Raw genomic sequence first — 287,117 nt, 5'->3', positions numbered from 1 at the left:
ATAATGGTTAATAATAGTTAGCTAACTGGCTCTCTCGTAGCAAATCTAGAGCATCAACCTTACAAGGAAATGACTGATAGAACTCGGCTTACTGATCTGAATGCATGGTTTGTCTTTGTCGAGGAGATGTTATCTCTTGCAGGGACTATGAGTAATAAGACTTTGGAAGTTGACTGGACAGTGTGTGAATTATACTTCATCTAGTAGTCTATCACTTTTGGGTGAACACTAGCACACAGTTGTCAAAATATATTGGGCCAAAGTCTTGTTAACACAAACAGTAAAGAATGAATTGGTGAGCAGACTTTCAGTTTCTGTCCTGTCTGTGCTGAAGTGACATGTAAAGTGGATGTCTGTACTTAGATGAAGCATCTGCTACTGACAGTGCATGTGTCACCGTATGGCAGTATTTATGTATTTTAAAATGTGCCCAATGATGACATGGTGCAGAATGAAGCACCTTGAGATGCCTACAGATCCATCATTGCATGGCCATAGCCTTTTTTGGATCTGTCAAGCACTAAAATAGGGCAGTGTTTCATCTGCCCCTCAGTCTTTAGACAGTGTCTGCTGACTCAGATAAGATTATCAGCTATTGAACTCCTCCTGCATCTGACTTGTCGGGCACCTGCCAAACACAAAGTGATGTCATATACGGGTTAACTGTGCACCTTATCACAATCTGATAATGGGTGCGCGAGTGGCTGCCTGTCGAAATTTCAACATGGCAAAAACATAAATTATAATATACCATGAACTAACCACAAGCTTAGCTTTGGTGACATTAAATCAAAGCTTAAAAGTTGGTTGAAGGAATCAGCGTGTAGCATTTAAAACTAGAATGGCAGTCAGTCAGGCACATACCTCAGCCAAGGCCCAGTAATAAGTTTAAAGGGATAGTTCACCGAAATTTCACGTATTATTTACTCACCACTATGCTAATGGAGGGGTCGGTGAAGTGTTAGAGTCCACATAAGACTTTAAGAGTTTAAGGGGAGAATAACGTTGCAGACAAATCCAATACAATTTAAGTAAAGGAGGAAGAAGCGATGCTACCACATACCCTTAGGTAAGACCTTGTGTGCACGGTTAGTGGTGTGTGCGTGCGGCCGTGAACACAGCTCCAGAGTAGGATCACAGACAGACATTGACCATTTCAGGTTGAATTTGAATGCTGAGGCTTACTGACACTTAGATGACACCACAGGAGCAGTGTGGAGACATTTAGTTTTTTTCTCATTGTATTTGATTTGGCTGCAATGCTGTTTACCCCTAAAACTCCAAAAGTGTTTTGTCGACTCAAAATCTTCACCCATTCCTCATGGGCATAGTGGTAAGTAGATAATGAGTGAACTTACACTTTTCAGAGAACAATCCCTTTAAATACATAAATATATAGGCACATTACATTTCTCAGCCAAAAAATTGCTAATGAAAACAAACTCCTTGGCGAATGTAATAATGATGCACAATTACAACAAGAGTGCATTCAAACCCACACTCAATGGCCATTGTTATTATTGTATCAGCAAAAATTCCAAACTCATAAAACCTATACTATAGCATATCTTAAGTAAAGTTAGGAATTCCCAACCAAGCCCTTATTTAAGCTTAGGGCAAACCCTTTTCATTTTACACAACTGCCATGCGCCGCTGGACACCAATTCATAAAATAAATATTTCAAAGAAATAATCACAGCACATTGCATCTGACTTTGCTGTAATATCAATCAATTGAGGTACGAGGCACAAACTTAGAGTTGCACAATTAAACATTAGCCCACCTGAAAGGTCAAAAGGCAATAAAAAGAATGAAGTTTAAACTAAATGTTGTCACCTGCCTGTTTTCCTCGGCGTGGTTTATTATTAATAGGATTAAGCCTAACTACTGGATGGATCACCACTTAACTTGGTGGAAGGCTGGGCAAAGAAAGAACCAATTTCATTTTGGTCCAGATCCAGAAAAGGGACAGGATTCAGGATTAATTTACCTTGATGTTGTGCGATGGGTCATTTCCCTCCCATTTTAATTTCTCTGAAAATCATTCATGGATCTAGATGGGGAGATTTTGGGGGGGGGGGGGGGGGCAAGAATGCTTATTGTGTGTGCAATAAAAATGAATCTGGATCTAGTGAATGCAAATGTGGTTTCGTACATTTGCATTCACACCATTCACCAAACATCAGCCTTGGCTGAGGTTTGCTGAAGTCTCCTGGGGGCCATTCTAGTTTGTTTATATGTTTACATGTCGGATACAATGTTTTGTTGTTGTAGGTGTTGACAGATTTCCAGCCACACAACACCAACTGAACCTCAGCAAGAAAAATGTCCTGCTACAAACTGATGTGTACATACGAACATAGAACCAATCGTTCATATCAGATGAGAATGGGTGAAGTGGGGAGGAGCATTGCTGTTGCCGCAGTGAAACACGACTTCTCTGGAATATCTCTCTTGAACAATATAACTATTAAACATAATCTGATTTAACTCCATTTCACGTGAAGCGAGGGACTTCCACGAAAGATACCAGACGTAAAAATGGGCCCTTGCGGTTATATTTAACCTGTGAGGTCGCCGCATACACAACAGGACAAACAGCAGCCATGCAACTCAATCAGGTTTTTTTAACCATGTCGTTGTTATCTCTGGGTATTTATATCGCAACATGGCTACTAACTGAAATCAATCGGACCTATAGCTGCGTGAGGTCGCGTGCTTATAAATATAAATATCTCATATCGTTAGAAATGTCGTTAGCTAACCGCTGACACTCGTATGACAAAGTCCGCTAAGCTCTCATTAGCTGGATATAGCTATAGCGTCGCCTATACCGTTCTAAATTAGCTCGCCTGGGACCCGACTAAGCGCTGGAGACCAACGTGTTCACACCAGCGTTACTTTAAATGTGCTTCATTCAGAGGTGGCTCGCTAACGCTGGCGGAGCTACTTTGAAACTTCGGCTACAGGCTCGGCTTTTAACCTGGCAACGCTCCGTTCCCACGCTTCACGTTCCCGCAAACAACGGGATGTGTCGCATTCGTCGACTGGCCTCTGTTTGTGAACGCGGTACAATGTAAAAACAAATAAATACCGATCCACTGACCACATGCCGAACTCCTCATAACACCGCTCCTCGCCACGAAGGGGCCTAGTTCGCTCGTGTGTCGGTGCGAGCTAGCGTTAGCGGGCATGCTAACGTTAACCCGACGTTTGGGAGCCAGCGCGACTGCCCCGGGTTGTCAAACGTTAGCTAACGACGCTAGCGCACATGCTACTTACGTTTTCCTGCCGCTGGGCGAACGCAGATCCAATGTTGATCACCTGCCGGAGCCCGCTTTGGTCTGAAGATGTGTCGCTGCCCTAGCTATCTGCGGTGCTAACGTTAGCTGGCTAGCTACGTTATGTTTCCTTATTTGACAAAAAAAAATAACCGAGATTGGCCTCAGATGAGCGGCGATAATTCCTTTCTCGGCGGTACCCTGCTTGGACAGCGTTGATTTTTACGCATGTTTGACGCCCGTTCCTGTCGCTCACGTCAACTGGAGATGCTTTCGATCGTTCCAAAACAAATATGGACCCTGAGAATGGTAGATATTATACAACACGGGCAAATCTCGCACTTTCTTCTTCCATTGAAAGGCCACAGAGCTTTCCTTCCACTTTGGGTGCTGAAAAAGAGGAGGTGTTATTTTTGGCACATGACCGCTGATTGGTCACCACGTCCAGGCGAAACGTCGGTTAATTGGCCACTTCTCGTGTCAATTAGCTCTGCCCCTGTCCAGAGCGACAATCCCATTGGTCAATCAGCAGAGCTCCGTGACGCGCTGGATCCGGAGGATACACTTGTATCGACTACTAGCGTACGCCGAGGCCACTTTGGGTGGGCGGAGTCTGGCTTGAAATAAAAGCGTGTAACGCCGCGGAGGGAGATCACTTGAGATAAACGTGACGGCAAAGACTCGAAATATAAATACAACTAAAAATTGAGTAATTTAGATTTATATTACATCGTCCTTCCTCAATATATCCTCTAGTTACCACACAGAGGAATGCCCCTGAATGGATAACAAGCGCCAACTATTGCAAGCGCAGCATTGATGCTGCTGTAACAGAATCACACTCATTGTTTGTGCATACAAGGAATAAATAAATAAACCTAAACAAATGACCATTATGAACAAGACAGTAGGTAATAATAAACGTAATCATAATAATAATGTGGTATTGGGTTTCATTGACACCCCTACTTACAGTTCCATGTATCTATACTATATCAATGTCAACTTTATTTATATAGCACATTTAAAAAAACTTGATGGTTGACTGCAGGAGGTGGTTGACCAAAGTGCTTAACAAAGTAAAAGGTAATACAAAAAAAACAGCAATACTCAATAAATCATAAAACAAATGACAATAGAATATAACCTGCTGGGATAGTAACGTACTCAACTCGAAAATAGGGCCAAAGGGAACAGATTAGTCTTTAACAATGATTTGAAGTTTGTGAGAGAGTGAGCGGATCTAGTATCGGGTCGTGAGCTGATCCCAAAGTTGGCTACTGCAAGGGCTTGATCACTCTGGTTATGAGCCTAGTTTATGGCACATCGAGGAGCAGCTGAGTGGCTGGCCTCTGACCTAGCTGGAGTGTGAACATGAAGAGGTTCGGGCCAGGGCTGGGCCAGTTGATTAAGAGATGTAAATGTAAACAACAAAATGTTTAAATCAATCCTGTAATGAGCATGAAGCAAGTGGGGGGAGCACATGAGATAAATCTCTTTAATTAATGTTGAGGCCCAACACTCAGCCGTCATTGATTGTGCTTTACGGAAATGTCTTAATTGTTGTAAAAGGTTTATTAATGATCTGGTCTTTCTTATGCAGGTGAGGACAAACAGATGCTTGTACATTTGCTTTTGCATTACTGTACGAATGAATGGTTTTTTTTCTTCATACATCAAAAAAATTGACCTATAGAAATGACCAGAAATGTCATAGAGTGATTATTTCGCTCTACTGACCAGTGATGGATTCAGACAATTACCATTCTACTGTTGGATCTCGCTTGTAGAGGAATGCATCAGACCAAATTGAAACTTTAAGATCAATCGAGTCACCTGCAATTAACTAATACTGAGCCCAAAGCCATATTATCAACAGGGAACATCGCTTTTGGTCCACACATGTGCCAACGGGGGAGAAGAGAGTGGCAGGAACTGGGGATTAATGGAAGGTCAACTATTCATTTTGGACAATCTACTAGATTGGTCTATAGCCAAGACCTTCAAGATATTATGCATTTGTCATATGTTGCATTCAGATTATAGTCATTCATAAACACAAGACAAGGAGTTACCCTTTATTTCCTTCCTGGGTCTGATTCAGCAAACTGTTAGTTTTTTAGGAAAAACAAGAGGATTTTCACGAAAATTCTAAATGTTGAAATCCCACACTGAGTCAACAAACTAAAGAAGCTCAGGTGATTCCCCACATGACATGAACAATGAGTAACGTGTTTAACATTAGCTCGCCTGACCTCACAGGAAGACATATGACTCAGATACAACGCAAACAGCAAAACAGAGATTGCTAGAATAAACCTGAGCTCATGCTTGGACAGACATATTTTGACTTGTGACCAGTTTTCAATGAGAGGAGATAAGGGAGGAAGCCTTTGCTCTGCAGTGTAAGGGCTTATGTGAACAGAAAAAAGTTTAAAGCCATAAAAATAGAATACAACACCTTCCTTTTTAGTTTGGTTTTGAGAAGCCTGGACCAATTCTTGCACCGGCAGATTGTAAACCAAAGATTTACAAACACAGGCGAGCAAAGCGATCAAATGTAGGCTGGGGGGAGCAGAACGGCGGGATTGGGAGATTGAAGCATAAACTAGAAAATAAGTGCATGTATAAAGATGTTTAGTTAGACAGTGAATCAGTGAATCAGTGTTGGTGATGGTAGGAAGGGGGGGAGAGCGGGGCTTATCCGTTGTCATTTTGTGTTTCTCCCTCAGGATTAGACTTGAGTCTTATTAATGAAAAACTCATCAGATATCAGAACAGCTCCCCGAGGAACCAAGCGGGGTTATGAGATACAGGTCAGATTAAGACCCTGGTGTGTGTGTGCGTGTGTGTGTGTGTGTGTGTGTGTCACAGAAATACAGAGAGTGTGACCGGGCTTGAAGAGAGCCAGAAGAGGGGTATTTAATTTTCCAAGATGAGGGATTATCACTGGCTGAATTTGATCATTCGGCTCTGATCTCAGGATGTTCAATCACAGCTTATCCCAAATATTAAACTCTCTGTCTTTTGTCCCCTCAATCCCTCACACACACACACACACACAGACTGCCAGGCTTCTCATTGAAGAAAGTGGCCCGCTGAGCCTACTGTCAGGGTGGTGTGTGTGTGTGTGAGAGTGATTGTTCCACCACCTGGTCACCTCAGGCGATGGGTGAGGATGGTGGAGATGTTGGACGGGGTGGGTGGATGGGGAGCATGTCGAGAGGGAGGAGGGGGGTCTGGGGTGTGGCGATGCTCAGCTTTAAGCGTCTTTTGGAGGCAGCTGAGGAGAGTAAATTAAAAAACTGTTACGTCTAATCCGGAGCACCAAGAACAAGTGGCACACGCTCCAAAATCTGATCCCTTGTGTTTACATGGATCTGCATGGGCTTAAACACACATGCACACACACACACACACACACACACACACACACACAGACACTACAGCATTCTCTCTCAAATGACATACACATATTCACTGCATACTTTCAAGTACACACACACACACACACACACACACACACATTCCCTGCTGCTAAATACTCTGTGATTGTGTCCCAGGGAGGGGTGGTTGGAGGGAGGAGGAGGGGGGCTGTGAGGGGGGGTGACGGGATGTACGGCAGCCCTGATCTGCACTCTCATTTTCAGCCCAGAGATCTGCACCCGGGACATCTGGGTCACATCATTACTGCAATCTTCTGCTTGTTCATTCCCAGCTTTGCGGGGCTTAGAGTGACAGACGACCTGCAAACAAACATTCACGCATAGATCACAGACACACACAGAAATCCAGACACACTATACAACATGTCAGGCACAAACTGACATGACTCACATCTGAAAAAGAATAAGATGATGGTTAATGTCTTAAATCCCACAGATTGAGGAAACTGGACTGTGTTGTTCAGAAATATGTATAAAGCAATGTGGACGGATTCTGAATAGTTGAATTCAGAATATAAGAATATAAGATATTCATTAATGATAATAAAAGTGACCTGAGGTGGAGCAGAGAGAAACCGCCACAGGCATCATTAGGAAGTTTTAAATGCACATTTTCTTAAAGTTACATGCATGTGTTTGGCGCAGTCGCACCGCCCCCCCGTGGTGAAACCCTGGTTTTACAACAGTGATGTAGTTCCACCTTAACGCCAGCAGGACGCGATACTGAACAACAAAGGAAAGGGGTTGCCAGCAGATCATCTGTCCTTATAGATTATGAATATAATACTAATATTTGTTCTTTTATGCGGTTATTTTCTATATTGTTCGAAAAAACTATGTAAGATACATTTGAATTTTCTACCAAAAATAGAATTGAATAAAAATATCGCTCTTAAAACGTAGGAAAGTTGAATGTTTAAAGTAATAATCATAATTTACGAGCAAATGTATTCAATATATTATGAAATATGATTAAACTGGTGCAAAGATAGTGGATAAATAACTAACACTACAATTACTGATAAGAATAAGAATACAATGTTGCAATGCATATTTATTTTAAAATGTTTACAAAAAAAAACTGTGTGAAATGATATTTGTATCTTCGTTTATTGTCTTGTGTTTCTTTTTCAATGAATGAATAAACTGAAATATTCCATTTAACAACAACATTGCAGACCTCGTTTGCAATGAAACGTGGTCCCTGCAGAAAAGGTTCGAAGATGTTATAGAACTGATAAATATGTGGGTTCTCACCTCCTGTGATGTACTGACACAATAATCACAACTTGCAATTAGGTATTTCCACAGTTGTGTGTTTGCATATGTGTGAATATTCAGTCACAGATCCAAGTCAGAACGTTCTGTATACTGTTTCTTAAGAGATGTACGTGTAGCACCACAAGTACTTCAGATTCCTGTGTGACTTGGTACGGTAACGACTGGTGGGGATTTACCTGCAAAAGGGAGAAAAAGAAAAGACTTGCTCCAGGTGAGGCTCGAACTCACAACCTCGGCATTGCTCTGCTTAATACTGTCATATAAGTACCGCGCGCTGACCGATTGCGCCACTGGAGCTTCGTCAGTACGGCGACGGGAATAATGTTTAAGTACTAGTGAAATGTGGCCATTGCACAAATCTTGTTAATAATGTTTGTAATCGATGTATTTCTGTTCTTTAATACATGAGTGGACTTGTTGGAGACTGGAGGAGAAGCGAGGATCGAGCTAAGTCCCACAAACAAGCGCGGCCACCACAGCCCACTCGCGTGATGCGTTCACGGACCACTCGCTCAGCTCCGACCGCCAACAACTTCTTCTTCTTCTCAACAAGACTAGACGCTGCCTTGGCGCATTACTTCCCTCTACTGGTGTCCTCAACCGTGTTTATATTGTCCAATACTCAGTGGCGATTCTAGTCTATTGAGTAAATAAAACCCACTTTCACACGCTGCTTTGTGAATTCTATATAATGTTGGACAAGTCTCTGTCAAAACATCGGGGCTGGATTTGATTTATTTTTTGTAGTTAAAGCTGCTGCCTCTAACAACAGCCACAAGTACACAATTAGATTTTTTTTATGCTATAAAAAAGATTTGAAAGCTCAGCTGAGACTGCGTCATGATTGGTGGAGTGCACACTCCAAATGCACAAGATGGCAGTGTTAGCGTGAGTATATGAGACTTCTTTCTTCTTGTCTGGATATCCAGATAGAATATGGATGTGGGCCACTTCAGGCAATGATGCAGCACCTCTGGCCTTCTTGTTGCCCAGATGGATTGGATGTGCACCTAAAGTTTCCCACCTGTAAACTAGCTAAGTGTGGCCCAAATATCCCAACACAAATGAGAGCCTTTCTTGGCAAACATGCGCTGCTCTAGCCAAGGTTACTCTGTATATAGCCTAAAGTGGTAAATTTATGTTTATTTAAAGAATGCCAAATTTGACGTGCATTATTGCTATGTCTTACTCATGGCCCAGATCTGACACACAGTGCCATCACTCCATCCGGTCTGTGGGTGGATGACGTGTTCGTTGTAGGCCAAATCTGGGTCAAAACAATTATGCTATGTGTTGAGTTAAGGACAAAAGTCATAGAGAAAGCAAAGGGGAAGTCCATATATGAAAGCCACGAAGGGCGGGTGGGATTAAAGAGTAACTGCCCGCAGGGGACGCTCTGAAGTAAAGCAAACGCGCCCGCAACGAGGCAGCGATCATATCAATCATTTCATTAGGTGATCAGTGGTCAACACCTCACCTGGCATTCTATTGGTTGGGGAGACCGGGGCTATTTAAGTGCAAGGGCAGGCTTTAATCGAAAGTCATACACAATCTGAACATAAATCCAACAAGTCCTGTGCTAAAACTGAAAGACCGCTCTCTTGAATAAAGATAGGGAAAAAGCTCCATAACTTAAAGGCTTACGTGTTGTGTAAACTTGAAGTATGAAGTTCGCCCAAAGTGCTATCTTAAGTTTGTGTAATTTAAGATTACTATTCAGGTCTACTCCTGTATCTAAGTTCAAACTCTTAAAATATTAAATATGATAAACTGGAATATATGTATTCTTATAAATGGAAAACATAAGTCAACGGCACTGCATAGTTTTAGTTGAGAGAACTATAGTTTATTAATAACTAAACAAGAATTTAGGCCCCGTGGTTTTATGCCCCCGCCCACGAGAGCAGTGACATACACCTTTTCCTGACTCATGGTCCCCTTGACCTTTGACCGCTGACATTGAATTAGTTAACCTTTGAGTCCAAGTGACAACAGTTCCAAATTTGAAGAAATTTGCAGAAAAGATCTAATATAGATTTAAAATATATTCAAGTGCATCGTGACCTTGACCACCAAGATATCACCAGTTGCTCTATGAATCTAAGTGAACATTTTGTGACAAATTTGACATTATTTTCTTGAGGCGTTCTTAAAATTCAGCTTATCATCAATACACCACTATGATAGAGAGATCGGTGAAGTGTTTAGAGTCCAAAAAACACTTTCGGTGTTCCAGGGGTAAACAGCATTGCAGGCAAATCAAACGATTGTGAGGTTGAGCTTTTTACAGTGCACATACAGGAACTTTTTCTGTCACTCTGAGGTCCCACATGATTAAAGCTGAGACGAATCATGTCCAGGTCCGTCTTAACGTTGGTTCTGATTCTCACCTCCAGTGAAAGCCTCGGACTGGGTAGAAAAACCCTTCGCCACAGAACAACGGGGGCTGTGTCAACACATAAACACACAGTGATGTACCTCGAGGCGGCCTGTAACCCTCCAGGATTGTGATTTATATTCTGAGAGCTCTTCTCATTCCTCATCACTGTGTCGAGTTGCCATATTTTGTGGAGGTATTTTATGGCATCCCTGCTCAGGCCGCTGAGTGTACGAGGCCCCATCCATCACACACACCCCCCCTCCAGAGCAGCACAAAGGCAGATAGAGACAGAAAGATGGAGTGGGAGGCTGGGAGACAGGACAGGCTGTCCGTGTTTAACAGCAGGAAATGACTCACTGAGACTGGACACCATAATCTGGCATTGTGTTGTTGTTTTTTTTTATTAATATTACAGTTCTCAGCATATTCATAATTCAACACAAGACATACAGGAAACACAAACAATGACATTCTAAATGAAATAGAAGAAATCACATGACCCCGTTGGCCAGCGGAGGCTCGAGCCTCAAATACATGCAGCGGCGATGCCAGTTTCAGATCTGTACACACCCGATGGCCGGACGGGTGAACCGGCAACGTTTTTGAGAGGCAACTTTGTCAACAAAGCAGAAAGAGAGAAGAGAGGGGGAAAAAAAGAGGTCTGGAAACAGGAAAAAGCTGCTTCAAAGAACATTGAAGAAAAATAGGCTTCATCAGCAAAGAGCAGATAGCATTGGCTGGCAAAGTTGCTTATTTCCGCCTCAAAAATATTGCCAGTGCGTCACAGCCTCAAGTGGAATATGATGGATCCATGCCCTTTTTTTATCTGCTGCAAAGGAAGTGCTTTAGTGCCCAAGTTCGGGCTAGGTAAGCACAGTCGCCCATAGAAATAGAATGAGAAGATTTACAGTGCCGTAATGAGATATACAATATATTATACAGAGGGAGGTTTGCTAGCTCTATGCGCTATTTCTTTGCCCTATTATTTTTCCAAACCTGCACGATTGCTCATGAATAACTGGTATATTTGTTAAGTAATGTCCGTCGTTCCGCAACTGTGTCTCCAGCGTTTTTGATTTACATGTCAGGATGAGCGTGGGAAAAACTGCAGGTACAAATTTCAAGCAGCCATTTCTTAAAAAGGCTGTTTCACACAGTACAGTGCATTAATGTTCCTTTTTTTTATGTAAGCGTCAGACATTTGCCTCCAATGTCAAAAGACCCCCAGTCCCCATTAATTAAAACCACCCCCCTCCCATAACCTACCCCGTTCTATACCCTAAACCCCATGACCCTGCCCCAAAAGAGCTTTGTACAAACTGATAATTTCACGACAATTCACCATCAACACAAAGTTCACACGAAGCTCTGTCGTTACATCCAATCCATAAAAATTAAGAAAAGCATCCCCCTCATTCCAACACACACACCTTCACACGTTTCCAGGGGGATTAACAGACAGGCAGCACTTGCAGTCAGGTCAGGTGCACATCTCCGTTGCGTCACGGCTCACCAGCGTCCGGTGTTGTCGAGGATTAGAAAGGACTATAAGCAAAGGAGGATTGTTTAAATGAGACGAATATCAGGCGAGAGTTTGTCGGCGTGTAGCTGGTCCGCTCAGTCGTGGATGACGATGGGGCCTCGCATTCTCAGGCTGGGGTGAGGGTGTGGTGGCGCCAGGACGAGCCCCTGCGGGGGACCCTGGGAAGCCCTGCGCAGGGTGATCAGCTCGCAGGGCTGCCGACAGGCGTGCCTCAGCTGAGAGCGGGACAGCAGCCGCCTGGCCCTCCTGGAGATGTGGAGACGAGACCAGATATAAGTGCAGAAGAAGACACACGGATGAAAAAGCTAATATGAGAGACAAAAGTAAAGCGTTAGTCAGTTACAGTGTAGTTGTAACTTAGTACATTTATTTAGTTTTAAATACTTTATATTATATATAGCACACAGACTAGGGTTAGGGGTTTTTGCGTCTTAATGCCTGTTTTATTCTGCCTGACCAAAGTGTTGTTTCACAGGCGGCTGAGCTCAGAGGTCATAAGGCCTCAGAAGGAATCTCGGCTGTCATCAAGAAGATATCGATCCTGCCGTGACTTACACTGACCTCTGTGCTGCCTCCCATATACTGCTCACTACAGAGATGTTTCGGACGTGATTAAAGCTTTTATGGTGTGGCTGTTTGGAGGTGAGCTCCACTGAGAGTCAACCAATCTGTGTTGTACGAGTACTAGGGTCACTTAGGGGGGAAGAAAGGAGAACCCGAGAATAAAGTCCTTATATTTAGAGAAAGGGTAGCACATAACTAAAGTTCATATTGTACATAGTGTTTATCATTTTTTTCTATTCTTATATTTGTATTGGTAGGCTTAAACACAAACATAACAGCCAAATCCTTGCATGTGTAAACCAATTCGGCAATAAACCCTGATTCTGACTTAAGTCCCCTGCATTAAAATGAGGAATGTGGAGCATCTTGTTAAAGTTATACTTTAGTAAAAGCTTCACAAATAATAAAATATTTCATCTTCTGTCACATCAGCATCACATTATAACAATAGTCAGGACTTTGATTGAAACTATGTCTAATCTGAAGGAAGAACCTCACAGACCTGGAGGAGATTGTCTCTGTTGTGGAGAAGGAGATGTTTTGTGGTGGCCTGCAAGAATATTGTTTGATGCATCTGCATGCAAAAGTTTTTTTATATAGTTTCTCAAGAAACAATGAGATTAGTAATTAACATTCTGGATGTAGAAGGAGTGGAATAAAGTTTTCTAAATTATTACTTTTGTCCATTAAATCACGAATAAATTCTTGCATATTTAAACTATTTTCTTGAAGTCTCTGGACGTGTGATGAATTAAGTTCTTTCTGAGGAAAGCTCGATGATCTTAAACACATCATATTTTTCATGAAACATTGCACATTTTTTGTGGGAGCTTAATAATTCATGATTGCATCTTTATGTTTCTGTACGTAGCCGTGGAAAAAGCCCGCGGATAATGTTTGTGTGAATTTATTATTTATACTCAGCTGTCCATAGGCTTGATTCCTCTAATTTATCCGGCTACTTCTCATTACTGCGGCCACTTTGCAGTTTGGCTGCTAATTTGTCATGTATATTACTGCTCAACAACAATGCATTCGACTGAACTGCTGCTAGTTGCTCTATTGATTCCTTAGCCGTGAGCAAAAATTCTCCATTACTCAACAATCGATTCTGTCTCAAACAATGTCTCCTTGGAGCTGTGTTTGTTTTCTGTGTTCAGCTCCCCTAGAGGACTGTGACCTGCTCTACGTGAGGTGCGCGGCCTCACCCCATTTGACACGTGTGATGGAGAAACTAATAAAGAGAGAAAGCGGTGGACTTTAAGTTGGTTGGAGTGATTAAAAAGCAGTCGGATGAGTTCAGCTTGAGGACACCATATTGAGGTTCCAGGCCGCTGAGGAAGTTATTAGAAACACGTGCCTTTTCTCATTTCAGGAGGATTCACTAAAGCAGAGAGCGGCGTGTATCGAGCATCAGTATCTATGTGCGTTATGAAGGAAGAGAGGGGGATCATCTCTGCAGGATTTTCAGGCTTAGAAATGGGCTCAGTGGCAATTTCCATCCTGAGAGAGGAAGTGCTCTTTCAGCAGCCGCAGCACTAAACGACCGCGGCGTACATACACTCACAAGTGTGGGACATAGGACTAATGTAATTCACAAGTGCAAGACATTGAACCGCATACAGGATTCTTCATTGTTCCCCTAAGGCGGTCATGTATAGTCAACTACATGTGCTCCCATTCTTCCTCTTTCCCTGCTCTCTCCGTGGGTTTGTTCTTCCCTCCTGATCCGTGCTCTTAATAAAATCAGCACCAGAGCACTCGTGGAGACTCCTTGTACATTATGTGGCTGCATCATCCAAGTGCGATTACAGCATCTGTAAGTGCATGCGAGAGTATGAGAGGCCCCTTAAGATATAATTACTTGGGTTTTGCACATAACATCATAAGTTCTGTAGCCTATTACACGGGAAATTGCTCTTTATTTAATGCTCTCTCACACACAGCACTGTTCCCTATATGCATTACAGTCTTGCAGGATAGTCTGGGTAATAGAGGATAACAACATATTTAATGTAATTATGGTGTTTTGTGGTATGTATGTTGAAATAAAGATTTATTTGACAGTCAGTGTGGGAAGAATAATGCTGTATATTAAAACAAAAAATAATAGCACGAGAAATAAATAGCTTGTGTGAATACAATAGCTACATAATAAGGTTATTAAAGATGGATGACGCGTCTCCGCTTCCTCAAACCATACAGAAATGTTCCTCCTCACTCAGACTGTTGAACCCCAGGCATCCAGAGCCCGCTCAAACGTGATTGGTCAAACTAGAAACCGACACCAGAAGGCTTCCTGCCCCAAAATGTTGTCCCTCACATACATATTCTCCAGAATCTGTTTATAGAGATTAATCCATACCCCATCCGCTAACATGGAGGAGACAGGGTTTAAGACAAACACTGTTATGAGCTGTTTATGAGGATCTGATTATAGCAGTGTTTGTGTTGTAGGTGTAAAATGATGATATTCCATGTGAAACACAGTGTGAATTTATTCTCCGCACACGTCTTTCAAGCTCAATACTCTGCAGCGTGCTCTCTCGTATTTACACGGAAGAGTCGCAGCAGAATATAAACCAGAGAGAGGAAAAGAACAGATTCAGCTCTGGTGGCACATCGTCCAAAGCTCCCGCGTTTGTCCGTTCAGCTGGCCACTGGGGGGGAGGAGAGCAAACACTTAAATCCACTGTCAAACATGTCAGGCTGTCTCGTTTACAGATCTGTTCTCTCCGTCTCTCGCTCTGTTCCCATTTCTGCTGCTCGGTCCAAATCCTACCTCCCTGTTTCTTTCATTGGACACAGGCGCTATTACCTGGATCCTAAAAGTATACCAATACTATAATGTAAAAATACTTGATTGCAAGTAAATTCTGGATTAAAAATCCTATTTAACAGTACTCTGGTGTTATCAATCAAATGCACTTTAAGTGTTTAAACTAAAAGTACAAATTCTGCAGAAAAATGTGTCCCTGTCCCTGGTATATAATAAATGAATTCAGCCCAACTACCCACTTAAATGCAATCAGGCTGTAGCAAATTTCACATACTCACATAAATCAGTCGCGTGAATGTCCCTGATTTTCCTCAACATCCATGAATTATCTCCTGGGAACTTTTTTGTTAATGGTAAAATATGATGCAATGATCATGATTAAAAACGAAAATCTAATGATAATCCTTGGCCGAGGTAATAACTATGCATTAGAGCTAAACAGCAATTCAACGTTGCAGCGATTCTACAGGTAGAGTCGATGAATCACACAAGGTGAATGTGACTCGTTGTGACGTAATCAGTGGGGCAGGAAAGAAGAAGTTCTGCTTTAATCACAAGTCGGAATCAACTCCTGGACGGTTTTCTAATGAGCTTCCAACTGTTTATTAACTGCATCAAGGCGTTCCAAACGATGCAGCTACAGGGTCACTCCGACCTTCTTCATTTCTCTCTGTAGCTCATAGAAACGTGGCATGAAAAAACATTAAAAAAGTATGACTTGCCCCTTACGTTCATTAATGTTTAAATATAAGAAAAACTGATATAACAATGTTAATAAATCTGCTTCTTTTTTTTAGCAAAGACAAAGATTTACAATAAACTAAAAATGTGGATGTTTTTTTTGTTTCTTTTGTGCTTTGAGAGAACTGGATAAATACAGTTTAGAGCTCATTTCAAGAAACGGTGGATGAACCTTATCGGGCTCAGTCTGCTCTGATCTGTCTCAATCTTTCCATTTCGACTTTGCCTTCATACACCTGCACACGTCTTCTTTGTGGTTTGTTTTCAAATACGATATATATATATATGATATATATTTGCGTCGGCACATCTACGCTGCGTGTTTCTATTTGTGTCTAACAATGCGGCACAGAGTGATCTTATTTCTATTAACATTAATATGTCTCACTTTATTGTTCTGAGCGTCTGCTGTCATGTTTCATTATCTTCTTGATTATTGTTCTGCATGTTTATGAATGATTTATGTGACTTTGTATCTTGGTGTTTCTGGAGCTCACATCTGCTGAAATAGAAATAAAAAAAGAATCTCTTGGATAACTTTTAGAATTGATAGAATTCAACTGTAATAGTTGAACTCTATGTGTTTTCTCGTGGGATTTTTTTTTTCATAAACTCCCCCATTCTTACGAGTTCTTAAATGTCATTACGCTAAAAAAAAAAAGAGCGAGGAGGGAATGAAGAAATAAATGATGCTCCTCTACTGGGTCTTTAAAGACCAGCAGGACAGCAGCAGTATTTTATTAGAGACTGAAATTACACCTTAAATCACAAGCTGTGGTACAAGGTGTTACCTAAATCTATGTCTGAAAGGTGACTCACACTGGACCTGATGTGTTGTGGACTTAAATGATAAATGAAGTATGAAATAGCACATAATCGAAATATTTAAGTATAGCACTAATGAATTATGCATTGAAAGTGGACCTAAATACTCTCCTCCAGAATGAAAAATCTTAATAACTATTGTATTGATTGCAATTGATTTTGTTTTTCATTAGAGATATAAATGGCCCCCAGATGTTGACTCTGACTGAAGTTGGTGATCGACTGAGATTTACTGCAGAGCCACCATTTGAATAACAGTTCTGAACATTTCAAAATGAACTAGAATGACACTCAGTGGAGCGCATATCCACACCCAGACCCAACAGCCCCCTTTAAATTAATCAAGCTCCACCGAATTTCACACACTCATCAGTCTCTTTAAATGTGCCTGATTTCTTTCATCAAGATTCATGAATTATTCCCTGGGAAAATGAGGAAAATGTTGAGAAATGGAAAATCTTGCAATGTAAAAGATGTACAGATCTGAATCTGCCCTAAATCCGTATATGCACAAAATGTAATGGGTTCTTCCTTGGAGTGTGTCTCCCGGACCACAACCGGCCACCAAGTTTCATGGAAATCCATTCTGAGATTTGTGTGTAATCTATTTTAGAAACGGACAAACACTATCTTTGTATCTCAACACTTTGGATGGAACGCTATATAATCAGGCACAAATGTTAATTTCCGGCAGAATTAACTTCAATGCTTCGTGGATTCCTTTGACTTTTCGTCCAATTTTACGTTTAATGTTTTACGCGTTGCAGGAAAAGTGTTTTTGCCTCTATTTGTCTCTTTTGCCTCCTTGAATAAGAGGGAGTGATCTCCCACTCTCTCTCTCTCCTCTGTTGCTCTTCATCACACTGGGAGATAAAGAAAGAGAGAGAGAGAGAGAGAGAGAGAGAGAGAAAGAAAGAAAGAGAGCGAGAGAGAGAGAGGGGAGCACAAAGAGATGGAGAAGGGAGGAGAAAATGAAACTTCCGATCATGTCTCATTAGCTGCAGCCTCTCATAGCAGATATATTAATGTCTTTTACTCAGAAAACCATTCATTGTCTTTACCAGGAGAGCAACTGGCAACGTGATACAACAGAAAGGGTACAGTGTTCAGAATGATGCTATCTCACACACACACAAACACACACACACACACACACACACACACACACAGAGCCACACGGAGCCACACACACAGAGCCAATCTTGTCTTGGTGGGAAGTGAGTGATCCATGTGAGTGCAGCCGTGGTTAATGTGGTAATGATATTTCCACTCAGGGACCAGCGGTGCCTGGCTCCTCGCTGGCCCATCTGCACCAGTTAGCTGCTCTAATTTTAGTCCCGGCGGTCTGAGGGCGGCTGTGAGGGCCGGGTGCCATGGCTCATTTAGACACAGGCTTAATGAGAGAACATCTTTCTCGCTCACATACAGACATGCAGACTTTCACTCATTATGTGCATGAGAGTTTGTGCCTGTGAAGACGCTGTGTGCCCCACCAGCTTCCCGAGAAAACGGACATGGAAAAAAACTTTTATTTGAATTTATGCAGATTCTTATTCATATGTCTCTTATGTGGTCATGTCATTTTCTGCATGTCATATATTATGTTTTTAACATGAATTACCTAGAGGCTTTAAAATAAGCCCAAAGGGAATTTGAATTTTTGATGTATTTTTAAACTGTGCAAATGAAATGTCAATAAATTTTGATCTTTTAATGAAATTATTCCTCAAAAATTCTAGTCAGGTTTATTTCTATGAAGTGAAAATCCTTAAGAAATTATTCGATTTTAATAAATAAAGTTACATTTATCATCAACACCTTTGGAAAAGTGTATGAAAACAAATTCCTGTTTTATTAAGTTTAATATTCATCATGTTGTTGATTAAAATAGAAATAGAAAGCATCGATTGTGGTTTTGTCTCTGATTCAGTTTGTACTGACTGATCTAAGCCCAGGCCTTATAAGGCAGCCATTTAAATTCATTATGTGGAAGGTGTTATAACGGCGGTCACTTCATCCGACACCTTTTTTTATTTTTGTTCTCGCTATTTATTTTTCACACCTATTACTCTATTGTTTTGAAACCCATTTCTTGAAGAAATTGAATAAGTTGACTGAAATAAATTGTATAACGTTATAATAGAGAGAATAGCAAACAGGACCAGATTGTTTGATAAGGCCCTACATGTTATATTTCCTTGTGATGTCAGTTGGTTGTGTTTCGATGAAAATTCACACTGAAAATAATTTTAAATCTTTGAGATGATGCACTGATGTTTTTTACACCTTTAAATTGAGCTAAATGAGAAAAAGAGTCAGCTCCCCAATTTTTCCGCACTATGACCTCAGTGGATCTGAGTTATGTTGTAACAGTGTTGCTTTTAAGTCGCAGCTCAATTCCTCTATTGCTCGACTCTCAGCATCACTTGCTTTCCCTTCACATGCACATACATGCACGCACATTCAGCCAATCAGAGGTCGGAAAAGGGTCACCTTTGCTTACCTGGTCTCCCGGGTGACGAGGAAGAAGCTGTCATCGGGGGCATCGATCCAGTTGGGGCGCCTCTTGCGGATCATCAGCCCTCCTCGGGTGTTGCCACTGCTGCTGGTGCGGCCGTTGTGCTGCGAAAACACAATTAAATAATATGGATTCAGTGGTGCAGGGTTAATACATATATATATAAAAGATAATAAGACACGTACCAGGGGGGGGCCACCTGTCGTACCTGGGTTCTCTGTGAAAACAAAGCCACAGCAGTGAGAGAAAGATGCAAAGTGCATGAGGGACTCTGCCAGCTTATGAATAGTATTGATTGGTTTATTGCTTTTCCTTGTTACAAGTGGTGCAACATATGACTGTGTTTCAATTTCAGTAAGAATAGTGAAGTTACCAATAAAAAACAAAGTGTCAGAATGAAGTTGAATCATCCAAATTATCCAAATGAACCCCATCTGCTGACTCGCTTTAGATAGAATTAGTTGTCATTCTGTCCAACGAGCTAGTTTAGATAAGAAATGGCAGAAAAGGTTATCAACTCCGGGCGTAGCTCCTCTAACTGGATTTCTTCAAGCAAACTGATGACAAGAACACTAGATATCAACACTGTACGCTCCCCGAGGTTCATTCACATCAACACTAACTCAGTTAAAAGCAAGAAGGGACACATGTATCACTTTTTAAACACAGCATCCAAGGACTTTTGCCTCAGGGCAGGATTACTTTAAGCAATAACAGGCCTTTTGAAAAAACTAAATTACATTTTGTGTGGTTGATTTATTTGTGTATGTGCTTGTGTGTCTACCTGAGCGCCTGTCAGGCTCAGCCCTGCTGTGGTGGTGGTAGCTGCGTTTTCCCAGCATGCCATGGGGACCGTGCGGTAGAGAGGAGAGCAGGCGTCGAGGGGGGGGCGTCTGCAGGCCCGTGGTGCGGTGGGAGCGAGGGGCGTGGGCTGCAGGACGGGACTCTGAAAGAGACGCCACACCAGGGCTGCATCAACTTGTTTCTGAGGACCACTTGAACGTTGCCAGCTCATGTCGGATTCATATGGTGACTCATCAAGGTCAAATCTATTGATTCAAATCAGATTATTTGCATGGATTTACCTAGAAACTGCACGACACTGGTCAGAGTGCTCCTTTGGGCGGCCCTGGTTTTGGGCAGGCGGGTCCCCTGCCCTTCTGACACCCTTAACATGTCTAAATTAAACGCAAAAACACACACACACACACGTTACAAAGCAGTGCAGTGTTTCTCAGATTGCATCAACTCCCTCTACTCCATTCTGGCTGATCAAGAACACAAAGTACTATTTTGACATTTAAGCAGTTAATGTGGCAAACGTCATGCAATTAAAACCAAGTGAGTGTTCATTGAAATCTGTATATAAATCAGTTGATAGGTGGGGGACCTTGTTTATGGTTGTCTTATGTAGATGGTTAGAATGCGTGTAGACGCAGGAGTCAATGCAAATCCCTCTGGGGGTAATAACATGGTGAGATGCCTCCTGGTATGACATGACCACGAAAAAAAAATAAAGATCTCTCCTGCATGCTTCCACGTGCACACTCACAACAACGAAAAGCACACTGTTAACACACACACATCGATACATGAGGGTGTCACGGGAGCAGGCGCTCAGAGTTGAGTGCCTGCTGGGGGTGGAGCGAGGTCAGGGTGACAGGGTGGGTTGTAGTTCCTCTGGAGTGTGGTGGAAGTTGATGGACAGATAACATGGACACATGAAGCACAAGGACTCGGAAGAGATGCTTTCAGGTGCGGCTTTATTGGAGGTCTACTCCGAGTTCACACAGTGATGAGAGAAAAGAGCAAAAAGACAAATGAAGAGAGAGGTAGAAGGTGAGATGAGAATATTGCAACACGTCGGTCAATAAAAATGAAGGACAAAGTGGAGGGGGGGGGGGGGGTAATGGCAAATCCCACGCCACAGGATTTACAGAGCAGAGGAGGCAACAGGATGGATTCAGAGGAGTGTTGAGCATGATTTGAGGCGAACAGCTGAAGTGGATGGTATGGTTAAGACACTGCTGTCCAGGAGATGAGGTCTTAAGGCCTGAGCCAGGAGCTCGAGTAATGGGGGAGGATGTAGCTAGCAGCGAACAGTGAACAACCCCTGCTGTCGTTAGTCCTCGTACCGGACAAAAGAAATTCTTAAGCTTTAAACCTCCGTTATTTCAAGTTTCATCAGTCCAAAGCTCATTTATCATTCATTTTGTCCATAAACACATGATTCACAGCATGAGGAGAAGATGTGTGTGCACAGAATATGGAATAAAAATCTCTTCTATTTTTTTTAAATGATGACGGCGAACACAGCAAAGCTTAAGTTTAGTATTTACAATAAACATTTGGTGGCTGAGACAAAATAGAGCGTCTCTTAGTAAAATACATTCTCTCTACGTCTAACTTCAGCAAATATACGGCTCAGACTAGAATATGATTTCTATTGGATCCATTACAGACTAACTGTTAATGTCAGGAGCAAAATCTGCTGTTATGTGTATATTCAAAGTGGGTGTTCATGTACAATAGTCCTGTTTAAACTAAGTCTTTGTGTATGATTCGAACAGTGGGTTTCAGTTCACAGCGAGTATAAGACAACACCACAACAGATAAAATAATAAAAAATAAAACTATGAATGAAAAGATGATCAAAACTCATAGTTATGAGGACAGGCAGTCTTTATTGGAAAAAGGGGTGGGGGGAGAATACAAAAACCAAAATAATAATAATAACAATAATAATAAAAACAGAAAGGGAGACAGACAGCGGTGTGGGGGCGGAGATGGGCAGAGATGGGGGTTGATGGCGGGGCGGTCAGGGTGAGGCGGGGTGGTGAGGTGTGTGTGTGTGTGTGTGTGTGTGTTTCTATATGTCTGCGTATGCTGTGTTTCTGTGTGTGTCCATGTGGCAGAAGTTAGGAGGAATTGAAAGAGCTCTTACACTCTGCCTTTATGGCCCCACAGTTAATGGGGACAAAGGGCCGGCGTGCGGCACGGCGCAGCCTGATGATGTCACGGCACATGTGCCGGGCCAGCTTGGTGAGGCGGGTGGCCTGCAGCAGGAAGGCCTGCTTGGACTTCATGTTGGACTTGGGGCTGCCGCTGTTCCGCATCGGCACCATGTGGTTGGACTGGCGGGGAGCGTGACCTCGTGAGCGAGACTCCTGGGATGGAAGGAGGGAGACAGAGAAAAGAACACTTAATACAGGTGTACTGAGGAAAAGGGCACGCTGCTCTATAAAAAACTAAATAAGTTTTATTTTGCATATGATATTTTTCTTTTCTTTTTGTGTGGTCTAAAACTTTTTTATAAATCGCCAAGGGAGTTCTGTCTTCAAACTTAATATGCTGTGGTTGCATATTTAGTTATGAATATTTAATATCAGACTTTAAACTAAGTTTTCAAGTCATTTACAATTTTTAAAAACACATTAGCCCATGTTACAGTCCATTTCCTGGCCGTTACAGTACTCTTATGTCAAAGACTTATCGAAGCTATAGTTTTGATGGATTAGTGTCGTCATCTAACTTTAGATTTTTTCAACACTCTTTTCAAATTTTACTGCCAAGCTGTTTTTATGATTAACATCACAGTCCAGCTTTGAAATCATCAGAAGATGTGAACAACTCAACAATAAAATGTTGTGATTAACTGTATTATGTTAGAAAAGACATGTTTATATGAGCCGCAATATTCTAGTATGAACCTGATAAAGATAAGTGTGAATAAGATGCTGCAATGTATATAGCAATTTATGATGTTAATCCGAATGAGGTCATACTTAGAATTAGCAATAATCAAATGGAGACATGTGGAGTAGTCATTGCATTATGCAGACGAATGCCCGAGGTTCCAGTGTAAACAAGTGGCAGGATGTGATGTTGATGTGTCATTATCTTGTCCCTATAAAGCGTAAACAACAATACGAGTGGAATATTCTATTCGTAACTCAAGTAAACAGCATAATCAGTGTTACGTCCTTTTTTAGAATAAGGTCAATAGCCAGATTATTGGTGTCCACACAGTGAGGTGGGAGTTTATGTAACTGCTATTTCCAAACTGGTCACTGAGTTGAATCAGCAGCTTCAGCAAAGACGGAACATTTTCATTTCTGCGAAAGAAGGAATTAATCACAAGGCTATTAAATATAAATGGGACGCATACTGTGGACTGGCAGGTGGACGTGTGTAATTAACATGAACAATGGTTACACTCCATCCGTATCAGTCGACTCCACGACTCTGCTTTGAGCACTGTGACAAGTGCCACTCCAATTAGACTGTGACACAATTAATAATTATATTCCTTTTAAATCATGTGCTGAGAAAATGGTTGTCGAGCCCAGAACCATGGGGCTGAGGGTTGAGCTCTCTGCACTGTGTCCTCTGCAATCTCTAACGAAAAAATATTACTCCACAAATGAACATTGACATATTTATTCGTCACATTTTCTTTTACACTTCATGATAAAAAATATATAAACTACAGTTAGTCACAGGGCGACTGCACTTTCATCCACTTTCTTTTTCAGTACCAGTTATTAAGACGTGCATTCAACAGTCTGCTGTGGATGTATAGAAATACATTTCTCTTGCCCGGTCAGTTTTTACACGAGAAAAAATGAATCCGACAATAGAAATAGAAGATGTGTGAAGAGAGGCTTTTAACAGCTAATAATTGAGTTACTGTATATTATGATTTCAGCTCAGTTTATCTATTGTAGATATTACAATTTAAGGAGCAGCAATAGTGGGTTTAGTTTGACTGTTTATTTTTCTGAAAAATATTTATAATTTGGGACATGAGCCAATTTGTTTTTGCTTAACCAAGAAAGCTCAACACTTTTGGACCTCTGAAAATGAATAAAGGATTCAAAGTGTTTTATTAACTGCAATCCTGAACATTAGAACAGGCTGAAAACCTGATTCTGACACATTTTACGCCTCCACCATATCCCACGCGTTTCACATCTGTGCTTTCTGACTGAGCTTACATTGCTTGGTGGAATCGGTGAGGTCCTCTCCTCCGGGGCTTCTGCTCTGCTCGGCATCTTCAGGCCGCCGTACTTCTTCCAGTACATCCAGCAGGCTACGCAAAGACGACACTGCATGTTGGGAGGCCCCCACGAGTACCACTGGGCCGACTGCATGGCTGTTAATGTACGAAATGCATTAAAGCTCGTCAGATGCATCGGCGGTCTCAAGACACTCAGCACAACAATCTCTTCATCAGTGTCTCTAGCTCTTACATAATATATGTTATCAATATCTGCACACAAGGAGGAGGCACAGTAGATGCTTTTTAGTGACTAATGAGATAAGTGCTTATATAAATCCACAGAAACTGTGCACATTAAGTTATCATCAGACTTAATTAATACAATACAGATCCAAACTTTGCTGTCAGGGATTCACTTTTTTTTTTTTTTTAGAATCTCTTTCTTCTTATAAAAAAAACGTTTAAATGCAGAACGAGTTTTCATTATCAAACGAGATATTCACCACCGGATCAAAAACAGCTGTCAAGACAAAGAAGCAGTGATGGGAGAAATTAAATAAAAACATTCCTTCTAGACGTTCAGCTGAATTGGTTTCCCATTAGTTTTTGAATTATCCATGTTCCCTTTCGTGTTTAGATGTTACACAAACAAAACTCACAATAGCAGCTCTCGCAGGCTCGGCCCCCGCCTGTTGCATTGTAGGCCCCGGGGCCCGCTCCATTCACTGTCGCCATCTTGCCATTGGTCACTGAGATCTGGTTGGGGTTGGGTTTGTTACTGTCAGAGAAAAACAAGATGATGAGATTCAAGAAACACTTCTACAGCCTTTGGCAGCACTTTAAATGTAAACTCATTGTCATCTTGCAGCAACGATGCCGACGTGCGAGTATTGAAACGTGAAATGAAGCGACTTACTACGTGGGGATATAAACCTGCTTCAGTTTGCTCTCTGCCTCTGCTGCCTTCAGTCTCTTCTACTCAGAGGAAAAACAGGAAACAATGGACAATAGACTCATTAATACAGTAAGAAGAGAAACATACTGTTTGACAATGATCTTGATGATTTGAAACTTCAGTGTGAATAGGAACCATGAAAAAGGGATCGCAGAGATACAAAGATAATCGCTTAATGTGTCAGCACATTTCACAGGTGTTGTTTCCTTTCTTTTTGACGTAATGACGCAGACACCATCCATTAAGACTGTGTAAAGCTGAATTTCAGAAAATGATTTGCAATGAGGAGTTTGTCAGACCAGTGTGGTGGGAAACCATCTTGTAGGCTGTTATTCCTGTGATATATTTGGCTAACCCTAACCCTAGTTTGAAGTGACCTCTTCCCCAAAAGCTGTACCAACACCATTTCTATTTGTTCTGCATGTAAATAATTGTATAATCTATGGCTTTGTGATAATATCATAGGATGGGCCTGGTGTAAAAATTATGCAATTTCACAGAAGGAAACTTCTGATGGAAGATGTTAGAGTTACATTATGGGAATTGTACGATCCAACCTTTTGTTAGTTTGTATCAAACCTCAGAGTAATGTTAAGGAATTCTGAGCATTTACTGCTTCACTTTGTTTTACATCTCTAACTTTATGGAAGTACAAACCAATCTTGGACATACAAATTGCAGTAGCTAAATTAAGTACAAAGGAAAACGTGCAAAATATTACATACAAAAATGTAACATATGAAGAAAGAATTAACAAAAAGCACGTCAAACAGATATAAACTTAAAACAAAAACTTTTTTTTTCATACCACACAGACTATTCAATACCTTCTTTATTCAAGGTAACAATTATCAAAGAATGACTAAAGCTATTGAGACATAATAGAGCTAGAAATATGTGTCTACTAATTTACCGGCAAAATAGATTTTTGCCTGATTACTGTCAGCACTGCAGCAATAAGAAAACAAATGAGGAAAAAATACAGAAAAAAATACTCTCTGTTTTGAAAACACAGAATTGGTCTCACCTGTTGAACATATCTATCTGTGGTCTTCCACATGTAGTAGTACTCTATGATACTGGTCAGAGACTTCCATGGCAGCTTCAGGAGAGGAAAGAATGAGGGGGGTGGGGGGAGGGGGTAGAGAGAGTTAATTAATGATATTATTAACTCATATTCTTGCCATCTGGGTGTGAAAGCCCTCATGTATATTCATGAGAGAGGCATCGTGAACACAGAGGCTGAAATCTATCAGTGTTGCTTGGTTCTGAGCCTCAGACAAAAACATTGTACAGTAAAGCTAGTTGGGGGAAGAACAGTTCAGCAGAATCACATTGCCACCCCCTGTAGGCTTGAAAGGTGGCTGTAAAAAAAATGGCAAATTCTTCGTTCACAGAGCAGCGTCTGGGGTCAGCTTGAATTCATAACCAATTACAATGGATTCCCATCGTGACAAGTTTCCACTGAGTGGGGAAAGGACATATCGCAAGTCCCCCGAAACTGCTCAAATAACTCCTGCAGCTTAATCTAAGATGCAGGCTGTCCAACAGTGTGTTAAATAAGTTTTTAAAAGGTCAAATATTTCACTAAAATAAATATGATCACACAGCTACTATCTGTAGCCTTCCCAGGACATTGGTCTCGGACATACATGAGCATAAGAATGGAAAGCAATGAGACAGGAGCATTGAATTAAGAATATTTTATGAACATAAAATGTGGGCACGATTTGAATAAATTAAAGCTGACATCAGCAGCTGTCAATAAAGAAGTATACCAACTTTTATAGATAGATGTTTGTCTATCGTCTTTCATAGGGTCCTTACGCCACTGTCCTAAACAAGCCTCCAGTTGAGGGGGTTATAATCCTGCTGCCCTTTAGGGTAACAGGATGCAGAGACTTCCCTTGGGGAGGTCATAAAGTGGGTAGTGCATGAATTTTACAGCGCGACTCCAGTTAAACAGATATAAACACCCACTTACAAAGTCTTGTCGAATGTCGTTGAAGTCTTTTCCGTATTTCTCTAGTGCCTCTTCAAACATGGCGGCTTCCGAGGCGCTCCACTCCTCCATCTCATCCCTGCAGAGCACGGGGCCGCCCGCCGGGACCAGCACACTCAGCGCACTGGACAGGTCGTAATTATGGCTATGCAGTGTGTCCATCGCATGGAACTGCAACCGAGAGATACAGGAAGGGAGTAAAATCTTTAATTAATTATTGATCTTTAAACAACACTCTCTCCAGCAGTTAACAACAAAGGGGCAAACAGACTGCCCTTCATAACGTATTGTATAATATGAGGTATAAGCTGGCTGGGGTTTGACTTTCTCTCCAAACCTGGATTGAGATCTGGAGTTCGAGAAGCCATGACTCATCATTTATCATGAATCACAATTGACTGTTGCAGGCTGAGTATCCCCTTGTATGCGTCCCACTCACCAATGTGATATCTCGCGAGGCTGCAGCTGCACTCATGTGTAAACTTGGTTGTCTGACTGAGCTGCTGCAGTCCAACGCTCTAGCAAAGGTCCCAACCGCTCTGGGGGGGGGAAATGCATATTTACAAAGTTATAGAATATATATTATATATGAAAGGAATCAACCATTTGAACACCAGCACATAACAACACGATTATATGTCATCATCAGTAGGGATGAATATGAATAACCATAGACAAACAGATGAGAATATGTTTCTAGAGAGAACAAACAAAATGGGACACAAACAAAAATGAGCCATTTTTTGCATTAAGATAAACGATCAAAAGTTAAAGTACAATTTTTAAACCATCTTTGTATTATTCATCTTTAATAGAATAGTTATTAATTATCAGTGCTTAGTTCCACAATTCTCTTAAGAGTAAAAGTGAAAATAATCTGTCCTACTGTACAGTCATGCTTTAAATTATCATATACAAACAGAGCAAAACAATGGAGCTAATACTACGGTCATGCATTGTCAAGACAAAGAGGGATTTAATCTCTATGCTAGTGAGAATTAAAGTAGACTGAAAGAATTGAGTTCGAAACGTTTGAATAGGAGGTTGTGCAAATGTCTGAGGTGAGATGTTATTTACCGTGCCACCACTAGGAATTGGTCTATCTGTTTGTTGGTGAGCGGACACTCCGGATCCCAGAGCTTTTCTTCGAGCTTCGACTGGTCCCTGTCATCTGCCTCACCTGCAGGACACAGAGACATCGGCTTACACACAGCATCATCACAAGAAAATGACCAAATAATCAATTTATATCCAATGTCTCATATAAACCTAATGAAATTGCCCACAAAATGTTCACTTGTTGTGGAAAGAAAATCACTTTTCATGATTGTGCCCGAGTGAATGTTGTTTTTGTTTTCGATCAATAGCTGATGGGCACATTTTACCAGATCCAAGTTTAATCTGCTATAAACGCTACGATTTAACTCAATGTACAGTTCACTTCATTCTCCACTCTGATGGTTTACAGCACCAAAAGCCTGGAACTGCAATATGCTCAAGACTTTAAAATAAACACAAACCAAGGACTTTGAGACTTTCACCTCCACAGCGTCTATGAACTGTTAACACTTATGGAAATTCTACAACTTTTGTTTCTAATATGGAAGAAACGCTTTCAGGTTTGAATTCAAGGACACTCAACACTTATTAAGTTACATCAGATTACTTCACTGATCGCTCATAAAAAAACTTGTATTTTCTTCATGGAGAGAACAAAGCCTATATGTACTTTCCATTGAGACTTATCATATTAACTAAACCTGTCGGCATATTTTCACAAATCAAACATAAAGTGATTCAGCTCATGTGCAGTAAAGACTGACCCTCTTGTAGCATTTCAGGTACGTCTGCCTGAAAGCGAGGTCCCACTCGGATCTCTCCTTTGTCCGCCAGCAGGGTCTTCTGCGTCGGGTCATACACCAGCGAATAGAAGAAGGTATCCTGGAGATAACAAGACAGCGATTAACATAACAAAGAATCGGCTTCCACAGTTTCCGCCGCGGGGTTTTCACACAGGCTCCAATGTCAAACTCATCTGCGCTAATATACATTTAACCCTGGAACTTGAATCTATTTGAAAATCTGCTGGTATACTTGTAATCAGCTGTGGTATAACAGAACCAAACTTATGAATATTTGTACTGAAAAGAAGAACAAAAACAAGTGGATAAAATGTTTTTGAAAGAATTAAAGATAATTAAATCAAATAGACAGAAAAATACTAGGCAAATATGCCTCATATCATTTAATATGGTCTGGTTCCAACTTCTAAAATATGCAGACTTGTTTTAGTTATTTGACAATATAGGTTTAATGTTGAGGTGTTAAGCTGGACAATCCAAGTGATAATAACTTTATATTGGTCTTTCAAAAACTTCAATTGATATGTGTGTCATTTTTCTTTCACTGGAAAGTCAAAACAATAAATCAACAAAACAATCAGCATATTAAAAAAACACACAATCTAGTATGACCAGCAAGAGAAGGCAAATCAAGTCTTTCCTTAGTCCGCCTCACCTCTTTGTCAAGGTATGAAAGAACGGCTTCAGTCTCATTCAGTAATGCGACACTGCACTTCCCCCTGACAGAGAAAGAGAGAGGGGACAAGCACCATGTAAAACACACGACACGTGACATGAGCGGCCTTTCATAGGCGTGTTCATGCCTGGATGAGTGACTACCCATGAGCACTGCCGGCAGATGATGAGCAGTTGGGGGCAGAGTGTGTTCTAGCGATGTGCATCATTAACCACCAACCAACAATAAGACTTTTGCAGACAATAATACCATCAGTTTATCTGTTAAATTCCTCGAATATTGGTACCTTGAAGCATGCGTTCCCAGATGGACTGTGTGTACTGTACCTGATGTGTGTTGCAGGTAGACTCTCATACTGCCGGGAGAGGAAGAGCTCTCTGTGACGAAGCTGGTGTTTGTGTTTTTCTGATAGATCTGTCTCTGTTGGGTTCTCCTTCTCCTCTTCCAACTCCTCTGCAAAGTACACACGCACACATGAAAAATTACTTCAGATTCCATATTCAAAGAGACCCTGATAATGACTGGGGGTCACGTGTCAAAGAGGACAATGTGAAGCTCACCCGTGACAGATACATTACAGGCAGATGATTAAAGTCACAAATGGTTCTCAGCCAAATTCGTTCATTTATCTTTGAGATTTCATACAAAGACAATTATGATATATTGTGCGCGCAGACTTCAGATGCAAAACAATTGACTAGTAAGAAGTCTCCAGAGGACACTCTCAATCACTAACTATTGCTGCCATCTATTAAAACACAATTAAGTCATTATGCTCAGGACTATTACTAGATATCTAACTGTGAAAACAGTGTACACAAGTATTTGAATAGCTGGTGTGTTGCAGCTGAGTCACCACACAATGCAGGCAGCTAATAAACATTTTAACAGTGCAGACATATACTTATATATACATATAAATAAAAAAGATCTGCTCCATGTATTATTCCAGCGGATGTTTTCATTAGCGAAGAGTCGGACTTGTACAGCTTTACATTCCTGTAACAAATTCCTACTGGAACTTCAGCCCTGAATTTTCATGCTTTACTGGTTGATTCTGTCAGAACAGCTTATAGCATGGGCGAGTAGCGTTGGAAACATAACACTGGAATTGGAAGGAGCGAGGGTGTATCAGACCATTTCTGTAATTTTCAGAGTCCAACATTTACACCCACACTGTTCTGTGATTGGCCAGCTGTGCAGAGGTGAGAACTAATCCTCTCTACTCTCTGCTTTACATATTGGACAAATCTATTTCTGAAACTTTCCACGAGAACAACAGAGTGCAACACTATGATTGTCTTGCAGGAGACGCTGTAAAAAAAATTTGCACAGCTGCCCCCATATTAACCTCTCCTCTAGATCCGCTTCCTAGTGTAGCTGATTGGAAAATGTACCATTTAAACGACTTGAGACTGCGGTAAACTTAAATCTGACCAGTTTGTATGAAAAGGTAGAGAAACGATGTCGGTCATGAAAGCGAAAGGCAAACGCCGTTGCACATTTTTGATCTTCTTTGCTTGCAGGCATTCATGGAAATAACACAAGTGGGAGTTACAAAGACGTTCAGACACTATGCCCCTTTCAAAATGGAATAATTCTGAGGGAAGTGGGTTTTGGACACTGGCTGGAGAACCCTCCATCAAGCACTTCAGCTGAAGCACGTTCAACAAATCAGTGTTGTTTGTTTCATTCGCCGTTTTCAATGTTTCTAAATTTCTGGTGTAAAACAGTCATTTTTTTCAACACAAACAACTCGATTTAGCTTGAGAGGCAGCGCCGATCACTACCACTGATGCCTTTGAATCATGCGAAATAGAATCAGAACTATCTGCACGCTTTGACACGAGTGAGAGTAGGTGAGAAGATGTGGTTTATTTTCGACATGGGTCCTGTTCACTCTCCGGTAGAGCTCATATTTGACTCACAGCGTTTTTTTTATCCTGAGGTGCAACAATCAATCAACATGATAGACAAAACACATTTTGATCAAAATAACTCAACTAAGAGCACGGTTGCACTAATCTGAGCCATAAATTGTGTGAAATATTTTTTCAAACTATGTTAGGCAGTGTTAAGTCTGATAGTTGCTTCGGTCTTTTCTTCTGACCAGCTGGTATTTCTCACTTGGTCTCCTTCTGCTGGTTATTCAGCCACACTCCATTTATCTCCCTCTCAATAATAAGCAATTAAGAAATAACTACCATATATCAATATGAACAGTGCCATATTTTTAAGTTTCAGGTGCACCACCTCCAAAAATGCTGTCCCTTAGTGGCTGCACTCTGAGGCCCTGCTCGACATGATGGGGGGAAAAACTGGACTTATTGATAGCGCAGGTTACATTGTGCAAAGAAAACACTAAGTGGAAAGGCTGCAGGAAATGTCTGCTTGACTGACATGCAGCAGAAAGCCCGTAATGACGTTTCCCTTCACAATGGGTTAAAAATACAACCAGGGCTGAAAACCATTCAGTTTCAGAGAAGTGCCCAACCGTACATTAATCACCTAATAACTGACCAAAAAGTTTGTTTGTATCGAATATGACAAATCCTCACTTCTAAAAAGTTAAGGATTTGCACCCTTTTAATACTACATTTGTTATTAATAGTAATAAACAATAATTTCATGATTTTTTAATCTACTGAGTGCTCAATGACTTTAATCGTAAGATGAATATCTGCCAAATATTTTTTTATGTGTGTTTGACTGATGACTCACTTGCATGTTTGTCTGCAAGCTGGATGAGGCTGTGGGAGATGTCTCTCCTTCTGTAGAAACATACCACCTTGGCTTCCACATTCCCACTGGCCGTCTGAAACAGAGAGAGATGACAGAGATGAAGCTGGACTGGGGTGACAGCGGCTCCCTGCACACACTGCTAATTTCCCATGAGACTTGGTTTTTTTGTTTGCCTGTCAAGCTTCTTCGAGCTGCTATGACAGGCTGACCAGGGCATCAACAGCACTTATGATCAAATGATTGATTGATTGTCTCGCTGTATAATTAAGCTGACAGGCATAAAGACACTGGCCAGCATTAAATGTGTGACTGATGGAGAGTGAGGGGAAGTGAGGGTTCGAGAAAAGTGGCTCCAACTTCTACTGCTTTGTGGATTCAAGTACAGTAAGAGCATTTGTACTTGTCCCATGCCCCATTACTATTTTCCCTTTGCGTTTCCTATTCCAATACCTGGACTTTACACTTTGAAGATGCGAAGTACAGATTACAGGTGAAGTGATGACTGATATCCCTCTTGCACAGCCTGTGCCAGGTAAAACCATTTAATACATATGGTACACGTCAGTGTTTTACTGGTGGGACTTTCCAGCATGAAATATTGTCAAATTGCTGACATTTGACCTAGTTCTGGCTAACGCTACACTTTGCCACTCTGCAGTACTTGCCAGTGGCAGTACAGCGTAACTGCTGTTTGGAGCGGCATGAAAGAAGTGATACTAATAAACTTGATAGTCATGGTTTGGATCAGGTTATAGGTTTACGTACTTTCCAATACCCAATCCATCAATTTTGGCATTATTTGAGACATTTCCGATACCGGTATCAGTATCAGTAAATCTCCATTTAAACCAGTTTTCACATGAGGGATGTGGGTGGGAAAAAATCAAGAATAATGAAAATAATTACAATGCAGCCCCAACATAAGTTACAGCTGCAAAAACCTGGATGACAACTAATCAACCACTCTGTCAGTCTCAACACAAAGTGAAGATTAGTAGCTTCATACAGGCAGCAACCGTCACACTGACTCTGCAGGGAGTTCCTGTTATTTCAGCTGCCACTTCTTTTCACCTATAATTACAATGTATTCTTTATATACCTTATAAAGTTTATCTTTAGTATGTTTTCTTTGATGCTGACACTGATGGGACCTGACATTTTCCCACCAACCCAACCTGCTTATGGCATGTATATATCTGTAAACCTGGATTAGAGAAAAAGCATTTAAGTCCCATCTATGTCCCTTACACAGCAAAATGGACAATAAAGCTGACTTTGATCTATGCAACGTGGGAAAAGCTTTTCTGACCAACCTGATAAAGATGATAGTGTGGTATTTCAACCATGTATGTTTTATTACTGAATGAAATAGGTTATTCTACATCTTTTAAAGCAAGTATCACCAGTTACTCAGCCTGGCAGTAAATATTAGTCCAGACTTTTATGAGCTAAAATCATCATTACAATAGTTTCTCCCACCTACACACAGCACTCAGAGATAGAAATGGCATTCAGAAGAATGGGGAACATCTGTCTCTCTTTTAATGACATTACAAGCACTTAGTCAAGAAATGACCACACATGCCTATGACATTACAAAGCAGGGTGGGAGCAGGAACAGGGAGGAATCCTTGTTATTCACCCTCAGGCATAAAGAAGCATAAACACACACACAAAAACAGACCAGACCACTTCAGTACCTTGTTGAGTTCTTCTATTCGGCGGATCAGATACGGGTTACTGGAGGAGTTCTCAAAGAATACATAATCTGCAACAAAAAACAACACACATTTCACTTTACTGTATCAGAAAACCGTGATGCTGAATAAGCCTGTGTGTTGAAATGAAACTAATATAAGTAAGGTCTAAACTAGAACCATGCATGTGTGTTAATGTGCAATTTGAACATGCTAGCACCACTGAGAATATAAACCTCCACGTCAACAGAAGCAACATGCATGCTGCAAGGTTACCACGGTCTGTGAGATAGTTTCTGTTTCTGTTCTGCCCATAGACTGTATATATAAAGGGTTCTGCTGTGACGTTTGTATGGTAAATCATTTGGGGATAAGGACACAGCAAAAGAGTTTCCTCTGCTCTACAACAAACTAACTGAGTCCACTTGATTTCACCTAACCTAAAGACACTGAAATCCAGCCTGGTTCAATTGCACCTGGGCAGATTATAGGGTAACTTTGGAAAAGTTCAGTCCATAGAAAATGCTGCCTTTAAGCGATGCCTGAAATTTTGTAATTACAGTGGTCCGGGGACATAAACAACTCAGCTAAGAGGTTAATATATCACAGCTGTTAAAGAGAGACCTTCAGTTGTATTCAGTGCACACACATATCATTGTTGTCTACCTCTGGAATCAGAATAAGTTCGTCCTCATAGTTGTAAAATGATGAATTTCACCTCTAACAAACATATTCCTCTTTTTATTTTCCCAGCGTAGCAGCAGCATTAACCGAGCCCAAACTACTGGTCACTTAGATTGATATGAAAATGTAAAAAGCATTAGTTTCAGTCACGAAGGACCAGCAAACTGATGCCAAATGTGCGGACTTCCTGCTTTTGTTTGTCATACATTATTGCCAACACAATATTTGGGGTATTTGGAGTTTTGGTTGAACATATTAAGCGATTTAAAGAAGGCCTTCGGGATTCTGTAAAGTTGTGATGGGCAATTTTGGAAGTTCATATACTATACAATGTATCAATAAGGAAAATAACATTAACTGCAGCTGTGCCGGGGATTACCTATGGATTGAGAAGCAACCCATTATCAAAAATGATGTGTTGCATCAAACATGTGTTATTAGTTGTGACAGAAAACAGCAATGGCCAACAGGAGCCAAAGTTGAAGTAGTGTCCAGAGAGCACCTGAAGGCAGCAGCTCAGCACTGGAGGTGAGCAAACCGATGTGGGGAAATGAACCTGATCCTGCTGTGATTAAAGTGCTGCCAATAAAATCACCTGAGCTGAGCTACTCATTGATAGTGGGACATGTCAAGCACCGAGCCCCTTTCACCCCGATCATAACAATAATACACACGTGAGGCGAGTGGGAATAAAGGGCTTTAAATCCTCCAGACGCAGCGACGCCACGAACCCAGACAATCATTTGATGTGGAATTCCACCTCGGGTGCTAACGAGCTAGCTAACCACTGGAGCCAATCTGCTAATTACTGCCACTTGCGGTGGATGTAAGGGAACAGTGGGGGGACACGAAGCGTGGAACGTGGCTGATTCCGTTAGATGCGAAGGCTAAAAACAGGGTCGAAACTAGTGCCCGGGCTTCGATCATGGTAATCAGTGGAGCAATAGCTGGTGCTAACGTTAGCTAAATTAGGTATCGTACTAATGGCTACATGCCAGAGGAGGCAAATACAAAGGCAGCCTCAGACTCTCCGGGGTAACGTTCCAACCACTGTTTTAAAAAACACATGCCCGGCGGAGAAGCCACGCCGCGGCTCGGTTCCCACACTCCCCGGTGGAAACACGCAGGGAAAGCGAAACGCAGATGATAGTGCCGACCAGTGAGAAAATGTTTACATTGTGAGCTAGCCCATTTAGCAAGCGGGCTGCTAGCTGCCGTGGCCACGACAGACGCGAGGCCCGACCCATTTTGGATCCCAAATATTTTGAAATTATCGCCCTCCTGCTCCACGTTAACGCGCCCGTGTTGGCGAAACCACGTCCGCGCGTCGCCATTAAGCCCAAACGAGCCGAAATGTCGCCACGGCGAACCCCCCGCGGGGAGTTAGAACCCTGGGACGACTCTCTGCTTGGAGGAAAAAAGGTCCACATTGACATACATACCTCCGACCCGGTACATGTTGGCCGCCATTTCTGCCCTCCCGGAGTGTAAACCATAAACGAGCGAGGAAACGAAAAAAAGGAATAAATTAACAGTAATAACAACAGTAAAAAAAAAAAAAAAAACTAAGGATAAAAAATAGACCTCTTTTTAAAAAAAAAGGTAGAGGGTGCGACGAGACTCCGGATGTGCACCTCAATTGGGAGATTTTTTTGGGCAATTCAGCCCCCCCCTCCCCTCTTGATACGATTCACAGCACCCTTTACACTACAGTGAAGTCAGAGCAGCAGATCAACCAGAAAAACCACTGGCTGCTGCTGATGACGTCAGATGTGTGTGTGTAGGGGGGGGGGGACACACACACAAACACACACCCCACACACACACACAAACACACCCCACGCACACACAGCCACAATGTTATCCAAGTGCACTAACAAACTCTGCATTGCATTTTTGCAACCGGCCATGTTAACTCGAGGCAACACTCTACTTTTTGACCCCAGCTATTTTAACCTCCCTGAAAAAAAATGCATAATCATCACAACTGTTACACAAGTTTTATGTTGTTCTTTATGTTTCTTCAGGTCAAACATAATCCTCCCACTCCCCCTTTATACAAATTACGAGACAATATATAAGAGAAATGGTTTAGAAGGCTGTTGTTCAAGCTTCTATTTGTTTGCTCTTCCTCTGAACTGAACGTCCTCCTCCCTGGTCTGATGAACTATGCTTCTTACTCTACTACAAGTATGGTTAGGTAGATTAGAGCCCTAAAGCAGAGGGAAGTTTTGTAAAGATTATAAAATGAAATCATCTTATAAAGAACAAAAACAAAAGTGTTTAAGATTATGACCGCAAATAGCACCAACGCATTGAAGTGCAGGCAGGACATACAATCATGCAAGTCTTGTATTCACCCAGCAGTTGTCCCCATTAAATTAGGCAAAGTCATAAAATACGAGTGTCTAAAGTTTTTTACTTCTCAGTAAGTTTGAGGACAGCGTCACTGGGGATTGTCGTTTGGTGAAACACATGTTTTGCATAACTCTGAAACTACTGACCAGTGTCCAATAAAACTCCAGGTGTGAACTGGAGAACTTTTTCACAATACATCACAGATTTACAGTTTGCAATATTTAAACCAGTCGGTGTCCAATATAACCAACCAGTAGGTGTCCCATATAACCATAGCACTAGTTTACAGCCACATTTTTTGCAGTTATTAGGCCCGAGCACTGACAGGCACTGACAGACAATCAGTTGAAATTGTAAGGATTATTATTATTATTTTTCAGGCAAATGAATTGTCTTTTTGAGGGCTTTAATATGCTCAAATTCTTATCAAAATTCTTATCAGAAAATTTGAAAGTGGTGAAAAATTACTTTTGGTCTTTGTAAGTTATAGATTAATCATTGGATAACATTTATCATGTTACAGCAGGAAAGAGGGAATAGTGATATATACACTCAGTTAAGGTAATAAACATATTTTAAAAAAACACAACATATAAGGAACTAGAGAAATATAAATAAGTACAATATGAACAAACATGTAATGTACAATATAAATGTATCAAATATAATTAGATTCCTGTCATTGACTTTAAAGACCTGTAAACTGTTATCAGTTTTTTGTAGTTGTGGATCATAATTGTTGGTGGGAATTTGTATATAATTGTGCAGTTCAACATCCATTTTGCGCTGTACTTTCTTTATCCTGTGGCGTGCGCCGGTCTGTGCGCGCTCATGTGACATCACGGCTGGGATTGGCTCACCCTGACTGACTGGGTTGGAGAGGGAGACTCCTCGACAGGCTACACACACAGGGAAGAGGAGACTGAGAGACGGACGGAGTAGTTTCCATCAGCCACGGAGCTGCGCGCACGCAGGGCCACCTCCACTCCGTGCCAACCACACCCGCCCCGGGGGGAACATGGGAGACTGTGACCCCCTCTCCCCTCCTCCCCAAGAGTCCAAACTCCTCTTTGGAAGGGGGGATGGACTGTGAAGAGGACTTTTAGTTGAGGTGACCCATTGGCGAGATGAAGTTTGGGAAGAGCATCTGCGTGCTCAACGTAGGGGGAACCCGCTACGCCTTCACCCGTGAGGTGATCAAGGATTTCCCTCTCCGGCGCGTCAGTCGCCTGCATGCATGCGCATCAGAGAAAGAAGTGCTGGAGCTGTGCGACGACTACGACCGGGACAGGAATGAGTTTTTCTTCGACCGCCACGCTCAGGCTTTCGTGTTCATCATGCTGTACGTGCGCTCCGGTACTCTCCGCTTCGTCCCCGGAGTGTGTGAGCTCTCCTTCTACACGGAGATGCTCTACTGGGGGCTGGAGAGCGCGCACCTGGAGTTTTGCTGCCAGAAGCGCCTGGACGACAGATTGTCCGAGATCGGACTGGACACTTTGTCCGAGGAGGACATCGGAGTGTCCGGGGACGAGAGCCTGGGCGAGTCGGTGCAGCGGCCCGCGCTCACGGGTCGAGCTCTGTGGCTGGAGAGGATGCGCAAGACTTTCGAGGAGCCCAACTCGTCGCTTGTTGCGCAGCTGGTGGCCTCGGTGTCCGTGATCTTTGTGATGGTTTCTATGATCATGCTGTGTGCCAGCACCCTTCCGGACTGGGATACAGCCAAGAGAACCACTGTGGACGAGCACAGGTAAGCGTTAGTTAAGGTCCAGTTAAGTTTAGAGCAGGAGAGGGGACACAGAGCGAAGGGAGACTGGTGCGTAAAGCTGCTAAATCATGTCAAGGATGCGTGCCTATCACGATAAAAGACCTTATGAATAAATGAACACCCTCATAATCACTTGAGAATCTCATGCCAACGCCTGCGTGCATTAGGCAGCGGTCAAACTCGCTCTCTCCATTTATTTCCCAGAAGGTTGGCACAGGCATTGAAGGGGTTGCTTTTTGTAATCCTACTGTGATGTGACCGTTTTCATACACATCAAAACCACCATCTTCTTTCGTGCAGTTTATTTAGTAAACATGCATTCGTTATTTGCAGATAATGTGTCCTTGTGCTTTGTGACCGGATGCTTACCAAGTGAATACCAGCCTGATGACAAGTGGGAGACTGTATCCTCATATGTCAGACCAGTTCCCAGGGAAGCAAATCAATAACCGATCCATATTATCTACAAAAATTGCAGTGTTAATTATTAAAAGGAAATAAACAACCCTGCTCTGCACAATCACTTTCTTAATTGGCGTGGTTAATTTACAATGCACAGTTCACAAGGAGAGCAAACATGTCAGATAAATGCCAGATTCGTAATCTTACAGCGGATAATGAGGGCGATAGCAGAGGTGCAGGGAATATTAAAGCAAACAAATGAATAAGGACTCAAGCCACTTACAGTAATCCCCTTCTCTCTGAGTGCTGTGTTTGGATGGTTATTTCTGCTTCATTTTCCTTATGCACCTCTCTTTCCACATGATTTTGACCTGTTCTCAGCTGCTGTGCTAACTGAGGCGGCCTCTCTCTATATAAGGCTGGGTTATGTTCACTCAGGGTGGACATGGTTTTGAGTTTTGGAACCATTACAGTGGTTAGGTAATCGTCTAAAAGTGCAGTTTGTGCTCGGGGGTCAAAATGATTCCAATGTAGTTTCATGCCAGTAGATGATGCAATTCTCCCGGTCGCTGTATAATTTGGTTTTGGTGTAAATGCTCTGATGGAGTTATCCTCATCCATGGCTCTGTGGTGTTTGCTCGGCCTGGCTGCTTAAATATACACAGCATCTCACTCTAATTCACTCTGATTTCCTTAATCAATGGGATAATCGTAGCTTGTTTGTGTCACACTCTCAGGAGGGTTTATGATTTCTCCCTCTGTGCGGTCTCCGGGCTGTTTTTTCTCCTCCTCCTTCCTTATTGTTTACTTAACTTGTGTCATCACTGAACTGCGTCTGATTTCGTCCCTTGTTCCCATAATTTACGTGACCCCTGCTTTTCTCCCTTCTTCCTCATATTTACCGTTTGACAAACAGTGTTTCATATCATCCATATATCTCTGTAGCGCCTCTGCCATTTCCTGTTTACACTCATTTTTCTCCTCTGCTCTCTCCCCTGTAGGATAGTGGAGGCCGTGTGTATGGGCTGGTTTACAGCGGAATGCATAGTGCGTTTTCTTGTAGCCAAGGACAAGTGGGAATTTCTCCGCCGGCCACTGAACATCATCGATGTGATTGCCATCACCCCCTACTATGTCACCATGGTAATGGCCCGGGCAGGGATGCCGGCTGCTGGGCTCGGGGTTGCTGGGGTGGTACTGCGGGTGCTGAGGATGATGCGAGTGTTCTGGCTCATGAAGCTTGCCAGACACTTCCTGGGCCTGCAGACTCTGGGGATGACGCTCAGGCGCTGCTACCGGGAGATGGTCATGCTGATGGTGTTTGTCTTCGTCGCCATGGCGATATACAGCGCTCTGGCCCAGCTGCTGGAGTACGGCTTGGACTTGGGCACGCAGAACCCCGACTACGCCAGCATCCCAGCGGCTGCCTGGTGGGTCATCATCTCCATGACCACGGTGGGGTACGGGGACGTGTACCCCGTGACAGTTGGAGGACGGGTGCTCGGGGGAATGTGCGTGGTCAGTGGGATCGTACTCCTGGCGCTGCCCATCACGTTCATCTACCACAGTTTTGTACAGTGCTACAGTGAACTCAAACTCCGATCTGCCAGATATGCACGCACCATGTCAAAGGAAGTGCTGCAATAAATTTGTACCAAACATCCACAGCGCTGCCTTCATCAGAAAGAAACTCGACAAAGACAATCTGCTGATCCCAACGTGAAATATTGACAAAATACGTTCCCTGCTCCAGTCACGTTGGATTTTATTGGGCTTGTCTAGCACCTGCTTGTTTTGTTGTTAATCTCAAATCATCTTCCTCAACCAGCTATCTCTGCGCCTGTCTCATTAACAGCACAGTTTGAACAGTAGAATAGGAATACGCAAATAATTATTTATTAAACACACACAGGCAAGGTCAATCCACTTTTGACAGTGGCTGCTGTTGACACTGTATTCCCATGGTTACAGCATTGGCAAAGACGGCTGCTGCTTTGTGCCGCGCCGAGGTCCCTGCGTATGCATGTAATGTGTGTGTTTGTCTGCCCGTCAGCCTTTCACTTTTGTTTTCGCTTAGAACCCAGATGGCACAAATTACACAAGATTCATGTGTGACCTAGATGCATTCGGCTAAACCTGGGAAATATTGTGAAAGAGCGAACAGGTGAGAGCAAAGTGAGGACGGAGAAGGGGTATACAGAGGGCTTAGGGTGTAGGAGTAGCTTAAGCCATGGATAATTGAATATGGAGCCAGGTCAGCAAGCACTACAGGGTGGCAGACCAATACAGCAGTGACAGATATCACAGGGCAGATGGAGCGTGAAATGCACGATAAAGGATCATGGGACTAAAATGATAGAGATGACTGGATGTTGAGCTAGACTGAGCACACGCTGAGGAGACGGGCCGCAGCGTGTTGCTTCTGAATTAAGGCAGTTTGTATTTCTGTGTCTCCAAGGCAACCCCATCCTCCAGCATGTCAATCATAATGGTGAGTGATTTGTGTGCACCCAGATAGGCCACATCCTGCCACCCCGCTGGCTGGCGTGCAGCATGTTAAGCCTGTGATTATTGGGAATAAATCACATTTCTAAAAAAAGAAAAGAGTAGAGAAAGAGAGGAGTGCACTCACAGACAACGGTTTTATGGTTTTCGCGATTCAGACATGTTTGCAATGGCCCTGGTTTGCCAAAATGATATGATTTGTTGAAGAGACACATGATCCAAACAAACAAGTCAACACCTCGCCCACACAACAGTCTCTCTCTGGAGCTCCTCTCCTCTTCCCCCTGATGCCATCAACCACCCTCCACACGGACACACACATGCATGCACGCACACATGCACACACGCACACACACTAAGTCAGTTTGAGTCTATTCATTCAAATTAATGTCTACATTTGTTTACAATGTATTTTGGACCGTACATATCTCAGTGTCCTTGTTGTGTTGTCAACGTGTTTTTAAGTAGTATTGCAATCAAAAAATGAAGGATGATCAATATTTTGTTGCCCATCTTATTTTTGCCAAGCTAGATTAAACAAATGTATCAAAACTTTTTCATCCTTAGGTTATGTAACTTTAATTAACTTGATCAATGTATGAGGTTTTATAATAAAATGACTCTGTGTGAAATGTCTCTGAATGTGTCATCCCCTATTTCAAATCATATTTTAATATAAATACTGTAAAATGTACAGTTTTGTAATAATTCTTAAGGGATTTCACATATTCCTAACTTAAAATAATCCTAATTAGTTTCACGGTATGAGCCAAAGATGTGATGAAGACATTTTGGGCAGAGGATCTTTCACAGGTCCTGATGTGATGATGTACAGTTTACACCTCCGGGCCTCACGTGGGCAGAGGAACATAACATCCAGTGTGAGGAACACCTGAGCCCACTGGCAGTGAACTTGTCAGAATTTTACTGGGCAAGTGTTGTTTCAATATATTCTTCACAAAATACTATTTTAGAGATAATAACGATATTTCAGTGATATATACGTATAAAATCAATAACGTGTCAAGACAGTGCAACTAAATATCCAATTAGTTGATTTGGGTCAATTAATGGAGGCCTCTTCATGTTTTATATTTCTTCACTTGTTTATTTTGGGGCCTCCTTTAGTTTGTTTGGATCTAATATATATATATATAGCATATATAACATTACAATTTAAGATAGCTTAACTTAAGTTTGAACTTGTCAGAATGGTGTTGTAGGTATTATAAAGATGAATTACGAATAGCCATATTTGAATTTTAGATATCCGAATCTGGAACTATCATCATAAGTATGTTGAAGAAGTCATCACTATAAATAGACACTGAATATAAAGGCTAAAAAAAATGAATAATAATAGTAGTAAATACATTTTTTGGGTGTTTTATACTCATTTGCATTTATTTGTCCTTCATCACTGTGATGAGTCACTTACCTGAACAGGAAACACATCACATGATCCAATGAGTTAATCCATCTTCAGACATGTACTTCACATATCGAATTGATCTCATCAGAGATCGACATAAACGCCTCTGACGCAATCCGATCCCTCACTTATGGTATCAACACAGCTCAGACCGTTAATATTGTGTATATCTATAGGGGTGAGGGTATATACATGGGGTGAGGGTTTATCTATAGGGGTGAGGGGTTTAATCTATGGGGTGATTGTATATTTATGGCGTGAGTGTTTCTCTATGGGCGAGGATATATATATAGGGTGAGGGTATCTCTATGGGTGAAGGTTTATCTATGGGGGAGAGTATATAAGGGTGAGGGGTTTATCTATAAGGGTTAGTGTATATCTGAAGAGGCGGTGGACTATAGTGGCAGAAACTTGGACTATGGGCAGAAAAGGTCTCTGGTTCGTCTCTGACTCGACTCCACGGAGAAACAACAAAAAGATGAACCTGGATTGATCTGTCCAAAAATTCAAGTGGATTCTCCCTACCCTGTCTAGTGCCCCTGAGCAAGGCACCTTACTCCCCCAACATCTGCTCCCCGGGTGCCGTACATGGTCGCTCACTGCTCTGTGTGTCCTGCACCAGATGGGTCAAAAGCAGAGGTTAAATTCCCCTACCTGCATGAGTGTGCCTGTGCATGTGTTTGGGACATCTTAATCTTAATCTTAAGGGTGAGTGTTTCTCTATAGGGGTGAGTGTATATCTATGGGGTCAGTGTATATCTATGAGGTGAGTGTTTATCTATAAGGGTGAGTGTTTATCTATGGGGTGAGGGTATATCTATAAGGGTGAGTTTTTATCTATAAGGGTGAGTGTTTATCTATGGAATGAGGGTTTATATATGATTCAACAGCCCGCCACTTGAATTTTGAACGGGCGGAAAGGAGGCCGCCTCACGCCCTACGTCACTTTCAGTCGACGGCCGCAGCAGGAAGACCCTTTCACGGGAGTTTTGGTAGCTTCGAACCCGCGGACGAAACATCCCCACGTCCTACAGCAGTAAAATGTACTACAAGTTCAGCGGCATCACCCAGAAACTGACGGGATCGCCTCCCACGGCCGCCTACAGCCCCCAGGTAAGACCTGGAAGACGAGACCCAGCGAGCCGGTAGCCACAAAGCGATGACCTTCATATCACCATGTTGGATTATTTTCCTTCGTGTTTCAACCGGCGTTTAAAACAAACTTAAAGACACTTCAAGATCCTTCAAAAGCAGTTAAATTGATTATTTAGCTTCTTAATAGCCACACGTGATGAAAAAGTAAACGGTAATATTATTATTTACATTGTTCTGTATCATATTACATGGTACTGTGAGCTAACTTCCTCTCACATCTTCAGTTTAGTTACTTCAGCCGTCTTGTTATCTGAATCTTTCATATAAAGTCCCTTTTATTTTTATATGAAGCAATATAGCGTCTTTATAACGTCCAGGAGAAACCACACAGATCGAGGCTGTGGCCTTTTCTTGTCTCCTACTCTCTCTCCTTGTCAGATTCAGTTCCCATTCTCCATTACCGCCTCAACACCAAATCCTTATTTCACCTTTATCCTGGAAGATAACCTCCTGAATGCGGACGTGGCCGACCTGCGACTTAACAGCCAATTTTCTATATTCAATGGCCTGTCAGAGCTTCGACCAGACGTGACCTTTATTATCTCTCCCCTGTCCTTTTGAGTGCTTGTTATTTTGATGACAGTGGTTCAGGCGGCCTTCGAGCTCCTCTGCGTTGTATGAAGAAAATTGAACCTCATCAAATTGGCAAATACGTTTATCAGCCTTTTCAACCTTGTGGTGCAGTGTATTCATACGGCTGTAACCTACACCCTTTGTATTTATAATTGTGTTAAATGTCAGATATTATTGGATATTAGTTAATAATATCAATCCCAGCTTCTCCAAGTCCGTGGTGATGAAATAAATAGATCAATAGTTGCAGCTCGTGTTTTTTCACTTTTTCTAGTGCTTGGTGATAAAACAACAACAACAACAACAATCATTACAGTGTCATTTTCATATATAACACAAATTCAGCATATTGATATATTGCTTATGCATTGTGCAACACCGTAAGGAGATTTAACATAAATAATCAACCTTAGATTTGAAAAATGTTTCTAAACATGGCTTTTGAACTTAAAATAATTGATAATGTGACATTTATCATGATAATTATCCATTTTGACTGATGCTACATTCGTTTTTCTTTATAACCTTATTGTTCACTTAGCCGTTCTTTATACTTTCTCCTCACGGTGATGGAAAACTGTCTTTTACTCCCCTACATTTATTTAACACCTTGATTTACTTTTTCAGATGAAGGTTTTCTACAGAAAATAGTGCAAACTTGCTTTTGAGATTGAACTAAACTAGAGTAGATCATTTAACAGTTCAGATCATCATGTGCTTTATTTATACTGAAAACTGTAATCAGGTCAAGACAGTTAGGTTACATGGTTTGTTCTTTATTCACGTGCTCCTTGTTTCCAGTAAAGGCATAATAATCCTGGTCCATACGAACACACCTGAAAACAAATGTGCACTTTCTTCTCATCTAGTATCATACAACCTTAAAGTTCACATTCTAAAATGGAGTCAGCAGTATTTTCCAACTTCTCTATTTAAGGTGCTTGAAAACTGGTACTTGCATGGATGTAGTCTTGGATATATGCCAGGCTTAGTATCTAATCAAACCAGCCCAACTTTTACAACAGATCTGATCTCTTGTTAACAATTGGAATAAAACAGTAACTTGGCACATGCAGGAAGAAAATATTTACAAAATACACTGTGCGCCAACTCTGTGTAGAATCGTCGTTACATGCATTATGGAGGTTAATGAAACTGAAAGATTATTTGTTACATTAGTTAAGTAATGCTGGATCAACACCATGCATTGGTGGTGTTTGTATCATCACTTTAAGAACTGTTACACCCCTTTGATAACCAGGATTCTGCTGTTCAGAGCTGTAGTAATTTTCATAGTAAGCCGTCCTGAGATCAGGTGTCGTGGTTGTTCACTCTGACCTCAACTAAAGATGTTAAATAGATTTCCCAGCCCATAAAATCATCAACAAACCATCAAATCACAGGTAGGCTGATGCTAGTGATAAATATCCAAGCATTATGAAACTGAGCGGTGAATGTGATAGCTGTCTTATATCTAACTGCGCTTTAATTACGCCCTACTTCACCAGCCACACATTTATAAAGGTGCACTTTTAGTTCAGTCCTTGCTGAAATGACATATCATAATATTCTGCTTCCAGTGCCTCTGTGTTTTCATATGTCAGATTTAATTCCCCTGCTCTCACAGGAGCTTCCTCCATAACAAGCACAATGGGTCTCCTAGCAATTTTCCAAATGATTGGTGGGTGAGAGGCTTTTCCTCCAAGAGAGAATATGAAGCAGGCACACTTGTACTTAATTAAGACCAAGGTGTACCCCCGGGAAATACTCTCAGTATTTACTGTCTGAAAAGTATAAGAGCAGTAGGTAATTTAATCATAATTTCACGACAGTCGTGCACATGAATAGCTAAGGAACATGTCTATGTCAAGAGGGCTGAAGGGTTATAAGTCCTCTGTGTACGGAATGATTTAAAAGACCAAAAAAATAATCGGGCTGTACGTGTCTGGAATGGATTTTAGTTTTTATTTGTCCTTAACTTAAACTTTCCTCCACTTCTCTCTCACTAACTTTATTCCACTGCTGGTTTTCTGCTACTCAAGACTGTGTGTAGTAACGCTGCCTTGTCATAAAATGAGGGAGAAAGGTGAAGATAACATTGCATTATGGAGTGCATTACTTTTTTTTGGTAGAATTTAAGGAACACTTGTTTGGATGCAGCTGATGTGTCAGAGTCGTTGTCATTTTGATATGACATTGCATTTACATGTGAATTGATATGATTAATCGTGCAGCCCCAAAAAATAAACAACTTGAAAACGCACAAGAAAGACCTTAAAATCTACAAGTATAAAATTAGTTAAAAGATCTGGCTACGTTCGACATGATGCTGTGTTGAAGTGCTACTTGAGTTCCTCTTTAATAATCTGAACAGGCACTTGAATAGTCTCACAGGGATCATTTTAAAGACGAGCTCAACCACATGCTCGTGTAATTGCTTGGTCTTATGCAGCAGATTTGAGACGGCTCCTACAGAAACTAAATGGGCTTTAAGTTTTACTTAATGTACAGCAGATCAATATAATGACCCTGTAAAAAAAGACTTGATTATAATGAGAACGTTAGCATCTGCATTTACGATACCTTCCGTAGATTTATTTCCAAGTTAGACACTTCTAGAGATGTGAGGTCTCTTGCATGCTCTGGACCTCCCCAATTATTTGGGTATTAAGCAAAATTATTTGAAAAACTGAAAAGTGCTCGGTATTCCCGATGAAATGCACTTGTTTAGGTGGAAATAAGGGAGATAGAAATAAAAAGGTCCTGTCCAGTTTTGTCTCCATGTTCCACGACGAGTCTTGGTGGTTTTCTTTAAGTCTGATGAGCAGGTATTTAAAAAGGCAAACGTCATTTCCTGCTTCCTGCTTGATGTGACTTATTTTTCTGAAATGGAAGCATGGAGGCAGTAAACCCTATCAAACCCTATTAGACTCAAAATATGTCTAAAGTCCCAATTCAGAGACCGTGTCCTCGAATGGAGACGACCGTAGAGCCCGAAACAAAATGAGTTGCTCTGGTCAATGGAGGATTTTCGTGATTTGGGTCACCAGGTTTTCTTGCCTTTACCACTGTCGCCTAGCAACACAGCTGCAGTTGGACATGAAGAGAGCGTTTGAATTCCAATTTGGCTTTTCAACATTTGTACTGTTGGGTTGAGTAAATTAATCAAAATGCATTTTAAATGAACCATGTACAGTATGACATTAAATCACATTTCAAAGCTTTTTATACCACAGAAGAACTTCTGTCAGTCCATCATCAGATGGGTCTAACATGGTTCGGATGCCTGATATTTCCATTTTAAAGTCTAATAATTGGACGTTTTTGTCTTGTTGCTTGCCAGTTCCTTTTATCTCTTTAGAAAAGATGCTGATAAAAGAAGCACAATGAATCCCGGGAAGAAATGTTAGTCTCTGTTGCTCGGCGATAAAATGATTGCAATTGAATTAGCCTCCGAAAATGGGTCTGCCTAGTGACGCTGCTGTGATGGTATCGACCTTAAAAATGTAGCCTCCGGAAGATGTGGCCCCTTAATTGGTACGCAGCTTAAATAAAACTTTTGTCAGAACTGAGACCATTAGTTGTAATAATTTATTCTGACCATTTCTTGTCATTTTTCCAGAAACGATAACAAACCATATCGATACACTTTTTGTCCAGTGTTAACTTTTACTGCTTTTTATATTTTACACAGCTACTTCGGAAAAAACTAAACAATTGAAGACCCTATTCATGGCTTGTGGACATTTGTATTTTAATGCATAAATATCCATGAATTTGACAAGAGCTCTGCATTTTTTTGTGCAGGGGCTTAAACCAGGCGTGCCAGCGGAGGCCCCGACCATGATATTTGCCACACCCACCAAGGTGGTGTCAGAGGCCGGGTCCACGGTGGAGTACCTGGGAGCAAACAAGGTTCATGAGTACCAGAGGTTATTCCAGGTAATGAAATACACAGAACAGAAAACACTTGTACAAGTCTCAGAGTGAATCAGCTTTTGTTCATTTAAAAAAGTGCCCACACGTGGTGTGGGGGTGTTTGGGGTTTCAAAATATGATTCAAAGCCATGAAAACTCATCACCATTAAGCAATGACTGGTATTCAATTCCCCCTTCTCTCTAATGGCATTCTGCTCCCCTCTCCTCACTATTCATCACATAACAGGCAGCGAGAGAAATAAGAGATTCCGAAGTTGGGCAGAGCAATCACTCAGACAAATTGAAAGGACTGTATTGACTGCAGCTGCAGTTTTATAACTTTTTAAAGTATTTATAAGAGAAGGAAAGAGTCAGAGCCTGCACATCACACACCAGAGAATAACTCCTTTTTTTTATAGAATTAATTCCATATTTCAGTTTTTCCAGACAACACTTCAGACAGTTTTCATTCCAAAAACATTAAATTTGTGGTTCTGTGTTAAGATTTGATAATATTGTGTGTGCAGCAGATATAAAACCATCAAGTCTTGGTCTGAAACTGAGTGTTTGTTGCAAAACTAAGCAGTTGAAAAAATGACAGAAAAATAATAAACTAATTTATTCTTCCTTTTCTTTTGTCCCTCAACCCTTCCCTGCCTTCCCGCCTCCCAGTCGCAAGAAGGTGTTCCCGTGCATCTGAAGCGCGGACTTCCTGACCGGCTGCTGTACCGCACCACCATGGCTCTCACCGTAGGAGGAGCTCTGTACTGTCTGGTGGCTCTTTACATGGCCGCCCAGCCCAAAAAATAAGTGACCAACACAAACCCAGGATCTTTGTGACACCTCCCAACGCGCCCGTGCTATAATTCATCGACACGACTCTCCATCTGACCTCGTCATGCCACCTCTTGGGACTTTTAAGATGAGAATTTATCACTTTAAAAAAAAACACACACCGGTGATATCAATGTCTGTCTTCTTTGTAAAAAAAAGTCTAAGTTAATACATTTTATGGGGAAATAAAAGAGAAAGATGTTCTCAAGCACGTCTTTTTTTCCTCTTTTGTTTGTCTTTAACTTTATACCATCTGGATGAAGTACTGAAGCAGCACTCACTGTAGGAGAGGCGTCATTATTGCCAATCATGTGACACATTCACAGGTCATATATAAGCACGTTTGAAACTATAGTGGTTTGCAGCTGCTGCGTCTCCCTCGGCTCCTACGGATGTGAGAATAGAAGCAACATGTAAAGATAGTTATTTTTTTCTGTGCTCCCAGCTTTCTCTCTGAAGCAATAAGCATGATGGAGGCTCCCGTCTGGAACACAGCTGCTGCTCACTTGGCATAAGCATTGTCTCCTACAGGCCTTGGTGTGATGTCAGATGCTCCTCGCCGAGCTTCAGCAGGAGCGAGGCGGTTTCAGACAGACATGTTGGCAGTCTCGCGTCAAGCTGCTGAAACAATCATCAGCTCAGTCTGGTTTGGTGTTGTTTTTTTTCTGATTGGCTTGGGATCATAGGCTCTATATAAAGATTGAACTTTCTTCACTTCATCCAGTTGGAGGATGGAGAGACGGCAGGCTACATTAGCTGTCACGTTGCTTTGTGGGTATTGTTTTGACAGGTTTTGACGATAGTAAGGAGGGAATGATTTTAAATTAAAGTGATATGGAGTGTGATGCTGAGACGTCTATATCCGTCACAAAACGTTTGTTTCACTTGAGGCTCAGTGAGACTGCATTTAGATATGGCTTCAATTTAATATTTAATACATGGTTAATATGCTATTAACATAAAAACCCTCAATATTACACAGAGCATTAACTAAACTATGGATATAGAAAGGATCACAATTCATGCATGTTTCTTTCAAAATACCCTGGATCTCAAAAACACTGGAAAACAAGAGATTTTAAAGTAGATTTATATGAATGGATATCCATAAAAGACCATTTATTAAAATATTGAACCTTCATTTGCTGGTATGAGTCAGCACTGGACCAATAAACAGATTTATTTTTATTTTTGTCAACACCATTGGCTGATTGAGAGAATGGCCTAGTCTAATTGGATTACCGTTAACACCCAGCAGTCAGACTTGTGAATGTGTGGGTTAAGATAAGAGTCTTCCTGATTAAACCGAGGCTAATCTCCATCATCAAGCAATAATATACCAATTATCCCAAACAGCCTCACTCCCATTTCCCCCTCTTATGGCATTGATTGGTGCCATGGAAACACGGTTAAGGGATCAGAGTGACTAACTTTTACCTGATGATGCACTTACAACTGAATAGCATTGTAAGTGTAAAACTAAGACTCTGTTGTTGAGTCTAACTAGCATATTTGGACTCGTGGCCCTTGTCTCACAGGTCTTGTACGTTTTATGATTTTAAAGACGAGAGAAGATTGATGTTCGAGTCGAGCCGGGAACCTTTTAGTTACATGTTCTCATTTCTTCTGTCCCTCGGTTTTTCCGCAGGTAAAAACTGGATCCATCTGTACCTGACACAGAACCAATCTAGAATCAAGACATTCTCTTTCCAAATCAATAAAATTGACATTTAATGTAGTTTTTAAAACGTTTTTCTACAACATTGAAGCAGATTCTAGACAAATGTTTCCAAATCTGACCAAAATAGTCAGAAATCAGCTAAATTGAATGCAAATGAATGCATGTTTCCCCCATCTGAATATTAGTAGGTTTGGCTCATTGAGATAAACAGCAAGGGGCTATCAGTACAGAAGGAGAGTATCAAGAGTCATGGAGAGCTGTTACCACTGTTGTTATATCTATAAGCCAAAGTGATCTCCTTGTGAATAAGAGCATGAAACCTGTTTTTGAGGTGTTCACTTATATTGACATATACCACATACATTACACATACATTCCTTTGACCTCTTTATTACACTCTGTAGAACAGTCAACACTTTGTACCACACATCCCAGCTCCCTGTTTCAATTCACACACACACAAAGTAGAACACCAACAGCAGATAATGAGCAGACCTTGGCCTAAAATCTCTCCCCCACAACACACTAAGGCAGCTGCGTTGAGACAGGAACATTATGACCTCTGGTAACCACGACAACGGAGTGCACGTACGATATCTTCATCACGCGACATTCCAAGAGGATGAGGCACTGCCCCGTCTAGATGCAGTGGCCTCCATCTAGTTTCGACCAATCCAAGAAGAACCCCAGTCACGCCCAATATATCAATATATAACCTATGTGCGCACTCTGTTTAAGCGCCATTTTTTCCTGTGCTGCCTTCTGCATAGAGTTAGAGGCCCATGCATGTTCAATTGCTGGACACCGCGTTTTCCTGACCTGTGACCTCTGAATAAACTTGCTTGATTTCAACTTGAGAACGACGACTCCTCTCCTTTGATTTTCCACCCGTAACACTTAATTCAGGAATGGATCGCCTGCTCAGTCTTTCTCAATCAGAGGCCTCCCGCTGTGGCTTTTCTTAGAAGAAAAACTAATCACTATACATTTAACTGTCAAGACTGGCAGCTGATACCTGGTATTGATATTAAACCCTTCACCAGCTTTTCATCCAGGAATCCTTCAGCATCACTTTAATTTCCCCTCTCCGTCTCGCCCCGTTCCCTCTCGCATCACGACAGCCCACTTGAGAAACAATGGATCCTTTTGTCGTCGCTCTTCTTCCCCCCCGACCGAGGAGACACGAGAACTCCGCAATAACATGTTCACCACTCAATGAAAACTGTTAATGAGGCACACACCTGGGGGAGCGGGATCACAGGAAACCCGGTCTAGACGAGACATAAAACACAGGAAGCGAGTGGGGTGTGAGGAGCAGGGGGGGATGTGAGAGGGTGAGAGTGTGACATGGTTATTTATGGAGGAGCCGTGAGACCTATGGGAGGAAAACTGAAAATTGAATCCCCTTCTTTGCAGCAAGGAATGTCTTCCTTGTAATGTCAGTCTTGTCACACCATCTCCCTAGTTCTAATCCTGGTTTGAAATAGATCATTGTAAAACCAATATAATCAGAATTATGGGATTATTATTTCTTAAAATATATTATTTGCTAGGATGACATGTTCTAGAGTAGAAAAATTTAACCAACCCAGGTGGGAATAGCTGAAGTTCACGTGTTTCTTTCATGTCAGATTTGCGGTCAGGGATTACGACGTTAGTTATACACATTGACTTTAAATGTATGTATTTTGTCTCACACTAAATATTCGAAATATAAAATGGTAAAAGCTATTTTACTCCAGGCTTAATAGCCTCACCAGTTTTACACTTTGATGCACATATTTCCTATTTCTCCTTTAATTTAAAGTTCAGGCCACTCGGGAGCAAATTAGAAAAAATCTTTAAAAGTTAAAATGAAAAATTCATTGGTACATTGTGAACAGTTTGTGATTGGCCTACAACTTTTAGTTTTCAGAGACTGAAAACTAAATATATTTCCATAGACTATATAGAAATGTTCTCCACTTCCTTTCCACTATTCAGAAAGGAAGTCAAAATATTTCTAATACCTGATTGCTAGTGTCCAAGTTAATTTCTGCCATATGTAAAAGATGATGACAGGATTGAAACGTTGTTCTCTTAGAGCCGCGGCGTAAACACACAAGTACAAAAGCAACACAATGGATGGAGCTAAACAAATAAGAACTAAATCACAACGAACAAGAGCTAACACAATGATCTATACTGCAACCAACAAGTGTGTGTGTGTGTGGGGGGGGGGATCGTGATGCTTTGGCTTCAATTTAAAGGGGCTGTCACGTCATTCATAGAAACGGTCTATGGTTTTTATTGTACTTAGTGTCCTGGATACGGATAGCGATGACAGTCACAGTATTTCTTTGATACATGTGAAAACAGAAGGACGAGGTGGAGGCACATTGGTGACATTGATTTCTACGTGGGAGCTTTTCTTTTGTTCCGTTTCACATCTCACACAATTGCCTCGTTTCTTGTTTCTCGCTCTATTTGATTTCTCACAGAACCACTTCAGTTCCCTCATCTTGTTCCTTTGTTTGGGCGGGATGAGGTCAGAGCTCCAACGCTACATTTAAAAATTTACAATGAGGGCTCGAGATGAAAACTCATTCATTCGGCGTGAGATTCTGGCTGCTACAGGCAAAACTAAATCTATTACTCACATTGCTTTTTCACTGTGGTTTGTTTCACATGGAGTCCAGAGAAGAAATACACGGCTCTTCATCTTGTTGTGCTCTATTTTCGCATGCCGACATAGCAGTGTAGAGTGGCTGAAAAACCCAAAGAACCGGAAAGAGGCTAAGAGGCTGCACACATCTGAAAAGTTTTGGTGTTAATTCACTGTTCTCCGCACCTCCAGTAATCTTTTCACATGGTACAGATAATGGGTGACGCGATCGACCACAGAGAGCCGAGTGGGCCTCTGAATGCGGTGTATATCTACGTCTGTTTGCCCCTGCTCGTAGGAACAATGCAGAAACATAACCGCTCTGCAAATACAAATGGCTCTTACAGCCGCCTCGCAGGAAAGACTGAGGGGGGGAGAGGGGAGAGGGGAGAGGAGGGGGAGTGACAAATCACCTCGGCTTAAAAATGGCCCTGCCACAATAGCACAGCCTGAGAACAAATAATGAATAAATAAAGTTCTCTGAGATTGAATGAGAACTTCAGGGGAGCAATTTGTGAGGCAGGAGGATTGGTGTGCGTGTGCGTGTGCGTTTGTGTGAGAGAGTGTGACAGTGTGTGTTTGTACAAATGGCCCCTGTGCTCATCTCGCAGATTAAAGGAAGACAAGTGGGACTGGGGGTACGAACAAAGCAGCTCGGTCCGAGTTCCGGTCCACAATGTGCATCGATTACAAATTTTAAAAACCACATGGCGATGACTAATTGGAGCCACTACAGGATCACCAGGCGTGGCACGTACCTGCACCATATGAATCATCGCGCCTCGGATAAAAATACACATGCACATTTCACAAGAGGCCTCAAGTGAAATCAGGGTGTGATTTGAGCTGGGATCAGGGTGAAATCGACTCCCGGCCCTTCGCTCTCTGAGGGCCCCCACGCTCGCCATTTACTCCCCTCTCGACATGTAACGACCAATCAGAAGCAAGATAGGAAATAAAAAAAATGGGTCATGGAGAGCCTAAAGTAATGGAAGAACCAGCAGGAGGTCAGGTTGTGGTGCACATGGCGGAGGAGATTGCGGCGTGTAAAGAGTGTGCTGATTGGTGTTATAAGTGCAGGCCGCTTAAAGGGCTTCTCTTTCCCTGTGTGTTTCCAGAGAAATGGTTTTTCTTCCGTCAGGCTATTTTTCTCTTTCTGTCTCCTTTCCCTGGCAACAACCTTACGTAACACACACTCTACCCTTTATCCATGTGATGAAACTGTCCAGCAAACCCCACCAATATCCAACTGAAAATGTCACACATTGCAGGAGTCATGTTTTATTTTTACCTGGATATATAAAATAAGAGTTAGTCATTATGGCTGCCTAAGGATGTGAACAAGGTGGAATGAAAATGAGAGCGGGAAAGGGTGGAGGGGGGTTGGAATAGAGTTGGAGCAAGATTAATGGCTGTTTAAAAAGGAACAGTATTCATCAGTAGTCAGCTTCAGGTGCCGAACAGTCGGTGTGTGTGTGTGCGTGTGTGTGTGTGTGTAAGTACACTTTGCAACAAGTTTAAACTTTGTCGAACTTCGATTCATGTCTGGTTGAATAAGTGACCACATTACATTGATACTGATTATTTAGCAAATGAGAGCGAGGCTAAATTTCTTCTCTGACTTGCCGTCAGATAAACACACACACACACACACACACACACACACACACACACACACACACACACACACACACACACACACACACACACACACACACACACACACACACACACACACACACACACACACACACACACACACACACACACACACACACACACGCGACGCTTCACAATGTGCCAGAATCAACATTTTATTTCTTGTCAAAAATCTTCAGGAGCAGATTCAACCTTCACCGGTACAAATGATCATGTCCCCATATCGCTAGAGAAAACATCTTTCCCACAGGATGCCAACCAAGTGAACGTTCCATATAAATAACAAGTAAAAAGTTCAAGGAATTCCGCTGGAGCACATGAAACCACCTCGCAGTGTGTTCGTTCTACATCACTTGCACTTGTAGGTGAGATGTTTGCGGTGATAGTGGATCCACGCAGGAGCAGCGATGAGCCCGGTCAGGAAGCCGATCATGGCGCCCAGGCTGCAGGAAACGGGCCAAACCTACAGGAAGCAGAGGGTGAAGTGAGTGGGATCGTTCACAGCCATTAATGGTGATCAAACACTGAATTGTTGCCTTAATAGATGAGGAGGAGCTTGAGTATCTTGCCCACCGGCAGACGTCTCCGCTCGGGTAATGTTCGGTTAGTTTAAACAGGGGCATCTGGAGAACTACAGCTCTGTTGTCATTTAGACTTATGCTCTAATTATCTAACTCTAATTTGCCATTCCCACCAGTCATTTGGCAAGGAACTCCCCTCGCAATTATAATTTCAATATATCTCCTTTTAGTCATTTGAAAATGTGATTAATTTAATAAAAAGGATTTAATTGTTACTGGATGAATTCTAATTTCATCCTTATAGAGTTTGTATTTGATACAGTTCAATGATGAATGGAAAAAACCTGTGGTGGAGCTGTACTGTACTGTGGCCAGAGGCGGATACAACATAAAACTATTTATTACAACTTACAAAAGCTCGTTTTTTTTAAAGTTTATAGGGTGATTCTCGAGTGACAGATTGTTTCATTTGAATCAGTTCAGAAGCCTGAGGATATATAAGAGGGATGTCCCATAAAAAGACATATTTCAATACCTTTGTCCTGAACACCAGTTTAAAGAGAGTTGATATTAAAATAGAGATGCCTGTCCTGCACTCTTAAACACAGTTCCTGTTTGCCCTGAGGAATTTATTATAATGTTAGAAAAGGTTTTTTTGATCTATTTCTGTTTTCGACTGAACTAAGAGTCGGCATATTGCTTTAGTCTTTTTACTTAAAATAATGAAATCAACATTAGAACAATAACCCTTGATGAACTCATTGCAAAAAACAATAATAATTCTATTCGTATCATCAACATAATGGTTTGCAAACTTCCTGAGTTTTTTATTTATTTATTTAATGTATCAATATATCAGTGCTGACACCAGAATATTTGTTATGTATTTGTCTGATGATTCCTGAAGCTCCATGAAGCTCTGCAGCATGAAGCTACTCGTTTACTATCATTTCATAATTTTATTTAAAGAAATTCTGCTTATTATAAAACCTAGCATACTCACAAGACCTTTTCCCAAAAAAGCCTTAGAATACAAATATTAAATGTTCCTGCATGATGCCTAACACAAGGACAAAGATCCCACTGTGTCCCTTATTTTTATGAGAGACATGAGCTGACCTGCCACTGCCGGTCCCAGTCCAGAGGTATAGGGAAGGCTCCCACCCAGGCTCCTACCAACGTGCAGATGACTGTAATCTGGAGACAGGTGTCCCACACTGACATCGCACTGGAGATGGAGATAGAGCGCAGCAAGGTCAGGTACATTCGATTCAGTTACATGAGATAAACACATGAAACACATGACAGAGGGGACAGGGAGAAGAGCTTACCCATGCCGACTGAACACACGTATCCAGGCCTGCACATTGGGCCCGAGGACACAGAGACACCTTAACGTGGTTAGAGAGGTCAGCAGCACAGCGAGGGAGAATGTCTCCAAGGCGGATCTGGAGAACACGATTTAGAGGTTCAGAGCACCAATCAAATCCCTGTCTAAACCCTCAGAGTTTTAAGTGTCAAAAGATACCAAACAATAGACAACAGCAATGTTTAGAGCATACTGATTAGAATGTATAAAACACAATAACATCATTAAAATGTACAGAAACAAAATTTGAATGTCACCATCTACTCACTCAATCAGCGGAGCTCCGTAAAGCACCACCACCGTGTGAAAGAACAGGCACGACAGGAAGAAGTACACACATGAACGAAACAGTCTGGACAGCTGCATGGAGGGAGGGGAAGAAAGTTCAACAAAACAAAAGTTAGTCAAATGAAAAATTCATTTCCTATGTAGTAACAGTCTCAGATAGAGGAATGTGTTACGTTCATATTTACAACCATGGATTTCTACACACACACAATAAGAATGTAAAGACATTTGACGTAAGCTGTGATTCCAATGATGAAAATTGATCAAGTTTATTTAAAGCATCTGCACTGTATTCAGATATTTAAGGGACTTACTTCTAAATTAAACTGAAATCTGAAGAAATTAAATGTAATTTGTATTTGTAAGCATCACAGAAGGATGAAAGGATTGTGTTTTTATCGTGCACTGAACTGTCACTATAACACACATCTACTTTATCACTGTATGTCACTGATGATCGCTGCCACCGCCGCCACACACCCAGCGGTCAGTCAGTCACCTTGTATCCCAGCGTGTGCCTCTTGATGGGCGGCGAGATACCGAGCAGCCAGAAGACGGCGACATTGACCGCGCACACCGAGGCGGACACCGAGTAGATCCAGAGCAGGTGGGTCCCGTACACCGAGAAGCCGCGCACCAGCACCGCGGGCAGCACGGTGGCCATGAACACCGCGGAGGCTATGATGGCGTGCGCGGACGCCATGGATTTGATTTCATGGTCCCACATGTCGGTGACCTTACCAGTCAGCGGTCAAACTACTGCAAATATCTACATACAATGTTTTTAAAAATGTTCGTTTAGCAGCGGACGTGAGGAGGAAGTTGTGTCCATGGATTAAAGGACGTAACTTCCGTAAACACGGAACTACAGTGACTTCCGCTTAGACTTCACAATAAGAGTCCAATGTTAGGTTAAAATACTCTCGAGAAAAGACTTAGAATTGTTTTAAAGACTGCTTTAGCGAGCTATTAAGAATTGTTTTTGTCAATAGTGGAAAGTACGTAACCGATTCGCCAAGGTCATGATGGTGTGATATCATTAATGTAATCCTTTCATGATGAGGAAAAATAACTATAATAATATTGACCTCTCCAAAAAATGACTCATGTGGTTTGTTGTTTTTGTGTCTGTGTAGAAAAGATTTTAGATTTTCAGGTCTCTATTGGAAACATGGCATGATGTCAATTTGATTCATTGAATAAATTAAGCAGTCCAAAGATGAGGCATGTACAAGAATATAATCACCATCAGGGAACTTGTATTTTGAAGAAATAAAAAACTAGTCTGCAGGAAACAGGAAGTAGTATTTACATTTTTTTTGTTTATTACAGGGAGCCTGCGTGAGGGACATCATAGCCAGCCAATGAAACTAGACGTCGTCATAGCATTGACCAATCAATCTGCTGCGAACTCTGAGCAAGACGAAAAGCAGACCGGAAGTTTACAACTAGCCAGCAAACAAGCTAACAGTTAGCTAACACTTCACTTCAGTTCACCGACCGTCGAGAAGACCTCCCTTATAACGAACGAAGGGAAAAGATGGTTTGTGAAAAATGTACGTATTGACACATCGACATACTTTCTACCTAAGAGTTTAGTCAATTTGTTTAGCTGTTTACGAAGGCTGGGGGTAGTTCGGAGGCTAACGCTGTGTGACTTTACCTCCTCGTAAACACCAACTTTATTCCTGTATAACGCTTGTTATTGTTGCTCATCTGTTATTGTTGCTCATCTGTTTATGTGGCTCATCTGTTAGCTGTGTTTTCCCTGTCGTTACAGGCGAGAAGAAGCTCGGTAAGGTCATCACCCCTGACACCTGGAAGGATGGAGCTCGGAACACAACAGGTGATCTCACATCCTTCATCGACGTGAAATGACTTGAGACTAACAAATGCGGTCCTAGAGAAGCTATAACAACAATAGAAGCTGTCTGTTACAGAAAGGGGGAAAACCCTGAAAGTACGAACACTTTTCAACTCAACTGCAGTACTCGAGTAAATGTGCTCAGTTACATGTCACTGGTTTTGGGAGCTATAGTGCATAAACCCGGGTTGTTTTCTCAATTTTAGCTACATTGGAATTAGGTTTGATGATTCGATAGTTACTATAACAATGCTGGAGAGACAAAGCTAACAGTGTACAAGCTCTGGTAGAATCTAATTTAGACTGTAGATGACAGAAAACCACATATTCAAGATTATTTCGCTTTGCTCACTGATGTGATCAGACTTTAGGTCGGAAGAGATCTAGTTTTATCATGGTGTGGTCGTGCATTAGAAAGACATTTACCCGAACGTTTTTTAACTACCTTTTACAAAATGATTGTGTCTGATATTTGTTGTTCATCTTAACTAAGGTATTAAAATTGGACAACAGCTCACCTTGTGCTACATCTTTCTGAACTGACAATTACTTTTTGTGCACATTTAATAGTCAATAAAATCCCTGATCAACATCCATATTTGCATCCTTCAGAACATGATTACAAACCCAAGCTTGACTCTCTCTCTTTAAAAAATAATTCCTGACACTTTGTTTCCCACTTCTCCATATTTCTCTTTTTCTTTTAATTGTGAGCCAATGTGATGTTATATTACTTAGTGGGTCATGTTTAATGTGGTTCTTTCTGCTTCTTTCACTCAGAGGGTGGCGGGCGTAAGCTCAATGAAAACAAGATGCTGACTTCTAAGAAGGCCAGGTGAGGCTTGACGAAGACTGACTTTAAAAACATGCAGCACCAGTTCATCTTTAGTAATGGATCTGTGATTTATCTCCCTCACAGATTTGATCCTTACAGCAAGACCGGCTTCGCTACCTGCAGGATCTGCAAGAGCTCAGTTCATCAGTCTGGATCACACTACTGCCAGGGCTGTGCATACAAGAAAGGTATAAAGTTTGTGTTGCTCTCGTGTATTGTCCCTTTTTAGAGGTTTATTTTTTATATAGTTGTAGAGGCCAGTTTAATGAAGAAAATGGAAACGAGACTTTTCTATTATGTTTGTGATTTTTAAGTTTTCTAAGGAAATTAAATTGTCTTACTGAGGCTAGTGGAGCAGAGACACTTTAGAATCTGAAAATGTTCCTATCGTCCCCTGAGGCAATGAGAGCATAGAGAGTTGGTTCATTTCTTAATTACCCTCTTTATGCAGAAATGCAGAAAGTTTGCTTTGTTATTCATTTAATTTATATTATTTATTTGAGTTTTCAATTTTAACTTAATGAACTCAATCATGTTTGTTTGAATGAATTTGCACTTGGATCCAAATACTAACCCCATGTAAATGTTGCTGTTCCTTTGTGTCTGTTAGATATGAAAACATGTTCTCACAGCTTGTGTCCACTGCCCCCAAGTGACCAAAACAGATACTGCAGGTTAAACATAATGCTAAAAATGCCTTAATTCAAGCAAGTTTGAAGATTATAATGGGTTTATATGCTGCGTGTCAAGAAAACACTAGAGAACCGTGGCTCTCTGTAAAGGAGAGCATCTCTTAATCGTTTTGCATTTACAAAACAATCTCTATTTGCTATTTTGTCTACAGGAATCTGCGCAATGTGCGGAAAGAGGGTTTTGGACACAAAGAACTACAAACAGACATCGGTGTGACAGCGTGCCAAGAAGAGAACTGTTCTACAAGTGCAGAATGGATGTGATGATGAGATGGAGGTGTTTGTCATCTTGACACATTTTCTTAATTTTTCCATAAATCCTTGTTGTAAATCTTTATTGTTATTCTCCCCACCTCAGTGAAAGAGAAACATTTGGAGTTGGTTTTATCTCTTTATTGTAGAATATTATATCAAGCTACTGGAACTAATTCAGTGGCCATACGCAGGGTAGCCCTGTCCTCTCCAGTCACACCACCAGTTATCACCTGTTTATTGAGCCACGGCTTATTGTTTGTAATTTTTTGTATTTTAAATTAAATACTTAGACCTTTGCTTTTTAACAATAATTGATTTCTTATGTAATCCGTTCTTTGTTGCATTTTTTTGAGTGAATATTAAAGCATTCAGTGTGAGGACCTCATCTGTCAGGGATATTTTGTACCTTTGCCTGAAGCAATCAAGGGTTTAATTTTAGCCTCTTACGCACAACATACCCATATTTGTCCTGTACGCCTGTAATAATTGGTTTATTCGGACATAATCAGATTTAGAAACTGCATGCTGCACTGTCAGGTGGGATCCCCCTCCTCCTCTCCACATGCTGTCAGAGGTTATAGTTCACAGGCTGTCTGATGACAAGCCCCTCGTTTGACATTTAAAGGCCCTGCTCGCCCCCAGGCCTTCAACCACTTGCTTTTATCTTATAGTTATATTGATTCATCCTGTTGTTCCACAGCACGAAACGGCACCAGGCTTCAGCTGGTTTAGTAAATGTACAGTAGGTAATGTTTGGTTGTCATAAATGCAATGCATTTAACAAAATAAGCTGCTGTGATCTAATATAAAATAAATTGACCACAGCTGTAGCTGGTTGTTTATTGTAATTCTGGACTTTATATTTCCTGATATTACTGCAATAATGGGGCTATGACACAGGGAAGAACCCATTAAATCTTGATGTACATCTGGATCAGGTGTTTTTTAACGTGTTCGTTGATTTCTCAGATAGTTATGTATGGTTCTTAATACAAAATATCTAGTGTATTTGAATGCGGTTTCATAAGGAGAATGTTTGGCCATTATTGTTTATAAGTTGGCAGGATTCAGGGGAAACTGCATCACAGCTTCGGATAAATAACTTTCTTTAATTTTATGAGATTGTTTAGACATTTTCCCTGATTTCCCAGTGAACATGGATCTTTTGTTTTAAATTAATCAAAAAAGTTCAATCGACTTATATGTATGAGTGTCTGGGAGTCAGCGCTGCTTGATTTAATTTCAGGGGACTGTTAGGCCTTGGGGGAGGTACGTGCTCTATACTGAGTGCTGTTCGGTGGTGAACATGGTTTAACGTTAGCGTGTTGGCATTAGCTCAAAGCACTGCTGGGCCTGTGTGCAGCCCAAAATTATCATTTAACTATAGAGTCTTAAACTTGAAGTTCGCACACTTGATGCAAAAAATTTGTAGAAATTAGTGCATAGTATGAAACTGAGACACTTATAAAACAAGCACAAAACACTGAAACTTTGACCTGGGCTGTTATCTCTTCAAAAGAAAGTTGACAACTTCCATGATGTTTCTATCATTTTTATTTAGGCAAAAAAATCCCTGTTACAGTCATCAGCAAAATGTACTCAGTGCATTATTCAATCACTCGTTGGATTACAGATGTCTAAAAAATTGTCATAAATTACAAATACTTCATAATTTTGTGCAGAATGGCCACAGACTGTTAAATATTATTATATTTGGATGATTTTAAATACAATAACAAAGTATGGGAATGTATCTCTTTGCAAAAGCACCAAAGAATTTCCCATCAGGAAATCAAACTATGAAGTATTGCCACATTACAACATTGCACTCACGAGTTATAAAAACAATTGCCATGTAAGACTGTGATATATCTAGCAAAGGCACCAGGACTGCGGAACTACATTTACTGTTCACAGTGATTTTCAAATTGTGGATTTCAGCGGCTGGAATTGAAATCTTTCCGGTTTTAGTGTGGAGTGGTTGAGATCCAGAGTTGGCTCGAATCCAGCATAAAGAAAAAGCAGCGTTACATTTCCTGCTTTTGATTTTTGGTGATTTTATCCAAATAGATTAAGATGCGGATCCGGTGTCACTCCAGAGTTTTTTTTCAGTGTGCTGCTGTGTAGGGGGGGGGGAGTCAGTGGTGGGTGACATCTGTTAGGACTGCGAAAGAGTCAAGAACTCCTCCCGGGTTTTGGGGTCGTCGAGGTAAACTCCCAGCATGGTGCTCGTCACTGTGCGGCTGTTCATCTTCTGGACGCCTCGCATCACCATGCACATGTGCCTGGAAAAAAACACACATACACACATGGCTCGGCTTAGTGGTAAAGAGTACGGGGTATGGGTTTGGTTCAGGGAAGAACTCATTAAATGTTGGTGCTCATTCCAGATCAGGCAGGAGATCCAGGAATTGTTTTTCACTGTCTTTAACATTGAGGGATAGGGCGCTTCTTAACCTTTTTACCATTTCTCCAGGAAATAATTGATTGATCTTAATGAAAATAATCATGCATATTTTATTATTTTTAACAGTGTGTCGAAATTGGTGCAGATTGATTGAATTTAAGTGAACTGTCGGCGCTCGGTGAAAGAATCTGTCAACTTTCCACATTTTGCCTGTGAGGGCTAGGGCAGTGTGTGTGTGTGTGTGTGTGTGTGTGTGTGTGTGTGTGTGTGTGTGTGTGTGTGTGTGAGAGATTGCTTACGATGCTTCAATAACCACAGCTACGCCTTTTGGCTGCAGAGCCTCAGATATTCCCATGGCTATCTGCTTGGTCAGACGCTCTTGAACTGAAAGAAACAAAATAAAAGGACCCATGAACACATGATGACACCAGATAAGTGCTGTTGTCACCTGCTGAGACCATTGACGTATAGCACCATCGCTGTCATTGCTTACCCTGAAGCCTGCGACTGAAAATCTCCACAATCCTGCAGAAATCAGAGCAAAGAGAAAATTGATTGCAGATTGGGTGTGATCAATTTAATTGCAATCATTTTCTAAGCTGTTGATTCACTCTGGCATCAGTCCCTGACCCCTAGTTTCAACTCTGACCATCCTGCTGTATAACCCCCTCATCTATGAAAGATTCATCTGAGTCAGATTCAGACAGTTTATCCAAAAAGGGACTCGGTTACTGTTATTCTGGCTTTGTGAGTTCCCAGAGATTTTAGGGAAGACAGAGATGGAGACAGGCTGTGATAATAACGGGTGATTCCCACAGGTCCACAGGGATTTTCTCATGGCTCGAGATAGAGCTGAGTTTGGACTTGTGTCTGTGAGTGTGCTCGGTGAGGGGACTAGATTACGGCCAGTGGGCTTAGACCCTAAGCCTCCAGGTCAATGCACTGAGATAACAGAAGAACGCAGCCAATTGGCACTAACACCAGAACCAAACGTGTGTGTGTGTACGTTAGTGTGCGTGTGTGTGTGTGTGTTGCGTTACCTTGCCAGCTTGCTCAGTCCCACCACTTTTTTGTTGGGGATATACCCGATGTGAACCTGGAGGGAAATACAGCAAAGGTTACACACAGACTAACACAGACACACACTACACAGCACAGATACACAGACAGACACCCACTGTACAAACTTGCAAAGACAAACACTACACAGACTTACACACACTACACAGACTTAAACACAGACACACACACTGCACAGACTAACACACAGACACACTACACAGATGTACAGACAGTAAACAGACTTACAAAAACTCTGCACAGATACACAGACCAACACACACTGCATACATGTGCACATTGACACACACTGCACAGACTTAGAGACACACAGTGCACAGATGCATAGACACACACTCCACGTAATTACACACAGACACACACTGCACAGATGCACACACTTACCTTTCCAAAGAAGGGCACCAGGTGATGCTCGCACAGTGAAAACACGTCTATGTCCTTCACTATCACCATCTCATCGTGGTCTTCATCAAATATGGCGTTATTCAAGATGTCTGAGGAAACAAATATTTACTGTTGAAAAAAATGAAGGTTTGGAATAAAGAATGGGCCATAAAGTTTGTTAAATCATTGAAAAGGTCACTTTTCCTGATAACCGATGAGATTTATCTATAATATTTGCTGGCACTGGTCTATACCATCTTTATGAACTCAAGAAGGGCTCTAGCTTATAATAACTATCACTTCCCATATTCTAAGGGGAGACGTCTTCAAACCAAACGTCCCAAATATAACAGATACTCAGTTTACAACCTCATAGTCACCAAATATTGACATTTTCAATATTTAAAATGGTTGCTGATTGGTTGCTCATCATTAGTAGCTGACCAACTAATGAATTAATCAACTAATTGTTTTCGGCTCTAAACTCAGCAGCAGATTGAAGAATCTAATTATAAACAGAACGTCTGACAAACCTGCTGCTTACCCAATAAACATTTACACCTCAGTCAACGCGAGTCAATGCAGCATCATTACTTGAAATTCCAGCCTTTAAAAGTTGACTCAATTCCTCTGTATAACAATTAAAACCCAACTCACCCATCCATTTCAGTTTTTAAAACCAGATTGAATAGATTGTTTATTCTATTTACGCAGTATCATACATTTCATTTGTACAATTTAATAAGCATGTTTATCCTCTTTATTTATTTTACTTCTTTCATTCAACTCTTTTGAATCTTTTTTGTTTTGCTCTTGTTTAAAACTGCTCTTGACTTGAATTCTCTAGCTTCTCTCTCACTGTGCTGTGATTCTAGCCGCGGTGCAACAGTTGGTTTATATCTCCTCTTGCTATTAGTGATCATTTCACATATAAATGAAAAGATCCAGAGTAGAAGGGAGGGTCTGCTCTTACCGTCGATGGTCTCATGGTAGCCCTTGGTGAGGAACTGCATGGCCTTGGCGGCGCGGAGCGGCGTGCGCAGCAGCCCCTGTCGGTCCGTGTCCTCGCCGAGCTCCCGCAGGATGCTGGTGTAGGCGGCCTCCAGCGCCGGTAACCGGGACTTGTCCTCGGACTCCTTGCGGGACGTCTCGTGCTTGCAGAGCACCATGGAGGACTTCATGCGCTCCATGACGTCGATCACGTTGCCGTTGCAGTGGCCGTTCATGATGGGAGCGCTTGGCTGAGAAGTATGAGGATGGAGGAATGAGATGAGTGCAGGTTCCCCTGGGGTTAAGTGATCCTGTCCCCGGTGCTCCCCGCCTTATAAAGCTTCAAAACGGCTGCGACGTGCGCATCCGTTTCCCATTTGCCAGCGTGCCACCTACGTCAAGAGCTCGGGTTTTCTTCAGCGGAGTTAAATGTCAACACCTCCACCCAGACCAGGCGCACCGTGCAACCGATTCTCTGCGCGTCCCTCTCATCTCTCATCCATTCGTTCTGACTCCTGCACTGGAAACCAGACAAACCGCTCTCTCATCATCCCACTATCAGCAGACTCCGCGTGGAGCAAGAACTGTGTCCGTGCAGTCAGGCCCATTACACCCATGATCTGTTGATTAACTGAACTATGACCAGTGGTGCATCCATTCGATTAGGTGGATAGATCTATCGATAGAAATGCACACGTGTGTATATATAGGTATTTGCAGTTGTGTTTTTGTATTTGACAGTGTTTTCTTATTTGCTTGTGTTTTGTGATTTGCCATTGTTCTTTTTGCTAATGTGTCTTCTTATTTGCTGTTGTGTTGACTTATTTGCCGTTGTTTTTTGTAAAGGTCAAATGCATCTCTGCTGTTTTCAGTGACCGACTTACTGGGCAGTCTCAAACCCTCCAGGTTCGCCCCCTGGTTCAGTCTTGTATGTGTGTGTTCTCCGTGTGCTTCGGGCTCCATCACAAGTTACATTATCACCTCCATTGTTCTCTCCAGAGGACCTTGTATGTTCTGGATCAGGAGCAGATCCTTCTTTTTTCTGCTCTTTGACCTTTCCACTCGGCTGAAGGTTCATCCTGATGTCCTCAGCCCATGATACTCGCTGTCATCAGCATAGGCTACGGATGGATTCTCTTCCTAACAACTAACTGACCTACACTTTATTTTGAAATTAAGTTCATGTCACAATTAGGGAAAGACCTCTCACCTCACTTAAGGATTGAAGACACTTAACATTTGTAGAACTTCAAATCACTGTTATAATAAATAAATTCTGCAATTTGTGCAAGGTTATAGGTCAACAAAAATACATAAATCAATGTATAACTTAATCAATAACAATTGGAAAATACAGCCAGTTAGTTAACACAGTATTGCCCATATTTAAGGCCTGTCATATAATTTCATATAATTTCTCTCTCTCTCTCTCTCTCTCTCTCTCTCTCTCTCTCTCTCTCTCTCTCTCTCTCTCTCTCTCACACTCTCTTGACAATGGAGAAAGACAGTATGATCTTGTATAACAACAGGACGTGTTTAATTCTGATGGAGACATTTCTCATGCAGCTTATCCTCGGCTGCATGTGTTTTCAGATCCGTTCTTACATGCAGGCGTGTCATCGTTTTTATCCTCAAAGGAACAGATCATACAAATGCTCCAAGCTGACCTGAGGGTCGTGATGTCAAACACACAGGTCGCTGAAACCCCCACATGCGAGGGTACCTGGGTATTGTGTTTAATGACAAGATAGATGCATGGATAAATATATATAGATAGATAGATAGATAGAGAGATAGAGAGATGGAGAGATAGAGAGATAGATAGATAGATCTACAGGTCTGTCTATCTATCTATGTATAGGTACATCAGTCACATGTCTAGTTTTCGTGTTTGTGCATTGTTTAGGAAAAATAAAGAAATGTGTTACTTCACTACAGTTTGGTTGGGCCTCGTTTCCATGGAAACAAGCTACAGTGACGATGGCATGACGCGACTTCCTGCCTGTTCCCGGCGTTGGCGGGAGATTCCAGCATGGCGGTGCAGCCGAAGCACAACTTGTCCATGGACAGCGCGTCCGAGCATGGCTTCCTCAGCTTCATCTTCTCCATGCCGGAGAAACCGGACACCACGTTCAGGATATTCGACCGCAACGACTACTACACCGTGCACGGGAAAGACGCCCTATTCGCGGCGAAGGAGGTTTTCAAGACTAACGGGGTCATCAAGCATCTGGGCTCAGGTACTCCTTAGCTTCAGGAGCTAGCGTGTAGCTAGCTGGAGTCTGCAAACTGAACGTCTTTTGATGCTTAAAGTCAAGCTAAGCTAGATGCTAATGCATCCACTGCACGAGCTGCAACCCCGAGCTTTGCAGGAAACGTCATTCAGCACATATTTTTAATTATAATAACAAAGATAAATAGAGTTAATTATATATATTTATATAAACTGTGTATGGATCGATGGAGCTTGTTGATAACTGTTTGTTTGATTCTGAGGCCTCGTGTTTTTATTATCTTTTAGTTCCGTTAAGTTCCTATGCGGTCAAGCCAGCAGACACTCGCATCTCTGTGGTCATGACACGGAAATTCTACTGCACTCATATACTGACACTTATGGTAAACGCATCCAAACCGCCCAGAAAGGGGACGGCAACGGAGTACTCGAAGTTAGAGGAAGAACACATGTGGGTCTATGTCCGGTTTTCAAAATAAACTGTTGACATGGATCCTATACAAAATGCATAATTGAAAAATAATTTCTTGGATTAAATTCACAAGAAGTATATATTGTCTTACCTGTGTCATTTTTATGAATAGCATTTTGACAATATCAATTATGAGATATTACAAAATGAAAACCACACATTTTTAGCTTCAAGTAGGTCATTTCTGGATACTTCAAAGTACTGTTAAACACTTTGCTCAATACGTTCAGAGAGAGACTGATATGCCTGTGTTCAGGACCTCTCTGACTACCTACATACTGAATATCAAACATATTTACTGTAAAGATTAAGAGATTTTTCAAATTAAAGTCCAACATGTGTATAATCAAATCAGTTAATTTCTGGATATTTCAAAGTTTTATAAAAACACTTTGATCAATAAGTTCAGAGTGAGACTAATATGCCTGTGTTCAGGACCTCTCTGACTATCAATGCACTGAATATCAAACATATTTACCTTATAGATTGAGAGAATTTACAAAGTAAAGTCCAACATTTTCACTGTGGAATAGATCATTTCAGGATATTTCAAAATTCTATAAAAACACTCTGCGCAATAAGTTCAGAGTGAGACTGATATGCATGTGTTCAGGACCTCTCAGGCTACCTACATACTGAATATTAAACATATTTACTGTATAGATTAAGAGATTTTTCAAAGTAAAGTCCAAAAATGTGTGTAATAATGTAGCTTTCCATAAGGATCTTGGTTTGAAAAATATAGTCTGCCAAAGTCAATTATTATTTTATATTGTGTGAAGACATTTTACCCTTTACCTGCAGCTTTATGTTTATTAAGTCATTTTTATCATGACTATTATTGTTAAATTCTGTCTCTTTTAGTGGACTAATAGATTCATGGCCCGAGGCGAGTACATCACACTATAAATCCTTTAACACTGCTGCCTGTGCACCCTGTATTTGAAATGTTCTGAAGAGAGAGATGCATAATATTACTTTTGTGCACCAGCTGCACCTTAAATAAATCTACAACATGGCGCTCTGGAGTTTGCCTCTTCGTCTCAGTGAGTGTGTTGGTCGACAGGGAGCCGTAAGCTGGAGAGCGTTGTCCTGAGCAAGCTGAACTTCGAGGCCTTCGTGAAAGACCTGCTGCTGGTGCGGCAGTACAGAGTGGAGGTGTACAGGAACCACAGCAAGAGCAGCAAGGAGCACGACTGGAAGATCGAGTACAAGGTATTGTGTGTGATGCTCGTGGCTGTTGGATAAACGGAATCAATCGCTCTTCTCACAAACATGGACTCTCTTTCCGTCCCACATCTTGTCTTTTGCCTCCACACTCAGGCCTCTCCGGGAAACCTGACTCAGTTCGAGGAGATTCTGTTCGGTGGTGGAACCGGAGCGGTGGGCAGTGCGGGAGTCGTAGCCGTGCGCATCGCCACAGGAGCTGATGGACAGCGCGCGGTCGGCGTCGGCTATGTGGACGCCGCGCAGAGGACCATGGGAGTGTGCGAGTTTGCAGACAACGAGATCTTCTCCAACCTGGAGTCCATGCTCGTCCAGCTCGGCCCCAAAGAGTGTCTCTTAGCCCAGGGGGACAGCAACGCCGACGGCAGCAAACTACGACAGGTAGGGTGAAGTCATTCGTTATATAATATATATATAATATAGCACTTTCAACATTGCTGAATAAGATAAATCGCTTAACCCCAGCGGTGTGACTTGGAGGAAGATGTCACAGCATGTGCACAGCAAATACATGTTCAAACATGAACACACACACACAGTGGACTGTTGTAACAAACTGTGGTGGTCCAAAAACAATAACTATTGTAGGCAGAAAATACTATTCATGCACATTTTTTCTTATTTGTCTAGAGCAGGTTATTAAACCTTAATAAACCATCACAGTTGGTCTCAAGTCTTTGTCATAATTGTATGTAATATTTGTATGTTCTGTTCTCTCTGTTCTTCTGGATTTTTTTAACTTTATTTTTAAAGAAACAAAGATACAATTAAACATGCATAAATACAAGGAACAAAAAGTTGGTCACCTATACATTAATACTGATGGTACATCGATGGAAATAAATGTAAATTCACACAGTTACAGATCAGTGATGATCCTGTGAGGTCACAAACACAATCCATTTTTGCCAATACTGCAGAAATTTATCGAACGTAGATTCAGCGAAAAAGTAATTCTCGACATATTTTGAATACCAGTTACAATATCTATCCAGTCAGTCTCTGTTGGGGGTTCGGCCTGTAGCCATTTTCGTGTTACAGCTTTTGTTCTGTATGTTCTTATTGTGACTTCTTTGTCATAGCACTCAGTTGTTATAATGACGAATTAAGTAAATGTAATTACTGTGTGTGTTTGTGTGTGTGTGTAGGTGGTGGAGCGTGGCGGCGTGCTGGTCTCTGACAGGAAGAGGTCAGAGTTCAGCAGTAAGGACATGGTGCAGGATCTCAACAGGCTGCTGCGAGCCAAGAGAGGAGAGACGACAGCCAGCAGCACGCTGCCCGAGCTGGACAAGCAGGTGAACAAATCAAACAGCCTCCTGACGCACACAGTAACAACACAGAGGCAGTATTTCCTTTTGGAGGGGGGGGTTTGGATGTTTTTTCCTAAGCTGAATTGATGGCTGAGAGTTTTATATTGTTTGACAGATTGTGAAGGCTTGAGGCAAATTTTTGATTTTTTTTATACTTTGCTAAGTATAAAAAAAACAACAACTTGTGACCAGAGTCCCTGTGTGTCTGTGTTATTTCATTCTCAGGTGGCGATGTCCTGCCTGGCTGCAGTAGTGCGTTTCCTCGAACTGCTCTCCGACGAGTCCAACTTCAACTCCTTCAGTCTGACCACTCTGGACCTGGGTCAGTACATGAGGCTGGACAATGCTGCAGTGACCGCTCTCAACCTCTTCCAGGTCAGTGCCAGGAACCAGGACAAAATGCCACAGAGGTAGTTAGTCTGGGTTTTATAAACACGGCCCGGAGAATCCTGCCCCCTCAGTACAAAGAAGGAAGGAAGGAAAGAAAGAGAGTTTAGTTTAAGAAGTCCGTCCTTTTGAGAGTTGTGTAAACTGAGTAGCTTGTGATCACACAGCTTAAGGGTCGATTACACGTACAAACCTTCGGGTAATCTTCATAACATGATGTGTCATAGTTTGCGTGTGTTTGAGATTAGAAATTAAGAATTTCTGGGAAGTTTCTCCTCCATATTTAGCCCAATTTCAAAATTGGTCAGGATTTTAAAAGCGAGTCCCTTGTTTGTTGGTTCTCACCTTTGTTTTTGCCCCTGTGATATAAAAACAAAACACTTGATATGGACGAGTGATATAACACGACATGTATTTGATCTGTGTCATCCAGGCTTCACCTGACGACACCAGCAGAAGTCATTCTCTGGCCGGTCTGTTGAACAAGTGCCGCACCCCGCAGGGCCAGCGTCTCATCAACCAGTGGATCAAGCAGCCTCTGATGGACCGAACCAAAATAGAGGAGAGGTAATGACACGTCCACAGCCAATCAGGGCGTGTTTTAAAGGGGCGCTGGTTAGGGTTGGTGGCTAAAATAAAGCAGATTGAAATCAAACTCTTTCAACTTGATAAATTCAGCTTCAGTTTTTTGGATCACATGATAAAAAGTAAGACGGAAGAAGCCAGAGAAAGCTTGTTGGGGGACGTCCCTTGTGTTCTTCTCTTAAATAACAGTGTGAAGTGTTAGGACTTGTGTTTGTGTCACTATTGCTTGTTGATGTTGATAAATCTGCATATTATTTTCTCAAATAAATTGTTTATTTGTCAGTCAGAAAAACATCAGAAAACAAAGTCCTCAAATGTCTCTTTTTGGATACACCAACTTTTATTTGATTATCACAATAATACATTTTCTTTCAAGTGACTAATGATTAATGGGCTTTTCTTTTTACCTGTAGCTTATTAAGCTTGATTTGATCATTGATGAGCTCATAGGACACATTTTGAGGATCCTCTTTGAAATCTCTCTGCGTGTGTGTGAGATTGTGTTTTTGTGTGTGACTTTGTGTGTGTACACGCAGGTTGGACTTGGTGGAGAGTTTTGTGTGTGACTCTGATCTCAGGCACACCTGCCAGGAGGACTTGCTGCGGCGCTTTCCCGATCTCCACCGCCTGGCCAAGAAGTTCCACCGTCACACAGCCACGCTCCAGGACTGTTACCGCGTCTACCAGGCTGTGACCCAGATCCCCCCCCTCGCCACGGCCATCGAGAGATCCTCAGGTACATCACGCAAACCTGCAGCCATCGAGTCAGTGAAAACAGATGAAGCAATGGTGCCGTTCATCCAGGGTTTCCACAGGATCTTAAAAAGTCAAAGTGTAAAATAGTCATCTGCATTTAAGTCCTCAAAAGTCTTAAATATGTCGTACCTACTAGGTCTTTAATATATTTCGGTAGGTTTTAAGTATGTAAATGTTCATTTAACTCTTCTTCTGTTGTGCTTTAAAAAATACATTTAAGAGTTTGGGGGCCATGCAAGGACCAACTTTCTCTGCCTGTAGGTTGAGAGATAACTTGCTACAAGGGGTTTTCACTTGTCTACTTCATCTTCAATTATGGGAAATACCTTAAATGCACTGATTCTGGTCTCAGATAGTCTTATAATTAACTTGCAGAAACCCTGTCATCGTACCGGTTCGTTTGAAGAACTTAACACGACTCAGATTTGTTGTGATCGGTGAAAACCTTTAGAATAATGATTCATTATTTTTTCAAAGATTTGCTTAAAGAGTCAGAAGTGGAGATGAATTTTCTCTTGAGTCTGTCTGCTAACGTTGGAGCTGGAGCCCGGATGCCATTAGCTCTCATTGCATAATGACTGGAAACACATTTCCTCTGCGAAGCTTAGTTGAAGCTGCAGATGCTATCCTACCTGATTACATCAAATCTTCACTCCAGGCCGAGGTTACGACTCTATAGAATATATAATCATTCATTTCCGATGTGCGTGTGTGTTGCAGGCAGCCACCAGGTTCTGCTGGAGGCCGTGTTCGTCTCCCCTCTCAGAGACCTGCACTCCGACTTCATCAAATATCAGGAGATGATCGAAACCACTCTGGACATGAACCAGGTCCGATCTTTCACGCTTTCACACTCGAGGAGAAAAGGGAGGCTGATGCTCTGTGCTTTGTGTTTGCGTGTCATCGATTTTACATATTGTTAACACGGCTGCTCTCTCAAACGTTGTGTGCACCGTGCAGATCGATCACCACGAATTTCTGGTGAAGGCGTCGTTCGATCCGGTGCTGAGTGAGCTGAGAGAAAAGATGGACACGCTTGATAAGAGCATGCAGGCAGTGCTGAACAGCGCGGCCAGAGAACTAGGTGATTACCCACACACACACACACACAGAGGCCAAGTATATTCATTAATCAAACAGAAGTGTATTTTTTCCTCACAACAAAGTTGGACACTGTATTTTAAGGGTGCGGCTTCACGCACACATCTGCTGATAAGGTTTCATCTTTTTTGATGCGGTGTGATTACAAATGCCAGAGCAAGTCGATTTCGCCGTGCTCTCATCATGTGATGAATAAATCTTTCTCTTTGTGATGAATTCTTCAGATAAAAAATCGGACTGAATAAACGTCTGGTATGTTGCGGGGGGAAAAAAGTTTCTCCGAAATCAAAACTAGAACCTTAGACATGAACGTTTCCTGTGCGTTCCTCATGGAGTCAACCTTTGAAAGGAATAAAGGTCATAAAATCCTGCCTCCTCTATGTTAGTGGATGGAATCATTTTAATTTATTTAAGTACAAATCAACTAAATAAATAAACAAAGAGTTTCTGTCATTTCAGGCACGTTAAAGTGCTAATTCTTTTCTGATAAATTTTTGTTCTAATTTGTTATTTGTTGTTCGATCCCCTACAACTCAGCTGGAGCTTGAAACCATGGCTCCATCCCGATTGCTACTTTGTGAACTCTAGCTCTTTTGCATCCGGGATGTTTTGGGTGGCGTCCATCTTAATATACAGTCTGTGATTGAGCCAGCTCAAGTTAGAGCTTTAGTTAATAAGTGATCTTTTCACCTTGGCTGTGACGTGTAGGAACCCTTTTGAGAAGGTACATGTGTGTTGCTAAATGGATGTTTGTGCTCTGAGTGCTATTTCAGTTGGAGCCAGGTGAAATTTTTACATCAAAAACATCACTCATGGCCGTGGGTGAGGGTTGGAACTCAAACAACTTCTTGCTGCCAATCACAGGAAGTCAGTTGAGGTTCACTTCCCTGGGTAGACTCAGAGGTGGAGGGAAAAGGTTTCCCCTCTGGAGCTGGAGAATGTTGTTAAGGAAGGAAACCCAGATCACAAGCCGGAAACTGATGGCTCTTTGGCAAATATACTGTTTTCATATGTGGATGTGGTTCGGCTTTCAGTTTGAGCTCATACAGTAACCTTGTGTTTCAGGTCTGGACGCCGGTAAGACGGTGAAACTGGAGTCGAACGCGATACTGGGCTTTTACATGAGAGTCACCTGCAAGGTCGAGAAGAACCTGAGGAACAACAAGAAATTCACCACACTGGACGTCCAGAAGAACGGAGTGCGTTTCACCAACAGGTCCGTGTCACACACTCGCACACGTTAGCCGCGGATAGAGACGTTCTTGCCGTCAGCTGATGCTCTCGCATGCACACTTCCACATGTCCACAGCAAACTGAGCTCTCTGAATGAGGAGTACACCAAGAGCAGGGAGGAGTACGAGGAGGCGCAGAACGCCATCGTCAAAGAGATCATCAGCATCGCCTCAGGTGAGGGAGCTCGTCACATGCTGCTCACGCCATCTGGTCGGCACGACATCGATTTGAAAAATTTAAAAAATATGACCTTGTCTGACTTTCATGGACATTATGAGTTACACTGAATATGTCTTTATGTGAACCTTTCAGTAATTGATTTCATTCGTTATCCTCTAATGACAAGCCTGTGGTCAGACGTTATTCTTTACTCGCATAACGACTGACATGCTGCAGTTTCCTCTCTGACCGTTCCTCGAATGCTTTGGATCCCCAGGCTACGTGGACCCGCTCCAGACGCTGAGCGACGTGATCGCGCAGCTGGACGCGGTGGCGAGCTTCGCGGTGGCGTCCGTCTCCGCTCCGGTGCCGTACGTGCGGCCTCGCCTCTTGGCCGACGGCTGCAGGCGCATGGAGCTGCTGCAGGCCAGACACCCCTGCATGGAGACAGACCCGGACACGGCCTTCATACCCAACGATATCACCTTTGTCCACGGAGAGAAGAACTTTTATATTATAACAGGTAAAGAAGAGCCAGCGGATGTCCCGTCTCCCATCATATGGTACAGCAGCAGTTATTAGCAGGCGCTTTAATAACCTTCAATCTGAGAATAAACTCAGAAACCTAACCTCAATACATCTTGGTATGCAAGGAGGTATTTCTTGAATTTCTCAGTGCATCCTCTCAGTATGATCTCACACTTTATACATAAATAGACGTAGATATCCAGTCTAGAAAGTGTCATGCCTGAAACCTGTATTCTCTCGATTGACCAGCAGGGGGCAACTCCACTGGTTGCCAAAAGTCCCTCTCTATTGAAGTATATGAGAAATGACCTGATGTTTGATGATAAAGCATGATTGACAGCTAGCAGCATCCAATGGGTGCAGGTTGCCAGTGTACGTGGACATGCAGTGTCCTCGAGGTCTCCCTCAGGCTCCACCCCCTGCTCCTTCGAATACTCACCTATGGTTTCAAATAACCAAGATGGTGCTGGACAAAATACTAAACTTAAGGTTTTAATATCTCTCATACACATTGTTTTATATTTATATTTAGTATATGTATGTTAGTTTTACAGGTTCATCACCCTGCCTTTATTCTTCAAATATGAAAGGAAAACTCTGCCTGGACCTAATTTCATGGGTTCATGTTGGAAACACTTCCTCCTCTTCTCTGATCCTCCTGCTCTCTTCCTGTCTGCAGGACCGAACATGGGAGGCAAGTCCACGTTCATCCGGCAGGTGGGTGTGATCGCGCTCATGGCTCAGATCGGCTGCTTTGTGCCGTGCGAGAAGGCGGAGCTGAGCGTGGTCGACAGCGTCCTGGCCAGGGTGGGAGCGGGGGACTGCCAGGTGAAAGGCGTGTCCACCTTCATGTCTGAGATGTTGGAAATAGCCGCCATTCTCCGGTACGCACACACTCATTTATAGCTTCATCACAAGTGGCTCTACCCTGGTCTCACGTGTCGGCTCTCTGTTCCCTCCAGCTCGGCCACTGAGAACTCTCTGATCATAATCGACGAGCTCGGCAGAGGCACGTCCACGTACGACGGCTTCGGGCTCGCCTGGGCCATCAGCGAACACATTGCCTCCAAAATCGGCGGCTTCTGCCTGTTTGCCACGCACTTCCACGAGCTGACGGCGCTCGCAGCACATGAGCCCAGCGTTCACAACCTGCACGTCACGGCCCTGACCTCTCACGACACGCTCACCATGCTGTACAGAGTCAAACCAGGTCAGGCAACATGTGGTTTCACACATGCATTTGTGGTTTTATTCCTCATGGGACTTTTCAGCTTTTTTTTAACCATGACCGATGGAAAGTAAAATAAGAGAACAAATCATTTCAGCTCCTTAACTTGATTTAAGCCGTTTTCACACATGAAATTTGCCTCGTCTTTTAGTTATTCTCACATAGCTTATTTTGAATGAATCTTTTACACATTTATTCGGATGAGCATTCATGCAACAAGTCACAATGCTCTTAAAGTATTTGCCACTTGTTGCCAAATAATTTCAGAACAGAAACGAGTTATATCTCTTCAGAAAACTAAGATTAGATACGTTTTTATTCTTCTATCCAGCTAAAATAAAATAAAAGACTTCAGGGTTTTGGATTATTTCCAATTCGTTCAAGCATGAAGGAAAGTTAATGACAGACGGCTGCTCTGACTGTGGTTACACACTGATTCATTTGTATTTAATCTTTCTGTGATTGAACTCATGACTTTTATATAAAATTGACTGGTGCTTATTCAAGCATGAGATCATCTTAAAATGTCATCTTCATCTAATGAGTTATATATCATTCCTTTTGGAGAATGTCTTATGTTGATGATGGACGTGAATTTTCCTTTGACCTTTACTCCAAAAATAAAAGTATTTGTTACTGAGAAGAAAATAGTTTTCTCGGTTGATGATTGATATATCAGAAGAATCAGAGTCTCAGAACTTGACGCGCCCGTACCTGTGTGTCCAGGTGTGTGTGACCAGAGCTTTGGGATCCACGTCGCCGAGATGGCCTCTTTCCCGCCATCTGTGGTTGCCATGGCCAAGGAGAAGGCCGAGGAGCTGGAGGAGTTCCAGGAACCTGCGGGGGGGACGTCGACGCAGGAGGAAGAGCCCGAGGCCAAGAGACGACTGACGGACAAACAAGTACTGAGTTTGACTCTAACTGGAAACTGAACCACTTTTTATTTGGGACAAATGGACTATGATATAGGTTTTAGCAGGTTCATTAATGTATTTGTCATCTAAATGCTATGTTGTTTATGTCAACAAGACTGTTTACAAAGATGTACGAGACATCTCTATTTCCTCCTGTTGTGCAAACCTGAAGCTCAAGTATCGTGGATATGAAGGCTGCCATCTTGCTGCAGTAGTGATTCCATTTTTCTAAACTTGAGAATGAACATGAGCAAACATCAGAACCTGGTGTATTGAAGTTGCTTTGTTGTACAGATCAGAAGATGGATCACACATTTGTCCAATTATCTCTGAAAGCATTTGAGTGTAAATGTTCTCATGGCCTTCTTTTGTAAAACTGGTGCCCTTCCTCTATTCGCCAGGTGGGGGAAAACCTGATCCTGACCTTCCTGGAGAAGGCGAAGTCACTTCCTGCCACCATGAGCGAGGCGGAGCTGAAGGTGGAGCTGAGGAGAATGAAGCAGGAGCTGGCAGCTAAGAACAACACGTACATCACAGACATCCTTTCCCGATGCGTTAAAACCGTTTGAGGATCAACAAAGATTCATTTCATGTATAAAAACATTGGCACACTAACATTGTATATTTTCCAATAAAGAAATATTCCTGAATTTGCCATGAGTTTGTTTTTTTGAGCCAGTTGCTGTGTAATGGCTGATTTTCAAGGACATCTGATCAACAGCCAGGACGTCATGTTCCATGTAAACAACAGTTCTTGGAATTGTTTTTCTTTAAAAGTGTGTCAGACAAACATGTTTATCTTCTGTGGATGTGAAAGTACACCCTGACCGCTGTGTGTTGGCAGCACCACACTAAAACTAACTCGGTTAGATGGCGAGCTGTAATATATCCTCCCTCCATGTCAGCGTTGTCACTGAAACAACTTAAGAGCACGTGGTTTCGGTCTCTGAAATGAATGGGGTGGTTGAAATAATAGGAACACCTGTCCAAATAATACATTACGATTACCTGCAGCCTCCAAAATTGCTTTATACTCAGTTACTCACAAGAAACATTAAAGTGACGTTTGTTTTTATAGCTGCTCTGTGAATTCAAATCCAGATGTTACATTTTCACCCAAAATACAGCCTGATATTTTCTGTGGTTTTGAATTTATCTGACCTGCGTTTGTGTGTCAGCAGGTCAACACAAAAACGACTCAGTCAATTTCAATGAAATTTTATGAAGGTATGGAGAATGACTCAAGGAAGACCCATTACATTTTGATGCGGAGCCAGGATATTTTTTAACACTAACATTTGCAAGCACATTTAGGGGACGGAGATTTATGGCAATTTGGTGCAGATCCAATTTAAAATCTGGTTCTAGTGAATTTTAAATGTGGTTTCATGAAGTGACTGTTGGGCCGCTCTATACCATCCAATATTATTTGCAGTTAATGTCTTCTGTAAATTTCCCTTTTTTGCAGAAACCTGACAAATCACATTTTATAGATCCAACAATCAAACCAGAGCAATGATGGTCCCCTTCAAAACAGGAATATGCTCTAGACTTTGAAGATATCTTGCTCAGTTGCTTCCTCTGAGAACGATTAATATTTTAATATCCCAGGTTTTACAAAGGTCATGTGAAAATGGATTCTGTGATAAAGGACCAGCTGTGTGAAATAAAAAATGAAGCTTTTTTCCTTTCTTCTCAGGAGCTACTGTGCAATGAAAATATTCTGTAACTTAAGTCTGAGCATTCACATTAATATCAAGTTTCCAAACTCATGAGGATCGGCAGAAGTTACTCAACATGTGATCACTTTTGTTAACTAAGATGCTTTAACAGCACCCCAGCTTTGAGTGGTGACTGTAGAATTTGGATTTCCATCACTGCGAGTGTATTTACGAGACGGACACCTCTGATCTAATAAAGTTTTATTTTCTTAGAAATGGTCAGTTTCCTGTTTTCTTTTTTTGTCTTTCTAAGAAAGTATACCCCTTTTTGAATTCCAACTAGCATCTACATAATGGTTATTGAATACTTCACAATATATTAAGTCTAGATGTTATGGTACATGCATACGATTCAGGCTGCATGAGGAGCCACAGTCACCACGATACACGGGGGAGGGGGGGGAATGATGTAGGGGATAGGGGTACTGCAGATTGACTCATCAGTTCCAGTTAATAGAAGCTCTGGCACCTCCTATTGGAACCCTCTCCACAAAACACTGACTGCATCAACTTATAAACATATACACACACACACTTTCACTGTACACAACACACATTTACACACGCGCATACACACCTTTATACAAGTGTGGAGTCCCTCCACCTGCCATTGAAGCTAATATACTGGAGAGGGTAATTAGTGTTAAACGAGATTCTCTTTCACAGAAAGAATTTCACCACTGGGACTTCAGAGTTTCTGCAGTTTCTCTGGGTGTCGGGGAGGGGGGACGCTAACCAAAGAAAAATAATAATTATAATAATATATAATAAAATAAAAGACATTCAAATACAGTCAGCTCTTTGCTTGAAAATACAAAACTACATGAGAAAGCATTGAAATAAAATCCATTGATCAGAACCTTTTCTTCTTTAAAAAAAAAAAAAGCCCAAGTGCTCCATCACACACACACACACAATCTTTCTCTTTATCCACACACAACAGAGCGACATCCTCCCATCCGTTGCCTAGTTACAACTGCATGAGCAGCCAATGGGGATGGCAGCTGCGAGGAAGCAGGAAGTGTCTTTGACAGCAGTTCTTGTGAAGAAGAAGAGGGCTGGGAATCGAGGATTTACATCAGGGGTGGGGGGGGATTTCGTGTGCTGCCAAAACAGCGCAGGCGGCCATCGGCAGCCCCTCTGCATAGCCCTTCTCCTCCCTGCCTACAGACTGCAATAAGAAATACTCGGGTGAGGAATCTCTTGTGGCCATTCTGTCAGTCTACCCTCAGCTCCACTGCTCCCTCTAGTGGAGTCTTGACTCTGCTGCAGCGAGTCGGTCTGCAGTGGGCAGGAAGCTGCTTCCTCTGCAGCCTTTCACCTTGATCCCTTCTGAGAGCGCCACAATCATAGAGTCTCTCTGGGTACTTATGGCTGCATGTGAATGTGTGTATGTGTGTGCGTGTGCATGGCTGTGTGCAATGTAATGTGTTTGTATGCTTATGTGAGAGAGTGTAACTCGACCGGATGCTTTCAGTTATGTTGCAGAGTGTTGGACTCGATGGGTGGCGCTGAATCATACAGAGTGTCCGTGTCGTGTGTGGGCTCGCCGGCCAGCGTGCATGGGTTGGACAACGTTCCTGCCCCGCAGTCACAAAAAAACCTGAGAGGGAAACAAACCAAGGATTAACAACCAGAGTATTAATGAAAGAAGATGTCAAAACCAGTTCATAAAATAATGAAACTACATTTGCTTTTTGAGATAGAAAAAAATATATATAAATTTTCCCACTTTTGCTCAGATTCTGTTCCCAGAATAACTTATTCGTCAGAAATGCCAATACGGAAGTAAAAGACTTACCGGTCGTGCCGTATAAACTCTACATCATGCCCTTGGTGGCACTTTTTGATGCAGTTAACACAGATGGCGTTCCTATCTGTCGTGTTACAGGTGTGACATCTGCAGAGGAAATACATTATATACATCTTAAACTTATTGTTTTGTCAGAAGCTCGACACATTCAAAAACAAATTCCACTGTCATACGGGGAGAAAAGGCTAAAAGTCATCACATCTGAGTGAAAACGTCATGTTTGGCATTTTTGTTAAAATGGCATCTATTACAATTGCTGAAGATTAATCTAAATATTAATTGCAGCAATAAACAGTTTATTAAAAAGGTTTTTTATGTTGTGTACCTGTAGAAGTCGTGCATGGGGTAACTGGTGTAGCTGGAGATCTTGTACAGACACTGTCCTCTGCTCACCGCCTTCTCAATTGCATCCTGGTTATTCAGAATCTTATTATCTGATATAGGAGGAGCAGAAAATAAAGGTTGTGAATAAATGGTTTCCATATAACAGCAAAGCTTCTGACCAGTGTGAGCTTAACTTCAATTACGCAAAGATGCTTTTTACCTTTCATGGTGACGTTGACTCCTGAGGCTAGAAACAAGCCCCCGAAGCGGTTGTTGAAGATCTGGTTTCCCTCGAGCGTGGCTGTGGCGTGGTTGGTGATTTCAATTCCTGCGTAAGGAAGAAGATAAAATCTGCCATCAGTATCAAATATGTATATTAACAAGGATGTTATTTGTGGCTACATGGAGGTTATTTTTGAAAAAAGCTAACCAGCAGCAAAGCCGTCAAAGATGCGGTTCTTGCGGAGGATTGGATGGCTGTTGGTGCTGATCAGCACGCCAGCCTGAGCGTTCCTGAAGATGTCGTTCTCTTCCAGCAACCCTACGGAGAAAGAGGATACACACAAAACTATAAATATCCAGGAGTAAAATCCCAAGTAACAAAGACCAGGGTAACAGGAAAGAAGATGCCAAAGTTCTAATATGTCCTCGTCATATCTTCCAGACGGAGAGAATAGTTCAGAAGCTATTTGATGTTTTCTGATCGTTAACAAAGACTTTACAGATCACACTGCAGTACCTCTGCCTCCGTTGAAAATGCAGATGCCTCCATCTCTGCCGTCATGTATTTTGTTTCTTCTCAGTGTGGGGTTGCTGTCCGTCTTGATCCACACTCCTGCCATGGCATTGTCAAAGATCTCATTGTCTTCGATGAAGCCCAGACCTGATACATTAAACAGCTGGATTAGAAACAGAAGTACACACACACTACATATGAGGCAGAAGGTGGTAAAATACAGACCTGAGTTGTAGACTAAGATCCCCCCGTTCTGGCCCCCCCATATCTTGTTGCGCCGGATCTTTGGGTTGCTCCCCGTCCTGTCAAGATTCAACAGAACATTTAAAATCAGAAAATTCACAAAACTATGTTCTTAAGCTCCTATTTTGTATCCCCACTGCTGGGGGGGGGTGATCATTACCTTATTTGTACACCAGAGTACATGTGATTGTAGATGTCATTGTCTTCCAATACACCGTGCCCATTGTCATAGAAATATACACCAACCTAAATGGAGGTAAATTGAAATATTAAAAACACAGAATGAAGATATAAAATATCTTAAAAAGAAAAGCGACAGCAATGACACTGTAATTCAAATACATAAGTTTATATTAGCAGTAATGTAAAATACAAAAAGACGAGAGAACACAATATATGAGGATTTGACCCCAGCTCAGTGAGGGCTGCAATCTCATATCAATAATGATCCAATAAACAGAATGAAAGCCAAAACAAATGTAAATGGTCCAGTTCATCTGTCACTTAACCACAATTCAATTACAAGACCGAAAAATCTAATTACAACTATAAATGTATTAGAATACTCTGAATATTTGACCTGTTTGCCGCTATGGATGCGGTTCTTGCGGAGGACCGGAGTGCTGCCTGTGGTCACCCACACTCCGGCCAGTGTGTTGCTGTAAACCTCATTCTCCTCGATCACCCCCTGGCCTTTCTCATGCTGAAACGCACACATAGAAACATCTGTAAGAAAAACTGGTCTGATGGGAGTTAAACTTCTGACGGGAGTAATTTCACACTGATGGGTGTATTTACCACATAGATGCCTCCATGCTGTCCATCGTGGATCTTGTTGTGCCTTACAATGGGGCAACTGTTGGTTCGAATCTGGATTCCCGCCAAGGCATTACCATAGATATCGTTGCTCTCTATCAAACCCCGTCCATCGCCAAATATATACACCCCTCCTTGGTTACCGTTGAATATAGCATTTCCCCTGAATATACAGGAAATAAACAGTCACAATCTTGGAGAGGATATGCATAAGAATACAAAATGAAAAGATGCAAACAATGTGCAATATTTGTTGTTCTACATTTACATCAATATCATATTTTGCTCTTTGCAAGTTTAATCTTGCACCAAATCAATACCTAGATAGCAAGTGCCTGTCCAGGTTTAATCAAGTGGCTGTTCCTGTGTGAAGTGCCTGTTCTCACCGTATCGTCGGGTCACTGTTGGACGTGATCCACACTCCGGCAAAGTTATTAGCATAGATTTTGTTCTCTATAAACTGTCCTCGCCCCTTCTCGTGGACATAGATGCCTCCTGTTTGGCCATGATGGATCTCACAGCGCACCACTGTGGGGTTGGCGTAGGCCTTCACCTCAAAGCCTGCTATACGGTTCCTATGGATGTTACAGTTCTCAAAGTAACCCTGAAACATGGAGAAGGCATATATAATAAATGGTTAGGTGGTCCTTCAAGTAAATTGTATGGCGTGACATGGCTATTGAGTATTTACCATGCCGTGGTCGAAGGTGAACACTCCGACATCTCGTCCATGGTGGATGTGGTTACGTCTAATGATGGGATTACCGTGGTTTTTCACCCAAATTCCTGCTAGCGCATTGTTGCTGATCTCATTGTCTTCATAAATCCCCTGTGAGAAAACACAAATCTTCAAGTGAGATTCAAAGCTCGTATGTGTGAGAGCATTCATTGTGAACTATGTGTGCTATGGGGGGGGGGAGAAGAGGTTCTTATTACCTGTGCATGGTCTGTGATGTAAAGGCCTACGTTCTCACAGTCGCTGATGTTGCAGTGTTTGATGGTCGGACATGCCCCCTGGCCACTCACACATACAGCTGAACCCACTATACACAGGGGAAAACAGAGGGTCACAAAAAATTACGGTAAAAATGATGATCACTTTCAAATGCTCGGTCAGTTGATTATAAAAAAAAAAACAATATAGGAATTCAATTCACAATGTTACACAACTAATGCTGCTGTGATTGTCTCCCATCCTGTCCATTCCAGTATTTTATATATGAAACCCGATCGATTTGTTACATGCATCTGCCAAAGCGATCACATTCATCTAATAAAATGCTAATTTGTAAAATAGTCTACCATCCCGCGACATAAGCTACAATTGTTAACTTTAGGCGTCTGCGCCATGCAGCTCCAGAGCAGAGTCAAATCAGAGTAGCAAAGTCTTATCACATAAGAAAGTTGAACAACACAGCAGAGGTTTTGGATTAAAAGTGATGGTGGTACAGGCAGGAGCACCTGTTTGGCAAAAGGTAACCTGAAGGTGACCGCATCTGGAGTTAATCATCACAGATGTAACTCTAAGCTGATGCTGCCTGCAGCAAAAGCCTTTTTTCGTGAAATGTCTTGATTAATCGGAAATGGCAATGAAAACATGTCCTCACCATGACATCTCTCATATCGACAATTCAAATTTTGTGAAATTTATAAAAAGAATGGGAAATCTAATCATGCACACTGTCTCGGAGTATGTCAGACATGTTGGCAACTATCAGGGAAAAAACTTTGGAACCCACGAATAAATAAACCAACAACGAGCAAAACTCAAATTGCTTGCAAGACATAAAATGTATTGTTGCCATATGGCCAGAAGAAGATATCTGGTAAAAGGTATAAGCTAAAGTTGCATCAGCATACAGGGTGCCAAATCATCTACCATTTTTTTGTTGAGGCTGTACAAGTGTTATGTAAATGTGATCACTGCATGTGTGTTACCTGTGCAGGTGGAACGGATGATGCAGTGGTCGATGTTCGGGCTGCAGTTGACTGTGATCTCCAGACAGTGGTGGGCGTTGTGGTGCTGCGCCGACTTATCATCGGGATTAAACTGTGGAGAGGAAAGCAGCAGAGGTCAGACAGAGGCTGAGTTTACTCACAACACGTCAAGCTTCTGTCCACCCACCACATCCACACTGGACTTTGCCTACTGGAGGCATCAGTTCGACAGATAATTGAAGTCGATTACAGAATATAGTCAGAAAATAGTCAGAAAATATCTCACAGCAGCAGACAGAAAATAATATGATTCACAGAGAGTGTGTTTTTCTATGCAGCTCTACAAACATCAGTCAAAAATCTTTCTTTGAATGCATTACTGGTGTCATATAACATTGAGTTCAACTCTAATCAGATTATAATATCTAATCTAGTCTCATTACATCCACATGGTGAACTTTCTCCAGTGTAACAGTGTATGCATGTATAGGTATATAAATAAATAAATAAACACTCGAAGTATTCAAGTTGATTGTAAACAGGTTGTTTACCTTTATGGTCATGTATCCCACATAGGCGTCCTCCGAACCCTCCATGAAGACAAACGTAGAGTCTCGTGTATTTTCTATCACCACCTTGTCAGCTACTTTACCAGGAGCTGAGAGGAAAGCAGAAAACCCCTCAACACTCAAACACCACTGAATGTGAGAGATATTGATTGCAGCAGGGACAAGCATCTAGGTTTGTGCCTCGTGTAGTTTTCACTGAAAGTAAAATGCTCACCTGCACCGATCATGGTGATGGGAGACTCTATGTAAATCCACTCGTCTGTGTAGATGCCAGAGTGAACAAAGATTAGGCCATCAAAGTGGGCCTCTTGGACCCCACCCAGTGCATCCTCAATGGTGTCATAGTACTGCAGGTGAAAGGCACAATGTCTTTCAGGCAGAATATCACATCATTTATCAGAGGGCAGCCTGGAAAAGCAACCAAGTGTATACATTAGCTGTGGTAAAGACTTCTCTTCAACGCTGAGGTTTTAACTTACCAGCATGTTCTCTCTGCCTTTGTATCTGCCAGGGTTACTGTAGAAATGCTCGGCAAAGCCTGGTTTTACATGGGCACCTTTGTACTGCAACACAGAAAACACCAAGGTCCATATGAAGAGCTGCTGATCACTGCAAACACTAGCATGGGCCTCACAGAACCTGATCATTATATTGTCCCTTTGCAATGGCTAGTATAGGCTTGATTAAAAAGTGTAATTTCTTCTGGTGCTAAAGTTTTGTTTTATTTAAATAGAAAACACAAAATGAAGAGAACTTCTTACCCAAGAAAGTCTCATAAAGGATTTAATCAGCGTGGGTTTTCGGCATTGTATTTTAACAGACCAGAAAAGGTATTAATCGAATAGTTTACAAGAAAAAGTCAGGTGGGTGCAGCTGTAAATATATGCAACCCACAAACCAACCAAAGCAGACAAGACAATACACTGCAGCAATAACCACACAAGACAAGAGTAACATCTTAGGATTTGAGTGACAATGAAACGTCACAATCTCTGTGATAACCATCAATATTTTCAATTTTCCAAATAATTATAATACATGTTTATCTCATATCAGCCTGAGGAGCTTAAAAGATGTGGATGGACACTATAAGATGATCAGATGAACTTAACGTTATTTTTGATATAACCTCAGAAGGACAAAGTGAGCACATCAACATCTATTACACGCATCCGTTTGAGGATGAATGGAAATAATACACTGACTTCGGGTGAATACTATGCATGTATTAAAAAAATTGTAGTAGAAGCAAGAATTTCCCTCAGAACTTTGCTAAGGAAATGCTTTTGAGATATAGTGATATCATGGTGTGCAGGCGTTACAAGAAAACAATAAGATATTGGACATGAGCATGAAAGTAAAAGCTCTTAAAGATTAAATCAAACATTTTAACTTAGATTCATTTCCCCCTGGTCAGACATTATTCCTTGGCGTGCGGCATGGATTTTATTGCAAAGCCAAAAATGACTTTGCAGAACTGCACCCTGTATATTTTTAGTATACACAGAGATAACATAAGGAGGGAATAAAGTAAACCAGGACTATGCAAGGAGTTGGAAGCTCCTCCGAGAGTACTTTCTTCATGAAAAGACGACGCATCAAAAAACTTTAAGGACAAACTCACCAGCTGTTGGAAGCTTTCCTTCCATGGGTTTGGGTGTTCATGCTCCTCAGGGCTGACCTGGTAGAATCTGCCTGGTTCAGGGTGCATCATTGGACGTGTGTACTCAAACACCTCCATATACAGGCGCTTCCTGCCAGATTAAAACCACATACACAGAACTTCAGTTGTCTTCTCTCTTTTCACGACGGACATTTACAACAGGAACAGGATCGTTTCCACTGACCATAGGATTGGGTCATTGGCTAGCTGGCTGAACCTCTTGCAGACACAAGCCGCCTGACAGAGATCTTGTTCCAGTAAGTAGGAGAAGATCTTCAAAACAACCTCATCTGGAAGCTTCTGCTGCAGATATTGCTCTGCTGGGGCTGCTATAAACACACAAACAAAGACACACACTCCCAACATGAGCATTCGGAAAAATCTTTCATTCCATGCACATTACACTATGGAGTCAGGTAATTTAATGGATTGCAAAATAACAAGATTTACCAGAACCGAAAGGGGGGGGGGGGGGGGGGGGGGTAAATCAATAAAAAAAAGAAGCTAACTCTATCCTTGCCCAGCTGCAGAGATTTAACACACCTGGCAGGTCGTGGCTCTTACCGGACACTCGTGCCCGCTTGGCTCGATGGCCAAAGACCTCTGTCGATGAAGTGGACGCTCCCTGTAAAAGAGGGCAATGAGACATTAACTTCATGCCAAGACTCAAGGACTTAGTAATAAACTGGGAAATGTACTGCTGTGTCACAAAATCATTGTTTCCCCAGAGAAGGACACGCTCAATCAGCAGGTCAGTTTCTTTCACACACAAGCCTGGAGACATGCACAGTCAAATGTTTCAGTCTTACATCCATCGGGCTCTTGCTGGGGCAGGCGGAGGCTGTGGCAGAGGCAGCGGCGGTTCTCTTGGGGAGCAGGGTCTTGCGTCGAAGCTGGTAGGGACTGTTCTGAGCTCCTTGACCAGATTCCTCAATGGCCATTTCTGCTGCAGCAGCTGCAGGAGCCTCCTCATCTAGACACAAAAGGCAAAACACAATTTTTCTATGCATCAACCACTTTGTCAAGTGGCACTTTAGAAATGCATAAAGCTGCACGACATGTAATTAAAAAAATGGAGACAGTTCACCGCTCATTTACTAAATCAAACACCTAAAACGTCTTCCTTTAACTGCAGGAAACATCTACTGTTACTATTGATACTCGTATTGTCCTGAGCATTACTAAACAATGGTGTGAATTCAACTCACATGCTGTGTGCATACTGCGCAGGCTAACAGGCAGGGTAGTAGTTGGTATGGCAGACAAAGGTTACTGATTGATAATGGCAGATGCACCCCCTGCAGCCACACAACAAGGCTCTTATATGCGGTCATGCCCAGCTGAAATCGGCCTTTGTGCATTTGCCGTGTGACCCTCACAGGAGCAGAACCAGGCTCGTCTTTAAAAAAGGGGGGTGCTGTCAAAATTAAGGGCCGCAGAAGAAGTCGATCGGACGTGCGGCTAAAGGGCTACAAACTCAACTGCGTAGCTGACAAATCCGCGGTGTAAACAAATCGAGCTCCGGCTAGCAGGCACCGAGAACAAGGAAGGGGATGTCGGTTCAGATCCGCGGGTTGCGCTAGCTTCTCGCCAAAAGCAAACAAAATGGACACAACCAAATCGTCCTAAAACCCCCCCTCCACCGTATCATCTATCACAGCTGATCCGCTGTAGCCTGTTGTAGCCGGGGCAGCTAGCTAGCATTGCCCCCCCGGTCGCCTGCTAATGTTTTTGTTAACGTTACACCCCAAAAATGGCAGTCCACAAGACACCGCAGATTTACACCCTCGGAATCGTTAGTGACAGCTGGGAATGCAATGGCCGAGCGCACACGGGAGGCTGCGGTTAAAAGCTGTGGAGTCAACCCCTTCGCCTCCAGCTGAAGATGCCTGAATATGAGCCATGAATGTTATCCGTGCGCCTGTATACGCATTACGTTAGGGCGAAGACAACCCCCAACCTCCACCTAAGCGAGGCTAAGCTAGCGGTGTTCGCTAGCCCCAATCACTCAAGCCAAACAAAGCGCGGCCTGGCCTAAGCCACAGAGCGAGAAGCCTCGGGTTTTCCTGCTGCAGCTGCCGCCGCAGTAGAGCAGCGAACGCGGCCTGTTGAGTACAGACGTGGGGTAACACGCAGGACCGCCACCCACCTGACACCGCTTCGTCTCGAAGCTCCCCGCGGCCTAGCTTACCTCTATCCCCGTTGTTCCGCTCGGGCTGCACCGGGCGCGGCCTCGACACTCGCCTGGGTCTCCTGTTGGTGGCTCTGACGGAGTTCATCTGGGGAGTTGGTTGTTGAAAAATGGGACAGCTTTCCTCGACCCGCCCGCTGCTGAATGTCGCACTCGGCCCGGTCTACCACCTGGACGGCCCTTTTCCCAGACGCACCAGAACGACTGCGACCGAAAACCCGCTGGTATTTGGGGTGTAATCGCCTGTTTTTTCCTCCGTGGTGCAGCAGCTCCCCCCGTATCGCCGCTCGTTGCCAGCTCCGTCTCAGTCTGTAGCAGGAGGAGCCATTAACCCACACGGGAAAGAATCGCGAGAAAAAACAGAGCCAGAGTGCGAGCTCGGCCAATCACGTGTGGGGGTTGATGAGCTCCTCCCGGACCAGCCAACCAGGAGGCTCGTCTCATGAGGAATTGACAAACCCTTCTGTTGGGGTTCGGAATCGGTCAAGCGGCGATTTGATCAACGATGAGACTCATCGATGAACCGATGATGATAATAAAGTGAACAGAAACCAGGATGTCACCTGCGTTCATGGAGCCCAAACACTGCGTAGGTTACTTCCTGTTTGTGTGATTTGTGACCAGGATCACTCTTTCACATAAAAGGTTAAAGTTCATTATTTCTAGATTATTGACAAGAAGCAAACGACTCTGCATTTGTTCAATTATTTCCCGTGGAGGCATTTTCTGTTCAGTTTTATTTAACGTTAACGATAATAAGTGAATATTCATTTTTCTGTGAACTATCCCTTTAATGAATAAGGGACTAAATAAGTAGTTTGTAGTTGTTTGTGTATCTCATTTTTGTTTGGTTTATTTTTGTTGATATTCAGTGTATCTTTGTAGTAATCTTGCGTCTATATGTAGGGTTTTGGGGATTCTTTGTCGTCAATTTGAAGCCCTTTATGGTCATTTTGCATCTCGTTACAGTCATCTTATGTGTCCTGGTAGTCCTTTTGTAGTTCTATATACTCATCTTAAGTATTTTGTAGACCTTTTGCATCTCTCTCTAGTCACTTTGTGTCTCAAAGCCATCATTTTCTATTTATTTGTAGTCCTTTTGCATTCCTGCACCTTCATTTCATGTCTCTTTGTGGTCATTTATGTTTCCTTGTGGTCAGTTTGTGTCTCATTGTTTCTTTGTGGTTGTTCTGAATGTGCTTGAAACTGTAACTGTGCTCTTTGACTTTCTAACCACAAATATTAAAAGTGATTCCATTCTTTGCTGGTTTGGCAAATTCAGTAATCCACCCATGCTAATAAAGGATAAATACTTATTATTTTCCATCGTTTGGTGATAATATTAGTGGAGTGGAGAAATATCCTTTTTTTATGGATGATCTAACTAACACTTTAATATAGACTATAGACACATCCATCATTAAATAGGAGAACAAAGAATGAAATTTAACTGCATTTGAAAGACAATTATGCAATTTGATTAGAAAAATCAATTTACGAGTCAGCGCTTAAACTCATAAGGAAATAGAGTTATTAACTTTTTTAATTTAAGTGGCTTAACCCACATTGTTAATCTTCTTTTCAACTTATTAATGATTTTTATTTTTTAGAAACAGAGCAAGAATTAGGCATACACATTACTAAATGGAATTTTTTTTAAAGTCTATTTAATATAATTATGCAATTCCATTTGAAGAGTCATTTTTGAATTTCTAGTCCAAACTTAACCAGAAATTAGACTAAATAAATGTAAATGCATAACTGTTCTGTAAAGTACAATATAAAGACAGACCATTTACCATTTACCATATCCAAGGGAAATGAATCAGATTATATCTGCATGCAAACGATGCATGAGTTCATTGATTGATGTCAAATTAAAAAGACCTTCATTTATTCCAGTGTTACACTCATTCCATATTTGCGTCCAAACATAAATTCAAGCTGAAATTCAAATCCCATTAATTTTTTCCAACCTTTAAACCCACAGGATATGTCCATGAGAGTGTGTGAGTCTCTAAAATTTGAATTACTGTAGAATTTCATTTGGTCAATTAGTATGATTTTAATCACTAGAGGGCATTGTTTAGCTGCAAAAAAAATCAAATGATAAGACTAGGATCTCACAGCTTGAGGACGCAGCAGAGGCGGACACACAGGATACCAGACTCTTTTCTCTGTGTTCTGTCTGACCTGCGAGCAGCATCTTCCCAAAACTTCTGACATTCATAAAAAGAAACAACCCATCCTTTGTTTTGTCATTACAGTACAGAGTAATGGCATGACTCATTATTAATGCTTGTTAAAATGTAGCTTTTTGGTATACGTTAAAACAAATTCAGTGTATGCAGGAAATAATTTGCTATGGCAATCATCCTAATTCTGAATTCTTCCCAAATGCCATGAAATATTTATTCTGTGTGGATATTATTAGCTTTTTATAGATTTTGAGTCTTAAACATGTGATAGTTTTCATGTAGGCAGGAAACATGGTGGGAACGGAGCAATCTGTGGGTGGTGAGGTAATATTTTGCATGTTTTAAGAAGAAGGTCAACAGGAAGCCATTAAAGGTATAAGTGAAAGTAGTACCTGGATAAATATTTACTGAGAGGTAGTGACTATTGTGAAATATGTACATTATAGCTCTTTCTGCGGGACCTATATTCATTATTAACAGCAGTCATGGAGAATTAAGCGATAGTCAAAGCTGTTTGTGTTATATTCTGGGTGTCTTTTCCTTCTTTCTCAGAATTCCCTTTTGCACACACTGATGTAACCTTGTGGGCAACCATTGTCTGTGTTCAATCAGTTTTGTTTACATAATATTTTTTGTTTTGATGCAATATTTTGGTGACAAATCCATCTTTTATAAAGACTTGCAAGGACAGACCACCACCAGCTGTGAAGACAGAGAATACTACATGTTATTGTCATCGCTCTGTTTAAACTCCACAGTAATGTTGTGCTTTTCCATTTGTGCTGCGGACAATATCAGTTATTTGATGGTAAGTGTGTGGTGCTTGTAAGGTTGACTTATATTCGTATATATTGTTACCCACAGCAGACACAGCAGAGATCCCAGTGCACCCTGCACCAGTAGCATCACCTGGTGGTTAAAGACCACAAATGCACTCACACATTCTGTGTTGGCATGTAGGAGGCAGCGTATCCATATCAATGAGATTGACTCCTTCTTGCAGCTGTAGCCTTGAAACCCTCGCTTGTGTGTGTGTGTGTGTGTGTGAGTGTGTGTGTATATGTGTGTGTGTGTGTGTGTGTTATCGAGCTGCCATATCCCTGCTCATGTAATAAGCAGAACGAGCAGCTGCGTAGTCTCCCCTCCCACAACCACCCACCCACCCTGGCACACAGAGCAGAGGTTGGTAGGGTCACTTTGTCCTTGAAAGCTTTGGATGCTCCGAAGGACAGAATTTAGATAAAGACGGCTCAATTCAGTTTATGTGTGTGTGTGAGTGTGTGTGTGTGTGTGTGTGTGTGTGTGTACGTGTTATCGTTAGTTACTGCTCTTCATGCACCAACACCGCACAAAAGCGACTCATGCAGAGAATGATCAATAGAAAACTTTATAAAATGATGTGCAAAAAACACACATATACATATATAAAAAGGCGAGGTCATTTGCAAACAATGAACAAAATGACATCACAACAATGACACGTCTCTGTCTTAAACGTATAGAGAAAGTGAAGGGTTGGAGGGGAAGTGTGTGGGCTGCAGGAGATGGAATGTATGAGGAGATTATTAATCAGCACAGGCCCCTGTGGAGCGCCTCCTAATGAATATCAATCAATTATAATGACTCATGTTAAATGAACGTCCATTTCTTGATGAGCCTACACTGACGTCCCGAGCGTCAACACCTTTGTTAAGTGCTCTCGCTTGTTTCATTATCTCAGGACACCAGATGGACGGCGTTGGTTACATAAGACCCTACCCGAGAGCAAAGTCAGATTATGTCTTTCTGCTTTTTACCTGTGATCTAAATTATTCTGATGCAACAGACTCCACCCGTCTGGCACGCGAGCGAAGTTAAAACAAACACAAGGAATTATCTAGGACAGCTACTTGACCTAGATTTTGGTCAAAGTATTCCGTTGTTTTTGTCTGTGCCCAGTTTGCCATTGTGCTCAGAGAAGAGGTTACGCACCGATGGAGCCAATATTATGTTTGTGTGTGGAGAGTTGTGTAACTGTGTGTGTCCATAATCAGCTTTGTGAAGCCTCTGCAAATGTGTGCTGAGATTTGTGAGTGCATACAGGAATCTGTTAATGTGTAATGAGACTTACAAGCGTATTGAGAATTGTACGTGTAGACAAATCCATAAATGCGCTTCTAGATATTAATGGACAAAAATGGGATTTGCCCCAAGAGCTGGGAATACAGACTAGCTATAAATTATAACTCAAGCTTGCAATTGTCATTTTAAACGTGATTTTAGGTTTCAGCCATGGAAGATCTGCAAATGCGAGTGGACACAGACAAAGTTCTACACACAGATCTGCAGGAATTTGCAGTTTTGTCTACATATATACAAACAGCAATACACATTTACAGTATTACACTGGTTGCAAGTGTATCACAAGGCCAACATATATCACCAACATATAGAAACATAACAACTATTAATTCTCACATCTAAGGTCAATTTAGAGACTCCAATCAACCTAGTTCCCATTCTGAACATCTTTGGACTGTGGGAGGAAGCTGGACTACCCGGGGGGAAACCACATCAATACGGGGAGAACATGCATACTCCACACTGAAAGACCCCAACCCAACCACGATTCAAGCCTATAACATTCTTGCTGTAAGGCGACAGTGTTAACTACTGCACTGCTGTGCTTCTGTGTGTATTGCTACAATACTGGCCCCATACCCATTGAACACATTGATGGTTGTGGTTCAGATGTCCAAAGAGTCAATGACCGATTATCTGGCCAAAGATATTGGCAACACACTTTGACTACATAAAGACTAAACAACTATAGCATGATGTCCACCAAATAATACGAAAGATGAGTTGAGATTTCCTTTTCAGGATTTAGCAGATGTGATTGTACAGAAAGAACAAGAGGACCTTTTTAAACTATGAGATGTTCATGAATTATAATCTGTATTTCTATCATAGCTAAAAAGCATTAGCTTTTTGAAAGACAGTCAGCATCCAGCATTGGCCACGGAGAGACATCTGGAGAGGTTTGCGGCAGTTACTGACAAGACAAACTCTCTGTCCGGTAAATCTGCGCCCGGGTCTTAAACAGGCCGAAGTGAGCCGCCAGGAGAAAGAAATCCCGTCTGAAGGTGCGGTTGAAGAAGGCGTACAGGAAGGGGTTGGAGCAGGAGTTGATCGGGTAAAAGAGGACCAGCAGGAGCTTGGACTCGGAGACTGTGATGAGCGGGCGCTTCAGCGCGGCTGAGATGGCGAAAAAGGAGATGGGGGCCATGCAGAGGAAGTCAGTGAAGATGAGCACGGCCATGCGTTTGGCCACACGGGTGTCGGCGTGGGCCGGCATAGACGAGGGGTTGCGGACGGTCAGGTAGATGCTCAGGTAACACGCACACACGCAGAAGAAGGCCAGGATGTTGAGGAGGAGGAGGGACACGACGTAGACCTGAGCCTCCGGGGACTCCACGTCCATGGGCAGGCAGATACTCACCTGCACCAGAGACACATACAGTGTTCAGGGAAAAGCCTCACTGAGGGTTATAAGACGTGTGTATGGTTCATAGTCAGATGCAGTAATAAACTATAAGACATCAACTGAATGAATGAATGTAGTGTTATGGTGGATCATTTGTGTTCATTTGGTGCATTTCTAATCTAGTCTGGTGCTTTACAGTAAGGTTGTGTCATTCACCCATTCACACACAGACACTCATACAGTCAAACAGAACCATGTGCAAAAAACTAACTTTAGTTAGTTGGATACTGGCATGTAGTATTAGATGCAGCAAGCAACACACTATGTGCAATTGTGCTAAAAGCAATACCTCAAAATGTAATTGTGCTAAAAAAGTGTAATTTAATGATCCTAATTTTAGAAAACATTACAATTGGTGTTTTTTTTTTGCAGATTTTTATCATAAGTTAGAATCTATTGCTTTTCCTGATCTGTCTTTTGGTTATTGTTTGGTTTCAGGCTATCAGTCGAATTTTTTTTGACATTTAACAATGTCACGTTTGGCTCTACAAAGTTGTAAGAGACATTTTCTGGTGTTTTATGGTCCATACATTTAATTCATCATTTGAGAAAAGAGTTATTGCAAAAGCAGCTAACCAATCATGGAATGGAGAATGTCGGGCCTGTACACCAACCTTGCTGTAGCTGCTGACCCTGAATGTTGGCAGCAAGGCGGCCAGAGAGGAGAAGATCCAACCTGCTGTCATGACGGTGCATGCGTGTCTCAGGCGGATTTTGCGGTCCAGCCGCAGAGCGTTTGTGATGGTGTGCCAGCGCTCCAGGGTGATCGCTGTTAACGTGAACACTGACAACTCACTGGCGAACACCTGCGGAGCACACATGACCTGTTTTCTAACCTGTACATTGATGAGGGTTGAAGACGCAGAGGACTGCAGGCGAGTTTACTCACCGTGATGAAACCTGCGGCCCTGCAGCCCAGGCCCATCTGCCAGTCTATGGCGTGATTGTAATACTCGCCACGTGTGAGCATGTCCACAGTCGCTATGACAGCCAGGTAGACGCCCATGCAGAGGTCAGCGAAGGCCAAGTGGCACATTAGGAAACGAGGAACTGTCAGTTTGGAGATGCTGCCTGAAAACACAGAGATGTAAACAGAAAGGTGAGAAAAATGGCTTAATTAAGTAAACAGGTATTTTACAGATTATTAAGGTACAAAGAGGGAATAAAGGCAATATGAGGACGTTTTTCAAAATGGAAATACTCGAGAAAAGTAAAACGACCTTAAATTTGAAATGTATTTGTACTTTACACCTCTGGAAGTCGTACCTTAGCACCTGACATGAGCTGGCAGATGAAGACATTACATCTCAACCGTCTAAAATATAACAAGCAAACTCTTCTTGTCATATCATAGATTCTGCATTAGAAATATTTTTCCTGTTAAATACCTAAAAGCACAAGGAGGACGACTCCGTTCCCCAGCAGTGCCAGGACAGAAATGATCCAGATGAGGACCCGCAGAGGGACGTAGGACATGATGTCCTCACAGGGGTTGAACTCATCGGGCATCGGGCTGCAGGTGATGGATGTGGAGTTCGAGCAGTGGTCTCTGAAGAAATTAAAGTTGTCCTGAGCCTTGGGCTGTGAGCACAGTGGGTTCCACCTCGATCTATCGCACAACCACAACAACAAGAAGTCAGTTTGGTAGTTTAGCATAATCCTGCAAACAGAGCTTGAATTTGAACAAACAAAGTAGCAAACAGTAATGAAAATTGATTACCTACAAATTGATGTAATGCATAAAATCTATTTCTGTTAGCCATTTTAGTTTAATCGTATTCTTTTGATTGCAAGTAACCTGAATGGTGATGTTTATTTTTTGTTTTTTATATGAAATAAAGGCAGAATTCTATTTCCTTTGGATCAAGCAGGGCTATTTCCCATTGTTTCCAGTCTTTAGGCTCAACCACTGTCTCCCAGCTCAGAGAGAAGCACTCTAATATGTTTCCTAAAAGGTTCAGAAACCTGCGGACACGTGTTGTGGTCTGTGTTTGTGCACCTGTTCCTGTGTATGTTCTGGAAGGCGCAGCAGTGTGAAGGGTACGTCAGTCTGGCCTGGTGCAGCTTGGTGAAAAGATGCAGAGAAGGAAGTTCCTTCAGTTGTTCGGTGGACTCTGCGATCAGCGTCCGGAGTCCTCCGAGGATGGAGTACGGCAGGGAGCTGAGGTTAGTGTGACAGATGTCCCTGAAGGAACAAACTGAATATGAGTGTTTATTAGATAAGACAAGATAAGATAAGATAAGTTACACTTGAGTGAAGCACGGTGGCACAAGATACCTGACGAGGATGTATACTGAGTTTGTCCATTACCATTATCTATCACTGACATACATAAACAGGTATATAGGAAGGTATGTTTACTATATAAATATGACTATACTAATGGTAATCACCATACTATAATAAACAGCAGGGTACTATATAGAGTGTAACTGTATAAGATGGGCACACACACATACACACACACACACACACACATAAACACAAACACACACACACACACATACATAAGAATGAGTTAACAATCGTATATAATACAATAAGGAGTGAATATTTAAATTGTATGTAATATTTGAGGACTTCACATATTTGAAATGTGTGTTGTTATGTAACTGTTTTTCACCTCCTTCAGTTAAAAGCTGACTAGAATGCTGATCAATGTTTTGGATTATAAAAATAAAAATAATTCAGTTCTAGAAACTTTTATAGACATAATCATGTTTACCACAACAACACATTCGTTTGGGTTTCTCAGCCTGTCTCTACGTGATGTATAAATAAAGTTATGTTCCTGCAAATAAAACATGTATCCGCTGAAGAATACACAGACTCCAGAGGCTTTAAGACGTGATGCATGAATATTTATGCCGGCAAAAATCCAGTTTTGCTAAGAATAAAACCACAAAACTCAAATATGCCGATCTTAAAAGTCACAGAGAGAGCGACGGTTTGATTGCCAAGTGATTGCTGGGATGGGGGTGTGAAAAAAACACATCCCAGCACTGACAGTAAACAGGAAATGAATTCTTTTTTCTGAACACACTTCAATGACCAAAAAAAAAGGTGTCATTTTGTTTGGAGGATAAACAGGTCTCTCTCTGGAATTCAAATGAACCTGCTCCGAGTTTATTTTTGACTTAAACCGGGCATGTTTCTAACCCACACACTTCACTTTGCTTCTTGTTCGTCTTCTACATCCTGACTTTAACCAGTTGATGATAAGTAGGGTGAATCATGCAGGCGTTAGTTACTGTTAGATGTCATGCTTACAGTACCACCAACTCACTGGAACCCGCAAAGGCGTTGGGATTGATGTGAGTAAGCTGCTGGTTGCCTCTCAGGGACCTGAGACGCGAAGATCGAGAGAAATTAAACAAGTGCGATGACTATTTGTCTATTTTTTCTCTCTATCAATCCTGTATTTGTAATTGTGTCTCTGCCTGTGACTCACAATCCGTGCATCTTTGTGCCGTTGAAGGCGTCACTTGCCACCTCCTTGATGCCATTTCTGGTGAGCCGTCTGTCATCAGAGAGAGAAGCCAAATTACAGTCATGTGGCTCCAACACAGAACATTTCCAACTGTTAAACTGAACTATGAAAGCTAATTTTAGTGTGGGTGCTTCTTTTGTCCACTGTGACTAAAGCTGTTTGAAATTGGTTATGCAAGATTTATTTTTCCTGGTGTCACTCCCTTTCCTGTAGAATTCCATTACACGTTAAAGTACTGGATCCAAAGTGTCACTTATTTGCTTTTGGACAGAGATTTAGATCGGAAGCTTTTAAAACATAGAAGGGCATTGGAAGGTTACATGAAAGTTAAACTCACATAAACAGTCAAATGCACTGACACTAGTAAAGGTAACAGTTGTGACAACAACATACTACATCAACAAAAATGGTGGCAGAGCAGTTTTGCATAGGAAGATTACATAAGGTTGTACAATATGCATACAGTATACAATATAGATAATAAATAATACAAATACTTTTGATTGATGGAATTTGCATTAACCTGCATTTTAATTTTGCAACTGCAAATTTGAACTGTTTCATATCCTGCTTGGTAGTTTAATGTCCAAAAATTAATAAAGTTTCACAAGGAATCATTTTGCAAAAATTGAATTTAAATACAGAACATATTACTTAAAATAACCGGTAGCTACAGCTGTCAGTAAAAAGTGGAATATTTCCATTTAGAATGTAGTAGAGTAAGAAAAGACCCAGAAAGCAAATACTCAAGTAAAGCTGTCCTTGTGCAAACTTTCCTCTTTTCCTAACTCCTTACGGCTTCTCCTTCACATCTTTCCTTGACCCTGTGATGTATTCCATCTGGGTCAAGGAACAGTGGTTAGGAGAGGAGATTATTTGGACTCTCCGAATGCAGCCTTGGTGCAGAGTCAGCAGCCTTAGGGTTTTATTTATTCACAAATATTTCTCTCGCCTTTGTATTGTTTACAATAGAAAATCAATCAAAGACAAAAGAGCAGGATTAGAATATAGATGGTTGATTTACTGAGCCTGGATCAATAGGCGTTTGGGATTTTTCATCAGCTTAAAGTAGAGGATGTTAGAAATAAAGAGTTGATCTCTGCAGTGGTAGAAGTGGTGAAGACAGAGAGCGGTAAAGAGGGCACAGAGCATTAGAGGCGACATTCATCACCGTGATGCCGCCTCGGAGCTCTGTGAGGGCTGTGCGTCTCTAAAAAGGAAAAGAAGTAAAGACGAATGCCTCACATCTCCATGATAGTTTGGGTGCAGAGGCCTCTGAAGGCATTGGAGGGGACTCTGGCTATGTGCTTGTTCTCCTGCAGGTCGCTTAAGCAGCAAAGACATAAAGAAAACACACGATAAAGAGCAAAACAGCAGATATACAGTGTACTATACAGATATACAGGTGCAAAGTAACAGGAACACTTGTGCCACTCTCCCTCAAAACCAGCTCCTATTAGAAGCTGGTAAATGTCACATGGGAGAGAGTTGGAAGATGGATTTTTCTAATAGGAGGGAGAAGGAACAGGCGGTTTAAATCTCTCCCACGTAGCAAATTCCTTTGGCCCATATTTGGTCTGAACTGTCATCTGGCCCACGTTCCCTGTGTAATTATGGCACTTGGGCAGTCTGTTCTTATTTGCCTGATCTGGGCCACAAGTGAGCCAAAACCAAAGGTGCCAATGGTGGCCTGGATTAGTTTCGTGCTATTTAGGCCATAATCGCCATTCACCATTTTCGGGTTACATCCGGCCTTAGAGCATCGTATCTTCGCCTTAAAGAGCCCACATTTGTTTTGGGATATTTGGGCCACATTTGCTATTTTACAAGTAGGCCACTTTCATTTTGTGCAGGCCATAAGAAGGCTAGTGGTGCAGGTGAAGTAATCCTCATCTGTATGCTGTCCGGGCTGATACTTAGTGTGTAGACAGGTTTTAACTACATGTTTCCTTCTGTGTGCAAACAATAGCCTTGACTGTCAGCTATATGTGGGACCCATGGTGTGTGTGTCTAAGTGTGTGTGTGTTTTTTGTGTTGGTGTGTGTGAGCATGCATGCATCTTTGACTTCATTTCTAAATTGCGTTGAGACTTACAACAGAAAGTCGGGGGCGGCCGAGTGGATCTTGGTGAAGTCTGGAAAAAAGAGGAGCCCGGTGTTGGAGATGGTCCTGTGAAGTGCCGATTAAAATGTTACTACATTCTCACCGTGACCTCAGAACAACACAACGACTGCGACAAAACCAAAGGATGTAGCATTCATTGTAATAACTCAGATTAGAAAGAACAAAACTCAACTCGTGAAACAGTTTCCTGGATGATTCCCGAGAGAAGTTCAAGTGGAGTCAGGAATCTGATATTTGTGCAATTTGGTTGGTTCATCATTATACATTCGGATATATGAGAAAACCATGCTATTTTTTCTTTGTCGTTTCATCCAGCCCTAAATTGCTTTATTTCAATTGATATATTGAAACTCGATGATGTATTAATTTTTAACACATTTTCAAAAACCAGGTTCAAATAAAGTTATTTTAAGATTTTGTCATATAAACATTTAAGAAGTAAATAAAAATACTGTGCTTCAGTAATGAGGTCATTTCAGAAATCAATTTTTTTCACTTCACTGCATTTATGTGGCCAAGTTCTTACAAATCAGGACAAACACCAAAGTAATAGTTGTGCTCATGTCACTGAGAGAGTTGACCTTTGTTCATGATAAGTCCCTCATAAACAGCTGCTTCGACATAACAGATATAAACAATTCAACATAATATATCTTGGAAACAAATACATTAAAATCTCTGAAAAAGTTTTGACTCATAACTTTCCCTGGGGTTTCTTCCAAAGGAACCAAGCTCATTAAAAAAAACATGTGTCTGGTCGAGTGGGAGCTGGTCAGAATTAGACCGGTCACCCTCGACCCATTTTGGTCTCATGATCAGTTGGTGAAATGCACGTTCCGGGTGAGTCCTCACAGATACTGTAGTTTCACGATGTCCCTGAATGCGTCTGGGTGGATGGACGTCAGGTGTTTGGACTTTGTTATGGTTCTGAAAGAAAACAGACACGTGAGCTCATCAGTGATATAAAAAATGACAGGACTTACAGTTACAGACGGGGGGGGGGGGGGGATACTTACATCTCACTAAGTTCGGGGAGGTTGAAAAAAGCATAAGCTCCAATACTCTCCAGAGCAATGTTTTCAGAGATGATGCTGCAGGGAAACACAACAATATGACGTATATATCTAACAATATCTGTCTGCACCACCCTGACCAGCCCACACTCCTCCACTGTTTGGGTGATCAGCGCTCTCACAGTTCGCAGCTCGTCTTGTTCCACAACAGAGACTAAACAGACGAGGATGTTGGATAAAATACCTCACGTGCAATGTTTTGTACTTTTTTTTTCCCCCCAAAAAAACTGTGTGCTTACACATCAGAGAGTCGAGGGAGGTTGGCGAAAGCAAACTCGGCAATGCTCTCCAGCCTTTCGTTCTCCAATATGGTGCTGAGGTGGAGAGAAGGGGAGAGAAGAGGAAAAGAAAAAGACATAAACTATGCTACAGAGAGAGTTCCTTAATTTAATTTAAACTTTAATCCCAAACACAGGGAGACATTTGTCATCTCATTGATCCTACAACACAAAGCTGAAGTGCAACAATCTCTACATATGGAGACAGGACGGCTCTGCAGACTTGACTCAATGCAAGTTTAAAAAAAAAGTTTATCACTAAAAGTTTGGAGAAATCATTACAGAAAAATTTAGAAAACGTAGATAATAAGAAAAGCGACTAAAAGTGGCATCCCATGTGCCAATTTTGAATCAAAAACATAAAATATTTGGGTATGCATCTACTGCATTTACATTTGTAGATAAATTATCATTTATATTTCAATTACGTAAACTTCTTTTCAGTTTGGTTACATTTATAAGATCAAATATACATAGAGAGATTTGCTGGTGAGGCCTTATCATAGTCCCAGCCCAACCTTTTTATGTTTCCTCTGTTTGGACTTTACGTATCTCGATTGTTTTGACCTCCTCAGTTCATTATGTTCCACATCAAAATATAAACATGAACGACACACACACACACACACACACACACAAACACTCACTTACAGTTTCTTGAGGAGCTGCAGGCTGGTGACGGCGCCGCGGGGAAACACTCTGATCTGCGTCTGCTTAACTTCCCTGTTGAAGAGTAGAAAAGTAACCACGTTATTACAGAGGCCAGTGTTGGTGAGTGGGTCAGATCGTTTTCACATTCTCTAACCTGTGTTTTCATTGATTTCCGGAGAGGGTCAACAGGACCGTGACTTTCTATTCACGTGAGAAGCTTGAACAGAAAATCTCTGCGCAAACTCCAAAGCTTTCTTTAGCGACTGGTTGCTGTAGGTCGGATCTAAAACAACAAGTCAGTGCTGCGTACTAATATCCCCCCTGTTCCTGAGCCTTGACCTTGGAGCGGAACAGAACAGATGGGAACACAAAAGGTCGCCTCCTGGAGGTTCACAGCACGTCTTCTGGGAATCCTCGCTACTCTTCGCCACAAAGTGCGTCCTCCTCTTTGTGTGGGTGTGTACGTGTGTTTGTATGCGTGAGATTATGTGTATCTGCACTCTGTTCTTGTCTGTAGGTGCGTGTTTGTGCAGAAGCTGTCTCACCCCCCCCCCCCCCCCCCCCTCCCGGCCGTGAGATTCCTTCGAAATGTTTCTACGGCCGAAACAACAGAGCCATGTTTACGCCGAGTGGCGGTCACCCTCGCTTGTTTCACATTGGCTCTGTGTCACCGTGTCACCGTGTCACGCACACCCTGAATCACTGGCACCACCTCAGGTCAACATCTTTAGAGATTAAAGCTGCACTATGTCGGTGCTCAAAGGAGAAATAAAACTCTATTCCTCTGAAAGGTTCAACATATGAGAAAATTCAGAGCCAAGGCACAGCTGTCTCCTTGTGGGAATAAGTTAGCTAGAGGCTGGTGGTGGCTTCATGTTTCTCATACAGACACCAGTCGCATCACTCTTTTAACTTTAAGGGCCCTCAAGAGAGCACACACCATCGCAAAGGCCCAAACCACATTTATATTATTCACTAAATCTGGGTGAATATTTGGATCTGCACTGACTTGCATACAGTCATAGACAACGGTCCACCAAACATATCAAGAGCCAGGAATCTGAGAAATCAACAAAACGGTTGAAAGATGTTCTCTCTCGCACTAATCAAGATCAACTAAATTCAATAGGTCCTTCCTCCCAGTTTCTGAGAAAAAATTCCCTTACGTAGTTTTTGTTTTATCCTGCTATCTAATAATCAAACAAACACAGAGACCCTCCTTGTTATAACTTTTAGCATTTTTGTCATAATTGCTGCTTATGGACGGTGGTGCAGACTTCATTGGAGTAGCAGGATTTGTGCTTTGTAACTTTCTTGACCTCTAGGAGCGCTGCGGAGCAATATTTTAAAAAGACAGTCCGGGTGTCAGTTCTGCGATATTCTGCTGATCAACAGTTGGAAGCAGTCACACGCAAAGTAGCAACGTGCCCACAGAGAAGAAGACTCCAGGCTACAGGATAAAACTTTTTTTAGAATTCATCACTGTGGTGACGCTGAGAGTCACTGATACACTTTGCAGTCATCCCCCGAATAAATAAATGTTTCTTAAATCCGTATTGGCAGGTTCGGTGTGAAACTCAGCAAAAAGATGACGAGCACAAGGATTAGGGAGGAAAGTCCAAAAGACTTTGCATCGTCACGAGGATCGATTTGAACAAAAGGTGGTATTATGTTGCATTGTGGGAAATGTAGGATCCATAGCACCCACTGTCTTTTATACATAAGCTCAAACAAGCAACTAAAGGCCTCTGTTGCTTCACTTTCAGCCGTTCTGCAATTGTCTCATAACTTTATGGAAGAACGCTACATAATTGCTGCAGTGGCCTGAAATTCCCCCGACATAAAAAAAATACAACAATCAATAAGAGGGGAAAAAGCCACAGATATTTGCGTTGATGTTATTGTTTCTGTGCATGAAAAGCAATAAGAGAAACAGAGACACAGGGACAGCTGCCATCACATTCCCAGCATGTCTCAGGCCAGTTTAGCTAATTAGACAAGGGAATAATAGACGTGGGAAAAGAGAGTAGGATAGAAGAATGTGGTGTTGTTCTCAGGAAGAATAGCACCAACCGCTCCATAATAGCTCATGTAGTCCTTTTTTTAGTACAGAGGCCAAACAGGAGGAAGGAATCAAGAGCTTATCTCAACCACAACTTGATTTTCACATTTGCCTCCAGAAAGGGCGAGTGCATCCTTTAACGTGTACTCACAGACATCGGGTGTTTCCGGAGATGTTGGAGGGAATCTCCGTGACCCCGAGTCCCAGGCGCTCGCAGTGGCGCACGGTACGTATGGTCAAGCTGGTTTCAGCTGCTGACCTGTGGTTCACCACAATCATCATCCACACTGTCACGCTCCTCATCACCATCATCACCATCATCATCTTTCCAGTCCGGGTAGTTGTATCTTAGCTTTTTGTTTTTTCCTCCTCACTTTGTTTTATTCTCCGTTCTCTTCTCCCACCTGGTGTTGACAGACATGCAGGCCTTCCATCAAAGCCCACACTCCACACGTGTTCCGAGTGTTCGTCCGTCTGTCCACCGCGGGTTCACTGACAGGTCGACGAGAGAAGAAGTGTGAGGTGCCTTCTCCCATGCAGTGGTGAATGGTGGGGGCGTGTGAAAAGCTTTATGTGTGTATGAGGATGTAGGAGGTCTCTGCTGGGCTGTCTCTCTCTCTGTGTGTGTGTGTGTGTCTGTGTGTTTGTGTTTCGGATATTACAAATAACACGCTCTAGTCTGTCCAAAAATCTGTTTTCACTTATTATGTCGCTCTTGAATGAAAACACGAATGCGAATACAATCTTAGTCCCTGAAAATAGAAAACGTGAAGTCAAACACATACAGATGTCCGGTTGGCTTCGTGGAGACTGAGTTTGTGTGATTTGACTGAAAACAAAGAGAGTTGGCTAATGCTGCTTGGAAGTTTTTGTTTTAGCTTATTTAGTTCAACATTATGAGGAAAGTTAGATTTAATGTTGATCAGAAAATGGGAGTAAGGCTTTTGTTGTGATGCTACAGTTGAACTGTAGTACACCTTCAATGGTTAAAGGCTCATAGGCGCAAGTATGGAAATGGACGGGGCCTTCTTTCTGTACTTTGTGTTCAATTTGTCGATACTTGTTCACGTTTTCCTAAAAGCTAACGGATATGGACAAAGCAGACGAAAGGAGCAGTACCACTGGAATTCATGGAGGGGCAGTGTAGCCAATAGTTCAAGTGAGACATTAGACAAGAGGAAGAAGTTCGAACAATGGCGGAACTTTTTGTGGCGAGAAATCCCTCACTAATCACTATATAGTCCACTGTATAGTGAGTTCGCAATAGTGAGTTTCCCACAATGCATCGGGAAAAGTAGTGCACAACTGATGGTCACTAACCAAGCAATATATACCATCATGCATTGCACTCGCGGCTGAGAGACTAGAGGAGCGAGGGCGGAAGCAACAACCCGACCTGTTGTACAAATGTTAATAGAAGCAGAGTATCACAACACAAAATGCAGGAAACAAGTTTATTTCTACATTCAAAGATCATTATTCAGTATGTTTTTTTACATTAAAGTATTGAGTGTAAAATATTTATTTATACATCAAATTTACTGCGTGATTTCCCAGCGAATCATTTATTAACTACATTTAAAAAAGACTTATGGGGGTGAAGACCAAAAACAAAGTACTGGTTGGAGCCCAAGAAAGTTTTAAAGTTATAATATAATAATATATATATAAATTCAATCGGGTTTAGATTAAGTTAGAAATGATTGATACATAAAACTTTCCAGGTCACATGTCTGTGTTGATAGATGAGCAGAGCTTTATAGTGACGGACAAAATATTAGTATTTCTATTCCACTCTCCGCACCCAAGCAGAGAGCCAGCTACCAAGGACACTTATCAGTCACTCACACACAGGCACTCACTCACACAAACACACAAACACACACACACATACACACACGCACACACACACAAAAAAATCTAAGTGAAAAGCAATCTTCTTACTAATCTTTCTTTGTTACATTTTAATCTTTACATTTCTTCATCTCCTGCTCTTCACACATTGCTGTCTCTTGTGCTGATAAAAAAAGTGTGTGTGTTTGTCTGTGTGTGTGTGTATGTTTGTGTGTGTGTTTTGCAGTGGGAACTTCATGTGGAGGCTCTGTGTGATTTATTCCAAAGCGGAAAAAACGCAGCCTTGAGCTCCTGACATGACCCCCCCCCCCCACACACACACACTCATACACAGGCAGTCATGTATCAGCAGACACACATGCAGACAAACACACACATACACACTCACACATGCACACACACACACATATACAAACACACACAAACTCTCCCACAGCTCCCACACGTGAGAGAGTAAGTAAATCAGGCTCTTGAAGGAGTGGAGATGAAGGACAGAGGAGGATCCATGACATCTGTGTGTGTGTGTGTGTGTGTGTGTTTGTGTTTGTGTCTGTGTGTTTGTCTGCTAAATGCACTAAATTATAAAGTCGTTACAACACCTTTACAGCAGTTACTTCCACGCATGCAAAACTAACATCACCAACAGGATAGTGGTCCAGCGAGCTGTTATTGTGCATTTATAAGACTTTCATGAACCACAGCCATCAGTACAATGTTTGGATCGGCCTGTTTACGATACAAATGTCTGCTGCGGTGTAAGTTCCCTCACTTTCACCACTTGGTGAAGTATCTTTCCATGGAGAGCTTTGACATTTGATATGGAGAACCTGTGCCTTTGGTGATGCTTTCCTGTTTACCTAAATTTGGCATAGAACTTGTAATGCTTTGTCCGACATGCAATGCATATTATCAAAATTCAACGAATCGTGAGTTAAAGGTTCAGTGTGTAAGATTTTGGTGACAAGGATCTATTGGCAGAAATCTTATATAGGATAATCCTAGTGATGTTTTCACTAGTATGTTTCATCTAAATTGTATGAGTTGTACTTTTCTTTATTGGTTCCCTTTCTTTTAAAATCCTGTATATATTTACATCAGGAGCGGGTCCTCTCTATGGAGGCCGCCATGTTTTCTACAGTAGCCCAGACTGGACAAACTTAACACCTTTTGGGTTGTTATGACAACTTAAGGCTACCATAGTGCCTCTTTCATATTTGGAAGGGGAGGGTGAGGTGAGGGGTATTCAGCTGCAGCTGCTACAACTTCACCACTAGATGTCACTAAATTCTACACACTGAACCTTTAACCATGCATCACCTCTGGGTCGGATGTCGACACTTACGTCATCTAACTTATGTCAAAATGAAGAAGTTAAAGAACCACCATGTAATACAAAGTCAATATTTGTATAAGGTGCAAGTTGTGCCAAATACACCAAATATCTCCACATTCAAGAGTGTCACTCGCTAGCTGAGACTTATTCTGCTTGGAGTGTAGCCTCAAACAGGCTTTTAATTTGGCCTCAACACCAGAACAAGCTTTCTATTTGACCCCAATGGTGGTTCAACGTTATTTCTCCGATCTCCATCCATCCAACAGTTTGACTTCTGACGTTGAATGACCATTCCAGCCGTCTCTGACCACTGCAGTGAGCACTGCTCTTATCCATCCCACAAATAGAGCAGGGCCGGGTCTTTATCTCTGCACTAACCAGCTGTGGTCAAGGGCAGGTGGCCCCAGGACTCGGTCTGTTGCTGGGTACAGACTGTTCAGCAGAAGACAAAAAGTAAAAGTAAGCGAGAGAGATGGCGAGAGGACACGATAACGAGACAGGGGAGGTGTTTGTTGAAAGAGCAGGTCCTTGTAGCTGCACACACCTGAGGACACAGCTCTGCAGTCTCAGTGATCTTTCATCCGGCAAACAGCAACTCTGCAGAGACTTATGGCGTTCACTGCACCGAGCACTTCAAAGCCCGCGCTCGGTGTGTGCGCCGAGCTATTCATGTGTGTCTGCTGTCCCAGATAGATGGAGCGGGACGGAGTGTGCTGCTTTTCCTTAGCTTGAAGATGTGAGGGGTCAAAGGAAATAGGAGGAGGATGAGGGGACTCTGCAACATGTAGATATGGAATATTGACATTTAGGGGAAATATGCTTAGACCATACACTTTCTTGTTGAGAGTTAGATAAGAAGATCAGTACAACTCTCCTCATCTGTTCGATATAGGGTACCGCTATGGCCGGTTAGACGGGGAGCAAACAGCTCGGCTCTGTCCAATGCAGGGCTATACATTTAACAGTTATTTCACGATGTATTAATCTACCCGTTATTTTATTGTTTGGCCTGTGAAACTTCCACAAGTCTAGAAAAACAAAGTCCCCCGAACTCAAGGTGACATCTTCAAATGTTATGTTTCACACGGTCAGCGGTCGAAAACCCAAAGACATTCACTTTACAAAACAAGAACAGACAAAGATAAACAGAAAATGTTCCTGTTCGACGACAATTCATAGACTATTTCAGGAATTTTATTTTTTGTTTGGATGGATGAAAAACACAGACCTGTATATAAAGTGAAGCCAAATGGTCTTAGTCACCACCTGGTGGCGGAATGCAGTAAAGCTCATAAATCCCGCCTCTGCCTTGTTAGTTGATGGGACATGGATCAAACAGGAAAGTCAAAGTATATGTGGTATAAATTGTTCTCAAAGATAGATTCTGGCTTTTAAGGTTGACTATTATAACATGAATTCATTTTTCATGAAAAGAAATTGGCCGACAAAAACCAAGGCACAAATGCACACTCCAGGCTCACTTGGGTAATATTTTATTTACTCATTAATCTTCAAAACTATTTTTCATAATAAATTTCCACTTTATGTTCATCAAAGAACCGTAACAATAAAAATAAAAGTAAATACTGTAGAAAAATTGTACATATAGAAAATAAACATGGTTAATGAACACCTAGATGTAGGATCCAACTGTTGGAGACACCTCCTTTTGTTTCAGATGGCAACACAACAGAGATAGAGGGAACAGAAAGCGACGGACGTGGAGGGGTGGAGGGGGGGAAACATACCAAACGAGGGGGAGAGAAGAGAAGGGAGGGAAATTAGGTCAAAAGGCCAGTTAAGGATGGAGAGAATAAGGGAATATGTTAAGTTTCATTTGGACTTTATATTTTTGAAATCTCACACACTGTCCTTTTCGGTGTTTCTCGCCGCTGTCCGTCGTGCATGCATGTGACCGGTTGGCTGTGCTGCTCGGAGGAACCGGAGGGGCTGGCTCATGTCATGGCACTGTTTGTATTGATATATCGTGGAGCTGCAGTTCTCGAGCGGCAGAGGGCTCAGACACCGCAAGAGTTCATGGGACCGAGAATTATAGTGTGCAGCCCATCGGAAACCCATCTGTCTGTCGTGTATTGATCGTGTCTATCGATAAGTCAGTCGACCAATAGCATGAAGACAAAAGGACGTAGAGAGAAAGAGAGGAAAGGAAGAGCCAATGAAATCGAAGCAACTCAAGTTGTCATATAGCCAATGGGCTCATGAACTGGATTTTCTATCTATCAGCAACACATGGTAACATTTACGTTGTTCTGTTTTTGATTTTTTTTTTCTTTTCTTCCTCGGCTGTTTTTTGCTATAAAAAGGTGGTTTGTCAGAGCAGGTATAGTGGGCGTGGCCTATACAATGTCAGGCTAGAAAACAGGACGCACACATCCAGGTGTTGCGTTGGAGTTACATTGCAACCCGCAACGCTGCCACCCTCCTCCTCCTCCTCCTCCCCCCTACCACCTCTGGACTTACTGGGACACGCCACCACTCCACAGGCACAGCTCAGAGACTCAGGCATGCAGCACACTCGAGATGGTCACACTTTGTCGATGAGGATGTGAACGGAGAATCGATTAAGAGATGAAATCATTGCTGATCCCATACACACACGGAAAAAACATTTTGAAGTGCGTGTTCAGAAATACTTCAAGCCAAGGTGGTAAGTCTATGATGGTGGTGCGTCACGGTGTAACCTCGTAAGTTTCCACGCGGTATAAATCACACGGAGTAAGATAATTCACGTGCAATAAGACCCCCCCTCCCTTCCCCCAAAGAGTCTATACTGACCAAATGTTCTTCATATTCATCGTCATCATTGCCATAACAATTATCATAATGTCATTTTCACCATTGTCTTCTTGTATAGTCTTCAGAATCAGTTATGAAGAATTGGTGGGTCTGGCAATGCAGGCTTGTCTGCAAGTGTTAATATTTTTGTGCGTGTGCACGTGTGACGTATGCATGTGTGTGTATGTGACACCGCAGTCGTGCACGACTGGTGTCTGTAGGTAGCATCTGAAGTCTCAAGTATCCTGTCCAGGAAAATATCTCTCAGTTTTTCGCTGATTCCACCTTTGAGATTTGCGAAACAACCGCGGCACGTCCATTGTGTTAACTCTGCCTATTCACTTGTAATTCATTGGCCGTGTGGCTTACACCCTGATTCCCTGTCCTGTTGCGTGGGATAAGACTTGGACCATCGGTGTGCTTGTTTCTTCAGCATCCTCAGTGCTTCATTGAGTCCCGTCTGCAAACAGGGAGGAAGGCCAAGATGCTTGGAAGAGACACTTAGTGCTTGTCTTGGTGCTTTTACATCATCTTTGTTCTTGTACTCACTCAACATACTCAGTCTGCCATTGGCTTCACATAAAGTCTTCCAAGACCCCTCTGAGTCCAACTGGAGAGGTCCTGCTGTGGCAGGAAAGCGATTGGTCATTTTTTATCTGGCTGGCCCCGAAAATGATTCTTTACTGGGAGTTGCTTCCTAAATCATTTGGAATGGTGTTTATGATCATAAAACGAGACTCTCGCAGAGGCTCTGCTCATTGGTAAATACTGTACAATAAGGGTCCATGCCCTCGGGCCAGTCTGTGTGTGCGTGTGTGTGTGTTGTGCTTCAGTGTTAGTGTTTGTGCTTGAATGCATGTATGTTTGTGCTTGCCAACATGTGTGCAGTTGTGATTATTGGAGAGTAAACATTAACATCAGCATGTCTATGTCAGTGTGCGTTTATTATTTTTTTTTGGGAGAATATATCTATTTATGTACATATACCGTTATATATAAAGGTGTATGCGTATATGTCTGTGTGTTGGACGTCTATTGCCTCAGACGTAGTACTCCTTGTCTTTGTTCTTCTTGTTCTTGGAGATCTTGGCGATGCCCAGTGGCTTGTCCTTGGTGCTGCCGTTGGGCTGTGTGGCCGAGTTGCTGATGTAGTTGCGGCTCTCGTCCACGTGGTAGGAGCCTTCGTCGCGGTTGCGGTACTTGTACATGGCGTAGAGGAGGATGAGGATGCAGAGGGCGGCGGCCGCCACGATGCCCACCACCATGCCCGTGGTGCTGCTGCTCTCCCGCACCACCTCGGATGGACCCGTGAACACCTTCACCTCAGGCAGGGGAGGGCGGGCTGTCAGGGGAGAGCGCAGGCATGTGAAGTTACATTATAGTTTATGGGATACATTATTAATTTGGGTTACATGTCAAGGTGGTGGATGGAGAGCTGGAGCAAGAAGAAACAATGCATCATCACGATGAATAATTTAACATGTATTTTGCATACTGCCACATGCTGGAAAGGGAGGGCAGCAGCTTAGAGCCAGAGTTGTTTCCATATTATCACATAATGTGTAAAACAGATTAAATTACAGCGTGTTGAAGAGGAGGGCTAGTGCATGGGTTAACATTATATCAAGACAAACACAATTTGCATCAAATTATTTGAGTTGCATCAAAATGAGGCAGAGGAAAAGGAGAAGGAAAAAAGAAACATAAAAATAGAAGATGAATACAAAGGGAATGTTAAGGAGAGGTGAAGAGAGGAAATATAGACGAAGAAAAGCAAGGAGTCAAAGATTTGGGAGCGTGTGGACAGATGCCTGGAAGCTAAAATAGAAATGGAAATGAAACGATCATTCCAGCGAGCTTCAAAAATGTAAGAAAAAAAGCGACGATAGGTGTAGAGGACGCTTATATTAAAAAAACTCACCTGAACTGGGGTCGCAGGGATCGATGTCTTCATCATCGCTGGGACACTCGGCCGACGCCACCAGAAGGTCGTCTGCTGACTGTGAAGAGAGAGAGGACACCCCCCAAAAGAATTATGAACACATACGCACACATATATAGACACAAACATTTATCAACAAAAAATCTCCAATAAATAAGTAGAAAAACAGCCATTTCTTCACACAGCTTCTGTTTATTCTCTACATGTGTGAGCACACAGCACCATTCCATCGCCCACTCACTTCCCAGTTTGCCACAAACACGTTTGCCTGTGACTGCCCATGGCAATGGCAGACGACCAAAACTAGAGTACCAAGTAGAGAGAAGGAGAAATGATGGGGTGGGGGAGAAAATAAATGAATTCTGTTTAAAACCACAAAGGGAAGAGTAGTTATCTGCTGCTCCTCTCTTGACCCTCCCCCTCTTGTTCCTCCTTTGGCCATTCTATCTTTCTCATGTCCTTGCTTTGCTCTCTCTTCATCTGATATTGGCAAGTGCTCATGCTGTACGTGTCGGAGGATGTGCAGCGTAAAGCTCAAAGGGAGAATAAAATCAGTTTTCGTTTAACATTCCAGCAAAGTGTTCGGTGGATTCATTTAAATCTCCTTTATTCAACACCTCTTCACATGCAGCATGTCAATAACCCACTTATATATAACCCCTAACCCACATCAACCAACTAATATCTCAACAACCGCCCTGTCTCTGTGTCTCGCTCCCACTCCATGGAAAAGCCCCCCCCTCATTCCTCTCCATCCCTGCTCCTCTAGTTGCCATGGCAACTCTAAGTTCAGGCTGTTAAAAATGATAGGGAATAAAAAAAAAAAAAACAGGGAGTGTGCACCCACTGTGGGGACCGGTGCATTGATTTGCCATTCCAGCCAGTTTGTATAGATGGGGAGGAAGAGGGAGGGAGAGAGGGAAGAAGTGAGAGATAGATGGATGGATAAAATGAATTTGTGAAGGAGGCATTTGGGGAAAAATAGAGAGAAAACAAGATGGGATAGAAGGAGGGGGAGGGCTTCAAAGTGCTGCGGTCTTTCCTTAACACCGTGCTAATGTGCTCCGCATATTCATGAACTCTTAAAACATTGCCTGCCTTGATGCTTTGGCATTTGAGATATGAGGGTGTGAGCATGTTTGTGTGTGTGTGTGTGTGTGTGTGTGTGTCTGTGTGTGTGAGTGTGTGTGTGTGTGTGTGTGAGTGTGTGCTTTAACCACAATGGGCGCTCAGTGCCAGCACTAAATTAAAGTTGGATTGTGATGCATTGCAGTAGATGTTAGTAACCCACAGAATAAAGGCGAGGGGAGAGAGCAGCAGAGCTACAAAAGAGCGGAGCTCAGGAGGCAGATTAGAATCAGACTGTAACATAATCTGAACCAAATCAAAGTAAAGAATGGTTGATGAAGTCTCAGCTGAAACCACGGACAGTATTTCAAGCTGAAATTTATTTAACCGTTTCTCCATCTTTGCTTCCTTTGTACATTTGCTTTGTTTTCTTTGTGAGATCACATTAGATTAAAGAAGCAACCATTTAATTTAATCATCTGAAAAACGCCTGAGCTGGCCGTGTGTGGTGTGGTCCTGACAAACTTACTGTGGCTTTGTTTGGCCTAAAACATATATTAGGTCATTGACGCTTGACTCTGTCTCTTTCCTCCACTGCCTTTGCAATCAGTTCTGCCCACTGGGCTGTCAAATGCTGCTCGGGTGAGCTTAGCCTCTGGAATACAGCCAGTCAATAAACCTCTGTGCCTTTGCCAGGACCCAAATAGCAGAAGAACCAATCGGCCGTTGGGAAACACATAACCCCTGACATCTGTCACCGATCAACGTCAAGCCACCGTGCTTGGTTATCGATACAAAGACACCTATATGTGCCCTCCACAGGCACCTGTTTTGAATCCAGATTTACGCTAAAACAAATCGGAGAGCTAATATTTAATGAGACCCCTCCTTCTGATCTGTGACATCACCCCATCAGCTGACCACCCCGTTCAAACGGGAAGGCGTCAATTGGAGTATTGATCCAACTATCACATGGGAGACAAGGGACATGAGGAAATCTAAAGGCAACTTAAATAACATCAATAAGTCACAGAAGTTTATAGAAGATGTGCGAAAAACCATGTCCGAGAAGCCTCCGCCCCTCCCACCACCTTTCCTCTTTGTCCCCATCTTATCAATACAGACTTATGACATAATGATGCACAACAATAGGAGGAGGGAAAAGAGATACAGAAGAGAGGAGAAAGGAAGAGACAAAGATTTCTGCATGCCGAAAGAGCAAAATCTCTACCTGAGCAGCCGAACAGTGCCAACGACCGTCCACGCCTCCCTGACTGCCTAGTTCACACATGGTGGCTGCACTATGTCCTCACACACTCGAGCAGAAGGTTCAACAGCTTGTCTGCAACTTTCACAACTGGAAGTCACTCACACAGGTACACACACCCGCTCTACGATAACCAAACGTGCTCCATTGGTCTATTTCCACTTTCTGCACAGACACACAAGCACACACCAGATCAGGCTGAAGTTGGCAGGCTGATGAAGAGATCCTGACGAGGGAGGACAGAAGCTAGCTCCACTACTGCAGATGGTGAGATAGACTCATACACTGCCTGCATTAGCAGCCTATCACTGGAGCTCAACCACACCGCGAGGGAGGGAGGGCGGGAGGGAGAGAAGAGAGAGAGAGAGAGAGAGAGGGGGGGGGGGGGGGGGGGTGATGGGTAAATATGGAAAGATAAGGAGGGAGAGAGAGAAAAAGGAGAGGAGAGGAAAGCGATAAAAGTGAACAAAGGGAGGAGGGAGGATGTATCTCCAGAAGATGGATAGAATAAGAGGAGCAAGAGGGAGAAAAATGATTTGAAAGATATGAAGAGAGGAAAAAAGATGGCAACAAAAAAAACAGACAGGGAGGGGGGTGTGGGAGCGAATGAGATGTAGGTGTTCAGGGCTTGGGTCAGCTGATTCCCGATAGCCAATAGGGGGCCGCTTTGGGCCTCAGGTGTCTTTTATCGGTCTTCCCATCAAACACAGGTACACTCGCACACATGAGCACAAACACACATGCACGCACAAAAACAAGGAACCAAACATCAGACACCAACTTTAAGCTCTGTGAGTCAGAGCAGCCTCTAGCATAAACACTCGCAGACTCTCACACAATCTCTCCTTCTCTTCTCCTTGCTGGTGCTCAGCTGTGATGCATTATTAATCCACTTTTCCACACACACACACACACACACACACACACACACACACACACACACACACACACACACACACACACACACACACACACACACACACACACACACACACACACACACACACACACACACACACACACACACACACACACAAATCAATAAACTGTGGACTTCAGAAGGAGGCACATAACACATTCTCACTGAACAAAGCACTGACGGTAGCTGTAAAGCCATGAGGCGACTCAGGCAGACCAACTTCAACATGGTGGGGCTGTGTATGTGGGTGTGTGCGTGTGCGTATGTGTGTGCATGAAATCGATACATTGCTTGGACCCGCAGCACCTTTGGAAGACATCGCTGCCCCTCCTCTGATGCAATATTCTGCAATACAATCCTATTTTTCACAATACACCTGAGTGCTTTGTGTGTGTGCATTCAGTGTTCATCTCCACATTGAATGTGTGCACTGGTGAAGGCCAGGTTGGTTGCTAGGCAACACTAGGCAGCCTCAATGAAGAGGCTGTAGATTATTCTTAAACAAGACAAACAGAGTTTTGGGGCCAGCAGGAGATATTCTGCTCACACTGACTGACGGACAAACAAACAAACACACACACACACACACACACACATAAAGACTCTGCAGTATGTCGTGCATGTAGTTGCTCTGACCTAGTTCTCATCCAGCGATATCGACTCCGGTGCTCAACTACAATCCCATATTTAGCACTGACATTGGCATATCATAGGAGCAGGGATAGTCCCGTTTAAAACCACATAGAGTGTACATGCACAGGGGGGATTGAGAGCTGAGGTATGAAAACAAGCCCAAGTGACAATGCTGTCACTCTGCAGTGCTATCCATCAAGCCCTCATCTCCATTATTGATGCCTGAGGCTTAGCTCACAGCTCTGCGCTCTATTATTTATGTCTGAAACAGCTGGCGGTTTATACCCAGAGGAGTCATTCTCTATGGGAGTCTGGATGGGCGAGAAAAAGCAAGCAGCGGGTAGTGGGGCTCACTATCTCCATGGCAACTTGTATCACTGGGAAAAAAAAAATCTTCAGTGCGGCAGGCAGTCGGTTTTATAACACAGAAGAAGAACTGCAGCACACACCGACGCCCACAGAGAGCCTTACAACATCTCAGTAGTGATCTGAATAATAGAGCAAAAGAGTCGGTGGTGTACCTGCTGATAATGTATCCTCTGACATTACCATCGACTCTGCAGTTACATCCACTTTAAATATTCCTCAATAACGGTTATTTGTTTCTATTGTTGACTCCCATCTGCATCAGTTTACATATTATGGGAAAAGCTATTACAGCCTCCATTAACACAAACATTTCTCCTCCTGTAATTTAGTGGGTAGGGACCACTTAGCATCTACTCCATTCACGTGGATGCGCTGCAGCAGAAAAGTTCTTCTATTGATATAAGGTTTTTTCCCACTGTTTGACCGGCAATAGACAGAGACAGGTTAATGTTGACCAGGCAGAACATGATAAGCGCACATATGCTCTGCATGTTGGAGAACAAATTCGGTGAAAAAATGATGTTTCACAGCAAATACAATTAAATAAAATGTATCTCTCATCAGAAAGCCCCAAAACACATAACACAATAATAAAACCTTACATCAGAGAAAGGTTAAATGCATTTAACATCACAATATTAAACTATTTGTTTAGATATATATATGTATTTATTTGTATTTACAAAATACACATAAATACATATAACATCTATTATTCCAGTGTGGCTGCTGACCATTGGTGCATACCATCTCGAATCTTTTTCTACTAAGTCAAATTTAAAGATCCCGGAAAACAATAAATAAATAAATTTCTGTTGACTGAATTTTTGTTGACTGAATTTCGAGCGTCCAACATTATCTGTATTTTAAACTGTTTCCATAATCACAAAGTGTGTAAAATGTGCAACAAAAACAATCTAGCCTTGCCTTAAGTTCAAAACAATCCAGACATGCAGTATCTTGCCGTCCTGTCTGTGATTTGTTGGCTGTGTTCTTGCTAATCCTCTTACCGAGCTTGAAAAGCAATTTGTCAAAGCAAATTTGCGCGTTTCATTTACCCATTGTCTCACCGAAGTATGATGGGAGAGGATGTTTTGATATATATGCGTTCACGATATCTGAGCAATATCATTTGTGACAAGCAGCCACAGAGAAGTTTTTTTAAATGGTTGTGATAAGGCTCTGACCTGCTGTGTGGCGCCCCCCTGTTTGCGGTTGGTGGCCGTGGTCGTTGTGATGTCACTTATGGAGGGGGCGGAGTCAGAGCGGTTGCCCCCAGCTGCAGCGCTGGACTGAGGGGTGATGGAGGAGGATGGCATGTCGCCAACCAATCGGGCGCTGCCATCCACTCTGATGTGCGCATGCCCCTCAGCGGCCAAGTTGAGGATGCGGAGGCCGTTGTAGTAGAGGCCGGACAACTGGCCCTGGAACATGCCTGCACCTCGCTCGCCTCCAGCTCCACCAACACGCACCGTGGTCTGGCTGTTGAAGATGGTCAGCTGGCGACCTACATGCCCGCACACAAGCACACCAGGAAGAAAGGTGGACAGACGCACGCAAATACAGTCACACACACATACATACCAGTGGTCACATACGTGCATACATACACACACAAGAGTGTTTGAGTGTTACACATTCCACCAACCCCAAGCCATGGTAAGAGGATGGGATAGATTAAGCATGACAGAGCAAATCGAAGCCGTGAAGAACCGTGAAGAGGTTTGAGACTGAGAGGGAAAAAAAGGGAAAAAAGAGTGAGAACAGAAAAGAAGAGAAGAGGGAGAAGAAGGAGAGGAGGAGGGGAGCGAGGAGACTGAGAAGTCGAGGAGGAGGAGGAGGAGGATGAAAAGGCAAAGAACAGAAGGAGGAAGAGGCAGCAGATGAGAGGAGTCACAGGGCCCAGAGAAGATGGGGCTGGCAGATGGTTGCTATGGTGATGGCTGTACGGCACGACATTGTATTTGAAGGAGCAACAGACAGGCAGACAGAGATAGAGATCTAGAGAACTGTTGTAACAGCCCTATGAAGCATGCACAGGTTATAAGCTCTAGCACTGCTCATTGTTAAAGGGACTAGAGGCTAATTTAAGATCTGCTGAAGTTTAGGAGGAAAACTTTTACATTTTTTTCAAAATAAAAGCTTTGTTCTATTAGTCTTTTCAAATTTACATAATTCTTACATGTCAATACTTTGCGTTTACTTTACTTTGATTACAAACAATTTTTTTCAACATATAATCTTTAGCAAATGCTTTATTGTTTACAATTTGATAATAAACAGATTTTTTTTTACCAGTCTTAATAAAGCATCTTTTACTTCTTTTCTATTTTCTGATTTATTCACATTTAAATCTCTCCATTGTCCCTTTAACCTGATATTATCAGATACACATTAACAAGATACGTTCACAGGCACTACAGTTTACACAGTATTACACACTACAGCTGCCCAACTTTTAAATACTTAGTTATGGATTTAGATTTTAGATGTTAGTTGATGGTGCACAATATAATATAGTCAACTGTCTTCATATTGTATTTTAAGCTCAAAGTTTTAAGGAATTTTAATCAGGGTTTTTACCTTTGTCGAGTAGCCAATCGTCAACTACTCGACCGAGCCGATAGGGGATTCGCTGTCTGGCGATGGCCAGGCGCTCGTTATCAATGTTGCCTTTAATTTAGAGATGAAAACACAGTAGTAATTACGCACATCCAAAACGTGGTACAGGAGCTGGATACAAAAAGAACAGCAATGAAAAGAAAGTAATGGTCTGCTCATCATTAGTATGTCACTGCATTAAGTTAAGCTTGGTGTGCTTCGAGAAGAGGAGCTGAATTCACTATGGTTCCAGTGAGCGGACTCTTACTCTCTGTTCATTGGGTTTAATTTAAAGAGACATGTCAGGGGTTAACATCTGCAAGAGCACAGGTAAATAAAGTTACAGCTGCCACATACTGCCTATATGACTGACTGAGTTTAGAGTTACATACAGGAAGAGACCTCACACACACCTCACAACAACTGGCATTTATCATTTTAACTATCAGCTACCTAAAGCATGGACCTCGTTGTGTTAAAGACTACCTAAGATTACCACTTTAAATATAAAAACCAACAAATATAAAAAACAATGTCTATGTTCAACAAAATACACTTTTTTCATTTTTTCTTATTTTTTTCTCTCTAGTTAAACATTTAACTCAAAAATATGACATGATTTTAAATTATTATTTTTCCAGAATGCACCAACTGTTATTATTTTCTTTTATGGTGAGAAAAACAACTGACACCTTAATTGACTATTTTCATAAATTACCTTTAACACTATTTAACAGGCCTAACATGACATAGCTGGCTAGTGTACAGGCTATCTTAATAAAAATTCATTTTATGGTTTAAAACGTCATGGTTCATATCAGATCACACATATTTCATTTCAAACACAATCACATAAAACAAAGCTGCAGTTAAATTTCTCATCAATCAGGAGCTGGGTTGATGTGGACTAAGGTGTAGTCAGCTCTGCCCCAGGACAGGCACCTCTGTAGTGGGTCTGTGGATCGGGCTTCTGTGTGTGTGGGGGGGGCAGGGCCTACCTGATGGATACCGCTCTATCACCGGCAGGTCGTCGAGCTGGAGGGTTGCATTGCCTCCGCTGCGGGTGAAGCGGATTATGTGGTACTTCCCATCGTTGACAAACTTGGAGCTCTCCTCGATGTTGATGTCGTCAGTGCCGACATTGAACACTACTCTAATGTTGCCCTTGTCCTGAGAAGGGAGGAAAATTCTTCATGAGGAATGTGATTGTTTTTAATAGGCGACGGCAGCATGTGTTTCCCTGTTGGTGGTTTTGCATTAACTACTTTATGCTCTCAGATCACTCTCGTAAAAGAGATAATGGGTATGTCCCACACTTGCAAGACGTCAAATGAGCTCAGGGATAACTTAAAAATTAATCAAAGCAGATATTAAGATTTATGTCTTACGGTGGGGGCAATATAAAATAAATTCCTAATAATTGTTTTCACATTTTTTCAGGTTGCAGCCTGACGATTGAAAAATAGATATTTCTCTCTGCTTCTCACCCCAGACTTGGACTTAGAAGACACACTTCCTCCATTTAAGAATTATGGAGGCCACTGTGCACTTGGGAGGTTTCAATGCAGCAGAGAGTTTTCTTGTGCCTCGACACAATCCTGTCTCTGAGTTCTGCAGCTCCTTTAACCTCATTGCTCGGTCTTTACCTCAGACAGGTATAGACGAGTATTTGCTTTTCCAAATCGAGTCAAATCAACTGAATTCACCAAAGGCCGACTCTGAGCAAGGCTTAGAAATATTTCAAAGAAGATCAAAAGATTTGGCAGACACTTGAGCCAAATTTTGTCTCTCACAGCAAAGGGAATGTATACTGATGTCAATGTGATACTCGATTTGTCATTATGGGACAGAGAGTGTAGATTTATCGGAAAGAAAAACATTTTCTTTTCTTTCTCTGAGCATAGGGCTATTGCTTAAAAGAATGTGAAAGTGAAGAGGTCTCAATATTTTGTGAATTGGCACTGTTCCACCAGCAGCAGTAAGAGAAACAAAACAGTGACATAATGTTGCAAAAATGCAGCTGGGGGCGGTAGCAGATGAGAAAGAGCTGGTGCAAAAAGAAGGTTAGCCTCATTAGCTGCAACTTATGGTACTTAACAACTTCACCCTGGAGCAGGAGAAGATGTGGCACTCTGTCACACACAGCGTTTGTTAAAATCATCTCAGTCAGTAACCTAAAACCCACTGGTAGGGTTAATGCTTCCCACTTGCCATTGACAGCGAGATCCTTGCGCTGGCTGTGGTAGTGGGAGCCTTGGTTGGAGTGCTAGAGCTCCCTCTAGCGGAATGCGGGGGTTGTATTTTACATTGCTGCCTCCTCTCCTCAGTCTGTGCATATCCCGGCTGGGAGAGGTAGGTAGTCAGAGCAGTTAAACATGAATCCACACTTTGGCGATGTATTACGGGAGTCTAAATGTACATAATACTGTATTAATACTTGGTTGCTTGTACATATATATTGTGTTGCTTGCAATCTGTAATTACTTTTAAATGGACTTTAGTCTTAGGATCGCTAGCTTGGCTACCATTAGCTTTGGTCGTAGCTACTTAGCTAGCGTCGACTTCGCCATGAAAGTGTATTTCAGCTTGTCTTTCTCCCATGTTAGGCTGCCATTGTGAGGGTTCTCAAAGAGCATTTCCCATGTTAAATATTCCACCAGGTATGTCACCAAACGCCCATTCAAATATTTTGTGAGTCATTTGTTTAATGTGATATTTATTTTCATGTAAATCCTCAGTCTGTGTATATCCCGGCTGGGAGAGGCTGCCATTGTGAGGGTTCTCAAAGAGCATTTCCCATGTTAAATATTCCACCAGAATAAACGGCTGGCTGCCAATGGTTCCATCGTGGTCTCAATCACACAACGCAACGAGAGAGTACACAACCGCTACAGTAGCATGAAGTAGGGGAAGTCATTTAAGTGTTACACAGATCTCTTTATGATATTGATCATTTTGATTCATCTCCACAATGAAGATGGAAATCTTGAAATAAAATACAATAAGACAGCAGTTTGTAGGGGGATGAGAGCAGATACCATCTCCTTTAAACCAAAATAATTCCAAATGTATTCCCCTTAATAACATGTCATTCCTGCCATCACAGAGAATGTATGTGTGCAGGTGAGCATCCACAAGTTAGTGCTGGTAACTAAATCACAGGATGCGCAGTTTCTTTTAAAAAATTTAAAACTGGATGGCATCGAAAAGAGCAGGACAGTGCTCTTTGCCTCCCTCTCTCTCTCCCACACCATGTCAGAGGCCGTTAAAACATCCATAAAAGGTGTTTTATGGTCCTCTGCAGGGAGGCAGGATTCAGCATAAACTTGGTAGATACCTCTTTTGCTGTGTACATTCATTTTGTAGATACTCTCTCAAGTAATATCCCTAAGATTGGTGAAAAATCTGTCTGTGCATTGTTGAGGTTTTCTTTCACCACCCTCCCTGGTGAAAATGAACCAATCTAGCTACTGGAAAGACAAAGATGACAATAAATCATGAAACAGATTTTTGGTCGTCTGTGGGGAACTGTGGAATTTCACTCACCCTGAAGTGGGATCAGGATGTGCATTCAGTGTGAATTCATTGTACTTGCTGTTAGCCTTTTTCAGCAAGCCTTTACCACATGAGTGTTTATGGGGGACAGACCCAGTGTATTTCAAGACACAAGAAAGACCAAAATGTCCAAGTAACCAAAATGAAGAAATCACTTGCACTTACTATCTGCAGCTGAAGGTAGTCTCCCAGGCCGGACGCGCTGTCCACCCGGAGCAGAATGGCGTGTTTCTGTTGGGTGCTAAAGCCGAGTGCGAGTCGGTCGGCCCTGGTGCTGGGACGTTCATTCGGGGGCCATGTGTAAACCACGACTCCTCCATCGCGCCCAAAGATGTAAGTGGTCCCAGCTGGTCCACACAGATAAAAAAAATGAATAGCAAGCACGACTATATGCCATAAGCAGTGCTATCTATCATCAGAGGTCCTATACTGCAGATGGTACCTCTGCCCATTTCTTTTCTAAATGTTGAATACACAAGGGGCATATTGAAAAATAATCATAAAAACTCTAAAATGTCAGAGATGACTGGTCCTCCGCATTCTGCTCATTCCTCCTACGGAAAGAAAAAATCTGTATTTCCCAAAGTGCTTCTCAACATTACCGCAGGCTGCAATAATTGACTCATACAAATAACAACTCGTACAATTATTTGACCCATTGGTTGCCTACATTATGTATCTCGCTTGCGTGGCTGCTGAGGAGTATTTAGGGTCTAAAGCAGGAAGATTCAAATTATTAAACATTGCAACAAAAAAAAGAGACGTGATGAGAAAACACAAACTAGACATTGAACAGGTACTGTAGTATTTTTTCTTTGCCACTTGAGAATCAACAGTTGACAGTGCCCTCACGTGGTGACTCTGATAAAATGCACAAGAAAATGCTTCAATTCAAATTCTCAAACTGCAGCAGTTTTACACCTTTACCTCTACACCAGTGTTAATGTCTTATTGTGTGTGTTTTACAAGTTCAAGACGTTAAGGGTTTGACAGAGTGTGTAGGGCAAAATAAATTGTGCACATAGAATCTACAAAGATGTGAACACATGAAAAGGCACATCTTGTACTTTCAGCTGTCTACACTATGAAAAGCTCCTATGACCTGTTATCCACCCTGGTGTGTGACTGAAAACAGAAGAAAATCAAGGACTCACCATCATTGCATAGAGGCCCGGCATACGAAGTCATGCTGCAGTCACAGGAGAAGCCCTCCCACTGCTGCAAACAAACTCCCTGATTTGAGCAAGAGTCCTCCTGACAGGTAGTGCTGGGACCTGCAGTGAGAGACGTGGTGGGGTTGGAGGGTGCACAAGTTAGGACAAGATGAACACACATACTTTCTTTGGTTTGTCAGGAGCCCCGTGTGTTCACAATAGTTTGACAGTGGAGTATGGTTATTTTTGCAGTTCGAAATGGCTGTTGTACTGCAAAAGCGCTTTGCTGAGTAGCATTGGTAGAAATTAATGTGAGACTAGAGGATAATGTGGATAGGCTCCCGTTCTTACATTTACAGAAGGACACTACTGTATTGAACAAAACTAAGCTGTGTTACTAGGTGAAAAGAGCTAAATGTTTAAAGCATGCACGTGGTGAGGCTAAATGAGTGGGGTGAGGACAGGAGGAGGAGTTAAACATAATAAGGCAGTTATGTTTAAAGGCCTTCATCTCAATACTCTTTCTTCCGTCGTCCGTCACTGTTCTCTCCCTGCCTCGTGCCAAAAACACAACGGGCGAGAATGTCAAAGCTCTTAACTTAGATCTCCTTCACTGCACTTCCAACACGAGGCACGGAGGGGAGGGTGTGAAATGATTCACAAATAAGAGTATTGAAGTTTAGGTGCAGAGTCAGTAGGAGAGGGTTAGACAGCATGCTGCTAGGCAACCCGGGTAGTGGAGCTGTGGTCAACTCAAGTCAAGCGGTGGTGATGTTACTACTGTGATGAAATCACTAGGAGAGGACAGGTCACCTCTGACCTTTGACTCTGGATCTCTTGGATCCGCACAACACTGGACATCACTGGGTAGTTTCAACGCACGCACGCACGCACGCTCCCACCCACCCACCCAAACGCACACGCACACACACACACATACTTACACATACATACACACCCGCACACAAACATTTTCCCACCCGTACACATACACACACACACGTCTCACGTGTTCACACAAAGCAATATACCTTGCAAGTCAGCTTTCATCAATGTAACTTTTGTCAGCCAAACAAAAAAGCAAACAAGCAAATTAAGTTAGATGGTTAGTCAATGCACACGGATGTTTGTGAACTGCTGAAAGAGTGGAGCAGAGAGAGAAAGTTCAATGTGCAGGAACAGAGAGGAGGGGATGAAAAGAAAGAGTCAAATTTACATTTAACAGAGCAAGAGCTGGTTAGTGGGTTATCTTGATAACAGAGAGCAAATGAGTTCAATGAAAAGTGAAAGGAAAAAAAAAGCAACAAAGGAGGTGGGACCTGGACACAACTACTGTTGTTGGTTTGTGTGTTTGCACCTCACCTTCACAGCCTCTCTCCACTTGTCCCATGGTTGCTAAGGCATCAGCCAAAAGGTCAGGCAGCCGGCCGTTTAGATCCACTGTTGCCAGGCAACCCTGGAAACCCTCACGGGAGTGGACCAGCTTGGGCAGGTCCCGGTACATCTCTTTGGAGACGCCCCCAATGTACAGGTCACCTGCAGAGGTGCAACACAATGAATGGCAGCCTCGTTAACCAATCATAATGCTTTATTTTCAGCCGTCAGCATCAGAGAGACAATTTTAAGGGTTAAATTAGAGTGGAAAAGTCTGTCTGAATACAAGTTGCCTTTATAAAACTGAGAAAAGATGAATAGTCTCATTTTTAAAGTGAGAACCAGTGAAAATTATGCATTTTTGCTTCATAAATTACAAATGATTCTGTCCACTCATGTTTCAACTGACCATTTGATTTAAGGAATAGTCAATAGACTCATATTTGTGCACTAAATATGTAGACGGCTTTCTTAGACTGGAAACGGGGGGAAAGCCCTTCAGACACCACTAGGGATATTCTTCTGCATCGATAAATGCGTCATTGTTGTCGCACAATTAAGTGCCACATCTATATCAGTCGGTATCATTAGTCAATGGTTGGTCAATGTTATACTGAGCATATTTTGAATAAGTGGAACATTTACTGCCTGCTATAACTTTCTGTTCTTTTAATTCAAGACTATTTTGCTTGCTGCTTCTATTCGTTCACATCTAAGGCTTTTAATTGATTCCTTTTAATTCAGATGTTTTTATCATACGAATCTCTGTGCTCTCATCTGTTGGTTATTTTTCTTTCATTCAGAGAGCTCACTACTTTTCACGATGTATTGTGAGATTTAATGAGTCTACTATATAGGGTATAAAGATTCAGACAGCACTACAAAATAATGACCTCACAGCCAGGAAAATACAGCTTGCTTGGCCCCATATCAGTCCATACAGCTGCCTATAGAGCAGTTTACAGTAAGTGTATACTATGAGAGGAACTCATAGTATTATCAACTATGTGTATCCATACCTATCACATAAGCTACCTTGTTTGAGGTCCCTGCTTGTGTTTTTGTGCATACCCTTCAGGTCCAGGTTCTTGGCCCCCATGGTGGTCTGCGTGGTGACTTTGGTGTCAATCTTGACCGTGTGGAGATTGTTAGTGTCTCGGGATATGTGCACGTTGTGCCAGTGGTTGTCATTGAGAGGACTGTTGGAGTTGCCCTTAATCAGATGTGCCCCATTGCCCAGGTCAGAAATGTAATGTAGGTAGCTAGAGAGTAAACAAGGAAAAGAGAAAAGGCCAATTAATCACATTCATGATGAAGAGCAACACAGGGTCATACGCTTCAGGGCGTTATCATCCATTTCGCAAAAGCACAATAGTAAGAATAGAAAAAGAGTTAATCAGGAGGAATGTTGATTATAAGTTTTAATACAAAATATGTATTATTATAAATAGTGCTAAAAATAATTTTGCCTTTTATTCATTAATTGTTCATTTTTTATAGATGAAGTGAAGACATTGCACTGACTCATGTGATGGGAACTCTACACACTGCACTGTTCAGCTCACCCTTTAACCAGCTCTATCACTATGAAGTCATTGCCATCTCCTCTGTTGTAGAGAACAAGGCCGTCGGGCGACGTGGTCTTGAACTGCATGAAGAGATGCATAGAGTAGTAGGCCTGCAGCGTGGGCAGCGTGACGAAGCTGGAGCGCGAGCGGAAGGTGACAGGGTCGGCCACGATGCTCTTGTAGCCGATAACGGCGTTGAGCTCACAGTAGTCGATGTCGCCGTTCTTGCACAGGTCGATGTAGGGCATGCCGTTCAGCGTGAGGCCCTGAAGGTGGCCGATGAAATTGGAGGGCACGGCGGGTATGAAGCGCTTCTCTGTCACAATGCCCGTCTCCACATTGTGGAACTCCAGCTGGGTGTGGTCGCCCGCCATCTGACCTGGTTGCGGGGGTAAACTTCAAAAGTGAGGTACTACGGAAAGTTGGGTTTCAAGTTGAACTGTTCAATAGCTAAACTAATACTAATCCTAATTCTTGACATTCTTGATTCTTAACAGCGACAGGCCAATTCTAACAGATGCAAAACACACTAATACAATTACTAATGTAAATACGGGATCTATCACAATTCAGAATGATTATTTTCACTTACACACATACAGATGTTCTCTAAAAAATAAATAAATCTTTTAATTTTTGTGTCACAGCACTTTCTCATATAAAACAACATACAGATTCTAAGACCTAAAAAAAGTGTAGAGAGTAATTAATGGTGAGAAGCTTTAAGTTAATCTGCTGTGATTACCTTCAACAGGCTGCAGGTCATCTACGGTGAGTTTGAGGCCCTTGCCACGCCGGACTACCCTCACCGTGTGCCACTCATTATCATTGAGGCCCGACCCCGCAAAGATGGTCTCTGGGCCTTTACCTACACATAGCCCAGAGCACCATTAACATATGCACAGAGAGGTGGAGAGAGAAAGACAGAGAGAGAGAAGAGATAGAGATGTAGAGAGACAGAGATAGAAAGAGAAGACGAGAAGAAGGAGAAGAAGCAAAGAACCAGGCAGGCGGAATTCAAATTCAAGGACAGGAAGTGAGGAAATGGAGGGAAATAGGAGTAAAGGGAAGGATAAACCATACATATCCGGGGGGAGACAAACACCTACATGTCAACACACTCTCTCCACAGATACACAGACAGGTCTGTTTGCAGATGGCCAGCGATATAAATGATGAGGCACAGACAGACAGACAGATTTAGATATGTGGAGGCCTAGGGTGCCTAACATGGAGTCACAACAGGCCAATGCTGAGCTAATCCATCTGTGGACAGATAACACCGCCATGATGACCACCTCCTACCCACAAGCACACAGATGCCACATTCGCAACCCCTTGACTCTCAAACTGCCCCTCATCCTCCGGTACCCAGCCTACGTGCATCACTTTAGTATCTAAAAGGGCGCAGTACTGCAACGAGCCTCATGGTGGCACTAGACACAAAGAGGAACACCAGAGAGCTCTCCAAGGTGCTGATGTGCAGCAGAATGAAAAAGGCTGAGCTGTCCTCTCTTGATGTCTCTCTCTCTCTCTGCCCATCTACCAGCTCATATCTTCACATAGGTGACTGCACACATTTGACAGACTGACTGTTCCCAAACCCACCGTGTCTCCTTTCTCCGACTCGACAAGCACCCCACCAACCTTGAGCACAACACCCACTGCTCTCCAACACACACAGTCAGCCACAAGCGCACACACACATTCCCCTTCCTCCTCAAAGCCTTGTTGGTTTAAAGAGTGTGAGTGAGTCTGCTAACAGTGACCTATAGGAGGTAATGACGGGGGAGGTGAAAAGTAAACTGACCCGAAACAGTTTCTGCTGCAGAAAATGTCAAGCCGGCCTATATTACTCATGGAGGCACGCAAGCAGCACACACACGCACACTCACACTCACACCCACATACACACAGGTGGAGCAGTAGATAAAGATGGAGACACACGGGCAGACAGACACGCAAACATAATTAGTCATGAAAAATCTATCAAAATGGATATGGCAGCATGAAATGCACGTGTGCTTGTGTGTGTTTTCAAAGCTAAAATAGTGTGTTGTGCGTTCAGAGAGGACACAGGGTTCCCCTGAGGAGACTCAGCTGTGCTCTGGGCATGAGCATCTCATCCTGTTACCATGGATCACTGCCTAGCACTGAGTGAAGGAGAGAATATGTGTACATATGTGTGAACTTATGAGTGTATGTGCATGTGTGTGTGTGTGTATTTTTGCACATGTAGCCAAATATTCAAAGAATGGGCAGACTGATGTGAGAGTGAGGCAGTGATCTGTTTCAACCTGAGAACAGGGAGAGGCACACACACATGCACACAGCTATTTTAGGTCAATGCTAAAGGTGCCGTCAGCAGCACTAAGGTTTAGTGCTGAGCTGCTTGCGGTCAGCAGACCACACAGCTCGGTGCTGAGACAAAGGGAAAGGCAAGACCATTTGTTGCAAAGGAAATACAATTCAAATCAAAGGACATAAACCACTGGAGATCATAAAAGCAGGATAATGAAAACAAAACGACAGAAAGCATTTTATATTTCATTAGATCGAAATAACAAATGGCTTGTATGCTGGGTAAGCCTCAAATCTCTCCCATGCTGGGGCTTTTATTTGACTGCTGAGTGGACTATTTCAGTAAATTTTTTTCCTCTCCCTTGAATATCAGATGTATAATTTATTGTATGCACACAGTGTGCCAGAAAAGTGGCTGCCTACTGAAATGCTCATTGAGACAACTGGTCTAAGATTGGCCAACAACCATGCGGGATAGCAACGGCGCTGTGTGGCTAGTAGGGTTTCTATGGCAACTGCAGTCATCCATTTCACCACCTCTTTGCCGTCACATAGCATATCTCTCTCTCTCTCTCTCCTGCTCGCTCACTCTCTTGCTTTCTCAGTGGTCGTGACAGAGAGAAACTCCACGTGAGGGAATTAAACTTCGTCAGGGATTCAGCTCGTCACACAGCAGCATGAACAGAAACACACTCAGGAAAACACACGCACACACACAGATTGGCAACGAAAAGAGCACATAATGCAATTCTTTTAACTCACTCAATCACTTACTCACACATACAAGCACACACTGAACACACCAAATGTACCCCCATGTGCAGTTTAGAGAAAAATGACAAGCAAACTAAGAAAGCGAACAGACATTGAAAAGAAGGAGCGGCAGATAAAGACAGAGGGATAACGTGTCTTTTGTCTCCAGCATGAAGGAGAAGTAATTAGCCTGCAGGTCCGTGTTGCATTCATCCACCAGCTACTACCTCTCCACCTCTTCAGCTCAGGCTTCTCAACAAACCTAATTTGCATGAAGACCTCATACTCAGGTTTATCTCATTTCCCTTCTTATTTTTTTCCATCCACCCCCACCATCCTCTCTTCCGTCTATCCTTCTTTGCTAAAATGGCCGACGTGGAAAACCCTGGCCCTCAGCAAAAATCACACCACTCCTGTGGTGCAGCTAAACAAGTAGACTCTAAACACGCACCTCCCTCTGTCGAACACACACACACACACACACACACACACACACACACACACACGGTACAAAGATATGTTGAATGAGATCAGATTGATTGACAAGACAGAGAGATTGAAAAATAGTCAGAAACAGGTAAATACAGAAACACACACACACACACACACACACACACACACACACACACACACACACACACACACACACACACACACACACACACACACACACACACACACACACACACACACACACACACACACACACACACACACACACACACACACACACACACACACACACACACACACACACACACAGGAGGAGGAGGATAGGGGAAGGGTTAGGTGAGATGGAGGATCACTTACTGGCTGTACAGTTTATCCTGATACAGTCTGGAGGGAGAGCAGAGCAGAGGGTTAATGCTGCACACACACAAATACTTTCCACGCCCTGGGGACGCACACACCGACACACCCTGTACTCATATAAACAAACATGCACACGTACACACACTGCTGAGAAAACACACACTCTCCTTTGTCACAGGACCTCAAGTCGGACGGTGTATTTTCTTACATCAGTGTGAATTTCTGTGATTTGGATTTTATGCCAATAAAGAGCTAAATCAGACAATGGTCTGTTTGGCAGATCTCCACATCGACCAGTGACGTGTGTCAAGGGGAGCGGTGAGTCCCCAGCATGAGCGGTGTGCTCACTGGCTGCTCTGGCCTGAGCGACAATTTCAGTCACCAATGAAAAAGCACCAGGAGACTGAGATGGGTCGTGTGTGTCAGTCTCTCTGATGACATCCAACACATCCCATAGTTTTTGTCGCCCATCCAGAGCAGAAATCTCCGCAAATTGTTGGAAGATTCAGCCCCTCTATTGATATTATTATCATCATTAATATTACTATTTGACCCATGATGACTTGGTGTGTCGTGTGGCGTCAACCACAGAAAAGACGCGGCTGCAGACAACCAGAGACCAACACATGCACCCCTCTGTAAGTCTATGTGTGTATTAGCATGTGAGTGTATGCAGCTTTACATTAAAGTGTGACTGTGAAAACTGGAAAAAAATTATGTTTAACTGAGAAGAGGAAATGTACAAAACATAGAAGGATGATGTTTTTTCCTGCAGTTATGTGTGTGTACTAATTGCGTGTATTTGTACAGTTTGTGAGTCTTTGTGTTGATTGTTGGAGGTGTTAGGGATGCACAGGTCCACTGGGAGTGAGCAGAGAATGCAGCTTGAGGCTTAAACCCTCTGTTCAACACAAAAACAACAACACTAACCTTCTGAATACATAACACTACAAAGTCAATTCAAATATTAAAAGTTGTCAACCAAAGCCTGTGAAAGCCATGCTTTGAATATATTGAGTATGAAACAGTGCTGCAGAATTATCAAGAGGAGTTATTAGGAAAAGTTTATTTTCCAGGGACAACACATTATTCATCAACGTTTTATGGCATTCCAATGAAATAAATAGCCAAGAGGCCGGTGTCAGCTGCATTCCCTTGACATATAATTAAAATAGTGTAGGAGAATCTACATGTTTGTGTGCTTGTGTGTACCTAGGTTGACAGTGAGTCGGACACGGCCCCCGTCCATCTCCAGACGAAGGGTGTCTGCAGAGTTACGGGATGTAGTTGCCATGAGAACGCCATACGCCCGCTGGGAGCGAAAGCGCAGCGAGACGTCCTCCGCCTCGGTATGCATCGCCACGGGCAACTGCACCTTCATAAACTTGCTGCCGTCGTAGGACAGGATAGTTGCATCTGTACAGAGATGAACAGAGATGGACAGGAGTGAGTGATGGAGGGGGAAGGGGAGGAAGCGAAAGACAAGCGGAGAAAGACAGAGATGACGTTGGGAGGGCGAGTGTGGTGGGTTGAAAGAGAGAAAAAGAGACAGAAGATGATTGGCAAGGAGAAAACGCATGAGGAGGGAGAAGACAAAGGCGATTTGACGTTGAGCGAACCAAATTTATCCGTGATAGAGTACGTTGCAGGGCGGATACGCTCCCTTATTCCCCCGCCATGTCATGTTGAAGCTCAAAACCTGCTTCCAACAGATTTATCCCATCACTTTCCAACCTTAATTCATCATCACTCCCTCCGACTTACAAAAGAGGAGGTAAAAATAGCTGCAGCTGGTTGGCTGGCCCTATTATCCGGTTAAATCAGAATGCATGGCGGTGAGTGTGTTAGCCACTGTCGCTGACATCTCAGACCCTGGAGTCATAATGTAACAAGCTCAGGTGATCCCGCTTTAATGTCTTTTGCATACTCATTTACATATTCATAATCTCCTCTCCCTGCTACCTGCTGAGGCCAATCCCCGGCCGCTAAACTGTTTACCTCTGAGGACCCTGTTTTTTATTGGCCAATTACATACACAGCTAAACACTCACTCCATGTCCCCGCGTCTTTATCTCCCCCCCCTCTCCTTCGTTCTTTGCTCCATCTTATATCTCCCCACTCCATTCCTCCTTTGCTTTCTCTACCTTTCGCTCTCCCTGTTTCCGTGGGAGACGTTTGGAGCCAAGGCAAAAACAAGAGAACAGGAAGAGAGTGAGGCCTCATGAATACTGATGAGCTGAGAAGGAGGGGAGGAGAGAGAGATAGTGTGCATATGTGTGTGTGTGTGTGTGTGTGTGTGTGGGTGTGTGTGTTTGTGCATGTCAAAATAAGTGAGTGAATTTAAGTGTGAACAGAGGAGGGTTTAGTAAAGTGAGAGCAAAGGGAGAGAAAATAGGGACAGAGCGAGACAGGGAGAAAGGAGGGGGAAAGGGAGAAAAGCTCTTGGCTAAAATGCAAATGAACCCTCATTAACTTGAGGAAAAAAGAGGGTGGCTGGCCTGTTATATCACAGATAACATACCTAACAGCCACACACACACGCACACACCTAAACACACTTCGCACCCATTTCGGAAAAGGCAGACAGCTGACTAAATTTTGCTCGCCACGCCACCTGACTCACCACCTGCAACTAGAGGGGAGAGGTTTAGTAGAAGGAAAGTTCGGCAGCCCCTTTGTGCCGAGACAAGACGAAAAATAAAAAATCTACAGAAATGTAACGCACAGTGGAATCATCGGAAGCATGTAAGTAGTTAAGGACAAGAGTAGTGATATTCTATATTATTGATGGCATGAAGACAGAGACCAACCACGTGTTAGATCATTTCCCAACACTTCCTATTGTGTGGCTGTGGCTCTCATACCCAAGCCCATTGTTTTATCCCGAAGACATAAATCTTAAAAAATGGGTCACGCAAATATAGTTACATTTAAAAAAAAAAACAGCCGACCCATGTTACTTTTACCGAACATTACTCAACCTGATCGAGCATTTGTTGGGGACTTTGTGCGTTAATGAGTATTTATGGCAGCAGGACAGTGTATGTGGGATTGACTCAAAATACACTACGAGCTCATTGTAATGAAGGAACCTGTCAGCCCAGGCAACAGTGTGACTCACTCAATGTGTTTTTTAATAGTTTTCACAACAATGGAGGTCTGTGGCAGAGAGGGGGGGAGAAAAAGATATATCAGGGTTTGGCTTCACACTAAAGTTGTTATGTGGGATTTGCTGGAAAGGAAAAATATCACCAAACTGTTGCAGTTACCAGGGATTTATCATCCACAGAGTGAACATGATCAAAACGTCTCTATCTCTAGACAGCACACAGACACTGAGGATGGGAATGATTATAGCATGTTTCCATATGTTGACACCTGACTCTGAGTCACTGTCAGTCTGTGTGCTAACATAGGAAATGATTGATGTGTTACTATTTACTATTTCATAATTTCTACTTGTTACGTTGCAGTTTTGATGTATCATCGATATTCCTCAGATTATGACAATATCGATGTTTCATTTGACTTCATAATTTTGAATAAAACCAATAATTTTGACTTGACATAAAATTTTTGACATTCCTCAATTAATGAGATTTCTTAAACAAACAGTGGAAAGTGTAAATTTAAAATCCTTAAAGATTATTAATATTGTTATTAAGTCATGGAAGACATTTGAACATACAACCAATAGAGGGGTGGTAGAAACATGATTATATAGTTGAATTTATTAAATCAAAGTTATTGAAATGTAGATTATTCTTAACTCAACACAATGCAATATGTTTTAGATGATTAAAACTGGTTAAACAATAGGTTGGTATTCGTAATACTCACAAATACAACAAAGTACAAATAGTTGGGATTAATTAAATCTGGTGGCAAAAAAACGTTAACAGTAGATCTTCATTTCAAATCATGGAATCTTCAGAAGAGTACTTTTTCTCCTCAAGACCTAGGAAGAGCATTTTTGCTCAAAGACTGTTCTGTGAAACCACGGCTCAGAATAAACCTGCGTCTCTCATACTTAAAAATGATAAAATAATCATACTAATGAAAGCACAGAGCAGAGCAGCTGGGCGAGAGGAGAGATCATTACATGGAGCGATGCATCCTCATACTTAAAAATAATTCCATCTCAAGTCTGACGAGAACTGTAACTAGAACAAAATCGTCGGCACAAGTTTAAATGAGTCACCTTCCACCGCTGAACATTACTTTTTCGTAAATTTGACTTTGGGGAAATTGTAAATTCAAGCTTTTGCAGACGCTCTGATCGATCGAGGGATGGCTTGGACTGAGCTAACCCTCAGGGTGTCAGTTGCTGAAAACAGTCAAATGATCATTCATATAGAATGCCGAAATACGAAACCTGATTTTGATGATGATTTTTTTCCCAACAGACAATAAGCGGGGTAGCAAAACCACAACCGTGCTCCAAATAACTAGATGACGGTATGCATTTGCTCCACTTGCTCTATTGCTCAGGCACCAGGAGTTTATCCACTCGTTTATTTCCTCGGCCAGACTATTTGTTCAAGTCCACCACGCTCCCGGCCATTATCAGAGACCCAGCTTTTAATTGACTCCCTGTTTTTTTTATTTGGGGCAATAAAGTAGGCTTTTCCAAGCTTGTACTAGAAAAATAAAAATTACTGTTGAAGCTGCTCTTTTGAAATTTGAAATTTAATCTAAAGATGAACCCTTTGTCATCCATTTCCTTTTCCTGACAGCAATGGACTTCCATAGAGAAAGCAGGGACATCGCGGAAAAACTGAAAATGTCTCAGGACGTGTGCGAATGTGTTGCTATGTGTGTAGCGGCTCATTACAAAACAAAAATTAATCTTGGAGCCAGAGCGTGGCGAGTGGGAACAAAGGAGAGAGTGAGCGAGTGAGGAAGGGAAAAAAAGGGAGGGAGAAACCGCAGGTAGAAGGCGTAAACACGGCCAATCACTCTCTCCATCTGCTTCTCCATCTGTGCTTCCTTTAATCCACCGAACCACCAGTTAGTGACCCCTCAATGCACAGAGAGAGGGATGAAGAAAAGATAGAGTGATGAAGACCGAGCTAAGAGAAAGCGAGGGAGAGGGCACATTGCTATGATAAACATGCACTGCGGATGTTTGTCCTCCGAAATAAAACATCTTCGTATCAACACCTTTCAGAAAGTGTGTGTGTGTATATCTCCTGTTAGATGATAGTACAATCATCACTTGAGACGCATCAGCAGTTGTGGCACAAACAACATTTCTTCTCTTCCCCTTGTCTGACTCCATCTCGCTTCTTTCAACAGGCCTGTATCAGTCTCTCTCAATCTTACCCCACTTTAAATTTTTCTCTCGGCACAAATTCATACCCTTTCTCATATCTCTCTCTCTCTCTCTCTCTCCCTCTCTCTCCCTCTCTCTCCCTCCCTCTCTCTCAGGTATCAACTCCCGTCTCCCATTCCTCCTCATCTCCTCACCTGCTGTCACACGGCGGTTCCAGCCCGGTGGCTCCACCCGCCTCTGTCACAGCTCCAGCTCCCAGCTTTCTTCACACTTCCTCTCCCATCGATTCCCAGTCTTCCAACATCCAGCTCTGCATCCTCCCACCTCCTCTCTCTCTCTCTCTCTCTATCTTTGTTGCTCCCTTCTATTCCTTTTCCTCCTATCCTCCATCTTACTACCCTCACTTACACACAGAGAACGTGAAAAAATCCAACCACGGATCAAACTCCTGCAATATTACTGCTTTTTATTCTTGAGCAAGCAGACTCATTTTTTTCATTGTCTCTAATTTCTTTCTTCCCACTGTCTACCTGTCATTCATTTTCACTTTCCTTCGCTCCAACACCAGAGGTGTAGTGGTGGCTACATCTTCCCTAAACTAAATCTGCAAGATATGATATTTGACTAATAGTTGAGTCACATTTTTTATTTGCCATAAATCTTTATGAGTGTACATTTTTAGAGTACTATGAAATGTTAATCTGTAAGGATGGGCCCTTTAAAGCAAAAATAAGGCATTTCTTAAAGGTACAACGAATAAAATGTTTATTACCCAATATAACTGATGATCATAATTTATTTTCAGAGTTATTCCTGACTCTAAACTTTAGACTTTCCACTGCACACCATCTGTCTTCTGCCACTCATCCCTTTGGCATTACTCAATCTTCTCAAGCCAAAAAGCATTCACATTTTGCAACTTGGCATATTATTAGATTTTCACAAGATGCTCCTGCTTAGTGACCGTAATTAGCCGGCTCACTCCTCTCGTTTGGGAAACCGGGGCTTCAGCACTTATGTTAAGCATTATTCAAGCTTGTCCTCTTTCTTGTCCCAACCTCCCACCACGACATGCTTACCTCTCTCACAGGAGCGTCCCAAGTAGCCCGTCCCGGAGCAGTCGCACACGTAGCGGTTCCAGCCCTCCCTGCAGATGCCGTTGTGCTGGCAGGGGTTGGACAGGCACTGCTTGGGCGGTTCTCTCGAGCATGAGGGCTTCACACCGACTGCCCTCTGGGCCTCGGCCAGCCGTCGGATGTCTTTGCTCTGCCCGTCCACAAACAGGTCTCTGATGCAGCCCACATAGCCATAGTTCAACAGAGCGGTCCACACCTGAGAAGAAATTAACGAGCGTTGAAGAGTTTCCCTGAATTTATAGACATTTATAGATGCGATTGTGTGGCTGGTACTTTAAAGAGATACAGCAAAGAGAAATCGAACAATGTCTCAATGACAACAGAGCACAACATGGTGGGACAAATATCTAATCTCCTTTTAATTGAATTTAATCGAATGAGATTCTAATTAATCTGATTTGAAAAGATCTAATTTTCTTTGATTCATTTTTTGGTCTATGAAGACAGAGAGAAAAAATCGTGCCTCATTGTTGTTCAGACAGGCACAGCAGTCATTCATCCTCTTGCTATGACCTCTCTCTAACAAGGCAGTCCATATAAACATGTGGTGCATATTCAGTCTGCTTGCAAAAACAACCAAGCTCTGCATGCTCACTGTTACACAGCTGCCTGCTGTCGGGAAATCTGACACCCTCCACTCCCAGCCTCATCCTGCATTAGCAGTTAGTCGTATGTGAATTCTGATTTGTTTGTCAACACGAGTTCACGTTAATCAAATGTGATCTATCTCCGGCTCTGCCAGGACGAGTTTGCACAGGCCCTGTCTGTGTCAAGCGTTCTCAGATTTGTCCTGAAGCATTACAAGAGTCGAGGCACACTCCCAAACTAAAATGAAAATCGCAAAAACCTTGACATGGGGAAGTTCAGTGACCTGATGGTAAAGGCACATGTCACGTAACCACAACAGCCACGCTTCAATTCTCGGCCATGGGACCACTGCATGTCTTACCCTCTCTCTGCCCTTGTTTCCTGTCTCTAATCAGACTGTCAAATTTCCAATAAAGGCAAAATGCCCAAAAATATTTTTGACAAAAAAAAAACTGACGTGAATGTTTGTGACTGAACTAGACTAGCGAGTCTCGTTTTGTGGGAATAACAATCCAAAACACAAACATACTTAATTTGCTGCATTATAATTCAACGTGTTGTAATGTGAGACAATTGAAATAGGAAGAAACGTTTTTTTGCTCAATTTAAAAGATTAATAATTACCAAAACAGTTGTCAGTTAATTTTCTGTCTATCAATTTATGGGCTGAATGTTGCAGCTCCAATATTGACCTTAGTAGGTCAAACTGCAGACAACACAACACAAACCTCTGTAGGGAAGATGAGTCCGGCTCGGTCCTCTGGTAGTCCCCCGAGGTACAAGGTGTCATCCAGGTCCAGGATCTCACTGTCTCCTGGAGCTGTGTACGCTGTTCTTACACTGTTCACAGAGATTGTTCCTGAGTGGAGAAACCAGAGACATCAAAAGAACTTTAGTAGTCATTGTGTCCTTAGACGTGAACATTCTAACAGTGACTGTCATCATCACGACCACCACCATTATCACCATCATCATCACTCTTCGCCCTCTCTTTGTACTCCTCATCACCACTACAATCCGAAGCCAACGAAATCCCAAACCACCCAGGTCTTAGTCATCACATATGCACTTCAAAGTCCTGAGTTGAACACTCTATCACCAATAAATCATTAATACATGTATTTTTAGTAGAGTTACAGTAAACAAAAAAGACTTGCGAAACAGGCATCCTCCACTGCGGGTTAGCAAAACAAAACTACATTTTGCTGATAAACATTTGAAACCCTGCCTGTTGTGTATACATGTTTTCAATCATTAGATTCACTTTGTTTAGTTCGTGTCAAAGGAGGACAAAATATAGATAAACTATAATTAAAATGTAACAATCATGAAATTCTACACAACAGAATTGTTTTAAGAGTGTTCAACAAATCTTTTGACAGTATTTGTTGGAGAAATACAGGTTAATGGCAAATTTGGCCCCATAACTAGCGGACAGATAAGCAACAAGCCATGATTGCTTTAATTATAGCCTCAGAGTTATGATAATTATATCAATATAGAATAAACGAAAACAGTGCTACTGTATATTGATTCTTTTCTCTTGTGTAATGGGGTATGCAGCACCCTTAAAATCAAGTTCAATAACACCAGTTTAAATTTAATGGAGACATCAGACAGATGGGAGCCAAATGGCTGGTGCTCACTATCCAATGTTGACGTACTATCTTGCCTACTCATTAACCTCCAGCCTCCTTCTTATCATCCTCTGCCGAGTTGATGGCTGTGAACGTACCTGAGCGTCCGTCCCTCTGAAAGTCCACGTGATACCACTCTCCGTCGTTGACCTTCCTGTCGATAGCCCTGGTCTTGGTGGTTCCCGAGCCCATGTCCAGCAGCAGGTACAGGTGGCCATCTAGCATCTCGATGGCAAAGAAGTCCACCTGTACGGCAAACACTTTAGCGTCAGTAATCTGTAAAAAGCAGGGACATTCATTGCTGGCAGAGTACTAATTTTGGCAAGTTGTAATTGTGCAATTTCATTTAATGTTTGTGTTGATTTAGATAACCCTAGTTAACACATATGCTGTTGACTCTTAATTGTGTTTCAAGTATCAAGCATTTGGAAAATTATTTAATATTTTATATCCACCTTGATTGTGGGGGGTGTGCGAGGGTCCTTGCGTTGCATCTGTCGTGGTTTGCCATGGCTGAAAAGCATCAACCCGTTGGGCTCTGTGGTTCTGAAGTCGAACGAGATGGACCCCGCCTTCTTCGCTGTCCACTTGCTCAGCGCCACGAAAGACTCTGGGGTGTCAAAGGTCACGGGGTCCAGCGTGGCCACACTCTCGCACTTAAAGGACACCACCCCGCTCACCTGGAGGTAACAAAAAAAAGGTTTAGAGAATTTCTAGGGGTTGTTATACACATGTTCAGTGAATATCAAGACCAAAATGATTCCGTTTGTTGTATGGGACTGAAATAAAGCCAGCTGCTTCCAGCTGTTAAATGACTAGAAGAAAAAAGCTCATGGCTACCTCTGAGAAATATAATCCCACTTATTTAAAATCCCTACAGTATAAATTTCACAGTGCCTAACGGGAGGTTGAGATACAAAACGCTGTCTGTGTTCTACATGGGGATACAAGGGGATAATGTGTTGTCTGGCTCAAGTTTTACTGGCTGTTGAAAGAGCATACCTTCATCTTTGGGTCTCCTTGTTTAGCCAGTCTAGACAGCTCCAACCGTACATCATTATTCTTGTACACCACCTACAGGGGAGGGAATTGAGGGGCAAAGAATAAAACATGAATTCACTATTAGATTAAAGACAAAGAAGCCCTTTTCTGTAGCTCCCTCTCTTTGGATTCATTTCCAATGCTTCTACTGACGCACAGGATTTGACTACTGTCATCACTTATTTAACCCCGAGCAAAAAACAAGCAAAAAGAATGAGGTTGTTTAACCTTATCGGAATAAGCAAAAGATAAGATTATTGATGGGAACAAAATATTTTAAATATGACCCAAAAAATCATTAATCTTGTAACTCAGGAAATTGTTTTTATTCAGGTGTTCTAGTATTTGTATATAAAAGTGATAACCTCAGCGAGCCACTGCGACCTCATCTTTTGAAAACATCCATCTGTCCCTGGCACTTGTGTGATCGCTTTTACTCTTTCTCTCTTCTTCCCTCTTTCTGTTGCTCTTTACTTTTCCTGACACAGAACGCTCTCTGACCGAGCGGTGGGAGTGTAAAGAGCTTGTGCTGAGCATTTTGATATCGTGGGAGACGAGCACACACAGGCTCGGCTTTATTAATCCTTTCTGTGACCTGTGAGCGACTCAGCAACATCACAAAATATTTCTCCCCTGCTTTGGATTTTTTGACCAGTCTTTTTCCGTATGTCATGCGCTTTAGTGTCTGTGTGTGTAGGGCCGCAAGTGTGCAAAGTGGTGTAGGGCTGTGTGTGCATGGACGAGTGTGCCTGCGCCGCATAAAATGCACAAAATTGCTACAGCTGTGATCGTCCATGCGCGTGATTCACTGCATACATCTTAATTTGCTCACATGGATTATCATATCATCGTATTAAATATGTAAATGTGGCAGCGGTGGGTTCACTTTGACAGAGGCAGCCTCGTTTAAACACCATCGGTCTTAATGAAGCAACACAGCGCGCATTCACCACTGATACAGATAGCTCTCTGTTTGGCACATCATCTGTCGACTTCTTTGGTTGTTTGTTTATGCCTCTGCGTGAGTCTGTGAGAACGAAAGGGAGGCTCAGACTGGGTGTGTGCAGAATGGGTTGTATTTTTACTAGTTTCGTTGCGTTGAGTGTGTACGCGTGTGTAAGTTTATATTTGTCAGTGTGTTGTAGCAGGTTTATTTGTGCATTCCTGCGGAGTATGCATACAAAGATTGCGTGTCTGTGTATTTGCATCTCTGTGCCATGTGAGTTTTTGTTGTTGCAGCGTGGTGGCCCATTTCAAGCACAGCGGATGGATGGAGCGCCTCTGTGCCGTAGCTAATTAGCATGTTAGTGCTTAGTGCTGTATCTACTCCCTCAACGACACTCATCACTGATTCTCTCTGATGCTGGGGAGGGTGTGTGTGCGTATGTGTGTGTGTGTGGGTGTGTGTATGTGTCTGGGACTATTTATGCGAGTCTGCCAAATGGAAGTATTTGTGTGTGTGTGTGTGTGTGTGTGTGTGTGTGTGCGCGCTTTAGACAATGTGTGTAAAATTCTTGCGTGACAGAGATCGAGAAAGAGGAAGGGGAGAAGAGAGAAATTGAGAGAAAGTGAGAGATTGGTGTTTCTTAAAAATTGAGTGGCAGGAGTGTATGAACCGGTCTGAGCAATTATTTTTTTGTTATCATTCATTCCCTCTCAGTCGAATCATGTGGCATAGAAATGATCATGTGAGATTTTCTCAGTGTAATACTTCTGAGCAGACTATCGTTAAAACTAGCTTAGCTACAGAAGTAGGTTTGTGTGTGTGTGTGTCTGTGTGTTTGTCTGTGTGTGCAAAGCTTTAATTATTTATGCATTTTCAACCTGTCTGCTCGATCTCAATATCTGCCCATATGCAATACTGTTTACATTGTATATATTATTGCTGTTTTTATATTTCTTTATTTCTGCATTACATATTTGCTTATTTATAACTTCTCACTGATGTTTGTTATTTTTATCCCTCTGCTGCTGTAACACGGCAAATATCTATGATCTTATTTTATGTTCATTTCGTCTGATGATTTCCTGTGTGACTTTGCATACATTTCTTATATTACAATATACTGTATATCTATAAAGGGACATTTTTAATATCATGGTATTTTTCTCATAAACATCACATAGCACAAGTAAGAATACATTTAATGTGTTTTCTATATGCAGGCATATATTCATCTGTGCTTATACAAATCATCCATGCATCTCACCTCTTTGAGACAGCCCATGAAGTTATTGCTGACTGGAGAGCCGGGCAGGTCAGCTGTGCTGGGGCTCCCTCCCACATAGAAGAAGTCGTCAGAGCCCAACATGGTGTAGTCCTCCTGGGTGTAGCCTGTGGTGGTCAGGATGCCGTCCACAGAGATGGTCACCTACACAACAAAGCACAGGGAAAGGACACGCTATATACTCACACCAAAGGTAGCGCTAAGCGCTAGCTAGGCGCTGACAAGCCAAATTAGCCCCCGTTACTCTGGTAACTAATGTGTATGCAATCTGGTGGGAAGAAGGCCTGATTGGTTCAGGGAATTGGTAAATTGTGCTGTTGGGATTTGATTGGTGTGATTGAATTAGTGCTTACTGTATAGTGTGAGTATTTGTCAGTATCCTTGACATTTTGAATATGTTGCTCTGCTCTGCTAAATGCCACTCACTCACTTGGCCTACAGTTGTATCAAACGTTGTAGCTCCATCTACCATTTTCTGTCAACAGCAATTGCACAGAATAACAACTAGATCGTGTGTGTGATGATGAATAGAAATTACTGATACCCAAAGCTTTAGGGCCACTACTGCCTGATTCTGTCTTTCCACATCCAAACCTGAAATTCAGTCATCACTGTATTGTTCTGACTAAAAAATGTCTGCACACCAGTTGATGCTCGGGAGCCCGAAGAATGACATGTGCCCGAAATATTACCTGGGGAGTAATTCAAAAGTTTGTGGGAGCATCAAATGGTGAGCGGAATTTCCTTCTGTCCTTATCAAGTGCCTGCTTACGTATGCTTTCAACAAAAGAGACTTAACGAACACAATATGTGCAGAGTTGCATTAAAAGGCTAACACCATCTTCCACGTACCACGATTCAACCTTTACGTCAGAGTTTTCCTCTTTATGTCTCTGCAGCTCTGAGCTGCTTCACATTTAAGGTAGAAGACGCAGTTTGATTTATACTTAACATACTAACAACAACTTTCCTCAATGCCCCGACTATAGTGACACCGATAATTTATCCAGCCCATTCTGCTGCATAATATATTGTACAAAGCCTTTTAGCTAGCACACATAGCCAACTCTGTCACACGTAAATCACAGTTAGTGGTATGTGATCACCTTGATATTCTACAGTACATTAATGTCCATGTTTGACTGCCCATAAAGGTTGTGGGCTCTTTATTTTCCCACTACAGTACCTTCCCTCGCACTGACGGTGTTTATCATTGCCAGGCAAACTTGCCCAGCCATGCAGGTGTTAGTAAGATATCCACAGGCTTCATCGTGCTGCACAATCAGCGTTAGTACTATCTACTTTTTAGTAGTTGTTAGTTGTTGCACTGCTGGCAGCCACAGTTGTGTTACTGATGTCAGGCCAAGCTATGTGGGGTTACTGAGGTTAGGGTTAATGATTCCAATGTTGTTAGTAGTTGTGATGATGTTGTGTTATTGTGTTGTTAGGGTGATTGGTGTGATGAAGGTGTTAGTTTGTTAGTATGTTGTCTGGGGGAGTTTGTTAGAGCTGCGAATCTGAATGGTAATGACACACAGACAAACGCACACAAATTTATGTTACACACGCACAGGTGTTACATGGGTTATGGCACATTCCACACACACGCATACACACACACACACACACTCACACACACACAGCCACACACATACATACACATATAAATATAAAACATGCAGCCTGTTCCTCTCTCTGCATGCAACCATTTGCAAAGAGGACACAGTAGATTAAAAATTGACAACAGAGCACAGAGTGAATCATAGCCACAATGGAGACCATGCGGTGGCAGAATGGATGACGAAAAAATCAAAAGAGGAAAAGAAAAGAGGGGAAGAAGGGACCTCTCTATCCATTTTACGGACCAACCAGAGAGGGGAAGGGTATCTGAATCACGCCATGCAGGAAAGAGGGAAGGGGCTTCGCCATTAGCGTGCAGGTGAGGCATGAGCCAATCAGTACACGCCTACATGTCAGTTACATTTTTGATGGAGTGAAAAAAAAAACAGTAGAGAAGGGGGAGGGGTAAAGGATTTAACGAAAATAAGTGGTTGGCAAGGAGGGGAGACGGGGGCTTTTTAAGCGTAAAAGATTACCAACCGCATTTATCCTTTTATTGGTTTAGTTTTGATGTCTATGGTTCAAAAGGAAATAGACACGGGGCAAACCCAAACTAAGAAACAATTAGAATGATATCTACCGAACAATGGAGTTTGTTTACCATAGCGTGTCCAATGCCTGAGTGCTTTGTAGAAGAGGGGGAGAAAGGAAAGCAAAAAACTGTGAACAGAACAACTTTGGGAACAAAAAAAGGAAAGCTAGAAGGCCTCTGGTGAGGTTAAGAGGTTGGTTGGAGTGGTTTCACTAGGAGAAGGGCACAGGTTAGGTTAGTAGAATGAATCATTCCATGGATGGTGGTTAGTTTCAGTAGCAGGTTAGTAAAGTTAGTTGTCAAGTTAGTAGTACAAACAGGCAAACAGTAGAGGCAGGTTGGGTTACAAGCACCTGAGTGCATGTGACCCTTGGTGTTTTCCATTTCACACTCTCTCCTTCGCTCACACACTCAAACACACATACACACACAATTGAAAGAGCACTCACCTAGAGCTGAAAGCAGTGCTGGTCTGGTGGTTAACCCACTGTAAACTAAGACCAAAACCCCAGGTACTTTCTTCCTACCACAGCATCACTGCAGTCGGACAACAGACCACTGTTCATAGCTTTAGCATTGATTCGTTTCTCGCTGAGGACTATTGTTATTTTCAGCTGTCCACTGCCCCTGAAACATCTGCAGCATGTTTCACCATATGACTCACATCCACATTTCGGCGTTTTAACACGGAGCAATTATTTTTTAAATCTGAAGTGTTTGTCAACAATTTCTCAAACTAATCAATTAATCATTAAATCTGAGTCAGAAAACAGAGAGAAATGCTAATTAGAATTACCAAGAGCTCAATGCGCCATCTTCAAATTAAGCTGCTTGGCTTGATCGACAGTCCAAAACCAAAAGATATTCAATTGACAGTCATATAAAACAGACAAAAAGCATGTCCTTATATTTGAGAGGCTGAAACAGGCAAATATTTGCCAGTGCTGCTTAAAGAATGACGGCTATGATAATAAGGATTTATCAAAACGGTCAAAATTAATGTCAACAAATTTTCGCTTAATCATTTCATCACTAGTATTGAAAACCAAACATGCGTACATCCATTCAGTGATAGACCACTGTATAATTATCAATATAACTAATCTCTCCTCCTTCCTCCTCTCCTCTCCTCTGTTCTCCTCTCCTCTCCTCTCTGCTCAGTTGCTCACTCGCCCGTCTCCCATTGTTTGGTTACCTGTCTCAGGTTGCGGGTGACCTTGACGTCGTGCCAGCTGTTGTCGTTGAACTTGCCGTTGACGGGCTCCACCAAGGCCTCGAAGGCCCCGGAGCCGAGGTTGATGACAAGTGACACGGCACCGTTCTTCAGTGCCAGGTTGACATAGTCAGCGGACTTGCCGGTGTGCAGCATCAGGCCGTTGCGCTGCAGTGTCTTGAAAGAAAGCGTGATTTCGTCGCTGCTCGACTGGATGGGGTTGGGCGACAGGTCATAGCAGAAGTACTCGGAGCCCTTGAAGGTGGCGACATATTCCTCGCGAGCTGAGAAAGAAAGGAGAAGGCGAAGAGGAAGTGAACAAGAAGTGTGAAACTTTTGTTTAACATTATCATGATTTGTAAAATATCCAGGCTATGCTGCTCCTTCCCACACTGCTCTTCACAATATGTTCAAAGCTGATAAAATGGTGGGTGTTCATCAGAGCCTGCCGAGTAAAACAGAGCTCAGCTGGGCCTGGGTAAATTTGATTCGGATGTGCAGTACAAAACATAATGTTGAAGATGCTGAAAATGTTGTTATTGTCAAGCAAAGCCTCACTGATGCCAGCACTTGGAAGAAACAGTTCCTTCCATACCTCTAATCGTACCATGGAGTGGTATGTAAACAAGCTTTGATCACTTGTGTGGGTTGGAGATTAAACAGAACAGTGTGGAAGCAAGAGAGACAGTCGTGAGTCTGTAGCATTCCAAACTCGTTATGAAACCTGCCATCCTGTCTTTTGAGAGAACAGCTGTGCTGGCAGTCTGAAGTGATGTGGTCTTGTTTGACAACGTGGCTCATTTCGTGATGTTTGTCAAAAGCCAGAGAGTGTGTGTCTGCGTATGTACATGTGGCAGCAGAGGTTAGAAAGGTTTTGAGAAGCATGGCGAAAACTGGTAATGAAGATGGAGAACAGCGGGTCTGTAAGCATCATGGCAGCCAAGGCAGGCAGGGTTGGCCAATTAGAATTCAGGAGGCAGACAGCCAATAGAAACTTACCTTGCACACCCATCGTGACCCCCAAGGACACAAGACCAAGGTTTTGCAATCCATCATCCTTAAGCTCACACTCCGTTATCTACTCTTTCGCACGTACTGACGTAAAAGTGCACAGCCTTATACGCAAGCCAGCAGAGGAACAAATATGCACACCTACACACACATCTGCGTACAAAATGATCGTACTATTGTGCTGGCATACACAAGCAGGGGCGACATTATCTGTCTCCTTCACACCCATCCCCCCAGAGCTTCAACCTTCCTCCGCATCTGCTCTGGCGTTCTCCTCGCCACCATCCCTGCATCTCTCACACCTCCACCACAAAACTCGTTGTCCTCTTTCTCTCCCCCCCCCCTGCTCTGTGCAGCCTGTGGCATAACCACCATCTTGTAGTTCGAGAGACGGTAATGAGGAGAACGGAGGGGGAATTTAACACACACTAGGTCAGACAGTTGGCAAGGAGCCGCCGTATTGGGGGCGGGGTCGGGGGAGCTGGATGAGCTGTCACGTAATGAACAGACTGAAGTGTAATAGGTTATTAAGGTAGCGATAGGCGAAAGAAAATGGAATTGTCTGCACTTGAGTGACTAAAACTCAGAGAGAATAATGAGGACTAGAAAAAAAGTTTGCATATATCACAATTCAAAAAGCAATTGTGACAAATTGTCTTTCTTTGCTTTTGTTGCATGAAAAAAACAAAAACAACAAAGTGTGATGGCTAATATATGAGTGAGAAACAACACGTTGTTTGCCAGCATGCGTGAGTTCCCCCTAGTGTGTGATACCTTCCCTCATGTTAATTAAGAGTGTGAGTGTTTGTGTGTGCGTCTGTGCGTGCGCGTATGCCTCAAATGGAAGAGAATCAAATGCTTGCAAATTTGTGTCCCAGCATATGATTGTGTACGTGTTTTTTTTTTTTTATATGAGTGCATGAAATGTGAGGGGGTGTGGGTGGGTGCTGGTCTCTGTAAATATTGGTGTATTGCTGTCAGAAAAGCTATTACCAACTCTGGGCCTCAGGCTAGTCTTTACTGAGAGGAGCGGGAGCAAGGAGGAGGAGGGACACACAAAAAAATACACACACACACACACATAGAGACCAGCCACAAATGCATACACACTGACACACACACTTGCAGACTAGTAGACAAATGTAGATGAGGTGGCAGAGTGGTGGAGGTTGGGGTAGCGGGAGCCAAGTTGTTCACAATGAGAACACACGCAGCCGTCCAGCAGCATTCTAGCAGTAATTTACAGAGGTGCCATTAGATTTCAGTGGGGTGTTCCACCATTCTGTTGCTAATTTACAGACATGTCATTAGAGCAGACAGGGGCACATAAAGCACCTCGGCATCGATGTCGAAGCTCTGGCTCCCTCCTTTTTTTGTATTACATCACACACGCACAGACACACACGGCCAACTGCATATCGAATTGACCGAAAAGAGATGACGATCGTGCGCAAGCTGCACGGGCCCACGTAAAACACACAATCACGCACGCTCTCGAGTGGGCAGGTTGGAGTGGATCTGTTGTAGCTCAGATAAATGGAGTGAGTCAGTATTAGCTCAGAGTAAACAGTGAGACAGACACTGACATACACACCACATGTCACACTTCATCCTTTGGAGAGCACTGTCGATCAACGCAAGTAAGCGGGGGGGTGAAGGACTGTGGCGAAGGAGGGAGAAAAACAAATGGAAGGGGAGAAAAAGGGAACGGAGGGAGAGAGTGAATGGAAATAGCTCATGCTAGATTGTTTAATATCCTCTTTTAGATACTATTAAGCATCATTATCTCACGTTTTAAATGAAATTGGTTAGCGGTGGTAATTAATTCTTGTGTGTTTCGAGCCTATCCCAAATAGTTTTGCCTTGCTCTGAGGTATATTTAACTTGATCTTCCCTGATGAAATAAAGGGGAAGCAAAGAAAGGAAAGGAAATCTCTCAAGCTAAGTTGTTTTGTGCGCTGTGGAATTTTTAAAGCTTCTTTATCTGATGTGTTTTATGACTGTTGTATTTTTTTTGCCTGTTTAACTCTTGTTGCTCGATTGATGCTTGTCTGACTTTTTTATACCAAAACGTTGTGAAGTTTAAAAGCAAATCAGTTTTCTTATACTGTTTTTATTATCATTAACAGTATATATGCATTACAACAAAAATACTAATAGCCTGTAAATTTAGTATCTTCTAATTCCTACTTGTGCAAAAGACTTGGGCAAACGATATCTCTTGGGAAATTGTATACCAAATATCGACTATACTCAAGAAACCTATTAACAGTTTAATTGATGCTCAGATAATAATCTTTAGCTGCATAATAATCTGTAGTTTTGCAGCTTTATCTGACTGAAAACGTTTTTTAATTTCCTCAGCTCTCCCTTTGAAAAACAGATGTTGATCTTGCTACGGCTGATTAAATTAAGTTACCAAAGGAAAGGAAAGACAAAGACAGATAAGAAAAGGAAAGGAGAGGAAAGGAGAGGAGGAGGAAGGGTATGCCAAAAATAAAAACAGGAAAATAGGCAAAGGAAGTAGTGAAGCAGTGATGTAAGGAATTTACCATGGAGGCTATAGGAGGAGTGGGAATAGGCAAAAATGTAAAGATGGACGGTGACTGCTATTAGACTTTGAAGGCTATCGTTAAACTACTGCCCTAATGAATAAAGCATTCTGTGGGAAGGCAAGAGGGAGAGAGTGAATAACTGATCTGATGGGTGCTGCTGGGACCAGCTGTAACTGTACCACCCCTCCAATGATCAAACACACATCACTTGGATTCCACTGTGTTTGTTTGTATATGGCGTGCGCGAGTTTGTGTGTGTGTGTGTGTGTGTGTGTGTGTGTGTGTGTGGGTCTGTGTCTGTGTCTGTGTCTGTGTGTGTGTGTGTGTGTGTGTGTGCGCGAGTGAGTGCATGTGTGTCTCATATAGCTTTGTCTCTTCTCATGGGTCTCCTCATCGTTTCATGCATTTCCATGGCAACCTCATGTTACAGGGGCTACAGCAAATATGAATGTGCTTGTGCATGCTTATTTCTGGGAGAGGGGGAGACAGGAAGAGGGATGGAGGAGGAGGGCAAGAGAGAGAAAGAGTGATTGAGTGAACAGTACATTATCATGGACAGCTGTACTGAATCAAAATGGCGGATGGAGGCTGGGAGCACATCAGGGGAGCCTACATTATACAGCACCTGATAGAGGGAGCAGGGTGGAAAAAGAAGCAGGGTGGAGAAAGAGAGGGAAGATCCATGGGTGGGGGGGAGAGAGATTTAAAGGACGAATACAAAAAAGGGGGGAAGATGGAGAGTCTCATTGAGAGAGGGAACACAAAATGGAAGAGTGGGAAGAGAGAAAGAGGTAGAGGGATAGAAAGAGAGACAAGGGAAGGGAGTGGCAGAGAGCGAGGGATGGCGAGAAAGAACGAAAGAGAAGGCAAAAATGCTGGTGTATCTAAATCCTAGTGTAGCAAGCCTCAATCATGGCAGCCCTGTCATTCTGGAGATAGCACATTGCAATTCCCCTGCAACTCGTTTTTAGCCCACCATGCAGTTCTGCTATCAGCCTCTCTCAGACTGTGCACACATGCAAATACACACACACACTAATAATAATAAACTCAAACATCTTGCATGAAGGCATCCACCTCCTTAATACCAGACAGGTGGATTAACTATATACTCATACATACAGATAGATGACCGGTGAGGGGAAATGTATGTAAATGCATGCTAATATATGCATAGTCTCCGTATTAAGTTAAAGTGTGAAGATCCATACAGTCAAGCACACTAAAGGATACGACTGCTGTTTCCATCTCGATTCAGTGATAGACAGCATCTGGCTTTGAAACTGATTGGGCTATCACATCGCAGCCATGGGAGCAATACTGTAGAGGAGGATATTAGTGTCAGGATACAAGTGACGGATGGGTTGTATGCGACACTAAGCTCTTATTCCTCTTTTTGTTGTTGTAGTTGTTGTTGATCCTAAATTGAAAGCGTTCAATCCCAACGTGAGATACGAGGGAGTTAAAAGAAAGAAGGGGACACCTGCTCCGACAAAGGGTGGGGCTGTCCCGGAAATAAATTGATTGATATGTTGATCGACAACAATGAGTGGGCAATTTGGATAACTGATTAATCAATTATAAATGCCATGTTTTGAAAATCTTTTCTATCATTGGGAAGTGAATACACTTTTTGAAGTAAGTTTTGAGGACACCATTGTGTAAATTGTGATGGGAAATGATTTCCTGCCTACAGGGCACTTAAACAGTCATGTTTAAGTACTCAATTATCCCACACAACATCTTTCTATAATTCTATAGTCCTATAATTGCAAAGGTCTTGATCTGACGGACAAAGTGTTCAAGAAAAAATAACGATAATATTACAATAGCCAAAAGCTTAAGTTTTTCACCTGTGAAAAGAACTTTCAGTATTTTTATTTGAAAAATTTAACTAAATAATGAAATATAAAATGATAATTTGAATTATGCAATGATTCATATGTAATGGGACTCGAGTTAATACGTATGTATGTAGTTATATGAAATATTTACAAACATCGTATCTCCAATTGATTTATTGCATAGCATTTTTTTTTCAGACAGTGAAACCTATTAAAATAATTCTTTTGAGTATTTCATAGTATAGTTTGAATTTCCTTGAGGCATATAATCACATCAAATATCTTAAATTGTTAATCTGTCTGAATTTAATTTAAAGAAAGAGACACAATTCCTGCCATTATGTTTGATCTTCCCTTTCTTGTCCTCTTTTGTTTCTTTTATCTATGCTCATCTCTCTCTGTCTCTTCCCCCCCCCCCCCCCCTCTCAGTAGCTTGAATTTGGCCGCTCTGGTACCCAGGGAAACCAGCTTGTTTCCATGACAATGTCTGCAGGCAGAACAGCGATTTGTCTTAAGCTTGATAAGATCAGAGTCTGTTTCATCCCTCTTAGACACACACACACCTACACCCGTTATGGCACATATGCACATAGGAGAGCGGAGAACACTGAAAAGCATACAGGCTGCAAAAATGTGCATTAGTGCATGGAGGCAGCCAAACATGAAGTTCAATGTACTCACTCAGACAAATGATGGTACTCAAGACGTGCATACATACATCCTGTAACCATATCCACACTCACATTTGTACTTCTATCTTTGCGGAGACATTCAAACAATGCATTTCCCAGCCCCTGATTCCAACCCTAAAATAAACCTAAATCTAACCATGACCCTAAACGTGTTTGAAGATTTGTCAGAATGTGAGAACCAGCCTGATTGTCCAAAAATGTCCTGATTGTCCCAAAATGTGCCTCCAAACTCAACCTGGTGCATCATACAAGTGCACACACACACACACACACACACACACACACACCAGTAATGAACCCACCTTACAGCAGGAGTTCTTAATAAAATAACAACAGCAAACGACCTCCTTCATAAAGGTAATGTAATGGGTTTTAAATGAAAGCTGTGGCTATTTCAGTTGTTGTAGTTATGCTAGACAACTACCACAATCAAATGAGTTGTGTGCGTGCATGTACATGCCTGAGTGTGTGTATGTGTGTTTGTTCGTGTCTTGGCAACGAGCAAAGAAATGAACTTCAAATGCCAGATGGGTTACTGGAGTGAATCGCCAATTGGGCCACTGTAGCCCTCGCACCCACTCAGACACAATAGAAATGCTACAACAGGTAACAGACGACTGGAGCCTCGACTTGCCTGGAGCGTGTATGTTTGTGTGTGTATGTTTGCCGGTGTTTGATGAGGTATGTGCATCACTGATGAATACCATCCTGGCTGATGTGAGACTGTGTCAAGTCTGGGAGCCAGCAAGGAGCAATGCAGCGCTCCTGCTGAGAAACACTGCAGTCTTATCTCCCTTCCTGTCTTCCCTTACGTGTCCGACCTTCTCTTTCAACCTCTCTTTTCGCACTTTCTGAATACGCCCCTATCTTTCCTCACCATCACTTTTCTACACTCCCTTACCCTATCCCTTCACGCCCACCCCTCCTCCCTCCCTCCCCTGCGCACTCGCAGCCGTCCTCCGCTCTATCTTCCCCCTTCATCATCTATAAATGGGAAGTCCGTTTGATGTCTTCATTTTTGGGCGATTACAGGGAGCATTGGCTTTGTGCTTCGCTCCCTATTAGCGTTGCAGTGAACGCAATGTTAATGTGTACACTGGCTAACAGGATGGTAATTGCATACAATTACTCGCAAATGTATACATTTACCAGTGGGATTGCAACATATTTCCCATGGTGCATACGGTAACTGTGTATCTCCTTGATAATGTGGGGAAAGAGCTCTGTATGCGGTGCTGCGTCTTTCATTACAAGAACTGCATGGATGTTAAGCATTAATGAGTGTTGTAGTACAGTAATGTAATGGGTGTTAGTTGGAGAGAGTAGAGGCATATTTAGTTCCATTAATGGAGAGGGCATATGTAGAAAAATTGTACACCTTGAAATAAATACTTGGTTGCAATTGCTCCACCCGCTGCTGAATGCCGGAGGGGCCGCAGCGGAACTTTTAACAGTTATTTTCTCACTGCTCAGGAGGGGGCCATCAGGAAGCAAATTCCTGCCACTCACTCAGGCAGGCAGCCAATCACGAGGCGCTTCCCTCTTAACACCAAGTGGCTCACTCTCTCTCTCACCTCAAGTTGGGTGCTGCTCACTTGCCCGTCGTGCTAAATTATGTCAGCAGCGCAAATCACAGCAGCTAATGTGTGTCAAAAATACAGTGTGTTACAGTATTTACTTCAAGCCTTAGGTGATTTTGCTGATTTTACTGGCAGGTGAGAATAACCTCTCTATTATACAGAAAGCTGGTAAACCTCTCTTGACACAAGCACTATTGAATTACATCTGTTTATTTCAGGGATAGTTTATGCAGTACACCTACACACACAAACATAATTCATCTCCCTGCCTAGCATTCTAATAGGGCCGCAAGTAACAATTATTTTTACTTTTGATTCATTTATTTATCATTTTCAAATAAATGATGATATCAAATGTTTAGTTTATAAAGTAATAATTGCTTCAATCAACCAATAACAGTCCAATGTGACAAAACCAAAAGATATTTATTTGAAATTACTTGATCAATCTGTCACCAATAGACGATTAATCTGAATCTATTTAGATCTTTCTTCTTGTCGTGATGGTAAATTGGGTTTTACTGACGATTTACATCACATCAGATCTGACTCCTCAGATTGGACTATATGAAATTATATCAGTAAATCCATTTTTTCCCTATTTCATGACTCAACTGATCAAGAAAAAAATCTGCAGATTATTTATCAGGAAAATACTAATTCTACAAACAAATTAGTAATGAAAAATGAATGATTTTATTAATCTAGTTTCAGTGCCTATTGAATTGAATAATCCTTGTGTGATATATTATTAGGTCTGTAAGATGGTGATGAGTAAGAGGTATGAGACATGCTGTACTTTGCTGATAGCGACTGGTTCCTCTTGTCTTGGCAGCTGCTCCCGCTCCCACATATGGTGGAGTCAGCACGGTGCCTGTCCGCTGTGCGCGTGTGTGTGTGTGAGTGTGTGCTTGTGTACATGAGAAAACTGCGTATATGAGTGTGTCCAGGACTATATAAGCGAGATGGAGGGGCAAAAATAAAGAGACAATTTGAAGTAAAATCTAATGAGTGCAAAACTGAACGTGTGTGTGAGTGGACTTTGCATCCACCTGCGTGTTTTTGCTATGAGACAATGTGTTAAAATGAGACGCTTTGATTGCCGACGCTTTATGAGTCACAAGTGATGACTCACAATCCACCTCCCCTGAACACACACTCACAACACACGCAAACATACCTCGTTCTCTCTTCATCCACTGACCGTGAAGAATATATGCAGGCAGTCTTACTCATGCATATTTACACTGAACACACATTCACTCACCTACTCAGCGGGCACTCTCTAAAGGTTACTGTGTGTGAGTGTGTGTGTGTCTGTTTGTCCACCCGTTCACGTACGTGCGTGTGTAAAGGTCACTTCAAGCGCAGGCTGACCACTTGTCTATGCCGTGCAGAGATTGCTGGATTGACATCGAGAACCCTTAGGTATGCAGACGGACCGTTATTAACTGGACAATCCTTTTCAAAACTACAATAAATACATACACATCATAAACAAGCATTGCCTGCCAATAGAGACATTCCTCGATACTATTTTCGAACCTACAATCACTAATTCAACCAGAACCCTTAACGGTCTTTTCTTAGCCAGAGAATAGAAGAAGCAAAATCTGCTACTTGGCTTTAAGCACATTTTTCTATCCAGATTATTGCTGCTCAATACTTTTCATAAAAATCCATTTCCCACTCTTCCTTTGGCTGCTCCATACTTATGAAAATCCAATTTGGCTGCTTCTTTTCTTCCTCCCCTCCACAATTCCAGCATTTTCGCCCACTCAAAGTGATTAGTGATCTGTGGGTATCGTTTCCAGAAAGAATGATAGCTGTGTTTTATGGAAGAGGGGAAAGGTCCTTGGTTCCCCATCAGGGCTGATGTCCCTTGGAGAATCACTGGTCTGGAGTGTGGAGGAGGGGGGGCAGACAGGAGCACCGCTGTCCCTTTGCAGATACAGGCAGTTGCTCTACATCACAAGAGAGAAGACGACTCACTTTATCTGCCCTCGCTTCCTCTTTCCCTCTCCACTCCCTCTATCATTCATTCCTTCAACTCTTCTCTCGCAGGCACAGTCTCTTTTTCTCAATTTATCCAGCGCGAGCACACACACAGAAGCAGACACACATGCTATATATCTTTCTAAGACACCCCTGCCCGCGCCCAATCCGCCCCCTCAAAGAAACTCATTTCAGCTTTGTGGCCTCCTCAAAAAGCCTCTTTACGCCGAGCTAACCTAAGCTAGACTTCGTCTGCACCATTTGACAGCCTTTACATCTCAGTATACTGAGCAAAAACACACACACAAACAAACACACACATTTTTCATGTGTAGATTTTTTGAAAGAGACTGAGGGGGAAAAATAAATAAAGATAATAAAAATATCACAATCCCAACCTCCGTAGTAGTGAGGGCATCCACTATACACAAATACACTGAATACATTGTGTAATAATGCTGGAAACATATGTTAATACATGTCCGCCCCTTAAGTAGGTGATTTAAAATGCTGAGCGTAAGCCAGATGAAGCAATTAAAATTTCACTGCCACCTGGATGATTCATGGCAGACATTTTGGGACAGAGACTCCAGCACTTTCCACCAGCTTGGCTGAATTCTTCATTACAAAGCAAAGTTCACCGAGTGCACGGCGGCCCTGTCACAATGGAGAACAGCCGTCCACACGTCCTCTCGTCCAGTCACAGAGCACAATATATGCAGATCAGCCCGTCGCAGTCTGGGCCTGTCTTCATGTGGGCCAATCGGTGTGTTCATCAGCGTCATGCAGAGTCGACCAGTCGAGCGGCACCTACCTTTGGTTGTTGCAAGAGCGCCACAGGCCAGAGCAACGATTCATTGCCACGCATGCACACATGTTAAATTAAGATTACGCTTACACACATGCATTGGCAGCTTACCTTCCCAGAAAAGAAACATTGCGATTTAACGGCATCCGCAAAAAAGGACTTCAAGCTCTAAAGGTCGTCATTACCATACATACAAGAGCCTGTCAATACCTTAAACTTCAAAACTAACCAGAACAGCCCATTAGCCATACTAATGAATAACAAAAAATGGGGGGGGGGGGGGGGGGTACCTCTGAGTTTTCCTAAATTCACAGAGGGTGGTGTTCCAAACAGTGAGAAAGAGTGAAAGGAAAGGAAAAAAAGAAAAACAAGGAGAAAAAAGAGCAGGAAGACATGGGTGGCATTGTAAGTTTTGTTTATGAGTGAACACTTTTCAAAAGGCAGTGCACGGGCACTTGTTTTTGGGCTGTGTTCAAATAACGCTGGACAGCTTGAGGGGTTGAGGTATAACAGCATTGCTTTCATACTATGCAGGAACATCTGCTCAGAATCACGTGCACTCGCCACAGTGTGAGCAGGAGCCGATGCGAGGACAGCAGAGCAAGACATGCTGGAAGCCAATGAAAAGCCATAGATGAATGTGGCTGAATGTTCCTTTCAACTGCCACAGTCAATGATTCAAACTCTAATGTTAAAGCGCATATGCACACTTGTGGATATGTTGTGCACACGCATACACACACACGCACACACACGCACACTCCCATTTCAAACTTTTACATACAGATGAGAGAAAATGAGATGAGGTGGAAGAGTAAAGACCAAATCAAACCATCCATGGGTCAGTCGATCAGTCGGCCCTCAGCTCCATTTCCATGATGTGGAGCCCTGCCAAGTCTAACCCAGCCAAGCAACGCCAAGCTACAGCCGCCTACTCCCTCCCGTTAGCCCCTCCCACATCAGCAGCCATGATTATGGTATCTTTTCCAGCAGAAGTTGCTCTCAGGCTCATCATTCAAAAAAAAAATTAAGTTCTGTAAAGCCACATTTGAAAATAAATTGATCCAATGCAAATGTGCAAGTCGAATTAGAAAAATAAATTCTGATGAGACCCAATGGGACCAAGGAACTCAGAAAAAAAAACTGACCTTAGTTCAATGCCTAGAGAGACAACTTCCTCCCGTGCCAGGTGGTGATGAAGTGGGGGCGGGATAAAGGGAGTTGTGAGTGTATGGGGGGTGAGGAGGTAGGGGATGATGGTATAGCAGAGGACAACAGGAAGTGAGGTAAGAGGCCATACCTTGGTCGCCAATCATCAGGTGTGCCAGACCTTAAAGGAAAACAAGAGCACAGTCAGCACAGCAAAGGATCATGAGGTGTGAAGTGTGTGTATGTGTGTGTACATATGTGTTTTTTGTGATACAGGATATTTCATATATGATTCATGAAGGTTAATGTTCTCTGTGTTTGTTTGTTTCTGTCTGTGTGTGTGTGTGTGTGAGTGCTCTAAATTAATGCTTTGAAAAAAAACTCACACCGTGGACACTTACTCATCCCAGGCTGCGATCCTACGCACACAGGTACGCACAGACACTCGCACACAGCCATGAACCAGGTCGTGTGGAGAGCAGTATTTGCGTATGTCTTTGTCTACGTAACCTTGAGAGCCACTTCAGATGAAACAGATGGGATGTAGTACTTACCAGATGTCAGCAACCAACCCCTTCATACCCACACTGACCAACCCACATTTATGCTGGCTACCTCGTACTGTATTCATTTGCAATGAGAACATGAAGGCCAGAGAGAAGAACGAAAAGGAAGAGACTGGCATGGAAAGTATATAAATGGCTACTGAAAGGAGGTGGAGAGGAATGATGAATAAATGTGTATTTAAGTATTAAGGTAAGAATATGGACAAGAGGGAAAAGGATAAAAAGAGCAAAGAAAGAGATGTTTGATCCTATCAGGAATATCAGGGGCAGAGAGAGAAACTCAAATACGGAAAAAAATGTATAGGGATTGATGGATAAGGATAGAGAGATAGAAAGATAGAAAGATAGATAGATAGATAGACAGATAGACAGAAAGACAGAAAGACAGACAGATAGATAGCCAACCTACCTGGAGTGTAGCTGTACTCTGGGAAGGTGTCGCAGCCGGGCCAGGAGAGAGAGAGACAGACATTCATTAACATGCATGCTCAGCCCTTGGGTTACCATGGCTACTTACTGTACATGCACACCCGTCCAGGGTTACCGTGGCAATATACATGCAAAGTCCACGCAAAGGCCAAAATGGATACCATGCTGCACTGGTAGCCAAAACTGTTTGTCTCTCTCTATGTATAAAGCAGCATTAAAAAAAAATGTCTCTCTATGGCTCCACATGTATACAAATACACAAACATAACATGAGCACACACACATAGCCACCCACACCTGTAGATATACTGAGGGTGGGGTGGGGTGGGGGGGGTGTGGCAGCAAATATACATTTAAGTTCCTACCTGTACGTTTGGATTCGAGAGCCGTTTACCCCAAAACTTACCTTGCAGCTCCTTCCTCTCCCCAGAGCCGCCCAACACACAGCATGCAGCACACACACACACACACACGCACACACACAGTATCACAATCTCTTTCTCGCGCTCTCTGTCCTTCGCACATACAGACACACACACATACTAAAATTTACTATGGCAGTAATAATGATGTGAAATAGCAGATAAACATGTAGGGATGGATTAGCAGTGCAGGAAGACAAGGGGCATGCATGGTTCAATACTGGGACAGAGTGTGTGTATGGTGTGTGTGGTCATGTGCGTGTGTGTATTCTTAGCTGCGCGCTCGGTTGAGTGTTTCCTTGCCTCTGCCCTTGTGCTAGTGGCATGGCAGAAACAGGTGGAGCCATTAGCATGCTAACAGCGATTTGCCCTCAAGGACAACGCAAGCCAGGCCAGGCCTAACAAGCCAGGTTCACTCTGCCTTCACTGGAGGGCAGAACGGCTGAGACAGTAATTATAGTTCTGCATAGCCCTGCCAAATAACTCTTCATTTACTACCCCATAATTTGAATAACTGCATTTGTTTGCTTTTTTCCGACTCTAAAGGTGACATATCGATATGCTTTAAAAGAAAACGCTCACAAACAGCATTTTCCTCACACTAGTATGAAAGAAGTTTTGGAGCCAGACAAACTGCTTACGGCCAATAACAATATTTTGTATAGCTTGTCACAATAAATAATAAAAGTGGATCATTTCTGCGAATTTAAGATATCGTGCAGTTTTAACGTAGCAGGGGAACTAGTGCTGCCACAGCCAAATTGCTCATTCCTGGCTTTAAACACAGTTCTAAGGATTCATATTTCCCTCTAGAACAGCATATTCATTTTGTGTTAAAGACTCGTAGAAGATCCCTTCTGTAATAATTTTTCCTCATAGCTTTATTGTGCAGATTTAGGGAGGTTGCTGGGTTTAAAATACCTAAATAGTTTCAAGGTACAATATAAGAGATAAACCTTTCTACCCAACTCCTCCTGACGCAACACAACTACACAGCCTGGACTCATATCCTTGCAAATAATGATCATTTTCAAAAGGCCTACTATGGTTCCAACATTTCATATATCCTCAGATGCTGCTGATATTGTTGATTTTCTATCGTCAAAGAGGGATATCGACCTGAGCTATTCTTTCCCTATACTATCCTTGCCATCCATTTAATTTTTCTCGGATGCAACCTTTAAAATCTTCCTCTCCAGCTGTGCCGCGGTGCACCTGAGGGATTTATTTTGACATGCTAGGAGTTGGTATGAGGGATTCACTAGTAGTGATGTTGATGCATGGATAATAGCTCAGCCCCAGGATTCTGTGGCCAGAAAAATCCTACTGAGCCAGCATCTTGTCAGACCAAAAGGAACAACAGAACATTTGGCCAATTTTTAAAATGGCAAAGCGTTTTATACCACAACACAGCAATACAAAAAAGCATTTCATCTGCTCAGTTCTGATCTCAGACCTCTCTGTATCTGATCTATTTTCAGAGAATGAGCAACATAGTAGAGAGGTGTAAGAGAAAACCAAGCGTCGGAAATACTCTTAAGATGTTGTCTGGGATTTATGCTTTTGTTAACGATCCCCATTTGCTGTTTTGCTTTTTTATTTCTGTCTTAAAAGCTGCCAGTCACTGGCTCCATGAGCCCCATTCCTTAAATCTGTTAGCAGTGAGCAACCAACGAAAAGACACAAAGTAACCTTTAAGTCATTAAGCTGCCCTCAGTTTCCATCTTCATCGTAGATCTTGCTCTAAATCCTGCAGCAATTTCTACATAAATTTAAATCTGAGAAAATCAAGGAAACACTAGTGGACCACCAGTCAAGAACATTTACATGCCAACACTAAGAGAGGGAGTTAAAAGGAAGAACACAGTTGTTTTTAATTTCCTGCAGAATACAAGCATGATTTATTCTGGCAATGCTATAAGATCTCACATGAAAGCAAATCTGCTACGACCAAACACAGGGCTGCCCACCCCTTGTGCATCCACCCAAGACGACCTCCTAACTGGAACCATTTTATGAGCCTACCATAACTAACTCTGGCCATCACTGCAAAGAGAAAAAAAACAACTGTAGCACTTGTTCTCCACATCAACACTTGGCATAACTCACGGCTGAAATGTGAGTCCATCTCTAGGAATATAAAACAGCTCCTCTAAAGGGAGAAGTAGCCTCTTGTTGAGCGACAAAGTGCAGGTATTGTTGTCTGATGAGAGCCTTTATGTAAAATGTCTGCACCTTCCATTTACCATGTAGTGCTACATCGCTGCTCAGCAGTGATGTTGATGGTGCTAGAGTCTGCACGAGTGTGTTTCTCCATGTGTTTGCTACATGTGTGCAGGTATGTGTGAGTGTGTGTTATGTACGCTCCGTCTCAAGCTGTGCTCTAACCATCAACAAAACAGCACAGTGGATTAAACTGGCTTGAATCACATGTAATTCTCTCGAATGTGTAGACGCCCCCCCCCCCCCCCCACACAAGGAGCAAACTCCAGTGTGGAAAATCTGACGGTTATTTTTAGTTATTAATTAATTGTTGAGTCTTTAAACTGTCAATAAAAATAGAGAAAAATGTATATCACTATTTCACAGCGCACAGGGCACAGGGTAAGACCAACAGTACAAAACCCCCCAAATTAAATTTTATAAGGATACAAATAGCAGAAAATTCTTAAATTTAGTGAGACTGTAACGACGTAGCTGGAATATAGGGCTTAAATTTATTTTCATGATAAATTATGATTATGATTATTTTGTTTTAATAATTATTATATCTTTTTATAAAAACTGTAAAATGCCTGTTACAACAACCAACAGATAGCTTGTATTTTACAGTAGAGCTTGTATATTTTAAACCATTAATCCAAAACCCAAAGATTTTCGGTTCATATCATACAATAATTGAATTCTCACATTTAGCAGGTTTGTGGTTTAAAACCAGAAGGTCTATGATCAAAATAGTTGCTCATTCATTTTCTGTCAAGCAACTAATAATTTATTAGCTCCGCCAAGGAGGTTATGTCTTCACCTCTATCTGTTTGTCTGTTTGTAAGAAAGATTACCCAAAAGCTACTTTGTCGGATTCACACAAAAATTTGGGCAAGGATAATGTTTGAGTGAAAGAAGAACCCTTTACACTTTAAGTGCTGATCGTGATCCGGGGGCCCGAGCCCGGATTTTGAGATAAGGTGCTTCTCAACATTTTCCTGGATTTGTCAGAGAATAATTCATGGATCTTGATAAAATAACTGTTTAGGAAACCAACGTTTGTGTGTGGAATTCAGTAAAAATCCAAATAGAAATCTGGAGCTAAGTTTATTTAAATGTGGTTTCATAACTCATTATTTGAGCTCTACTGAACTACTTCTCTGTGAGTCGACAAATCGTTTAAGCGTGAGCGTAATGCACTAACTACCTCCCCCACCATCGGAAGACCAGTGGTCAGCCGTTTAGCCTTAAGGATGCCTGTCATTCATAACACAAACACACACACATACACACTCACCACCACGAACATGTAATTGCGGCAGACGCGATGCCTTAAGTCACTTAGAGGTGAGGCAGAGCTGGAGGCAGGAGCGAGTCTAGAGGCTGTAGCTGAAGAATGGGAGCGGGGGGGGGGGGGGGGGGGGGGGAGGGGCGAGAACGGAGAAAAGCTCCTGGCATGAGGTCTCTCTTATTAGTCCTGTCTCCATGGTAACCTAGGTCATCCCACTGTCCACTAATTGCTAAGAGCGTGATGTGGTGAGTGGCTACTGGGAGGTGTGATGCTGACAGCGGTGCGGGGTGGGGGTGTGAGCTCGGGTCAGTGACAAACGGTGGCCACGCAGCAAGGCCACTCTGCCATTTTTGGCAGATGCGTTTGTGTCGTTAAAAGGAATCGATTGCTGAGGCGAAGATGAACGGTATCTTTGGCACCCGAAAGAAAAAAAAACAACATACGGTAGTTTAGAGAGCTATTGATTAAGGATGCAGATTTGCTCCGTGAATGAACTGAAGCAAATCTGGCGACACACACAGCTAAGCAGGGGGAAATGATAGCATTTTCAATAGTGGCCATAACAAGGTAGCTGAGTTCATTAAGCAGCTGTTTCATTTTTGTAATGGCCATCATTACACTGCCCTGTGTATTGGCACTTGTGTTGACCAAAGGCTCGTTCGACAATATTAGGAGGTAAGATATTAAATCATTTGCAATGAAAGAGTATTTCCATTTGCTTCCCTCCAATAAGGTAGATAAAAGTTTTATTATTATTTTCTTTACTCTCACACTTCTTCATATCTATAAAATACTACCGACAGGACACCATTTGCTCTTTTATAATGCGGAAGAACATGGACACAAAAGCGCACCCTTAACACACTCCCACATACACAGTGCATCTTAACGGGCTGCAAGCTGTTCAGATTAATGGCAGGCAATTGATTATACACGCTTCATTTCAACATCCTACGTATGGTACCTGTGAAGGCCATATAGAATCAATGCAAATCCATTAACACAGGCAGCCAGGTGTCAGCTACGTAACAACCACTGATTTCCAGCCTCTTAGCTTAGTTCCAATTAAAGTCTCTCAACAAGAGCCAACAGCCACATCCATAATGGATCTATATGGTTATTGTGTTTTGCCAAGCACACCAGCCGAGCCTCTCAGAGCTCAAACACTGCCAGCCAGGTACGGATTCTCAGAGAGTTTCAGGAAATGTGTCTCAAATCTCCAGACTCCCAAGCTTCACGGCCTGAATGCAGCAAGAAACAGCTGTCCTCAAGCTCACAGCTCCGGCTCCACTAAACTGACTGCACTTCCTGGGAGGGGGCTTAGCTCGGAGTTCTGGAGGTACATACCAAATTGGCAGCCATCAAAAATCAATACAGAATCAGTATGCATGTCTTGCACTGTTTGTGAAGGCTGCTGGTCCCTACACACCAAGTGAAGGCAGCTGTGAAGGTGTGAATGAAAAATAGATCTAGAGCGAGAGAACCTGGTGTTTGGAAAATGTGGGTCTGCATCCACAAGGGTAACTGTATGTGCATGTGTATGTTTGAGTGCACTTTGTGTGTTTATGTAAAGGATGAGATGTATATGATGGGTCAGCATGATTATTGGCCTTACCTTCGCTGCAGTCATTGCCTTGGAAACCGGTGTCGGAGCAGTCGCACACGGCCTGGTCGTTGACCACACTGCACACTCCTCCATTCTGGCACTTGTGGTCTGGTCCGCAGCCAGCTGTGACTGTGACGCCCTCGGAGCTGTCCTGTGTTACCAGCGAGCCGTTGATGCTCACACCCCTGATCCAGCCACGGAAGGCGGGGTGTTCCCGCACAGAAGGGTTTGTGAGGCGTAAGGGCGATGAGTGAAGCTCTGGCGTCACCCCGCCCATGAAGGTGTGGCTGAATACTGTCATGTCTCTTCTCTTGCTCTTCACTTCCGCCCATCCCTCCAGCCGCCCGTCCACCTCCAACGAAGTGTTCTTCCAGTCCCGCTTGACACGCACTGCGTGCCATCGGCCGTCACTCACCGCCACGCCTGACTGCAGCTCGGCTGGCTCAGCACAGAAGATAGAGAAACGCAGGTGGAGGTGGCCGTGGAGAAGCAGCAGCTCCAGGAAGTCACAGAAGCCCTCGTCATCCAGGTAGAGCAACAGGCCCTCCTGGCTGTGAGTCCGCAGGCTGAAGCTCAGCACACTCTCACAGCAGGCGTTCCACACCGGGAATCGCCCCCACTGATTGGACACACCTCCGTACTCCAGGACCTCCCCTTGGGCATGGCCCCCCGCACTGCACAGGCACAGCCCCAGGAAGAGCAGTGGGGCTGCCGCCCAAACACACACCGCCATAACACTCATACACACACTCGTTCTCTCACACTCACACACACTGGAAGAAATAGAGGCTAGAGCTGGGTTGGTTCCTCTAGCCTACAGCTCATGGTGAAAACTGTAGGCTGCTTCGTAGAACACGTTCTAGGTGTCACAGCTGCACAATGCTATCTTGGTAGTTTGGCTGGTAGGTGATACAGCTCCAGTGGGTGAGGGGTCAAACAGCAGCTCCCTCTGTCTTTTCAGCACGCCTGGGGCATCTTCTTCGGCCTCAGCCTGGCGTTTGTCTCTTCTCCGAGATGCTTAATGTCTTCTCTCCATTCAAGCTTTCATTTGTAACCTCTGACATACGAGATTCCACGTGAGTGTAGTTGCGCGAGCATCTGTGTGAGTGTTAGATACATGTCGGATAGGAGGTGAACTTCATCTTTGTGCCCTAGATCGGCCCTTATCCTCTGTGCAGACAACTCCCTACGGAGTGTGAGAACGGGTGTGTGTGGCTCACACACTGGTAATGGAGAGAAATGACGCCGTCATAGCAGAATTTCTCCCCCTCCTCCCCGTCTTAGTAGGGCAAGACTTAAAGTGTGTGTGTGGGCAAATATATGTGTGTATGTGTGTGAGAGTGTGTGTGTGTGTGTGAGAATGAGGTATGTGCGTTCCTCACTGCCGCGTCATCACTCTGTCCAGCGACCTACAGAGGGAACAGAGACAGCACCATCAAGAAGGGTCACACACACAAAACACATACGTAAACATGCACAAACTCACACACAGCACATACACACGCACACAGCACACACACACACCCAGGCTGCTATTACTCTCAAATTACTCCCTCTCATGCATTCTGTGCACACACACGGCCACACACACACACACGGCCACACACACACACGGCCACACACACAGAGACACACACCATATTAAACAGGCCAAACCATTGTCTGTCTATGAACACAGTGTACAATGAAGCTGTTTCACCTCCACACAACATAAGCTTAACACATATATACAGTGCAGGCACGCGCACACACACACACGCGCGCACAACCAGCACCTCCTCGAGCTCCCATCATGCCGCAGATTGTTATAAGGTGCCAGTGTCTTAAACCACTTCTGACACTTGACGCTCGTCTGAAAGGATCCTCTGAACCGACGAGGCTCATAGAAGTGTTATAGTTCTATTTTTTTTATATTTTAAAAGGGGATTAGTGACGGTGGGCACCTCGCGCTGCCGTCAGCTCCACCACAAAGAGCGGGAGCAGCTCCGCGCGCGCTGCGGCGAATGACTCAAACCGCCTCGCGCTTTATCGAATTCACGGCTCCACGCGCACACACACACACGCACATATAGACGACAACAATAACACACTCACACAAACTGAGCGACACAATTTCTCCTCCGCGTCCGGAGCGCGTGAGAGGCGCAAAGCGGCCGCATCACAGTTATCGATGGACTGGGTGAATGAATGCGGTTGAAATATCGATTCTCGATTTGCGGCCACATACCTCCTTTCCATTTCTCTCTCTCTCTCTCTCTCTCTCTCGCCCGCTGCTGCTGCTCGGCTACACCGGAGCTTCAGACCTGCCGTCCGCGCGCTAGCACTTTTAACTACCGCCTAGCTAACCCGGTAATTGGTCATTTCAATTAACAACCTGTCACGGCAACAGCCTCACGGTGAATAAAAAACGACAACACAACCGTGAATACAGACCCGCACCGGCTGGAGGAAAAAAAAGCCAACCTACCCCGAGCGCATCCTGTGGTCCTGTGGCACCAGCGCCGCCCGCGTCTCATCGATTTCCCTTCCCATCTAGGAGGAGGTAAAAGCCGCCAGGCAGCAGCGGCGAGCTCCGGTGGTACGGAGCCGGTGTGCCGGACAGAAACAAAATAATCACAGGTTCCCCTCCAGGCGCCTGTAGGTGCTCTCGCTCTCTCTCTCCTTCCCTCTCTCAGTGGGACTCAATGTCTCTCTCTCCCTCTCTCTCTCTGCTCGCTCTCCTGAGGAGGAAAAGGTGCAGTCTGATGCTCTCCGCGAGACTCGGCAGTGGGAGCGTCACGTGGTCCAAGGGAGAGAAAGTGAGCAAGTGTGTGTGTGAGAGAGAGAGAGAGGGAGAGAGAGAACGAGAGAGAGAGAGAGAGAGAGAGAGAGAGAGAGAGAGAGAGAGAGAGAGAGGAGGGGGCGAGTTCGAGAGGATGGGCGGGGCCGCTCGCTGCTGCAGCACCTTGGACAGCGCGCACTCTCCGCCCCGTGCACGAAACACAAACGCAATTACCGGACGCGAAAAAAAAAAGAAAGAAGAAATAATAACGAGAATCGCGTGGAGGAAGATACGAGTGATTAAATCCGTGAGTGACAGAGACGACGGCCCCCGTTACCTCCACCGTGCACCGGGAGCAGAGTGCGAGGAAGAGACTGAATGAAGTGAGGACGAGAAGAAGAAAAGAAGAGAGAAATGTTGTGTTTTGTTTCAGTTTTCTGCCACACAGTCACATGTGAGAGGACAAACACTTCCTCTGGTCACACACACACACACACACACACAAACACACAAGTAAATCTCTTTATCTCAAACACTGTGTGGCTGGAGATATGTGGACACCATTCCACTCCTATAGGCAATTGTTGATCATCTTGTTCCAAAACAGCAGGCATTCAAATGCTGCTCTGACAGTGTCCACTCTTTCTAAAAGGGTTTCCGATGGATGTAGTCCCGTTGAGGTTCAAGACCAGAAGGGAGGTTGGGTCGTAGGTCGGTAAGTGCCAGCCCCCCCCCCCCCCCCAATCTATTGGAAGGGGTTGGCAACAGGTGAAGGCCTTTCTCAAACTGTTGCGTCTAAATTAGAAGCAAAAACATTGTCTGGAACGTCACTTTACATGATCAAATCAAGATTTTCCTTAATAACAGCTAAGGTGCTCATAGTCTGAATTACAGAGGCCCCCCACAAAGATTATTTGGGCACAGATTTGGCCCACACCAAACGCTGTCATCCTGCCCACGTACTGCATGGAGGGATGCCACTGAAGTGGTCTGTTCCTTTTTGCCAGAAGGCCATAGAAATACTTTCAATATTTTCCACATGGGCCAATTTAGGCTCACTTCAAATCACACCGTGCCTGAAGCACCGCACGTTTGCCAAAAATGGGCCACTTTTGTTTTGGGATATTTGGGCCCCATTTGCTTTTTTACTAGTGGGCTCACATCCATTTTGTGCGGGCCCCAAGGAGGCCAGAAGTGATGCATCATTGCCTTAAGTGGCTCACATCCATATGCTACTCGGGCCTGAAGCTCAGTGCAACGTAGTTTAAGAAAACTAATGCAAAGAGACAATGCATAATAGATGCGCAATCATGCATTTTATGGACAAAAGTATGTGGACACTCTTTGTGTTGGCTGCTTCTTTTCATGGTTTACTGTGGCCTTGCACCAGCACAACATGTAAACATGCACAACGGCAAAAAACAAGGAAATGGAGAAGAGCATAATCTCTAATATGGCAACACATGCACTGCATTTATGAAAAAAAAACATTGCAATGTGAAAGTAAATACAGAAATACTTTATGTAACACTAACGTAACATTAAACAAAAGTAGTTGCACGCCAACCTTTAGTTTATTTCCATTGAGTGAATTCAATTTTCAACCCAGGCATCCTGTCTATATTTGTTTTTTTAAATAAATTTTCTCTAGATTTGCAGATGTGTTTATTTATTTATTACATTTATAAAAGGTGTTTCTCCAGTTGCTTGGGTTTTGTCTCTTTGAATTGATTCTTTTGAATTCGGTTGCATTGCTGCTTCAGGGCTTCAGACTATGAGCTTCTTCGTTCTGATTATGGAACATTTTCTGACATAGAGTTGTGTTTCGTGCATGTTTTATTTTTAATTTTAAAGGTTGAAAGAAGGCACTCTCCCCTCAAAAAACCCTGACGTCAACCCCATCTGACGTGTTGCATTCATTTTTGAAAAAGCAGGATGTTGGTATTGTAACATTTGAATGTCTGCGGTTTAGGAATAAGATCGTTTAACAATTCCGTAACAGTGGAATGAATGTGCGAGCGTATTCGCAATATTTCATTCTAGTGAGGGAGCTACCTGCATGTAGCATCTTCATATTCATGCTACGTGTACAATATCCTGAAACATATAGAAAATCCCAAGCAAGAGCGTTTGCTATCTTTTTTTCCACATCCAGTCCCAGGACAGGACTCCAGCTGTGTTGAACCCAGCTCAGGGTTGCTCTCCCTGGGCTCCCCGGCCCAGCTGCTGCTCCTTTTTCTCTCTCCCTCTTCCTCTGTGGATCTGTGTATGTCTGTCTGTGACTTGCCGACACATCTGCTTGACTCTCTTTTACTCTGCTTTGCCACTCACCTTCATCGAGTGCTGGAGCTGAAGGAGGAGGCATAGTGGAGCTGTAAATTGGCAACTAAAGGCTGGGGCCTCTTGTTAAAAGAACAACCCTGACCTGATCACTAGATGCCAATTCCCCACTATAGAAACGATGAATGGAGCTGCCTTCAGCGCTTGTGCAGACGTCTACTGCACACACACGCAGTATTCCCATTTGCAGATGTCGTCTTTCTATGTGTCTGTTTGTAGAGTTTGGTACAGTCTGTCCCGGCTATGAGAGATTTACCTGTGTACATATTTGCTCCAGCAAGGCAGACGACTGAGAGAGGCAGCTTATGGACCCAGGATATCGTATGACCACACAGCCGGAGCATGAAAGAGCAAATTGATTTGAGCAACAGATATGACAGCAAAAGGGGGTTGACCACAGAGACCACTGCTGGGATAAAGATGGGAGGTATGTACATGTAGTGGAGCACGTGTTTTTGTGTGCATTCTTGTGTGTGAGGGGAGTGTTGGAGAGGGAGGTTGTGTGATAACGAGACAGGGAGAAGGAGGAGGAGTTACTATGGAAACTATCTCAACATCAGCCCCTGGTTTCCCATTGGACTGACCACCATCGCCACAACCACCACTCTTTAAAGTCTACTTCTCTCCCTCTCCCTCTCCCTCTCCCTCTCTCTCCCTCTCCCTCTCTCTCCCTCTCTCCCTCCCCATCCCTGGGCCAGGCTGACCTTTTGGACAAAATGGCATTATAAAATAATAACGTTCTACTACCTCTCCGCGGCGCGGTGAAAAACACGATGGGAAATGCTGGTGCAAACAGATTTTTTAGTGTAGAGACAAAAGGTGAAATCCACATGCAGAAATGAAAGATTGTACATGTAAAACAAATCACCTTTAACAAAGTATGATGCAGAGTTGAAAAAAGTGAAAGAGTGGCCCCTGTAGTCAAAAAATCTTTCTTCCACATACAAAATGAATCAATGCATGTGAAGTAAACAGAATGATGCACTGCACTAGAATCAGTTTACTTTGGAAACAAGTTGAAAGATATCTCAACACACAGGTTTTTCCATTTTCATTGAACTTGAATAAAAAACTGCACAGGGTGATTTTTGCACTGAGGATTTTCTAAAAATATATAATTACATTTACTCTAAGAAAGGTTCAGTCAGATCATGTACAAGAATTTTGGCTTTTGCGTGACTAAATCGCAAAAGGGGACATAATTATATACAATTATTCTGAAAGGAACAAAGCAAATTTCAGGTAACATTTTCTCTGCCGCTTATTCTTCTCGTGGGAGAAACCAGAGCCAATTCAAGCTGACATTGGGTGAGAGGTGGCGTACACCCTGCACAGGCTGCTAATGCATCGAAGGGCCAACACACAGAGACAAACAAGCATTTACACCTACAGACAATTTAGAGTCTCCAATTAACCCCCGATCTGTTTTTGAACTGTTGGAGGAAGCCAGAGTCCCTGCACAAATCTCACGCCAATACAGGGGATAACATGCAAACCACCAGAGAAAGACCGGGCAGCACTAACCAACACACCACCATGCCACACAGCTCAGGGAAACTTAAAAACTGGCCGAGCTGTCGGCCATGCTCGGGCTCGATGGAGCGTCATGCTGCAGACCAGGTTATCATTAACTACGAGAGCCATCAAGGCCTGATGTGATGCATCATCAGTCTGTATGAGGCACAGGGAAATGCATTATACCATGAGCATTTTAAAACTGCTGCAGCTCTATCAGCCAACATTAAACGTGACAGATATGGGCCGCCTCTGATTGCATTAGTCCTTATTGAATGATGAGGCGGAGGAGCTCCGTTCTGTACATTCCTCCGACCACGTTTGCTCCTCCTCTGCCTCTTCTCACTTCCCCACTCCCTTCCTCCCTCTGACAGGCTGACAGCAGGCACTGACCCCTGACTCTTTGCCTACTCAGCAGAGAGAAGGTCACAGTATATGTGTGTGTGTGTGTGTGTCTGGGTGTGTATACATATAGCATATTTCTGTATATGTGTGTGTGTGTTTGTATGAGTGCGTGTGTGCAGGAGTGTTTGTGCACGGGGCAATATGTGTCTGAACTGCCAGCAGAGAGAATATACAGCCAAAAATAAAAACTCATCTGTCAGCATCCAGTGTGTGTGTGCGTGCCCATATTTTGTGCCTGCAGTCAGTTTGTGCTCCAGTCTTCGGGAGGCGAGCTTGAGACGGAGAGGTTTACCTAGTTTGTGCTGTGAACGGTGACAAACAGCGCAGAGGGAGGCGAGGAAGGGAGGAGCTGAAGTGTCACGTTGAGATCTCGGCTTTTTAACGAGGATTATATGCATGTAGGAGACTTCCTGTGTCGTTTAAAACACTGTACTTACACAGTGGTGGGAGCATATGATTATAAGGGTATCATTTCATGAGTCACGCCTCCCGTCATTCACACAGAGAGGGGGGTCCTTCTGCAAGAACAAATGGTGTGTGCCTATGTGCATGTGCATAAATGAGTTAGTGTGTGTGTGAGAGTGTGTTTGACAGGCAACCACCCTCTTCTAAATGAGATTAAATGGGAGGTTTGTCTCTAATCGTGTTGTAATGAGTTTCTGTGTAGCTCATACATTTACTAATTCTACTTGCCAATAGTGCAAACAGCCACGTGTGCATATGTGTATGTGTGTGTGTGTGTGTTTCGCTGTGTGTGTCGCTGTGTGTGAGGTAGGAGAGGTCACCTCCCTGCAATCTTATGCTCATTTATAACAATAGCTCTGACCTGTCCTCATCAAAAGGATTGCAATTTCTAAACACAAACAACATTAGCTCCTGTGCACAAACCTGCACACACGGATGCCCACACGCGTGCAGGAGAAACGCACACATGTAACAACAGGACCAAATGCACAGTCCATCTGCGTATGGATCTGTGTGTCACTGGAACTCTCAGCAGGCATTAGCATTGATCATCTGACTAGCAGATGAAGAGTGACCGACAAGGTCCAAACAAAGCCTGTCTGACTGTGTGTGGGTGTGGGTGTGTGTCTGCGGACACTGGTAGGTGAAGAGATTGAATGAAAGGAGGGGAGGTGTGTGCGTGCGTGTGTGTGTGTGTGTGTGTGTGAGGTGTCGAATAGAAAAAAAGTCCAAGATCCATAGTTCATTAGCCCTCGCGGAGCTGCCCGGGTGTGCGCACAGCCTCGTGTGTGGCTGTGTGTGAATCCGAGTGACCATAAATCTTGACCTGTGAGCTGCTATTGGTTGTCATTGCGATGCAGCCCCTTTCAGCCCACGGCGCTCCATGTCCTACAGTTAGGGGTCAAGGGTCAGAGCAGTTTTGTGCATTGGAACAGACTGTCGGCGCAGACAGTGAACAGGGAAATCGGTAATAAGAAACACATCGTGGTCTTTTACCTTCCACCCGCGACCTTTTACCTTGTGGCCTCAGAAATGTCATGACGGCTGCGCGGCACACATGGAGAACACGCCAGCGGCACACTGCCTGTGGCCACATGCACCTCACAGAGCAGAGGAAGATGACATGCACAGCTCGCCACACGCATACAGTGAAATGTTGTGCAGTACACACAAAGCGCAATGGGATTTCATGAAAAAAATACGAGGATAAATTGGTAATTGGCAATGTCAAAATTCCATCCATCTAATATCTATACTCACACCTTGACAGAATGAAGTTATTGTTGAGGTTAATGATGCGATCTCAAAACGTTTGCTGTGAAAAAGCCTGATGTTGAGCCTCTCATTACAGAACCATGGGCCTCAATCTGCTGCTGTGAGGGCCTCCTCTCTTCTGGGAGGGCTTTCCTCTCCCGCATTGTGAAACGTGGCCGAGGGGATTTGCTCCGACTCAGTCACAGCGAGGTTTGAAAGCGGATGTTGTGGAGGGCCTGGCTTACAAGGGTCAAAACTATGGAGCGTGTGCAATGAAGTCGAAAGAGGAGCGCGAAACTGTTTCCCCCAAAAGTTGGAAGCACAATCTTTTCTAAATGTTGGACCATTAAGATTTCCCATAATAGAAAACAGCCACGGATGAGAAGCCACACCAAATATATAGTTTGCATTCGTGATACACATGAAGTGGCCCGCTTCTGTATGTGTGTGTCTGTGTGTGTGTGTGTGTGTGTGTGTGTTTGTGTGTGTGCAGGCAGGTGCAAGTAAGCGGAGAGGGGTAGCACGATTTAGGAAGTGTGAACTGGGGGAGGAAGGTTACTATGACAACGGGCGAGAATGTTCCAGGTGACAGTGAAATCGTTGAGATGCTAATTGTCCATTTTCAATCCTCCATAAAGTTTAACAGCCACTCTGCCTCCACATGTTATTCTAACTCAGTAACAGAGTATACCTCTGGGATGTACAGCTATCCCCCCCCCCCCCCCTTCCCCTCTTTTTTTCCCATTTGCAATGACACCCCATCCTCCCTTCATGTCCTCCTCCTCCCCCCTGCCGTCACTGGCAGGGGGGAGGAGGGGGACTGTGTAAATATCATAGACGATCTGGAGCATATGTGTGCATCTCTCATGAGGCCGACCAACACCTGATCATCAGACTCCTCTTTCCATCCGTCCTTCTCTCATTTCCTTCCCCTCGTCCTTCGCTCCCCAGCCCCCCCTCCCACCTCTCCCTTCTTAACACCCGTCTCCCCTCTCCTCGTTTCCTCCTGTCCAAATTCATCTCCCTCCAAGTTGCCTCTCCATTTTTTCCCCTCTCCCCTCCTCCCCCTCGCTCGTTCCCCTGCTGTTTATCTCCAGCGCCGCTCCCTCCCGATGCAGTGCGTTTAACCACTTTGTTCCCCTTTAAGATAAAGATAATTAAATCAGCAGCTAAATGAGTGAGAGTGTGCTGCTGGCGTCACCATGCCACCGCTTTGATGTTCTATTTCAGCGCGATAGTATCAACACCAACTCATCAGTTCCAAACTGCTGCGAGCACACACACATACCTGTGTGCGTTCATGCGTTCACACGCCACGTTCCACCTACCACCTCCTCAGCCAACACACAAAGACAGATTGGACGTGCTAAGCTCCACTGTCTCAGGCTTTATTTCATCCAACCACAGCATTCTTTACTGTTGCTCTCACCCACTTCTCTTCCCTCTTCCCTCTCCAGACCTCTCCATCTCTCTTTTCTAATCTCAAACCGCTCTCTCTCTCTCTTCTCTCTCCCCCGGCTCCTTCCTCCTGATCAGCAGGTTGCTAGGCAACTGTGCTCCATTGATCTAGAGGAGCACGATGACAAGCTCACATAACTGTCATGAGAGTGCACACACGTGCACAAGCGCACACAAGCACGGGCACACGTATGAACACACACATTGTTATCGGTGGTATCTAGTAGCACCTTTAGAATGAAGGCGTCCTCACTTATCCGATAAGGACGAGGAATGGGAGGAGAGAGGGAGGAGGGACAGATTGATACAAATGACAGAATAGGAGGTGGTAGAGGAGGAGAGAATGGCTCTTTATGTTGCTTACCTACTTATACCCCTCCCTCCACTGTCTCCATTCTCCTTCCCTGTTCCTTCCTCTAGCTTTCCCACTAACCCCTTGCCTTCCATGGAAAACAATTACCTTCCACGGTGGCCCCGGCTAGATTTCCAATCTGACCCATCCCACAGTCACGGCCACGGGCCACCTCATCATCACGAGCCACACACTGCTTTCATTCCATTTGTGCCTCCACTTCAGCGCTTATTACGAGCACTGTCACAACTGAAATGAAACAAGAAGAGGAGACGGTGAAAGAGGAGGAGGCAGAGTCTGTACGTCAGGTCCAAGGCTGTGTTGTGAAACGGACTTTTCATTTAACGATAATGCAAACGTCAATATGAGTTCTAATACTAAGAGTGGGAAATTACATCAGTGATGCCAGGTTAAGTGAATGCGTTTATTCATCCTATGGTCTCGAAGGTTTTATTTCAAGGAAACCTGCCAAGGACGTACCACTATTTTCTAGTTTCAAAAGATAAAGATCTTCGCCAAAGAAATACGCTTATTTGCTTTCTTGCCAAGACGGAGGGACAGAAATAACCAAAGACAAAAGTTACAACCTTAGACCAGACACTATCTATCTATCTATCTATCTATCTATTTGTCTGTCTCTCTATCTGTCTATCTAAATAAAATAAATTATGGAACACCGCCATAGTTACTGAAAACATAGGCAATTTGTTTTACAATGACAAAAACACGATGACAGGTATAACAGATATTTAAACTAATTCCAATCACAAATAAAAAATAGGGTGCCACAGTCAGCAGCTTAGCTTAAAATAGCATAAAGACTGGTAACAGAGGAAAGAAGCTAGCCTTGCTCTGTCCAAAAGTACAGAAAGAAACTCCTAAGCTAATTAATTATCCCATTGTTTTATCTGTACAAACACGTGGGGTGATGAACAGTTGTAAGGCAGCAGTGGCCCAGGAGGTAGAACTGGTCGCCCACCAATCAGACGGTTGGTGGTTCAATCCCTCGCGTGCCACAGTGTACTTGGTCAAGCAACTGAAGCCCAGCTGTGCCGTGAGTGCATGATGGAGCAAGAAGCTATCAATTAATACAGTCCATTTTACCGGGGGGTGATTTTACCCTATGGTTTTTGTATGGATTAAGCAAACTATGCATCAATTAATGAGCTTTATAGACGCTGGTTGGCTGAGCAGCTTTAACTCCCCTCTTCTAGACTTTAATCTAACTAATCAGCTCCTGGCCGTAGCTCAAAATTTTATGTGCAAACATCAAATATTTTCGATCTTCTCATCTTCTAGCAAATAATCAGTCGTCTTTTCCTTTGCGCGAAGCTGCGTCTCATGCAGGAAACATCTTGTTTTCGCAGGAGGGCCCTTTAATCAATCACTCTGTGTAAGTGATATGATATTCTGTAATCAGCAAAGTGTGGAGAGCATATAATCAACATTTAAAACCACTGAAATGATATTCAGTCGCTCCATCAGCGAAGGGTGAAATGTGCTTGTTTCATCTGTGCAGTCGCTGATTATTAATCTTCGAAGAATATAAATGAGTTGGAGAAAGACACACACAAAGAGAAAGTTCACATGTAAGCTACAACATGTTTCTTATCCACCAAAAGAAACGCAACCGTTGTATGAAATGTATGGAAAATATACATGTGTGAAGAAAACACCACAAACAGTCGATTTCATTTGCTTTTGGCCTTTTATAGTCAGCAGCGCTCTACTTCTCCCTTTGCTATCACGAGTCCTGTAAAGCATGCAACTCAATATGTTGTTCGTCTGTGCCCTTTAGAACAGCTTGTAGAAGTGTTACCTAACTGAGAAAAATACATGACAAAAATATCTGTTTAAATAGAAGGAAATATCCATATCAGGTCTTTTTGGCACATTTAAATATGATAGAAAACTGTAATTTTACGGTTTAACAGTTTTTACCAGTTTTTTAATGATTGGCATGTGAATTACCATTTTTAAATATTTGGTTTTTATCGTAAAATTAAAGAAACTGTTAAACAACATTACTTTTGCCATAAAATTGCAGTTAAAAAAGCAGCAGACATTCACTTGGCTCTTGCGGCCTCGTACTGTGCACATGTGAAACAAACCGAGCCTCCAGTTTGAACACAAACAGAGAGGAGTGAGAAGGAGGCTCTTCACAAGGCTGAGACAGAGAAAGAAAAATGAATCATTCAGCCGTGGGCCTTGAGGTGCATTAGTAAAAAGACTACAAGCGAGATCTAAGGATAAAAAGACTGTCGCTGTGAAATAAAATGAAGTCAGAAGCAAATATGGTTAACTGAGTGTCGGTGAAGAGCTTTAGGATGTTCAGCTCGGTGAGATCAAGCTGGAAAATAGATTCTGTAAGATGTAATAAGATGTGAACCTTCTAGGGGCCATCAGGAGGCTCCTAAGGGCCCCCGACTGCCCTAATGACTCATTTGATTTAGATGATCTCAGGTAAACAGTGGAGAATAACTGAGATGAATCACAGATTTGATCTGAAATAGCTGTTACAGCAAGAGAAGTGAATGTTGTTTTAACTCCTCTGTCGAGTGTCCGGAGCAGAATGTTCTGTCTCCATCCACAGAGACACACTCGCTTTCATCAGATCAAATCAGTCCTCTTCACCTGACAAGCTCAGCATATCCACTGACAGCACAATTCTTTTTCATCAGCGTCACACTCCTCTCTGCTTCTAAATCCAACACACCGGTCAAGGTCCAGATGAGATTCAGGGCCATCTCTTGAAATGGAATATAATGCATTCATCAACAGAAACTAAGAATCGCTGTATTTTCCTCACTGTAGAATTATATGTACATAGTACAACATGTTCCTACAGTAGCCCGGAATAATAAAAAGCAAACACTGACTGTATAGAAAGGCCTTTTGTGTATTAGCGTTACCTTTTGGCCTCTGTAGATGCCGTGTAAATGCTCGGCAGGGGCGGGGGAGGCGATCTTTGTTCGGACACAACAACATCGACCAATCCCACCGAAGCTTTAGGATGAGAAAAGGAATAAAAAGGAAAGAGAAAGAACATTTTAATGAATCCCCATTCTCCAACACCTCCTCATCTCAGTTCTCCTCCCCCTCTCCCCTTCTGTGTGTGACTTCAGTACAGACTCCGGCAGCTTTCTGCTGGCTCCTCTCCAGCAATTATCTGGTTGGTTCCACTCTGACGCAACTCAGACTCCACTCATCGTCCTCCTCGTCATCAGCTCCTGCTTCCTAAGTGGAAAGCCACGCTCGCGCTCTCTCTCCGTTTCTCACCGACTTCAACTCCTACTCATCTCCAGAGCAGGCTTCAGCTCCAGCTTTGCTCAAATTTGTCTCTGGCATCCACTCAATCTCCGTTCCATCTCCTCAGCGGCAATTCAGTCAGATTGGCACCAGCACCAATTTTGCGCTGATATGGCCATGACTCCACTTTGGCCCCGATCCCATTTTGACTCCACGCCAGTTTTCCACCAACTCTGGCTCTGACTCATCTCTGCCCTAAAAGCTAAGACCCAAGCGGATGCCATCTTCAATCCAGAAGCTATGACTGTACAGGACTTTATCATGTTACCAAAGTTCTGCCTGAATAGTCAGCAGTGATGCCGCCCTTTCAGGGTCAGTTCTCAGATAGCAGCGATATGTCCATCACTTGAGTCCATTCTAAATGCTATCATTTCCAGAAAATATGGTAGGAACATTAAGGCTTTCCAGTGGATGAACCCTACAACTCGGGGATCGCCAACTTTTCCTCCAGCGCCACCATGAGGGTCACAATCACCTCTTTGAGTTGATGAATGCTAAATGTACAGAGGAAAAACAATGGTTACCTGTGTTTTGAGGAAAAAACCTTTTAATTGTCATATTTGTTCTATTAAGAATATATCATCTGAGCAATTCACACAACATTTTATAAATTATATATATACAATTTTTGATTCTGTGGTAGTTTCAACTCAGATCTGTATCATATACTCTGCCGTTTCATTTAAAAAGGAGATTTACATTCTTCCACTCCACGTGTCCCACAAGTCACTGACTAATTTGCGCTGCGGCGTCTGTCCCATCGTCAGCTGATACCAAGACGTGAACACTCTAACCTGGGCAATCCTGCTGCCAGACAAACTTAAAGGAAGTTCCTACTGATCATTCTCCTCTCATACTTCATGGTTCTCACTCAAACGTGTTGATAAAGTTACACACTTCGGATAAGCGTGAGGAGGCTTTAGCGTATTAGATTCCATCGCTGTGACTGGACTTAAGCCTTATTTATGGGAGAAATATCTTAAATCCCTTCAGTGATGTCGGTTACAAGTGCAGAAACAAGCATCTGTGTATATTTACCAACTTGTCTTATGAAGGAAGAAAGGAAATACATTTTGGATGATTTGACATTGAAAAAAAACAATTTAGACATTTAATTATTAAAATTACAAATTTTGATGGGAAAATTATTATTTTTACTGTCAGACATCAGCCAATTATAAAAAGCATTATGTGGTTCCTCTAATTTGTTATCAAACTAATTAAAATAATCAGAAATATAATTTTTTATATTTTCATACATCCACTTTAGCGTCACAGTTAAAAGAGCTCTCTCAAAACAAATGATGGTTTATTTCTTCCAGAAATAATCTAATTGTGAAAACGTGTATTAACAGAAGCTCCTCTCATCCCCTGGCTAGAAAATGTTTGGCTTCTGTAGCTGATAAGACAAAAGCGAACACAGCATTTATCATCTATGGAACTTTTATCATAATTTGTATTATTACACCAACAATGTTGAGGACAGAGGAAGAATATCAGTCATGGCAAAGTGAACATGATTCCCCTTCCATCCTATTATTCAAATTTTCAATGCTGGTTCTGCTGCTACATTTTCTTGCACCCTCAGTGTTTAAACTGAGTGAAAACAGATAATACAGACTTATAATGTTTTTTTTTTTATCTTACAGCCCTGCGTTATTATCATTAGGAGTTTCTTTACACCAGAATACAATCACAGTTCTGGGCCAGAGCAACAGTGGTGATATATTTGGCTGCTTTCACAGAGCCTGTGTGTGAGCCTCCTGGGAGAAATCTCCGGAGTCATATGAGCAGTTCAGGATCAAGCAGTCTGAGCCCAAAATGGCCCACTCTACTCTGCTCTCTACACATGGTGGACCTTTATGGCTCAGCTGGACAATTCCTCACCGCGGCTGCCGAGACTGAGGCGGAGGTTCAAGAGCTGTTTTTGTGCGTATGTGTGTGTGAAACCACTGCTGCGGGAACGAGTCAATACGGAGGAGACCTTTAGATGGGTTTTGCGGACCTCAATTGCTGCAAGAGAACAACTAGATACTGGAGGTTAGCAAGATGATGGGAAAAAAATAAACAAGTTCCACCATCTGAAGAAATCCCTTTTCAAAGCTCGACCAGAGTCAAGAGAGCAGGTGAGGGAGGTAGAGAGGATGTCAACATGTTTATAAGGACGGGCTGGAAGAGAAGCAGCAGCATGGTGTCGCTCACTCGGAGCAATAACAAGGAGTGAATTGACTGAAGCTGGCTGGAGTTCAACAGAACCTCTCCATTCAGTGATGCACCATGTAACTGGACAAAAGAGAATAAGGTCATGGCACAAAATATCTCAAAAAACTCCAACATATTTAAATCTTATCAGGAAAAATCCGCTCAGAGCAGAGACTGGAAGCATGACAGTGTGTCACCCAACTTAAAGGGACACTGCAGCGATTTGGAATTCTTATTATGGAAGAGGACATGCTAATATACGCTGGACTCTCAATGCCAAATTACTATCTATTTCTATTGAATCACCACTGAATGTTGTTAACTCTATGATTTATTTTCTCACAAAATATACAATCTTGGAATGCAACTACATCACACTCTTGTGATTAGACACCAGCAGCACTTGGTTTGGATCAACTCGGAAAAAGTACATTGTGACTTCAAAACATGCAACAGAACGCGATCAGTAATTTCATCACAAAGGGAAACCACAAAAACCTGAAACAAGGTTTGATGTGTGGATTCGGTTGAAGAGGCACCAAATGAGATGCTGCTGAGACTTTTATAAATGAAAGGGAGCTGGTACAAATGGGAAAAAAGAAACAAACTCGAGAGGAAAGTGCTGGAGTAGAGCTCTATCTTGGTCACCTCCCTAATGAATAAACAGAAGAGCTCTGCAGGAGGAGAGAAAGAAGGTTTAGGAACGGCTCTGGAGCTGGAGAAGGAACATAAAGAGAGGTGGAGCGCAGGGAAAAGAGAGCGAAAAAATGAAAGGATGTGCTTGTCAGGGAGGAAGAGGGCCTGAGAGAATAAAGTGAATCTAATGGAACACGTGGAGAGGAAAACAGATGGAGACAGACACGAGAGCGGGGCCACCTGTGCATAACAGCATTAACGAAGCATTAGTACAGCAGCTCTTTTGATTACTTCAAGAATAAAAGGTGGATTACAGTAGATTTAATATGTGGTTTTGAAGTTTATGACTTTATGATAAAAACCGACTGACTCCACAAATAAAACATTTAACCACATATCCCCCGAACTGTTCATCTTATCGGCTTCACATTTGACACGTGTATTGTTAGTAATCCAAAGCAGTGCAGTGTCCAATTTGGTGCGATTCTGGCAAAAGATATGTTCAATATTAATAAACTTTTAATACAGGCGACCAGTGGGGGGCGGGGCAGTGTGATGTTAGTCTACAGCCAGAGGCTGAACATTTCTTCTTCTACCTCTTTGGATAAACTATAGCAGTGGTCAGCAACTGGCAGCCTGGGGACAATAGTATCTGATTACTTTTATTTCATACACAGGCCTTCAATGGTGTTGCTGGTGCAGTACTTCGCCATGGCAGCAACATTCCTAGAATCACTTCCGCTTTACCAGTTTGTCTTAAAAGTAAACGCACAATGTTCGTTAGGTTGCCGCAATGCTTTGTATGGATTCAAACAGGAATCACTCCGATTTTATTTTGAAAAATTGGGATTGTATCGATTACTTGACAGACCTCTGAAATAGCCGTCATGCAATGTATGAAAGAAACAACATTAGTTGAGTCAATCTTTCAAACTCATAAACAAGCCACACGTGTGAACTGTAAAGAAACTTTGAAATTTGATAAAAACATTGACTTTATTATCTTTACTGCAGATAAACCCGGTAGGATGAACACAAGGTTTTTTAACCACACTCTAACTGTTGATAAGATGCTCTGCACACAACGTCCAGCACACAAATTCTAATTAAGTGACAGTACATTGTAGAACTGTATGAGGAGGACTGACTAGTGACAAGGAATAATTCAGAAGTAGCTCCGGAGCATTAACACAAGAGAACAGGCAGGTTTAGAACAAGCAGTGCGCTAGTTTGTAAAAATGCAGATGGAGGAACAGAACGTTTGCCTCTAAATTCTATTCACTTTCAACCCCCTTGAGTTTTCTTCATATTTACTGCAACATGTTTGTCTACCAACTTCCAAACAAGAGTAAACAAATACACATAGCTAAGGCACAAACATCCAAGCACGTTTTTTCCTTGGCGCAGAGCAAATAAAACACATCACTCTTCATAAAAACAAACAGATAGTTTATATTCTCCTTACATTTCTATGCTGTTTGTCTCTATAATGAACTACATGTCAGAAAGCAACACAATAAAAGTATTGCCAGGGTAATGTGTACCTGTCGGAGAGATATACTGCACAAAAACATAAGCCTGTGGAACAGCTTGTACAACGTTTTGTGGTGTTAGTTCACATATGAATTAAATAACAATTACATCAATAATAGATGTAGGATATTCTGAGAAAGATTTGTTGTTTACATCAGTGAGTACTTCTCTGAATCGCTCCAGAGGGTTATTCTTGATATAAATAGCTCATTATTTTCACCACAGGGAACATAAAGTAGTAGAAAACTGCTGCTTTGAATAACCCTAACAACCTGCTTTAAATTACAGGAACTGTTATAACAGTAATTTAGGCAAAAGCTCAAGAGGGTAAAAACGCAAGGTCTCTGAATTCAAGAGCAGTGGAGGTGAATGTTTTTCTATTTTTATGTGTACTTCACACCTAAGGCCTGCATCTTCTGCAGATGGCCAGTGACCGACTCCACCGCAGCAGGTGCAGTTCGGATGTGTTCTAATGATGGTACCTTTATGGCAGATGTGTCCCTCAGTCCAGCTGTGGATTTTCACCCCGGATCTGCCTCTTCACACTCGAGGTTGGTAAAATGACATGAGAACGTTTCCCGGCTTCTCTCAGAGGCAGAGGAGCGAGTATGTGGCTGATGCCGTCCACTTGATTTGGATCTGAATCAGTGCTCACGTTGCATCAATGAAGAGCTCCTTGTTTGGGAGGGAGAGACACAATGATGAACTGCAGGGGAAACAGAAACTCAGCACCCCCTGGTGTCAAGATGGAAAACCCAAATTCCCCCGGTGTTATCTGTCCCAGTTCATTTCCGACAAACACAAACACACAATTAGACGTTCATTGAAAGTCAATTAATGGCTGCATATCAAAGGTGGCCTTCAGGAAGATATAGGGGCTTAGTTTAATTAAGACATCATTTAGCTCATTAGAATGAGAATTAAACCATTTCTGAGACTTAAACGAGGCTTTTAGTGGATGGAACTTCAAGAGGCTGGAGAGAACAGTTAAAGTGCTTCTGCTTTAAATAGAAGCATCAGATGTAAAACACATTTTGTTAAAAATATTCTTCATACAGACCTGTGAGTTTATAAGGATTTCAAGGACTGCTGCAAACCTAAAAAGAAAATATTTAAAAACCTAAAAGTATGAAAGACAATAAAACCAACCATGTATGAAGCTATTAAGTGCTATTTGAGACTAATATTTATTCATAAAGTGAAATGTTCAAGTCATACCTGCATCTCCCGTATTTAAAGGAGGCTTGAAGTTAAATGTTAGTTTTGAAATGAAACATATTTTTACATTTTTTTAAATATAACTTGCTTTCTACAGAACTACAAGAACTACAGTTACAATAAATGATCCTTAACGTACACAAAACACAATCAGAATAGTATAAACACAAAATAAGGATTTTCTATTTCCCCTTTAACGTGTCAGTTTAAGTCATTTAATCTTACTTAGTAAACCCCATTGTCTCGTCTGACATGTTTGTTTGCCTTGAGGGGATTTCTAAACTGTTATGTTATTGTACTAACTACATGTTGTTATAGTTGTTAAATATCATTATTAGTAATATATTTTATTTATTATTGATAATTTTTATTAATGTATTTGTATTTTGGTAATGTATGTGGTATTATTAGGATTCTACTGTTGAGTTATCATTGTTAATATCATTATTGTTACTATCATCATTATAATCATCATCATTATCATTATTTCACTGTCAGTGGATAAGAAATGTGATATAACAATTATGTTATTATCAATATTGGCCTCATGTTTAACTGTTATCTTTAATGCATTGATATTATAATATTACTATTATTTACATAATATCACAATCATCGTTGTTTTCATATTTTATTGTTGCTACAAATACAATGTGCTTTACTTTTTTTCCTGCAGTCTCACTACTTAATTATATGTCCGGAAGTGAAGGTTTATTCTGAAGGTTCGTGGAGCGGAAGTGCAAGTGTCTGACAGTGTTGTATGTCGTACACTTGTGCTAGCTCCATTAGCATTATGCTAGCACCATGTAGAAGCGGTCACACCTCCATCCAGTGATCTGCTCTGGTTCCGTGCTCAACACGCCCGCGGAGATGCTGTGACCCCGCAGTGTGAAGTGAGCTCACCTCCGGACTGAAGACGTCTCCTCCCGCCGTCCTCCCCGCCTCCGGCCGTCCTCTCCCGGCTCGTCTCCAGCTCCAGCTGCCGTCATGTGGGTGTTCGGTTACGGCTCCCTGATCTGGAAGGTGGACTTTCCCTACGAGGAGAAGAAGATCGGCTTCATCAGAGGCTTCAGCCGCCGGTTCTGGCAGGGAAGCAGCGACCACCGGGGAGTACCGGGGAAGGTAAGCGAGCCCACCTCGTTGCACTGTTGACATTGTGAGCTTGGGAATCGAACACGTACCAAAGATCTCAAGTTATTTAACGGCACATGCCACTGATCAGTAATGAATAACATAATAAATGACTCAAAGATTGTTGAGTGTGAAACATTGACTTTTACTGTAAAACTGAATAATCATTAATTCATTCTAATATTTGAGTTATATCGTTATGTTATACATTACAGTTCATATCTTGTATTGTTCCCCAATGTCACCCCATAGTCAATTTAATTACATTTATAAAGTTTTCCTCCATTTTCTGTTACTTTTGCATATTTATTTAAATATTAACTATACCCCTGTTTGTCTTTTACAGCCTGGCCGGGTGGTGACACTGGTGGACGACCCTGAGGTAAACTTAAATAGTACTGTTGTAATAGAGCTTCAATTATCAGTTGTTCATTAATCAGGCAGATGTTTTTTAACGTACTTGTAGCTATTAATAATAATGTCTTGCTAGCTTTTCCAAGATTTCCAGCCTTAGCAAAAAGTCAAATTATTAACCGATTATCAGAAACACACAATCATTTCAAGTGTAGCTGTTAGTTGCTAAAGCTAAAAGGACGACCCAGTGCAGATGTCATCATTTCATTTTCATGTTTAAGTCTTCCCCCCCTCCCTCAGGGATGTGTGTGGGGCGTCGCCTACAAGCTGCCGACGGGCCAAGAGCAAGAAGTGAAGCGCTACCTCGACTACCGAGAAAAAGGTGGTTACCAGGTCATCACGGTGACCTTTCACCCCCGTCCACCCCTCAGCCCCCCTCCCAACCAGACGCTGCTCTACATCGGCTCTCAGGACAATCCGGACTACCTCGGCCCCGCCCCTCTGGAGGTTATAGCCAACCAGATCGCCAGCTCCACCGGTCCGAGCGGGCAAAACTCGGAGTACCTCTTCCAGCTTGCCGACGCTGTGAGAACAATCCTGCCCGAGGATTCAGACGAGCAACTGTTTTCTCTGGAAACCTTAGTGAGAGAGAGAATACAAAACGGGAAGTAACCCGCACAGGTTAATCAGATTAGATTAAAAACCTATGTCCTGCTCAATTGTTTATTTAAGGATAGATTTAGCAAATAATCTCAGGGTTTAAGATGCACATGGGGCCAACCAGGATGTTTGTGGTGTTGAGAAAATCGGTGTTGATGAAGAATTGTTTTTATTCCTTTTAATGTCACACTGCAAAGAAATGTCACATGCTTTAAAAACACTACGCTGGCAACATTGTATTGGTGTGTGTTGAAGGTGGTTTCAAGGTTGGACAAATGTCAGAACAAAGCATTTTATTGTTGACTGATCACAAATATGCTTCGTGTAAACGTGTCTGTTTGCTCAATGTTCAATATTCGACAGCACGAAGCAGGAATGTTTCAATGGAATAAATGATGTATATTCTGAGATTCAAATTCGGTCTGGTTTTATGCATTTTGAAGCAAAATCATGTGAAGCGTGAAACGTACACGATTCACAACAGGCTCATTTTTGTCCTCATTTAAATTATTAGATTTTTTGTGTATAACATCAGGGAGAGCCACTGTGAGAAAAAAACAACAATACATAAAAGTGTGTTTAACACAAATCGGCCTCATCAGGACTGTGGGTGCTACCCCATCAGCTGATTTGTTCCCACATGTTTGTCACCGCAGTTTTTTTTCTCCTGCCCAACTGAGTCATGTAGTCAAACCAGGAAGATCTCAAGAGAAAAACAACAGAGAGAAATCTGCTGCGTACTTTGGGTGAAGATCATTTCACTTCATGATGGAGTTTGTCACTCAAATGTAGTTTTAAGAGCATCTAACAAGAAAAGTCCAAATGGCTTTGATAAAGATATGTTAGCACGCTGCCTCGTTTCATTTTGGCTGACAACATAAAAGACTTTATAGTTTGTATGCTAATGTCTTCATAGCCATGTTAGCTGTGGCCTGGAGGGCATAACTGCCAGGAACAGGACAATCCAGTTACTGTTGATCCTCTCCATTTTTCTCATTTGAAAGGCAAACTTCAGGGGAAGTGTCCCCAACATACTCGTGAAACACCGAAATTGACACGTGGCTGACGGGTGGAAATATAACTGGTATTTATAGTAAGTTTATTGTGATGATGAATGAGGAAGAGGTGAGCAGAAACCCCAAAAGACAGAAAGTAAGACAGCCCGCACCCAAAAGATGGGCCACTTCAAAAAAAAAACTGGAACTAAAAAAAGTCAGTCGAAGGGGTCGGCGCTTTAATCACTTTGTCAAGTGCCCAAGTGCACCTTGTCTATTCCAGACTGTACTTACCTTGTCTCAGTATCTGTACCCATCGGTGTTGCAGCATCAGCTATTAGCTACTTCTCATTCTGCCAGCGCACGTCTCAGCACAGTGAACACATCAGCGTCTCGGCACAGTGAACATATCAAAGTCAACAGCACGGCATCAGAGAGAGAAATCAACATGCACAATGAAATACGGTGACAGGTATATCTGTGATCCCGTCCTTCACTCTCTCTCTCTCACACACACACACACACACATAAACACAAATATACACACACATTCAGCAGTGTTTAATGTCTGTAGCAGCATCTGTCCTTTATGGAAATGTTTGGCACAAAACTAAAGAGCATCACTACAGATAAAAACTAATGTTTCTGAGCTCTCTCTCTCTTTGTGTGTGTGCGCATAACGTAATCTAGTTTGTCATGTGGACATGGCTCTACAGGTATCAGTGAACATACAACACGACACACTCGTTCATCCTCTCAAATGGAACACGGGTCACTTAACAAATGAAGCAGTATATTCTCAGTGTTGAGCTAATGTATAATACAACACAGTGGGTTGTATTACTTTGGATCAATGTTATTAATAATAATTTATAATTTATTTTAATTATAAACAATGCATGTTAGTTTGCAGTATTAAGCACTGTTAATCTAATTGTTCTTATTAAATCTACATAGTCTTTTCATTATGTGTTTTTCTTCAAAACCATTATAATTATGTTTCTCGTTTTATTTCCATTTTCTCTTGTATTATTATCAGAAACTGATATGAAAAGAATTGGGCCAATCCGTGGCTGAATGTCTATTATTTACAACAACAATAGAAGTTGTCCTTGTTTTAAATGTTGTGCTGCTGCTGTGATGGTGAAGATTGGCCTCTTGTCATCCCTGCAATCACACACTGTGCACTGTGTTCATGAATTGTGTGCATGACGCGCGACAAAGGCGTGTGCAGAACAAGGTCACAGGGAGTGTGTGCTTCTCCAGGACAAGAGAAGAAGGCTTCGCATCGCGTCCATCTGAGACAAAGAGGAAGCTGAACAATGATAAGCATCACGGTTGCTTATCACCGTTTCCTAAAGTCACAGAAGACATCCTTTCATTTTTCCTTTTTTTTTCCTCCCAACCAACAGAAGAAGAATCCAAAGACTGATGTTTTACAGAAAAGCCCCAAATTCTCACGATGGTGACTTTTTTGTCAACAGCTTTATTTTACTCTAATTCGGAATAGGTCAGTCAGATTTAATAGTGTAGTACAGGGCTGATCATTTTCTCAATTCATGTTGAGGTCAATAAAAGGCAAGATAATTGTAAAGAATGCTCATAATTATCTCAAGGCCACGGTGCTTGTTTATTTTCTTCCATCCAACAGTTGAAAACAAACTATATTCAGTTTACTGTCATTGAAGACGAAGAAAATCTGCTAATATTCCCACTAGAGAAGATATTTGCTCTTATCAGAGTTGTTGGATATATTGTCAGTCATCAGAGATCCACAGTAGAACAGCAAAAGGATCGAATGACCTCTGTGTAAACCTCATCGCTGCCTTCTTACCTCCATCTGTTTAATCCTGAATTGATCACGTCGGAGAAACTTTTGATCTCTTCCTCTCTCTGTGTGCAGAACAAACCTGAAACTGTTTGTGACATGAAAGTACTCAGATAACCGGCCGGTGTTTCACCTGATCGGTGAACTGCGGCCAACACGCGACACGACAAGCTCGTTCCTCCTCTCAAATGAAACACACGTCACTTTACAAATGATGCAGCTCATTTATTCAACTGTAAACAACAGTAAATTCTCAGTGTTGAGCTACTGTATTGCTTTGCTATAATGTTATCATAGCACATTACATATCGAAATACTTATAGTTATATATATGCTTTTATATGTTGCATACATTTATATCATTTACATAGTTTATATTATATCATAAATGGGATCATATTGCATGTGTTGGGTTATAAGTGCATTAACACCATTATAGTATTAAAAAAATACTTTCTTCGTATTTATTTTGCCTGTATTTCGTAAAAGAATGGAAACTTTTTAGTGTATGATTTAAAAAATAGGAACAGTAAAGTGAAATGCTGTTATCATACAATAATAAAATACACCTAAAGATGGTGGTTATGGCTAAAGTAGAGTGGCCACCTTTGGGGCTGTTGAGCTGCTTGGTGAGACAAAATAAACACCAAATAAAGTCAATGTTTGGATCCATTTGACCCAGGGCTGCTTCTTCCTGCTGGGATTACTAAAGGCCAACAGTGACACGTGATGTTCCTTCGGCAGGGGCTCGGCAGCCGCTGCTAGATTATCATACATTATCCTAACAGGCTGCACTGAGGACTGCACAGGTCCCCAACAGTGATGAAAGGTGTAATTACTTTGCTACAGCACTGGTCAGTCGGTCCGTGGAGGAGCCGGCGAGGCAGCTGGCCGCCTCACGCGTAGTAACAGGGTGACACCAGCAGGTCTGTGAGCACCAGCAGCTGATCGTCAGTGAAGCACTGCCGATGCAACTGCCAGTTGTCGTGGTGCGTGCGCCTGAACTCCGACAGCGTCTTCTTCACCGTCATCTGGAGGCAGACAACACAATCATCACTTAGAATGAGGTAATGACTCACTGTGTAACTGTGACACCCTGAATTCATCAAAGGCAGATCCAGAAGGCAGCGCAGAAGACGTTTCAACAATACGACCAAAGAAACAGTGGTGCAATTTAAATAAGTACAGTCACTCATGTACTGTCGCCAAGTTTAATTTGAGATACTTTAGATACTTCATTCACGTCATTTAACATCAATAATTACTTAACAAGATAAACTTATTTTCCATTTAAACACCTTTTTACATTTGTTGTAAAAAGGCAACAAAGAAGGTTTTCATGTGCTATTTGCTGCAGGTGTGATACCAAAATAGTAAATAAACAAAGGAATTCCTGATGTGAGAAAAGTTAGCTTAAGCTTTTATTAATGTGGTTAATACGTGGCAAAGATTAAAAAAATGCACTGACCTTCATCGTTATTTGTTATATTTGGTTTTCGATTAAAGTAGAAAAAAAGCTGAAATATTAAAATCTTACTTGCTCATGAATGCGTCAGTAGTAACAATCCAATAATCTGATTATATAATTTACTAATCCATATAGCTTTACTCACTAGTTAACTAGATAATGGATCCAAAAACAAAACAAAACAATGATTTTCACAACATTTTCTTTGTGCTGAACAAAACAAATTAATCACTTACCAAAACATCTGTGATTATCACTGAGTAAATCAGAGTAAATACTAATTTAATAATCCATTTTGCTTCTTTTCCTGTTTTTTGTCACAACGTTAGAAAACTTCCATGATTCAAAATTATAGAGCAATCCACCGGAACAGCAAATTGTTTTTATTGAGTCAGGAATCAATCCTTAAAAACAGCATAAATGCTCAAGTAAGTCCTTCAACTTAAATAAAACAACTGCAGATTTATGAGCAGGATACTACATAGGATTCTTTTTAATATGAATATTTATCATTAATGTTGGTTTTGATAAGATATGCATTTGGTCTTTCGTTCTAACTTGAATGAAAAGTTATTGAATAGAGTTAAAACTACAACACAAATAGAAAATGAGATTCATTCAAGCTCTTTTACTCATGAAAATAATCTAATATTCCATCTTGGAGAGAAAATGTACATTCACAAGCGACTTGTTTGTTTATCACAATTAGGACAATTCCATTAAACTCTGCAGTAAAACTCCTGCAATGAGGAGGAGGTTGATGGTTTTTATCGCTTCATTTGTTTTGAGGAGCAAAGAAAAAAGTTAAGAGCAAATAACAGCTCTTGATAACAGCCACTATCTATTCTTAGAATGGCTTCCAAAGTAAATGGTTCCTGTTTTAAAGTGGAAAAACAAACACGCCGCCACTCGCCGCTCTGGAGACCCGTGATGTAAAAAAAACACAGCGAAGAATCCAACGGCAGCACAGACTCCCAAGCAATGGTGTCATTTGTTAGCAATAATTAAAAACTAATGAGCTTATAATAAGTTATTGATGTTAAAATGCCAGATGTAACAATTTAATGGAATTATTTAGAGGCGAACGAGTTTGGAGTGTAAAGTTAGCGTGGTTCATCGAGGACACGGAAACAGGGAGTTAAACTGATGATCAGCACAACTGAGGATGGTAATCATGACTTAAACATGGAGGACATTCATTTTACATTATGGCCTTCAAACCAATCAATGAAATCAGACTGCGAGAGAGGGAACAAGGAGCCTCTGGCTTAACAACACAGACTGATTCAGAGAAGATTAGTGACTATCATTTACTATTCTGCCATTTTTATATAGTATTTAAAGAACTACCGTTTGCAGGAGCCTTTGTAATGGAGCATAAGTCATTTACTTGCAAATATATTTGTATAACTAAATTCAAGTGTTTCATTTTTATTATCATCTCTTTCACTTTGCAGCAGGAGAAGCACTGAATTATCATCATCATTGGCTCCACCACCACAGTGATGGTTTATTCAAACTCTGCACTACAGACTACATTGTATATCTTCTTCATGCCTCAAGTAAAGCCAAAGGCACAATTTTCTCCTCAGTTGGACAATGAAATTATATTCTTCCAGCTCACACTGTGTTGAGCGAGATGTGTGTGTGTGTGTCTGTGTGTACTAATGAGTGTGTGTGTACCTCTATAGGCTGCGGGTCGTTGAGATGGTCGCTCAGGTCCATCAGAATCTGAGGCATCCAGTCTGGGACGTTGTAGGGGCTCGAAAGGATGCATGCACTGAAGCCGAGCACTCCGGCATGGCGCCGCACCAAGTCTGCGCACGTACACACACGCGCACACACACACACACACACACACAGACACATTTACGTGCCTGTCACAATCAAATAGCGAAGCAATCACAGTAATACTTGCCCTATTACCCTTTCTTATCCAAGGGGAATTGTGAACCTTGAAATGATTAGGCCAATTTGAACTCTCCATTTGTGCGTTTGTGTGTGTGTCTGTGTGTGTACCTGTGGAGGCCAGCTCTCCTCTGGCCTTGGGGAGGCGAGTCTGACTCAGCGTCTGGAGCTGTGTCTGCAGACTGAGGTCCAGAGGGAAGAACTGGCACTGCAGTAAACCACTGAGGGTGGTGGCTGCCATGTCCCTCACCTACGGGGAGGGGAAGAGGAGGAGGAGGGGGGGTGAGGGAGGGGGGAGGTGAGGGAGGGACAGCCAGAGGGGAGAAAGAGACTGAATTTTCAGAGATCTGTGAAGTTCAGAGCTGACAAATAAAGGATGTGGTGGAAAGCGCGAGGCAGTTTTAGGGCAAGAAACGCATACACAATTTATTAAAAGAGATGAGTGCAAGGAGATCGGGGGAGAAGTGAGGTGCATGGGACAGAGATGAGCAGACGAGGAGGAGGAGGCGGAGGCGGAGGAGGCGCGGGAGGAGGAGGGGTGGATGGATGCCGGGTTGAGCTGAGGTAAAATTCACTTGCAGAACATCACTGCCTTCCTGCATCACTCTGCATAAATTATGAATAAGCTCTGAGTGACGACTGACGCACCAAAACAGACAAAGATACACAGATAACGACATTCGCCAGCTGTTCACTTACACAGTTTACAAAATATTACAAAATAATAATCAAATCTTTGTCATTTAGAGATTTCTATTCAAACAAAGTGCTTATTGATTTAAATGGTCGCATACGGATCAATGGGAGGAGGCCGGAGGAAGAGGGCTTTAAAGGCACACCTACACATCGCAGTGTAGTGTGTCAAATATATGCTTTGCCAATTTATATTTTGCAGATTATATTTAGTCATGATGTTATTTTTAGATAAATTACAACCAGGTACAAAGCCGTGCCTGAGCACTGTTCCTGTAACCACAGAAGAAGAGAGATGCACAAAAAAAAACAGGAAAATAAATTAGGAGCCGAGCAGTGGAGGCAGAGGGTTCGTTTTCTGCAATAACACCGAATCGAGGAGAAAGAGTAAGATTTAGTGAGGAGAGGCTGGAGGACAATAAGTGGCCATTTATAATCCTTGTGACAATTACACCTCACGGAGGGGGAGTGGGGGTATGGGGGGGGGGGGGGGGTTTGCTGCCTCTCGTGCGTGCTCTACCTCGAGCTGCTCGTCGAGCAACAGCTGCATCACCAGCTTTTGGATGCGGAGCACCTCAGCAGGCGCGCTGAGCAGAGTAAACAAGTTGTAGAAAACCATGATCTGGAGGTAGGTCAGCACGGAGAAGCGAGCGTGCCACGACCTGCTGCCGGCCATCTACAGAGAGAATAGGGAGAGAAATCAAGAGACGGACGGAGATGGGTTGAGGTCTGCACAGAATCCCCCAAGCCCCAAAAGATGTTTTTATGTATCCTGCACAAACAAAATAATCTATAGTGGACATATGGTGTTATGTTGTATACACAGGCTTCATACATTGTGAGAACAAGTTATTACCTTGTCAGAAGAAGATAAATTACCTTTGCGAGTATGTTTTTATGTGCGTATGTTTGTACGACTGGACTTGTTATCATTTAACTCGGTAGCTGGATTCAATATGGGTCATGAAAGAACCCGTTCAATTTGTGGTGCAGACTCAGATTAAAGGTGCGGATCCACTTCTGTTTAACTCTTTTTTATCGTGGCGAGACAGAGCGTCCAAATAAAAATCTGGATCAAGTGAAATTGAATGTGGTTCAATGAGGGTACTGTGGGGTCTTGGCGGAGGTATGCACTCTTCTGAGTGCCATATCTACTTTTGAATAAATTAATCCTTGTCTCCCAGGGTTATCTTCACCGATCATAATGTTGAAATCCTTCAGCTTTAGCATAAAAAAGCTAAGTGTCCTCACCCACCTGCTCTGTAGCATATACAGATGTAATGCTAATGTAAAGATGCTGAAATGATATGCTGACAAGTACAAGGCTAACATTCTGATCTGAGATATGTTTACATTGTTTTCTACCATAGTTCATTTACGATATTCATTTACTAATTGGTGCTAAATGGTTGAGACTAATGGAATTGTCATTTGTTTTGCAGATATTTGGTCTTCGAAACAAAGCATTTGGACAAACTGTGACTTGATGTCGGCTCTAGATGAAAAAGCCGGGGCTCACCAAAGTCTTAACAATTTATCATGACCATCTGCGTCACAGCAGACACATCCATCAACTGGTGGCGCTACAGGAAAAGTCGGTGATAATCCAAATCATAAGCTTCGTCCTTTGCGGACCACGAATGTCTGCACAACCTCTCACTAGCTGTTGTGATATTTCAGTCTGGAACAACTTGACCGACAGTACCATCTACGCAGCCATGCCTCTAGGGGGCATGCTGCTGCATATTTAATAGACAAGAGACTGCAGTGATGGAAGGGGCTATGTAGATTCAGACCTCATCCCCGACTTCCTCTGTGATCCGTCACGGTGCACAGTCTGGGGAACATGCACAGGTGTAGACGGATATTAATTAAGTGCGTTGAAAATGGTCTCAAACGTAAAGAAAAAAGAGCGAAGCGCCGTATTAACCGAGCTGCACGGAGATCCCTAGTGCTCCATCACACAGATGGCAATGACTTCACAGAAGACGGGATTTCTCAGAAGCATCAAATTAATCTGGCAGCTCGGTGCATACATTAATGAGGCGGATTGATGGCTTCTCACGGAAAACTATTTGGCTCAGTGCCGACTAAACGAACAGTCGTCAGAAAGTTACTGGGGGCGACAGAGGCATTAGTAGAACATGCATTAACTCAATTTGGTAAAAAAAGGGCTAACGGTTTCCCTCTGTTTCCAGTCTACATGCTAAGCTATATTATCTGTGCGTCAGCAGTAGCTTCACATCCAGCATGCAGATGGGAGTTTTTGTCGATATTTCTATTTAACCTCACAGCAAGGAAACAGGGCCAGCATCTTTTCCATAATGTCAACTTATTCCTTTATACAGAGCAACACACAGTATCTTCCTCCAACAAGATAAAAAGGGTAAACAACGCGTGCTTTCTTGCTGTGAGTTAAATTACAACATAAACGCAACTTTTCATGTGCGAACACTCAACTGGAGGAAATGGAGGATTTAGCTCACAGGAAGAAATAAAGCATCTCCTCTAATGTCAACCTATTATTTTTAATGGTAAACATGGCAATGCTTTCTCATCCCGGATGCCATCTAATGCGGAGCCGTAGCCGCGATGTGGAGATACTCTGACAGCGGTGGAGAGAATAGAGCTTTCTCCACAGGGTTCCCGCTCACATACAGCAGAAATATACTGTAAGCATCGCAAAGTAAGCGAATTAAAATAGCACAGGTTGTTTTTAGTCGAACACCTTGGGCACCATTAGGCTCTGAACACTGACAGCAGGCAGGTGGGCCAGAGTATGTGTGTGTGTGTGTGTGTGTGTGTGTGTGTGTGTGTGTGTGTGTGTGTGTGTGTGTGTGTGTGTGTGTATAACCTCTTCCAGAGCTGCCAGAACCAGAGGGATGTGCTCGGGATACAGCAGGCCCTGGGACATGAGAGAGAGACACGTGCGCGCATCCTGCTTCATCTCATCATAGCTCTCATCAATCTCCACCGGGGCAATCTGCAGGGAGAGAGAAACAGTGAGAGAGATGGAGAGAGGTAGGAAAGACACAGCAACGCACTTTGAGTAAATGAAGAGAGAAATTGAGTTTAATGGGCAAGTAAGATTGAGTGGGTATTAATGCTGTGCTGGGACCTGTGTGTGTGTGTGTGTGTGTGTGTGTGTGTGTGTGTGTGTACTGCGTGTTGGTGTACGTATTAATACTGTGTGTGTGTTGTTACCTTGAAGAGCAGGGGCAGGAGCTGCAGTTGCAGCTGAACAGGAGTGGTGAAAGTTCGCCCTGCGCTCGCCATCAACCATTTCAACACTGCAAATGGCGCACACGCACACACACACATAGACACACAACACACACACACACACAGGGGACATTTGGGATTGCTGCCAAATAATATAAACAGACTTGGTGCTGTGACCTTTCTGCGCTGCTCTGATGATATAACACAATCTATCATGATTTAGCATCTAATGATTTGGATAATTTCATAACCAGATATTTATCTGTATCAAGGAGATTAGAGTAATAACAGAAGCTGAAAGAGCAACAATGCACAAATGTTAATATGAGTAGGGAGATCTAAATCCCCTCCTTGGTGAAGAGGTATCACACCACAGGATAGTTTGTGAATACAAATAAAACAATGAAGTCATGAGAAATACTTCTCTACACCTACTGCTCGCTCAGTGTTGTAATTAGAACAAATTTCTTCATGCCATAGGATGTTTTTTCTGACATTTTCACAGATTTTCTCCTCTGCAGAGATATGTGTCATTCTAGTTTTTATACATTTAATTTTAAGCCCCGGAGACATTTTCAAAGCTCCCCCCTCCGTGAGTGTGACATAAATCGGGTGGAAAATATTAATCCTTTATTTATTTTTGTCAAGCTAAGAACAAATTAAATTCGTTAAAATTTAGTTTTGTTTGTTTGAGGTCCAGCAGGTTACTAACAACTAATTCTCCATATTGTAATTATAAATTCAGAGCTGTAGCTTAAGCGGATACCTCTATTATACTTTATATTTGACTCCAACAGGATTTTATTGAATTGTGTTAAAGAAATCTACTCTTTTTCAAATATTTAAAGAATAAAGGGTCAGATCATATTGCAAAAGCATGTATTTTTCCACCACCTTTTAAAGAGATGTTAAAATTCGGAAATCAAATTCTTCCAATACTATGAGATCCAAACATGAAACAACACCTACAAATCACCAAGTGCATTTTCTAAATACCACTGGAGTGGAGCACTTTGATTAAGTATAAATGAGAACTGACCTTTTGATTTGAATATTTATAAAATAAATGTTGCTGACAAACTTCAAACTTTAATTTACTTGCAAACCATTTGTCGTGATCATATCTGCTACAAATCACTGCACGATGTGACCTGTATAAAAACTGTATAAAACACTTTCCAAACACTAAATTTGACTCCTTTCTATAACTAAGACAGAGAGTCCCGAAAGCACCCCCTTGAATTTCCCTGTGATCCGCGCCTCGCTTCCTTTAAAGTAGAATAAAAGGCTGGAATCAATAAGGGATCACGGCTTTTAAATTGTTTCATCTGGCTTCAGTGTGTCTGTCGGTTTCATGAGGAGAACAAGCTGTCCTGATATAACTTTATTTTCCTTCTCTGTCACCGTCCGTCCCCGGCCTACACATCCTGTTCACCCTCCACACACTTTACATGCTTGCGTCCAAATTCTGACCCGTCTTAAGCAGCTTGACAGCCTGGGTGCGCTCGTCCGTCTCCTGGGTGTTCTCCTCGTGGACGTGGTTGCGGATCTCCAGCACCGACGTGATGGGCTTGAGCCGCTCCAGGACCCGGGTGACAAACTCCACCACGTGGGGGGAGGAGGTGGAGCGGGTGTTGGGCAGGGCCACGTCGATCATGAAGATATAGGTCAGGACACTGGAGAGGGAAAGAGGGGAAGAAAGGGGGTAAAGAAGGGGAGCAAAATAACGAAGAAGAAAGATACACGATGGGGGCAGTTGAGGAAGACACGCAGATAAATAAAGAGGCTTGAACAGACCAAACAGTACACACTAGATAATTAGAGCATCTTGATTATGTAATCCAGAGGAGGTAACCCTGAGGTTATTTGGTACCTGCCGATACGTTCCCTCACATTCTTGTACACCTGGGTGAGCTTTGGCTCCAGGTAAGCCAGCAGCCTGTGCAGCAGCTCAGCAACTCTCCACTGCTGCTGGGCCAGACCTCCTTGAAGCACATACAACAAACTGACAGAGAGAAACAGGGAGAGGGGGGGGTCTGTGTTACTGCGGCACTTCAGCTCGCCATACGTCAGCTCGGGTTACTACAGCATCCAGAAATAAGAAACCTCTGAAATACTGTAGATGACATAAACACAGACTTGTGCATGTGCAGCAGTTATTCATTCTCGCTGACACACACACATAAACACGAACGTGTGTACCTGGCGTCCCGGAACGAGCCGCCCTCTCCGCTGAGGGGGCTCTCCATCAGCAGCTCAAACAGCCAGTGGAGTTTCCTGGGGTCCCGGCCCTCCTATTGGACGACGGCCAAAACAAAATAAATGCTTACTTTTGGAAACATTGGCAGCATGAATTTGCACAGTGAGGAGCTGTGTGCACATAGTCCCTGTATATTTATTTCCAACTGAAACAGAGAAGTAATGCCTGGTTCAAAATGGCAGAATGAATTACCTCACCTTACCACACAAAAACTACTGAACAGATTCCCATAAAACTTGGTTGAAGGATGTGGTACGGGTCAGGGAAGATCCAATTTAATTTTGGTGCCGATCCAGATAAAGGGGCACATCATATAAGTTATACTTTGACTTTCTTTACCATTGTGCAATTGGGTGTTTTCCACCATTTTCTCAGAGAATAATTCATGGATCTCGATGACAATACCCCGCTGCTCCTGGATCTGCTTTTGGATCTGCCCCTGACAGGCACTCAGTTTACGGCCATGCTTGTTGGCTGCAGTGCTACGTTCAGCTAGATGCTAATGCCAGCTTGGCAACATACCGACAGTGACAATATTGACATGCTGACGTTAAGTAGGCGTAGAGCTTATCATTGTTTTCATCTTAATTTAGCATGTTAGCATTCCAACATGTGCTAATGAGCGCTAAACACAAAGTATGATTGACGCTGGTGGGGAAGCTTATTAGGTATTAGATCATACGCAAATTGAACAAATTGCCAGAGCCATTAGGATAAAGCATGGATCATAATGCTTGAGGATTATTTCATTGGCAATCCCTAAGTGTTTGGCATAATTCAGTGGTGGACAAACTGACACAATTACCATCCCTGGAGCGATGCCACTACATGGCTAAAAAATAATAAAGAAATAGTTAAATCAAAGAGTGTTTGTGCTGCAAATAATGTTTTTTTTAATCTTATCTTCCCTTGAATGTTTGTTTTCATGGATTTTTAATCCTCTTAATCTGGATTTTTACATGAAAAATAAACACATCAATTCCCAGATTCTTCAATGAGCTCAAAGCTATGTTGCATGTGGAATTGTTAAATACACATGTGAGCATATACTCACACAGGCGGTGGCGATGCAGGTGCCCCAGTCGATGTAGGTTTCCACTGTGATGTTGTTTAATGCAGTTCTGATCAAAGGGCACAAAAGCTGCCATAGCCCGTCCACCTGCGCACGTGTTCACACACACACAGACAGACACGCACACACACACACACACACACACACAGACACCGAACAATAATAAAAGTTTTTATTAATATTGACTTTTCTTATCAAAACCGCAGTTTGTATTTGCCGTGTGTGTGCATGTGTGTGTGTGTGTGTGTGTGTGTGTGTGTGTGTCTCCAGTACCTTGCTGAAACTCCAGAGTTTGCTGCCTCTGATTAGACCTGCAGTAATCTCACACACACAGCGCTGCGAGCTCTCATGGGGGTCGCTGGCGAGCTGCTCGAGGTGAGGCCATAGTAACGGCAGGAACACGTCGCCATAGTTACGAAACAGGCCCTGTCAATCAAATGTGAGCATGAGAGTTCGCTCTGTGTGGAGAAACCAAGGCCGTTTGTTTTTCTCCTAACCAAAGAAAGATAAATTACAGCCATTTGTTTGACGCAAGAGAAGTGTCAGCTGACTGACGGAGCACGATGAATCACAGCAGCTGATGACACACATTCCAGATCTGCGGAGTTCAACTCAGCCTTGGCTGATTGCGAGTGTGCTGTGTCACTTCTCTGTAAAAGGTTTGCCGGATCGATTTAGGACGAGAACTTAAATTGCACCTTGAAGAGACAGAAGCGTCGAGGGTTGAAGCTGTCTTTTCCTTTCCGATCCTCCAGAGACAGAAACTCTATAAGCTGGTCAATAAACTCTGGGTCTGAGAAATATTCAAAGATGATCTTTTCCCCCTGAGTGACACACAAAGAGACACACAGATGTAGTAGTAGTAACACCGAGGCACCAGTGAGGGCTTTCAAGTGTGCAGCAACAGTACGAGCAGGCACCTCACTCATCTCCTCGTACGGCAGGTCATCTTTTGGCTTTTCAGAAGTTGCATAGATCATCATTTCTCTGGAAGGAGCGGGAGACAAAGAACGGGCTGCTGTGATTTATAGATAACGATGCACAGGAAAAAAATATGGATAGACACATACTGTCTTCACATAAGCAGGAAGGATAAATGAATGATTAAAAAGTCAGTTAGTCAGCAAACCATCCGCACACCAAGACAGGCAGCCAGCCCTCCACCTATACATCAATGCCTCTATCTAGGCCAGGCAGTAAGTCGTTCAGTCAACCTTATCTAGGCCAGGCCGTGACAGGAAGTCACTTCAACACCCTGCTAGTTATCCTGCCTGAAGTCCGACGTGAAGTTAGCCACAAAGATAAGCATCAAATCAAGCAGACAGTTAAGTCAATCAGCTGTTTAGTGCCATCCAACTAAGCAGTTAATCAGCCTTCCAGTTTAAATCCACCGGTTCAACCCTCAGTCATTCTCCTTACCTCGGCCATGAGTAGTATCCCAAGTGTGTTTTCTCCACATACAGCTGAGAGTCCCACTGTTCCTGACTGAGAGGTAGGTTGTTGCTATTGTACTGCAGCCAGCGATTGGCCTCGCGGTCCCCTACACACAAACCCTCTGGATCCTCTACACCACCTAGAAGCACAATACAAAGATATATTGTGTTCTTATTTCAAGTTATTCACCTTTTAATAGAAAGCAAAGATATATATACATATATTCCGGTCATACTTATAACTCAATGTTTAAATTACCAAAGAATGAGTCTGCACGTGGTATATTGCTATAACTTCCTTTGCGGAGTTAATAAACAATAACAGTTGTGAATATGACTGTTTAGGGTGTGTGCGTATACTCACTGATATCTGTCGGCTTCACTGCCTCTTTCTTTCTTGGTCGTTTCAGCTGTTTCAGGATCCCGGCCATTGCTATGATCGCCACCTGAGAGAGAAAAAACGAAAAGAAAGAGAAAGTGAACGAGAAAGAAAGGAAAGAGAGGATATACAGGAGCAAAGCAACATATTCTGAGAGAAGTTTGCCATCGTTTCTCAGAGTTGCGGCCACAAAGTGACCCTGAGCTACAATTTGATCCAGATCTACAGGTAGCTCACTTTAATTGGAGCCCCACATAAACACAGTGGCTGCTCGGAGTCCAGTCGAAAAGTGCTTCAGGCATTAAAAGTGCTGTCTGTACCTTTGTCCTAATCACGTTAGTGGGCTTGGATATGCACTGGTAGGTTTGATTCTCTGGCATTGCAGCTCCTTGTTTTTCTGCTGCGATTCCACAGCTCTTAGTTTTTTAGCTACTTCTACTTGGCTTTTACACAGGCTCCTTTGGAACAATTGTTCTAATTACTTTGTCAGTATTAGTATAGCAATGCATTTTATGTTTTTTTAAACCTTAATTTGGTCCCATAACAGTGCTACACATTGATTATATGCATGCATCACGAATGTTATTGTTATAGAAAAGATGAACCCGCCTGCACCTTAAGGACAAAATATTTCCCCTTCCTAAAACTATAATGAAATACTATATATAGTTCATTTTATTTTTTACTTTCAATTACTCAATCTTTTTTAAACAACATAACTTCTGATAAATACTGAATATAAATGTATGTTCGGTATTATAACCCATTAATGTCAGCTTTTATAAAATAATTCCACAAGTTATTATACAATAAAAACACAAACAATGATTTATTTGCTTTTTGAGGGTTAACAGAACCTTGAATATGTCACTGACTAGCTACAAAATTGACTATATTTGCATAATTTGTGGGTATTTTTGTCCCAGCGCCTTTTGGACAAAAATGTCTGCAAGTGGCGTGAAATTGAGACACACCATCTGCCTTGAAACCATGTAACTCCAGTCCAAATGATCAATTATATCTGTTGTCAAACAGAATTTAAATATTTTTGCCTTGGTAATTATCCAGCATGACATTTGTGTCTCTGAGGTTTGATATGAACTGCTTGTAGCATGCAGTGAACCAGATAAAAAGCTTTTAGTAATGCTCGTCTCTGTCCTTGCCACCCAGTGGAATATCAAATACTTAGACTGTTCACCTCTTGTTCACACAAACACAACGTCAGTTTGACACACGCAGCTGCGTACCTTGCGTATGCTGATGGAGTCATGTATGAGGCTCTGTGTGAAGAAGAGGACAGCGTCAGGGGGCAGCGGGTGATCATCTCTCAGCAGGAGAGACAGCAGGTCTGTGGCCATGTGTTCGAACTTCCAGGGCCTGAAACCACACGCACACAAGCACGTACACACACACACACTTTAGGCAACATCAGGACAATGACTGAGAAGTTGTTTCACTGTGATAAAATAACAATGCATGAATGCCACGGGAGGAGAGTAGTGCTTTTGTATCAGCTACTGGAAGTGGTTATGTTATGTCAATTAATTCCTGAAATAATAATTACAACACATTTGCATATTGTGCTAATGTCTATACAGGGGGAGAGAAAACCTACAGGTCACTGTCTTCAAGGCAATCCAAGAGCTCATTGACCAGCTTCTCGTACTTCCTATGAAAAAGAGAAAGAAAATAAAGTCAGTCAATGGTAAAAGAAATTAATAAATGCAAAGAAAGGCTTTCCAGCTCTTATACAACCTTGAGAGAAGCTTAGAGTATTGAAACTGAATGAGTAATAGCAACTACAGTGATGCAGTTAACATTCATACCTAGCAGCCACCACGTTTCTGATTCGCTGACGCTGGAGACCCTCCTTCAGCTCCTCTACAGACGGTGCCTCTAAGCAAGGCATGGGATTTTCAGACTGTGCGATTTGATTGGCTATCTCTACACATCCCTCGGATACCTAGAAGTGGACGTGGACACATTTTAAAAACAGAGAGATGAGGGTAGTGTTTTAATGCTATTGGACACGTTGCTCACTGTGAAATAAATCCCGATAGTGTCCTGCTGGCGGTTGATCCGGTCAATGATTTCATCAAGCAGTGCACCGATGGAGGACTTCTCTAGGGTCATGGAGGGCGACAGGCCACAGCGGACCAGAGCGGGCCACACCTCCCCGACACAGGACCAGTCCCTCACACTGGCCAGACACACACCACTGTGAAAGCCCAGCAGGCAGTACAGAGCACCCTGAGCAACACACACACACACACACACACAGAATGAAGACTTAATTAATATGATGGATGAAAACAGGAGTTGCATGCTGGTTTTTGAATTAAGGGCAGGATAACTCCCAGCCTGCATTTCTAGAAATTGCCGAAGGGACTGACACGTTAATGTTCGGGTGTCACCTGTAAATAGAATAATTTTAAGGCAATTTCCTAGATCAAAACTAAAAATATAGTTCATGGATTGGACCTTTTGATATATCCTCACTTTGTCTGAAACCTGTAAGACTTTGCATTAGCATTTTTTATCATCAATGTTTATAACATAAATTGTATTTTTATTGTTCAAATAGAGTTTACAATTTGCTTCACAGAACAGGTAATTGAAAGCCAAAAGGTAAAACTCTAACAACTCAAACTCTAACATCAAACTCGACAAAAGAACATTTTAAAAGACACTGGTGTTTGTTCTCTGGTTTCACCCTCTGTCTCCAGTCTAACCATAGATAAAAGTCAACAGGAAGTGGCCTGCAGCCCTCAGGCAGAAATGTAAGCAGACAAAAGGGCAGTGATGTAGGATGAAGCCAGGCCTACGTCCACCTCAAAACAAGGAGTAAAACTTTAAAATCAATACCGAGGGCCACAGGTAACCAGTGCAGCGAGGGCACACAGTTATAAGCCAACTCCAAAGTTCAGCACCACGGACAGTGACCAGCATGAACAACTCTATTTGTGTGCACGTGTGTGTGTGTTTGTGTTTGCGTGCGTGTACCGTGAACTGCTGTTGCGTGCCGGTGGTGTGTTGTGGTGAGAGCAGTCGCAGGATCCTGGGAATAAGGTCTCTGTAGGAGAAGCTATAGGTTCCCAGTGCAGCTGTCAGCACACTCTGGGCCCTGCTACGTACCTGCAAAGCCACACACAGACAGACATGCATCCCCAATTAATTTCCATAACATGTGAGATATTTACATTTATGCCACCAGGAAAATGGAAACCAGCAGATGCTCTGATTGAATTTTTCTCTCATTAAAATAAATGAACAAATTAATGAATGTGTGTTTTAGCGGTGGTACCTGACTGTAAGTGCTGGTAGAAAGCAGCAGCAGATCGCAGAGCAGATCCTGATGAACCACTTTATATTCACTGCCCTCCACCACCAGCTTCCTCATCTATTTACACAGAAACAGACATTTTTTAAATATTCCGAAAACAGCAGGCTCTGACTAAGAATGACAGAATTTACTTTATATGCATGTGATCACAGCTGCATCTGTGACCCTGCACACAGTGCGTGTGGTGTTAACCTCATGCTGGAGTAACACCCGGTCAATGAGCAGCGCTCTAATGTGTTGCTTTTTCCCAAGGAGCTGCAAAATGAAAAGGCAATACTTAAATCTCCCTCCTGAGTGATTCATTGAAACTGACAAGAAATCCGCGGCCTTGTGCACTTTTCCAGCTCACCCGGTTTTCCATGGACTTCTTGACGAGGGTGAAGCTTTTCCATCGTGAGTCAAACTCCTTCTTGTGGGTGCCTCGGTAAAACATGAGGTCATTAATGATCTGCAGTCAGAGAGAGAGAAAGGACGCTGTGAGACCTTACTTGGGCCAAACATAGGATGGAATAATACCATTTTCATAGATAAATAATAATGGAATAGACACCTTAATGATGACAAACAGGGACTTTGTGTCATCCTCCGACTGTTCCAAGATGTGATCTGGATGAGGACAAGTGGATATAGATTGTAATGAAGTTAGGTTTGGGAGCAGGGCCACACCTCAACCACACCTCTAATCACATGTCAAGCTCATATACACCAGATTAATCCATTAATATCTCTTCTCAGATTCTTCGACCCATCCTTTCTTTTGCTTGGAGAGAGAGAAAAGAAGAGTACAGGGGGAAACCCATGCCACATTCAAACCTTAACTAATCACTACCCACACCCCTTCATCTTCTTTTCCTCATTTTTACTATCATCCCTTCATCCACCATCACTGATCACGACCCACATTTCTTCATTCTCTTACCCTGATGCCAATCCTCATCCGTTCAACCCTTCATCTGCCTTCCGTCATCCCTTCATCCTTCTTCCCTCATCTCTACCTGCATATCTTCATTCTCTGTTCCCTCTCTCCATCCCTCATCCCTTAATTTGGAGAGGCGGTGGTCGAGTGGCAGAAACTTGGACTATGGGCAGAGAAGGTCTCTGGTTCGTCTCCGGTTCGACTCCACGGAGAGACAACAAAAGACGAACCTGGATTGATCTGTCCAAAAATCCAAGAGTCTCCCTACCCTCTCTAGTGCCCCTGAGCAAGGCACCTCACTCCCCCAACATCTGCTCCCCGAGCGCCGTACATGGTCGCTCACTGCTCTGTGTGTCCTGCACCAGATGGGTAAAAAGCAGAGATTCAATTTCCCTACCTGCATGAGTGTGCCTTTGCATGTCTGTGCATGTGTTTGGGACGAATAAATGGATCTTAATCTTAATGTCAATCTCCATTGAAACCTTTAAATCACACATTGTTGGGGCATGGTCCTTGCTAGTGAATGTGAATTACAATCTACAGTCTTCACTCACGTAGCAGCAGTCTCATGGTTTGATAGATGGACTCTCTGTAGTTCTCACGTGAATCGTCTAGAGAGGAGGACATGCACAGACACAGAATAGAGGAGAATCCAATATATCACGCACTAAAGCTGCTGGTTTGTGTGTTATATGTCCAATTGGTTATGTTTTCTTACTGTAGTCGACACCTATGTGCAGTTTGATCTCTCCCAGATTCACCATAGAGGGCACTCTGGTAGGAAGCAGAAATAAAGGGAGCAAAACGTGACAAGACTGCAGGAAAATGTGTTTTACAAACAGTGCCTTGCATAAGTATTCACCCCCCTTGGACTTTTTCCCATTATGTACTGTTACTAACTGGAATTCAAATAGACTTAAATAAACTTTTTCCCGTTGGATCAACAAAACATGCATAGTACTTTGGAGGTGCAAAATAAATTTTATTGTGACACAAACAATAATGAGAACAAAAAAGTTGACATCTGTTGGGTGCATAAGTATTCACCCCCTTGTGTCAATACTTGGTAGAACCCCCTTTCGCTGCAATTACAGCTGCAAGTCTTTTGGGGTATGTCTCTACCAGCTTTGCACATCTAGAGATGGAAAGGTTTGTCCATTCTTCTTGGCAAAAAAGATGAAGCTCAGTCAGATTGGATGGAGACCGTCTGTGAACCGCAATCTTCAAGTCTTGCCATAGATTCTCTATTGGATTGAGGTCTGGGCTTTGACTGGGCCATTTTAAGACATTAACATTCTTTAATCCAAACCATTCCTTTGTAGCTCTGGCTGTATGTTTAGGGTCATTGTCCTGCTGGAAGATGAACCTCCGCCCCAGTCTCAAGTCTTTTGCAGACTGCATCAGATTTTCTTCAAGGATTTCCCTGTATTTGGCTCCATCCATCTTTCCCTCTATTCTGACCAGTTTCCCTGTACCTGCTGAAGAGAAGCATCCCCACAGCATGATGCTACCACCACCATGTTTCACTGTTGGGATGGTGTGCTCAGGGTGATGGGCAGTGTTGGGTTTTCGCCACACATAGCGTTTTGCATTGAGGCCAAAAAGTTAAATTTTGGTCTCATCTGACCAGAGCACCTTCTTCCACATGTTTGCTGTGTCTCCCACATGGCTTCTGGCAAACTCCAAATGGGATTTTTTATGGATCCCTTTCAACAATGGCTTTCTTCTTGCCACTCTTCCATCAAGGCCAGATTTGTGGAGTAGACGACTAATAGTTGTCCTGTGGACAGATTCTCCCACCTCAGCTGTGGATCTCTGCAACTCCTCCAGAGTAACCATGGGCCTCCTGGTTGCTTCTCTGATTAATTTCCTCCTTGTCCGACTCTTCAGTTTGGGTGGACGGCCTCCTCTTGGTAGGTTTGCGGTTGTGCCATATTCTTTCCATTTTCTTATGATGGATTTTATGGTGCTCAGAGAGATGTTCAAAGCTCTGGATATTTTGTTATAACCTAACCCTGCTTCATATTTCTCCACAACTTTATCCCTGACCTGTTTGGTGAGCTCCTTGGTCTTCATGATGCTGTTTGTTCAGTAATGATCTCCAACAAACTCTGAGTCCGTCACAGAACAGGTGTATTTATACTGAGATTAAATTGCAGACAGGTGGACCCTATTTACTAATTATGTGACTTGCAAATGTGACTTGTGAATGCAATTGGTCGCACCAGATCTTTGTTAGGGGTTTCACAGTAAAGGGGGTGAATACATATGCACACAACACTTTTCAGATTTTTATTTGTAAATAATTGTGAAATCCATGTAATATTTCCCCCCACTTCCAAATGATGCACTATTTTGTGTTGGTCCATTACATAAACTCACGAGGAAATAAATTTTAATCTGTGGTTATACCATGACAAAATGTAGAAAAGTCCAAAGGGGGTGAATACTTATGCAAGGCACTGTATACACACACACACACACATTTTCTTTTGTATGTGTGTGTAGCTGCAGGTCTTACAGGTCAGAGACGTGTGGTCCATCCAGAGGGGGCAACATGCTTCCAGCTCCAAGAAGGCAGTGCTTCACAATAGCAAGACTCTGCAACAGCTCCTCCCTGTGAATCATGCCACACATTGCAGTGATTTTCAGAGCAGGGTGTGTGTACACGTGTGTGTGTTCTAGGTATTACTCATGTTGTGAGGCAATAACTCTTGTCTTCCTTTGAAAATGTAATTCCCATCATGTAAATCCAGACATTTTAAGGTGAAGACAAGTTTTAAGTTTAGGTTAAGGTTGAAGTTTAGGTAAGGGTAAGTTTAGATTATGTTTTAGGTTAAGGTTGGGTTAAGTTTAGGGTTAAGTCAGTAGTAACTATGGGTTAGGGTTAGATTAAGTCCCAGAGAAATCAATGTAATGTCCGCTGATGTAATGGAAAAAACGTCTGTGAGTAAGTGTGTGTGTGTGTGTCTGTGATGCATTAGTTTGAGTCTTTAGAAGTGTTTCACGAACTCCAAATTCAACTTCCCCCTGTTTGTGCTACTGATTAGACTTTGAAGCATTAGGTTTAAAAACAGATGTTAAACTTCAGGTTTCATTTTTTTGGGGATGCAGACAAATGTAATTTTTGATTAATGAAAGGCTATGGGTTGCCTTTGTTCTGTTTGTGTGTGTGCCTGATTACAACTAATAAAGAAAATGGGTGGGGGGGTGAAAGAAAATAAAGTGCACCTGCTCATTGGCTGATCTCCAGAGACGTGGCCCTTGATTCGCTCCAGCTCCGGTTGCAGGAGGCGGGACAACAGCTGGAAAACAAAGTTCTCCTCCTCTGTGCTCGGCACATGCCAACACACACCCAAGGCCGCCACATCTCCGGCTCTGCCCCAGTCCTGGAGAAGAGAGAGAGAGAGAATTTATCAGAAAGTAGAAAGAGAAAGAGAGATGCCAGTTTTTCCACTGGAAACAACTGGCACATACAATTCAGCACCATCAATCCCCCTCAAACCCACAGGCCCGTTCATCTCCTGGTGTCGGATTATTTGAAACACATGTAAACAGCAACCTAAAGTGAACCAATGAACATGTTGTGTCCCTTTTCAGTGTGGTCCATGTCCTGTCTGCTAACATGGAGGAGGCCGGTATTTATGACCTATTGCCTACTGCCACCTGCCATCAGGGGGCGATCAAGATGATCTTGCTTCAGCTGTCAGATGTCCGTCTTTATATACAATCTGTGGTTCTTTCAAACATTTAGCTCTGTGACTGTTGGCATAAAGGAAGACCAACTCTTTTCTAATTCCACGTTTAAACCTTTTACACAGAGAGACAAAGCAGAATAAAAGGTACAACATTCCCACTTTGACCAGCCTGTGTAAAAGGGGGTGGCTGTAGCTGGTGACTAGTATTAGCTCATGTGCAGTTCGGTCCAGCAGTGCAACCATTTGATCTCAGTTTGATCAACGCTTTTTAATTGTCTTCATGGAAGTTGAAATTGGAATGCAATTACCATCCGATTTAATTAAACTGCTGATGATGATTCTAATTTTACTTTTTACATTTCCTCGAAAGTGTTTCCTGTCACTGACTTAATACTGTGATAACTGTAATGATGCTCGGGGAGGTTAGAAAATAAGCAGGAGCTGAAACTGTGCAGTTAGAAACACGGAACAAGACTTAACTAAAGTTTGTGGGATAAAACAATGGTGATTGTTGTTTTGTGTCTTAAAGCAACAGCCTTTTGTGCAGTAAAGCCATTCAATGTTGTCTGTGTGTACCCGTATAGTGAGGTCAGTATCAAAGCCTCCAGAGGTGCTGCGGTACTCGGTGGGATAGATGAGGGACAGCGACCGGAGTGTGTGCTCCAGCAGACTGCAGGCGAGAGTGTAAGCCTGTTTGCAGCGCCGACGCACGCATACACCAAGGATCCGCTCCAGGTCCCCCTGGTATTTTAACAGCTGTTCACCATCCACACGGGCAACCTAAACACAACACTCACACACACACACACACACACACACGAGACACAGGCAATTCAGTGGAGAGCTGTGTCTTAAATATTGAAGTTCTCCAGTAAATCACAGCATCTGGCTCACTCCCACTCGCGTGGAGCTCCCAGGAGTAATAAAACAAAACAGAGAGGGTATCAATATGTTCTGGTTAACGACAAAGCTCTTTGATATTTACGAGCGTGCAGGGTGCACGCTGCAAAAAGTGTCTTTGAGTCATCTTTTTTTCTTCGCACACAGCATTACAATTGTAGTCTTATTCTGAAAAAACAAACAGAAGTGTCTGTGGACACCTTCAACTAATGGAAGAGGTAAATCTCTACAGTTCTAGTAAATAAATATTCTTAAAGTGAATTGATCTGTGAAGGAATCAGGTAAATATGTGGACCCCACTATTCTAGAATAAATAATATTTGAATTTAAAACCAGAGTTATTAGGAGGAATATTTCTTGGAGTGTTGAAGCTCTTGGGACGTGATAGATCCTCGTCTCACCTCAGAGAGCAACTGGAGATTCCACAACAGCTCCTTATCCAGCTCATCTTCACTCTGCAAGTCCTCATCTACACAAACACACACAGACACACAAACAAGTCCTGACTGGAACATTTCAACAAATAATGGGGGGACTACGATGAAATGTAATAACTGTGATAATAACATTTTATTTTTATAAATTTTTTTTACATGACCTAAAATCTGCAAAATTGCATTTCCATCAGCCTGAGCAGAGTTCGGTTTATTGACATGTTTGCAGTGTTCTGCAAGCATTTTAGCATGGTAACGTTAGCATTGTGCCCAAAATAGAACTGTCTACAACTACAGGATAGCCTCATTCAGTTGCTAACGTAGTTGTATTTTTTATAATATTGTTTTTTCTTTTGTTGCAATTTACACACATTGAATTGTTGGATTGATCGTTTGGTGTCCATGAATACATAAATGATATTATTAAGTGCAGTACCTCCATAATTGTGTGACACTTTTTTTCGTTCAATCTTGCCTCCCACTTCACCTGCTTAAAGCTACTTTGGCTCATTTAATCACTAGCAAATACATACGGACTAAAAAAAAATTTCAGATTTTTTGCTCCTCTCTTGACTTCACACTGCGACTAATAAGGCTCCTAATTGTTCTGAGATGGCTGTGATCTGATAATGTCTTAAAATCCCAAGAATGAAGATCTATCTTGACTTAAAAACATTTGGTTTCATTTAGCAGGGAATGAACTTTTGAATGAACTCGTTCAAAGCTCATTTAGACTTTGTGCAAACACAATGTCTATTACTACACACACACACACACACACAATGTGGTACTGACTGTCAGTAATCTGGTAAATGACTCTGCAGCATTGAGGGACGAACAGACTGAGAGACTCAGCGGGATGACACTGCAAGTACAGACATAAACCCATTATTTAGATACACAAGCAAAAACAGCTGAAAATTACATCATCAGGGACCGATTCCTCTAAAATGACTAAATTACAACTTCCTCCAACAACTGTAAATTAAAATCTCCAATGATCACACATTCATACCTTTGCTGCAGCTCGACACATGTCGGCCACCATCCTGCCGGACACGCATGTCTCGAAGATGTTGGAGGTGGCAAAATTATAAACCTTCTGCAGCGCCACCTGACAGGAGGAAAAAGATACAATCAGATGATGCATATCTAGCGGCTCATTTGTATGTATCGTACACATTTTGAGTAAGTGTGATTTTTTTATTTCTATACACTGCACATAGATGTAATAAAAAAAAAAGGGTACTATACATGAGGCTTTATATGAGGGTATTACTGCTGACGTTGGATTGACTTAATGTGAATAGTTTTGGATGAATGTAATGTAATGGTAGCTTCATAGTTGATTTGAGCTTATTTGATTATGAGGGGTTTGGCAACACCAGCCCAAACTGAGTCCTGTCTACTTCGAATCATACTCTGTATATAAAGATGAAGTCAAAACATCCTGGATAAAGGTGCCACCATCTTTTGGCTTTTGATGTCATTTGGATCCAGATTCAGTCTCAGCTATGAATCATGGTGTTTCAAGAAATCGGTTTTCAGAACCTTTAAGTTTAGTGGTCTGTTTCAGAACCAAGAAGTTCAGTTAAGGTCAGAGTACAGTGAGGGTTGAAGTTACATTTTCAGGTTATTGAATTAAGGAACTTAGGTAAAGACAGTGATGTTCCCTTTAAGGCAGAGACGTGGTAGAGAGGAGAGGGTTTCCTACCTTGTATACCTCTGTGGAGCACTGTGTTAGGACGGTGTTAACAGTGGAGGATAGGCCCAGCTCCACCAAGCTCTCCAGATGAGTCTGGGTATCCGTCTCTGTCTCATCTCTGGTCTGTTCCAGGGTACTGCTGTCTATCAGAGCGAAACACCTGCACGAGCACAGATACGCACACATACTGTACTTAAGCACAGACTTATACATCTGTCAGCAATGGAAACGTCAACAACGTTAAAGTGAGAAAAACCCGTGACTGTGTAGCTAAGTGATAGTTTGACTAGTTAATTTGTCTCTACCTGTCCAGGAACTGGAGAACGAAGTCTTCGAACTCGGCTGAAGCAAAACAAAGATCTTTCTCAATCTGAGAATGAGAAGCAGAGGTTATAAGTCAGACGTGCGTTCGTATGATACAATAATGCTTTATTTTGATGTCTTTGTATATGTGAACTGCTGTTAATTCCAAAAAGTGGAAAAAGGAGCTAAACCTAAAAGCTCAGACAGGGGCTGAAAAGACGGACTGTATCGATGGACAGTATGAAGACAGTTATTTCTGAACATTAGAGCAGGTAAAGTAATAAATAAATACAATTTATGAATATGAGCATAATATGTCTCCTTTTAATATGAAACAGGAACAAGGAGATGTAACCGTGGACAAATTTAGCACAATGACTAGAAACAGCCTTTTGTGATTTGGCAACCTCACAGCAATAACAAGACTTCAGGAAAACCCCAAACTGTGTTTTGCTTTTGTTTAGTACAAATGAAACAAACATGTTAAATAGCGAACAGGTAGACAGACATGAATGTGATGTGGTGATCAAACTCTTCCTTTAAGAAACATATTGAAATCATTAATACCAGTTGCTTTTTGCTTATTATTATATACATATACTAATCTCTTTTGTGATTAAATAGTTCATGTGTGTACCTCTGTGAGATCACTGTGTCGAGAAGGAGCGGAAGAACAATCCACTAAAGGCACCAGAGTGGTGAAGGTGGCGATGAACTGGAACGTTATCTGGACAGAGGGAAGAAGTGGGAAAAAACAGATCAATTGAAATCGTCTGACGAGAACACGGCCAAAGTTAAATAACAGGGCAGATGTCGGCCAAATAACTTTTCTGAAAAAAGTATTAATTTAGCCTGGCGTGATGGATTAATGTAGTCTGGAGACAATGAGCACACCAAAAGAGAAAACCAATCAGTTTAACAATCCAAGCAGAAACTGAAGACTGGGCCACATTAATTGTAAGTTCCTCAAACTGAGATATTCATCCCACTTTCAAAGATTATTAATAGGGTAGAGCAGAGTACGCTAGAGAGGAATTTAATCAACAGGAGCTGCATTGTCTACTCACTGTCTAACGATTCTTCTTCATTACTAATCAACACCTCCATTACTCACCATGCACTTGCTGAAGTCGTTGGGGTCCACCCCTGGCAGACAGCCCATGAGCAGTGGGAGAACGTGCGCACGGCCCTCTGGGTAATGGTTGTTGGGGGAAACCAGGCTGCGGGCCATGCCGATCATGCAGCTGAGGGTGGCGGTGAGGGTGTGCGGTTCTGTCAGGGTCTCCATCGCCGCATAGGTTCTGGTATATGCGAGACACATGGAGGTAAATGAGTAAAGATACCAAATGAGGTGAAAGATGCAGGTGTCTACTTGTCTTCTGAGATCGAGGCAAGGTAATTATGGCAATTTGTTTGGTGATTACCGACATCATCAACACTTGCAGCAGTTGTGTGACACTTTGCTCATGGAGGACACAAAGGTTGTCTACATAAAAGTGGTGGAAGAGTGTTCTTTACAAATTGGAATGATCCAGTGATACTCGTCTGTACATCCATGGAGACGCTACAAACAGGTCCTGCTAATGGCTAAATCGGCAAGCAACTATTTACTTCCTTTTAACATCCATAACAACCCTCAAAATCATATTATATATTATCAACCCCAAATCAAAGTAAGACAAAGAATAATAATCGGAAGTTGATCGATATTCATTAATCCATCTAAATATTAACATACGTTTTCTAGTGCATAAGTTCCTGATTACATCGTTCATACAAGACAAATACTTACTTCTCAAGTACGGGTGGTATGACGAGTTCTGGTGTAAGGAGAGCCAGGTTCTGCAGAGCGAAGGCTGCGTCCGTACTGCCGGTTTTACTGCACATCACCAGAGGAGGGCGCGCACACGCACACACAAACACAAACACACACACACACACAGACACACACACACACACACACACAGGGATATAATCACAGATGACCAATCTCTGTGCAGATTAGGTTTCTTGTGTGATCGCTAGTGACACACAGCAGGGTTTGAACCTCCTGGATAAAGGGGTTGGCAGCTATATTATAAACACCAGGTAAACACAGGTTTTTGATTTAGAAAATGTGTGTTTGATTTCTCCATAGGTTCACTTTTCTGCCTAATTTAACTAACTAACTGGAAGGGGCTGAGGAAAAGAACATTGGTGAACAAAACTCTGGATGAAAACTCGGACGCTTGGAGGAATTTTGTTCATTAAACGCAGATTACAGGGACAGTACTGCAGATATATCACACCTACTCCCACAGTGACACCTATGGTTTCTAATTCTGCCCGAGTAGAAACAGTATCAATCCGTCTTCCCACGTAGCAGGAGATGGTCTTGCACCGTCTTTGTTTTTAAATGTCATCTTAAAACTTATTTTTAGAGAACTGCTCTACTGAACAACCAATATTATCTTTGTTTCGTAAACTCTTGTTGAGTTTACTTTATCTCAAACAATTTATCTGTTGCTCCATTTTGGTTATGCTCCTAATTTAAGACCTTGTTTTTATGCACTGTTATTGCAGCTATTGAAATTCTCCAGATCTCTAACGTTAAAGAACACGTGTCTCAACTCTTCATGCTCACATTAAGAAGGAGAGGTTGTATTTCTGTATTGCCATTGTCACTATGGCAGTCATCAAAGTGTAGTACCTGAACATAGCCAACAGGGTGGCGCCAATGAGACTGCGGGTGAACTCCTGCAGGTCTGCATCAGTCAGCTGCTGCCTCTCCGGAACCACTGTGATCCAGTTGGGTTCAGTGTGGCGTTCCCTGTGCACACGGCGCACAACACTTGCCGGGAGCCGCTGAAGCAGCCGCATGAGTCGAGACTGCAAAAACACACACACACACACACACTCAATATTACCTTTTTGGTCTGGAGACACATTTACACCGTCAGTCGTAAAGAGATCACAGATATCATTCTTTTCTGCAGCACTTGTGCATGTCATTATTGTGATGTAAGTTTGAAAAGAGCCCGTTTGACATTAAGCAGCTGAAAACACATTTGCATCTTTCTCACAGTGGGCCAGTGTGTTTGAGAGAGAGAGAGAGAGAGAGAGAGAGAGAGAGAGAGAGAGAGAGAGAGAGAGACTTACCTGCCAGCGGCCATGATTTGAGGGATGGTAGAACGAGGCGATGCTGTTGAAGAGGCAGGTCAACTCTTTCTGTGCAGGGTTTCCTGGGCCACCCTGCAGGAATATAAAGTCGGTAGGCAACTAAGAAGCTTTTATCCAATAATGGAATTTCTTACACCTGAATGGAAAACTCAAATTATTTTCAGACTATAAAAATGTTTCTTTAAAAAAGAGAAGAGAGTAAATGTGTGTAATTAAAGAAGAAACATTAATAGGGTTCTCTCTGGAGAGGAGGGCCACAATCTGCAAAACACAGTGGAGGGAATGTTGTTGGTTCCATTCTTCATTACTTCTCAGAAGCAACAGAGCTATCGTTCAAGGCAGAGCCAGCATTGCTAATCACAATCATATATTTTGGTCTTGCCCTGTCCTCCTCGCTTACTTGAAGAATATCCATCACAGGTGTCTAAACCTCCAAGCTACGTTGACAGAGCACTAGACAGACCTACTTCATCAGATATATAGGAAGAAATTGACTTATTTCCTCAGAGTACTGGAAGATAAATTTACCAAAATATGCTTCAGGTAGATTAACTTTATCAGACTCTGAAGACGAGCCATGAAATGTGTGTATAACTTGCAGATTACCATTCCTTACAGGAGTTATCTTGCTTTACATAGTTCTGTTTTTCGCGAAACAGAAATGATACGAGCAAAATATGGGCGACGGGGAAGGAATCTAATAAATTCCCATCTGGATATTTAATATGGATGTCCCGCCCCCCACCCCCCCCTTATTGTTCATTTATAAGCACTCTTAATGGGGAATGTAATGGAAAGTGATATGAATCTGGATGTTTTTCTTTCTATTTTCTTACCCTTAAGCACTTGATGTGATATATAACAACAAAACAGTCACATATCTACTGGATATATATATCATGAATCTTCAGGAGGAAAAAGTCGGCCCTTGCGTACCAGGATTGCTGTGATCCACAACACCAAGTGTCCAATGTCGTACGAGTTGGTAAGATAACGCGGCGCCACCATCTGACTGACCCCAACTGGAAGGTTTAGACTGCGCAGGATCCTGGTGAAAATCTACACACACACAAACACACACATAGAAACACACACACAAACAACCTTATGATGGAGAGTTTCACCCAACACAGATGGCCCAGCTGTTGCCAATATATAGACTCCAATGCGTCTCAAAATATCTGTAAATCACTCACTGTGGGAATATAAGGGGTCCAGTCCACGTAGCCGATGTTATCATTGGCAAGTCGAGCAAACAGGTTCACAAGGTGCTGCAACATCAGAGAAATATTCACCGTGAACACAAAGAAAATTCCCACGAGTCAAGGCTGTCATTCCGAGAATTAAATACAGCCACTTTGAAAGAAAGAGAGCGAGACAGGCAGGGTGGGCCGCTTTGGGCCAAGAGGCTTCAGCGAAAAACAGAGCTTAGACACAAGTGGAAAATCTATTTCTGCAAGTCAAATGGAGACCAATACTCGGATACTTCAATCATCCTCATCAGGAAATGGAGAGAAGTGCAAATGAATCTTTCCATTCGGAGGAAACAGGAAAGCGACATCATGATTCATTGCTAAATAAGTGAAAAATACCTTTTTAAATCCTCCATTTGGCGTCGTAGATTTATGAGGAAATGTGAGAGGAGGACGTTTCATACATTTTTAATGCGGGACTTTCATTTTGCATAGAGAAGTTATTTTAATGCAAGTGGACAGTTTGTAAATGTAGTTGTCACGATCTAAAAAGAATGAGAAAATACCTGAAATATTATGCTTGTATGTTTGTGTCTGCGTGCGTGTGTGTCTCATTATGGAGACTTATGTGTACCTTGTAGGAGGAAAAAAGCAAGTCCACATAATGCAAATCATCAACACCATTGTGTGTGTGTGTGTGTGTGTGTGTTTGTTTGTCTCACCCCTTCCCAGCTTGGCTGATTTTGTACGGCCACCCAAAGGTTCATTAATTCATCAAACCACAACCTGAAAAAACACACAGAGAAAAAAACCTTTATATTCAAATCCGCTGACCCACAAGCACCGCCACGGACGCAAGCACAAACACACACACACACACACACACACACACACACACACACACACACACACACACACACACACACACACACACACACACACACACACACACACACACACACACACACACACACACACACACACACACACACACACGAGGCTGAATTCCCCTCATCTATCTCTAATTCCCCAAAATATGAACTCGCTCTCTCCCTCGTACATACTGGGAGAGCGAGCGCGGGAGAGAGAGAAACACTGGAAAAAAAAAAAAAAAAAAGAGTATTAAAGATGATGTATTGTGGAAACTGCAGAAACTGCTGATGAAACCAAGAGTAAATCCAGACAAATAGCTCGCGAAAGAGTGAATATAAAGAATTCACTGAACACTGTGAAGAGGCTCAGTAGCCACAACTATGAAGGGCATGCAGGTTTTCCAGGAAAGAGAAAAATATCAGCAAAACAAAGAGAGGGAAAACCCTGCTAACACAAGAAGAATGCTGTTTACCCAAGCTCCCAGGTGCAAGGGTGTAAACGCTTGCAGAGACGGCAAATGTGGTAATGGACATAAAATGTACTCTTATGTTTATGCATTTTGATGCAACCAAATCCTAAAACTCCAACACATTTGACCTAATTCTGTTGCTCTTCATGAAGCCTTTGTGTTAGCTCTGACTCTGACAAGCTGCACTTGGCGTCCAAACCTGATGCTAGGCAGATCCATTCAATCTGGCCCACTTACTGGAAGCCCTGGTCGTGTTCCTCCAGGGGCATGATGGTGGGCAAGAACAGCTCCATGTTGCTGATGGCCTTCTGCATGACCACGTCGAACACGCACAGCAGGGGGCGCCACTCATCTAGCATCTCCTTGGTGGAAGACGCGGGGAAATACCTGGGAAAGTGCACACACACAAAAACATACAGCACATCAGTGAGTACAAACAGATGCAGGCAGAGTGGAGATGCAAATACACACACTACAGCACGCAGCTCAACTGCAGATCAAAGCTGCACATTATCCGCAGCACAAATTACACGATCACAGAGAATGAGACTTACAGTCGGCAGCTTTTGATCAAAGCCTTCAGAATGTGATCCACTGAGCTGCAAACAAGAACACAGAGGAGGAGTGTGAATGTGTGTTTGTGCAGGAATTCTGCTTTTGACCGCATTTGCAAGATCCACAAGTTCTCGACGGGGATGAAGCAAAACTTCAGCATTCAGGCTGCAACCTAAAATGTTCTTCATCATCACTGAATCTGTTTTTTTTATGAAATCTCTTATTCTACAAGCTTTAGTGAATTGCAGGCTGCAGTACCATAATACGCCACTGGGGAAAGTCACCTGGCTGTTTTGATGTGTTGGCCACAGCAGTTGGGGGTTAATGGCCTAAAAGGGACTTTATTGGCATTGAATGTGAGATTTAGGGCTTTGAACAGGCAACTTATCAGTGTAAATCCCTCATTAAATCATGATAAACATCAATTTTTATTAATAAACCATTAATCAACCGACCATTTTCTGCACTATTTGACATATTTACAATCCAAATTCCTTAGGAAAAGATGATTGTGTTCAGGTCTAAGGTTAGGTATAGATTTGTAGTAGAGCTAATGCATGCATTTAGTCTCTTGGCAAAGGCTAGGTGTGAGCATACTCTTGTGTCTGTACTCAGTCAGTATTTCTAAGGCTATTTTTTGAAGTCAGTTGTTAGGCTTACATCTGTTTCTCTGTTATCCAGGAGAGGGTCCAGGAATTACGCGGTTCAGAACAGGAAAAACTGTGCAATCACGTGGTGTCGGCATAATCGGAAAAATATGTTATGTAATGGGAAAATTCCCTCGAACGCCACCTCAAGTCACAAGAAGAGCCTGTGAAAGTTTTGGTATACAAGTTCCCAAATTGCGCAAGTCATCACAAATTAACATCATTTTACAATCAGCTCTATGCAGTAGCTTTTAATGCTTGTGATAACTTCTCAAATGTTACACTTTTGTCATTTGCAAACTAAATATTCCATCTCTTACTTCTTTCCTTCCTAACAACACTTTTTAGCCAATAAAATAATCTGAATAAGTTTAAATTATTTATATTCCGGTCACACCTGACCTTTTTTCTTTTTAGCTGATGTTGGCTTGTATTTTCATATTAGGAGCATATATGAAACTTTGAAATTTTAGGAATAAAAATAAGCGTATTTGCAGATAGGATAATTATCCACATAAGCAGTAAGATCAAACAATAAAACATAGCAGCAGGTTAATGTAAAGGTAGAACTACATACTTGGGGAGCCAGATGAGTCCGAGGTGCTCCGTCTTGGAGTAGACGATACTCTCATGCAGATCATAGAGTGGTCGCCATGGCAGCTGTAGGTCATCTCTGGACAGTAGTTCCTTCTTCCTGTTTGAAAGACGCTGTCAGTCATTATCATCCGTCCAGCCAAGCTACACAGAGTTTTTGCTGAACAGTGGGCATGTTCTTTGACATTTAAAACTTCAAAGAACATTTGAAGAGAAACATGAAATCACCCTCTTGTCACAGAGCTGAAGTCAAAGTCTCGGTAATGAAGTTATATTGATGTGAGAAGCCACAGGGTGTCTGAATGAGTCGGTAATTGTGAGAAAGTGAGTCACTGCCTCACCGGCTGCGCTGAATACGACGACTGCCAACATCCAGACATGTCGGCAAACACAACACCGTGACTCTTTGTTTTCAACAAAGCGGAACTGCGCTGACAGCTGCAGACATTTGTAATTTGTAGGTGTAGACTCAGCTGGTATAAAAAATAGTCACAACACAACTGGTCACATAAGACGCTCTGTTGAGAAAAATTCAAAAAGGGCTTTTAAGATCTGAAAATAGAAGCAAATGGCTTTTTTTTGCAGGCGAACACGAAGTGAAGTAGCCTTTTCCTGGAATTCTTGATTTTTTTCAAAGAACCTTTTAAGATTTAAAATTGCTTGGTACCTGTTGTGCCCCTGAGGAAAACGTTTTAAGCCTTAAGGCTGCCTCTGGGCTTTCTTTGAATGACTCACAACTCTTATTGCAACTAACTGCACAGAAAATGTTAAGCATCCTTGCACAGAAGAATATGTGCAGTTTCCACAGCCTCAGTCTCCTTGTTGTCTCATTCGTCTCCCAGCTATGGAACAGACTCTCATTGGGTGGATTTGACAAATGAAGGGAAGATGAAGCAACGGTGAAAGAAGGGAGGAGGGATTGAAAAAAGGAAAACGCCTTTTGAGACACGATGCGTTAAGTAAAGTATCAAACTCATCTCTCAGCAGCGAGACATTTAATATACGGTTAACCCAGATCTCGCTCTTTTCGTCTGATGGAAAACACTCAGACAAATGACATCTACATCGAGATGTTGTTTCGGGATGGATGTGAGAATCGGGAAAACAACTGCAGAGGACTGGGAAGTGATGAATGTGTCTGTCTTGGATAATATCGAGCAGTCACAGGAGACGTGACAGGGATGATTTGAAAAGAAAAAAGCAGTGAGTTAAGAAATAGGCCTTCAAAGTAATAAATGTACACACAGGTGGGTTACGATACCTCAGTCTGTCGGAACAGATGTGTACAGGTGTGTACTTGTACTCTACGATGATGAGGTTATTGTATTTCACTTGAGTGTTTCGACAGTTTACTTAACGTTAAACGTTTACTCCAGCAGGTTTCTGAGACCAAAGCATTCACTGAGAGCACTTTTTATTCCTTAACAAATATTTGACAGATATAAATACTAGTTTAATTCAGTTTTATGTAGCAAAAACATTTCAAGCTGACAAAAACATTGGTTCCTTAACCAGCTCTAACGCAAATCTGCTTATACACTAATGAAAATCTAGTAACCCATCAACCAAAATGGCCATAATCTATGTATATAAGAGTTATTTTACTTTTGACTTTGAATATGGCGTATTCTTCATAACCACTATATGTAAGCTATGGGCAGCTGTTCAGGGCTAGGGTTAAACTCATCTAAAAATATTGGGTAATTGTACGGCCGCTTTAAAAAGAGAAGTTTTGCTAGAAGGTAAAACTGCATTTTGACAACCCAGTACGTTTTCTGATGAGACTGGGTTGCATGTTGATGTCCACATGACAATTATGGGGAAATGGTACATGCTACAATATGCTGTAGTCAAACAATAAAGCATAAAAGTAATTTTGATGTTGAACTTAATAGCTATACAGTTATCGTATCTATTTCAGATGAATTTATATATTAGCCACCATCTCTATCACTGCTAATGGTCAGGCCAGAGTAAGGTGATGCTGTATCAACAAAAAACCCTGAGTGCATTGAATTGGGTTATGGTGCATTTTACTGCTAATGAGTATATATATGTAAAAGGCAGATTGTGTAATGTTCTCTTTTTGTTGGTTGGTGAGTTTGTCAGTGTGATGGCCGTATTATATGGATTCAATTTCAGGTTTTATGGTTTCGCTCATGATCAGTATCATGGGTGTTGTTATTTTCTTTGCACTCACATTAGTGATCAAACACAACCAGTCACTTTTGGTTAGATTCTTGTAAGGTGCTATATTTTTGACAATGCATTGTATTCTGAATGAGGCGTGCACATTGGACAAGACTAAGTGAATCAGCATGGGGGGAGGATATCAAGTTTGATTTGTTTTCTATTTTGTTCCCCCCCTATCATTTGTAAATGCTCTGATCAGCCGCCTTTATGTCCCCCCTTTATCTCATTTGTGGGGTCATTAGTTAATGTCCCGTTTTGTGAGCAGTATTTTTGAGCAGAGTTGTCCATTCCTTTGTATTTTCATATTTTTGGGTGTGATAAATCCCATCTTTTAAGAAGTAACCCTGTGCTTGTTTCGCATTTGAATTTGTGAGTAGAACCATCCTATTACTTCTTTTTCTTTTTCTATTTTCTTATAGAAAAGTTTAATGTTTAATTTAAAATTTAAGATTTAGCTGATTGCATTGACTTGATTGAGATCACTCTCTGGACACTGCAGATCGTTTTTGTGTTCCAAACGGTGGTAAGGGAGATGCAAGTGAGGAATCCACTTTAACGCACCATGTTACTGCACATCAGCATACTGCTTGTATAGCACAGTGATGTTTACCACCATGCTGCTCTGTGATCTCATAATACTGAAGGATAACAAAGGGCAAGAGAGGCTGATGCTGGGATATTCAGTTTTCTCAAGTCATAAGCTCCCTTGGCTATAAACATGTCTGTGTGTCAATGCATGTTGTACTGAATATTAGCTTTACTGTCATGTTTTATTAGTTGTGTGGTTATTCACTGTGCTGTGTATTCCATCCAGCAGCAGGCTGCCCAGACATCTTCCTCCCCTGCCTCATCCTCCAGCTACTCCTGGGGGATCCAGAGGCATACCCAGTCCTGATGGGATATATAATCCCTCCAGCATGATCTGGGCCTGCCCTGAGGTCCACTGGGAGGCACATGGGCTGCATCCAGATCAGAAGCCTGAACCACCTCAACTGGCTTCTTTTTTATTGCTTATAGATGCTGCGCTTCTAACCCAGATCCATCCAGCTGTCTGTGCTCCGTTTACCCTGTCCCCGAGGGCGAGGAGCTCCGATATCACTTATGATGTGTGGGTGTGTGTGGGTGTATGGGGGTTATTGTCAAAACCCACTTGAGTAGGTGGATGAGCAGCCGGGCGTAGCTCTGCATCATGTGGGGCTCCAGGTTGGGCAGCGTTACCAACTCGTAGAGTAGCTTGATGAAGAGGATGTGGTCCTCTTTGCTGAACCTGCAGCCATACAGCTTCAGAAACCTGGAGGAGAGAGGTGACCGGCAGTAAACAGACAGCGTCAGTGGCCCAAGGCCTCAACCTGAAGACTTGAATTAACTCACTGAATCTGAGCAGGTGCCAAGTGGACAAAGTGAATTAAAAGTTTAGACTTTATTTAAAGGACATGATAAACCAACGTAATAGCCTGATGCCCTTATAGACTTTTAAGGCAAACACAAAGCTCTGGTAAACATCCCGTCTTCTCTTTAACACGAAGTGAAAGCCAAACTGTTTGATGAGATATGGATGAGGATATAGAAAATAAGATATTGTAGAGATAAAAAGCGAAATATAATAGCATACTCTTTACTTTAGGATACACTCCAAGCCAAATATAATACACTTAAATATTCATCCCCTATTTTCCCTTTATTATATCCCTCTTTTTTCTTTTCTTTTTGTCTTCTTTCATTTGGTTAATTACTAAAATTAGCATTATTATTTAAAGGCTTTTTCATGTAACCTCTATGTCTTCCATCAAATGGATGATTTCTTATATATTATAGTTATCGTTTATTATCAATCAGTGGTGTTGAAACTGTGTGTGGAGTGGAATGAGAGGGGGTGTGGGAATATGTAGTGGTTATTATAAAGCTGAGTAATACCTTCTCTTTCTCTCTTTTGGAGAGGTAACTACTGTCAGGTATCAGACTCATAGACATAAAGTGAGCTCTAAGTGAAACTGATATTATCTGCTTTTCTTCCCCATTTGCTTCAGTGCGACAGACCTAAAGATCTAGTACTGAGTATTACTTAATATTTATCATAGCTGTTGCCACCTGTAAGGAATACTAGACACGCAGTATAACAATATGATTTCCCTGCAACATATATTACAGCCTTTTTGCGAAGCTCTTTAATGTTGTTTTAGATTATACTGCAGCACATAGATATTGATCTAAATACTATGTTTTATATTACAGTCAATCAAAAACACTCTCCAAAGAAGATCATGGAGTAACACAACCTAGATTAACCGCTCTGCAAACTACTATTGTCTAATTGTGCAGTTTGATTTGTCATTACACACTTTTATCCAAACACAATCCTTCTTCAGCACTTACGAGAAGAGTTTCCTGCACCAGAAGGCGACCCCGGGCCACAGCTCTCTGAGGAGGACAGCCCGGGACAGGTTGGCTTTAATATCTGCCAAAAGCTCCGTGGCCTCCCGGTCCAAGCGGCCAGAGTAAGGCAGCAGGCGATTGTACACAATCTCCTTCTGGGGGATGAACCCAGCCATATCCCCATCCTCGGTCATATCCCAGTCAGGCAGGTCGCTCTTCTGCAGCTGTTGCAATGATAATAATTATTTGAAACCAAAGTAAAAATAAGAGGGTTCTGGCCCTTCAGGCTCGAACCCTGACGAGTGCTTTCCTCTTGATTTAATGGATGTTGTGTCTTCTGGGAAGTGCGCCGCTGAACTTAGTGGCCATAATCCGCTGTGTGCAAGCGGAAGGAGGGTGATCACAGGGGGAAAGTGTGTCACGCTAATTGAGCTGCAAAGCCCTGAGGGCACAGAAACAGGCCAGTTCCTCTGTGAGGGTGCTGCGTCACCTCCTCACTCAACACCTCAGTCATACACACCTGAACCGAGCCATTTAGTGTAATAAGTGAAGGCTTTGATATATGAAGGCTTTCGTTTGTTGTGGTAACCTGGAAGGCATCGATCATGGACTACAAATCCCAGAGGCGCTGTAAGAGTGCGTGCTGCGAGCTAATCTGCAGAATATTAGAATGATCTGATAACTGGATTAATGCTTCTCTCCTGTTCTACTGACTCACAGTGGCTGTAAATGGAATAAATAAATAGGTCTGTCTATCTATTTATCTATCCATCGACCGACCTACCTACCTACCTATCTATTTCCCGACTTACCAATCTAACTACCTATTTCCCTACCTAACTACCTACCTACCCACCTGCTAACCAAAATGTACCAGTAAATTGTCTAATCAAATTAGAGTCCCAAATAAAAACTCCTGGTCACACTGTCTTGACGCCTTTGTCCTCTAAGTCCAGCTCTCTTGCGTTACTGTGCACCCTTCCATGTAAATCCTTTTACTTTAAGCCCATGTAAATCTCTGACCACTACATACTTAGAGCGGTGCAGGATAACGTCAGGCCTGCCTATAGCAGCACTGACGCTTCTGCTCACACAGTGAGGGCTTAGACAGCATAAAGCCATTTGACTCTGTTGCTCTGGTTGCCTGAGGAGAAATGGGGGCAATTGTGACTGCGACTCTACCTCAGCCTGTTTCATTAAGTGCCTTCACGGTTGCTCTGGCAGGTTAGACTATACAGCCCATGATGGTACCCTGCACCCTTTAGTCAGTCAGTTTCACGTTTCTGAGCAGAGTGCCCTCCATAAAATGATTTCCTTTCTATTAACACAGGGAAGAACCAAATGTGCCTTCCATAAGACAGATCAGTCCAAAGTGTCACGTTGGACTTTACCGAGCAATCTCGCCCGACTCTTAACGTGTTATATCCCCTAAGGACTTATTACTTTTGCACCTTTTCTGAATCTCAAATCAAAAACTGCACCTGCTGCCACTGTCTTCAATGGTAAACCACGTACATGGTGTTGTAGGTTCCTGTTTGTTCTTCGTTGTGGTGTTTAGACAGAGAATTGGATGGAATTTGTGTGTGTGTGTGTGTGTTTGTATGTGTTCAAGCCATTGAGGGTGTTTATATGGGCACATGCGCTTGCATGTGTGTGCACGCATGTGTGCACACATCTGTAAGAATCATTATTCCACAAGTGGAGTCCACAGATGGAAAATATGATTCAAGATGATGATGCCTCTTTGACACAGCAGGGAGAAGACCAAACAGAGAGAGAGCGAGACAGAGAGAGGGAGGAAAGTGATGGAGGTATGAGAGGGGGGGGAGAGAGAGAGAGAGAGAGAGAGAGAGAGAGAGAGAGAGAGAGAGAGAGAGAGAGAGAGAGAAAGAAATGATGATCCCAATGGAAGTTGATGTTTTTGTATTCCATCAGCTTGCTCATCTTCAGCCCACAATTTTCAGAGGAAATCAACAGCGTCGGAAAAACCCACTCACAAACACACACATCAAGCCTGTCATCTCACCAGTGATTTACAACGGTGCCAGTTTTCTTTTTCCTAAAATATTGGAAAACTCCTGCCGCCAATAAGTGTGTGCCTGTGTGTGTGATTAAGTTTGGAGGGTGAAGAGTGTAAATGATTTGTCTGGGAAAGCCTGCATTGAGATGTCAGCGCGCACACACAGACACATGCATGCACACACACACGTTTCCTTCCATCCAGCTGGGTTTCTCGCTGGGAGATATGCAGTCCAGTTCCTCGCCAGACAGACGGGTAATATATGGCCCCCGCTCCTGCCTCACACAGACACACACACACTAGTATACACATGCAGACACACACTCTCAAACAAATACTTAACCACATTAGACTTTTTCTACCGAACTAACAGAGGACGGCTCTGCATGTTCTCCACTCAGATTCCTCCCTCACCAGCCTCTTCCCTGTTTCTTTTGGATGCCTCAACGACAAATTGTTGAGGAAGATGCGCTGGTGAATCTCGGTCCTGATGCCAAGGTAAGAAGGAAAGAAGGAGACAAGGGAATAAGGAAGAGGCAAAGGAGACAGAGTTTCCATCACAGCCCCTGTGGAGCTGCAGCAGGGACGAGCCGACCAGCTGTGATTTCTAGTTGTGGAGAAAGGCAGAGCTGTGAGAAGAACCCAGGTACGCAAGGTTGATTCCCTGCTTATTTTCTTTCATCTCTTTTAGTCCTGCTTGTAATGCAACTATACTATAGCAGTATGGTTGCTATAATTCATGATGACTACATATATGATTTATGTATGAACAGGAATGAGTCCGCTGAGGGGTTTCTTCTGGCTTTTGATGTTCCTCTATGCAGGTACCACAAACTGCTTTCACATGTGTATTTGCTAAAAAAAAACGCACACCATCTACCTGCATGTGATTTCTGCACAGATGCATTTTCTATCTGTCTATATCATTAATGCATACTCAAGTTTGAAACCTACCACAGACACACACACCCTTTCCTGCTGTGTAGGTGTAGGCAGTGCAAAGGTCGACAATGTGTCGTCGCAAACCTGCCGTCATCCGTGTGAGGAGCTGGTGGGTGTGCTGACGGAGATCCACGGCCTGCGCCTTGTGACCGGCAACCTGCTCGAAGACCTGGAGAGAGTAGTGAGACACGCAAATACTTTTAGTTTTGATGACGCATGGGCTAGAAACCAGATGTAAAAGCATAAGAAAGAAAAAAAATGGTTTAGATGTATTTGAACTTACCGTTTGTTAAGATTAAAATTTTAAGAAACAATTGCATTATTATTTAATAATTGGAGACAATTTCAAAAACATTTCAACGTACAAGCATTTTCTTTAATGCTCTGTTCATTAAATGTGACGCTGTTGAGTCTTGTGGGAAAAATCTGTGCGACAAAACCAACAAGGAGCAGCTTCCAGTAAAAGTGGAACAAGCAGCAACTTTTTTCTGGCATGAAGCTCTGTGGTTTGTGGTAAATTTCATGGTCATTTTTGGATGCAGAAAGAATACATCCAGTGTTAAAATGTTGGCTACTTATCACACCAACTTTCTGGCCTACACCAGCAGGTCCCTGTGTATGAACGCAGGACACATCTAGATACAAACACAGATAAACACGTTGTGATCCAAAATGCTGTGTTTTTGTGTTCTCAGACTAAAGAAAATGAAGAGATGCGCATAACTTTGGATGAGCTGAGCAACAGCAGCAGCATCAGCATCAGCAGTTACACGAGCAAGAGTGACATCAGCAGCATCAGTAGTGGTGCTGGCGGCGGCGGTGATGACAGTGATCTTGACAGGGACAGAGACGGCGAGCCCTGGTGTTTGCAGGACGGACGAGTGTACGAGCAGGGAGAGGACTGGGAGGTTGACAGCTGCACCTCCTGTACCTGTCTGGTCTGTGTTGAACAAATCTGATGAAACTATGACATATTAGCAGTGAGGTGTACCCATGAGAGAGCACAGAGCAATTCTTTGATTGAGTCTAAGAACTGTCATGTGAGGGTAGGGTGTATCATTATTTAACTCTGTTTGTGGCTCAGAGTCAGGGCTCACGTCATTCTACATTTTTGATTCCACGTCTCACATCAGTCAAGTCAAAGTCTTCCTCGTTTTGTGGGCTTTCGTCTGAATCTAGTTTCTTCAGTCAGAAAACTTGAAGCAGCAGAACACTCCAATTTAAGCATGCCTCTTATATTTGATTTAAACCTTGCCCGAATGTTTAAGTCTCAACTTTTGATGTAAGATCCTTGAACAAGAAGAGTCAGAGTCCTACGTCTCAAGTCTTTGTCTCTGATGCAACCTATAACCCTTAAAGAAATCATTTTAAATTCGGGAAACTTGCAAACCAACTCAGCAGTTCTTCATTTCCCATTTACTTCTTAATACTTCTCAGTTATTCCCACCTACACACAAGACAGATTGTAGATCGTTTTTTCCCCACCTGTTAGGACCTTCTTGCTCGCAGAGTTCATTTGAGTCCTTCCAAGTATGAGCTGTCACACCACAGGTAGGGGACCATTAACTTAACTTAGCATAAAGTCTGCAAAGAGGGGGGAAACAGCTGGCCTGGCTCTGTTCAGGGGTAAAAACAAACTACCACATCCAGGAAATCAGCGCTCCGGCCAAGAAATATTCTGGCTAAGAGTCTTTAATGTGCGTGAGCTTTAGAGGTGGTGAGAAGGATATGGTTTGTTTAACTTAGCATTAAGACTAAAAACCAATGGAGAAACAGCTTCTCTATCTTTGAAGTGAAACAAAAAAATCCACATCGTAAACTCAATTTTATCTGTATCTTGTTTTATCCATACAAAAACCTTGAAAAACAACTTGTGCGTTTATGGCCCATTGTGTGCCAGACTATTTCACAGCTGAGAGCCATGAGCTAAGTTGGACAAAGTCTGTCTAGTTAGTTTCCCATGATTCTTAATGCTAAGCTAATGGTTTCTTGGCTCTAACATATATAGTAAAATATATAACATATATGAGAGTGGCATCAATCTTCTGGACTAATTCTCAACTAGAAAGGGAATACACTTTATTCCCAACAAGACAAATTAATCCATTGAACACATATTTACCAGTTGGGGAAGTTTCACCTTTATCCAATGTGGTTTAATTTATTTCCAGAACTGCTTTTGTTGGCCTCTATCTATATGCTAAGCTTAATTTCTGTTTCTCTTTATAAAATTACATTGGTTTTGTTGTAGATCGATAGGCAGAGTAACCTAATCAATGAGTCATACCTTTCCTCGGCAAGGACTGGCATCTAAGAAAAACATCTGGTTCAAATATCACGGTATAGCTATATCGACTATATTGTTACAACTAATTGGTCATGACTCTTCTTTCCCTTATTAAGGAAGAAACGGTGGTGTGTCAGCAGGTGTCGTGCCCTCCTGTTTCCTGCATCTACACCTCCTTTATTGATGGAGGTTGCTGCCCTGTCTGTGTCAGTAAGTGTGATTTGCCAGCAACTATTATTTAAGCGTGATAAGATCATTAAGTGGGATGCAAGTCCAGCAACAGCGCATGTGTGTCCATTTGTATAAAGATAACGAAGACGGCTGGTCCCCATGGTCTGAGTGGACTCACTGTTCTGTCACCTGTGGACGTGGAGGGCAGCAAAGAGGCCGATCATGCAACGGCATCATGCCGTCCTGTGCCGGCCCATCAGTTCAAACCCGCAGCTGCATGCTGACGAAATGTGACCGAAAGGGTAGGACATGTGTAGACTTGATTTATCGTTATTTTGTATGTATTGGGCCCAACCAATCCAAGGGTAAGAGTAGAAAGATTAAACCTTCTGCTCTTTTGGACTAAAGACATAGACATAATTGGAAACATGATGTTTTAGTTGAATATGTACACAGTGTTGGTGGCCTGTAATTCATTTTCCATTTTCCAGGTTTCGTGAAAATCGACTTGTTACATTCTTTATGTGCACGTTTAATGTCTAGTGCGTGCTGACGGGAACTGGGGCCTTTGGTCTCCTTGGTCTCCTTGTACAACCACATGCGGAGAGGGAAGCAGTGCACGGGTACGTCTGTGCAACAACCCTCCGCCACCCAAGGGGGGCAGAGGGTGCTCAGGCGGGGCCACAGAGACACGACCTTGCAACAACACACTCTGCCCCAGTGAGTACAGGAGTGCCAATGCCCACACAACCTCTGCACATGAGCACTGTGGTGCTTAACTGCCTTGAAACTAAACGATGTGTTTACGTGTGTAGTTGCTGGAGGCTGGACAACCTGGTCTGAATGGTCATTGTGCTCAGAGTCTTGCGGAGGAGGTCTTTCAAGTCGCCAGAGAGCGTGCTTGAACCCTGCCCCCCAGAATGGCGGGAAGACTTGTGCTGGAGTCGCTGCGGACTATGACGCTTGTAACAAACAACCATGTCCTATAGGTAAACTTAACCATGTCCACAAATATCAGGCTATAATTGTGATAACAGATATTATTCTACAAATTGGCGAACCTAATCCACTCTGCCTTAATTCAAGTATTGAGGCTTATGGCAGAATAAATGAATCAAAAGTGGATTTCAATCAGACATATTGCATTAATATGTATGTTTTCAGACGTGTGCTTGCTGTCACGTCCATGTTTTCCCGGTGTGGCGTGCACATCACATACTGATGGATCGTGGGAGTGTGAAGGCTGTCCAGTGGGTTTAAATGGCAATGGTACTCACTGTGAAGATGAAAATGAGGTAATAAACAGATATCTGGTTGTAACTCGTAAGTGAGAATCTGTCACTTGGGTAGGGACATGATCAGACTATAGGACAATGGTGAGAGACGACAAAACCAGGAAAAAAACAAAACAGACACAGGGAGAATGTGCAAACTCCGACAGAACGATTCATGTGAATACATAATTCGAACTGAGAGCTAAAAGACTACTGGTTTATTATGTCATTGTCAGCACTGTGGTCTAGACTAAAATGTATCTCTCAAAATGCATTTTCATAATCTTTGAATAGACCTTAATAGATCCCAGAGGATGAACCCTAATGTCTTTGAGGATCCCCTCACATTTCCTGTCATGCCATCACGCGGTGGACATTTCTGGTTTTCAGTAAAATGTCTCAAAATGGATTCGATGAATCGTCACAACCTTTTATAATTTTGGCACTTCTTGCAGGTTGTAAAAGACCCAAATCATATATACTATGTTTGTCAAATTAAACATCTAATCTATGACTCTGTAGTCTGATCCTGGCAGGAAATTCCTTCTGTACACAACACCTGTCACACAGTTGTACATTATCTGAACATGTTTTATCTATCTCTTCAGTGTGAAGTGGAGGGTGTGTGTGTTACAGAGTGTGTCAACACAGACCCAGGGTTTTACTGCCTGCCCTGTCCTCCTCGTTATAAAGGCACACAGCCATATGGCCTTGGACTGCAGGAAGCCCAGAAAACCAGACAGGCATGTTTTACTCTTTGAGCCTTATTTTGTGATATTTTAAATATGTTTTGTATGAACTACTTTCTTTGCTTGTGTAATCTCAGATGCTTGTTTTTTGTTGTAGGTGTGTGAACCATACAATCCTTGCAAAGACAAGACACACACCTGCCACAAGTATGCTGTATGTACGTACCTGGGTCTGGCATCTGAGGTCTTGTACAAGTGTGTGTGCGCGACCGGGTTTGCAGGCGATGGCTTTTTGTGTGGCGAAGACTCCGACCTGGATGGATGGCCCAACAACATATTGACCTGCAAGCAAAACGCGACCTATCACTGTCAAAAGGTTAATACAGATACACCTAAATTTAAATATCACAGATTTTGAAGCAATGTTCTGGATGGATTTGCTTCCACTTAACTTGAGTTGTGATGGCTGTAGGACAACTGCCCCAGGCTACCAAACTCTGGACAGGAAGACCTGGACAAGGACGGACAGGGAGACGCCTGTGATCCCGATGATGACAACGATGGCATCATAGATGAGAGGGTGGGGTTACAGTTGAGATTAACTCTCGGATACCATGTCTTAAAAAACAGGTGTATATTGACATCTCTGTGTATGATTGCATGGTTGAACGCCTGTGACTGTTTGACATAGGACAATTGCCCACTGGTGTACAACCCTCGGCAGTACGATTCTGACAGAGACGGGGTCGGGGACAGTTGTGACAACTGTGCGTTTGATAGCAACCCACTGCAGGCAGACACCGATGGCAACGGAGAGGGAGACGCCTGCAGCATTGACATAGATGGAGATGGTAGGAGCTACTCACCGAACCGTGGAACTTATTACTTACTTTTAGATACATATCCAATGTGTTGTTGCACCCTTTCCTCTATTTAACAAATGAACAACATTACATTACCCAAAACTTAGGCTTATTTCTTCTTTCCACCGAAAAACCTAATCGTTCCCTGCAGTCTTGTTTTTTAATCTAGTGTATTTACCTTTGAATATCAGTTGGAGCAATTTTACTTATTTAAATAACTAACTCGATAAAAGTGCCTTGAGAATGATGGAGAGTGGAAACAAATGGGGGGAAAGAAGGAAACAACTGTCTATATGTAAACAATAAATAATGAATGTCCAAAAATAATAATGCTGTGCATTTTAAAAAGTGGCTATAGCCTGCTGTTAAATCATTCTTTATTTATGGATTAGATTACATTTACACAAACACGGTTTAGATTTATAGTGGTTAATGTGTCTTTTTATGTGTAATAACATGGTAAAAGCCACATGAAGTGCATCTCACCTGCTGTATGTGTGTGTATGTCACGCTTTCTTCAGAGGTTCTGAATGACCGCGACAACTGTCCCTTAATCTACAACACTGACCAGAGGGACACAGACATGGACGGTGTCGGAGACCAGTGCGACAACTGTCCCCTTCTACACAACCCACTGCAGGTCCCTGAAAACACACACAAATAAAAACTTGTATGCTTTTTTTCAAATAGTAATGTAGGGTGATATGTGGTTTAACACGGTTTCAATCGAGAAAACCCTCCCGCAGAAGCACTAATGCAATTAATTCTATGGTTTTGTGTGTGTGTGTGTGTGTGTGTGTGTGTGTGTGTGTGTGTGTGTGTGTGTGTGTGTGTGTGTGTGTGTGTGTGTGTGTGTGTGTGTCTGAGAGCAGCTTGACTCTGACAGTGACCTAGTGGGGGACATGTGCGACGACAACGATGACATTGATGAGGACGGCCTCCAAAACTCTCTAGACAACTGTCCCTACATCGCCAATAGCAATCAGGCCGACCATGATAATGACGGGAAGGGAGATGCCTGTGACCACGACGATGACAACGACGGTATCCCTGATGACCGGGACAACTGCCGACTAGTGCCCAACACAGACCAGCTGGACTTGAATGGTCAGTGTTATTTTAGGTTTTGAAAGGTAGTAAGGGCATCACTTGCAGAAACCTAAACCTAATCTACTAAAACTCCATTAACAGGACTGAGACTACCTCTAATTTCATGATACAAATGCTAATTAGTGCATTATCTCATCTAGTTATTTTTTTGTCAACACCTTTGTTTTTACACCCAAACTCTCTATTCCTCTCTCTCTCTCTCTCAGGTGATGGCAGCGGAGAAGCATGTTTTGACGACTTTGACAATGACAGTATTCCAGATGCACTGGATCCGTGTCCACTGAACCAAGACATTAGCTCTACAGACTTCAGGAGGTTTCAGGTTGTTTTGTTGGACCCGAAAGGCACCACGCAGTCTGAACCCTTCTGGGTGATCCGCAGCCAGGGCACAGAGTTGCTGCAGACAGCAAACTCCGACCCAGGCATCGCTTTAGGTCAGATTGCTCATGATTGCAGAAAAATCGAAACCCATTCCAAGAATAATGATGGAGTCTTTAAAAAAAAATGTCCCCTTGGTTACAGGATACGACAAGTTCAGTGCTGTGGACTTCAGCGTAACTTTTTATGTGAACACCAACCGAGATGACGACTACGCAGGCTTCGTGTTCGCCTACCAGTCCAGTCAACGCTTCTACGTGGTCATGTGGAAACAGGTGAGGCTTGCATGCCGACTGGACCTCCCCTGTCCCTTCAATAATATCTACAATTATAGTATCACACTTTGAACTGTCTACTACTGTATATACATCAACTTAACCGGCGCACTTCTTTATCCTCCACGTTCTGCAGGTGTCTCAGGCCTATTGGGAGAAAAAGCCGTCCAAAGCGTTTGGAACAGCGGGCGTCTCCATTAAACTGGTCAATTCCACCACAGGGCCAGGGGAGTATCTCCGCAATGCCCTCTGGCACACCGGAAATACCAGACACCAGGCAATTCTGTCCCCTTGTCTTTTCATTTTACAGTAGTCTGCTCATCATAAACCCCTTTACAGTTAGCTTTGGAAGAGGCAGGCCCTCCCTTTAATAACCCTGAACACATCATCCTTTGTTAGACCGACACATCAGATACTTTAAGACATGATTCTTGCCTCCTCTGACGTCTGCGTGTGTCTGTTTCAGGTCAGAACACTGTGGCATGACCCCAATAAGACTGGCTGGAAGGACTACACGGCTTATCGCATGCACCTTACCCACAGACCCAAGACTGGGTTCATCAGGTACAAAGACAGTCACAGTCACATCATCGTATGGTAGAAGGTGTCATTTCTACAACTGGATGATGAGCGGCATGATTAGTATTAGCAGTATTAAGGTAAATTTACTTAATTGAATGATTTCATTATTAAAATAATTATTAAATTCATTGTGCCAGAACCACAGGTATTACTGCAAGTGTCTGCAAGGAGATTTTCATCATTGAATGAAGTAAACAAAACGAATGAAAGGTAAAATGAGATTTGTACAAAATGAGGAAAAGAACATACCAAAAAAAAGTGGCCTTTTCCTCTAAATAACACATTTCGGCTAAGTCAATACCAGCTCAGGTTATGTGGTTTTTCATGGGGCAACAATCTGCTGAGTAACCTCTTAAATCTGTGAAAATCACATTCAGTATCACCCTTGAAGGAATAATTCATCCTCAGATGTCCTTATGCTCAGGGATATCATCAATCTCCCAGAGTTATTTTATGATAACAGTGTGATTCACTCTCTTCGTTGTACCCAGTTCTCCTCAACCTGTCACATCTACTTCTGCTTAGTTGCACCTCCCACTAATGGACTTTGAAAACAAAAAAAAAGGCCTCCAAGCAATAAGTTTCCTGTGCTCTATGCTGTTTATGTGTGTGTGGATTTAGAGAACAACAGCATGGCTAAAGCTCTGCCTCCAAGCTGAGAAAAAGACTGGTATGAGCCAAGTGCAGTTGTTCCGGTACCTTTAAAGAAGGCCATCTTTGAAGACGCAAGCATTAGCTATGCTGCATTCTGGGAACTGAACAGTTGCACTGTAAGACTGCTTGATTCTTGAATGGGAGACTGAAAAGAAGCTCTTTGATTGTGAAGGACACCTACACACAGGAATATTTCTGATGGGTGCTACAAAGATCCATTGTGTGCTTTATAAGCATCTCCTCACTATTATCCACCTGCAGGGCCGGCCCAAACCTTTATGGAGCCACAAGCAGAATTTTATTTGAGTGTCCCCACAGCCTCAGTGCCTTTAAATACTGTCAGCGCTGCATCATTCCCACATTTACTATAAATTTAATACATCCATTATCAGTTGTATTAGCTGTAGCTGTGTTGTTCTAACAGAGACAGCAGGAGTTAATTAAACCTGAAGTATTAGCTGTCAGCTTATTCACATAATATTGCGTTTGTTTGATTACAATTGACACAGATATCAGGGTCCCCAATCATGCACTTATGCTTGGATCCACTGAAATAGATGATAAATGGGTAGTTGACAACCTACAATAACAATTTATTTGTAAAAGACCATTTTTAAAGCAAAAATACATATGATTATAAAGAGGGAAATCTTTGATATTCTGTAGTTTTATGGAAAAGCAACGTCTAACACTTCCATTATCAAAACTGTTGTGTCCTCTAATTCAGGGTGGTGGTGTATGAGGGCAGGGAGATTATGACCGACTCGGGGGCAGTGTACGACCACACCCTGGCTGGAGGCCGACTGGGACTGTTTGTCTTCTCACAGGAACACGTCATCTTCTCGGACCTCAGATACGAGTGCAGAGGTGAGATAACAAAACATTTCTCCTGTCCACTGATCTTTCACTTTATGCATTTATCATTAATATATAAATATAAAGTGGCATAAAATTGAAATTCACAGGTAAAATATAGATGCCATTAGGACAGTACTTGAGTAATGTTCATTAGTTACTCTCACTCATTCCTATCATATAAGATGACTTCTGATGACCTTATGTAATATCTTGTTTTCCCTCAGATAACTGAATTATAGTTGCCGGGATATTCAGGAAACTCTACAACACCCCACATTAATTTCAGAAAATCTTAATTGAGAACGGGAGGATGAACCAGACCCAGCCAACCCTACCAGCTAATGTCATCATCTATCAGCTTTTTATGCAACAGCCATTATTTCAGACTGTCTCATTCAGCGCCTCATAATGACAGTAACTTCTTAGTGCTTTTAATTTGTGCTTTCCTTAAGGTTGTAAATAATTATTTATTGCCAGATACCCAATATGAAAAGGAGACATGTGAGGATAAACTGATGAAGAAAATAGAGCTGATGTCTGGTAATTTATCAATAAAATATTTTTAATCCAATCGTTTCTTTTCTGATGACGCTTGTACAGTGTTTGTGTAACTGTGGTCTCTAGCGGCTTCTAGTGGTGGAAGCAATCAGCACAAGTGATGCATGGGAAACAAAGCATTAGGTGTCCTCACAAGTGTACTTAAATATTGGAGTTGGTTTAAGGTGAGGTTAGATTGAACTACCTAATAGGCTATGTAGGTACAGTCCAGTATTTTAGAAAATGTGCCTAGTTACGTCACACCTTTGGATAAAGTAACTGTAGCTAACTGTAAGCTTGGTCAGACTGATTGATATAACCAAAAAATGGTAATATATATAAATGTAATAAGATTATTATTAATGATAGCAGAACCAATGAATAAGAGCAGAAATTATCATAATAAAAAAGCTGATACTATATAACAGGTTAATGTATCAATAATAAATTACACAAATCATTTTCCTACCACTACAACAAATTACGAGTAACAATACAAAAAAATGTTCACACTAACAGAAGGGTCAACACTTCTTAAAAAGCCATGCTTGTATTTACTTAGTTTCATCGTTGTGTGGTTTTATTTTGTATGTGTTATCATTATTTATTTATAGTTTAGATTCTAAAGTGATAAATCTGTGTCTCTAAAGAAATCTGAGCCTCCAGTAAGTGAAGAGCCTGCTTTGTTATGACTCCAAACACCAAACCTGTTGAACCTGTTGGAGAATGCAGCTAACCCCACACATACACGTATACACACGAATACACACATAAGTTGCCATAGTCACATTCTGGGACTTCATATAGTCTCGGATTCCTTTCAAGAGACTGTAATCAACATCTGAACCGTATACTTCATCCCAAACAGCTTCTATCTCCAACTCAGGGGTTTTTAGGAACAGGTACACACACGCACTCACACTCGCACACTACCTGGCGCAGTGAATGACCGACGTCACAACCAGTTTCCAATGGCACATGAGGAATGAGGAAGAGGAGTCATCAATGGGACAGAGAGAATACAGCCCTCACTAAGCATAAAGTCGTGTGAGAGTAAGTCACTGATACACCAGGTGTCAACCATCACTGGAGACAGGGGGGATGTCGCGCTGCTGTGCTGGAGGCTGGTGCGCCGGGTTCGTGGACCGATACCGCTCTGCGCTGAACTTCGCGCTGCTGGTTACCGGCTACACCTTCTACCTGATCGTCGGCGCCGGGATCTTCTCCACCATCGAGCTGCCCTACGAGCTGGAGCTCCGGGGCCAGCTGCAGGAGGCCCGCCAGGAGTTCCTGCGCAACAACACCTGTGTGTCCGACGCGCGCCTGGAAGAGCTACTGGTCCGAGCGCTGGAAGCAAGTAACTATGGCGTCTCGGTCCTGGGGAACGAAAGCGACCGCAACTGGGACTTCGCGTCCTCGTTTTTTTTTACCAGCACCGTGCTGACCACAACAGGTGAGGCCCGGACACAGGTGAGGGGCTCCAACTCTTAGACACTGCGTGAGGTTTGTCCATGGGCTGGAAGTGAAAACCCAAAGCTGTAGGTGTTTAGTAGCTCCTCATGAAGACATCCTTTGTGAAGAGTTTTTAAGGTTCATTCTAACAAAAGGCTCAATGGCTAAGACTCCCCCCAAACACTTACATTTTACCAACAATGTTTTATTTTCAACGAAAAAGTTCAATAAACATCTTTCATAGTCCAACATTACTTATTCCCCAATTCTCTAGAATCTACAATTGTTGTTTGAAAAGTTTAACCTTGACAAAGGTTGTCTCCTCCATTAAAAGTTGGCTCATTTCTGTGTTGAGGGGGATTTCAATTAATCATTTATACTTCATGGAACATTTACAGCTTATTAGCCATTAATCCCAACTCTGTGTTGGTCGATTCAGGTTATGGAAAATACCTCTTCCGGGAATTTATCTATTTACTAAGTTCTAAATTGTGATAAAACACCAGAATACAGTAAGATATCACTTCTGCATTAATACAAGTTTGAATAACTGTGTGACCATAAATGACCGAACTCGTTTTTGTAAGACTACATAAAGGTAATATAAATTTGCCTATGAACATTGAAACAGCTTCTGATTGTTGTTATCATTCCTCCTTTTCATACAGACTACAAAAGTTCCCTCTAGTGCTTACAATGAAAGTGATAGAGGACAAAACCTTTAAAATGTCTTAAAAAGTGTATTTGAAACTTGATCTAATAAGAGGCTTTTGCCGTCTGAGTTAGTCAAATAAGTATGTTGTCGGAACTTTCTCTTTGTGTTTCCATCAACAGTGACCTTCTGTTAAGCTGCAGTGATGAAAGGACAAATGACAACAAGACATTTATGTATCAGAAATCTGTAACTTCGGAAGATACTCACCTGATCCCAGGCTTCACATTAGCTCATGATAAATAACAGGACTGCGGATTTTGTTCCTCATCACATAACACAGCAGTTGCATCAGTAAGGGACAAACAAAAGCCAGGATGAATAGGAGGAGTGACTGCAGCAAGTAAAACCAGTTCCATTGTCTGTATGGGTATCTGAGAATCATTTAAGACATTCATTTTTTTTTAAATATTTTTATTTTACATTAATTATTGTATTTTATTTGTATTACTTAAATTTTAATGTATGTTTAATGTATTACTTGAACTTTAATGTATTGCGTTTTAACTGTCCATTGGTCGTATCACTCCAGCTGTAAGCACTTTGGTCAACCAAGTTGTTTTAAACGTGCAGTATAAATAAAATTGACATTAAAGCTCAGACGCAGGACAATGAAGTAAAATTTCTCCCAATCAATCAAAAATGTATTTATATAGACATTTAATAAATGTTATACAATTGAAAGTGCTAGTAAAACAGGTAATTGACAAAAAATAGGATGTAAAAATGAATTAGAAATGAGTTAATCATTCAAATTTTGAGACTAATGCATTCCAAAGTAATAAATAATAGAAAAGACATCAATAAAATAAAAGGTACAATAGTACTATGAATGCAAATAGAAGTAGTAAAAAAAAACATGAACTATTAAAATAAACTACACTAAGATAGTTAAAGGTCAGTTAAGTTAAATAGAGTAAAAGTAAATAATTATGATCAACACTTAAATCGTATAAAGATATTATTAAACTACTTGTTTGCCATAAATGAAAGATTTAATGTGAGTACCGACTTTTATGTGACTGCTTTATATTTTATCATGGAAAGCAGTCAGTGAGAAACAATTATTTGTGGGTCACCAGTCAAGGACAGAAAGTAAACTGTTTGCATAGTTATCTTTTAGGGTGTTTAAAAGTTTATATTTACTTTAAGAACATCTTGTGAGGCTTTAGTTGTTGCAGCAGCTCTTATTCACTAAATAGATGCGGGTTTGGAAATGTTGGTGGGGAATGATTGTGGGTTTAATGAGAATTAAAATCCCTGGAGCTCCATTAACCCATGTGGCTGTTTAGCTGTTAGTTCTGCTGAAAGGAACTCATTAAAATCCACATAGACCCCACTCACCCTCCAGCCCCCTGTCGTGTAAACATACATAGGTTAACTTCATAAAAAATGTAAATTAAAACTCCATGAATAATTAACTTATTTATTTAGCACGGTTATTAACAGTTAAAGTCGTGGACAGAAAAGACATGCAGCTCTTGATTGAGATTCAATCTTTTTGTCTTTCTCGTTGTAAAGCTTCACAGAGTCCAAATGGCGCCTACAAGAATCTCACTGCTATAATTAAGACTGTGCTGCATTTTCATTTCCGCTTTCAGGTTATGGTCACAACGTTCCTCTCTCAGATGAAGGGAAGGCCTTCTGCATCTTCTACTCCATCTTCGGCATCCCCTTCACCCTCTTCTTCCTCTCCGCCGTGGTGCAGAGGATCATGGTCGTGGTGACACAACGTCCGGTGTCCTACTTCCACCGCCGTTGGGCCATGTCTAAATCGAAGCTTGCCTTGATCCACGCCACCTGCCTCACCATCTTGATGACCCTGCTGTTCCTCATCATCCCGGCGTGGATCTTCATCAGCCTGGAGAAAGACTGGAACTTTCTGGAGTCTCTGTATTTCTGTTTCATCTCTCTGACAACCATTGGCCTCGGAGATTATGTCCCTGGAGAGACTCACAGTAAAGAGGCCAACCCACACCCGCAGCTATACAGGCTGACTATTACAGGTGAGTCGATGGCTGAATATATGGCCACTGCTGTCAGGCGGAAGACTTTTATCTCCAAGAGTAAAAATATTGAGCAATTATGGACAACAGGCTTTTGCAGCAGTTTTTATTGTAGCCCGGGTCTAGAACAGGTTTCACGAGGCAGAGCAATGCTGAATTGTCCAATTCTGTACAACAGTGAATCCCAACTATAGACTGTAAATCAAATTGAATGGAGCGTCGCCACTTCCTCCAAACATCCAGGAAGCAAGCCAAAAAAAAATAACAACACTGCCATTCTGCAATATGGACTTAATGGTGGCGCTAGAGGAAAAGTCAGAAGAATCCTTTAAATTAAATTAAATAAAAACCACACGTATGTAAAAATCTTTTCAAAGTATCCAGATTTTATTCAGGGAAGGGCCCAGAGTTCTTTAATCTGTTTAGCCCAATCTTGAGTAATTAATGTTGAAGGTGTGGTTATCTTGTTTCTCTTGTTTCTGACGACACACTTTCATTTTCCTGAGATCCTGTTTTCCCCTTTAGTGAACTGCAACTTCACCATTGGAATTATGTACGTCTCTTAAATATTTTAGCAATCTGTATTGCAAACACAACCGAATCTGTCAGGAGAGAAATGTGGCACCATGTCAACAAACACCCGTGTTTAACTATTCCCAACAAAACCAGTAATAGAAATCTCTGAAATCAATATAAAAACAATTTAATAACACATTTCCTTTGAGACTTCACCCTTTTCCTCTTTGCTGTAATAACTCCCCTTAAATGGAAATAAGACAACAACCTGAATCAGGCTCCCAGTGTGATCAAACTCCATATGATCTCCCTTAGATACACACAACTCACACACAAGCCAGCACATAATGCCATGATAGTCCCCAAAACTAGTTTCACTTTCCAGAGCAGCAAATTCAAAGTGAGGTACCTTGGTCTAGTTGCGTGTCCGATGTCTGTCGGCCTCACGTGACCAGGTGTCCGGACATGACGTTTCCTCTTCCACCTGGTCCTGGAAGCCCCTGGCATATCCTGGTGTTAGCTGTTAGCTTTGTAGCTTCTCGGTCTGTTAAATCCTCACAGTTTTCCTCCTTGAAGACGATGACCTGACGCCTCCGGCACAAGTTGTGTTAGCTTAGCAATGGCTAAGAGGGCTAATGCTAAATTAACTCTGTGTGCTAATGAGCTAACACGCACCTGAAGCTAAAAGCATTAGCTACAAACACGACTTTAGAACAAGTTCGGTTAGAATTTTTCTCGAGTTTCTCTCAGAGAATGTGCAGGAAAATATTTTACCACTAAAAACACAAAAGACATTTGTTTGTGCAAACTTTACACGGAGTAATTAGTGAGTCAAGGGTCCACATCGCAATCTCACTCTACTTCCGGTCACTGCGCCCCTCTGAGTTACCTCCAGCCAATGAGAGAGCAGCATTACTCTAAATCCCTCACACTACTTCCTGTTACTGCGACGTGCCCTTCACAATAAAACGAAAATGTTAAGAGCTCTACATCCGTTTCTTTTTACACTTATTTAATACACTGAGCCCCTTTAATTATTCATTAAACTACCCCTTTAACCATATTTATGATCTAACCTTACACCTCATGTGGGGTTTCAACTAAGTAAATGCTAAGAAGTTATATTTTCTAGTCTTGATGACCACACAAACTGCTTCACAGGACAGTTTTCTTATTCATCGTTTCATTCGTACAGTGCATCTATATTGTGCAGCACTTTCTCCATCCCACCCAATCACAGACTGTTGGCACAGCCATCAGGGGCAATTTAGGGTTCAATATCTTGCACAAGGACAAATCGTCAATCTGGGAACGAACTGGAAACCCTGTGGCTAGTGGACAACCTGTTCTGCACATACTTTTATTCTTAACAATATTTTTATTAGAGTGTATGACATTTTTAAAAGGTTTCGTACATATTTCCATTTTTTCGTTATCTACCAGCTCATGCTATTTTACCCTTTTGGCTTCCCTGATTGACAAGTTCAAACAAAGCCGTGACTGTTTGCCACCCCACCCATTATTAATGGGCCAAACCTTAGTAAGATCTTATCAGTAACATGCTGCCATTGTGTGTGTGTGTGTGTGTGTGCGCTCCCCCAGTCTACTTGCTGCTGGGCCTGGTGTCTGCCCTGGTGGTGCTGGAGACATGCTGCGAGCTCCCACAGATGAGACGCCTCCGACAGAGGTTCTACCAAGAGAGTGTTCGGGAGCTGGACTCCGAGACCACCAACATCATCGACCGGGAACACAAGATCGACCAGCTACGTGGCGTCACGGATCATGTGACAGATACTCTACCGGTCATCTCCTCTGTGTCCGAGCAGGCTGCATCTTTACGACAACTCAGCAAGTCAGCCCCTTACATCCCAGTGTCGCCTGATAACAGAAAACTGAGATGACAGTTTAAGGGACTGGTGTATGAATTATTGCCACATATTTTGCTGCTCGGGACATTCCAGCAATGACCTCAATCTTTATACAGACTCAGGCCATTGCTTGTGCCATTTAATTGCTTAAAAAGTGATTGCTTTCTGCAGTTGCCAACATCAACACGCATTTGTGTAGCAGCAGGAACCGCCCACAGATTATCAGGATGCCGTTGTTTTCTTGTTCTCCCCTGCTGCTCCCATTCCCTGCAGATAAGACCTGGATCTGTGACACAGAGGAAGGGCCGGGCCCCCGAACGGAGGGAAACCCCACGAGTTTCCACTTCCTGCCAAGGTCTTGAGGCAGTAATTCCAGCACAGCACAGGATTTCACACTCCCTTTTTGCACAGTGTATAATCTACAGCGGTATTTGCATAGGAAATTTGCCTTGAAGTGAAACAAGCAGAACGAGGCACAGCATCACTTTGGGTATTGTACATTATATGGAAGAATTCCGAGTAAAAGATCAAATAAGGGCTAGGACGTATACATTCCTTTTTTCTAAATGCTCACAGGTGAGGATTGGCCTTCAGCACCAGATGGCATGTTTACATTGTGGTGTTTACACTGAAACATGTTCCCTGTGGCCACTAGAGGGCAGCACTTTCCTGTTGTATACAAAACGGTGTTATTGAAGAATACAATTAAGGTGCAAGAATAAGAGTAGTAGTAGTTTTTGATAAAAATTATAATTTGTCAAAGTTGTCTCGAAGCTAAAGTGAATGTAAATGATATGGTGGCGGATGTTTTGATGCCTTTAATTTAATTTTTTTTTATTTTATATTTGCACATCAGCTTAAAGAAGGATATGACTTGTGCTTCAGGATTTTTGCTGCTGTTTTAAGTTGTAATTTTAAGTTTATGGGTTTTAGCATGAAGAGCAGAACTTTCTATCCCTCTGGATGAGGTATGGAAAGTTAACGCAGCATTAAACATGATATAATTTCCCCAACAAACAATTTATATAAACTTGGGTCGTTTTATTTATACAGTATCATATTCACATTACAGTTCGAAGCACATACTGTACATGCAGACTGATGTGGGTGCACACATTCAAACGCACTCACGCATAAACACAGTAAACGTCCTTCAACCAGGGAAGCAGAGCTCACACCCCCAGTGAGAGAAAACAATTGTCCTCCTGAAATGTCCTTGAGTCCGTGTGAAGCTGCAGGACTGTTTGTCGTGCAGCAGAGGTCGACCTTCGAAATCCTCACAAAGGCTGGAAAGTGTCAAGTTGACAATCTTTATATTCACAAATTGGTAAAATAGCTCATGCCGGCACACTCACAAATCTCCACATATTCCCTTAATCACCTTCACTCAAACATACAGTATACATGTTGTGTGTGTTTTATATAATCTGTGGATGCTTGGAGCACCGGGGCCAGAGGGGACGCAGGCTGAAGATGAAGAGGACGAAGAGCAGTAATGCGATGACGGTGACTATGGAGACGTAGCCGGCGTAGGGCAGAGGCGGGGAGTCGGGGGCCTCGGCTGGAATCATGTTGGTCAGGTTCAACATGTAGCCCAGCGTCCAGCCTGCGTCGCTGCCTTTTATCTGAACGGAGCACAAGGAGAGGGATCGTCAAGAACTGATCGCTCTGATAAACAGGAAAATTGTCTTGTAAATCATCTGCCATGGCCTTTACAGCCACTAGATGTCAGCCTTACGGAAAACTTATGGATGGTTTTTAGACCATATATTTAGACGATGACATTTATTCCTCCAGCCAAATTTGGAGAAGCTGTTGTGAAGGTTTTAAATAGTTTTATTTTAATTTTTTTGGAAGATGTTTTTACTTATTTCAACCACAAGAGATAGTGTTTTCATCTGAATCCATCTATATAGACACACATAATTAAATACAAACTGATATTTTACCCCATTTGAAACAAGAAGAACTGATGATTACAGGGCATTTAATCCAGGCCTGAATTATATTTAAACAATTCAGTCACAAGTTTAATTTTCCATTGTGCAGGGCAGACTTAATCCCCCATCATTACCATGCGTCACTGCTGCTGGGATGAAAATGAAGACTTCACTGAGGGGTGAGATGTAGGTTGAAAATGTCTCATATGTATATCTAAATGCCATGTCACGCTCACAGCTACATGGCATTGTTCTACCGGCTGAGTATTACGCAGGACTTCTTCTATGTATTAACTTTATAGAGACAATAAAAGAACCTTTGAATGTTCCACCTACGTGTTTAAACGTGACCCTTATCCTATCCCCACCCTTATTTAAATCCAATAAATCCCTCACTATGCAATCGGCAGCTCAATCCGGTGATGCTTCTTTTTCATGAAGGAATGAGACATGTGACACGTTACAGTTGGAAAAGTACTGATGTAAATAATTAAATAGTCAAAAGCTGAGTCATATGTAGCTGCTTAAATTTAAGGGTTATGATATTGTTCATATTGGCTCATTGTGAAAAGGTTACTGGGACTGTAGAATGCCTGCATCAATAACAAATGGTAAATGGACTGAATTCATATAGTGTTTTTCCAGTCTCATCAACCACCAGTTTTATCGTACAAGTCGCGTTTACAAATTCATACAATGCCTCTGCAGCACTATTTTTATTCATGTACACATTCCCACAGTGTTTTTATAGCACTTTATCCAGTAAAACACCATTCATACACATACATTCATGTTCAAGGACACTTCAGAATGCAGACGGGAGGAGCCAGGGATCAAACCATCGGCCTACTGTTTTGCAAGTTTCTTTTCACTTCCTCTAACATTACGAGAAAGGGCAGGGATTAGTTTGGGATATATTAGTGTGTGCAGTTTGGTGCAGCCTAGCTTGAAGTTGGCTCTCGGTGGAGGTAGTGTTATAGTTTAGAACATAACTTGGACTATTTGAACCTGCTGCTCCAGCATGTCCATTAGCGATATTGTGCCTACGCTGTTCAATCATGCGTATATGTAAATTGTATGTAGCAGATGAGGTAATTTCTTGTCATTTGGTTGTGGTTTGACTCATATATAATGCTTTGTTGCTTTAATGACCAAGTAGCAAAAAGTTAGTTCTCTGGTTGTGAGGTTTGTTTGGGTTTTGGGGGGGGGGGGGGGGGGGGGGGGGGGGATTCTAGACTGAGGCCATGCTTGAGTGATATTATGTTTTCTCCAGTATACAGAATCCAATTAAAAGGTTTTTATGCTACCACAATTACTTTTTAAGCTATTATTTAAAAAGATATGAGGTTCACGGTAATATGCAAGGAATGAGGTATTTGTTCAAAGGGTAACCCTGAGGTTGAGGAACTGGCATCGAAACCTGCCATGCTTAATCCTAATCCCAGCAAGTCTTGAAATAGCCCTACACAAGGATCGGTTAAAATCACTGATTGTTCTGGACTTTCCTCACACTCACACACACACATACACTCACGCACACACACACACACACACACACACACACACACACACACACACACACACACACACACACACACACACACACACACACACACACACACACACACACACACACACACACACACACACAGACACTGTCCACCTTGCTGTGAGACGCAGGAAAGGAGTGGAATGTGATCTACTGACCTTCTTGATGAATTTTATGTTGGGGTAGTTCTCTGAGGTGAAGTTGTATCCTTTGGTCAGCAGGGTGACGATGTACGTGCCTGAGAAACAGTACTCGGCCAAGTACTTTAGTTTGACTCCTGGATGCTGCTCCTTTACCTGTTCAGGCAGGTCAAAAGGTCACAATCAGTCAGGACACAGATAAGGTGTGAAAATAGATTAACATGGCTCTTCCTCTATTTGTGCATAAATATTTCCAGACCTGGTTCCAAGGGGTAGCACAGTAGCGTGATAGCCTTTCCGTGACAACTTCCAGAGGGATGGATGTGTCTGTCAGATTGAGGAAGTTCATCACGAAGTAGTAAGCAGAGAAGGCCTAGGGAGAGACAGGAGGGTCAGAAGGAAAATTAACATCTTAATAAAATAAGCAGTTTATAAATGCTGTAAGAGTATACATTCTCAGTATCTGACTCACACGGCTTTTCATGGCCACAGGCAATTGGGTGTAGTTGTTTTTTTAAAGTAGTTCCAATGCAAGTGATCACAGTGAAGCTAATTCAGAGTAAGCAATACAAATACACCCCTCCGGAAAATTTCAAGAGAAAATCCACAGTTCACTGCACGTCTGAAAGCAGCTTTGGCCGACTGGGATTTAAAGATCAAAAGAGATAGAGGGCTTTCAAAACATACAGATATGTGTCCACAAACAGCACCCGGGCCAGCGCCTCATCGCTCACTGATACATGGATAAATAAACACTGACAGCTGTGTTACCCTACCCCAAATGGCCCCTGCAACCGTGGCTGGAAGACCTCATTGAAAGAGCACTGGCTGTATTTGCACTCTGTGAAGTTGAAGATGCGTTTGACGACTTCTTGGCACCGAGAGAAGTTTCCTTTTCCTGTGTGATTGAAGGTGGCAGGAGCTCCCTGGGGTTTCCTGTCGGACACGCAGGGGCTGTCATAGAGGACGGAGTAGTTCTTTGTCTCGGTGTAACCAGGGTGGAAACAGGGATCTAATATTGTTCCTGGACCTGACTAGGAGAGAAAGTGAGATACAGAGAAGACGCTAATTGAATTTAGTGTCTGTGTTGGGTCATTCCTTGTCAAATCGGCTTTGGGCCACAAGGTCACAGATCTTAGTGAAATTTGGCATGCTGATCACATGAGAACAAATGGAACCAAAGTTATATGGGTCTCGAATTCCAATTACAAGAGACATGGGCTAATGACAGGTCGCTTCTCAGAGAAATTGTTATCACATCTTTTTAAAGCTCCTTTTCTGCTCCATATTTATCTAAACAGTTTGCGATCGCCAATATGAAATGAACAGCATTATGAGCTATTATATCAGTTAAAGTTGTATTTCAGAAAATACACGGCGGCCAACTCGAGCTGCATTTTTCTTATCATGTGACATGCCTCACACTCCACAATCCTATATCATACACACCCTCCCGATGTGACGCTCTATTTAAGCTGCAAAGATTTCCCATCTCTCCATTTGCTAGTCAATGCTTCTGCTTCCCTACGTCAGCATTGCTTCCTGAAGTTTACCTTAGTCTGTTGTGCCAGCGTCTTCCGTAGTGCTTGGTCTTTCCCGTAACACAGGAAGCTGTGGGTGTACAGGTTGTAGTCATTACCGTAGAGCCGGAAAGCGACAGCATTGTCAGGGGAGTCGGATCCGTCAAAATTGTCGGATACAAAGCTAATTTGAGTGGAGGCCCCGCCAAGGTCGAGGGCACCTCTGGTTTGCAAGTTCTGCAGGAGACACAAAAAGGCTGGGAGGTCAGTGCATGGCAGGAGAGAGAGGACAAGCTTGCATGGGACATACATCCTGTGTGTGTGTGTGTGTGTGTGTGTGTGTGTGTGTGTGTGTGTGTGTGTGTGTGCAAACCTGTTCGAGGCGATCGTCCAAGTAGTTGACCGTGACCCAGCCGAAGGCGCCCTCTTCCTGGCCGCTGAGGATTCTCGCTCCCTGAAAGGAAAAGGGGAACTTTTGCAGCGCTTCCTCCACAGCCTGAAAGACCTTCGTCGACGCAGAGCTGTCCTCTAAACTGCATGAACCCACAACAAAAATGTATTAGATTGATTCACATCCACAAGGGAATCAATACAGCAGCACATAAATAATAAATAGACTGCGTCTTATGTAATGCACTTGACAGCAACATATTCAGGGCACAGGCAGTAAAGTTCACGTTTGGATAAATCACAGAACGGGGGTGGAAAACACTCTGGGAGGCCTCACCTCCACTCTTACGGTTAGGCCTCGGATAATGTCGCACTATAGTGTCACATGATCAGGCCGATTGTGGCTCTTGTTTTTCTTTCTTTCTGATGCATGATTTAGGTTTGATTATGTGGACGACTGCAGAAGTGAACCGTACTTAAGTAATCTCATCCCTGCAGTGGCGCCCAGGTAAAGAGGGGTCTCGCTGTGTCTCTTTACAGGGACCTTCTGCCTGGCCTGCTCCAAGCACTTTGTCAGAGACGCCCCGGCTTTCCACGGAGCAGACGCGTAGCTGGAAATACCTGGACCTGCACGAAGAACAAAACAGGAAGGTGAAGTCTTTCTTTCATTCTTTATTTAGTGACCCTAAACCTAGCAGGAGGAAACGTTGGGTTGTCATATCGTGAAAACTCGTCTTGTGTACATTAAGTCCAGCAATCATTTTCATTGTCTAATTTGCTTGTTCTTTAATTAATAATGAAAAAAACGAACTGTCCGAGCCTTTATTAACTGTAAATAAATGCAACAAAAAATCTGGACTATAAAATCTTTTTTAGAATTCATGAATATTTAGTGCAAACAAGACGACTTGTTTATAATTCAGCTTGAAAATTGTTTTTGGGTAAATCATTTGTGTCATGAATTTATAATGAACCAAAACAAAAAGCAAGGAAATTGTTAATAAAGAGATTCTTTCATCTTCTTATACAATAATCCATCAGGTCTGGATTTTTAAATGCTAATGAGTTTTTATAAATCGACTGTGGCTGCAAATGGCCCTTAAGATTTACAGCTAAACAGTTTAGAGCTGAAATGATTAGTCAAATGTTTGACTGGTGGAGCCACAGAAACATTCATCTGCAATGATTTTAATAATCAATTGTTCATAATTCTTTAAGCTAAACTACCAATTATCCAGCTCCAGCTCCACCAATGTGAGGATTTTCTGCTTTTGAGAACTGAATGTTCCAGAGTGTTGAACTAAATAACGACATTTGAGGACGTCACCTTGAGCTTCATGAAGTTGTGATGCAATTATTTCATCATTAATCCAGAAAATAATTAGTCGCACTGTCCAGATTTAATTTGTGTGTAAACACAGATGGACGACATGATAGCTCCCCAATACTGACACCAAAGGGGCTTGATCGCCCCTGGGGGCTGGCTGCAGTACAGGTCATAAACCTTGTCTCCTCCATGTTAGTGGATGGAAGATAAATAAAGTAAACAAAGTATCCGTCTTTCTCAAAGCGCTAATTTTTTGGGGGAGAAAGTTTGGTGGCAGTGGAATGTTTCAGCTTAATTTCTGTATACTGGCGGGAAGTGAACACGTGTCGTTAGTCTTTATATACAGTAAAGCAACAAAAGTATAATGCTCAATTAGTGATCTATGACGCATGAAACAGTGATAATAAATCCATCATTTACAACCCTCATAAAGTTTGTCATATTAGAAGGTGCAACGAACACATTTGCGAAAAAACATTTACGATATTATGTAAATCTAATCTCACTTGGATTTTTGCCTCAGTGAGCTTTAGCGGCTTTACACCTGCATGTGTGTGTCTGTGTAACACATTGTGTGCAGCAGATTTTTTACCATCGACTTTGCAGGAGAGCGTCTGCTCAACTCTGCCAGTGTTGTTATCTTTTTCTGCAGGCCACTCGTAGATATACAGAGCCGTGTGGGAGGATCCAGCGTCCAGCACGATTCCATACTGTGACAGAGAGAGAGAGAGACTGTCAGGGATCCAAGCTCACAGCTCGGGGATGCTAACCCTGGCTGACTCCAGTTCAGATATAAAGATCAAACGCCAAGCATAAAGATATGATGGAGATGATCCTCCACTTTACGGTGTGCTTTCGTGCCAGATGTGAAATAAAGTTTTTGCATGTGCAGCAAGGGAGGATTCAATGGCCTGCAGGCCTGCACAAAGCACAACATTCACCATAAGACGGAGGAAGATCTCATCAGCACAGTAAAGAGTTGAGTAGTGTTCTGTTCTTCTAAAAGATCACAGTTAAAGATAATAATAGCTTTTTTATTGACAAGGCTTATTGGAAGCTGAAATTTAGCATATTAACTGTTGAGAGTTTGGCATCGAATTTCAGTACCCAACCCAAATTAGGACTCTACAGCCCATTGACAATGTTCTTATGGAACTACTACTGTATCAGAGATATATTTCCATCTGTGCAGATAAAAAAAGTGATTAACTTATTCAATAAAACAGCAGCACCACATAGAATATATAACTGTCAGAGTCCAACTGGGCCTGTATTTTAGGACAACAGCAAATTGTGATTTATTATTGTTATCATTATTCACTGGCCATATTCGGTGATGGGTTCGTAGAACCAGTGCTGCAGTTTGAGCTCACTGTGCCAAAGAGACCATATGTGGCTTTTTTACTTTGGAGTCAGATCCCCCTGTAATGCACACACACAGAGAGCAGGCTCCGGCCACTTGGTTATTTCCCCCCCATACCTTACCTTGTACTTTTGGGGGAGAGGCCTGTTCTGCAAAACTGCTACCGTCACCAAGGCAACGATCGCTATGACACCAATCACAGAGAAGATGATGGTCACCGGCGTGTGCCAGGGGTTCTTCTCTTTCATGTCTGAGAGCGGGGGCGTAAAGACAGGCAGACAGGAAGGAGAGGCGAGGGGGTTCGTCGGGGGGTAGAAGAGGTAAACAAGGATTGGAGAGTGGGGGAGACACATCGGAAAGAGAGACAGAGGAAGGGGTGTGTGTGTTAGGCAAGTCTTGGATCCAGATGTTGAGTGATGTCACAGCATGTGCGTCTGAGAGAGAGGCTGTCGTGGGGGCTGCAGAATGTGTTTAACCGTATTATTTTGTAACCCAGGACTACAGATGGATTTCTGGGTTGGAGTATCTGAAATCACATCAAGCTGCTCATTGACTCTGAAGGTGGGCTGAGGTGGTTTCAGCCACAGCACATTTTGAAAGGGTCTTCCCCTCCGACAACACCAAAGTATTTCTCTGACGCTGAAAGATCAACGGAGATTCCCACTTTTTTTAAATGATTAAAAGGAAACCAGCAAGGGTTTAATCACCACAAACATGAGAAGTGTGGCCCTCAATCAAAAAGACAACTCTTGTAACGCGGTGGAAACGCAGAGGTACTGTAATTCAAGGTAGAGACATGATCAGTGATTAATCATCTCAACATCCTGTTAAAGGGATTTTTCTAATCTCGGATATATTTGACTCCCTCGGGCGCTACTCTGTTTGGTTTCCGTTCCTTCCTAAGCACTCATTGACTTTCCACTGTTGATTGATGGGATTTGACACACACATGCACACACACACACACACACACACGCACGCACACACACAATATATATATATATATATATATACATATATAACAAAAAATATAACAACTTTTTTTCCGCATGTTTCTTAAGGGACAGATAAGGGTGTTGCAATCTGTATGCACATGGCTATTGTGATAGAAAAAAGGCTGATGAACAACCCTTATCTTCTACACAAACACACACTGTCTCTGTCGAACACACACACACACTCACACACACACAGCTGTTTGATAATCACCAAGGTATGTACTGGCAGACAGTGTCCAGGTGAACATGACACAGAAGTACACACAAATTGTTGAAACAGAGGTGTCTATAAAAGTACAGTACACACACCCACACAGACACACACTGACCTTTGTCTACTGTGGGAAAACACAGACAATCTGAAGCGTACATTGCGTCAAAGCACCCACAGTGAGCAGAGCAGAGAGACAAGCACTTACCTCTGTCGTCTACTTCAATGAACTTACCACCGGCAGGGGAGAGAGAGAGAGAGAGAGAGAGAGAGAGAGAGAGAGAGAGAGAGAGAGAGAGAGAGGGAGAGAAGGAGGGGGGTGAGGAAGGGTTAGAGAGAGTGGAAGTGGAAGGGAGAGGAAAAAATGTGAGAGCAGGAAGAAGAGAGAATGAACAGAGGGGAGGTAGCACGGGTGATAAGAAATGGAAAGATTTTTGTTTTTGTTTTTTTCCATCGTGGCCGGACAGAGGATTAGAATGAAGCTGTGTGTTTGTGTATTTCTGGCCGAGCGGCTCTGAAGCACTGAGTTTTTGCATTTCCTCCCCGAGACGGGGCAATGCAACCGATCACTATGGAGACGCAGCTAAAGTGTGTTTCTACGTGTGTCAGTGCACTCTCGTGTGATTTTGAATCCCTTAAAAGGATCTCTCTCTGTCTCTGTCTCTGTCTCTCTCTTTCTGAGAACGAATGAGAGCACTACTCCCTCCCCCTCTCTCCCTCTGTTCATTCTGTGGGATGTGTAGGAGGGAGGGGAAGTGGGGGACTCCCTTGTTTAGCCATTTTTTGTTACTGGCAAGCTGTGATGTCATCTCTGTGACGGATCGGGATCCCCGGCTTTTCTCTGAGGCTCCCACTGTATGCGTGTTTGTGTGTGTTTGTGTATGTGTGTGTGTGCCTATTGGAGTGAGAAGAAAGAGGTTGCTGGAGAGCCAGTGTGTGTGCAGACCCAAAACATGACCAGCCTGCAAATGTGTTGATCCATTCACAAGTCCATTCTTTTATTTTCCCATCTCACTTAACTCACAAACACTATTAAAACATGCACTGGAGTACTTAGGTTATTTTAACACTTATTACTGCTGTTTGACCCGCACACGCACACACGTACACAAAGTCAGTGTTTATGCTGGAAAAGGTCCCAAGGTAGTAACGAAAACAAACAATCACACAAACACAGCAACAAGAAAGTATTCTATAATTGTTTGACCGTTTCCAAGTAAACAGCCAAAGTTCATATCTTTTCTTCCACATCGCCCCAATCTCTGTGTGAACTTTGTCCCAATTTGAGATCTTTTATCTTTGTCATAGTTGCCAGCATAGTATCCCTGTCCGTCTCATATGAAAGTTAAATTCCCAAGAATGTATCTCTGAGCTTTAAATTACTACGACATAAATTTTTTACATTTCAAAGCAACATCAGACTTCAATAAGCAAAATAAATACAGAGAGATGTTTGTATACGTGTGTGTGGTCGCTAACTGATTTATGAGCCTCCATAGGACCGACCCTCTGAAACTTGAACCCCTTCTGACACGAGCCTTAAAACAGGTATGTGTTGCGGTGTCACTCTCAGGCTTCTAAGTGGATGTTTCCTGATTGGATTTAGGTTCACTGATCGTCTCCAGTGTTGCCACATAATGCAAACAAATCTGGACAAAGCAGACGTCAAACAAAAGGCGATTACCAGAGCTGACTGGTACAAATCCAACAAATATACCCATCCACATAAAGCAGGCTCACTTCACAGAAAATCTAAAATAAAAAACCAACTCATGCTGTTTTGTTCTGAACATTTTCTTATCTTTTTCAAGAGTTTTGGTGAATTTATTTACTTTATTTTACGTTTATTGCTATTAAGTAAATGCATGTGTTAAAAAAGCAGTAGCATCAAATGTTGATGCGACTCTGACTTACAAGTAGGGGAGAGCGGGGTAATGTGGGACATTTTTTACATTTGCTCCCCTCTAGGTGAGCTAAACTGATATATCAGTAAAATTTACACATTTCCCATTAATTCAGGATGTTTTCTAGCAATGGAAATCATCAGAATGTCTTCAGGACAAAGGGCAGTGAAAATATGATTGTTTTAAAAAAAGTGGTCTTGTGTCCCACTTTACCCCGCCTACGGCTACGGGGTAAAGTGGACCACTTACTTTTTCCACTTTAAAACTACCATAACAACACATGTTGTAATAGTTAAAATCCTGACAACCACTAATATCGGACTAGTAACAGAATCATGGGGATTGGTCAATTAAGCACATTTATGATTATTATGATTCATGTGATCTCTAGCTTACCTGCACATTGTTTCTCTGTTCAATTGGCAGGGACAGGGATATTGTTTTTCTCTGCGTATTCAAATGCCAGTTCACAGCACTTAACTGGAGCAAGGCCATGGAACTGGTGAGCTAGGTGTTTCAATTGTTTGGCAAGCTCCTCCTCCACCTCATCTGTGAATATTCTCTTGGCCTCAGCTACTGCACCCCAGGCTACTGATTTTACTTTCCCTTTCTCTTTTTTCTTTATGAATCTTTTGAGGGTTGTCTTGTCAATATTTCTATCCCTTCCAGCTTTTCTTAAGGACTTCTTTCCTTGCATGACCTCAGCGGCTGCACTCTCCATCTCTGCGAGGGGTGTTTGGCCACAGGTTGTCTTCCTGGTGTAGTTTCTTGGCATGATGGCTTTTCTAAAATGTTTGACATTAAAAATAAAACATATATAATGTTATATAACACTAAAATATGTTTAAGACTAAACTTAACTTGTGCTTCATGGTGGGGTAAAGTGAGACACTGTCCCACCTTACCCCACAGCATTTGTCCCACTTTACCCCGAAGCCACAATTTTAGAAAAACAACATATCTTATCAATTCAGGCTAATCTTCAGCTGGCATCCATCACATGGTTTTATATGCTGGAAGTTCATCTGTTTTTTTTCCAGTTTTTTTCATTTTGTGAAAAAACATACTTTCCACAGCACCTGCACCAACTTCTCCTTCATTGGACGACTTTCAGTGGGCAGGCTTGACTCATCAAAGATTTTCTTTGAGCCACAATGCAGCGAAAACAAAGCCATTAAAAAATGCTTTGCCAAACAATGTGTGCCAGGATTTGTAATATAACATTTTCACATGCTGTTTGTCGAACGCATTTACAATTTATGAGAACATCTGCGATATATCCGTTGGTTGAGGTAAACAACACACATAAGAACAATAGATGACTCCATTAATGACCACTGACTGCAGCTTTAAGAAGCACATGGTGTTTACAGCCCAAATCCAACTCTACGAGCTGGGATGTGGTTACAGTAGAGCTGTAAAGAATTCCTGAGTTGACCTGAGCCTCACCCGTCGCTCCGCTTGCTATAAAATCTGAGTTAAGCAACAGATGGCACACTTCCTTTCAAAAGTCTTTCTTTCGTTTGCGTTCAGACAACTCACCTCGTTGTGTAATCCCTTATGCGATTGCAATGTTGTTGGTAGCCGACTAAACAGATACAGACACTCAGCCACAAGCGCATGTCGAGACAGAAAACAGGGCTTACCTGCACCACATTAAGAGCATGAAATCATCGGGTGACTCTCTTGGAACAACAAAAGAGATTCCAGCACCGGGCTCACAGACTACACAAACACACATCTGTACTTGAGGATATTTAATGACATAATGCATTCCTTAATGATCACAACCTCGTGCCTAACCTCAGGCCTTAGCGTATCCGAAATCTACTTGAATACCCCAAAAAACAAGTTGAACCCTTCAAAGAGCCACATGGAGGAGGGAGGACCGAGCAAAAATTACCCAAAGGTGTCCTCAGCCGACAACTGCAGACACACAAATACAATGCTTCATACACAGGCGCGCAGATTTGCATTTAAAACAAGTCCACACCAACAACGGCAAGAGTTAAAGGCCGAGAAGGCTTAACTACCCCCAAAATTATATTGGCAATTTTATGCTGAAGCTTTTTGTGACATATCTTTCTCAGTATGGGAAGCAAAGACGATATTTTAAGTGAGTATGTTTAATCTCTTACAAACAAAAAGGTAAATGTGGTTAACCAGGGATGGAGGATAAGTCAGTAATCCAAAAGTGAAGCCAAATCATTTGGATTGCCCCCCTGGTGGTTGGCTGCAGTTAATTTCATAAACCACCACCTCCATGTTAGTAGACGGGACATGGAGAAAGCTATAAAGTCAAAGTAGTGATTTAAGATGGTTCTTATCCCAATGGTATTTTGTTTTACTTAGTCATTTGGTAAAAACTGGACGAAAACATCTTGATTGACTGAGACCGCACAGAGTCTGACAATGGACGAATGCAGGATATTCTAGCTTCTCCGGAAGGAAGTGGAGACGCGTTGTGCATCTTTTATATGCAGTCTATTGTTTAAACCAATGAAGTACTTGCATTGTTTTATAAAGTAATGAGATTCTGAATGTATCTGTGATTCACAGTTGCTATATACTGTCATTAGGTCATTTCATCCCAGCAGGAGACACAATAATAAATCAGCAGCCCTCTTGTTTATCCTGTGCATTATGAAACTTCTGTCCAACTTTGTCTGCAGTTTTTCAGTGGTGTTGGTCGTTCACTACACCTAGGGTCAGTGGTTCAATGCCCGGCTCCTCAAAACATCGGAGAAGACACTTTAACCTGACATTGGATTAACGATAGTGTTGAGTTTTATGGGTGAATGTGACTCGTAGTTTTAAGTGCTTGGAGAGATCGTTAGGACTTGAAAAGTGCTATTAAACATGACATCTATTTACCATATCCACCCACCCCCGCCCACCCCTTCTCCCGCTGGAGCCGCCTTTGGTCAACACAGACGGACGACATCACTCATGCGCGCCGCAGTCTTTCCATCTCTGAGCTTTCTGTAAACAAAAATGTATTGTTAAGGTGAGGACTGGATGGTTCCCACTGTGTTCAAGGGAAGACGGAGCAGTGGGAAAGCACCAGCAGAGGAACAGAGGTGGAAAACATACTAACGTCTGCAATCAATCAGTGGATCTCTCTGACACCTTTAGTGTAACGCGAATAACGAGGAACTCTACGGATTAAAAGGGTTTTAGTGAGCAATGTTAATAAAGAAAAGCCTAAGTATGTGCTCCATCAAAGTTTTGGTTAGAAGGGAACAGGTATTGTAAAAAAGCTTATAGGTCTCGAGATTTACGTATAGCTTGCAGAGGGATGTTTAGATGAAGAGTATTCAGAGCATTTACGTACAAAAACTACAGCCAACAAGTCTGACACACAAAATACCATTCAGAGCACGAAACTTTTTATTTAACACACACACATTTGTGTCAAATGTTTGTGCAGCTATCCTTATAAGGACTTTGAGTTGACTTTCTTTCATTGTGGACTTCCTAACCAAAACCTAATCCCTCAATGTAACCATGATCCATTCATGATTAACTCTCACCTTAAACTAATCACAAATCACATCTCACCACTAATGTTAACCAGGACCTCAGAAATGACATTTTGGATCATTATCACCGGTGTTTGGTCCCCACGAGGTATACTGGTCCTGAATAGGTCAGTGTTTATCCTGCAGAAGGTCCCTAACAAGGCCACAAAAACACACACACCGACACACACACATTCTTCCTGCCTCATGTTGACCATTAACAATATTCATCCCCTAATCCTTAGACTTTAATCATCACAGAATGTAATGTTTACCACAACCTAACCCTGTATTTGTGTAGTCTGTCTGCAAAATGTAAACAGAAAGCAACATTAGGGAACGTCCTCAAAATAAATCTTAAAAATCATTCTGATTGTCCACAGACGTGTTTTACGTAGAATGGTTCATCTTTGTTTCCCCCAATGTGCCCTTGGGTTAAGTGGAATCTTGCTAGGGAAGTGCGTAATGCTTTACAGACCAACTTCACACACAAACAACTAGGAGCCTTCCGCTATTAGAAGCTAGCTGGCTACTTTCAGTACAAAGATCATGTCAGAGGCAAAGAGATTAGCTTCTAGAATATCTGCTCCTCTGTTCACAACTGCTGTGGCTTCAAATGTTCTCAGTCAGTCAGTCAGTCAGGAGTCCTGCACTGGTCTATTTCTGCCAACCTGCACCTGAGAGGCTCTGTTCCAGAACTTACCAGCTAACCGCAACTATCTGCAGGTCAAAACTTGACCCGCCTGGACCCTTTGACATATGACCTGCGACCCAATCCGTCCTCCGGAATCAAACACGCATACACAGTCTCTAACATCCGCTCAGATATGGCCTCCCCCTCCCCCCCCACCGTTTTGGTGGTTGAGCTGTGTTCTTGGAATCGTATCTGTCTATTTTTGCAGCACCAGTGCTACCACAGATGTCAACGTGTTTCCTCAGCAGCGCTGCGGCGATAAGAAGCAGAATTTTTTTTTTGCCGCTTTCTAACAAAGACGCTGAGACACTAAATCAGATTAGCTGTATCAACTGCTTTATACTTTCTGGTTTGACCTAAGATTACGAAAAGTGAGGGCAAAGCGCTTGATCAGCAACAGGTGGTTGGCTTCAGTACAAGTTATAAACCTGTGCCTCCTCCATGTTAGTGGAAGGGACAAGGGCAGAACTTAAAAGTCAGAGCACACATCAAATATATGTATCTCTGGTTTCTGTCTGTGGGTACTTTTTTATCGCACTAATGTATTTTGAAATGTTTGATGTTTGGTTTTAATTAGTTATTCATTACTATAAAATGGAATGAAACATCATGATTGACAGCTGAGACTGACTTGCGATTGGTCGAGCTTGCACATAATGGAACCTGGATACCGCGGCTCCATCCCTTAATCGCTCCCGTGCAGACTCTTAACTTCTGGGCGGAAGGAGGAAGTGGAGACCCATTGTCTAATCTTATGTACAAACTGTGCTCTAAACTTTACAAAAACCAAGTCTAAAGTTCAAAGTGACGTACAATCACCAGTACAACCAAATACAAGCCAACAAATATACGTAAAAAAGTCAAGTTCATAATTCGGTCCATCCTCACACCAACAAAAAGAGAACTGTGGAGTTACTTTTTGAAGTATCTTGAGGCCAAGTGGTAATTTTTCATTGTGCAATGATAAATGACCTAAAGGAGAAGCCATGTCTGTTGCTCTGAAACTTTGGGGTCATAAATCTGAGATAGAGATATAAAGAAAGACGTTATACATGTGTTACAACATAGGAAGAGAAAGAGAGAAGAAGTGAGGAGATGTTTTTGAACCAGCACATCCTACGAGGAGCTGTTACTCTGCATTCAGCGATGAGTCAAAGGACGAGACTGTAGGGGATCAACTGTGCGGCCTCATAATGATGGGAGAACAAGACAACTACGTCCCTGTGAGGCTGGTTGTAAATCCGCTGCCATGCTCTGGCCGTTGGGCTCTAACAAATCATGAGCCCGTGAGTGGATTCATGCACACGAACACTGAGGGCCTATTGGATGTGTTTCATAGGCGGAGTCACCACATATCGCTTAACAACGCGGTGAAGCAGGCATTGAAATCCCCAAATTAGCAAGACCAGAGTGTAAAAATACTCCTGTGACATAATGCGTGACATATATTGTTTTTGTACAAGTTAAACCACTTGTTGTAATTTGGCCCCAGTGCAAGGGACTAAATTAGAAGCAATGGGAGAACGAATCGTAAATCTGAAATGACAAATAACAGTCGTCAAACAGTTGCAATGGAGTGAACGTAAAAAATCGGAAAAAATATAGGTTATTCCTAATGTTATTTTTTCACTGGGATTTGTTTGTATATTAGCAGGATTATTCAAGAAAATCTGGGCGGATTACTACGAAATTTTGTAGACAAATGGGGGACAGGTCAGGGATGAATATTTAAAATGTTGGTGAGGATCAAAGGGTCACAGGTCGGATCAAGGAATTTAAATCTTTTTTACTTTGCAAGATTTTTGCCTCATTTTTCCACATGATTTCGCAGAGAATAATTTATGGACCTTGATTAGAAAAAAAACTGAGTTTAATGCGCGTGCACATGAATTTGGTGCAGATCCAAACCTGGATCTAGTAAATTTAAATGTGGTTTCATAAGGGGACTGTTGGGCCTTGTCAGAGGAATGTGCTCTCCAGAGTAGAATTGTATTTAAGTCTATTTAAGTTTTACTTACATGCTCCAACCTTTTGGTACAATCTAATGATCAAGACTTTTTTTTTTAATTTGTATTAATAGCCGGAGATAAAACAATAATTACAACAGAAAGGACTTTACAGTATGGCCTTACACTAATTTAAAAACCTATAAAAAGTTGTGTGCACTTCCCACCCATTCTAACAAACACACCGTTGTGCCTCGGAAAAACACTGTCCTTGAACTGTCAGTGAGCTTCTCCCTTCAACCTTTTCCTATTAATCAGACAGGCTTTTGTTTGTACCACGACTGACCGAGCAGCTTTATAAATACCAAGCGGATGTGAAACCGTACAGAGAAAAGCCGTCCGACACTTCCTGTAAAAAGGGAACCTCTAGACGGAATCACGGGACACAAAGGGAAGCGTTTCTGCTCGTCACAGGAAAGTGTGGTCCTGTCCCCAGTGGTGTTCAGAGCAGTTTGACCTCGCCCGCAAGACAGACTGACCCTAAGCTTCAGCAGAGAGGAAAAATAATCACATTTACTGTGTTTCTTTAAACTGTGTTGCTGAACATCCCTCTCTGGGATGAAATAATAGCCCCCATATCTGATTTAATTTCCACAATGGTGTTTACTTTCGAAGAGAACCAGTGGCTTTATCTTGACAGTTTAGAAAAGGTCATCAATCATGTAATATAAGCAAGTTTGACTTTAGAATACACTTTTGAGATTATCCAAACTTCCTTGAATTCATAGATATCCACGTTATCTAAAACAAACCTTTTTAGGTGAGCTCAGATGGTGTTTAAGGGTCGAGTCGCCCAAATTGCGGAAGCACAGCCAGAAAAGTTGTGTGTAGCCAAGTTTAATTTGTCTAAGTTTCTAGATTTGCTTCCTCAAATCCCTCAATTTGAATCGGTCACAGCTATAAGGTTCACCTATGTTGTTCTGGGGTTGGCACAGAAATATTTCTTAAATAAGATAATATAAAATAATGTCACACAAAACAAACCACTAAAATTTGATTTTCTGAATTTTGCTGAACTGTTCCCTACATCAGGAGTCAGATGCCTTGTCCTGGCAGGTTAGATCAGACATCTGTCACTCACAATGACCAAAAATGACTTTTACACGTTTACATTTTTGCTGTCGTCCAAATCTTGAATTCACAGAACAAACCCTTCAGGCGCAATGTAAACCATTTCTTTTTTAAATTACCTTAATAATAAACATAGCTTTAGTTTCATTTCTCCATTTTTCTCCAACGCAAAGGAAACTAGAGGTCGCAGACGTCACATGAGTTACTGTTTCTTTCCCTGATTGGATGAACAAATGTTACTTGACACTGGTCAACAAATGCTGCTCAGTCTGGTTCATACCGAGCATGAAATCTGGAACAGTAATTAGCTAATTGCTTTATGGAGCACTTGATGGATTGTCAGATATATCGACATATAAACTTTAACCCTCCCCCCAAAGCATTGAATCAATCAGATCATGTTGCACAATTACCCTCAGTCACATGCATTTTACCTTATAAACCACCATAAACCCCCGTGTGAACTTTAACTGCTCTGGTTATCCCGAGTCAAAGAATAACACAGACCCTCAACCCCCCCCTCCTAAATCCCGCGTGTACACACACACACACACACACACACACACACACACCGGACACACACACAAATACACAGGCACCTGCTTATGTCACCCGTGCGCACACTCAGGCATATGCAATGGAAAAGTCAAACACCTGCCCCACACTGCTTCTACAAAAGAACACACACTCACCTGATACATGACTGCTGGTACATCCTATTGCTGGATACTGGGAGATACGGATTTCCTGTGTGTTTGTGTGTGTGTGTGTGTGTGTGTGTGTGTGTGTGTGTGTGTGTGTGCATGTGTGCGTGTGCATGTGCCAGTCATAGCAGTACACCTACCTCTTTGTGCGGACATGGGCTCTTTCTCAGCAGCAACACAATGCTCTTTCTATTCTTTGCCCCTCTATCTCTCTCTCTCTCTCGTTCTCTCTATTTCTGTCTCCCCCTCTTTCTCTCACTCTCTTTCTCTTCCACTCTCTTTCTCTCTGGTAACACAGCCCTCACTCTCCCCAGTGTAACGTTTTTTCAGCACCTCCTTTCACATACACTCGCTTATTAAGGGCACCGGCTTTCCTCCTCCCTCCTGCTCAGCCCACTCCCCTCCTACTCGAGCGCCTTTCGCTGTGCCTTCTGTCTCACCCCCCCTCTCTCTCTTTCCCTCTACACCTTTGTCATTCTGTCACTTTTTTACTCCCTCGCCCCGGCATTTGCTCTTTTTCCCCCTCCTCGCTTTCTGCATCTCTCTCCTCTTCCACGAGTCTTTTTTATCACTCTCCTTCTGCCTCTCTTTCCCACTGTCATTGTCTCTGTCTTGTAAAGTGGGTCAAACATGAAAGCAGTGTTAGATCTGAATGGAAGCTGGAGCCGGAGCTGGAGGGATATTGGAGGAAAAGCAGCGGGCGAACTAAAGTCTCCTTGCTTCAATTCTTGATACCCAGCTCCCTCATTTTTTATAGATCTAATCTTAACTTTGCGAGGGGGGAAATATTGCCTCTTAATGGCTCTCAGGGAGTCTCTGAGATCAAATGTAGAGCCTCTAAAGTTACGTTTTAAGAGCTGTTGAGTAAGGTTTCTGGAGCAGCAGGAAGCTTTCAGTGCAGGATGATAAATAATCCCTTGAGTCCAGGTACGAGGCATGGACGCTGCCACCTGTAGTGTATGCATGTGCTTGTTACACATATTTATCAAGGCTGAACAATCTGTTTTTAAGTCCAATTCCAATTCACACAGCAGGATACAACCTGGTAATAAACCTCCACTCCTCAGCACTGGTTGTATGAGAATAATCTGCCACCATCAGCAGAATATGGTTAATATATGGGTGTGATCAGTATGCATGCTAATGTGCAGCGAGCAATCTGTACAAGTGGTGTTGTGGAATGCTTTGTGGACCTCTCCCAGTGTTTCGTACATTGCTGGGAGTGGAAACACACATTATTATGACAACGCTAATCCCCGCTGATTGATATTTTGAAGGACATGCGAAGTATCTCCTTCAAGACGGCAGCAATGTCCTAATGCTCTGCTCGAATCTACCAACGCTCCATCAGTCTGTCACTAAATATGAATATCATCATTAGCCAGGGAAAATATCTGTGTGCTCAGCGGGCCGGGGATTTTCTGCATCCGCTACTTTCTCTTTGAGTCGGAACACCCCTACATACATCCCCTCTGTTTGTCCTTGTGTCCCTCTACGTGGCAATTTACTCAATTAAAATAATGGAAAAAGTTGTTAGGTTTAAATTAGGATCATAGACGTAAATAAAAATGGACGTGGACTCCAGGTACTGAAAGTGAAGCCAATAGATAGTGTCTGAAACCTGTATTCTCTCGGATGACCAGCAGGGGCTCGACTTCACTGGTGGCAAGAATAACTCGGTATCTGTAGAAGAAAATGACCTTACCGCTCACTTGATTTTAAAGTCAGTAAAAAGGTTCCCAAGGGGTTTATCCTCTCAATTGCAAGTTTCAAATACGAACAGTATGCACTGGGACAAGGATACCCTGTGATTGACATCTAATACCGTCCAATGGGTGCAGGTTACAAGTGTAGGTGGGCGGGCAGTGTCCTCTAGCTTTCAGTCAGGCTCCAAATATGTTTATTTCTGGTTTAAGAAAATCTAACAGTCAAACTTGAGTCTTAAAAAAAAAATCACCAAGAAGTAGGTGTCATCACAATGGGTTTCCCCTTGATACTTGGGCTCCCCTCCTTGCAAAACTTCTGGGTGTAAAGGCACAATACTGTTACACAATGACATGTACACACAACAGAACGCAACATTCCAACAGCTGGTATGACCTTCAAATTTTAACTAACTGAAAAAGTCATGGGAAATACTGTCAACTATTAACATTCACACAACAGCCTGAAGGCATGCAACCTGGGTTTAAATTGTGTTAATGAAAACACGGAGGACCACAGTCATATAACCAGTCAGCAACTTGTGGGCACTTAGCCAGAGATGTGTCTGTACCAAGCAGAGAGACACTGGCACCAGGGATTTTTTCAGCCTTCGGACAACAACACATTTAAAAAGCAAGGCAGGTTAAGTTTTACTCAACGCACGATGGAGGAACTTTTTAAACCGCACATAAAACCACACCCTCTCGTCCTTAAACAAGCAACAAGGTAATCGGACCAATATTTGATCTGTGTATATGTGAGGGTTTGTAGGTTATGATGATGAATATGTTATGATGGAAAGCTTAAGCTGAACTAAACGCCATTGGTGTTAACCTCACTGGTGTCAGGGCTGGCAGAATGGCAGGTGTGAACCCAGAAGCAACGACAATGAGGCAGAGTGGGAATAAGCAAAGTTTGTGGTTTATTGAAATGTAGCAGGAGTCAGGAGCCAGGCAGTCAGTCCGATACAAACAGATCCGACAAGGGGCAGGCAGAAGAGGAGTCCAGGGAAAAACCGGAAGGTCACGGTGGAGGTCAGGCAAGAGAAGAGTCAGGAGGTAAACGCTGGAAAGAATAGGCACGAACACACTAAACGATCTGGCAGAGGACAAGGGGAACAGGCAGGCAGATATACAGGGGAGACTGATGAGAAGATGGAAGACAGGTGCCTCTATGGGTGGAGCCAGTGAAGGGATCAGAGGAATGAGGAGGTGCAGAGCTGGAGGGGAGTGGCAGAGTTCTGAAATGACAAGAGAATTAGTATACAAAACTTAACAGACAAACAGAAAATATTAATAAGAAGGCCGAATTCGTGACAACTGGACTCATCCTTTCTGGTAAAGCACCGAAGGTTTGCTCAGCATTTAAGAGAAAAATAGCAAAATGAGATGTGATCGTGGTTTAGCATGAAAAGTAGCGGAATTGAAAATAATGACTTTGCTGAAATAGTACAGACTTACTGAACTCATTTTTAGCTAAATGTGGAAGAGGGAGTGATCGTTTTTTAAGACCTTTCACAATGCTCATTGTTTCCTCTTTCTATGAATAGCGAACTAATGCAACATCCACAGGACATATTGGAAGACAGACGGAGAAACAGAGACCAACAGACAGATCAACAGACGAGCGGTTGCCAGGAAAGCCTTGTGAGGTTTTGTTGGACCACAAACACAACTCAATCAGCAGTCACTGAAACATGAGCATCGTAAATCAAACTTTTTCATTCTATGGACGTCTCTCCCGACCTGTTTATCCAGATGGCTTTTAGTCAGAGAGTGGTGTTTAATGAAATGCAACCATAACATATATTTCATGTTTAGTGTCATCTGTTACTCTCCGCCTGCTGATCCCCTAAAAACAAACCCCCTACATTACTCAGGTCGTAAATATGTGGTCACTCTAATGGCAAGATGTCAACGAGCTGCATAGTCAATGAATTTTTCCCGCTTGGTTTTATTTACCAACTGGAGTGTTGTTGATGTTGTTGTTAACATCAACAACACCGCAGATGTGTGTTTTTATGGGCAGATCACCAATCGGGGGGAAAGAATATTGGTAACTGTTGTGGAACTTTTCTGGAAGCCGGTGAAAGGAGAACTCAGGCGGCAGCTGTTGTCTTATGCAGAAGAGTTTAATGTAGACTTGATGGATGAAGGAGAGCAGAAGGTGGAACAACATACAAACGCTTACAGAGCAACATGAGCAATTGTCACCCCCAAGTCCGACGATGTCTCCCACAGCATCCCAGTATATCTCCCTCTACTTGCGTCACCCATTCTAACTGCACATCCATGAATGGCTAGAACTGCTGTCACCCTCAATGTTACATGGAGGTGTTTGCATCCTATTGGATAGTTAAGCCTAAAGTATGCATTCCTAAATCACATGGTGTCCTTACGCCTTGCCACTGGGGAAACACACAAAGGAAATAAAGTCGGTGAGAGTTGAAGTTGTTGCTTCTCTGTCTTGCACATCTGAATTAGATATGAACGTCTTTCAACATAGAAATAACGATGCATTGTTGGTTGGTCCTTTATATATAACCCGACCTTGGGTAATGCTTAGAGAGAGAAGGGAGTATCCATGGAATAGGCACTATCCTCCTGTACTGAAATGATGTGTAATATACAATCATTTATAGTGGCATATACAGTATAGTATGTGTGAGGACGTCCGAAAATTCAACAGTAACAATCAACACTTTATCATCAGAAATACTTGATTGAGGAGACAGTAGGTCCTGTAACACTTGCTCTGTTGTTTTTTTTTAAATAAATTGGAGAATAACAAATTTAGCAATCTTGTGTATTGCTACACAAGCAATACACAATACGCACAATTTAGTAATCTGGTGTATTGCTAAATAACCACTTTACTTAACTAACTTAACTCCCTAACCAATATAGTTCTTTCCTGCAATTACTCAGGCCAAACCAAGATATGCATGCACGCGTGAACTAAGTTCTCTAACCCCTGACTGACCACCATCGCGATGGAGCACAGGCTTTCAGACTGCTGCTTTCTTTGGAGGTTTTTACACCATAATCTCTTGCTGTTTTCCCCAGCATATGATTTAAATCTGCAGAAGAAAATCGCCATCCTTCAAAAGGCTGTCGTCACGAGTTACATGGCATCCATAAATCAGGGAAATCTTCACGCGCTGGCAGACTATAGCAGGGATGAGTCATACACATATTATTCCACAGTAGACAGTGGCTGCTGTTCAAGGCATATGAAATACCATCTTTTTGGCCGACGTTTCTTTTGTTTTTCTTGCTGTCCTTGATAAAGGGTCACTGCTGCCATCATGTGCCATGTTGACCGACAGCTGAGTGAGCGATGATTGGGTTGTGAAATGGTTCTTATCTCACTGTGCTGGCTTTAAAAACAAATGATAATGAGGTTTGTGATGATGAAATGTTTTGGTTATAAAATTGTCTTCTTCAGACGTCTTGTTGAGCTGCCCTCATGGTGAAGCCTTTTTAGCTGCCTATAGAGAAATGGACTTGCAAGGTGCATGTCCTCCATTGGCTGCTGTGATCGGCCTTCACAGAGACCCATGATCCAACTACTTGGAAAGAATAATGGCGGATAACCTTGGGTGGCTGACTTTGATATTATAAATCTATCGGTTTGAAATTAAAAATGTAACAAATGCGCAATGGCTGTCAGTCTCCTCAGGTGGCTTTGGTGAAATGCCACCATCATCAAGCAATTGATCGCAGCTAAATGGTGGTGGATTTTTACGAGACTGAAAAATTACAGAATCCATAGGGCTAAATCCACTCTACTATGTTTTCGTTTGAAAACACATCAACTCTGATCTGGTAACAGCTGGTGTCCATTCTACTCTGGAGTTTTAGAGCTGCTAAAACTGAGAATTTTGGGCCCACTTCTTCTGGACCCTTTTAGTTTGAAATCTCTAGGGCTGCGTTTTAGTTTGGCGGGACAGAAACTGAGATTCAAATATTTCAACTGCTCGCTGATTGGGTCTTTGCTGTTTCATTGGGCTCCAGTCACATGAGCAACTTCCAGAATAAAACGACCGCCATATCAAACAAAACATAACTTTAACTATTTATCAGACAGCATTTAGTTAATACGTTTTTTTCCCCGGCTCCATCGATTCTCTCCAGGAAACCTCAACGAAACTGTTTCAAAAGCACATCAACGGTAATTTCCTACTGTGGTTTAAAATACTCATTGTGCATTAGGAAGTATCTATTGACATAAGAGACATAACTTCTCCTGAAGTGAGGAGAGGGCTAGACAGGGTCGTTTGTGAAGCATCTCAGCTGTAGTCGTGCTTCTATTAACTTCCTTTATGACACATGCATCAAAGAGACGTGCTTCCTCTGTGGTCACAGACCTCTGACTGAGATGTCAGACCGCTGCCCCAGACTGTTCTCGATGCTCGGCTGTTTAACACAGGAAGCTTGAGTGTTTCCAGTAAGCAGCGTGATGATGTGCATGATAGAGGGACCTCAGGGTTTCAGCTTATTTTAGTCTTACTTTCATTTTCAATTATCTTCCTGGATATATAAACAGTGAGAGTAACACACGGATAAAAATTGATTTGAACAATTTAAAATAAAGAGAATCCAATGTGATTATAGACACACAAAAAATTGTCCTTCTTCCTAAAACAATCTGGATTGACGAATACTTAATATCGACTAAATCAACTCTTGCCTTCTGTCCAATCTAACAAGATTAAGATTAGCCATTCCGTTTGCTGTGAAGCAATTTAAGCTCTCACATATGAGAAATAATCTGCTTTTGTTAAAGGAAGTGTGAGAACAATTCCTGGATATGCCCGTTCATCAGCTCCACAGGAAAGAGTTCTGCCTTCAGTTGTTCCCAGCCCCTCCACAAAATTGAATGGAAATGGGTTGGGTAGATTTTGAGTAATCCTTCTGACAAAAAACAAACAAACAGCAATTCAAAATCCCTTGGCGTTGGTAATTATGTCCACATGTCTGATTGTTTCCATGCTTCATTGAAGCTGTATCTCATCAACAGTATTAACAGAGCAATAAGCGTTCATTCTGTACTCTGTATTTATTACCCTTTAAACAACTTCCATCAGATGCTGTCCTCAACCAGCTGTACATTTATGTTTTTCATTCAGGGTGGAGAAACATCTGGCCTTCTGGCTGTATGGCCCGCCAATTAGACTAATATGGCCCATAAAGGAATTAATAGATTTTAAAAAAGGAACTCCGAAATTTTCATAAATGTTAAGCTACACTGGGGATATCATCTGTATACTACTATAATTTTAATCATTGAGCTATCAGCATGACTCCCTATTCAGTTAATATCTCAACAACTGCTATATGTAAATGTTTTACAGGTATTCATGGTCCCCAGATGATATATCCCCAATGAGCTTTCACTATGCCCTGATGTTTGCTCTCGCGCCACCATGAGTATATCTAAATCGACTGGATTTCAAATATACTTTGGAGCCATTCATATTACCCCTAAGGAGGGGATCAATGCTCCGCTGTTCCAGGAAATTATGTTATTTAAAAAAAATTATATTTGACACATTTTAGAGATTCATTTCTTCAGCAGGAATCAATGGGATTGTGGCTAAGAGCCATTATTGGGGCAGAGCAAAGAGATCGACTGATGGAATGTTGGCTTTGGTCTTTTCATTAAGTTTTCTGTCAATAACGGAAGTAAAGAATAGCGTCAGGCTTATCAGCATTTTACATGACTGACCAGCTACGATTTTGTGGTGTTGTTTAAATCATTCCCTTTCAATCTCCACTTAATTTTTTTTCGGTCCAAGCCAAGCACTTGTCTCAGAGCATCAGATGGATTTTCCTGAGACTGAGGCTTGAGAAGCATATTGATGGAACATGAGAGGAATAGGATAACACTTCTAATGCATTTCTGTGGGCATCGTGTCATCTTAACATCCTGGTAAGAGTTTGTTTGATTGGATTATGGTAAGTCGTAAAGTGTCTGTTGAGAATGTTTCCCGAGGAGCAAGTTGCTGCACCATGAAAGAGAGAAGGAAAAGAGTGGGGGAGCAGATCTGACAATAACTCATTATCAAGCCAACGAGCACTCACAGAGATGTGAAGAGGACAACATGGACCTGACGGAGACACTACGCCGTGTCTGTCTCTCTTCATCAGCCACAACCGCAATGAGGCAGGAGACGAGAGTGGGCTCACATGGTCGGGCTTGATATCTTAGAGACCACACTTTTGTAGTTTACAGGATTTGTTCAAACCTAAGGGGCGGACAGGGGAATCAAGAGGTAAGTGCAGGTCTTCTACTCACCAGAGGGCCGGTGGTTCGATCCCATAAGTGCCCTTAGGCAAGACATGGAATCCCTTAACTGCCCCAGTATAATTGGACTGTGAAAGAAAAAGCGCTGTGTATTGAATCCCTTTAAACAGGATTGTTGCTGTATAAATACATAAATGCATTTCATCTGCCATGAAGGGGATGTTTAGGTTTTTAGCCATGCAGCTGCAGGACAATATGGCCTGTGAGTCGGTCAATCAGTCCCCCATATGGCCCAGACCAAACACAGATTTCCAACAAACGTTTGATGGATTTCCTTGAAAACTTCCTGACTCTTCCTCTGGCGCGAACCTAATTTTGACATTTGTGATTTTGTGTTGGATGGACTGCAATGAAAATTCGTAGCATTAACCTTCATGTTGCCGAAACCGCAACTTGACCTGCTCAAATAGTTCAATACTCTCCCGCTAGCTTCTGTATATTGTGGCGATTAGCATATATTAGCAGGCTAACTCCCCGCAAACATAGTAAACATTGTAAACATTGTATCTGCTTAACTTTGGCTTGTCACCAATTCCATTGTGAGTATGTTTGCATGATCATATGAGCTTTTGGCTCAATGTGAGTACAGAGTGACGCGCTCGTTTGTAGATGTGTGTTTGTTTTGGCAGAACTTCTTTTCTCTTGTGTTGCATTTATCTGTCCAAAGAACACATTCAATTATAAATTGTCTTGAAGATGGCGTGTTTAATTTGGAGAAAGCAAGTACCGCTTCAACTTTGTAAATGATTATAAATGAAAAGACTTGGGATATTGGGAAAGGCCTATAGCTCTCGGAAAAACTATTTAAAGGATGGATTCTGCATGATATTTCATTCTGTTTGTAGTCCAGGACACATTGTGTTTGTGATGGAGTCACAGGCGGAACATGTGAGAAGACTTTGACATTCACAGTGTAATCAGGAATTAGTTTCCAAGACACACATGAAAGCCTTTCATCACGGGGGTCACGGCTCGGGCCACGCTGCCAATAAAAGGCTCATGTTCCATAATATATTATAAAGAAAATGGGAAGCATTGTGAATGACAAAGTAGAATTAGTACGGGGTCAATCAAAATACGGGAGTCAGTTCGGGTTAATACATAATTCATATGACCTCCCCACTCATAATGACCTTTTTTGGGCCGCAGCCCCTCCCACTGAGGAGTGTTACCATGGGACCAGGAAGTGGAAATTGTCAACAAAGAGTCTTTTTGTCACTGGTGTTTTTCTGCAAGATGAGAAACATGATTGTTTGGCAAGAAATAGCCCAGATGCCCCCCCACCCCCACCCCCTGTTATTGACTGGTGACGCGGTCACACGGATGAAGGCTTTGAACACACATTTATGTTTAGGAGCAGGAGACCACTTTTTAATGTTCTCCTCACGAATCATGTGGCGACCACAAGGAGAAAGTTTCTTTCGGAACAGAAGCGACTGATTGTATTTCCATGATGTGAAATTTGATATCAGCTAAACTTGACTGTTTGCTCGTAAAAAACCATGAGCTATTTTTGAGCGATTGCAGTTAAACTGAGATGTCCCCCAATAACAGAACGGCCCTGGTCAGAGTAAAACAATTTTTTTAATAATGGAATCCAAAATAATACCATTGAAATGAAGACAGATAACAGTAAATATCCATAAATTTGAAAATGTGTAGTTTGGGTTTTGGTGCATTTGTGCATCGCTGTGTGGGGCTGTTAAAAAACGGGAATAAACCTCTTTGTCGTAAACTTCTGACACGATGAAATACAGCGAAAAGCCTCCTTGAAATTAGAACCAGACCAAGATCTTCTTGTGAGTCAAGAGCCTTGACGCTATTCTATTTCTGTGATTGTTTTAAATCAGAGAAGTTATTTGCCCACTGTGTCTCTGGGTGCCTCTGCTTTTCCAGCTCTGTGGAATCCGGAGGAAACACTTCTGTCTCATCATGTTGCATTATTCAGCCATATTATCACAGTCAAAGTACACTGATATTTGTATTAGACATTACAGATATTGATTGATTTTGTTATTGGTGGAATTTGATCTTTTAATTAACAGAATTGCTCATCTACATATAGACTGCCGTACATCGCCCCCTGTTGGCTAAAAGCATTTACTTACACAGGTCGAGAAATGGCCCTTTTCATCTAAAATTGTCACATAACCACTGATGAGTGGATGTGCATATGTATGATGATGATACTCAAGTACTTGATTTCATTGAATAGGTAGAAATGTGCCTGGGGACAAGAGAAGCTGAACCTCCTAACGACTGTTCATGTTTGTAATGTGTCTTTTGCACGATTAACAGTTGTGTCCTTTCAAACTTTCATCTTGTTATATGGGGCTAATCTGAGGATACTTTGACTCCACTATTGATCAACATCTAGAGAAGATAAAGAGGAGGAAGCCCAATGGTCTATTAAAACTAATGATTTATTAATTCACTGAAATATATTTGTATCGTCAAAAACTTTTTTGTATTTTAGTAGTAAACAGAGTAATCTGTATATGCCAGACTGTTGACATCACTGTTAATCATCTTTTCATAGATCAAATAATAAGGTAATTAATCATGAAAAACGTTTGCAGATCATTAACGAAACACTGGATTATTTTATTGCTGTTGTCATTTAACACAGGCCTTTCTCAGGACACTGTCCTGGTCTTGATTGCAAAAGTTTCATGAAGTGTATGCGATGTATCCTTTCACAGGAGTCACTCAGGAACATCCTGTGCACGTTGGTTTAAGACCATATATGGTAGCTGCAGCAGGCTGGGCTGACCCCATAATGTCTCCCCTCAAAGTTCACACCAGTACAAGCAGCTGCAGTGGCTCTATGACGGCAGCGAAGACATCCGGAGAAAAATGGCAGCACAACAAAGCATTTTCAGATGAATTTAATATTGCAACTTGCATTTCAAAGACATTGAGAATCCAAAAAACAGGGATAGGACACCCACAGAGAGCGAGAGAGCAAAGGCAAAGAGCTGAGACAGAGTAGAAGCCGAGGGAAATCAGACTCGGGTCTTTCTTTACGTCTCTACTTTCTTCTCGTGCTTCTCCTCAGATCTCCCACAGACGGGACCAGCACAGAGAACGTGAGCGATGGCTCCACGTTTTCTCGCCACTCAGCCACTTGAACAATGTTAGCACTTTGTCATGTAGTATGTACACACAGAGTCAACAGAATCACGCAGCTCATTGAGGATTAAAGCAAAGCAGGGTCCGGTCATCGCAGATGTTTGGTTTCTTGTCGGAGTACCAGGTGGATGTGACTTACTGCAAAGACTAGACGCACAAGAGACGTTCAGATACCTGTTCAATCCAAAACCAGTAACATTGTGAGTCTGGTGTCGTTCTTTAAGGTCTCTGCCATTACAAGACTCTATCTACACGTTCCTGTGCGTTATCTTTACATCTGCCACAGGTCGTCGTTGGCTTGTATCGTCTAGCGGCCACACCTTTTCCTAAATCACCCGTCAGTGCTCAGCTTTCAATTCAGAGTAGTTCTACTCTTCCATGTCGTTAAAAAAGGTACACTGGTGATGGTGCTGTGAAAAATCTCTAATCTATCGTAGAAATAAAGCAATAAATATTGCATGTTCTTGGCAAAAAGGCTTTAGTCATGTGCTTTTTTGATGTGCAGTCACTTTAGCAAAATACTTTTTTTGTTGTCGTCTACAGACAAAAGGCAGCCTGTAGTAACATTACATCCACATTAAATGCAGTTGCACACCACATTCCCAGGTACAAAAACCAGTTTCATGACCCCGTGATGCGTCTTAGCTGTGAAACCTCTGCGCGAACGTATTTTGGAAATCGACCCCGGCACGGTCGCCTCAGCCCAAGTTGCATAACTTTGTTTTTTTCTGCATTATGGCTCAAGTGAATCATTCGTTTTCAGACGACAGTTCCACTAGAAAAGTATCACATTCGTGACGGGCATGGAGCTGGAGGACGATGAAAAACAGCTTCACCTCTAATCTCAAATAGTTGTCATCAATTAATCGATGCATTTCACACACACAAAAAAGGACAAACTCAAATTTGAACATTCCACCTTCTGTACTCCAAACAAGAAAGAGTGGAATGTCATTGTCAATACATAAATACATTTACAATAACTACAACTTTGAAGAATATGACATGGTCAGTCGAAAATAACACTTAGATAAACATTTTTAAGTACAATATTATACAACAAAAGTGAAATGAGAGACCATGTCTGACACACTTCATGACAAAATAATTATCATACAAGATGTGAAATATACATTATTTATCTTTTTTTTTCCCATGTACAATTTTTCATTCACTGACATACACTATATTACAGCGAGGATGGAGTTTGGAGTTAATTGTGGGACAAGTGCATAGCAAAATAGAAGATCATTTGACCGAGGTTAAAAGAAACACAAAACCGGCTTTAGAAAACAACATTTAAAAACGCGTGTTTAAGGCAAATCTCATCATTTAAAATTGGCATAGTCTGAGAAAATGTCGACAAAGTCTTGTACCACCCTGTAGCAGAAGTCATATTGTTCCTGTGGAGAAAAGAAAGAGACAGACGCACGTGGATTAGGCTGTCAATTTGGGTTTAGTGGATATAAAGCAATAAACTGGGGAAGATCCATTTCTTTGGATCTGTGGATAATTCACTCACCACAGTCTGGACCATGTGAGGCCTCTGCATGCGTAAACTCTTCACAGTTTGGAACACGTCCAGCAGACCCTCGGCCTTGACTCGCTCCAAGATATTGCTCAGTGCAATGAACGTACCTGTTCGCCCTGCACCAGCACTGCAGCACAAAAACACACACACACACACAGGTTGTTTCAAAACATCGCAGCTTTTAATTTGTCCAATGCAGAACTCAGGGGGATCTATCTGTCTGTTTACCTGCAGTGTACGACGATGGGATGGTTCCCAGACTGCTGCTGCTGCCTCTGCACCGACGCGATGATGTCGATCATGCCCTTCCCCTCGGCCGGGATGCCGATCTCCGGCCAGCCGTGGAAGTGGAAGTGCCTGATCACCCGCGTCTGCTTCTCCTGTGAGAGGAAATGCACCGGCGGACAAAAGATCATGATACCTCTCAAATCAGATTTATAAGCTGTGTAATGGCAGGTGCAGGGTCAGTGTGGGTTAAGTGTGCGGCGGATAAGTGGCGGGCTGATAAGTGCTGCTCCGGGAGGCCGGGATATACTGCCGGGCCTCTGAGAGGTGATGTGGGTCGAATTTAATGAAATATAGGACATGGGAGGCTCCCACTTGAAAATCATGAACACTTCCTGTCCACCATATTTTCCTGGAGCTTCAAAAAGAGTTCTATGCACTCACTTGTTTTTTTCCTGTGATGAGAAAGTTATGTTAGATGCTGTGCAAAAAGAGGGGGATTTTAATATGGTCAGAAGTGTATATAAATGTTCATGGGGATTAAAAAATGTATTTATTCGATTTGTGCAGGTCAAAGGTCAAGTCACCGTCTAAGTCTAAAACTGACAGAAGGTTTTTGTTTTGAAATCTTCTTTGTGGACAGAGAATCACAAGCATTTGATAAACAGCAAACCACTTGTATGTTGAACCCATGTTATATTGCCATTGATAAAATAATTATTGAGGTAATTATTGTTTTATCGCTCAGCCCCAGTTACACAGTCCACTGAATTATTTTATAACACTTTTTTTTTTAATCGACAGGCAAATGTTGTGTGGTTTTAATGAGTCATTGCAGCCGTTGTGTTATAGCACGAGGTTCATTTGCTTACCGGTACAAAGGTGAGTACCAAGTCTCGTAGACTGAAGGTGTCACACAGAGTGTCTCCCTTCAGCTCCACCGTGTAGTCCCCGTACGTCACCGAGTCCTCTGCGGGCCAGTACTGGCAACACTTGTCCTGAAAGACGATATTAAATAAACGGTTTGTTTACCGGCGGTGATGAGAGACGCATAAACTGCAGTTTGGAATATTTGACATGCTCATATATTAAAAAAGCAGTTAGGCTCAGAATGAGATACTGCACAAACAGGAACTGAGCTGTGTTGTGACAGAGACAGGGAATCAGCACAGGGATAGTTTATGTTACTGCTGCTGGCGTTACTGAAGAGATCAGTCACGTCCGGCAGCGGGGGTATCCGCTAGCACAGCTCACCTGCTCCCTCTCCTGGAGCTCAGTGAGCATGACAATGGAGTGACATTTCCACTCCCACACCATTCGCCAGAAATCCTCCACTGTGTGTGGGAGGGGGCCCTGTGTGGCGATGAAGTAGTCCTTCTGTCTGTAGCCCTGTGTGGGGAGAGAAACACACCTCTTCAGCTTCACAGAATCACATATGAACTATATCAGATGTGCTTGAAAGAAGAAAGTAAAAATCAGCTTACGTCGATGAAAGATGCGTTGACGTAATCGGTGAACTCCTGACCTCTTCTCATGGAGAGGATGACCCGGTTGAAGTCGTCTGAAATGGGAACAGAACGGTAAACTCTAAGCGAACAAAGCCCGAGTTATTAAATGCCTCAGAGTCAAGGAAGGGGAATAAACAGATTGTTCTTTTCCTTTTCTCTTACACGGAATAATTTGCAGAACTCTGTTCTTCTTCATGTTTGCAGGAAGGTTCCCCATTCTCATGTTCTCTTTCATTATTCGCATGTTGGTCAGTTTCTGGGCGGAGAAAAAGGTTAAAACGTTAAAAAAAGTGCTTACAAATTCAAATGGAAAAATGACAGAAAAATATATTTTAAAGTAGTTTGTAGTACAGATGAGGAATTGAAATTTGCTTAATATACAGTGTTTGGCCTAGGAAACCTGGAGAAGGCAGCAAAACTGACCTGTTGAACTATTATTTCTTCTTATTTCTCAAGTTCTACAGGACATGTTTTGTCTACTTATTAATGGGGTCTCAAATATTCGTTTTTAATCCAGTTTGATCTTAAACAAAACTAAATAATCATTCCTGAGCTTTCTTTTAAGGGCCAGAAGGTGAGATAACTGTTCTCACCTTGAACTCTTCCTCTAGGCCGACCCGGTCGCCGGTGACAAAGGTGTCGTGGAGTTTGTGCAGATGTCCTTCCAGAGACGACACGTCCAGCTCCGTGTCTCCGTAGAGGTAGTATTCGAGCAGGGCCTGGTAGATGAAGGAGTACTGCATCTGGTGGGAGAACACACACGATGGATTAATTAAAGATGAAAGAGGGGGTTGTAATCCACTTGTAAATGGATCATTATCAGCAGGTTTTCACAGTCAGTGTCGAGTGATAATGGGACGTGTCCAGAGTGATAGACAGGGAGGAACTCACATCAGTCTGGACCAGCTGCGAGCGCTGTTCCCGGATCTTGGTGACTAAACCGAACACATCGACTTTCTGCTCGGGGTGCATCATGTCGATCATGGCATCTATTACGATGAAGGTTCCTGTCCTCCCAACACCAGCACTGCAGAGACACAGAGCAAACCACAGACTGAATGAGCAACAGACTGAATTAACCACAGACTGAATTAACCACAGACTGAATGAGCCACAGTCGTCAGCTGACACCCGCTTGTTCATCAACAGGACGGAAAAATGGAGGCATCTGTGCTCCTAAACAATGTTTTGCTATCGTTTGCTTTTCCTGCAGAGGCACGAAGAGGATATTTTAATACATTTATCTCCATAGAAGCAATTTGGTTAATGAAAAGCACTGAAAGTAATGTTAATTTGGAAGGAATGAAAAGTCTGGATCCATGCAAACAACAACGAGAACAATAAACAATGATTCCCGTTTGTCTCCCCTCTCTTGTACCTGCAGTGAACCACGATCGGCCCGGCGAAGGGCGGATTCACGGCCTTGACCTTCTTCAGGAACTTGAGCATGCCGATGGGGGAGAAGGGAACCCCGAAGTCAGGCCAGCTGGTGAAGTGGAGCTGGGTCACCAGCCGCGGCGTCGTCTTAGCGGCATCGCCGGCTTGCTGCACAGACACACAAACACGAGCGGGCGTCAACACAATTAAAACCGCAGGAGTGTGTTTGAATTCACCCCGGGCAGTGTTTTTTTTAATAAATCTGTTTAATGAGCTTCCACCATCAAAGCAGCAGTAACAGCTTGGATGCATTTCCTGTGCCCCGAAGCACGATCTTTTTTCAGGAACTACTCTTCTAATAAAGTAGAAACTGTCTCGTAAGGTTACTGCGAAAAAGGAAGTTAACTGCAACACGGTTCAAATTAAACTGAAGACTTCTGTGGATGCAATTTAAAGGTCCAGTGTGTAAGATTTAGGGGAAAGGGATCTTTTGGCAGAAATCGAAAAAATTAAATAATCCTAGTGATGTTTTCACAAGTGTGTTTTATATATAAATTGTACGAATTGTCTTTCTTTAGCCTAGAATGGAACCTTTATGTTTAAATACCCTATATTTACATCGGGTGTGGGTCCTCTCTTAGCCGCCATGTCTTTTACAGTCCAAACTAGTCAAACTAAACACTTTTTGAGTTACAGGTTCTCTTTCATGTTTGGAAGAAGAAGGTGAAGTGAGGGGTATTCTGCTGCAACATGCAACTTCACCACTAGATGTCACTAAATTCCACACACTCACCCTTTTAGACCCCACAGACACCCTGTTCAAATGATCCACCCACTTCCAGATTTCCAGGCTCGGGTCATGGAGGTCGCCATGTTCCTCTCCCTAGCCACTTTTTCCAGCTCTGACTGGGGGATCCCGAGGTGATACCAGGCCTGATCCAGCAGGCTCTGGATCTGGATCTGCTGGTCTCTAACAACGCTCCTCGCGGTTGGACGTGCCCATTAAACTTCTAACAGGAGGCCACCAGGAGGCATCCTGACTAGCCTGAACCAACTAAACCGTCATTTCAACATGAAGGAGCAGCGGTTCTCCTCCAGATGTTTTAACTCCTCACCCTATCTCTGAGAACTCATTGCGGACGCTTGCTTATGGGATCTTGTTCTTTCCGTCACTACCCAGAGTTTGTGAATCATGACCACAAGTGGGGGTAGATACTTAAACTCCTTCACTCTGGGCAGCGACTCCCCCCTCACATATAACACAGCAAGCCATGTTTTCGATTGCCAACTTACATATTGTACACAGAACTTGCGTATGGTGTAATCCACCAGGACAGTGAAGTCTTCTACTGCCACCCTCACGTTCCCATAGGTCCAACAGCCCTGATCCGGCCAGTACTGGCAACACTTGTCCTGAGGAGAAATAACAACCATGAATCAAGGAATGGAACCCTTCATAAAATGAAGCTCCTTCTGGAACATATTCAAGGACTTTGCCATTCGGGAGACAAAGTAGTTCACATGCACGACACACATGCTTCAATTTCACAGCCAGTCAGTCCAGATTAATAAGTAAGACGGCTGAAACCGCTCAATATGAGACTGTGCTGGGCGATTATGAAACTGCCTTCGGGGACTTTATTACACATTATTGCTCCATTGATTTTAAACCCGTCCACACGCTGATTTAAATCTTCTCCAATTCTCTCCTCATTGATCGGTTTGAGCCTCTCTCGTTCTTTTTCTCTTTTCAGGTTCACCGTGCAGACTGTGCAACTACAGCAGGAGTAAACAGATGTCAAAGGAGAGATAACAGGTGTGAAATTGAGTTTAAGTGTGACCATAAGCAGTGAAATCTTCCCCCTTCACAGTTACGTCAGAGCAGGGACTTGGCTGGAGAAGAAACCCTGAAGCTTGTAGGAATTATTTTTCTCATGGACAGAAAAACAAGGACATCACTCACCTCTTTCCTTTCTTTCAGATTCGTCAGCATTACAACAGTCGCTACTTTCTTCTCCCATATCATCCTCCAGAAATCGGCCAGCGTCTCTTCTTTGGGACCTAAAAACATTCACATTTAGTCATTTATTTAAATGTGAAATTCAAAAAAATCAAGGTATGAACACCTTATGTCATTTTCGAATACATTATGGCTTTACCTTGTGCTGCTATGAATTTGTTCTTTTCCGTGTAACCCTGTCGGGAAAAGATGATTATTTTAAAGATGATTTATAAATCTGGGATGAACTCTTTCCCAGATCAAGAAATTGGCTTCAAATTTGAAATCTACATGAATGATTGGCCCTTAAATTGCTCATAAAAACAAGAGTATAACTCACATCGATGTAAGAGGCATTCACATAGTCTGAGCAGAGGTTTCCATCCAGCTGAGTCAGCACTACTCTGGAATGATCATCTGTGGAGGATGGAAAGGTTAAATAAGTCTGTCAATGCTACATGATTAAATAACTATACTATGCAGGTTATTGTTAAGGTTATATGTGAGTTCTGATATACCACATGACCCTTGGCTTCCTGAACCAAAGGAGCTGCTACTGTAACAAATACACCAAACTCTGTTTAGAATTATTGATATTTTTAACTGATTTAAAGTTTGGCATTACCCTTCTACAGGGCCTGATTCTGGCTATTTAAGAGAGCGAACGTTCAAGGTGAGAAGTGGGAATGAAAGTGGCACAATTCTCCAGAATCCAAATCAGAGCAGGATCAAAGTTGAAAATTTAAAGCAACAAGAAAGTTTCTTAACCTATTTTCCAAAGAAAGTAACTTTTCCTTTGAGGCTCACATAGGAATAGAATAGTTAAAAAATGTAAACAATGCGATGTAGTTTTTCATAGTGAATGTGTGTACGTGCTATTTGCGGTGATCTACTGTATCTTTACTCTAATAGACTCAGAGGCGCGAACACACAATCACACAGGAAACTGCAGTGTGAGCTAAACTAATTGTCGGTTCCTATAGAAGCAGAGAGAACTCACAGGGGAGGATGTTGGGGTATCGGTTCTTCTCCTTGTTGTCGTCCTTGTTGGCCTCCTCGTACGTGCCCTGGGCATTACCCCCGGGCAACGACTGCAAAACAAAATCAATCAGTTTTTTTGTTTTTACATACTGAAAAATACTCTCCACTTTCAGCAGCGCATTGTGTTCTGCAGGGGGAGGGGCTTTGCTCGGCCTCCATGTAGGCACTTCCTCTGCTACCTACAGTAAACAGTGCTCCATCAAAAGCAGAGACCTGCAACTTCCTCTGTCAGTGCTGACAAACAGTCTGTGAATAAAATCCCACTTAGGTGTGGTACATGAAACCTGAGTCACACACACACGTTCATTTGACTCAGATCCTCCATCACAAATAAGGCACGATGGTACGAGGGCAGCATGTGTCACTGTCCATGTGACACATATCTATAAGTAGGTTTCCTCCATTATATTTTATACGTATTAGTCATGGAGTTTTCTGTCTTCTTATGAACCCACAGCACATTGTGGGAAATCCCTTGAACTCCTTATTTTCTACAGATACCGAGTGCTTTGGATTTTTAATGGCATATTGTTGTGTGACTTAACATCTGTTCCCCTAACCTCCACCAGGAGGAGAGGAGGTGAGGGGGATGCTTACATTGAACTCCTCCCTGAAGAGCTTGCCGTCGTCCGCAGAGCGGAGCCGGTACTCGTCCTCGAGGTGGTCCACCAGGATGGGGAAGAAGGTCTTGGAGGTGGAGGGGGATCGAGGCAGAAGGACCACCGTCTGTTGCTCTGTTGGGTGGAGAACAACCAGTCTATCATCCCTGCTGCATTAATCACGTTGAATGTGGTGATGGTGAATTACTTGCTACGTTAGAAAATCAGCTCAGTATTGGCAACAATTGTGCTAATAAATGAAGTTAAGGTTACAGTGATGACAGGCATTGGGTTGAATTAGACCAGTGTCCCAACCTTTTTATCAGATATACCCACAGCCCTGTTAGATGAACTCAAATCCCCCCTCAGGTTACTGCCCATCATGCACAGTACTCTCCGTTCACATGTTAATAAGTTTGAATGCACCCTCATTTACAAGTGTTAAGGTAACTCGATATACGTGTGCTAATCAAATTGTCATTTCTACATTATTTCCCACGTGCCCTCTGGGAACGCACCATGACGTGCAAGGAGCTCTGGTTGGGAATCGGTCAGTTAGACAATCAGGGTATTGAACTACTCCGCAGGGATTCATACAAACAAAGATATTATTATCAAAACTGATTTCAAATCTTACGTCGGGTTGGTGTGAGTTTTCTAATACCGAAGTGATTCATTTAAAAAAAAAAAAAAAAAAAGAGTACAATGATAATCAATGGACATCAACAGGTGTTAGAGAACCCAAGGACCCCAGGGAAAAGCCAAGGAAACTTCTCTTACAACCCGGACAGAGCATTCTGTTAGCGTTCACAATTTGGAAAAAGTCGAGGTTGACAAACGGACTGAGAGAGGGTTAGTGACATGAGGGCTCCTGATACCGACACCCGGGATACCTGACCTGGGGGTACAATGGTGTATAACGACTCAGAACTGTATCCGAAGTCTAAAAAACAACACACACAGCAAACATACACGTGTACAAAGTCAGAGAACAGAACAATACCATCACTGAAAATAGCAGATTGATTCTCTTTGACACAATGCGACTTGACTTTATCAACTAGACATCGTCACATGAACCAAAAGCGGCTCTTCATTCTCAATAAAACCTTTTTAGGATATGTGCTTTTAGATTTTATGATTTTCTTTTGTAGATTTAATATAAAAAAACTTCCTGATTAAAAATGTTATTTTAATTCATTGCAATGTTGCCCAAGTCTAACAAACCAGTACAAATCAAATACAGAAATCCCTAAGACGAAAATGTGCCATATTTACAATCACAAAGGATCAGCAGTTTGTCCAATATCTTATTCATGTTGGCCTGTAACTTGTGACTGTGCTGTGCTTCTCCAGCTAAATCTCCTAGTCATATTTCCTCTCCCCAAGAGAACGACCTGCTCTGTACATTCCTCGGTATTGTCAGATAAGAAAATACTTCCTAAAGAACATTCGCAGGTCGTCGAGGCATGTTGCTTCCTGTAGAAGTCCAACAGCTGCGATCATGCTTCACACATATCACAGAAATAAGGCAGCTCAGAGCACTACACTGACGATTGCACCAGTTCACTCATTATGCGTGCAGTGTCAAAAAATGATTCAAAGATGTTGCGGTGATATCAGATATCTACAGGAAGTATGAGACGACCACAGAGCGATGGTGGGACAACCTGCAGCAGTAGTTTCAGATGAAACTCTGCAGCCTCCCCCTCGCCTCCTACTACTTTCTTTCTTTCTCTTTGCCGCGTGTTTCTGTCTTTCACGATGGCACCTTGCATCCGCCAACCTGTCGCTCTCACAATCTAGGGCCTGTCTCTCTGACTACAACACAGCTCCACTCACAACAAAGTTACCTTGTTCCTCCAGGATGCCATTTGGTATCTTCTTGTCAACTGTTGTGACAACTGGTTTCGTCTGGTTTTTTAACCTGCCAGGGGAAAAAATATAAAATGAAATTCATTCTAGAAAACAATGGCTCAAGAAAAATGCACGATCACATCAGAAGAAGTCCTGGAGAAATAACATTTTCTTATAATTGCAGCGGAGGATCGAGGGTACCAGAGAAGATAAATCTGTCCGTCCTACCATCTGAAGCTTGAGAATCTATTCTTTCTCATTAGCTGATGTCTTGGAACCACAGAGCTCGAGTCCGAATGTGGTTCTGAATTTGTTCTTCACCCTCTTCTGCTGCCAAGTCCACTGTCACAGCCTGTTCTCTTCTTACTGAGCATGACAGGGAGTGGACTAGCAGCACTTCCTGACGGGGGCTCCGCCTCAATGACTAAAGAGGAGGAAGTGTTTGTCACCCTGAGCTCTGCCTCCCCCCCCCCTCCCGAGTCTGGCTCACGCCCAGCCAGTCGGAGGGTGAGGCGGGTGAGTTCTTGCACGGGGGGGAGGTTTTTTTTTTTTTCACAACTAGTTTTCTTTACCTGAGGAAGTACCAGGCTAGCAGTGCGATGATGAGCAGCAGCAGGGACAGGACCAGCACGGTGGGGAGGATGGCGTTGCTGGGGGATGAAACGTCTTCTGAGGAAGAAGGAGAGGCAGAGGCGGGGGGGTCAGGGAGCAGCGTCAACACAGAAGCAGGAAGCGGGGTTGGCATATATTTGTGTGTGCAAACGCTTGGCTGTGTTCACGACTGTGTGTGTTGCACGGGGAGATAAAACTAAATTAATACTTAGTGCGGCGTCACACCTTCCATTTTCTCTTCTGGCCACGGGACAGATTTAATAAGTGACTCCAGCTGTATTTTGTCTACAGCGATAAGTATCAGCCCATTTCGTTCCTGTCTAACAGAAAACGAGAGGCTCTAAGTAAGGAGGCTCAGCCAAGAGTCACAGCCACGCAGGCAGCTATTAGCTGTGTTTATAAAGACACAGTAAGCCGCAGATGGCTGTCCGGGACAGCAGAGGTTCATTGTGATGCAGTAATAACAAGGCTTCACAAAAAAGGCTATTATCAAGCATGTGCAGCGGAGGATACATTATAATCATATCTTCAGGAAAAGTGATGACTGTGGTGGGTGGCAGGGAGAGATGTCGTTGTTCAGCGTTCCTCGGCCTCACATGTCGAGGTGCGTGGCTGACGTTCT

General features: G+C 42.5%; 17 protein-coding genes and 1 non-coding gene across 34 annotated transcripts in view; 7 read left to right on the top strand and 11 right to left on the bottom strand.

Moving 5' to 3' along the window:
- Positions 1–3,694, bottom strand: part of ppm1bb (protein phosphatase, Mg2+/Mn2+ dependent, 1Bb) — a 17,730-nt gene extending 14,036 nt beyond the window's left edge. For both annotated transcript variants that reach the window (XM_053413467.1, XM_053413466.1), the window contains exon 1: positions 3,284–3,694. The gene's annotated coding sequence lies outside the window, so the exon portion shown is untranslated. The remainder of the gene's footprint in view (positions 1–3,283) is intronic.
- A 4,518-nt stretch (positions 3,695–8,212) lies between these two features.
- On the bottom strand, positions 8,213–8,306 carry trnai-uau (transfer RNA isoleucine (anticodon UAU)). Its single transcript has 2 exons — positions 8,269–8,306; positions 8,213–8,248 (listed from the first exon to the last, which is right to left on the bottom strand). It is a non-coding gene; the product is annotated as a tRNA-Ile (tRNA).
- A 3,375-nt stretch (positions 8,307–11,681) lies between these two features.
- Positions 11,682–36,743, bottom strand: mta3 (metastasis associated 1 family, member 3). Of its 2 annotated transcripts, none has more exons than XM_053413448.1 (19): positions 36,422–36,743; positions 34,299–34,366; positions 32,578–32,671; positions 30,183–30,309; positions 29,836–29,899; positions 29,142–29,259; positions 28,396–28,498; positions 27,758–27,857; positions 27,301–27,489; positions 26,344–26,418; positions 25,278–25,336; positions 25,021–25,139; positions 24,357–24,514; positions 22,304–22,526; positions 20,445–20,537; positions 20,100–20,305; positions 19,539–19,574; positions 19,345–19,463; positions 11,682–12,178 (listed from the first exon to the last, which is right to left on the bottom strand). In XM_053413448.1, the coding sequence occupies exons 1-19, from the start codon at positions 36,447–36,449 to the stop codon at positions 12,007–12,009; spliced, it is 2,151 nt and encodes a 716-aa protein (XP_053269423.1). In that variant the 5' UTR covers positions 36,450–36,743; the 3' UTR covers positions 11,682–12,006. The 2 variants fall into 2 exon arrangements, with proteins under 2 accessions (XP_053269423.1, XP_053269424.1); XM_053413449.1 differs by having other exon boundaries at positions 19,545–19,576; positions 20,144–20,305.
- A 1,524-nt stretch (positions 36,744–38,267) lies between these two features.
- kcng3 (potassium voltage-gated channel, subfamily G, member 3) lies at positions 38,268–42,530 on the top strand. Its single transcript, XM_053413447.1, has 2 exons — positions 38,268–39,084; positions 40,506–42,530. The coding sequence occupies exons 1-2, from the start codon at positions 38,465–38,467 to the stop codon at positions 41,149–41,151; spliced, it is 1,266 nt and encodes a 421-aa protein (XP_053269422.1). The 5' UTR covers positions 38,268–38,464; the 3' UTR covers positions 41,152–42,530.
- A 1,873-nt stretch (positions 42,531–44,403) lies between these two features.
- LOC128426535 (cytochrome c oxidase subunit 7A-related protein, mitochondrial) lies at positions 44,404–50,129 on the top strand. Its single transcript, XM_053413446.1, has 3 exons — positions 44,404–44,554; positions 48,977–49,111; positions 49,760–50,129. Exons 1-3 carry the CDS (start codon positions 44,483–44,485, stop codon positions 49,895–49,897), a joined length of 345 nt encoding a protein of 114 aa, XP_053269421.1. The 5' UTR covers positions 44,404–44,482; the 3' UTR covers positions 49,898–50,129.
- Positions 50,130–56,047: 5,918 nt separating this feature from the next.
- On the bottom strand, positions 56,048–58,931 carry pigf (phosphatidylinositol glycan anchor biosynthesis, class F). The gene is made up of 5 exons (XM_053413444.1): positions 58,583–58,931; positions 58,064–58,155; positions 57,758–57,874; positions 57,546–57,654; positions 56,048–56,368 (listed from the first exon to the last, which is right to left on the bottom strand). Exons 1-5 carry the CDS (start codon positions 58,808–58,810, stop codon positions 56,255–56,257), a joined length of 660 nt encoding a protein of 219 aa, XP_053269419.1. The 5' UTR covers positions 58,811–58,931; the 3' UTR covers positions 56,048–56,254.
- A 543-nt stretch (positions 58,932–59,474) lies between these two features.
- On the top strand, positions 59,475–62,109 carry cript (cysteine-rich PDZ-binding protein). The gene is made up of 5 exons (XM_053413445.1): positions 59,475–59,639; positions 59,864–59,929; positions 60,728–60,782; positions 60,867–60,970; positions 61,627–62,109. The coding sequence occupies exons 1-5, from the start codon at positions 59,624–59,626 to the stop codon at positions 61,689–61,691; spliced, it is 306 nt and encodes a 101-aa protein (XP_053269420.1). The 5' UTR covers positions 59,475–59,623; the 3' UTR covers positions 61,692–62,109.
- Positions 62,110–63,265: 1,156 nt separating this feature from the next.
- gch2 (GTP cyclohydrolase 2) lies at positions 63,266–66,826 on the bottom strand. Its single transcript, XM_053414055.1, has 6 exons — positions 66,574–66,826; positions 65,601–65,710; positions 65,177–65,232; positions 64,630–64,661; positions 64,436–64,520; positions 63,266–64,014 (listed from the first exon to the last, which is right to left on the bottom strand). Exons 1-6 carry the CDS (start codon positions 66,824–66,826, stop codon positions 63,888–63,890), a joined length of 663 nt encoding a protein of 220 aa, XP_053270030.1. The 3' UTR covers positions 63,266–63,887.
- Positions 66,827–68,605: 1,779 nt separating this feature from the next.
- On the top strand, positions 68,606–81,308 carry msh2 (mutS homolog 2 (E. coli)). Its single transcript, XM_053413292.1, has 16 exons — positions 68,606–68,830; positions 70,362–70,510; positions 70,619–70,903; positions 71,671–71,817; positions 72,058–72,207; positions 72,653–72,786; positions 73,341–73,540; positions 74,281–74,390; positions 74,521–74,644; positions 75,727–75,877; positions 75,971–76,068; positions 76,331–76,576; positions 77,261–77,465; positions 77,544–77,791; positions 78,536–78,711; positions 79,125–81,308. The coding sequence occupies exons 1-16, from the start codon at positions 68,623–68,625 to the stop codon at positions 79,290–79,292; spliced, it is 2,799 nt and encodes a 932-aa protein (XP_053269267.1). The 5' UTR covers positions 68,606–68,622; the 3' UTR covers positions 79,293–81,308.
- Positions 80,631–91,076, bottom strand: fbxo11b (F-box protein 11b). Of its 4 annotated transcripts, none has more exons than XM_053413293.1 (22): positions 90,738–91,076; positions 89,356–89,519; positions 89,090–89,171; positions 88,731–88,875; positions 88,508–88,637; positions 87,363–87,446; positions 87,098–87,230; positions 86,866–86,972; positions 86,315–86,426; positions 85,313–85,419; positions 85,068–85,205; positions 84,763–84,980; positions 84,359–84,539; positions 84,141–84,263; positions 83,721–83,806; positions 83,543–83,619; positions 83,321–83,464; positions 83,012–83,122; positions 82,802–82,909; positions 82,583–82,691; positions 82,246–82,344; positions 80,631–82,047 (listed from the first exon to the last, which is right to left on the bottom strand). In XM_053413293.1, the coding sequence occupies exons 1-22, from the start codon at positions 90,823–90,825 to the stop codon at positions 81,918–81,920; spliced, it is 2,676 nt and encodes an 891-aa protein (XP_053269268.1). In that variant the 5' UTR covers positions 90,826–91,076; the 3' UTR covers positions 80,631–81,917. The 4 variants fall into 4 exon arrangements, with proteins under 4 accessions (XP_053269268.1, XP_053269269.1, XP_053269270.1 ...); XM_053413294.1 differs by having other exon boundaries at positions 88,731–88,872; XM_053413295.1 differs by having other exon boundaries at positions 89,111–89,171.
- Positions 91,077–94,308: 3,232 nt separating this feature from the next.
- Positions 94,309–106,986, bottom strand: fshr (follicle stimulating hormone receptor). Of its 2 annotated transcripts, XM_053413298.1 has the most exons (15): positions 106,515–106,986; positions 106,292–106,399; positions 104,079–104,150; positions 103,389–103,463; positions 103,093–103,167; positions 102,929–103,003; positions 102,047–102,121; positions 101,198–101,278; positions 99,914–99,982; positions 99,733–99,807; positions 98,461–98,646; positions 97,850–98,070; positions 97,351–97,532; positions 97,076–97,267; positions 94,309–96,416 (listed from the first exon to the last, which is right to left on the bottom strand). In XM_053413298.1, exons 1-15 carry the CDS (start codon positions 106,559–106,561, stop codon positions 95,967–95,969), a joined length of 1,983 nt encoding a protein of 660 aa, XP_053269273.1. In that variant the 5' UTR covers positions 106,562–106,986; the 3' UTR covers positions 94,309–95,966. The 2 variants fall into 2 exon arrangements, with proteins under 2 accessions (XP_053269273.1, XP_053269272.1); XM_053413297.1 differs by having other exon boundaries at positions 106,292–106,985.
- A 6,177-nt stretch (positions 106,987–113,163) lies between these two features.
- nrxn1a (neurexin 1a) lies at positions 113,164–166,605 on the bottom strand. 3 transcript variants are annotated; one of them, XM_053413721.1, is made up of 25 exons: positions 165,873–166,605; positions 160,320–160,337; positions 159,496–159,525; positions 158,486–158,497; positions 147,693–147,994; positions 146,567–146,590; positions 144,328–144,489; positions 142,079–142,150; positions 141,532–141,756; positions 141,175–141,322; positions 140,168–140,298; positions 138,795–139,047; positions 133,653–133,856; positions 132,438–132,464; positions 129,319–129,441; positions 128,571–128,952; positions 128,077–128,267; positions 126,994–127,167; positions 125,632–125,751; positions 124,643–124,824; positions 121,921–122,092; positions 120,905–120,994; positions 119,503–119,828; positions 114,045–114,123; positions 113,164–113,465 (listed from the first exon to the last, which is right to left on the bottom strand). In XM_053413721.1, exons 1-25 carry the CDS (start codon positions 166,603–166,605, stop codon positions 113,164–113,166), a joined length of 4,482 nt encoding a protein of 1,493 aa, XP_053269696.1. The 3 variants fall into 3 exon arrangements, with proteins under 3 accessions (XP_053269696.1, XP_053269697.1, XP_053269695.1); XM_053413722.1 differs by having other exon boundaries at positions 119,509–119,828; XM_053413720.1 differs by lacking the exon at positions 158,486–158,497 and having other exon boundaries at positions 119,509–119,828; positions 141,175–141,352.
- A 19,440-nt stretch (positions 166,606–186,045) lies between these two features.
- On the top strand, positions 186,046–187,875 carry chac2 (ChaC, cation transport regulator homolog 2 (E. coli)). Its single transcript, XM_053413871.1, has 3 exons — positions 186,046–186,433; positions 186,789–186,824; positions 187,097–187,875. Exons 1-3 carry the CDS (start codon positions 186,299–186,301, stop codon positions 187,466–187,468), a joined length of 543 nt encoding a protein of 180 aa, XP_053269846.1. The 5' UTR covers positions 186,046–186,298; the 3' UTR covers positions 187,469–187,875.
- Positions 187,876–191,175: 3,300 nt separating this feature from the next.
- LOC128426477 (proteasome activator complex subunit 4B) lies at positions 191,176–226,263 on the bottom strand. Its single transcript, XM_053413363.1, has 47 exons — positions 226,070–226,263; positions 224,847–224,987; positions 221,487–221,603; positions 220,262–220,306; positions 219,945–220,094; positions 219,088–219,151; positions 218,369–218,443; positions 218,109–218,231; positions 217,152–217,244; positions 216,703–216,881; positions 215,806–215,892; positions 215,128–215,314; positions 214,651–214,740; positions 214,016–214,080; positions 213,720–213,870; positions 213,021–213,119; positions 212,801–212,870; positions 211,973–212,040; positions 211,248–211,451; positions 210,205–210,362; positions 209,495–209,590; positions 207,692–207,747; positions 207,528–207,584; positions 206,608–206,663; positions 206,407–206,505; positions 206,250–206,312; positions 206,019–206,114; positions 205,718–205,849; positions 204,755–204,964; positions 204,541–204,677; positions 204,330–204,383; positions 203,962–204,091; positions 202,700–202,781; positions 202,322–202,475; positions 201,823–201,889; positions 201,601–201,726; positions 201,176–201,328; positions 200,885–200,989; positions 199,773–199,864; positions 199,444–199,575; positions 199,044–199,246; positions 197,553–197,638; positions 197,203–197,331; positions 194,869–195,024; positions 193,767–193,905; positions 193,431–193,564; positions 191,176–191,310 (listed from the first exon to the last, which is right to left on the bottom strand). The coding sequence occupies exons 1-47, from the start codon at positions 226,261–226,263 to the stop codon at positions 191,176–191,178; spliced, it is 5,439 nt and encodes a 1,812-aa protein (XP_053269338.1).
- A 2,601-nt stretch (positions 226,264–228,864) lies between these two features.
- LOC128427268 (thrombospondin-2) lies at positions 228,865–238,404 on the top strand. Its single transcript, XM_053414356.1, has 20 exons — positions 228,865–228,913; positions 229,082–229,212; positions 229,727–229,969; positions 231,435–231,528; positions 231,627–231,791; positions 232,033–232,209; positions 232,305–232,478; positions 232,654–232,784; positions 233,372–233,506; positions 233,610–233,828; positions 233,925–234,032; positions 234,144–234,303; positions 234,837–234,955; positions 235,188–235,422; positions 235,632–235,859; positions 235,948–236,078; positions 236,215–236,355; positions 236,545–236,642; positions 238,042–238,181; positions 238,397–238,404. Exons 1-20 carry the CDS (start codon positions 228,865–228,867, stop codon positions 238,402–238,404), a joined length of 2,886 nt encoding a protein of 961 aa, XP_053270331.1.
- A 1,060-nt stretch (positions 238,405–239,464) lies between these two features.
- LOC128426479 (potassium channel subfamily K member 1) lies at positions 239,465–246,283 on the top strand. Its single transcript, XM_053413366.1, has 3 exons — positions 239,465–240,162; positions 242,475–242,879; positions 244,998–246,283. The coding sequence occupies exons 1-3, from the start codon at positions 239,811–239,813 to the stop codon at positions 245,294–245,296; spliced, it is 1,056 nt and encodes a 351-aa protein (XP_053269341.1). The 5' UTR covers positions 239,465–239,810; the 3' UTR covers positions 245,297–246,283.
- On the bottom strand, positions 246,284–264,974 carry entpd1 (ectonucleoside triphosphate diphosphohydrolase 1). 2 transcript variants are annotated; one of them, XM_053413365.1, is made up of 10 exons: positions 264,742–264,974; positions 253,615–253,742; positions 252,722–252,839; positions 251,279–251,429; positions 250,786–250,945; positions 250,446–250,649; positions 249,669–249,926; positions 249,152–249,265; positions 248,911–249,048; positions 246,284–246,888 (listed from the first exon to the last, which is right to left on the bottom strand). In XM_053413365.1, exons 1-10 carry the CDS (start codon positions 264,755–264,757, stop codon positions 246,682–246,684), a joined length of 1,494 nt encoding a protein of 497 aa, XP_053269340.1. In that variant the 5' UTR covers positions 264,758–264,974; the 3' UTR covers positions 246,284–246,681. The 2 variants fall into 2 exon arrangements, with proteins under 2 accessions (XP_053269340.1, XP_053269339.1); XM_053413364.1 differs by lacking the exon at positions 264,742–264,974 and adding an exon at positions 254,910–255,732.
- Positions 264,975–275,487: 10,513 nt separating this feature from the next.
- Positions 275,488–287,117, bottom strand: part of ptprea (protein tyrosine phosphatase receptor type Ea) — a 26,951-nt gene continuing 15,321 nt past the window's right edge. For 2 of the 8 annotated variants that reach the window (XM_053413509.1, XM_053413510.1), the window contains exons 3-21: positions 286,456–286,552; positions 285,880–285,953; positions 284,925–284,969; positions 284,025–284,161; positions 283,387–283,477; positions 282,727–282,803; positions 282,547–282,583; positions 282,351–282,448; positions 281,681–281,800; positions 280,389–280,555; positions 279,902–280,037; positions 279,604–279,753; positions 279,173–279,266; positions 278,987–279,063; positions 278,757–278,891; positions 278,375–278,500; positions 277,506–277,657; positions 277,269–277,404; positions 275,488–277,149 (exon numbers count right to left, since the gene is read on the bottom strand). In XM_053413509.1, the coding sequence (XP_053269484.1) occupies positions 277,075–277,149; positions 277,269–277,404; positions 277,506–277,657; positions 278,375–278,500; positions 278,757–278,891; positions 278,987–279,063; positions 279,173–279,266; positions 279,604–279,753; positions 279,902–280,037; positions 280,389–280,555; positions 281,681–281,800; positions 282,351–282,448; positions 282,547–282,583; positions 282,727–282,803; positions 283,387–283,477; positions 284,025–284,161; positions 284,925–284,969; positions 285,880–285,953; positions 286,456–286,552 (2,024 nt within the window). In that variant the 3' untranslated portion in view covers positions 275,488–277,074. Of the gene's footprint in view, positions 277,150–277,268; positions 277,405–277,505; positions 277,658–278,374; positions 278,501–278,756; positions 278,892–278,986; positions 279,064–279,172; positions 279,267–279,603; positions 279,754–279,901; positions 280,038–280,388; positions 280,556–281,680; positions 281,801–282,350; positions 282,449–282,546; positions 282,584–282,726; positions 282,804–283,386; positions 283,478–284,024; positions 284,162–284,924; positions 284,970–285,879; positions 285,954–286,111; positions 286,308–286,455; positions 286,553–287,117 lie in introns of those variants that run through there. The other 6 variants (XM_053413511.1, XM_053413512.1, XM_053413515.1 and 3 more) reach the window with 5 other exon arrangements.

This window comes from Pleuronectes platessa, chromosome 21, assembly GCF_947347685.1.
Source record: "Pleuronectes platessa chromosome 21, fPlePla1.1, whole genome shotgun sequence".
In the NCBI taxonomy this organism is placed as follows: Eukaryota; Metazoa; Chordata; class Actinopteri; order Pleuronectiformes; family Pleuronectidae; genus Pleuronectes; species Pleuronectes platessa.
The sequence above is the reverse complement of the archived record's forward strand: the minus strand, read 5'-3'. Positions and strand labels throughout refer to the sequence as shown.

Coding starts and splice junctions, on each gene's coding strand:
- mta3 (XM_053413448.1), bottom strand. CDS start 36,449: ATGGCGGCCAACATGTACCGGGTCGGAG. Junction 29,900..30,182: donor CTACCTGCAACACACATCAG/GTACAGTACACA, acceptor TTTCTCTGTCAG/GGGGAAGTGCAGTGTCGCAT. Junction 20,306..20,444: donor CAGTGTCGTGCAGTTTCTAG/GTAAATCCATGC, acceptor CGTCTCTTTCAG/AGTCCCGTCCTGCAGCCCAC.
- kcng3 (XM_053413447.1), top strand. CDS start 38,465: ATGAAGTTTGGGAAGAGCATCTGCGTGCTCAACGTAGGGGGAACCCGC. Junction 39,085..40,505: donor ACCACTGTGGACGAGCACAG/GTAAGCGTTAGT, acceptor TCTCCCCTGTAG/GATAGTGGAGGCCGTGTGTA.
- LOC128426535 (XM_053413446.1), top strand. CDS start 44,483: ATGTACTACAAGTTCAGCGGCATCACCCAGAAACTGACGGGATCGCCT. Junction 44,555..48,976: donor CGGCCGCCTACAGCCCCCAG/GTAAGACCTGGA, acceptor TTTTTTGTGCAG/GGGCTTAAACCAGGCGTGCC. Junction 49,112..49,759: donor AGTACCAGAGGTTATTCCAG/GTAATGAAATAC, acceptor CCCGCCTCCCAG/TCGCAAGAAGGTGTTCCCGT.
- pigf (XM_053413444.1), bottom strand. CDS start 58,810: ATGTGGGACCATGAAATCAAATCCATGGCGTCCGCGCACGCCATCATA. Junction 57,875..58,063: donor TACGGAGCTCCGCTGATTGA/GTGAGTAGATGG, acceptor CGTGTTCTCCAG/ATCCGCCTTGGAGACATTCT. Junction 57,655..57,757: donor CGTGTGTTCAGTCGGCATGG/GTAAGCTCTTCT, acceptor CTCCATCTCCAG/TGCGATGTCAGTGTGGGACA.
- cript (XM_053413445.1), top strand. Junction 60,783..60,866: donor CTGACTTCTAAGAAGGCCAG/GTGAGGCTTGAC, acceptor TCTCCCTCACAG/ATTTGATCCTTACAGCAAGA. Junction 60,971..61,626: donor GGGCTGTGCATACAAGAAAG/GTATAAAGTTTG, acceptor TTTTGTCTACAG/GAATCTGCGCAATGTGCGGA.
- gch2 (XM_053414055.1), bottom strand. CDS start 66,826: ATGAACGGCCACTGCAACGGCAACGTGATCGACGTCATGGAGCGCATG. Junction 65,711..66,573: donor CTACCATGAGACCATCGACG/GTAAGAGCAGAC, acceptor TTGTTTCCTCAG/ACATCTTGAATAACGCCATA. Junction 65,233..65,600: donor TGGTGCCCTTCTTTGGAAAG/GTAAGTGTGTGC, acceptor ATTTCCCTCCAG/GTTCACATCGGGTATATCCC.
- msh2 (XM_053413292.1), top strand. CDS start 68,623: ATGGCGGTGCAGCCGAAGCACAACTTGTCCATGGACAGCGCGTCCGAG. Junction 70,511..70,618: donor ACTGGAAGATCGAGTACAAG/GTATTGTGTGTG, acceptor CTCCACACTCAG/GCCTCTCCGGGAAACCTGAC. Junction 72,208..72,652: donor CCGCTCTCAACCTCTTCCAG/GTCAGTGCCAGG, acceptor TGTGTCATCCAG/GCTTCACCTGACGACACCAG.
- fbxo11b (XM_053413293.1), bottom strand. CDS start 90,825: ATGAACTCCGTCAGAGCCACCAACAGGAGACCCAGGCGAGTGTCGAGG. Junction 83,620..83,720: donor TACTCTGGTGTACAAATAAG/GTAATGATCACC, acceptor GAATCTTGACAG/GACGGGGAGCAACCCAAAGA. Junction 82,048..82,245: donor GAGTTTATACGGCACGACCG/GTAAGTCTTTTA, acceptor TTTCCCTCTCAG/GTTTTTTTGTGACTGCGGGG.
- fshr (XM_053413297.1), bottom strand. CDS start 106,464: ATGATGATGGTGATGATGGTGATGAGGAGCGTGACAGTGTGGATGATG. Junction 98,647..99,732: donor TCCAGTGAGTTGGTGGTACT/GTAAGCATGACA, acceptor TTGTTCCTTCAG/GGACATCTGTCACACTAACC. Junction 98,071..98,460: donor CAGAACATACACAGGAACAG/GTGCACAAACAC, acceptor GTTGTGCGATAG/ATCGAGGTGGAACCCACTGT.
- nrxn1a (XM_053413720.1), bottom strand. CDS start 166,605: ATGAGTGTTATGGCGGTGTGTGTTTGGGCGGCAGCCCCACTGCTCTTC. Junction 141,353..141,531: donor GCACACCCCCCACAATCAAG/GTGGATATAAAA, acceptor TGCTTTTTACAG/ATTACTGACGCTAAAGTGTT. Junction 140,299..141,174: donor TCAGAGGGACGGACGCTCAG/GTACGTTCACAG, acceptor TTCTCCACTCAG/GAACAATCTCTGTGAACAGT.
- chac2 (XM_053413871.1), top strand. CDS start 186,299: ATGTGGGTGTTCGGTTACGGCTCCCTGATCTGGAAGGTGGACTTTCCC. Junction 186,434..186,788: donor ACCGGGGAGTACCGGGGAAG/GTAAGCGAGCCC, acceptor TGTCTTTTACAG/CCTGGCCGGGTGGTGACACT. Junction 186,825..187,096: donor CACTGGTGGACGACCCTGAG/GTAAACTTAAAT, acceptor CCCCTCCCTCAG/GGATGTGTGTGGGGCGTCGC.
- LOC128426477 (XM_053413363.1), bottom strand. CDS start 226,263: ATGACCGAGGATGGGGATATGGCTGGGTTCATCCCCCAGAAGGAGATT. Junction 205,850..206,018: donor CTACCAGCACTTACAGTCAG/GTACCACCGCTA, acceptor GTGGCTTTGCAG/GTACGTAGCAGGGCCCAGAG. Junction 204,678..204,754: donor CTATCGGGATTTATTTCACA/GTGAGCAACGTG, acceptor GTCCACTTCTAG/GTATCCGAGGGATGTGTAGA.
- LOC128427268 (XM_053414356.1), top strand. CDS start 228,865: ATGAGTCCGCTGAGGGGTTTCTTCTGGCTTTTGATGTTCCTCTATGCA. Junction 233,507..233,609: donor AAGCCCAGAAAACCAGACAG/GCATGTTTTACT, acceptor TTTTTGTTGTAG/GTGTGTGAACCATACAATCC. Junction 236,356..236,544: donor CCGGAAATACCAGACACCAG/GCAATTCTGTCC, acceptor TGTCTGTTTCAG/GTCAGAACACTGTGGCATGA.
- LOC128426479 (XM_053413366.1), top strand. CDS start 239,811: ATGTCGCGCTGCTGTGCTGGAGGCTGGTGCGCCGGGTTCGTGGACCGA. Junction 240,163..242,474: donor CACCGTGCTGACCACAACAG/GTGAGGCCCGGA, acceptor TTCCGCTTTCAG/GTTATGGTCACAACGTTCCT. Junction 242,880..244,997: donor ATACAGGCTGACTATTACAG/GTGAGTCGATGG, acceptor GCGCTCCCCCAG/TCTACTTGCTGCTGGGCCTG.
- entpd1 (XM_053413364.1), bottom strand. CDS start 255,237: ATGCAAAAACTCAGTGCTTCAGAGCCGCTCGGCCAGAAATACACAAAC. Junction 253,743..254,909: donor CATTGAAGTAGACGACAGAG/GTAAGTGCTTGT, acceptor CCCCGCTCTCAG/ACATGAAAGAGAAGAACCCC. Junction 249,266..249,668: donor GGTTGCAGGGGCCATTTGGG/GTAGGGTAACAC, acceptor GTCTCTCCCTAG/GCCTTCTCTGCTTACTACTT.